Source organism: Tachypleus tridentatus, chromosome 13 (genome assembly GCF_004210375.1).
Source record: "Tachypleus tridentatus isolate NWPU-2018 chromosome 13, ASM421037v1, whole genome shotgun sequence".
NCBI lineage: Eukaryota > Metazoa > Arthropoda > Merostomata > Xiphosura > Limulidae > Tachypleus > Tachypleus tridentatus.
The window spans coordinates 49,611,287-49,827,197 of NC_134837.1; the positions used below are offsets into that span (position 1 = coordinate 49,611,287).

At 32.2% G+C, this 215,911-nt stretch overlaps 5 protein-coding genes across 31 annotated transcripts; 2 read left to right on the plus strand and 3 right to left on the minus strand.

The window, feature by feature from the left end:
• The first annotated feature begins 3,907 nt into the window (after positions 1-3,907).
• LOC143240668 (plasmanylethanolamine desaturase 1-like) lies at positions 3,908-18,596 on the plus strand. Of its 4 annotated transcripts, none has more exons than XM_076483471.1 (7): positions 3,908-3,976; positions 5,604-5,781; positions 6,976-7,095; positions 10,632-10,723; positions 12,764-12,982; positions 13,337-13,589; positions 15,726-18,596. In XM_076483471.1, exons 2-7 carry the CDS (start codon positions 5,607-5,609, stop codon positions 15,737-15,739), a joined length of 873 nt encoding a protein of 290 aa, XP_076339586.1. In that variant the 5' UTR covers positions 3,908-3,976; positions 5,604-5,606; the 3' UTR covers positions 15,740-18,596. The 4 variants fall into 4 exon arrangements, with proteins under 4 accessions (XP_076339586.1, XP_076339587.1, XP_076339585.1 ...); XM_076483472.1 differs by having other exon boundaries at positions 3,921-4,005; XM_076483470.1 differs by lacking the exon at positions 3,908-3,976 and adding an exon at positions 4,113-4,190.
• A 1,861-nt stretch (positions 18,597-20,457) lies between these two features.
• Positions 20,458-52,902, minus strand: LOC143240669 (putative nuclear transport factor 2). 4 transcript variants are annotated; one of them, XM_076483477.1, is made up of 6 exons: positions 52,469-52,902; positions 37,059-37,140; positions 29,198-29,269; positions 26,346-26,444; positions 23,950-24,010; positions 20,458-21,183 (listed from the first exon to the last, which is right to left on the minus strand). In XM_076483477.1, the coding sequence occupies exons 1-5, from the start codon at positions 52,507-52,509 to the stop codon at positions 23,990-23,992; spliced, it is 315 nt and encodes a 104-aa protein (XP_076339592.1). In that variant the 5' UTR covers positions 52,510-52,902; the 3' UTR covers positions 20,458-21,183; positions 23,950-23,989. The 4 variants fall into 4 exon arrangements, with proteins under 4 accessions (XP_076339592.1, XP_076339589.1, XP_076339591.1 ...); XM_076483474.1 differs by lacking the exon at positions 23,950-24,010 and having other exon boundaries at positions 52,469-52,868; XM_076483476.1 differs by lacking the exons at positions 23,950-24,010; positions 52,469-52,902 and adding an exon at positions 51,863-51,897.
• A 5,161-nt stretch (positions 52,903-58,063) lies between these two features.
• LOC143239783 (polyadenylate-binding protein 2-B-like) lies at positions 58,064-77,156 on the plus strand. 6 transcript variants are annotated; one of them, XM_076481287.1, is made up of 8 exons: positions 58,064-58,209; positions 58,619-58,814; positions 62,653-62,758; positions 64,806-64,873; positions 72,991-73,097; positions 73,852-73,939; positions 74,635-74,756; positions 75,409-77,156. In XM_076481287.1, the coding sequence occupies exons 2-8, from the start codon at positions 58,683-58,685 to the stop codon at positions 75,440-75,442; spliced, it is 657 nt and encodes a 218-aa protein (XP_076337402.1). In that variant the 5' UTR covers positions 58,064-58,209; positions 58,619-58,682; the 3' UTR covers positions 75,443-77,156. The 6 variants fall into 6 exon arrangements, with proteins under 6 accessions (XP_076337402.1, XP_076337404.1, XP_076337407.1 ...); XM_076481289.1 differs by having other exon boundaries at positions 58,068-58,209; positions 58,648-58,814; XM_076481292.1 differs by having other exon boundaries at positions 58,092-58,369; positions 58,648-58,814.
• A 1,718-nt stretch (positions 77,157-78,874) lies between these two features.
• On the minus strand, positions 78,875-160,473 carry LOC143239780 (protein phosphatase 1 regulatory subunit 16A-like). 15 transcript variants are annotated; one of them, XM_076481271.1, is made up of 12 exons: positions 160,323-160,473; positions 138,389-138,542; positions 100,569-101,254; positions 91,186-91,256; positions 89,977-90,122; positions 88,895-88,998; positions 86,797-86,921; positions 86,409-86,534; positions 85,994-86,069; positions 85,320-85,437; positions 84,082-84,193; positions 78,875-82,364 (listed from the first exon to the last, which is right to left on the minus strand). In XM_076481271.1, exons 3-12 carry the CDS (start codon positions 100,822-100,824, stop codon positions 81,660-81,662), a joined length of 1,839 nt encoding a protein of 612 aa, XP_076337386.1. In that variant the 5' UTR covers positions 100,825-101,254; positions 138,389-138,542; positions 160,323-160,473; the 3' UTR covers positions 78,875-81,659. The 15 variants fall into 15 exon arrangements, with proteins under 15 accessions (XP_076337386.1, XP_076337394.1, XP_076337395.1 ...); XM_076481279.1 differs by having other exon boundaries at positions 100,569-101,180; positions 160,323-160,463; XM_076481280.1 differs by having other exon boundaries at positions 100,569-101,180; positions 138,389-138,470; positions 160,323-160,460.
• A 9,111-nt stretch (positions 160,474-169,584) lies between these two features.
• Positions 169,585-208,072, minus strand: LOC143236842 (phosphatidylinositol-3-phosphatase SAC1-B-like). Of its 2 annotated transcripts, none has more exons than XM_076475459.1 (19): positions 207,823-208,072; positions 203,027-203,121; positions 200,050-200,127; positions 195,415-195,542; positions 194,567-194,716; positions 193,663-193,722; positions 193,200-193,233; positions 190,752-190,939; positions 190,122-190,208; positions 188,840-188,908; positions 188,392-188,471; positions 185,549-185,647; positions 184,775-184,913; positions 184,141-184,210; positions 182,003-182,075; positions 179,809-179,902; positions 177,267-177,368; positions 174,617-174,677; positions 169,585-172,754 (listed from the first exon to the last, which is right to left on the minus strand). In XM_076475459.1, the coding sequence occupies exons 1-19, from the start codon at positions 207,873-207,875 to the stop codon at positions 172,612-172,614; spliced, it is 1,803 nt and encodes a 600-aa protein (XP_076331574.1). In that variant the 5' UTR covers positions 207,876-208,072; the 3' UTR covers positions 169,585-172,611. The 2 variants fall into 2 exon arrangements, with proteins under 2 accessions (XP_076331574.1, XP_076331573.1); XM_076475458.1 differs by having other exon boundaries at positions 172,007-172,773.
• Positions 208,073-215,911: the final 7,839 nt, after the last annotated feature.

The following is a 215,911-nucleotide window of genomic DNA, read 5'->3' on the forward strand; positions in this document are numbered from 1 at the left end:
AGGAACTTTAACTGCTGCTTCTTAAGTAGTTTAATAATTTTAATTGTTAGTATAAGGTGTCTGTTGCAGTTCTCAGTATTTCCTCATTGGACCCAGTTTCTTTCTCAACAACATCCAGACAACAGTTAAGGACGTACTTGTATATGATATGGCTGTGTTTGTTGAACAATGATTGTTGCAAGAAGGTAGCATTTTAGGGATCTGGCCAAAGTTGCTGCACATGTATTATTTCATAATACATAATATGGATAATATGGACTTTATATTAACTATCTTTAGAAACAAATATGTTCTGACATCACTGGGGTAAAAGCAACCGTTTTCAGTGAAAAAAGACATTGCATTTACACTATGTCCCTTTTGGATGACCATTGTATAACTTTGTGCTTAAAGCATAATAACAACATCAATCAATTATTTATATCAGAACTTATTTATGTTGCATTATGTGACATAAATTTTGTTCCTGGATAGTATGTGTTATTTCTTAATTGCTTATGTCATAAAAGTGCAGAAAATGGCTATTATTCCCTTCAAACTTTGGTTTTGAGATCTGTATAATGAAATTTAGAAATTAACCTATTTTCTACGTAAAAACTGGCAAATATGCACATTTTCATTTACATAAGGTCTGAATAAAACAACATATGAATCAAGATTTATATGTATTTATACTAAAGTTATACAAAAATGTGTAGAAGTGAGTAGTTTTTCGAGATTTGCGACTGTAATGTAAATTACTTTCACGTATCAGTCCCCAAATATAGTCTCCCATCGTTATACGCTCCTTGATAGCGGCGTTCAAAGTCCAATATATCTTGATGGAAGCGCTCGCCTTGCTCCTCTGAGTATGCTCCCATGTTCTCCTTAAATTTATCAAGATGAGCGTCAAGGATATGGACTTTCAGAGACATCCTGCATCCCATTTTGCCGTTGTTCTTCACCAGAGCCTCAACTAGTTTCACATAATTTTCGGCCTTGTGATTGTCCAAGAAGCTCCAAAACACTGCGACAAAGTTGCCTCGAACTTTTTCTTCCTTCCTACTGAGTTTCATGGCGAATTCTGTGCACTCCAGGATCTTCTTTATTTGTGGTCCAACGAAAACACCAGCTTTGACCTTTGCTGCAGACAGCTTAGGGAAGAAGTCTCGAAGGTACTTGAAAGCTGCAGACTCCTTATCAAGAGCCGTGACAAATTGTTTCATAAGACCCAATTTTATGTGCAATGGTGGGAACAACACCTTCTGGAGGCCCACTAGTGGCTCACACTTGGCATTGTGCCTTCCCATAGAGAACTCTGTCCGTTGTGGCCAGTGCTTCCTGTTGTAGTGTGCTGCGGTGTCCCTGCTGTCCCAAAGGTAAAAATAACAGGGAAACTTGGTAAAGCCTCCTTGGATAGGTCTGTGTGTTTACTTAGACAGCTAGAACTTAAGTGAAGTGGTGAGCCCCTGTATATATATTACTATGGAAAGTTCTAGAAAATTTTAAAAGGTTCATGAAAATTTTCTGTCAGCTACTCAGCACTGAATATACTTGGAATGTTCTGGAAAATGGGCAAATTTGAAAATTTCATTACCCAGGTCACAAAAGCAAAATTTGAAGAAAAAATAGGTCTTTTCCATTTACTTTAGGCATAAGCAATTGGGAAATAACATTTTCTGTCCACCAACAAAAAAAGTAAAAATTTTATTACATAGTTTTATTGTTCATAAGTTTTATTCATGAAAGTGTTTGCAACGAGCTTTAAAAGTAATAATAGTATTTTAACTCAAGACACAATAAAAGTAATTTGTGACATGACTCTAGGAAGAAATATACGTATACATTTATATATATATACACACATATCTGACATAAAGGAAAATGAAGTGAAGTTGTCCAATGACTTTTAAAAGAGTGGTTTCGTCATTAGCTAGTCCTATACAAACTGCATGCTAGATTAATTTCTTATGACACAGCTATAAACAAATATTGATTTCATTATATAACGCCTAATGTGATTTTACAACAAAGGAAATCAGTCTAGAATTTACTTACATATATATGTGTTCTGTACTTTAATAACATATAGATTAGTAAAATAAAATTTAAGGATAAACGTGTTTTCTAAATTTCCATTTAGTGTTCTATAGTATATATATATATATAGAGGTTTTCTCCTTTGTATTTGCTATTTTACGAAATAGAAATTATTGGGATACTACTAAGTCTGTTATTCTCTAATATCCTAGTACATCAGGAGAATTGACGAAAACAGCAGTTATTCAAACGTAGCTTTGACTCTAAATCTGAGAGAATAATACAAACATATTTATCGAAACTACCACATATTTTCAATGTATATGTTCTACTGAAATTACTCATCACACTCCACAGTCGCCTTTTATTTATAATATACGTTCGAGTGTACTAAAACAAACAAGACAAATCTCAAAATTTTCTAAACGGCCTACTTAACGTCATCACTTACAAACTGCATCTCTTCACAGCTAACAAACAAAAAAATGTATTTTACAACAATAAGATTTACATATATTGTGTTCTGTACTTTAATAACCATGTATATATATATATATTATTTTACGAAAGCGTCTGTTATTCTCTAATATCCGCGGCGAAAACAGCAGTTATTCAAACGTAGCTTTGCTCTAAAACAAATCCAAACTACCACATATTTTCAATGTATATGTTCTACTGGACTTTTACTGACAATTTATTAAGAAATACCTGAGAAATAACATCTCCAGTTTTGATTCAGTTTCTTCCCCCGCCTCTTTTTTTGCACCACTTTATTTGATAGTAAAACATACTTAACTTTTATGGATTTTTTTTTTCAAATTTGTTACACTGAAAGATCTTTAAAACCCACACTTAGCAGTTTTATTTGAGGTAAATATAAATCACATGTGCAAATATATTTAAAAAAAAAACCGCTCAAGTGTAACGAAAAAATTGTGTAGGCATACACAAAAAGTCAAGTGAGCTGTCTGTCTGACATTGTTACTACAGCTTCACCTAAATTTTTAGTTTGTTACCATTCGGATTAAAGACAGCTGAGTTAGATCAGCAAAACTATAAGGTGAAGTATATTTTGATCATTTTCATCGAAACGAAATTAAATTTGCTCTTTAAAAGCTTGAACAGTGGGAAAGAAGATGGCGTCTCTTGCATAAGAGGTTGGAATATGTGTTTCTCTATCCGATCCATATTTCTTCCCTATTTTATTTCCTTTTTTCTTTTTCTTCTTGCATTTTCCTTTTTTCCATCCCCTGTCTTTTTCTTTTTTTCTTCATTCTCCCTCCAAGAGCGTATGGTTTTCTCCGTAGTGGAGGGTCAAAGCCCTACAGGCTTGATCCACAGTTTGATTCATTGTATTAGACAGAGCGTGGATAATTTGCTGACTAGCTTTTGCATCCAAACACATCACCACAAATTATATAACGACGGTTGCTCAGGTTACTCGCACTCCAGCATAGCGGTACGGCTCTGGGTTTGATTTGTTTCGAATTTCGCATGAGGCTACACGAGGGCTATCTGCGCTAACCGTCGCTAATTTAGCAGTGTAAGACTAGAGGGAAGACATCTAGTCATTACCACCCACCGCCAACTCTTGGGCTACTATTTTACCAACAAATAGTGGAGCTGGTCGTACATTATAACCCTCCCATCTGAAAGGGCGAGCATGTTTGGTGTGACGGGGATTCATTGTTCAATTTAGCAAATATTGAAAATCATGTGTGAATACTCTAAAAAAAAAGAGAGAGAAGGAGAGAAAATTAACTAGAAATGTCTTTTCTATGTAAATATCAGCGCTTGGTGATATTAAAAAATGAAGAAGAAGCAGTTATAAAAAATCCAAATATTTGGTGTTGTAGTATGTAATAATAATAAATAAATTGCAAACGTTGCGTCCTCTATGAATCAAACGATTAATATTTATATTGATTATTGAGAGTGCTTCCGAATTGTTGCAAAAGTAATGTAAATTGTGCCCTTTATGAACAAGTATTTATTATTTAGTTTACTAGTTATGTTCAAACAAATATACATGCATTTGTTTATAATTATGGCTTTCTTATTTGCTAATATTTATTTTATAATTTACTCTTAGCCTTCTGTAATTTTAACTTATGAAAACGAGTGTTGCTTGTTCATTGTATTTGTTAATCGATGCGAACATAAACTGTATTGTATGTTAGTTTGTTACTATCATTAAAATTATTAGCATATTCTATTATTGTAGTGTACCCGATCAAAATTTGTTCTGGTACTTTTTGTATTATTGTTTTTAAGTGATTAATTATGAGGCTAAAGTTCCGTAATTTGCGACCGTGTCTCAGTGCAGAAATCACGCCTAGTATTTGACGCTGAAAATATATTAGGTTGAGGAATAATTCGTGAGCATTTTTAAATAATTTCATTCAAGCATTACATGCAAGACTATACAATACTTCAATGCATGAACACATTACACCCAAAACATTTATTATGATACTTTATTTAATGTAATACCTAGGTATATAGTATGCATTGTTTTAAACGAAATTGCAAGAAATTAAATGCGAAAAGCAGATGGTGTCGAAAATGCTCGATTTTGTCCACTTGACATTCCATTTAATGAGCTGAAAATGAAAGCAAAAATTAAAGACATATGAAAATCAAACACACCATATATTAGAGCAAAAAATTATCTACCAAATGACATGAAATATTTTGCGAAAGCGTTTCATTTATGAATATATTTTTTTAACTTGAAAAAACACTCACAAATTATTCCTCAACCCAATAGAATCTTGCAACTGTATATAATAAGATATTATCAAAACCTAAACTGAAGGTGTAATGTTGTACTATCCTTTAATTTTATTTTATCACTTTAGTTTTTCATTTACTTGTTCTGTTAATTATGCTGACAAAGTAATTTTATGTATTTTGCAAGGGTCGATATTTGTAATATTCACATTGTCTCTACTAGCCTTAAAAATTGTTAGAATAGAAGAGAAATAAAAAGGTGAGATATATTTTGTTACTTTAGAAGATCTGCATTGAGGTTTTTTCATGATAAGCAATCAATAGTGTGTAAGGTAGCAAGACTGATATGAAATTCTTTGTGATAATTTTAAAAGATTTATATACTAAAATTAAGCTCTCTGTGCATCACTCTTGCTGGTAATTTAGTGTATTTAATGTATAAATTTAAATGAATATACAGTATTTTATGCTATCTTCATTAAGATTACTTGCACTTTATTTTATTGTACTCTTTCTGTTCAACAGTTTTTTGTGTGTGTGTTTTTTCTTGTAATTTACTGTGTTTGCATACCAGTATGCTTACATTTATGAAGGGCAACAGCCTTTACCATATACACAGAAAATTTCCTGTAACATTTTTCATATCCATTGTTTCCATAAAAAAGTACATATCTATAATAAATTAGTCAGCCCTGTTCAGAAATTGTAAAAATAATAAGAAGAATGGTGAAACTCTAATAATAAGAAGGTTTCACTGAGCAGTCAGTCATTTTAGGATAATCTTCCAGTTAGTTTTTAGTATTAAGGATGGCAGTATATGTGAATTATAAACTAAGTTTTACCTCCTATAGTTCATGATGGATTGTAAAATACTACATCCTGTGAAGACTGAGAAGCAAATAATGGAAAACTCAATGCCAGAAGATGATCCAAACTGTAACTCTGACACACACCAGGAAAACAGTGGAATTCGCAGATGGGGACCAAACCATGCAGGAGCTAAAGAACTAGCAAGTTACTATACTAAAGGTGCTATAAACAGTTCATAATATTTACATTTGTATGTAGTGTGTGAGAAATTTTAACTCCAATTATTTCATGATTTTTTGTCACATTGATTCTAATATTTAAAATGTGATACAAAAAATTTGTATTACTTCAAGTATCAAATAAAAAACATATTTTTACATCACACAGATGATTCTGAAATAATCCTTTAGCCTTCAAAACAGTAATAGAATTCATATTTTAATATTGTGTTTAGTTACTTTTTTCAATTAATAACAATCATATCATGGAATATTTACCAAATTACTTGTGGAAGGAAAAGATATGTTTTTATTACTTTTATGATGTTAGAAAAACGTGTAGGTTCAAAAAGTCTTAATAGAAATGAATAAAATCATCATTACATTATCAAACTATTAACCATTTATCTTTGCGTATGATGTTCTAGAAGTGTTCTTTATTCAAGCCATATTAGTAATTTTATGCAAAAGCACTGTAGTTGAGCAGGGTTAAGGTGAGAGATTTTTAAGTTAATTAAAAAGAAATGTGACTAACAATTCCAAAATGAATATCACATTGACATATGCACAGGCCATTTCCATTCAGTTGTTATGAGCCTTAGTGCTTCTATTATATTTATTGATTTTCTTATTCTGTTATCTCTCCATTTGTCTTGTAATGTTATGTAAAATGTTTTTCTCTTTGCATCTTTCTGTGTGGTTTCTATCTTTTCCCTCATCTCCTATCCAGAATTATACTACAAATTATATTGTATATCACAGAATATTGAAAGTTTGCAAATAGATACATAATTAGCTGATAAAGAAAAGTTTTTTGCCATTTTTTGGTTCTGTAAAAACTTGAAGTATGGAACACAAATATTGGTGCAAATAATTTCAGTTCATAAACAAGTTTGGAGATTCTTTTATGTAGATGTTTTTTTTATCTCACTTGATTGAAGTTTGGAATAAATTGATCTTTGTAGTTTTTTGATACTAAAAACTTCATAAAAATTTTCTTTGTATATTTTAATTAATGGTTATTTAACAGTGATGAACAAGTATTTTAAAAATACATTTATTTTTCCAGTGTTTTCATCACTTCTTCAATGCAACTTTATTACTTTAAAATTGCAGCATTCTATTAGTTTATAGCATTTTACTGTTGAATTTAAGTTATCAAGTGAAAATTTTTATTAAATTTTATTTCTAATAGGAAAAAGGCTTCAGGAAATAATTTCAGTTGTAAGCTGTCTCACTCTGATGGCTATAAACTTCATTCACCTGCTCTACCATTTTCAGTCAAGCAAATGTAGCTACATCTTGATAGCATCTTGTAAGTATGTGGTGCTTGATTATATTTTACAGGTATTCATTTTATTAACTGCAGGGGACAATTGTGACCCAATTGTTAACATGCCATACATCAGAGTTGACTTTCCATGGTTTAAGTCCCATTACCATTAAAAAATAAAACCATATTCTTCAATGTGTGACCATAAATGTTTATTAAAGTAACTGTCAAATCCTACTATTTGGTCTGATAAGAATAGTCTAAGTGTTTGCAGTGATTGGTGTTTACCAGCTGATGTGAATTTATCACATCAAAACTGTGGATGGTTAGTGCAGATAGCCCTCTGCACATCCAACAAACATAAACTTCTGGATCTAAAATAATAGGTTTATAGAATTAAAATTTCGAGACAATACACACATAGTTGTCTACTTCATATGTTTGCCTTAGAGATTTGTATGTTTCTAGCCTTTAGGCAACTTTTGCTTAAATTTGTAAGATTTCTCATGACTTGTGACACTGCATAATGAATGTATTAGACATCTTTTGATTTTCTCACTTTACAGAAATTTGCAATAGATTAAAGGACTTTATTTCCTTTTTTCGTACAGGAATGAGCTCTGAAGTTCATGTCACTTCAGTTTCTAGTCTGATTGAGGAATATTCTCTCATTAGTCAAGTTTCACACTTTACACTTGGCTACAGGAGGCCCAAATGTGGATGACATAATAGACATTGTGCATCAGGTAGTTGTGTTCTATTATGTAGCCAGGAGTTTCAGCACCTGTTTATTTGTCTGAAATTATTTCCCCTTGTTCTAAGGGTGAGTGTGAAGAAGATGACAAATCTGACTGCTTGTTTCTTCTTCCTGGTTATGTTTTAGGAGTCTTTCTTTCTTTCTGTTGACAAAAACTCATGTTTCCTTACATTATTGAACCTTATATCTCAGGTATGTATTGTGTCTTTTTTCTGTGTCTTATGATATTTCCCATTCCCTCTTTCATAACCCTAACAAATTTTGTTTTTTCTCCCCTTCTTTCAGTATTGGCATTCAAGCTAGTTCTGGTTTAGCCCAACTCTGTTCTTGTAATAGTATACTTTGTCTTTCTTGCCTTTGATTCCTCTATCGTAATATCCAGCCATTCTGACTTCCCTGTTCTGGAGCCACAGACCTTGGAGTCTTTTTTTCCCTTTGAGGGTGGAAAACTCTTTGGGATTGGTTTTACTATCTAGTACCCAGTACTCTTAACTTCATATAATGTTTCTCTCTGTGCTATGAGATGCATTTATTCTCTACATCTCATGTCAGAGGCACTTCATGCACTGAAAGACTATTAGTGATTTCTGTTCTTTTTTTCTCTTGTAGCCTTTACTACTTCATTCCTTTCCTTGCACACTTGGGTCTTTTATTTGGGGTGACTTGTTGGTTAAGGATACCCTTCTTTTTCATGTTCATCTCCTATTCTCCTTTTTATGAGACCTCCACCTTGCTTCTTTTCTTCACTCTTCAGTTTTTGGGGCTATTCTGAGTTCCACAGATACATGGATAAAAGCTACCCATCATCATTTCTCATTAACTTCCTTGGTTTTTCAACTGTCAGAACACTGAAACCCCACTCCCATCTCTTGTCCTAGTCTGCCTTTTTCCCATATTTCCTTTTCTTCTTTCCATCTTTCTTCTTCACCTTAACCATTTTTGCTGACATCAATCTTGCTGGGCTTATCAGTGACTGCTTAATAGATGTGATTTTAGTGGGGGCTTATCTGTGAAATTATGCACATGTTTGGGATAAACTATCCACAGATATACGAGTTACTGTTGTTCTCCCTCCAATTCTCCTTATCTCTCCCCCTTCTCAGCCCTCACCCAGCTCACATCCCCTATCTTTGGATCTCATCTCTAACTGTCTGTTTCACAAAGGACAGTTTTTGTGCTGCCATGCCAATCATTTTTTGCATTTTTGCTTGTGTAAGGTGTTTTCCTTACAGATTCTCATGACTTTGTTCTGGTTCTTCCTTCTACATTGACATTCTCACCCAGTTCTTATGCATGATTGGAATCTCAGTGTCAACCTATCCACTCTTATCCAGGCTTGTTTTGAGCAATTGACCACCTATTCCTTATACCATTTTTCCCTTAAAAACCTATTTGTTATTACTCTCTCTCCATTTCAATACTTATGCTCTGGACTCATCTCATACCCTCTTTCATTATTCATATCTTCTTTGCCTTGACCAGTCCTTCTTCAGAATGTCTAAGAATTCTGCAACTCAGGAATATTACTCACCTTTATGATAACATCAGCCCAAATCACCTGTTGTACCCAGTATTAGCTGTCTGTCTCTTGTTTTTGACAGCTGCTTGGTAAGATCATCCAAGCAGGTATATGGACTGTATCTCACACCTTTATTACTAACTATCTGTACTGTCAAGCTGTCTCATTCATTGAGGGTTACAGTCTACCTCTGTTTGCTATCCTCCAGTCTACCCACCATCCTTAGCCAAATGAATACATTATCTTTCATTTTTCTTGGTCGTAGCATTACTTCATAAATCTCACTAGATGGGTAGTGATACCTATGAGGGTACACTTACTGTTCAGTGAGCACTTTTTAATAAATTTTGCAGTTGATGACATATTCTAACATTGTAACATATATTCTGTGTGCTTCTCCCATTGCTATTATGTGGTTCAAATAAGTCTAATTGTTGAGCTGAGGTGAGTTACAGGTATGATCTTAATGCACCCCAACTACCCTATTATGGTTTTAATTCTCATAAAATTTGTAGCTATCTGGAATATGGCTGTATTAAAAGTATATAGATGTTGTGCCCATTCTGTAGACATATAAAACTGAACAAATAAACAAGAAAAAATAAAATTTTAATGGAAAGTATGGATCATTTGTTATTTGCAGAATTGCAAATTTAGACAGCTTGATTTAGCTCTCTGGGTCACAATGCCAACCAATGTAGCAATTTAAAATCTGTTCAACAAGTATTATTTTATTTGTTTGTGTGCTTCTTATTGCAGCATTTATTTTGTTTTTGATACTTGTTATAGAAAATTTACTGCTACTGCTGTTTTATGATTTAAAACAAAAATACTCTGCAAGATTACATGTACAGTTGCCATTATTCCAGGGTTTAAGAAAATGAAGCCTAGTGGTTAGGACACCTACAATCTGTAGAATGTAAATTAGAATCCCATCACCGAACATGCTCATCCTTTCAGCTATCAGCTGGTAAAGAGTAGCCCATAAGTTAGCAATAGGTGATGTTGACTGCTGCCTTCCCCCTAGTCTGTCATATCAAAATTAGGGATATCTATTGAAAATAACCCTCAAGTAGCTTTGCATGAAATTTAACAAACAAATAATTAACAACATGCAGTCATGCACTAATGAAACTAATTTTATTTAGAATTTCATTAATTATGCTAATGAGGTTAAAATTTTGAATCTTTGTACAAAATTGAGAGAAAAGAAAAAGAGACTAAATACAATTTTCTGTTGTATTTTTTTGTAATTATTTAATTTTTATACACTGTTCATGATCTCTACTTTTCTTTTGACAGTGTGTGGTATAATCACTGCAGATTTCTTGAGTGGACTAGTGCACTGGGCAGCTGACACTTGGGGTTCAGTGGATCTTCCAATAATTGGCAAGGTATGGTGAATTCAATAATTCTTATGTTCTGTCACTTGGTGCCTGCTGTTTTGGAGATTATCATTTGCACTGCATTTTTTATTTATATTTTTACTTTTAAGTTTGTATATTTTACACAAGTATTCCAAGGTCAGCTTCAACTGAATTTTCCAAATATATTATACACTTCACTATCAACTCTTTATACAATACCATAACTAACAGATCAAAATCAGTGTAGTTTGGTCCAGTCATACAGCTCAAAAGAATTTTAAACCCTATAAGATTTTTGTCCAGTTACTGTTCTAAGGCTCATTTATCACTTGCAGCTCATAATCCATTGTAAACATCTTCTTATCACATTCAGGAATTTGTTTTGATAACTCTGAGTAATGAACATTCAGTGGTTACTTATGTGAACTATGAAGCATATTTAATTAAATTAAATAAGTATTTGTAAAGGTGTAGAAATTGATCATTATGGGTAATTTGATGTCGCTGTAAACTTTAATTGTTATGGTATGAAGTAACTGTGCATGTGTTTACCAATTTACATATGAAGTAAACAGTAAGCTTACATAAACTTTTCACACAATTCTTGAAACAGATATAGTCAAGGATAGAATTTAGATTAAACAACTCAAGATACTTTTGTTTCTTTGAAAACTATACTTGAGCTTTGTGAAGAAATGGATATGTTTTCAAGAACCAAATACATCAGATTTCTTCAAAATGTTATAAAGCTTATTAATCAGAAGTAAGAAAAACAAGGAATATACATCTTATTGATTATAAATATATCACAAGGAATTTCTTTTTGTTTTGATACTATTTGAATAAAATATAGTTTCAGGTATCAAGTACATAATCTGAGAGGAAAAATTTAATTGAAACTGTTTTTAACAAATGTAAAGATACCAATTAGAATGGAACACTGTGTAGAAAATCGTAAAGCAAATGTTATACTACTGTGTTTCTCTGATAATAAGACCTACCCATAAAATAAGACCTAGTGTGATTTTTTGGGATAGTTTTAATATAAGCCCTACCCTTAAAATAAGCCCTAGTTAAGAGTGGCAGGAAGAGGAAAGAAATAAAAAAAAATTAATTTATTAATTAGTTTAATAGTTAGTTAATTAGTTTGTTTAAGTATTAATCACTTAGTTTAATAGTTTAATAATAGTTTATTTTAAATGGTTAGTTTAATAGTTTTACTTTGTAACTTCATTTTTTTAATATATCAAAATAAGACATCCCCCGAAAATAACCCCTAGTGTCATATTTTGGAGTGAAAATTAATATAAGCCCTGTCTTATTTTCAGAGAAACACGGTATATTCAGCATAACAATAGTATAAAAGTTGGACATTTATGCTTTCATATTTGCTATGTTTAATGTATATAGCAAGAACTACAGAGTGTGCTAGTTTTTTTCAAAAATGTGTACTTTTCATTTAGTAGGAAAACATTTAAGAGATTTACATGAAAGTGTTTATTTTAAAAAAATTAAAAGATAGCTAACCCTCTCAGAATATTGAGGTAATTGACATCCCCTTCATGCTATCTAAGAGTATATCTGAACTCCTTTGTGTTTAAATATTACTGTTATAAAAAATACACATAGGTTAACTAATTTTGCATTAGTGCTTACTTGATTTAGGTTTAACCTATAGGTGCTAACAAACATGGTACTTACTGATGGCTTCATGTAAGATTGTTCACTAGAAACTGTTTTGTGATGAATGTAATTATTTTTTAGATCACTTGTACTTCTATAGATGTATGTAATCTAGATTGTTCTACTTCATTGTTTATAGCATTTATCATACAGTTTGTATAAAATATATTTAAATGATATCTTGACTTGATCTTTCTTTTTGCAGGAAAATTCTTTTTAATGTTTTACCTAAAATCAGTATTACTTATGAGTTCAGTAGATCAAACATAACATTAAAACTAAAATCAATATGATGGGTTTTTTTTGTTTTCCTATATAGACATTTTTATTTAAAATATTATACAAACAATTTGAAAAAAATACAAAACTTTTTTTTTTTTTCAGGCTTTTATTAGACCTTTCAGAGAACATCACATTGATCCAACAGCAATTACTCGTCATGACTTTATTGAAACGAATGGTGATAACTTTATGGTTACAATACCTTCTTTGGCATACATGAGCTATCAGTTCTTTTCCTATCCCAGTGATAAAATCCAGGAGCTTTACAACTGGAATTGTTACCTCTTTCTGTTAGCTTTATTTGTTGCTACTACTAATCAAGTAAGTTTGATGTTTAAATTTTATGTCTAACCATGTTAATTTAAGGTTCTGATGCAATGTGATTAATGCAAATTTTAAATATATTCTAGGCACCATTAAAGGAATCAAGTAAGTATTGTAAATTTTCTCAGTATCTCCAAATTAATCAAGTAAGTTTGTATCTTTTCTTTGTTTTAGATAGTGAAACCATGGTGACATAATGGTAACACTGTCATGACTTGTAAGAGCTGAGTAGTTTTATACAAAATCATGTAATTGATAATATATTGTAGCAGGCATGATTAGAAAATGAAGAGTATTATATTATATATTGTTTCTTAACTTTCAACAACCATGTCTCATCTCATGTTTCAGATTCACAAGTGTTCCCACACTTATTTTGGACTTCCACGTTGGGTGACTCTACTGCAGGACTGTCACATTATACTCCCTCAACGTCATCATCGTATCCACCATGTGGCACCACATGAGACCTACTTCTGCATCACAACTGGCTGGTTAAATTATCCCCTCGAGAAGTTCCGCTTCTGGGAAACCTGGGAAACAATAATTGAAGCCATGACTGGCTGCAAGCCACGAGCAGATGACATGAAATGGGCTCAAAAACGTGACTGAAATTTTCACTTTAGATTTTATTATTTTGCTATGACATTATAGTAGTTATAGGATATACAATAAAATTCTTGTATACCATCTGATTTTTACAATGCTTATAGAAAATAAAGGAGAGAAACTGCAGTTGTATTTTAGTAAGAAAATAAAAATATTTGTTTGAGTTTATAAGAAACCAAAAAAGAAACTGAGAGCAAAAAAAAAAGGAAAAATACTGAGTGTAGCTAAGATATTTTATTGCTTTTACACACTTATTGTGACTATATTTTGTACAGATTTCTGCAGTGGGCAGAATGCATATGGCCCATTGTGTACCTTTGCTGTGAAACAATTTTGTTTTGTGTATATTAACAGTTTAATGCTAAGTGAGTACAGGAGGAGTGATTCAGGTAATTTCTAACTTGGATGTGATAACTATGTTTACATGTGTGAATTAAAACTTAGCTTTATTAAGGTGACCCACTGCTTTTACAAAAAAACAGTGTATTAAATAAAGGATTAATTAGCATTAGACAATAACATGCTAATTTTTTGTTGTTGCAAGGACATTTCTCAAAAATTTGTGTGTGTATTTATGTGTATATATATATATATATATATATATATATATATATTAGAATTTGTTATTTCATTATGTTCAAATGTGAAATGTTTAGCAGAGAAATATGAAAGATAAATTACCTTTTTTCTTTGTTTTGAATGGCTAATGTTTTACATTTAGGCAGTCTGTAAACATATTACATTTATTAATTTAATTTTGGAGCAAACAAATTGTGGCTGAATGTTTGTTTCATTTAGGAATGATTCGCAATTGTAAGTATTACCACAAGCATACAATTAAAAATATTTATTCCAACAATATATTCATATTTGAAAGTGTTTACAGGCACAATTGTATCTTACAAGAAGTTTCCTTTGGAAGTCAGTTATTTCTGTTTATTGTGGGTTTTCCTTTGAAAGATAATGATTACATCTTTTTTGTTCTTCTAGTCACTAATTTAATCATTCTTTATTTCTTTTAACATAGTTGTAATATTATTTAGTAATACTAATTTAATTAGCTACATAACTAGTGTATTTACATAGCATATTAGGTGAACAAAATATAAAACATTCCAATTTTCCATATTCTAGTCATCATCAGCTGACTCTCATTTGTTTTACAGCTTTATCAGCCAAAATGTGTTTTTTGTCCAGTTAAACAATGTATTTATGATTAGTCTGTAATTAAGGCCTTTTTTATTTTTATAATTGTTCCCTGCTAGTACAATGGTAAGTCTAGAGATTTACAATGCTAAAATCAGAGGTTCGATTCCCTTGGTGGATTCAGCAGATAGCCTGAGGTGGCTTTGCTAAATGAAAACACACATTTTTATTAGCTTTTATAGATATGTATTTAGAAAGTGCTTTGAAATTTGTGTTAATAGAAAAGGTAAATAACCTCGGTTGTTGTTTAGATTGGGATTTTGATTCATTTCTTAACTGACTTCAAACCATATTGAATTATTGTATTGTGAACTTATCTAATAACACTAACGTTTCTTACAGCCTGCATTTTTATTTTCAGATAATTAATGATAATTTCTAACATACTCTCCGAGACCAGGGCCAATTTCTATCTGTCTTTAAGACCTTATTTATAGTTGTCTGTCTAACATTGATTTTAAACTGGAAAACAAATAAGCATGTTATTTGTAAAATCATAACAGGGAAAAGAAGACAGATCAAAGACTGATAACATTATAATCACCTCTCAGTGGCACGTCTGTGAACTTTTGCTGCTAGATAGTAGGTTTTAATATCCATGATGGGCGGAGCACAGATAGCACTTTGTGTAGCTTTGTGCTTAGTAACAAATAACAACATTATAACCACTGACATTAGTTGAGTTCACTGTCTTTCATCACTTATATTTTTAATCACTCCAGTACAAGAACTGCTTTCCTTGATTTTTACTTTTATCTCAGAAGTATCTGTTCACTGAAAAACAAAAAAGAAAGGTCAGAAACTAGCCAGAATATATATGTAAAAAGTAATGACAAATATTTTTATATGTTGTAGGCATATAATAGATGTTCATATTATAAGTTCTCTTGTTAAACAATACATTTTATGTTTTTGTTTTTAATAGGTCCACAGAGCTGAATCTGCTCACAAATGCACTGCACCCTTAATCTTGCCTCAGATAGATGTGCAAGCTGTGTCAGAATAACTGACAATGTGTGTAGCTTCATCTAACAAAAATTCATTTATATTAAAGCAAAAATTCTATTTTTTAAGGAACTACTGATGATAATGTTTATATTAAGATTTCCAGCATAACTATCAGTTTTATTTTTGTGTGTAAGGAAAATCCTAGAAATTACTGTTTAAATATCAATATTATTTAAGAACTAGGTACTAAAACATGAGAAATTAATTATAAAGACCATTTTCTTTAATTTTTTATTATTATTATAATTTAGTTTATCTCAATTATTGCTACTACACAAATTAGGCTTGTTGCAGAGAGCTCTGATTTCACACTCATCCACCTGTTTGTTATGACATCTTAGTCAAGAAGTATGTATGTATTGCATCTTATCACATCTTCATAATTAAAGCTTTCACATATTGTGTTGAGACATTGGAATAATATGGGGATGTGGTAACAAATTATTTTTATTCTCTTTTAAACAAACAATTTTCAAATTTTGGTTACTGGTCTGTAAGATTCCAAATATATTATAATTAAATACCATAAATATGGTATTTAGAAATAAATTTACTTCTTTTTTAATTAGATTTCTCACATAGTTCAATGTGCATACTTGTACATGATAACAAGAGGTCCTCCTGAAGATAAAATGTACGTCACATTAGTAATTTTTATACAGAAAGTTGACAGTTTTCAAAAACTTAAAAGTCGAAATATATTAGGACCATTCTTGTATACACCACAAATTGATGAAACAATACAATCCCCAAAATTAAAAATATTAAGTTTTTATTTTTTTTTAAAAAGCACAACTTGTTACTTGCCTACTTTATCAGTATATTTACAAAACATATTTCAATAACTCAGTTTTTCACACATCAACAAATTTATCATAGCATCCTAAAACTTTTAAAAATTTTAAATCTTCCCAATTTTCATTTTGATAAGTGCACATTACAATTAAGAAAATGTGTTAATTCAAGTGTTTATCTTTTTCAAGTGTTTATTATATCCACTAGCCTTGTTCTAGAAATGGCCATTTTACAGAAGACTCATTTATATAAATCAGAATTAAGAATTATACAACAAATGACCATAACCTACCAAAAATGTTACTGGTTAGGTTAGGTCAGCATAATTTCAGTGAGTTTACATCTGTGTATTAAGAAGTTAAAGGTTTAACATAATGGTTGATGAAATTTTAATTTGCATAGGTAGTCATAAAAATAATTATGCAGTAACGTGATGTTATTATCATGGTGTATTCAGCAAAACTAACTCATTGCAGCAATGGGTAGATAAGGCCTGTATTTTATCTTTTCATGACTGAAACTTGCATTTTAGCATAGAAAATAAATTAATAAGTAAATTATTAATTTGTGTTAATTTATAAAGTTGGTTTTAAGTTTGATGATTAGTTAGTTACACTTACTAAACTGACATTTATACATTGTAGTCTCAATATACTGTAAAAATTTGCAAACTGAGATATTTGACTGTCATATCACATTTGCTGTTGTTTGTGGCTTCATTATTTTGAAAAAAAAGCCTCTTCATTGAAAGATTTAGCTATGGTTATACATCATGTGTCATGTTAATCTATTAGAAATTGTATGAGTGAGTAAAATGTTTCATAAAGCAATTAATGAATAAATGTTAGTAGAATATGATAAAACAATATTAACTAAAGGAAAATAATGAGCTTTAATAAAAGTAAGTAAAAAACGAATGACTTCATTAGGAATAGAAATGGAAATATGCAACTGCTCAATCAGATTGCCTTTCTTACATTTATACTCTAGATTTAAGCATAAGACATCAGTGATGTGCAACTAAGTTTTCAACTTGCAATTGAGAGTTTATATGCATGTACAGGATATTATACTGATCCATACATGTAAAAATAAGCTGCTAGATATTAAGGTAGTCTTATACAGAACAGATCACCATATAGTAGCTGATAACTAGATGTACAAAGCATAAGCGATAGTGAATGAACACTGTTTAGGCTGACTTTATTCTTCACTGGTAGTGTTTTTCCTGTACTAACTACAAGATGCCATATAGCTGAACTGACATCATTAACAATGTTTATTTTCCACAGTTCCAATAATGCTTATAATCACTCTTTAAAAGCACAATAAGTAGTTAGATAGGTCTAAATACTTAAATGGATTTGTTTTGGAGTGATTATCTAGCACTTATACATTTACTAACAGAATAACATTCTAATCTTTTTTAAACTAGATTAATGCAAATATTATAGTACACTAAAATTACATACGTAAATGTGATGACTTGCAAATCTATTTTCAAACCTACATATTAACAGTTGATTGATAACAATTAGCACCACAAGAACAATAAACAACACTGATTTCAAGATTTGAAAACTTAATATTTAGTACGTTAATTTAAAAAAAACTTGGTTAACAGTATAACTTCTCATCAAATGTCTTTATTGTAAATAGAATATTGAAAATTGTTTATAATAGGATGTTTAAAAAAAATGTCCACAGGTTTTTATTTACATTTGTATTCTGATTTCATCTGTTGCCATAGTGTCAGTGTTTAAGTTGAAACAAAATTTTTAAAATGTGATTTTTGAATCACATATGTTGTTTATAAATTTTTCATATTCTCAGGTTTCATATTTTGAAATTAATAACTCAGTTTTTACTATTAATGGATTATATTCTCCTTATAATGATTATGATATTTAAGTGCATTCACACAATGCTTTGTGAACTGACAAATGTGTCTGCTTTTCATGTATTTTGTTTAGTAAATATGTTTCCAAACTGATTTGCTCTATTTACTTCTTCATTCTATTTCATGTTTAAACTTGATTTTAGATACAGAAAATTGGTATAACTAACTTTTGTGACTTCAAATATTCTTTGGAGAATGCAAACCCAAGTTTTTTAAACATCTCTTGCTGATTCTCTTTGAAATACAAACCTCAAAACAGTTTCTGTAAAACTCTTGGTATTACTTATTAAATTGAAAACCCAAAACAGAGCCTTTCTAGCTATTCACAGTTAGAGAAAACCTGAAACAGATTTCATCACTACTTATGACAGTGCAAACTCAAATAAGGTCTTTTTAAATACTTTATCAATACTAGCTATTAATGCATGAACCCAAAGAATGCCCTTTCTAGAGGTGTTGTCAGGGGTATTTACTATTAACTACTTAAGTAAAAATCTAAAACAGAGCCTTTATAAAGGTCTTGTTGATATTAACAATCATTAAAGTCCAAACCTGTAACATGGTTCTCAGGTTGCCATCACTACATCTCATTAAAATTTAAATCCAAAATAATTTTCAATAAGATATCACTTTGACATGTAAATTCGTATCAGATGTATTCAAATGAAAATGTAATTGCATGGAAGTAGTGTGAAAACCTATTTTTCATTATAAACTTGTAAATGTCTGTGTGGCCTTTTTACAACAGACAATGGTAAGAGTTTGAAGTGGAATTTGGTGAAGACAATCACATGAACGTTTTGATGTATCTTACAGATGAGTAAGTCATTAAAATATAACAGGCAAATTATGTAAGTAAATAAAATATAATGAAGCATCATTTAGCATACTAGCTTAAGATGTGCAATATCAGTGAAAAACTTCATTGAGGCTCAGTGTAACTATTAGAATGTCTCTAGGAATGAACTAAACAAAGATACTACATTACACACTTTAAATAAATACATAAAGACTGCCCTAAATATAGGATCGTATGAAATCCTAATTAAAAATGACTTAAAATGTGAAATAGAACAGTGATGATACCAATAAATAATTATAGAGCAGTTTATTAAATGTTATCTAGTACCACTGTATTATAGATCATAAGCAACAAGAAATTTGATGGATTAATTCAAAACTATGGTAAGTTCTTTGGACTTTTATGGAAACAAAGCTTTAATGCCATGTAGCGTATTAGCTGAATTTCATGCAAAACTACATGAAGGCTGCATGCACTTCCAGTCCCTACTTTTGATGTGATAAACTAGAGGAAAGGCAACTAGTATACACTATCCCTTGGACTAGATTGAATAGTGGCATTTGATTATCACTGCTATAACACACCTAAAGTCCCAAGTACAGTGTGTTTTATCTGGCAGTAACAGGGCTTGGATCTCAGAACCACAGTCCATTACCTAACCATGAACTATATAGTAAATAAACTGTGAAACACTTATGGTTACTTCTTTGATAGTTTATATAATTCAGTTTTGCTTCTAACTGGTCAAATAAAACTATTTATTAAAGGCAGTAAGTTAAGCTTTTAATATATCTCATCTTTAACTGTTTCAATTGTAAGGATCAGTTTTTGACCCTGTTTGTACAGATTATTGTGCATGTGTGTACATGAATGCTAACATAAAACTACTAAAAATTAGTTTTGAAAACTTTTTTCTTATGCTGAGTCTCAAACTTTCCAAAGTGTCTTTCAAACACTATGCGTAATATCCATTTAATTTTATGAATTTACATTTAACAGTCATCTAAAAACAGTTTCATCTTATACTAAAAATACATTTGCAGTTTTACACATTTAATTTACTTATCCTATAAAAGTAATAACAAATTTCATCAATGATGTAGTTGTGTGCAGGGAAAAAAAAAAAAGAAACAAGCAGTCTACAATTCTATGTCTATGGAAAAAGTTTATTTTCTTTTTTATAATTGATACAAGGTAACTAAATAAACCTCTTCTTCCAATTCAGATATGGGTAGTAGCTGTTGTCAGGTAAAAAATAACCATAACACAAAAGTTACAAACAAGTAAATGTTATATCTCTCATATGAAGTTCTGAGAGATGGGAGGTAAAACTGATAAATTGTGAGCGCTGTTACTAACAAGTCCTGCCAATGCTACGATTTACACGTAATGAAACATGACACCTTGGAACATTCTGTTAACATACTCAAGAAAGTAATTAAATGGGATAATAAATTCAAAATATTGTATAGCAAAGCAATACATTTTAATGCAAATTCTTCCTATTAAACTAAAGATTTGTACTTATAAATAGAAAGTATTTCATAAAAATACTTTTAGGCCATCTTTATTTCCCTCTTCAAAGTAATTCATAACACTTAATACAATAAAGAGAATGTTAAACAGAATGTTGTTCCTGCTGAAAAAGATTCCCTCACTATGGTCTATTTAACACTTGTAACAATCAAATTGGAAAAGCTTTTTTTTTTTTTCAATAGCAACAATAGCAGTTTCAACAAAAGATGATAGAAGATAACCACAGTCTCATGCTGCATCATGTACTGCTATCCTAAACACATCATGCTGCACATAAAATCCTTCATTGTAAGGTTTAAGAACAAACGTTTGAGAAAATGTATGAGGAGGATCATCATCTGTCTGTAAAAAAACCAAAAAGAATTTGATGAAACAACATGCAGTGTAACAATATATGTGATCAAAAAATTTAAGTCATTTAAAAATACAATATTAAACATGACAAATTTCATTGTTAACCTAGTTAATTCAACACTGGTACTCAAGCCTAACTACCTAAGGCAGCAACAAATTACCTCACCATAACCACAGAAATTCTGGTAAAATAAAGAAACTGATGCTATATAAAGTCCTGTAAAAATTTAATAAATTTCAGTGTCTACATTGAATTCTAAACATAATTTAACATTACAAAAGCAATGAATTATTCAGAATGTGTCATAAATGTTTTATTGTAAGCTATCAGAGTGTAACAGGAAGGCCACATTCATTCTATACTTTTTGTAATTTTTTTTTCAGATCTATAACCAGTTTGTAACGTGCTCATATTTTCCATTGAAACCCCTTACTTCCCTTTTACTTTCTCAGGTTTCTCAAAGTTCAACAATCCCCCAACTTTTGACAATTTTTCTTGCTCTTAAAAATGTTTCTGGTTTGTGGCCAACCTGCCAAAAACAAAGAATGTTTCTTTTTTATAAATGGCATCCATACTGCAATGAAATTGTAGTGCAAGATATTTTATGTAAATATTTACTAATTATATATACATAATTAATACGAGCAGGTGGGCATGGTAAAAAATAACTCAGTGAATGTAAATAAACCTGCATAACAGAAACTGCTCCAGAACAAGTTTGCAATTAAAAATAATCATTTTTCTTTCTGTTTACTGCTATTTTTTATCTTAATTAATCTTGTTTCATTAGTAAAATATATAACAGACAAACTCCAATTTTTTTTCTACACTAAAATGTCATTTACTAAAACATTTTCATGCATCTTGTACTGTATACTTACACAGACTTAAAAAAAAAAAACCTTTCAAAATTGGTTCAATACAAATTTCATGTTTAATGAGTAGTACCTGGTGAATCAATAATAAGAGTTTTGAATAAGATTATATTCAAGTTGTTGTTTATCTCATGGTACAATATTTAACTGCAGGCTCAGTTAGCAAGTTATTACAGAATGTATTTCCCATCCATGATATGTATCATACTGCTCTATAGAAATGTTTAGGAATCTAACAAGAAAATATAAAAGAGAAATAACAGAGATTGCATACCATCACCTTGCCACTGTTCGAGGTTGCATGTGTCCATATTGGATAATATTAAGTTTCACCTTCAAACATTTGCCTCAGATACAGAATGATCAATGATACAGATAATTTGTTGTAATGTAATGAGGAATCAACGTTAATGTCCATATAAAATTTGGTACATATATGATCACACTTTACAGAGTTATTAATCAAAAACTGTGAAAATGCCCTATCACCCCATTATAAAAACATTCTTTCAAAGTGGTCCAGAGTCCAGATTTGGATTTAGACCAAATTTGGGAAGGACTGTCTCATACTGACTTCCCATCCTGTTAAAGTATTTTATTTAGGTTCATCAGTTTATTAGATTAAGATACACACATAAAATGTGGACCCGACTGCAAGACCCTCTAGAGATGAGGGTAAAAATACAGAAGAAAAACATGTATTTATAATTTGTGAAAATTACTGAGGATCTCTCAAGATGCATTTTGTACTTGCATTGTAAAAATGTTAATGAAGCCTTAAAGTCTATCATTTCTTTCAAACTTGTTTTAATTATATTAGTATTATCTACTTATATGTCTATGATAACTTTAAATTGTTTACTTTTATAAAAATAAAAATGGTTGAGGAATTTTTAAATTATTTTTAACACAAAATTTCAACTTATTTCTATCAGATTATAAAATAGCAGTCCCCATACTACAAACTAATCAGCCAAACCTTGAAAGTGCATACAAAAACTTTTAAAATACAGTTGTTATTTTACAAACTGCCTTTAGAAAATACCAGTTATGTTATTATTGTCATATCAGTACTGAAGAAAGATAAAATTAATAACAAAGAAACTTTAAATGAATTGTAATGAATATTAAGCTTGAGTATTCATTCATATTCAAGAAACACACAGGCTTTCATTAGATAATATAGCAACATGGTGGTCACATTCATACTAACTTCTTCCTTGCATTTTCAGGTAAATTTCCAGACTTTCCACACAGGCATAAGCAACACATTGATATTTCAACCTTCCTAATAAATTTTGCTTATTAACATTATTTTAGCTTTTAATGTCATAATACAGGATCATAAAAACTTCAGACTGTGTGTTACAACAGCAACAATAAAATCTTCGACCAAAGACACTGCAACTTGATGGTAAACAATAATACATTGACATTTCTTTATATACAAGAGAATATTTAATCTAACCTGTGATCAAATATAATAAATTGGATAATTATCATTTCAGAAAAAAACCTAGTACAACATACCAGGATTATGATTTTATGGACATCCAAGTTCTGAGATTACAAAGAAAGATGGAAAAAGCACAATGATTACAGGATTGGATTATCATTTTTAACTTCATTTTCTAAACTGTGGACTACTTTCACATTCATTAACTTTTCGAGGTTTGTAATATAACAAGCAGAGCACAGTAACACATTTATAAAATATGTAAGAAGTCTCAAAAACCATAATCTTTCTTTGATATTTTATTTTAAAGTTCAATAATGTGTTGGTTGAGTAAAACTGTGCATGAATTCACACACACACACACAATGATTTACATTCATATTTATTCACACTGTACAAGTAGAGCAATAACTATGACTCACTTCAATTAACATAAAGTTTATGGACAAGGTTCCAGTTGGTCTATCTCAGCTGTTCCATCCTCTAAACCAAACAAACAAAAAATAAACAATTTTCAAAGCAAGCCCTTGCCATTCCATATACCCTTCTTAGCTTTCATCTAAATTCACTCAAATTTACTGCTTTCACAACAACCAAAGGCAACCGATTCCATGAGCCAACCACCATATCTGAAAAATAACTGAAAAATCTGAAAGTTGTCTTAGCTGAAAATGGCTTTTACTTTGCCTAAATCTATAATTGTATCCTTTAGTTCTACACTTCTTCCTGTTAAGTTTGAAAAATGTTGATACACCAACAATTCCTTTTACAATCTTATACTCTTCAATCAGATCACCTCTAACTCTTCACTCTTCAAGAGAAAACAATTTTAATCTTTACTAAAATGACAACCCCTTCATCACAGGTACTATTTTAATAACCTTCCTCTAAACCCTATCCAACAAACTTAATGTTGTTCCTAAGGTAAGGAGCCTAAGACTGAACACAATACTCCAAATCTGGACTATAACCAGGTACCTATACAATAGCATTATAAGCTCTTTAGATACAACCTAAAATCCTATTTGCCTTACCACTAGCAACAGCACACTGCTTGGATGGTTTAAAGACTGGTCAACCATTACACCAAGATCCCTTTACTTAACTAGTGACATTGTCAAGGCTACTCTCATCCAAGCTAAGCTTATAATTCAAATTATGATAACCTACATGCAGTATCTTGCATTTAGCATAATTAAAAACCCATCTTTCATTTATTTGCCCAACTCACTAAATGATATAAATCCTTTTGTAAAGCAGAAGCATCCTTGTCACAGCAAGCAACACCCAAAATCTTGATACCATCAGAAAATGCAAGTAATTTATTGAGTTCACCTGTGTCATTAACGTAAATCAAACAGAGCAATGGTCCTAAAATTGAGCCCTGAGGCACACTACTTGCAACATTAATCCAGTTTGACTGAATTCCATTGATAACAACCCTTTGCTTTATTCCATCAAGCCATTCTTCTATCCAGTTAGTTAACTCATCTTTAAACCTGTTAAGATAAGTTTATTTACATGGCACTTAGTCAAATGATTTTTGAAAATCCAAATAGACCAAATTTACATCCTTACTCTCATTTACATATGCAATAACATTTTAAAAGCATGTCACAAGATTTGTAAGGCAAGATTTTTCCCTCAGTAAAAACACATTAACTATCTGATAAAATCTTTAATGTTGCTACATAACTTTACAAGTATCTTTTATCAGTCTTTCCAAAACTTTTCCAATGACTGATTTAAGAATAATAGGCATATAATTACTGAGACAACTTCTATTACCTCCCCAATTAAAGGACCAATTTAACCTTCTTAGAAGTGTGAAAATATTGTAATGCATTTACCATTATACATCTATTTTAATAGATTATGCATAGATGCATAATGTGATGCATACTGTTCAATGTGTATTGCACAAGTCCTGCCTGTTCTTGAAATGTCTAGTAGATTCTTGAGAGCAAGAATCAACAATGTACAGTTTTTGAAAACACTGGTGTATCTTCGAACATTGTTGAACATTCAAGAATCTCGTGTTAGTATATAAAAGCAAGCAATCACAAGAATTCAAGAGAAAATATTATTGGTCAGCTAATGTCAGTGTACTATAAGCCTCTGAAGCTATCATTGTGATAAATGATTATTAATCAAAAACCTACAGATATTTCACTAGGAACATTTGTAGATTTCAAACATTACAACCCATTTAACTTCAGTGAATTAATCATGGATGTTACTATTTCTACGAAGACACTGACTTTTTACCAATGAAGATATTTAGCCTGTGAATGATATTAGGCCAGCTAAGAAAAGACACCTAGCTAGCTTAGAGGAGGCATAACAATAACAACTCAGAATTAATTTGCTCATCATGAACCTGGACCATTGATAAAATATTTAGTTCTACCATGAATACATTCATACATATATACATACACCTTAAGATCTCTAAGGCTAAGGAAATTTCACACATATTACTATATTTGCATGCACAATTATTAAGTGTTATTGTAAAACGTAGTTAACTATATGCTTATATGCAAAATGTTTAGAGTTAAAACAAAAATTATTATACTTACCTCTTTTATTTACAAATACGTTAAAATCATATGAATAATATTTTGACAATTTCACATCACAAAACAATGTTTATGCACACTAATTTCCTTAGTTACCTAAAACTTTAATTTTGTTTATCCCAAACAAATTAAAATCATTCTTGTATGCTACACTTTCACTTTTCAACTCCGAGTATCATGTAACTGTGTAGTGATTTAAAATCCTAAAAACTCCATTATCTGTTTTCTTTACTTACCTTAAGTTGACCTAAAACACAAACTAAAACACCACCATCAAACATTGGTTGACAATCGACCTTAGTGATGCTGTGGGCAATTTTCTGAAATGTTAAAGACTGTAAATAGAGAAATTAGTCAATAATTATAAACTGTCATATATTCTAATTTCCAAATAGTGACCAAAGACATTTTTTTACAATCAAATGAACTAAAAGGTGGATCTGAACAAGAAAAAATTTTTGGACAACCATTCAGTGACCAGAAAATTCATGTTAACAATAAAACAGACTAGAAGCTACATTTTAACAACTATATAGACTTCAAAGTGCCAAATACATATCACTTCAAATCAACACTTACACTTTACGTTTGGTCACATGCATCTAGACCTAATGGTCATCAATATTTTCATAAAATTGTAAGAAATTCCCAATAAGTTTATTGGCTAAAACATTATCACCACAATTTATAATTCTAGTACTGCAAATGGTAAATTTTGACCTTCTTGGTTTCAGAACAGAACAAAGGTTCCAACCTTCAATAGTACTGATTTGCATAATCACTATAACTAGTAATTTGTATTTTACAGGTGTTTCACACAAATGAAATACTGACAGGTAACTTAAAAATACATTATAAAGAACAGTAATCATGTTTTCATATTTTAAGTGCTATGTAGCCATACAGTAAATTCACATTGCAAAAGCATCTTGACTGCAGCCATTTGAAAATCTACAACTGACTTGAGAAATAGAAATATTTATTTAATAATCATCATCTTAAATAAGTTAACAACTATATTTTTAATATATAATTGTTGATTAAAATTATTAGTGTTGGCTTAGGTTTTAGGTTTCATATGTATTCTTCCCATTTCACTTCCCTTACATCTTGTACGTTGAGAATTCAGAACATTTTATTCAAGTAATACAGCCACTAAACAAACTTCTCCAGCATATAGATGGAATGGCTACATATAATATTTAGACATGCTCTCCTTTTTTTGGATATAAAAATGTTCATTTACGTAATGGGCATTATACAAATCAAAAGAATGAATTTTCTGTGTGTGATTACTATTAAAACACTGTAAAAACGTTTTGTTAAGTACAGAAATTCCATCTGATAAATCTTTGAATATTTACAACCACCTTCCAATTCCTAGCTAGCAAATGAGCCTTCAAACACAACACTACCTAGATTTACTTTTGTGCAAGTATACTTTTACAATAAAAAAATACCTTTTCATGTCAGATTTTACTCTCCAATTACATTTATTCCTGTTTACAAAACAAAACAAACCTGACTGCAAACAGTTATCACAAGCTTAATTTTATTACTGAAAAAAGAATATAGTGTAGAAATGATTAAACTTGTGAGCATGCTGAGAAACCTGTTAACCCAATACGTTTTAAAATTATACAATGAAAAAAGGTTAACAGAAACTTACAGTGTTTCTGTACATTTGTGTGATAACCATCCATACAAATGTTATGAATGAAATTTTGCACAAGGTTTTCCCTTCGTAATGGTAATGATCAAAGCTAAACATACAGATGTAAAAAAAATATTCCTTCTTGCATCCTCCCTAAACCACTGGATAATTCATCCAGTCAGACCTAGAAATATTTTGATTCAGTGGTTAACTTCCTAGACAGAAAAATTGCTGCTAATGTACCAAGTAAAAAATTTGGTTTCAAAGCCTTAAGTACATGTGCTAAGTCCACAATATGATTCTCCTAAAAGCAGTTTTTTTTATTGAGAAAGTAATACCAAATTTATATGTTAGGAACAGAATAAACATTCAAGGAATCCTAAGAGAATTATAATACTGATGAAAATTTTAGTATTGAAACTGGTGTGTTGCCAGACAGAGCTTTGAATTACTACATTACTTTAACAGTTCATTTATTGACAATGAACTGTGCTTTGGTCATATCTGTTGTGATTTTCTTAGTTGCACCAAGTTACTGGTGGAGCATGCAAAAGAAACTTCAACAAAACTGAAAGAATATATACTGCAAAAGAAAAATCTGATTTTCTATTGCCTCAACGGAGCCTGCTTACAAGTTGCATACAGTAAATAATATTTATTTCAATCAAATAATCAATGTTAAAAAATATAAAGTATGCCATCTTTACTGGACAGAGATGTGTATTCTAAGTTATTAAACTTGCTAAATTATTAATTATATTATTAGATGTAGTTATCATTCTGTGTGCTATTGCAGAATTGAAAAACAGAGTATTATATATGAAAATCAACAATGCCACTCTTTAAAGGGCATAGGTGCAACCCACATTACTGGCAATCACTCATTTGAAACATGTTATTTTCCTGGGGTATCAACTGACTTTCCAATTGAAAGTTCACTGACAATTACTGTACAGTGGTTGTATGAAGTTAAGTCTTCCTCGTTTTGTTCAACAAAAATGTTTTCTTCCTTATCACACCTCAGCATCATAAATCAAATAGTGTATAAAAGATAAAGCAAGTTTAAAAAAATCAAAACCATAACTTTAGAAGTTGTTCACAGATATGTTTTTTTGATAACATATCACAAAGCTAAGCTACTGTCACTTTCAAAGTTATGGTTTAAATGCCAAAACCTGATAAGTCATTGGAAACCACCAAGTCTTAAAAATAACAACCATTTTCAAATCTCTTAATGGCCAATCTTAAAGACTTGATGGTAAACGAAAGATGTTTTTCCATACAAATTACTAATTTCAAGTTCTCTTAAGAGATCTTTGATATGGCAATAGTTACAACACATGTAGTAATTTCAAAATTATTTTTTATTTAATAAATCTAAATGGCAAATTAAACAAATAAAAAAAATTATGAACTAGAACTGAAATACATTACATTTATTTTCTCCATTATTTTACTTCTTCCAAGCAGATTCTGACCTTCAAAAGACATAAGAGATGTCTCTTCCTGAAATACAAACAATATTAATTTCATTATTAACAAATGAAAGTTGTTTATATTGTAAATATAAATCTTATACAAGTAATCAGATTGTCTATAAACAATATCTCATTCTGTGAAGTTCAAATTTATTTCATCAGAGCAATTCATAAGAACAATTATTACAAGTTTCTTTATAACTATTCTTTTTTTTAATTTTCATAGAGAAATAGGTTTGCCAGTTTTTAATAATTTGCAAGACATTTAATATTTAAGCCTCTTTAAAATACTGTATAAATTTTTATCCCTTTATCTTAAGCAGAACAGTTATTGGAAAGAATTCAGAAGAGGGTTTTTAAGATGTTGCAGAAGGAGGACAGATTGTTACATAAATATAGTTTGAGATCTAACCTGCCCTCTCTTGAGAAGGGTCAGGTGTGTACTAATTCAAGTATTCAAAATTATTAAAAGGAACTATCAATATGACGAAATTGAGTTGAAATAACTCATAAATCTAACATTTGAAAAGATAATAAACCTGTGGAAAAAACTGCCATCTAGAACTAATGTTAAAAATGGGGAAATGGGATAAATATCCAATCTGAATAAAAAACTGCATTATACATGAAATCCCACAGAATGTGGGTACCTGTTTGAAAAGTATTTTAAGCTGTGTAAACACAGTTGTTTCAGTTTTAATGGACTGTTTCCATCTATTTATAGAGTAAGATAATATTTCAGCTTATATGCTAAAGTTTGTTAAGGTAGAAACAAACAAAAGCAGTCTGATTAACCCAAAACAGAAAATGTGTTTCCTCATTTTCACCTATTCTGTTGAGATTGAAGATATGAAAAATAGTTGCATATACGAATTACAATTGGGGGTTTCAAAGAAAGAAAACGTTTAACTCTTAAATGCCTGAAGGCATTGATTTAAATACACCTTTTGTAAGATTGTCTTTAGATTTGTTGTAAAAAGGAAAATGAATAAAAAGCTTCTACTCAATGAAACTGTTTGAGCTTGGAATGAACTAGGTTCAAATTCTATATCTTTCACAAACACAAAAAGTATACATACAAAATACTGATCACACAAATGTTGACAACCTGGACCAATAACAATAATGTGACAAATACACACATTTATACACGTATATGTGTCTCATATTTGTATGAATTTGCAGATATGAAAGATTTAAAAAGTATTTGTTTACTCATCAGATTGTATAATCACAATGAAATATGAAGTCATAAGATAAGCTTTCTGCAAATTCAAAGAAGGGAAAAAGAAAATCAGACTATAGCTTTAGGTGTTTGCAAACACCTTTTCACTGATAACATATCACCAAGCTCAGTTCTATCACTTTATTACAAATTCTTTGCCAGTCTTTTTTCAACTGAAATGTTGCTTTAAACAACTAGAAAAAAAAGTACAAAAAAGGAGCTTTAATTGCTTGTTTTTGTTCAGAGCGTGGCTATCAACTCAAAATTAAATTCTGAAATTTTAAAAACATTATGTAACAATTATACGGAATAATTTTTAACTCTGAAATTTTTTCAACATAAGAAAGTTTGTTTTGGTTTTTTTAAATTTCACACAAAGCTACACAAGGGCTATCTGCGCTAGCCACCCCTAATTTAGCAGTGTAAGACTAGAGGGAAGGCAGCTAGTTGTCACCACCCACCACCAACTCTTGGGCTACTTTTTTTATCAACAAATAGTTGGATTAACCATCACATTATAATGCCCCCATGGCTGAAAGGGTGAGCAGGTTCGGTGAGACCGGGATTTGAACCTGCAACCCATAAGAAAGAATGACTATATTTGTTTAATTCTGCCCTCAGGGATTCTGTATACTCCAACAAATGCCAAAGAGTTCAATGGAAACTCTTACAGGCCATGTGATCAGACATACGAGGTCAATTACAAACCGTAAAATGAGATTGTGGTTGTTATTTTACTTATAAGAATACTTATACAATACCTGTAGAAGACTAATTTTGGACAGATTAAATGGGATTGTAGAGAGTTAATTAGCAAAAAAATGTTTTCTTGAAATTATTCAGTTTGATTTTTATATAATTTAGTCAAAAAACCAATGAGTGATTTGTTTGTTTTTTAATTTTGTGCAAAATTACATAAAGGCTACATCTGAACTAGCCATCCCTAATTTAGCAGTGTAAGACTAGAAGGAAGACAGATAGTCATCACCACCCACAACCAACTCTTGGGCTACTCTTTTTCCAATGAATAGTGATTGAACATCACATTATAATACCCCCACAGATGAAAGAGTGAACATGTTTGGTGTGATGGGGATTCAAACCCAACTCTCAGATTATGAGTTCAGTGTCCTAACTACCTGGCTACCAACAAGTGGGATTAACATTATAGAGCTGTTGTTAATCATTAATAACAACATGATTACAAGACTTGAAGTATAGGGAATATTTAGGGAAGTATGACCACTGCAAGACTAATTTCATATTTTGTTAAACAATGCGATAGAAAATTAAATTTTAGTTCATAATTTTTTTAGAAATATAACTTTAAAGCCTTGAGATTTATTGTTTGTGAATTGGAACAGCAAGTTTAAAAGGTAATGTGGGATAGTTTGGAAAATTTTTCAAAATAAATTGCTTTTAATGCCATAAATTCATAATTAGCAGAAACAGATAACTGAGAAGACAAAACTAAACTGGTTTATTCAATATACAAAAGAAAAAATCAAAGATAAATGACACAGAAGTTTAAAAAAGTTATACTGACAGATAGGTTAGAAACTTCAAAGATCCATAAGAGAGACAGAACTTTAAATGAAAAAAAAAGGAATCTAACATGGCTGATTGATAATGTTAAGACTAAAAGTGAGAATTTTTTAAGTATGTTAAAAGTAAGTATAATGTTAAAATTTTCCATATCATATACTAACCTTCTTTCCCTATATCCTTACAGATAGGTGACCGCACATAATACATTCCAGAGACATTTCCAAGTGTTGAAGTGGTTACAAGTAATGTAAATTACATGAAAAAATTCACATAATTATTATTTATTTTCAAGAAGATAATGTGCTTTCACAGAAGTGTGTGGATAATTCCCAAGACTTTTCTGACATCACTACTTTACTTCTGCAGCTTTGTTTACTTTCTATGATAAACTTCACAAAACAAAGCAAAACAAGATCAACCATGTTTTTATTTGTACAAAAAACTCAAAAGTAGTGAATGTCAGAGTATGCCACAAAATTATGTACTGTGAAATCAAGAACAACTTATAAGTAGCTTTGAAACTACATGTATCAAAACCTTCATCTATAAAAAAAAATGTCCTGCACAGAAAATAATTAATAAATAGAAAAATATTCAAAGAAGAGAAATGTCAACATGATAATCAAAAGCAGCAAGCTTTCAAGCTCTTTTAGGGGAAAAAAGTTTTAAATTAATTTATGGATAAATTTAGTAGTTTTGGGGACATTTATGACATTCTTAAGGGTTTTTTTCTCCAAAGAACTGCATCAAAATCTTACATTTTTTTAAACAAATAGCAATAAATAAACTCACAGATGACTTATTTTGCTTCTTAACTGTTTTTATTCTGAATCCTAGTCTTCAGCATTGGTTACCATTGCATACTTCATACTTGAAAAACACAAAAAGAAACAAATGGTTAGAATCAATTGATTTATCAAGTTTTATCAAATGAAATTCTAAAAGCATAGAATTATACAGCTTCCACCCTAACAACTGAAAACTATCTTTTATAATGTTTGAAAAATTACTTCTAATACAGCAATTAGCTAGTTAATTGTAAGGAGTGTGCAAGTACAGAAAACTTATTAATGTTAAACAGCTGTCACTTTATCTGGGTACCATCCATATTGCATTTTTAAATGTCACAATAATGTTAATAATTATATCCTGGTTTGTAATTAAAAATATGTAAACTTGGGAGATACCTCCTCTTCATTATTCAACTTAAAAAAGAAAGAAAGAACATAAATCCGACATAAAGGACTGAGCTCCGTTTTACAAAAGTTACTTATAAAAAGCATGAAGAAGTTAAAAATTAAAATGATAATAAAAACAACAACTATGCAATGACACAAGTTTAAAGTGTTGGTCTTTCACCAAACCCAAAGTATACACTTTGACAGAAAATAGTGACAGTTCTTTCAGGGGGGCCCAGCATGGCCAAGCGTGTTAAGGTGTGCGACTCATAATCTGAAGGTCGTGGGTTCGCATCCCCATCGCTCCAAACATGCTCGCCCTTTCAGCCATGGGGGCATTATAATGTGACGGTCAATCCCACCATTTGTTGATAAAAAAGTAGCCCAAGAGTTGGCAGTTGGTGGTGATGACTAGCTGCTTTCTCTCTAGTCTTACACTGCTAAATTAGGGACGGCTAGCACAGATAGCCCTCGAGTAGCTTTGTGCGAAACTCTAAAACAAACAAATCCTTTAGGGGCTTTTGGCTGCCTTGTTTCTTTCACAGCTGTTTTGTACCTCACTATGTCTGGAGCAATGTTACCTACTTCATCCAGTTCTCTAAAATCTCTTATTAGCTTCTTCAAACATCATCTCTCCTAATCTTATTTTATCTAACAATTTCTTATATTTTATCACCTAGTTTTCTTTTCCTTTTTGCTAGCTCTGTTACATACCATTTGGTCCTTTCCCCCTTGTTTTGTTTTATTGGGCCTTTTCATGTTCTTGGTGTTCATTTTTAAGCCTTCATTTATTTGCATTATCAGCATACTTGCCTGCTTCTCATAATTATTAATAAAACCTTCCAACTTATAGTAAAATTATGTGTAATAATATATCAACCATACTATATCTGCTCCAGGCAGTGCCAAGAAGGCCTTTCACTCAATTCCAGTCCTTGTCACTGATTTTTCTGTACTCCTCCCTCTCTCTCAGTAACTTTTACCATATCTTTCAACATTCTATAAACATTAATGGAATTATCTAGCTCAAGTTACTTTTCTTTTGTAGCTTGTTTCCAGACAGGCTCATTTCAAATTCACTATTTCCATGCTTTTACAAGTTTGGACACAGTGGTTTATTTGGTAGCAGCAACATCACTTTGCTTTATAAAATTTGGGAGAGTAATAATTCACTCTGATTTTATAATTTACTTTCAATATCAAGAGATATCTTCTAACAGACATCCTGTCCATTCATTCGTAAACTCTGTCATTTCATTGTGATGAATCATCCAGAGTATTTTAACACAATGTTTTAGATTATTTTTTTAGCAACTTTCATTTGTGGTGGCAAGTTTTTCGAGTTCAAACATCTTTTGCAAAAATAATGGAGTAGATTCTCCAATTTCCATATCAGCTAACACTGCACAAAAAAGTTTTTGCTTCTTGAACACAATTGGATGTTCCTTATATATTTTTGGCTGTTGATCATGAAAATCACATCCAAATTTGCCCATCACGTATAGTTTCATCGAAATCTTGGTTTCACCAGGACATTGCTACAATGGAAAAACGATATCTGGGCAACTGGAATCCGACAATGCTTGCTGACTAATGTTGGACACTGCAACGTGATGCACCGGACATTGAATACAAATGAAAATCAGGAGCAAAATACTTTTAATTATGTTGAACTTAATAGCATATTAAAAACAAACGCAATTAAATACGTTATTGCCAGTAAACAGTTAACTGTCTGTTTCTCAATGTTCCTATGTGATGAAGCAAAACCAAATCTATATTTGATCATACCCACCAGTACCTGTCACAATCAGCAAAATCTTTTAAGGAAGCAAAACTTCTCAAAAAAATTGTTGTGCAGTGTAACTGACTGTCTTGACTTTCTAAAACTATCAATTTTCTGCAAATGTGATAAGACCATGCTATTTTACAAAAACCTGAGAATGGAAAACTTAAACATATTTGATGCTTTTTAATATATTATATAGATTAAGATGTACTTTAATTGAAGCATCTCAAATCTATCAAATATGGACTGCAAATAATGAGGGGGGAGGGGATTTGTACCAACGTTGATGGTGTCTTCAGTAGCCCACAGGAACAAAAGAACCTTTCTCTCTTGTTAAGAAGCTTGGATGTTATATCTCAGGAGTTTTCAGTCCATTTTACTTCACCATATTGTACCTTATTTAGCTTAAATATGTTTTGATACTCAAAGCAGACTTTGGTTGGACTGTCACAAATTATTCAAGTTTTAATTCTTTACAATCTGTTGCAGCACTGGTAGCAATGTTACTTACCTACATTGTACATGTCCAATGAACAATTCTTCATCATATCCTTCCTATTGTGACTCTTGAAAATATTTTCTTTTGCAAAAAGATGACTTGAACTAAAACTAATGAACTTCAAATTACTCCATATTCTTTCCAAACATTTTCAAACATTCATGTTGTACATGTATATTGCAGGGAATGAAATCAATAAATAACATTAAACCTGATGATTGTCTGTCTTTCCTCATTGAGCTGGTTATAAATTGTCTTATTTACATTGTGGGCACTGATTTAAGATTAAACAGTTTACTAACTTGGATTTGGAAACCACTTTCCTGTAATGTATCTATAATTCCCATAGAAGTACCTGCTCTATCTGCATGTCCAAAAACCAGTGCCTTCAAGAACTGAACAATTCCTCCTCTTCTCTGATCTGAGAAAGAGATCACATTGTTCGTATGCTTCATAGTAACTAGTTTCATCATTCTGAAGCATTTAAGATATTATCATACACCTGTTGAAAAGACAATCCTAAGCCATACAGTATAAGTAAGCTATTTATTGTAATCTTCATGCAACAACATTTCCTAGTAAATTTCCTCTGAACTGCTCTGCAACATTATCATATGAAGAGGAAGAATAATTCCTGCAAGCAATTTCCATCCCTTAATTAAAGAATTATGTGATATAGTTTTTGGTAATTTTATCCACAGCTACTATAAATAACAAGTTGATTCTTTCCCCTTCTAACAAAGTGACCTCTTTGTTTCAAGAACACTAGTGCTCCCATTGCTAGAGAAATTAGGCAAGATTTCCAGAACTAAGTTTAAGTGTTTTAGGATACATAATAATTTGCTTAAATCCAAAGACCTAAACAATAAATTATATTCTGAAGTGTGCAAACCATTCTACTGAAGATACATCTGTTTTGCACCAACTTTAAAACTTTGTTAAACATTTTGCTGTAACCAGCTAGCATTAAACTTTGTTTGTCCTTGTGAAATCATACATGAATACATTTCTAAGTGTATTTAAGCTGTATTTAAACATCTCTCTATATTATCCAAAAACAATTTCAATTTACAGAGAAATCTCTAAAATAGACCCTCAAAAACCAGCCAACTTATATAAACTGGAAACTTATTCTGTAGCTTTAAATATACAATAAGAAAACTGAATATATTTGTAACCTGAAATTTATCAAATTAAAGTATGACATAAAACTGATTATTCACTTTTTGAAGTATGCTGGTGATCAAGCTGAAGATGAGGATTCACTTAAAAAAGGCTTGAAACATAACCTGCATAATATATACACTCAGCTAGAAAACATTGATTAAATAAATGTTTAAGTAAAAACATGCAACAAACAAACTTTGCTTTGTACACTTCAGTTTCTCAGTATGATATACAAAAACAATTTAAGAATCCCCTCCTTTTTTAAAAAAGCACTACCTCTGACAATAATTTTAGAAATTTTAATAACATCCCTAAACTCTAGGATTTTGTATAGATGCAAGGAACCACTTAGTCCTTCAAGTCTGTCCCTGCACACCTACATTTGAGAAAAAATAAAAACTTAAAACCCACCCTTTTCAGGAAATTATTTAGAGTCTTGTAAAGTGATGACTCCACTACTGCTGATGGAAACTCATTCCAAATGCCAATTACCCTGTTAGAAAAATAACTATTTTAACTGTAGCTTAGTCTGTCTTTTTCAAACATTAAACTTTCATTTTCTCATTCTACTGCCTTAGAATAAAACAGAAATCAGGAGCCTTATAAAATCCTTGGATTATTTTGTAAACTTCTAAAATAGATTACCTCTTATCCTTTTTTTTTTCACAGGAAAAAAAGTTGTGTGTGTGTTTTCTTATAGTAAAGCCACATTGGGCTATCTGCTGAGAAAAAACTTGTGATCTTTGCCCTTTCCAATAAGACAATATAAGGAGACCAAAATTGGACACAGTACTCCACATGAGGCTTAACTAATGATTTGTATAGAAGTAATTACCTCTTGTGACTTGTAATTAATATCTACAAATACATCCTAATATTCTATTAACTGTACTTCTAGCAAACAAAACACTGCCTCAATGGATTGGATGACTTATTTATCACTATGTCAAAATCCTCTTCTTCACACACACTGCTAAATGTGTTTCTGCAATGGTATATAAATATACCGTATTTTTTTTTATCTCCTGATATTAATAGTGTCAAATTTTAAAGTTATCAGTCATTTATGAGTATGTGAAGTTTTCAAATTACATAATAAAAAAAAAAATCAATAAGTTGATTTCATTTTAGCTCTCTTTATTCCTTTGTCATTATCTAAATCTCTGAATATAACATTTGTTCTGTCCAAGGGCAATATGGTTGTGAAGCTGTACAATATGAAAAATGTAGACAGCTATATCCTCCAGTGGTAGGTCAGGTGATTTCTTATATTTCAGTAGGACTGACCAACAATGAGACAGGTGGTGCATGCAACCTGACAATTCTGATGTTATAGAATTTGCTATATAATACTATGATATCTATCAGATCTCTCCTTTTCACACCTTCACCTCAGTAAATGAACTTAATATTTACCTTACCTAAAAATTTATGATACTTACCTTTACACACAGAACAGCTTGATCTCTTCTACATCTACCAATGAGACTTGTATGCCACTAGCCTTGAGCAAAAGCCCAACTAAACATGTTTAACTTGAACTGCACTAGTGAATGATGATAATATTATGCCACAACAGTCCTCCACAAATAGGCAGGTGACACAATGTTCTTGCATAGTAATTTTCTCTAAATATTTGCACTTAAAATAGCTTCATTCTTAGATGAGACAAGGAGAAAGTACATTGGTAGTGGGGAGGACTGGAAGGAAGGTGTGTGAAGGTATGCATCAGGAATTCATTTTCATTTAAGGAAAATGTTGCCTTCCAAGATAACTCATCTTCTCACACAGAATAGCCAGAATCCCACACTGAATTGGAGAAGAGGCCAGTGCATACATTAACCATAGATGAAATCCCTTATAGCATCCAAAGGGAAAGACCATGGAATGTCACACCTGAAGGCAATAGTTCCATGAGAACACCTCTGTGGTAGACTGCATTTTGTCTTGACCAGGGTACACTCTTCTCCTAGAAGAAAAATGCAGGAAAGACAAGAGAGCTTCACAGAGATGGGCAGAATTTATGTCCATGGCCAACCAAGCACCCTCACACAAGTGGTCAGTGAGCCAAGAAGTGTAATGTGTTTAACACACAATCAGATAGAACAGTGAGTGACTGACTTCAACTCAACAAGGCAGATAAAGGCAGGGGTGATTAGCCCATCCTACTGAAGAAGAAGGGCACATATACTGTTTGAGGGATGACTCATGCTTTACAAACAGTATCACCATCCTACTCCCATTCATGATATCTTATATCATGAAGTCTTATATAAAACAATGAAAGCTGTATAACCCTAGCACCTTTAAAAATGTGCCTTTCTTCTTTAAGGTTAAAGAACAGGAAGCCAATGGCTGAAACAAAACACATACAAGTATGTGTAAAACCCCATGGAAGTCAAGCAAGGGTGAGGAAGAAAAGGTAAAAAAAAAAAAAAAAAAGAGTACAGGAGAAGAAAACACTTGGCAATAATGGGAAATGCAAAATATAGTGGCAAAAGCTGACCGATATGCAGCTACTGTGTAAAAAGACCAAAAGTTAGAATGATTTAGAGGAAGGGGATGGCAGATGGACCAGCATAAAACAACAACATAAAAACTGTTGATGGTTGGACAAAGTTAAAAGACAACAGGAATGGGATAAGAAAATTACACAATTGAAGATCCCAACCATCCCACATGTGATGAGGAAGGGATGACACTCCTAGGTGAGAAAGATGTGTATGAGGTTAACTAGAGTGAAGGGGTGCTTGAATAACAATTGACAAAGTAGATGAAACCAGGGTTGTGCAGGTGAAAGGAGCTGCCAACATAACCCAACAAAAAGTGTTACAGATCAAGATGAGGAAACAAAGAATATGGTAAGACAAGTTCTGGCTGAGATCAGTGACTGCAAGGGTTGAAAGAGGAGGAACTGATGACAAGAAAAATGGAAGTTTAGTACAGAGAGGAGTGGCAAAGGTATCAATGAGGAGCATGACCAAATGAGAGCATATTTAAAAAAAAAGCTGAAGGTGAAAAGGCCACTTCATGGGTAAAATCTAGTCCAGCCATGACAGAGGCCATCTGCTACCAGGTTCTCCTTTGGTGAGAAGGAATGAGCCCAAAGTAACAGGTCCAATGCACAAAAACAAAGAGCCCTGGAACAGGTACCCTTCTGACAACTGATATGAAAAATGACTATGGAATTGTTGGAGTGGATCATAACAGTTCAATCCACAAAAAAAGGGAGTTAATGGCAAAAGTCCAGTGAACTGTTTGAACATATATGGAATGAAGGTTCTTTGTGAGCCCACAAATCCAAAGTCATGTTCTTCAGACACATACCACAACCCCAACAAGAAGCACCTGAGAAAAGATGGAAACCTGGTCAAGGAGGTTCATTAACATGATATTAGCATTATTTGGCTGCCAAGACAAGTCTTCAAGAAGAAAAAAAGGAAGACACAACTGAGAACAACACATCCAAAGAAATATTCCACTGGCCCTGCTATGTCCCTTTGTGCAAGACCTAAACAAACGAGTGTTTCTAGGAAAACCTATGCCCTCAAAAGAAAAAGAATCTTGTGCATAGGGTGTACATGAGAGGTTCAAATCTATGGAAACTATACATACCATAAATTGCAAACAAAGTGGTTAAATCTAAGCCTGACTGAGAGCTGAAGAACATGCCCTAATGTACCAAATATTGGATGGGCATAAGAAAAGATCTGGAATAACTGACTAGCCAACACAGACAAGCAGACTCCAGTAGAAGAAAACAGGTGTGAGAGAATGAGTCCTCCCAAAAAGAAGCAAGAAGAAACCAATCATCCATGTAAGAAAGGAAATTCACACCCATAAATATGTTGAGAAATGTCCCCACAACTATACTAAAAACATAGGGAGCAGACACAATACTTAAAGAAAGAGCATGGAACTAGAAGACTTGATACAGATTGGAAAAACAGAAAATGTATGGAGAACAAGGCAAACAGAATGTGTAAAAAAGAAAGCATCCAATGTCAACCTTGGTCATCCATTGACCAGGTGAAAATGACCCTTGTGAGAAAAAAACCCATCTATCCAGACCCACAAGATGATTAGAAACTGTATGAAAGACAACAGGTTGATAACTTGTTTATCATCGATCTTCTTGGGAACCACAAAGATTAGAATAACGTCTAAGATTAAGGGTAAATATTCTTCTGATGCCATTCTTGGCCAAGAAATCCGAGATCACATCTTCTAGATAATGAACATAATCAGAGTTATAGGAAGGAACAGAAGCAGAAAACTAGAGAGGAGAGTACGAGAACTGGAGAAAGATGCCATGGGTAAGAATCTGAAGAACCCATTGGCTGAAAACAGAGATCAAAGGCTGGAAAGTTAACATGTCAATATGGGTTTCGTATAATACACACAAGTTTGTCTACACATCTGCACACATTAAGTATTTACGCTATAACTGTTGATACACCAAGTGCATCTTCACAAAATTTGGTAGACTTTTAATATTACAAGTATTTTGCATACACAAAATCAATTTTTTTAATAAAATAATTTTACTGAAGTTTTCTTTGGGAAAGTAAGTGTTTCATTACTAGTCTGAGTGCAAAGTGATTTCATGTTATGATTAAAAACTATTCTTTGTCCCAGAAATCTTAAATATTCTTTGTGCAATCTCTAAAACCTCCTAAAACATTTCAAGCATTTGTTTTCAGTAAAACTATATTTTATGCTATTTTCTATACTCTTAACTATATGAGTTCTGCCACTTAACCAACCTTACAACCATCATAAAAAAATTGGAAATATAAATGCTTTTTTGCACTAGAATGACTACATATTATAACACAAAAATATGAATGTTTATCCTAAGTAACTTATGTCTCATAATGCTACATATACACATATATATTTATTTTTTATATTGACCTTCCAGTCATGCCCAGTTAACATTACATTACTTGCCCTGAAGTAGGTCACATGCACTAATGTTACTGTATCCAATAAATAAAAGTGACCTTTAGTGTTCCCTGTCTTGGCTGTGTTTTAGTGGACTAGTATTTTGTAATATACAGTCCCATTTCAATTATTATACATCATATATACATGCATATAGATTATTTATTACTATTTAGAAAAAAATAAATTTCTTTCTTAAAATACAGAACAATAAATCAAGAAGTAAAGAAAACAATTATCTCTTCTTGCTACAACCTTACTACTCAGTTGTTATTGAACATAGGTTGCTAAGCCTTTTAAAATTTCCCACATGGAGGATATCAAACATTTTTTTAGGTTTTATATATCAGTTGAATAACCAAAAAATCATAAATAACTACAATGATACCACAGAATTTCAATATAATTTATTCAGCTTACTAACTAACATGTAATTATATTTTAAAATATATGAAACTTTTAGCAGACTAAAGATACAACCCACTTTTCTGATATCTTGGTTTGAAAGAACATGGTAGCCTTTTCACAGATTGAAATGACTGAGGAAACCACAAAGGGGACATTCTAAGCTGTTGATTGGTTATTCACATATCGTATATTGTTGTAAGAGTATATAAGGGGACCGTTTTAAAAAATGGAAAAGAGTTAAATGGGGCCACCAATTCTGATTCAGTACATAAACCATATCTCAGCATAATGAAAAGATATCAGGTTCTCATTTTATATTCTAGCTTATCAATATTAGTAATTTGAGTTCCTAAATTGTACAAAATTATAGATTTAGTATTTTCACATCACAGGCATCTAATTTTAAACAGTGCTGCATTCAACATACCACGTAACTCACTAAAATCTATATTTAGATGTGTTCTTTCAATATTTACTTTTAAATTAAGAAATTAACTCATATAATATTAAAGTTTGAATTATAATCTACAATTTGATTACAAACGTACTGACATAAGTTCATAAAATAGTTGTTCAATACAATTTTAATGTAGGCCAACAAATGCAATGACAAGATTTTTGACCCATGACCAATCACAAAAGGATTAAGACAGACAAATAGTCACTTTATCAGACTTGACAGGACATTCACGAATGAGACAAGCAATGATCCTGATGCAGTAAAGTGGGAAGATAAAAAAAAAAGAAGATTGAAAAACAGGAACAAAAAGAGGAGATATGGATTGAGCAGGTCTGAAAATAGGACCAGAAAGATGAGGTTGAGAAAGATGAGAAATCAAAAATGACAATGAGGAATAATGCCTGATCACTTTGACTCAGGTCATCAGAGAATCAAGTATGCACCAAAGATCTCCAGACAAAGAAAAAGAGCCAAACAAAAATTATAGAGATGAGTGAGGTAAGCAAATATTAGCTAGAAGAGTGTCATCACCCAATAAGCCCTAACAGCACAGAAACAGAGCAGAAATAGTACAAGTTAAAGCAATAAAAAGAAGAGAATGAACCTTTCCCAAAAAATCTTTCCAGAGCAAAATGCAGTGCCTCAAAAATAAGGTGAATTGACAAGAAGTAACGTAGGAGAGTGGTGAGAGAGAGACAAAGGTATGAAAACTGAGCATTAGAAAGTGAAGTAGAAGTTAAGGAATTCACCCCCAAGGTAGGTGAAAGAGGTTCCAGTGATTGGGAGCCAGGAGGGGGACAAAAAAAACAATGAAGAATGGATGTAAACCAGAACAAAACAATCAGGAGGGCAAGTAAGATGAAGCATGTGAGTATGGGTACACAGATGTTCAAGAAATTAGTCTGCATGAACCTTAAAAGAATGTGAAGAATAGAAGTCAAAGTAATGTTGAGTTTGGATTTCATACAGTAGAAAAGAAAAACTAGAAGACTCTAGAGAAAGAAAAAGAAAAGAGCATATCTCTGAAATTATGTTTAAAAATATATTGAAAGGGTATATATTTTCCTCCAAAAATAAAGCAGTATCTAGAACAAAACCTGACAAGGAAAATAGCTGATAAAAATAATCACCACATTGGTCATGTTCAAATTCAGGAGAATAAATGTCAGTCAAATGAACAGAAGGAGGAAGCCAAGTTGAGCAATGACTGTCATATCCTGCACAGACAAACATTCAGTAGCTACAAGTCCCGTGTTAATAAAGTCATTACCATCACATGATGAAGCAGAAATAACCATTACTTAAGAATTCATAATAAGAAAGCAGAAAAAATAAATCATTCTATTTTTATTTAGTAATGAAAGAAACCAGTTATACTTGAAGGAACTTTAACTTTCATAAACTACTGCAAATTTCCCATAAATTAATAGTATTATAAACATCCATTCAAGCTAATGCCAAAAGAAAAAAAAAGAATGAAGTTATATAAAATATAAATGCTTAAGGAAAGTCAATAAGCAAGAAGATTGTGTCATTCTTGATGACAAAAAAAACCACTTGAAATAAAAATGTATCTCAGAATGGCTGGTATGGGTATTAACACTTTTATTAATAAGGAGAGAATAATGTTTCAACCTTCCTAAGTCATCTTCAGGTTAACAAAGAGAGTTTGCAACTGACCATTGCCGAACACATCTTAGGGACAAGAGTATAAATGTGTACGGGATTGTAGAGGGCATTGCAGATGGATGTTAGGTTATTAATTAGTATAGGTATAAAGGTGTTCCTTTACAGTGGTTTAATTTTGATTTAGTTGCAGTATAAGTAGGGCTTCTATGGTTTTGCAAGTTTATATTTGTTTCCCTACTTCATATCTGGGAGTTTTCTGAATAAGAATGTGCCAAAGGTAGTGCCTTGCCTTCAGGCACAATAGAGCATGTCAAGGTGGTCCAATCAGGTAAAACATCCAATGGAAACTTCTTAAGAAACTGGAATCAACAAGTGCAGTCCTCTTGATAAAAAAAGAAAACAACATAAAAAAGTCCAAAAGAAGTGCCTTGAATATGTAGGATTATGGAAAAAAGTTAAAAGTAACAGTGCAGTTAAGGGGTATACCAGAACTAACCCATTGTCAACATAAAGTGCATACTTCACCCACATATGTAGCATGCATTATTACCAGTGTGACAGTGAGTTATATTAATGTGCCAGAGAAAAAATGAAATAATTGGATACGGCTATGGTTAAAGGACATGAATTCTATATGACTAGGCAAAGTGCACTCCACCCAGGCAAAAAACATATATAGGAATAGTCTTGGGGGGTATGTCAAGTGCAGTCTAATAGGGCAATACATCCAGTGGAAACACCCTAAGATATTGTGATCAATAAGTGTGGTCCTCCTGATCAAATAAAAATTCCAGGGGAAGTGCCTTGAATATGTAGGATTATGAAAAAAAAATTACAGGAAAGAGTGCAATCATGAGGTATATCAGAACCAACCTGTCATCAACATACAGGCCATACTTTATCCACATATATTGCAAGCTGTATTACTGAACAGAGTGACAGTGTTTTATAGCAACATGCCAGAGAAAAAAAAAAAGAGAGAAAAAGAATTAGACATGGCTATGGAGTGGCCAAGTGAATTCTGGCCAAGAAAAATCATCCATGGAAAAGCCTTGGGATATGTTGGATTATGCCAAATGTGGTCCATCTGGATAAGAATGTCCAGTGGAAGCACCTTGCATAAGTTACAGAAATCAACAAGAGTGATATGCTTGGGTAACACCCACAGAAAGCATCTTGGATACATTGGATTAGGACAAGTGTGGTCCATCCAGGGTAAGCACCATGAGACACACTGGATTATGTCAAGTGCAGTCTATCTGGGCAGAAAACATCCAGCAGAAGCACCTTCCATAAAAATATTTGTGACCAGGCAAAACATCCAAGAAAAATGCCCTGGATCCTAAATATTAAGTTATTAGGTGGTCAGTGGTCTTATAGAAACATTCTTTCTCAACAGTGAGGGTTACAGAAGTCTACAGATTAAGTGCTAATACAATATTAAGCATAACTGTATATCAACTGAATAATGTCACAAATAACATGTTGACTTACCCTTTTCAAAAGGTAAACACGTGTAAAATCACCAAAACATTATGTAGACGTGTATATAGTTTCTTACAGCAAAGCCACATCGGGCTATCTGCTGAGCCCACCAAAGGGAGTCAAACCCCTGATTTTAGCGTTGCAAATCCGTATACATACCACTGTACTAGTGGAGGACTACATTATGTAGAAGGTAATCTTCCATGAACAAGTCAGAATATGCCAGTCACATGAAATGGTGAACCCAATTAATGACCATAACAGGTGGTAGATCATGGAAAATGAAGGAATTCCATGGAACAAAGAGACAATAGCAAGACCCATGAAAGGAGGCAGTTAGCCACATAACACAGCACAGAATTAATTGAGAAAACTAGGTGATCCAAATCCAAATAGGAGTACAGGTGTGAAATATATAGAAAAAAATAGGAGAAAAGACTTAACAACATTCCTTAGCAGCCAATACCCAGGAAAGGAAGGCTGATTTAAAAAGAGGATAACATACAAGGAATAACAAAAGATGCAAGAAAGATTAAGGGCATAAATGTAGGAAAGAAGACAACTGCAAGCCAGGAGGAGAAAGAAATAGGTCTTAAGTGAAAGATGGTACAAGGAACACACTGAAATGGGTTCAAAAGGAGAAACAGACAGGGCATAATGGACACCAGTGAGATCCCAATCAGGGAACAAACATATAGTGTGGATGGAACACACAAAAGGAATGGAAAAAAAAAAGGAATTAACTGGCAAAGAGAATACTTTCCAGAAGTGGGAGAACAAAAGGTGGTTGACAGTTCAGCCCTATAATGAGCAAACCACATCAAACAACCAGGTGATGAACTGGGATTGATGAAGAACAGAAAAATGGGACAGTCAGAATCCAATGTAAATACATAAAGTCTACAATAAGACCAGCACCTCTGGTATAGAAAAAAGGAGGAAGGGCAAAGGGTATTAGCAAGGAAAAACATTATATGAGGGACAAGTCCCTGAACTGAGGCAAGGGACCAGACAAAGACAAACATGAAGATGGAGTCTAGTGGTGTTGAGATAAAATACATCCAATTGCAATTGATAAAGGAGCAGTCAGGAAAGAGTTAAGGGTAATGACTATTGCTCCCACATTGGCCAGAGCAGTGGGAATCATTTCTGAACCAGCTAATACAAAGCAACCAGTAAAACATGACAAGGAATAGTCTGGATAAGGGAAATGACTATGGGAAGATGTCTGAACAGAGGGTAGACACATAGGTAAAGACCACCTCCAATCTTAACTGAAAGCATCCTTCTTCAGAGCGGAGGTGTGAGAAAATGGAAATTCAGAAGGGTAATGAAGAGAACCCCCAAATAAAAAACTGCATCAAGTTAATAAAGGATTTCTCCAACTTGAGGAGAAACCCCACTGAAAAGCTTCTTGAAGAAATAAGGGATATATTAAAAATAAGAACGTCTGTTGTCCATGAAATGGTGAATCCTAAGATTCAGCAAGTGAAGGTGACATGCAAGAGTGTACCACTCATTGAAATACACATGAAACTGAAGAACTGCAGCACCAAACACTGAAAAACAGACACCCTTGTAAACAAACTGAAGAAAATGACAAGACACTGAGTCAACTGGAATAAAAAGATAGGTAGCTATCACAATGAACTTGGTCATCCAAAAACACATAGAAAAAAGCTCAGCAAAATGAGAAGTAGGACTCAATTGTGAAGCAAAGGGTCTCCAGGTAAGTATATAGCCGAGGCAAATTTATGATGGGTCTCCAAACTCTCATGCTTTTTTGTCGAGGGACAACTAATAAATGGAAGTAAAATCCCAGTTGATTAGTCACCATCATTTCCATAGCTCCATTGTGAAGGAAGTCTCAAACAGACTCAGCAAGACAACTGAAGAATGTATGAATCCTAGAAGGATGGATATCTGGGAAGTGGATATAGGAGGGGAGAAGTGAAATTGAAAGCAAAAACCTTCAGATAAAACCAATAGAACTAACAGAACTGTCATGAAGTGTAGCCAAAAGACACAAACTAACATACGTAGAGAAAGTATAGATTACAAAGAATTACCAAAATCTAGAAATCTGTGTTGTTTAAAAAGTATGTAAAAATAAACCTGCAAAACTCTTAAATTTGACCTAAAAATTAAGCAACACTTAAAGTGAAAAAAAAGAAGGAAATTAAAAGATAAAAACTCATAAATACTTAAGTCCACTCAAATAACCAATAAGACTGGACACAAAATTAAAACCTACCCTTAACAACATGAGAATAAAATGGCATGCAGTTAACAATAACAAATATTGACTCTAACCTAATAATCCACAACTAGATGTGACTAGTAGTAGAGTAGAAAGAAATGTACAAACTAATTAACAAACAGTGAAAAGAAGTAAAAGTAATAAACCAATCCACCCACAAATTGGCTGAAATTACAATTACTCAAACAGCAACTAACATACAAAACCCATACAAATACTGAATATTCAACAAAACAAAATAAATTATAAGTTTAAAATTAAACTAAAGTAACTGAGATGGTAAAAGAATTATAGAAAATCTACTACCAAATATTGAGCAAAGAAGATATGAAAGACCTAAATTATCATGTGTGAAATTAGGTCCATCCACACAAGCTTACACAAGAACTTGCTAAACACTGGTATGCCTACTGAAACTGAAGAATTCACACTGAAAACTTAAGACAGAATTCCTGGGGAAAAGAACAATACCTATTCCAGCCAATTACATATAGGCATAGTGACAGGTGGAAAGAGCCATATAAAACAATTTTCACTCAGTAGTTACATCCTTCCTCACAAATATTGTAACATAAAAGGAAGAAATCATCAGCTGAATGTAAGACACAAACTCCCTATGAACTAAAGCTTTTGCTTCTCAACCAGATATTCTGACCCTGAAATCTAAGGACTCGTGTCAGAACCATTGTGTACTACTGAGGGAAATTCACCATATTAAATCTCAAACACAAATGAACAAATTAGAATTCAGAAAACAGAAATTGTTTCTAAAACAAATAAGAATGAAAATCAAATATAAGAAGTCAAAACTGAAATAAATTAGTGATTAAGCACAATCAAAATTTTGAAGTAATATGAAGAGCAAGTTAAAACACGCATCTATAGACTATGTGTCAATCAAGAAAGTGATGATTGCTCCAGAATAGTAGAGAGAGCATGCTGTGTTAGTATAGATAATATGGTATAACTGGTGGAGGGTAGTCACATGATCAGCACATTCTGAAATGGCACAAAACTGACAGTATAAAAGGCTGGTGTGTAATTAAGAATAAACTTTCTAGCAATGCTGAGAAGACAAACAAAATCAAGACAGTTTTGGTATAAAGGGAGATAAGAGCATTTTTGAATTAAGAGTTTTCTTCTTCTGGTTCATTTCACTAATTTATTTATTTATTGAAATTAATAACATTGATGTTTTTGTTGCATCATTTAGTAATGTAAGTATGAAGTCTTGACTAGGCACAAAATCTGCATTTCAATTGTCTTAAGATTTTATTTTGGATTTATTTTGCTATTATAGTGTAATAAATCATTTTTAGTTGACTCTGATTGTAGTGGTGTTCTGTTTCAATCTGTTGCATGCTTGCCCTCAATGTATTTGAATAAATCTTTATTTTTACATTTTATGCCAAACTTTTTTTACATACTTCTTCTGATTTCCTAATTTCATATTTGGTTAACTCTCTATCTTCTAGTCTTCCATATCTCCTCTAATGGTAGTGAATATAATCTTCTATTTCCAGTGAGGCCTACAAGTGGCAGGTGGGTTTTAATTATGATAAATATAAGATACTGAATGTGGGTTATCATAATCTGAATTATAAGTATAATTTGATGGAAATAACCTTAACAATGTCAAGAAAGAAATGGATCTTGGAGTAATGGTTGATCAGTTTCTTAAGCCATCCAAGCAATGTGTTGTTCCTAGTGGTAAGGCAAAAAGGATTTTAGGTTGTATCAACAGAAATGTTGAATACAAGGTTACATAGATATCATTGTACAGGTCACTGTCTAGGCCACATATAGAGTAGTGTGTTCAGTCTTAGGCTCTTTCCCTTACGAAAGACATTGAATTGTTGGAAAGGGTTCAGAGGAGGATTACTAAAATGGTATCTGGATGGAGAGGTTGTCATATGAGGAGAAATTAAGATCCTTAAAATTGTTTTATCTTGAAAAAATAAAAGTTAAAGATGATCTGATTGAAGTGTTTGAGATTGTCAAATGAATTAATAATGCTGATTCATCAACATTTTTCATACTTATAATCACAAATCATAGAACCAGGGAATACAAATATAGACTTTGTCAAGGCAGAAGCTATCTTCAAATAAGACAATTTTATTTTTCAAATAGGGTCGTTGGTCTGTAGAATGGATTGCATTTGGATGTTGTGGATGGAATAAATTTAGGTAAATTTAAAAGAAAGCTTGAAAGATATATGAATGTTAAGGTATTACTTTAAACATTTTTTACTTGTCTAATATTTTTAGTTTGGTTCAGGGCATAGCACACTTGAGATGGGCCAAATGCACCCTTATTATCCCTAAACATTATGTTATTTAAAATGCTTTTCTTTAATTTTATCCTTTACATCCTTTGTAAGCCAATTTGTGTTTTTTACTTGCAGCCACCTTTTTGTTCTGTCCATAAGGAACATGCCCGTTTTGAATATTTAAGGTTAAAAAATTGTTTCCATATGTAATCAGTATCTCCAACAAATTTAATTGCCCAATTTACAGCATAATTCTTGTCTCATCTCTTCCAAAGTTGCTTTTCTGAAATTTGGAACCAAAATATCATTATTCTTTATCTCTATATGCAGAAAACTATTAAATATAATTAAGTAATAATCACTCACATGACAATTCAGCCTACTGTTAACACTACCTTTGTAGCTTGCTTCCACACTGTACTCATTTTTCTTTCATTATTCTAGCTATTTTTACTGTTTAATCCTAATCTAAAGTTGCTCTTATAGTTGAGTAAGTTGCCTTTAAAAACAAGCAAGCCCCTGCTCTACTTAAATGCAAATCACAAATCATTTGTTCCAAAAAAAGTTCCATTTTCCCATTGAACTAATTCCTTCACTCCAACCAGCCAACCTAAGCCTAATATTTAACCTTAGTAACATACTTATAATTCAATCCAAACAGTTAAGTCTTGGCAGTATCGATGAAAGAATTAAGCTTTTACAGTCCTTTTCTTTGAATGCCTTGTGTACTTAACAATTACCTTGTCTGATCAATTTTTCTCTACATTATTAGCTCCTATATGCATTACAAATGCTGTATCATTACTACTAGTACCCTTCACAATATCACTCCCTTTGTCAGTTATATCCTCCACCCTTACCCTGAATAACATAATTTAAGGGTTTTTCTCCCTATTTATCCCACAAACTATCTTATCCATACATCATACCAAATATTCTCTGATAATATAACAATAATATCCTTAAGATTTTCATTCCCATCTCTTGTTATCCTTTCCTCCTCAAGTTTATTGTCCATATGTACTCTTTATATCATAATTCAACCTACCTGAGCTCATTACTAACTAGTAGTCTCTATATCCTACACATGCAAAAACCTCAATTTCCTCCAAAAGTCCTGCTGCAATCTCCAACAATGTATCCTTCTTTTTCATCACTCCTATCTTATTTATAACAGCTTCCAAATTTTCTTTAAACCTACAAACTTTATATACAAATTATACAATTTTGTTGTTACTTTCCTCAAATGTTTTTGTCAGCCTTGAATTTTCAAAACCCACTCCTTACCATTGTTACATCTATCACAACAAACACTGATAACAAATTGAGTATTTAATAATTACTGAATTAGTAATAAATTACACTACTTAAATATATTTGTCACCAATTTAGCCAAGGAATAAATAATCAATACTAAATTAGTAAACACTTAACTGATTGAAAACAATGTTAAGCCTCATGTTAAAGTGTTTCACAATTTTATCACCATCTTATCTTCTCAATAAAAGTTTTTGTTTAATAGTTTTTATAGTTTAATTTTGTTGAACTTTAAGATGAGAAGTGACAATAACTTGCATAAGTAATCTTTATTTAAAGTATTTTCGTAAACTTATAATTTATCAATAACTAAATAAAATTAAATTTTGGTTGAAAATAAAATATTGCATGGCAAATGATCAATTTGAGACACTTAAAACTGGAGTGGTACCACTACTAATGTTACGTTACGTTACACTATGCAACAAAATGTTTACTTTTTCTTGTTCCTTGACATAAAGTGTTATTTTCCAATTGCTTATGGCTAAAATGGAAAAAAAAAAAAAAAAAAAAAAAACTATTTTTCTCTTCAAACTTTGCTTTTGTGACCAGGGAGCGTATAACGAAAACATGATGAAAGACTATATTTGGGGGCTGATACATGAAAGTGATTTACATTACAGTCACAAATCTGGAAAAACTACTCATTTCTAAACATTTTTGTATAACTTTAGTATAAATACATATAAATCTTGATTTATATGTTGTTTTATTCAGACCTTATGTAAATGAAAAATGTGCAAATTTGCCCGTTTTTACATGGAAAATAGATTAATTTCTAAATTTCATTATACATACACAGGAGCAAAGTTTGAAGAGAATAATGGCCGTTTTCTGTACTTTTATAACATAAGCAATTAAGAAATAACACACACTATCCAGGAACAAAATTTGTGTTATACAGTGTTAGTGGTGAAAACACGTTGAAATTATGTGAAGTATGGCTAACATCCGGCAGCCGGTAAACTTGGTCCACCGTTATATCACTAAACCTAACCCCAAGTACATTAAGCTTAATAAATGTTAAGAATAGTTGCACTTACATCATAAAAACTGGCCATAGTCGATCGTTTTTCATTATCATCGAAATGTAAATAATACGATTGTACAAACGCAGCTGCTATATCCTGATATAATGGATTCATTGTTTAATTTATTTTCACACTCAAAGATACTTCACAATATGTAGTTTGACACAAAATGTTGCAAGGGATAAGTAATTAAGGCCCGCCTTTTTACCATAAACGAATCGTTCCCCTCAAACGTTCACGCAGTCAATACGATACTATCAACAAATTACTGTGGTATTGACTAATTTGTATATTTACAAATAAAAATCAAAACAACACATTACATGCACATTAATTTCGAATTGAAAAAACATAGTATAAACATTAGAATAAAATGCAGCAACTAGGGAGATATTTTTCAAATACTAATAACTTTTTAAAAACGTATATTTTTATACATTAGTTCTGCAAATTAAATTATTTGACTTGAAAATAAAATTTTTACTTCCTAAATGAACAACGTTTATAACCAAAGAAAGTAATTATACTGTGATTTCAAAACTATTTTTATTGCTGTCCTCTTCATTAAATTTACGCCCGTTTTATGTTTCTTTAAAAATAAATTTTAATTCAAATTTCCATAAAGGATTGTTGCAATATTCTACAAATTTGAATAACGCATGTTTTTGTTTTGTTGTTGTTTTTTAACAAGAAGTTACATCGCGTTTATTCTGTATTGTGTACATCCTGGTTAAAAATATTGCCCTCAGACTTACGGTTTAAGCCACAGACGAAAATTTGTATCAAAAATAATGTTTTGGTGAAAAATTATTTTTGGTCTGGCTTACTGCATAAGTTTCATTAAACATAATAAGTTCTAGTACATTTCAAGTTTAAACGCTGTTTTCGAAAAATTAATTTTGAAAAACAGAATTTGAATGAATTAACTTTACCGGATCGGAAATATGTAGTATATATATTCATACCATGTATTTCTACCTTTTTGTTCTTATATAGTATTATTCTAAATGTATTAATCGTTCTGTGTAAGTGAAATTTTCACATAACTTATGGTCAAGCAAATCATTAAGTTTGTTTTGTTTTTAATTTCGCGCAAAGCAACTCGAGGACTATCTGCGCTAGCCTCCTTAAATGAGCAGCGTAAGATTAGAGGGAAGGTAGCTAGTTATCACCACCCACCGCCAACTCTTGGGCTACTCTTTTACCAAAGAATAGTGGAATTGACCGTCACATTATAACGCCTCTACGGCTGAAAGGGCAAGCATCTTTGGTGCGACGGGGATTCAAACCCGCGACTCTCAAATTACGAGTCGAACGCCTTAACCCACCTGGCCATGCCGGGCATAAATCATTAAATTCTTTCGTTTCATTCTCCTGCTGAAACAGCGGTAAGTATACGGATTTAGAACGATAAAATAATGGGATCGATTTCTCTCGGTAGACACAACAGATATTCTAATGTGAATTTGACATTAGAAAAACACACACAAACTTTCGTTCTAGATGCTTTTCTTACTTCGTAATTTTCTGAATGTTGTTGTTGTTTTGCTGTTTTGAATTAAGCACAAAGCTACACAATGGGTTATCTGTGTTCTGTCCACCACGGGTATCTAAACCCGATTTTTAGCGTTGTAAGTCCGCAGACACACCGCTGAGCCACTGGGGGTCATTTTCTGAAAGTAACACTTGTTCTATCCTTAGTCTTGAAATGAAAAGCCGCAACCGACATAGGTGGCATACAGGCCAGGAGAATATAGTATTATAAACTTTTATATGCAATACTGTGATCTCTTACATGTTTCTCAAACTCAAGCTCTCAATTTCAAAGTAAAGTCTGGGTCCTTTCTTTAACTTGTGACATTAATAAGTTCTTAATAAATTTCTTTAGAACTAGTTAGGAGCGTTTAGAAAATTTGCTATTTAATAAAAGCACTGTCCTTTGTTTTGTGTACATTGTTTTGATTGTTTGTAAGTGCAAACAAAGACTACTTTTACTATATTTTTACACTCTGTTCAGTTTATTTATTTCTCAAACTTAATAAGTCAGAGAACCTAAAATTATTTCATGATAAATATTCCCAGTCTATTATTATCCTGCAGACTTGTCGCATTACTCTAATGCAAATCAGTTTGACCTGAAAATACCACAGAGTGAATAAAATGGAAAATATTCTAGTGCCGTGATCACATGATATTTTATGTGGAGTTTTGTGTTGTTGTGTATACGTACTTTTGCTTCAATTAGCGTGTTATTATTATTGAAAATGCTTGATGTTTGACAAAATAGCATTTTCACAAATCAGAGAACTTATGACCAAGAGAGAGTGTTAGTTTTTGCATGAAGGTAGATGATTGTATGGGAGGATAGTCAGATTCAGAAGTCCTGGATTTCGGACATATGCCAATACTGCAAATGTCTATTACATTTTTCTTGTTGTCGCTACAGACTTAAAGAATGAGAAGTGCAAAAATATAATGTAGTAATAATAGTTGATTACTCCATAATATAAGGAAAGTATGGACAACTAAGTGTTATCATGGTTGTGTGGTGTCTGACGAATCTGAGGCAAGATGAGACTATCTGTGAAGAAGTCTTTGACAATCAGATTACCTCCGCCTAAGTTTTAGTCAAAACCATCAGAAACTAACCATAGGAACTACTTAAGCAGCAGGTCAGATGGTAAGCGCCATCTAAGTTAGGAGGTATCCTATCAAAGTGAATGTGGATAACAATGAAACCAGAGGCCGAGTTCGTGACCCCACAATGATTTTTAGTTTCAATACTATACCTTACAAGATATTTCGTGTATTTTCAAGAAATTTCTCAAGCTTTCAGCTCACATTATAAAACTTTTATAGATAAAAAATGATAATATTTATTGAAGTATTTTTCCTAAAAATTTAGTAAAATGTAAAAAACAGACACTATTATGTAGCTATCATAATTTTTGTGGTATTCTAACTATGCCATAACAACCGTTATATGAAAAAATTAAAAAGCAATTGTCACAATTCTTATATTCGGGTTGGCCAGGTGGATTTAGGTATTCGAATCGTAAATCGAGGGTCGCGGGTTCGAATCTACGTCGCACCAAATATGCTCGCCTTTTCAGCCATGGAGCGTTATAATGTAACGTTCAATCCCACTATTCGTTGGTAAAAGAGTAGCCCAAAAGTTAGCGGTGGGTGGTGATGACTAACTGCCTTGTGGAGAAAAGGCTAGGACACTGGAATAATATATTTTTCTGAAGGAATAGAGTAAGCTATTATATTCACAATTTTTTTGTTTTTTAACAGAAATTTTAAAGCTAAATAACAGAATATTAAACCAGATCTAACTGCGTCTAAATCTCGAACGAAATGTAACAAAATCAAACATGACGTCATAGAGCTCATTGGTACCAAGTTTGTCTAATTAAACTACAGCGAACCTAACCTAACGAACAATTTCCAATTATAATTTTCATAAATATAATTACACTTCATATAAATATACTTTGAAATTGAAATAATTGATACTGCATCTAATTGCATTACAGTGTTTCAAATTTGGACAAGTTTCAGGCATGACGTCACGTTTCATTTCGTTCGAGATTTAGCTGCTAATCCAGATCTGACATTTGAAAGACAGTTGGCATCACTACCCAGGATTGACAAATGTTTCGTACGAAAACTACTAGATTATCTTGCATCTCCAATGACGCATGCGATCTTGAGATGGTGCCATATTTACTAGCAACCAGTGGTGCCACTGTCAAAGTTAATTAAGATTGTATTAATATTTTCACCTCGAGAACTTCCCTTAAGTTAAATAAAATAGTCTAGCGTTAGGCAGAATAAAATATTAAAAGACTCAAATCGTGATAAACCTGCTATATCAAATATATATTTTACTTTTTTGGACAGCGTATTTTGATTCAACTTTATAGTCTCAGGAAAAAATATGAACATTATAAAATTTCCTCCCGGAGCCTCAGATAACTAAGCCGGCGGAGCCCAAGAGCTCCGCGGAGCATAACTTGAAAAACCATGGTTAAAGATCTTATTTTTGTGCCGTGTACTACTTTTTTTATTTAAGTTGTTTATAAACACGTTTTAATTAATTAAATATTTCTTCTGTATATATATATATATATATATATGTACGTATTATTTAATTCATTTAATTTTTATTTTCTTGTATCTTATATACAATAAGATTCAGTGTCTGTATGAGCAAAAAAGTTTCTCCTCATCCCTTTTGAAACTGAGGTACTTCACGAAAACACTTTTACGGAGATTCTCCAAAAATGAGTCCTAGATCTGGCAAACAAAAGTTTGTTTGTTTTTGAAATTCGCGTAAAGCTACACTAGAACTATTTGCACTAGCCGTCTCTAATTTAGCAGTATAAGACTAGAGGGAAGGCAACTAGTTACCACCGCCCACCGCCAACTCTAGGACTACTCTTTTATCAGCGAATAGTGGGATTGACTGTAACATTATAACGTCCCCATGGTTGAAGGGGCGAGCATGTTTGGTGCGACGGAATATCAATAAGTAGACTTAATAATTACTGTTTGTAACTTGGTTAAAGATGTTAAACTCGTGTTATGGCGGTAAATTATTATTAAACTGAAAAAGTATGAAATAGTAGTTCAAGCTTTAAATTTACACTATAGAGGTTCTTTAAATGTGGGTCATAGGCCCACGGGTTCATTATTACATGCATATGTTTCATATAATTACAATAGAAAAAATGTTTTTCTAAAGGGGATATTTATTTCATCAGGTAACGATTTATTTTAGATTTGTTTTTGTTTTGAATTTCGCACAAATAAATTATTGCTTCTTCGGAAGGCATAAATAAGTATCAACCTTTACTCAGTCAAAACAATAAATTTGTCTGTAGTACCTTTTTAACATAAAAATACGCAATGAGCTACCTCCGCTCTTTCCAGTACCCGTAATCGCGCCACACTCAACTTACTACTACTAAGTGGAGGATTGCTATAACTTTAAAAATATCTATGAATAGTCAACTTATGTAACTAAATATTTAACTTTTTAATATTAAATTGTTTCAAAAGTAAGAGTAATAGGTTTAAAACTTGTTATAAACATTATGTTATCAGCAAATATTTGTTTCCACATATGCCTTGTTTTTTCTTTTAAATTTCGGGCAAAGCTACAGAAGGGCTATATGCGCTAGTCATCCCTAATTTAGCTGTGTAAGACGAGAGGGAAAGCTTGGGTTACTCTTAACAACAGATAGTGGGATTGGTTGTAAAATCAAACGCTCCCACGGCTGAAAGGGCAAGCATCTGTGGATTGGAACCTGCGACCCACAAATTACGAGTCGAGTGCCGGGCCGAAACATTTGAAATGAACGTAATTTTTGTCACAAATTTATTATTTATTGGTTTCTATAGGTGCATCAGATTTCGGCGCTTAAACCACAATATGTAAATAATAATTGTAGTTTAATTGTATAATCTTCTGGGTGTTTTAGGTAGCTGATATAATCGACATATTTTACACTTTTAACCATGTTTTCAGTGACGGTAGTGTGTTTTATATTGCAGCATAATAGGGCAGCACAGATGATAACCTTCGTTTTAGTTCTTAAAAATGACAATTTTCCTTTGAAAGTTTTAGGGGCGCTGTATTATACCTAATGATAACTGTAGTAAGATGGAATTGAATTGACAAAGAAAGTCGATAATATCACTTAGTGTGGGGGAAAAAAAAAAGTCTTATTTTAGTGGATTAAATAGTAACTTGTTTTGCTTGATTTCCTGACACTTTTATGTTAAATATTTCATTTTTTGTGCTAGTTTATATTGTAAGTTATATAAGTGTTGATTATTATGACTAAGTAGTTGTATTACTCAATTTTAGGCCTAGTTTGCTGATTTATTTTTAACCGCAAGTTAGTAAGTATACGTATATTATAAGATATATTATGCTTAGCTATACCATTTTATTATGATGATATTAGACTGTATAAAACTAATTTTAATATAAATGTATATTTCTTAAAAGTTAAGAGTTGGCCTAAACCTAAATCTTGTTAAAGGTATGGAGTCAGTCTATGTAATAAAAGTAATATGCATTGATATTAACTGAGTAATTACGTTTTGAGAACTGGAATTTAAAGTAAATAATAATATGTACGTTAACAGTGTGATGTTAAGCCAAGGCTTTACATTAGGATAAAAGCAATTTCCTGTGACATAAAAGAACAAGATGGCCGAGCATGGAAATAACACTGGATTGAATGCAAGGATCACATCACATGAAAATGGTGATAGTCAAGAAAATGCTGATGAAAGTCTTGCTCTAGGAGACATGAATGAAGAACATGGTGTAGAAGACCCTGTAAGTGTACCACACCACAGTGGATCTTTGTGTTTGTATTTTAGACTTGTAGACATCTTCAAATAGAATTGCACTACATTTTGGCTACAAAAGCAATGGGCTTAATTAGGATAATGGTTATTAGTATTAACTTATAAACAGAGCAAGCTATTTACCTAAAATAGAACTAAAAAGCAAACTAAAAATCAGTATATCAAATTATTATTAATATATTTTTTTATTTTTGCTTATAAAGGTTGCAATGATTACCTATGAAATACATTGCATGTAAGAAATAATTTTCGAATGTAATAGTAGTTTTTATGGTAAAGGGATGTAAATTTTTTATTATTAAGCAGAGCAACAGAAATACATAATGCAAGCACTTCTTAATAGATTCTATAACTATTCTGCATAATTATATAAAATACATAATAATACCAACCTCTAATAATGGACAATAATTTATTGTATGCATTTAAAAGCATAATATACAATTAAAAGTACATGTTTTTGTTGAAAAAAATTTCATTTTTAAACTTTGGAGTTATTTATTTTATACAAATATTTATGCTTATGGAAACTAACAATGTTAATCAGTTTGTAACCTAAGTTAGTAACAGTGAAAAGTACTAGTGTATTAGTTTTGTTTTCAAAACTATGTAGAGAAAACAATGTCATAAAGATTGACTTTCATAAACTTTAGTTATTTTGATTTTTTATGTTTGGAAAAGGTTATAGGTGATAAAATTGCAGTTTAACCTTCTAGACAAGAGGAGATAAAATTTATATGAGTACAGCTCGTATAATGTTTTCCTTTAGGTAACTGTTTTAAGAATATAATAAAATATTAGGACACAGTGCTAGATTCAATGAAGTGTTTGTTCAGTAAATTGCTACTGAAAGCTGTATGAACTAAATGTACTTTTTCAGGATAGATAATTACCCATTTATAAAAAAAATTATTTAAAAATATTCTGAAAGGCTTTTTCTTTTATATTTCATTTTAAGTTGAGCTTATATAATTTAGTGATTGTGGTTCAGTAATCCAACTAATAAATTTATTGTTTTAAAGTTCCATCACACATTTTTCTACAAGAGCATGTGAAAGATCTGTTTGATAGAAGGATAGTTAGTCAAATGATAGCTCTGTTAGTAGGGATGATAAATGTACAAAACCTACAAATGCCATAATAAGATATGAAGATCTATTGCAAAGATAATTTTATTTGATATTTCAAGAAATATTAAAATAAATTCAATGAAATATATCACTAACATGAATATAAGCTTATGTACATGAGTTGGCAGTGGTGGCATGAAACAAGAGGTCTGAAACTTAAACCTCATTATTAAATATTATACTATCTGGCACATGATTTTCACATAAATATCTTGAAATAACATTTGAAAGTAATCTGTACTAGGACTAAACTAATAGTAGAACTAATTAAATCATCTTGTATATTTTCAAAGAACTAAATCATTGATACTAAACCAAGTATAGGGGCTTGGCAAAATATACACAGGTTCATCTACATGTTTGCATGTGTTAAGCATTTGTACTATAACTTTTGATACACCATGATTTGTTTGTGAAAATAGAGGCTATTATGTTACTAGTCTGAATGCAAAGTGATTATTGTGTTACAGTTAAAAACTATTTTTGGCCCCACAATCTCAAATATTTGCATAATTTCTAAAACCTCCAAAATATATTTCATATGTTTGTTTTTAGTAAAACTTTATATTTTGTTATTTTCTATACTCTAACTACATGGGGTTTGTCAGTTAATCAACCTTGAAGCCATTATAAAAAATGAGGAGATAAATATAAATTATGCACTTTTCATAGTAGAATGCTATATATGACACAAAATACAAGTGTTTAGTCTAAGTATCTTAAGTCTTATAACAATATATATTTACATGTACATTTATTATTTTTATTATATTGACCTTCCAGTCATGTCTAGTCAACATTACATAACTTGCATTGATGCAGTGCAAATGCACTCATGTATCCAGTAGTATAAAACTGACTTTTAGTCTTTCCAATCTTGGCTGTGTTTTAGTAGACTAGTGTTTTGTAATATACAGTCACATTTCAATTGTTATACATTATACATATGTATATAGAGCATTACTATTCAGAAATGTGTGATTAGACTTATTTTTCTTAAAATACAGAGCAATAAGTCGAGAAGTAAGGCACACAGTTCTCTCTTCTTACAACCTTTGTACTCTGTTGTTGTACATAGGTTGCTAAGCCTTTTAAAATTTCCCACACAGAGGATATCAAAAAATATTTTAGGTTTTTTTATATATACAATTAAATAACCACAAAATCATCAATAACTCCACTGATATCATAGAATTCCACTTTAATTTACTGAGCTTAATAACTAAGATGTATTTAAATTTTAAAAAATATGAAACTATGAACAGACTAAGGACACAATCTACCTCCTTGAAAACTTGGATTGAAAGAACTTGGTAGCGTTTTTGCATAGATTGAAATAGCTTAAAAAACCACTGGCAACATTTGAAGCTTAAGGGTTATGTTGCTGTAGTAGATGTTTCATGGAGGATTTGTACTAAGAATAGTTATAATAATTTTTCATCACAGTGTAACAGAGTATATAGGGACCATTTCAAAAAAATGGAAAGAGTTGAAACGGGGCCACCATGTTTGATTTAGTAAATCAGCCATATTTCAGCAAAATAAAAGGATGTGAGGTTCTTATTTTCTATCTTGTCAGTATTAGTAATTTGAGTTCCTAATTTGTACAAAATTATGTACTTAGTATTTTGACATCAGAAACATCTAGTTTTTAACAGTGCTGCATTCAGCATCTCACTTGACTCACTAAAATTTATATTTAGATGCATTATTTTAATATTTAATTTTATATTAAGAAATTAACTCATAGTATTAGAGTTTGAATTGCAATTTACAATTTGATTCCAGATTTATTGATATAAATTCATGACATAGTAGTTCAATAAAAATTTGAATGCAAGTAAACAAATAAGGTGACATGGCCTGTGATGTATGATTCATGGTGAAAGGGTTATACCTATTCATAAACAGAATAATTTAAACGAAAAAGTTAGTAAAATCATGTATATTTATTGTAGTTTGAAGTTTAAGCCATATGCAGTCTAGTTACTATTTACTATCTAATGTTTTTGGTGCATTACTTAAGCAGTGACATAAAGTATGTTATGAGTTTTACTGCAGTAAGTGTGCTTACAAGAATTTATAAGTGTAGTCAGCATTCCCTTCAGGTATTATGGAAGCATTTCAGCAGTGGCTTTAAATCATTTTCATCATGACAGTTGAGTTTTGATTTTCTTTGTTAAATTGAAAACAGGCTTCATGTCCTATAATTTTTAACAAGTTTATTGTATTTCATATATTCTTCTCTAAATAATGATTGATAAATCTAAAAAGGAATTTTTTTTTTTTGATTGAAATTTGTCCCCTGCATTTTGTCTGGTCACTAGCTCATTAAGTGTTATTCTGCTGTAGTAGATGATTAATGGAGGATCTGTACTAAGAATAGTAAAAGTAATTTTTCATTCCAGTGTGACATGTATACTGCACAATTTCTCAAGAAAGAGAAAATAAAAATGTGATGTCAAATTACACATCTTGAAGAAAATAGTAACCTAAACTAGTTTTTATTACTAGCATTAAAAAAAATTGATCTAGTTTTATCTTTAGGATAACAGGCTATGGAAGGTATGGTATATCCCAGTAATAATTTATGGATTAAGTTCTGTGTGATTTCTACATGAAAGCCAGCTAAAATAAACAAGTTGATACAATAAAATAATTTTGCCCTTAATTCAGGAACTAGAAGCCATCAAGGCAAGAGTCAGGGAAATGGAAGAAGAGGCAGAGAAGTTAAAGCAGATGCAAAATGAAATGGAAAAACAAATGAACATGAGTCCACCAAGTATGTTTATATAAAAGTACTGTACAGTGAGTAGATAATTATCTTTGTAGCTGTGGTGCTTTATTAATAACTAAAACAATTTTTTAAACATAAATAAAAATGATTAGAAGTTTCTTCAAATTATGTGTATGTATTTTTTTAAGATTGTATAAAAAATTATCTATTAAGAGGATTATGAAGTTATGTGAATATTCCATGAATGTTAGAAAATTACAATTGAGTTCATGGTTTAATGGCAAAATATTTGTCTTGCCTGTCAAGTGTTTTTTTAAGAATGTGGTTCTTCATAGGCAATTTTAAAGCCAGTAATAAGTTTAAGGAAATGAATCATATTAAGTGACATAAAAATAAGTATATGTAGTAAATATAAAAATACATGTTAACATCTTGTAGTTAATTGGAAATTTACTTATTAATCCATTTTTTATTATCACATGAATTTAAAACTACAAAACTTTTAAACAAACTGCACAGTCTGAAATTAATATAGCGTGTGCTAATGTAACAACAACAAAAAATGTATTGCTCTTTTATTTTTGTTAGAATGATTTCACATCCTTTGTTCTTTCATCTAATTCATATTTGGTTATTTGTTTCACTGGCATGTGCTAGTACATAACCAGCATGGTGAGTTTGTATTATGGTATATATTTCAAATTTTTTTATTGAAATTTTCACTTCTCACTTCTAAACAAAAATATTGTTAATTTTTTTTAATCTGCTGTTTTTATTTTATTTCAGTACATTTTGCATTTAATATTCAAAATTACTAAAATTATTGGAACAGTACACCACCATTCTTGTTGAATTTGCAATGAATAGTTTATTCGTTAGCACTGTTAGAAATAGGTAATTCGAGTTAAGATGTCAGGAACAATGGAGCTCATAGACCCTTCAAGAAAAATGTTAGTTGTAGCATTGATAATATAAGTGTTACCCAAGACATTCAAGTTGTGTAAACTCAAGTTCACTGTGTACAATGTGCTAAGAAATAAAAGACCACTCTATACATGAATGTGAAGTATTTAGTTATTGGATAATTTCTTAGATTTTGTGGACTAGTTCTGTTCCAATAGCCACTCATTACATCTTTGTGTATAGTGTCAGCTGTCATTGTATCTTGAGCATCAAAATTAATGGTAATTGCTGCTCAATATTTGCTTTAGATGGAGGTGTCTGTGCTTTATCACACTGTAGAATATTTTGAATATGTTAGTATAATTTTGAGTAATGAAGAAGTATCATGGCTTTGATTGCTGATTTGAACTAGATTTACTGGTAATAGTTTAAGAAATCATGAATGGTATGTTGCACTGTGATATTCTTGACAATGTTGCATTCCTGACAGTATTGAAATTCTGTTATATAGTAGTATATGGCTTTAAACATGATAATACATCCCTCCAGGTTTAGCTATGTATAAAACAAGTAATATTAAAAATCTGGGCTAAGATAGTTTCCATAATGCTAGTTTGAATTCAGGTAATCCCATTTAGCTATTTAGCAGTGGGATGCTCTGGAATGCCATCTAAAGAGCAAAAAAGATAGACCTCATTGCAGATTGAATTGCTTTGCAGCTAGATTGGCAGTCCATTTCAGTAGGTGTTTACCAAAAGTTTGTGTTAATTTAATAATAAGAGTAAGGGCTGAGGTGATTGTTGAAGGAGGTTTTGCTTATTAAAGAGCTTCAGTTTTGAAACCCAGCCTTTACTCATTGTGTGCTGTATCGGTGCTTTTGGGGATCTACATAATCTCGTATCTTGAAATTGTTCATTTGCATGTCAGGTGAAAGAAATTTGTTTTGATTTCTATGTGTTGTATGTGTTTGATTTAACTGCAGTTCTGTCAGTAACATATTTCTTTTTGGGATGGCTTATCACAAAAATATGAAATTGTATTGTGTATCTTGTAAAAGTGCACATACCTGCTGTGATGGGTAAGCATTTTAATAAGTAAGTAGTTTATCTGTAGAAAAATGTATTTTATGATTTCCTAGAAATTTATTTTAACATTTAATAAAATGTGAATTGTTTTGTTTTCTTTAAAGCTGGGTCATTGGGCTTGTCACTTGAAGAGAAGATAGAAGTAGATGCTAGGTCTGTTTATGTAGGAAATGTAAGTTCTTTTTAGGTAATATGAAAGTATTAAATATATCAGATACTCACTCTGATGACTAGTACTGTTGTTTGTACTTGATTATGATATTTATAGGCCTCTTGTTTAAATTTTATTGTGTAATATACTATCCTTCCAGTTTTTGTAAATAATTTTCCAAAATATAAGTGGACAGTTGATGCATAGTTTTCTGAGGTAATAGTTAAGTATATTCTATAATAAACAAATCTCAATGATCATAAATGTTTTACATGTTATAAAGTTAACCCATCTTCACCCTTACAATATGTAATCACTGATCACATGCTATATAGAATGTTTAAAAAAAAAAAGTTATAGTTATTACCTTATAGAAAGTAAATGAAAAAGATTTAAGTTCATTTTCACATTATTTCAAGAGTAGACAATAGCAGTGTTTGAAAATGTAGTTCTTAGGGCTATTTCATTTAAGTTTGCTACTATTAAATGTTAAAATTTTGAATTTTGTCTACTGAGGAGTAGAATACCATACAGAAGAATATGGTAAACTGAATGCCTAGTGTTTTGTTTGGAAAGCTACCTCTAATTTTGTAAGTTTACTAAAAATATTTAAACAGTACAAAAACCTAATGTAAATTCTTCATTCTTTATCTTGTTGAGAAGTCTTGTATTCTGCCTCATTTGTGGATTGATTGTGTTTCTATGTAGAAAATATTCTTCAGAATAGACTACTGTGCTTGGTATGTTGTCATTCTGATTAATAAATTTATGGCATCATTTTTTTTGCTGTAGACTTGATGACCATATCTTTAAAACTAAATTTTGTAGTATGTCAAATAGACTCCTACATCACTGAAGTATTCATTACAGAGAAAGATTGTTTTATGAGCATATAGCTAGTAGTGTTGTAGTTGAGACCTAACAATAAATTACACAATGAAAACTAAAAGAATAAAAGTCACGTGCATCAAACAAACTTTAACATCTTAACCACAAATCTTATACATGTTAACCCCATAGAATTTGTTTTGATTTCTCTATGAAAAAAAACAATGAATGAATAAACAAATAAACATCAGTAAAGAATAGAAGAGAAAAACTATTGTTTTTTAATAGTTTATGGTGTCAATGAATTTCTTTTAATCTTTGAAGCCTAACAGGATCAAAGCAGATCTACATGTGGAATATCAGGGATAACTAACATTTAATATAAATACATGCACCACTTGAAGTTGTACAAATTTCTAAACCTGTACATAATTCAGTATATAGTAGTAATTATTTTTGAATAACACAACTGCAGACTGATTTTTGTGTTATAATATGTAGCTATTCTAGCATGAGAAAGCATGATTTATATTTATTTCTTAAATATTTATGATGGTTACGAGATTAGTTATGTGACAGATCCCACTTAGTTCAAGTATAGAAAATAATATAAAGTTTTACTGAAAACAAAGATTTGAAATGACTGTAGAAGGTTTTTAGAGATGCAAAATCCCAAATATTATTTGTGTAAAGAATAGTTTTTAATCATATATGAAATCACTTTGCACTTAGATTAGTAATGAAACAGACTGTTTGCATGAACAAATCTTTATTAAAAATATTTCATAAGAAAATCTGATTTTTTATGTCTAAAACACTTATAATTTGTGCTAAGTCTACCAAATTTTATGAAGATACACATGCTGTATCAAAAGTTATAATGCAAGTACTCAACGTGTGCAGATGTGCAGACAAACTCGTACATTATACTGATCCTTTAGTGTTAATGAAATACATAACTGTTGTTTGATGCTTTTTTGGAAAACCGTGATAAGTTTTGGATTGACTTCATACAGATTGGATGACTATTGCTTCTGATATCATTGCCACAATGTTATCAATTATAATGGTACTGCATATATGATTATTATGGTACATGGTGAGCCCATCCCCCAGTGGCACAGCAGAATGCCTGCTGACTTACAACATTAGAAACCAAGGTTTGATACTTGTGGTGAACAGAGCACAGGTAGCCCATTGTATAGCTTTGTGCTTAATTTCAAACAAACATACTTGATGCATGATGATCAACATACGTGTTAAGTATATGTTTGTGAAACATATATAGCTACTATATTTATACCCTGTACATGCAATGTATGCTGACTAGTATTTCTCTCTCTCTTTCTATATATACACACAGGCTTTCTAAGCTTTTTAACTTGTAGAGCTATATATATTGATAACCATATGAATTTTGCTGTTGTATAGGTGCATGCATATATATATTTGATGGAAATACAGGACAATATATCATAATAGGATGTGTATACAAGTTAATATTTGCAACATTTCTTATACTTGTTATACTTTTCCCTTCCTCTCTCTCCTCCCTGATGGCCATAATAAAGCTAGTTGTAGTTTTACTGCAGCTGACCAGATTTACTTGCACAATGACATCCTGCATGTTCTACAAGGTTTAAATGTGTAATTAACAATTATGATGGAGTTTAGGTTGTGACACTTCTATGAGCCTTTTCCACAATCGCAGTCTTAAACTCTGGTGGGCTATTGTTGTTCCATAGTTTATTTTGAACTAAATACTTTCTAAATTAAACATGTAGTTTAAAAAATTCTGCTTTAATTTCATCCAGAATTGCTGTCTCCTACTTGTATGATTCTTGTCACTACTGATAGCCAACTTCAAGGATGGTTACTGTGTCTGCAGTATCTATAAAAATTGCATTTGCACAGTGTTGGCTATAATTTGACATTTACTAACAGTCATCACCATGACTGTCAACCTGATGCTTGAAATTGAGTTCGGTGCAATCTTTTGAATTATGATTTAAAGTTTTCTGTTGTGGGAGACAGCATACATGTATGTGTAACATGGCTGAAATTGATCATGCACTGGTAAAAAAATGACAACAGATCCTATCAGTTGTGTAGTGTTGGAAAGGGCAGGGGCCTTATACAAAAGAAAATGAATGTTATACAAACTCAGCACTGTTGCAACAGTAATTTAATAATCACTATGGTACATGTGTCATTTCTGCAATATAAACATTTAATTTCATTGACAAGCTACATGCAGCTATATATGTATGCATGTTGTAGATTATGAGACTCCATGCTATAAAGCACAGACTTCATTAAAATGATTGTGTGTGAACAGTTATATAGTTGCTGTGTTTCTAAGTAGTCAAATAAACATAAAAACTACCATATGTGCAATGATGTGTCTAGTAATATAGCCCAGGTTTTATAACAGTACTCAGTCATTTTTGCTGTAGTCTGACAGGAGAATATTTAATAAAGAAAAACATAGGTGATCCCTTTTGTGGACCATTACTGTGGTTTATGATGTTTATGTGAAATCTAATGGTGATGAATTTGGGAAAGTTATAACAATGTTTTGATCAACTATTATTTTTGTGTTTAATAAAGTCAGTGGTATCACAACCACTTTGAGAGTTGTAAACCACATATTGTATCAAATGACGGAAAATGGCAGTGTACAAGAAAAGACAGTAAACATCATAATCAAAAGCTTAGACCTACAAGGTAATGCATACCAAATCCCACAACTCTTAAATCTTTTCTTAAATAAATTTCAAACTTTTTTCTTGCACTTTATTTCATTAATTGTGTGTGAATTGCTGTTGAAACTCGTATTTCATGACAACTGTGAAACCTAGCATGTATAGTCATCTAAGTGGCTGTGCATCTGTTCCTAGCTTTCAGCCACCTACTTTATCAATCCAATGATATTTTGAGTCAAAGGCCATGTCATATCACCTTTGTAGACTTGCATTCCAAATTTTATTGAACTGCTATTTTATAAAAATATGTTGGTAAGTTTGGAATTAAATGATATATTATAATTCAAATTTTTCAATTATACATTAGTTGATTTCTTATTTTAAAGAAAAAAAATTAAAATACTAAATATCTATTCTTTTTAGTTCCACACTTATTTTAAACTTAATTTTACTGTTTGGTTTTTCATTTTTTTTCCCCTAGTGTGTGAATTTTGAGTTATATTTAAAGGAAATTGACAACAATTTTTGTGTTTAAACATTGAATTTTTTTATTTCTTGACCCTTGACATTGGAAGGTAAAAATACTTGTCTTTTTAAAATTACGTTCAAAATATATTTAAACTACTTTATCAGTGTATACAAGTAAACTTTGCACAAAAATGTAGTTAATAAATCAAATTTTAATATCAGTTATATTTTATTTTGAAAAATAAGTATTTAGATAAATTTTCTTCTGTGTATTTGTTTTTAAAACAAGCATAAAGAAGAAGAAAAATGTGTAAGGGAGAAACAATACAGAATCCAAACACATCACATAACATGTGAAAATTGAAAATGTATTTAAACATTTTCCTTCGAAATTGAGATTTTATCTAGATAACAGAAACATTTTAATCATAAACTACATTTTGATGTTGAGTTTGTTTTTTTTATGTTAAAGTTGTGTAACTGAACACTTTGACCACCCACAAAATGTAGTGCATCATGAGATCCTCTTCTTCTGCAGTGAGAGAGATGGTTGTCTTTGTTCTGATGTGGAGTTTTCTTTCAAATTCACCTTTAGTGTATAGAGATGAGAAGTTAGTGGAATATGCTACTCAATCTATGAGCTCTTTATTCAGTTATTACTTTATCAAAGCAAAAAACAATTAATGCCAAAGATCAGATTTCAGTATCTGTACCAGGTAGAGCATAGAAAAATATTATGTGGCTTTGCTCTTAACAACAAACAAACAGTTTGGGTTTTTCTCATTATTTGGATAGTTTTAAAAATGGTAATAATCAGATACTCTGATTTTAGTTATTTTTTGAGTCATTACACCATTCAATTAAGATTGACCTAATCAAAAATAATAATGAAAATTTAATAATGGCACTATTTCAAATACTGTATCATTTTTGTGACATGAATTAACTTAATCATAGTTTTAATTAATAGGTTATTGAAAGAAACATTGAGTTAATCATCTGGCTCTATCACCTATGATGGCACTTTTAAATGTCCTCTAAAGCATCTTCCAGATGACTTCCTTTCCATTTATGAGTTTTTCAAAGACATCAAATTTCCTTATAGTGTGATTCCATAGTTTGCTGAATCATAGTCATTTGAGACTTGTTGATTAGGTTTTTATTAATTTTTGTAGAATGGTTGAGCAAGATCTGTCAACTTTGTTTTAGTTGGTCTACACTTTTATAAAATTTCTTGCCTGTTTCTCATTCTTTCACCTGGACACTGATTCATCTTGACCTCCTCTGGCACTTGTGGAAGGGGTCAACCCAATCCAGGGTATTATTGCCACCTCTTTGGGGTTATCAAGCATACAGAGGACTAAAGACAGATTTTGGATCTTTTTGTTTTAGATTTTAACTGTTCTGTGTTTTGTAATGATTTTTTATTAGTTTCATTTCCACCTGCAAGCAATTGTATGGATTACTGAATATTGCAGATACTTGTTTTCATATTTCCTGTCATTTGGCATCTTGTTGGTAATTTTCTTTTATATGTAAAAAAACAAAAGACATTCATCTATTTTGGAGTTTTATCTGCTACTCTAGTTTTTGTATATGATGTTTTAACTAAGGATATTTCAGTTCTGACATCTTGTCTTCACCAGTCAGAAATTGTTCTTCCTGAACAGTAGGTTGATTCTATCATTTATCTTCTTTTGTACCCAGGTAAAAAAATTACAAACTCTGGGACTTTATTGAAAGCTTAGGTTGAGTTGTGCAAGAATCCAAGTTCTTTTTAAAATTTCTCAGTTATTCTGAGGATTGATCTACATGTTACAAAATATAACAATATGAAACCATTGAATGATTGTCTTGAGGCATTTGTGCAGCAGTATATATCATCAGATGAGGAAGATCTTCAAATTATGTGAACATCATCTCACTTGAATAGAAGGATACATTTCTCCCACCTTTAGTGTTTGCTTATTGTTTTCTTTGTTAATAATAATCAGGTGAGTTTGTGTTATCTTGTATTTGATAGTTTTCTCTCTTCTGATAGCAGTGCTTTCCTGTGTGTGAATAGTACCTTGTATCCTCACACTAGTGATTTTTACCTTTAAATGAATGTAGTACTATTGAAGCAGTCTTATCTTTGAGGGTGGGGTTTGACTCTAATACACACTTTCAGTAACATGTGAGTGCTGTTTCCATTCTTGTTGTTACTATACATTTGGTGGTTTGCTCAGTCGGTTGTAAAACCACACATTAAGTTTGTAAGAACACAATCATCTACGGCTAGCTAAATGCAAGTTAAACATCAGGGTGTGAGGTGTGTACTTACACAAGGAATGAAATTATAATAAAATTAAAAACTACAAGTAACAGAGAATAATTGAAGGAAGAATTCAGGAGAGAAATAGGTCTAATTCTTAGTAAGAAGAAGCTGAAAGTTATGAGATTAACATCTCTATAAATTATATTTGCTGATGAAATAGTGATCATTACTGTTTCACAGAGTTAATTAAGTAAACGTAAGAAATATTTTAGGTAATTGAGATGTACTAATGTAAGATAATTCTTAGCAAGTATGTTTTTGTCCATAAAATCTGTAAAGAAATTTCATGGATGAAGTGACATTTTCCCAAACTGGCAAAGATTTTCCCTGAAAGAAAAGCACTTTAGTTTGATTATTCTGTTAGGTTTAAGTGACAGTATATACTCGTCAGCATGTGATGCATGTTTTTTAACAAGTGTAAGGTACTTGCAGTGATGTTTGTAGTTTTATGAGAAATATGTTTAGGAAATTAATGCATTATATCTGCACCATTTACTGTTAATGTGTAAATTTTATAAACAGTTGTTAAAACAAAAAAATTCTTAAAATTTTAAACATTGAAAATAGAAATTATAAGTGTTAAAATTAAGTGTTATAACTATGAAACTAAATAGTTCAACATTTTAATTTGCAAATTGGAAATTGAATCCCATATATGCAAATATATGGCATACAAGTATCATGTATGCAATGGAATAGCACATGCTATTGACCTTACAAAAATTTCAGTACACATTGTGATGTGTTTCTGCCAATAGAATATGTATCTTAAGATATCTAAAAATGATCATTTTGTTTTGAACAGTGTGAGAAAATATGTGACCTTTATGATTTTAGTAATTTGTCAGGAGTAATTCTCTCACTAGAGAACAAAAACAAGATTGAATGTTATTCTTATTTGTTGGTCTTCCATCTGAAAAAGTCTAAATAAAGCAATAACATCATAGTAGATACAACTGAAGTTAACTTTTGATCAATTTTACTTATCAAATTTTCTAAAATAAAATCTTGACAAAATAAAACTAATTGAAAATTGTTGTATTAAATAACTGTTAATGTGTACAGGTTTGATCCTATGGACCATCCTGTATTGAAGAAGGAATGTTGACTATAATTCCAAATTTACTGCTGTAGCTACACAAAATGTGTCAGTGTTTTAGTAAAACATATGAGTTTGTTGTTTCCAAAGAGTCAGATGTGTGACAAAAGTATCTGTACTCAGGATATGTCTACAATTGACAATGTCAGACTGACTCTTACAAGTTGGAGTGTAAAGTGATACTCGTATGTAGAATAAAAATACTTTTGTCCATTTCTACAAGTTGTATATTGCATTTGACCTCCAAAATCACTGAAGTGCATATCTGTACTTGTTTTCAGTACCACTGCATATTATATCTGTTACTTATGAACTTTTGCTAAATTAGCAATTTGAGGTTTGATAATTCTGATATCAAATACATATCTTATTGAATGGTACTCTGTAAAAGGTCATGGCATTTTCCCCCAGTTATGCTTATGGGGTTAAATGTAAGTATACATAAAAAATGAGAGAGTGGGGAGGGTAATAAATTCTATGATAAAGTCAAGGTGTCGCTTTTAGTCTTGTCGAATGAGATTTTGAACTTAATGTTTTAGTAATATTATTGTCAGGCAGATGTTTGACATGACAGTTTTGATAAGTTTGTTTATATTTTTGTAAGTTTTTTGGTTTTCCTTGTGCCTCTTCATTTTTGCTAAGGAAAATGTTATTTTTCTGCTAACTTGTTTTTATGTAGAATAGTTTTTAGTATAACTGATATGTGTTTGTCTTATTGTAGGTGGATTATGGTGCCACAGCTGAAGAATTAGAACAACATTTTCATGGATGTGGATCTATTAATAGAGTCACTATTTTATGTGATAAATTCTCAGGACATCCAAAAGGGTTAGTTCTGTATATGTAGAAAACAACAAGCTTTATGTTGAGTGATATCATCAGATATATTTGTCAGCTGGGTATGGCTCCATTGTCAGGGGGACTGGATCAAATGATCCAAGTATTAAATCACAGTATTCCTGTGAGTATGTCCTGAACCTTCAATACAAATGAACTGTTTGATTAAGGGTAGCCTTGTAGCTAGAGAGTGCTACTGACTGTTTACCCCATCCTTTTTTTTCCTTTTTTATTCCAGAAATAGAAATAAAAAAACTTGTACAAGATATAGTAAGTTAAGAACTGTTTTGTGAAATGTAGCCAAGTTTTAAGAAACTTTTGTGTGTCATAACTTTCAAGCGGTGGTTGCAAAAATTTACATTTCATGATAGACTACATTGTTTTATAACAGTGGAATTTATCAGTTCTCCTATTATTTCAGTAGACTTTTTGTATCATAATAGATATATATCATTTTTGTGTTATGCCCCCTGCTAGTACAGCGGTAAGTCTATGGATTTACAATGCTAAAATCAGGGTTTGAATTCCCTTGGTGGGCTCAGCAGATAGTCCGTTGTGGCTTTGCTAAAAGAAAAACACAAAACACAATTTTTGTGTTGGTGTGAAAATGTTGGTATACAATTTTAAAGTTTTGTTCTTCTTGTGTCAATATCTATTTGACATTTTGTTGAAGATGTTTTCACTTTTTGTGAAGTAAAGTAAGACATGTATGTTTGTACATTCATATTCATATCTTTTATTATAGCTTTGCTTATGTTGAATTTGCTGACAAGGATTCAGTACAAACAGCCATGGCCTTAGATGATTCTCTTTTCAGAGGAAGACAGATAAAGGTCTGTAGCACAGCCTGCTAAAGTGGTTGAGTACATTATATTAAACTTGTTTTTGAGCTTTACCATGTCACCACATTTGTTAGGTCTGTTAGAACCAGGAATAATATTGCACACAATTTGGGTGTTTGATAACACGTATAATAAAGGAATTTAAAATATTGACAATATAAATTTAAAAATTTTGGATATGAACTTTGTAAGTATATTTTGTAATCTAATGGTAGAGACTTTCAAAAATTGTTTTCTACTCTTGTGTTTCTACGCCAGACAGTTGCTGTTCATTTAGCTTCATTACATCATGAATACTTTGCCTAAACAACCTATCAAATGATAACTAGTTAACTTTATTTAATATTTTTCTGGACTGGATTTGATATAACAGTTAATATAGGGAATATCAGAGAGTTCATGGCTTATGTATCATTGCTACAACAAAAAACTCCACACTTTGGGACCATAGGCACATTATAAGAGTGGTGGTTAAATACCAATTACTTGATTACAGTGTGCCTAGATATGCTTTTAATTAGCTTATTTCACTCTTGTATTTTCATTAAATCAGTGATGGCTAGTGTAGATAAACTGACATGTAGCTTTGCACAGTTATCTTAAATAGAAACCTTAAATTATTTGTTAGAATTAATCAGTTAACATAAATGAAAGTTTCTTTTAAAATAAGGTCATAAATTATACAGGTGATGGTAAAAAGAACAAACAGACCAGGTATCAGTACCACTAATCGAATTCCAAGAGGAAGATTCAGGAAACCATTCCGCTCGTTTTATTATGGTTATCGACCAATGAGGAGAACGTACAGGTAAGTATTGTTTTGTACTGTAAGAAAGGTGGAAAAAGACAAGAAAATCATATTTTATAACACAATAAAATACATATTTTTTTAAGCAGTATAAATAGGAATGTGAAATTTAGATAGCTGAAAGTTTAAAATTGAGACAAGCTTATGCTTTTTAATATAAATGTTTTAACTTTAATGCTGTGCATTAAGTATGCAATTCACTTATGGAATGCAATATTAAAGTTTTCATGTATTCAAGAAACATCATTTAACTGTTTTTGTAGTCTGTATACAATATCACTTGAAATTTGACGTTTGTTTTGTTTAGTGTTAACCAGTTGACGTACTATTTGACATGCTGTTACTTTAATACTGTTCTACAAAATTTTAAATTTAGATTGTCTAATTTTCCTTAGTTGTAATACTTTGCACATTTGTCTTAATACTAAAATATTTGTATGTGTTTTTCAGTTAAGTATGTACTTGTGAATATTACAAACTAGTGAGTTTTCACAAAACTACATCAAATATTTTACAAATTTAGAGTATTGATTAAAAATAAATAAAATTCACCCTTTTGCTAAAAAGCTGCTTTGTGGTAGTCAAGTGTAAGATTATAATTTAAACAATGATATTTACCGTGTCTGATGTAAAGTTGTATTGCCTAACATAGGAACAGACGATCCTGGTACTACTCCCCGTACTGAGCTGACATGTTGGTCTGAAGTACCCCAGTGAAACTTGTGGTAATCTTATCTTTTTGTTCACCATCACTTATTTTATGAAATGTACCAAAGTCTTGGCCTTAGATTATTTCACTGGTTACGTTACTTACACACGAAATATGAAGATATGAAATTATATAATTTTAATGTTTTATTATCACCTAATAACATCTAAATCTTCTTGTCTTCCGTTAAAACGTTTATTTCTTTTGACACATAAATTCAAAGTGCTTACATATTTTGCAAGTAGTTTTCAATTAAGACTGGGTGATTCTAGTTTTTAAGAGTTAACTGTGCTACTTTTCTCGTGTGTGTGAAGTTGATTGTGGTTATGTTCATTATTTCACTGATGAGTCAAGGGATTCCCCAAGGCAGTCAGCGTTGTGTATAGTAAGCTAACAGGTAAAACTGAAATCCTTTGTCTACTAGAATTTTTGTGTGTGATGTCTTATTCTGACTAATGTACTGTTTAGATAATGATGAAACCAGTATTTTTCAAATGTAAATGTGTCTGTAATCAGAACATTTGAATGCAATATTATTTTGTGAACTGTTTAGCTAACGTTTGCTCTAAAGCAAATCCCTTTGGGAAAACAAACTACCTGCTATTCTGGTTTAACCAATACAAAACTGAATTCTGCTTCATTAGCTTTGTTAGGCTTCTTTTTTGTCCCTAAAGTAACTAGTAATTCAAAAAAATTATAAAAATTGTGCGAGTTTTATTGAGTCACATTGTATGTAACTATATTAAATCATGCCCATATTTTTTCACCTTGTTTTTATTCAGCCCTTAACCCTTGTGTAGTTAGATTTTTGTACTTGGTTATTAGAATCACTGGAATCTGTCTTGACTGTGCAGATCATAGATATCTTGTTGAAAATGCATTACCCACAGCAAGTTATCAAGACCACTGTAATAGTAATTTATAAAACTCAGAAAAAACAATTAACTAGTATTTTAATAATTCTGGTAACATTGTTTTCTTTAAAGTTAATAAACATTGAACCCCTCTCTCCCCAATGGTTATACAGACCATAAACAAAGATGTTTTATCATTCAACATCATTTTGAGAGGTAATCTTCTATCATAATCCCAGAATTTTGGTACAAGAATTGATGTTCCGTATAGGTAAAAAATAGTTTTACTGATACATTACATAACTAGTTAAGAATACAGATGGATTAGTCATTCAAAATTGTGAGCAGACTTCTTAACTTGCTGAAAAAAGGATTTTCATTTAAGATTTTATGAAAAATTGGTCAAAATTTATTTAAAATGTAATACTTTCCCTCTACCAGACTGTTGTTGGTAAATGAGTGACTGAAATAGTTTTGACTGTAACCAAGCAGTAGAGAAAAACGTTCAGCCATTTTTCTCATCAGTTTTGTTTGGTTGAGTAAAACCAACTGAAAAAAAATACTGGAAATCATTATGAAGAACTAGATGGTTGCAAGGCCTAAATATTTTGAAAAAGTAGTCTATGATCTGTGAGTCACATACTTTGCTTTAGTTGTTTCTTCCAGGTTCATGTGCTACTGGTCATCATACATCAATCGTCCTCTTTTTTCATATAAAAATATTTAAAAAATGTAAAAGAAAAAATATGTAACAAAAGGAAAGAAAAAAAATGTGTAATAAAAGAAAAATTAAAAAAAATGTAAAAGACATTTGTCAATTAAAGATAGCTGTAATAACTGTTTGTTTACTTTATTTTATGATAGACAAATTCTATACTGAGGTGACTCTCACCTAGTGTATTGTTTACTTTCTAAACGGAGAAATTTTTAATGTTGTTTAGATTCTCTTTCAATTTTGGGGGTTCTTGTGTGAAATTTAACCAACTTGAAGCCTGTTTTATTATTTGAAGGCATCTTTAGTAAAAAGGAACAACTGCAACAATTACAATGTTTGTTTGATGATGAGAGGTATGCCTGGCAATGATCAGTTGCAAACTTTCTCTTCATTAATCTGAAGATGACCTAAGAAGATTGAAATGCTGTCCTCTGCTTTATTAGTAAAAGTATTAACGCCCATACTAGTTGTCCTGAGATACATTCAAATCATGGTAAACAGACTGAGAAAAATATTTCAAGTTATAAAAAATGTAAGTGAACAACTTTAAAATTGAGTTATTAAACTGTGACTTTTATTGTTGTAATGCATAGCCATTGTATTCTAAATATTCTAACATTTAGCAATATTCTAAAGTCAAATCAGTCAATCTTTGTAACAAACTATAAGACAAATTATATAGTCTGCACCAAAACTGGACTGGAACCTCCAGATTATTGAAGAGATGGTGTTGTCTAGTAATTTATTTGATGTATCTGTGAGCTGATATCTCTCACAAAAATTTTCCAGTTGCCTCCATCACTGCAAGTAGAAGTCTTTTAACTTAAGAAAGAACATTTATTACATGTAAATGTTTTATTTACTGGTGGGTTGTGCTCTTTCCTTTTTCAAGGGCTACACACTCGTCTTACAAAAAGTAATTGTAAAATGACTAGTTGGACCTGGTAAAGAATTAGAAAAACAGGCTTGGGAGCTGATGTGTTAAACAAATGAAAAACATCATTGCTTTACAATGGTCTAACTGCACAATTGTCTTCTCTGTTCATTAAATTTAAAGTTATTCACTCAGTCTCAGTTAAATTGCAGAATTGAATTATTACAAGATTTCAATAACACTATCCTTGCAGAGAAGTATTGCTAAGTTTTCTATATGCTGTGTCAACTGCCTCAATAGACACTTTGATAAATTTGCAGTAGATTTTGATAGACCAAGAAACTAGCACTTTCAGGATTTTAAGAGTCAATTTAATTAATAAAAATGTACATATCCTGCAAGTATCTTTGTATTTTGAATGTTACAACTTTTTATTGTTCAGAATTATTTTTGTGTGATTATGCAGCTTTAGAAGAATGTCCAGGAAGTTGGCTTTCTGATGATGACAAAGCTTAGGTGGATATTAAAATACTGATGTAGTCGATTTATCAAAGCTTCCATTTATCTAGGATTAAGACATGAGCCTTGAATGGGCTGGATTTCATGCCTCATCTTAACAATGCTTTCTTTAGCATTACAGCTGTTATTTTACAAAATTAACACAAGGCACATGTTTGTTAAGTCGGGGTTGGTGCATGTATCCAACCTGCCATTTTAGGTAACTGTCAGACAGTTATTTACTAGAACTTGGGTGTGTACCCATCTTTAAATATACATAGTAGTTACAGGATATATTAGCATTTTTCTGAACTTGACAGCTCGAATGGTGTACTTATATCTAAGTGGGGGTGTTATGGTTACAGTTCTTAATGGTTTATCTGGTGAAGTACAAGAAGTGTCAACATTTCATCACATTAAATATAAAATTTGCTTTAGAAAAGGAAAAACATTGAAAATACCACAGTATAAAATGATTCAAGTTTATTACGCTGCTTGGTTATTAACATTTGGTAGCTTTAAACAGTATATCATTAACAACATATGGCAGGACTTAAAATCACAATACATACACCATGGATTAAAAACAATATTTCATTTGGCTTTGTAGTGCATAACAGCACTTATCACCCCATCAGTTTGTGAATCTGTTTTACTTGAAGAATAGTTTCCTTCTTTGGCAATAAGGGATTAAGAAAAACATTAAGATACAACCAACACCAAGATAACTAACCTTTTACTTTGTGAGCAACATAACTGCACACTGTACATTTGATAAATATATACTTTTTTTTTTTATTGCAGTTTTGCAAACAATTTCTATAGTTTACCCTCTTCCATACTATAACAGTACTTTGATTTTATATCTATTCTAATGATGGTAGAACAACTCAAGTTACTTTCCAATTAGAATGAAGTAATTATTGTAAGTTTTATTTTTAAAAGTTAAAATTTTTTATTAGTCTAACAAAAGCATTACCCAATCCCATGACAGAAGAAATTTATTTTATTAAAAGCTTTTGTAATATACAAATTTTCCATATACAGCTATAACTGCACCTCACCATGCCACATCTATTAACAAGCTTAAGCTGAATGCTAACATTGTCTTAAGATGAGAGGATGAATTTTTTTGTGTTGTTTAATAAGACAAATGTATCACACTTCTCATTGTTTTGTTCAAATTTGTATTTAACTGAACTGGATTGCCATATCAAAAGGGGATTGTCATAAATGATAGCTACCATTTAATGTAATCAACACTTGTGTGATGAGGTGTAGTTATAAGTAGCACCAGTTAATTTTTATATGCTTCACTTTCTAAATATGATAAACATGGCACCCACATTTAGATTTATCTTTTTTTTCCAAATTGTAAGGGATAATGTACTTTAGAAAGCACGTTTCAGACTAAAACACCCACAACACTTTAGGGCTTAAAGTTCATAAAAGATGCAATATTAACAGTTGGTCATGAGTAAATGTATTGCATTTGTAACAAACAGGTCAACACTGAACTTAGATGTTCTTTTTCTGACAGACAGACACATGACTATCACAAGTAATCAAAAAATGTAACTTTTCTTTTTATATAATACATGCTATAAAAGTTAGCAATTATACAAAAATAATGTCTGAGAATAACCCATAACCCAAAAAGTACATTAGTACAAGTGGACTTAATCACAACTCATTCTCCTTTAATAGATCACAAATTAAGAAAATTTGAAACACGTGGAAGAAAAAAAAGTTTTGAATAATTACTGCATAAATAATACTTTCAAAATCTAAAATGCCTCTCAAACATCCTTGCATATACTACTGGTAATACAAAATATAAATTATTCTACATACTTACTGACTCATCTGTTAAGAAGTTTCCATACAAAACAATGACTAAATTTAATACAAAAATGCACATCTGTACATTCTATCAGTGCTCAGCTGGAATGTGTCATGACAACCATTATTGATTATTCTGAAGAAAACAACCTTAATTAAGGTACCAAAAATATTTTTATTATGCTGGCTTCAAATGAATAATTATTAACTCTTCTGGTTGCAGAACAGCCTATTAAAAGTTAATATTCTATTTTAGTAAGTAACACATTGAGGGGGGAATTTTTAATTGTTTTACATTTAGAAAGTAATGCTACCTACATCTTTACAATAGCTATCAAAAGCAACCAATTTTTTTCTAATTCTTATAAAAGTGAATATACTTATCTATGCTTGAAAGTAGCTTGCAATATGACTTTTCCTTGAAACCAAAGAAGAAACATAATTAGATTAGGATAGCAGATGATTAACTGCACTTTATAACAATAAACTTTCACATAATACACATTGATGTGCTACCATATATGCAAGCAATGGTGCAACACGTAACATGTTAGTATCTACATATTTAGTACACTGTAAATTCCTAACAATTTAACAGCAAGTTCTCTAGTGAATACACTTGTGGCTAAAGACTGAAGCTGCAGCCTTCTTCATGGAAGAAGATCATTATGGGAGCTGTTAAATAGAGCAGAAAAAAATCACATTTCAATGACAGTATCCAATATTCTCCAAGCAAATAGAAAAATGCATTGGAAAGAGCTTTAAGGAAAAAATACTCAGGACTAATCTAGAACAGTATCTCAATTTGTAAAGCAAAAGCTGTGAATTCAAGAGAATGTTTTGATCCTTAAAAGCAAATCCAATGAAGAGTGACATATCTCCTAGTTCTGTTAGCAGCCTAGTAAAAACAATGATTTGAAATTAATATAGGTTTACAAGCCCAAGGTCAACACATTTTCTAGCTACACAGAAAATTAAGTTTTACGATGAGGAAAATAGCCAAAGAAACAAGTTGCAGCTGTCCCATTCAATCACATAATTGCCTAAACATTAGACCGAGATTAACCTTGCCATTGTATATAAAAGCACAAGTATGAAGAATGATGGAGGAAGTAGTGCCAAGGGCAGCAAAGGATCTGGACCATCTTTCACAAAGTACAATTAGCCCCAATATTTCATAAGTAGTCTAAAGAAAGAAAAAAATCTTAATAAAAAACCTAAGGAAGAAATCTATATATGTACAAACTAAACAGTTCTTGTTTTATTAGTGATTTGCATTAAATAATTTTGTAAAATCAAAAATTCTTCAATAAACATTATATATCTGAGATTGTGCCTCAGTTTTTCATACAGCAAAAAATCACAATATTTTACATCATAAGCTATACAAGGAAACACACGAACTTTGACATTACATTAACACACAGCATCCGTGACGCACAGGTTCGCCAACTATTTCTGAAGGACTACTGCAATATCGATGCAACGAAGTTTCTGAAGGTACCACTGGATCATATGAATAAGTGGCAATAAACTGATGGCCATTGTGTTCCATGGATGTGTTCGGGAGATCTTGCTGCGAAAGTGTGAGGCTGTTACGATGGCGAACTTCGGCACGTTGCTTCTTTAAGTCAGCTAGTGTACCAGGGCAAGGACTGTAGGGGGCGTTAGTGTTCACTGTCACATGAATTTCTACTTTAACAGACTCTCCTTGTGATCTTGATGGTAGAGATTGGTTACTCTGTAGCTCTTTATTGTCTGAAGATGTGTTATCAGAAGCCTCTGGGTTTTCCACTAGATTATCCTTCTCAGTAAGGGAACTCGGTTCTTGAGGGTTAGCTTCTTTGTTAGAGCTTGCATTATTATTCTCCTTCAGTTGAGTAGTTTTCACTTTCAAAACAGCAGGAGTAATTTTTACACTATGATCAGTGATCTGGTCAGTTTCATCAAAAACATAAGCCATTTCTTTTGTTGGCCGTCCTTTCAATCTCTGCAAGGTGTCTCTACTCCCAACTGGCGACATGGATAATTCTACACACTCTTCATCAAGGGAAGGTTCTAAGTTATTGTCTTTTTCAACTTCTTTAGCATCTTGCTGCTGCTTGGCCTCGTCATCCTGTATAAGCAAAATAATACAGAATCTTAAAAACTAGAGTAATCAAACATACATCTATATTATATGAAAACAGAAACAGTGCTATGCAAGAAAGTGTCAGAGGTGATGCAAAATATATTGTTGTCTTCTTTCTACATGGGAATGCCACTACTCACAAAATATATGAATGTCTGAAAATGATACAAACAAAAGACTGGTGAACATGCAACTTGGTCATGAAGCAGATATAATACAATGCCCATGCATTACAACAAAAGGAATCTTATGCTGATCATTTAATAGCAAGAAATAAAAGGAATTTTAAAACTGTGTATGTGAAAATATCACACAATTTACATATCAAGTATAAATTAAACTACTTGTTTTTTTTATAAATTAAACTAACTTGTTTTTTTTATAAATTAAACTTACTTCTTGTTTTTTTTATAAATTAAACTTACTTGTTTTTTTTATAAATTAAACTTACTTGTTTTTTTTATAAATTAAACTTGTTTTTTTTATAAATTAAACTTACTTGTTTTTTTAAATGAAACTAACTTGTTTTTTTTTTTTTTATAAATGAAACTAACTTGTTTTTTTTTATAAATTAACTTGTTTTTTATAACTAAACTAACTTGTTTTTTTATAAATGAAACTAACTTGTTTTTTTATAAATGAAACTAACTTGTTTTTTTATAAATGAAACTAACTTGTTTTTTTATAAATGAAACTAACTTGTTTTTTTATAAATGAAACTAACTTGTTTTTTTATAAATGAAACTAACTTGTTTTTTATAAATGAAACTAACTTGTTTTTTTTATAAATGAAACTAACTTGTTTTTTTATAAATGAAACTAACTTGTTTTTTTATAAATGAAACTAACTTGTTTTTTTATAAATGAAACTAACTTGTTTTTTTATAAATGAAACTAACTTGTTTTTTTATAAATGAAACTACTTGTTTTTTTATAAATTAAACTTCTTGTTTTTTTTTATAAATTAAACTTCTTTTTTTTTTATAAATTAAACTTGCTTTTTTTTATAAATTAAACTTGTTTTTTTTATAAATTAAACTTACTTGTTTTTTTTATAAATTAAACTTGTTTTTTTTATAAATTAAACTTTTGTTTTTTATAAATTAAACTTCTTGTTTTTTTTTATAAATTAAACTTCTTGTTTTTTTTTATAAATTAAACTTCTTGTTTTTTTATAAATTAAACTTCTTGTTTTTTTTATAAATTAAACTTCTTGTTTTTTTATAAATTAAACTTCTTGTTTTTTATAAATTAAACTTACTTCTTTTTTTTATAAATTAAACTTACTTCTTGTTTTTTTTTTATAAATTAAACTTACTTCTTGTTTTTTTTATAAATTAAACTTACTTCTTGTTTTTTTTATAAATTAAACTTACTTCTTGTTTTTTTTATAAATTAAACTTACTTCTTGTTTTTTTTATAAATTAAACTTACTTCTTTTTTTTTATAAATTAAACTTACTTCTTTTTTTAAATCCTTCTTCTTGTTTTTTTTATAAATTAAACTTACTTCTTGTTTTTTTTATAAATTAAACTTACTTCTTGTTTTACATAAATTAAACTTACTTCTTCTGTCCTTCTTAAACTTCTTGTTTTACATAAATTAAACTTACTTCTTCTGTCCTCCTTTCTTCTTGTTTTACATAAATTAAACTTACTTCTTCTGTCCTTCTTTCTTCTTGTTTTACATAAATTAAACTTACTTCTTCTGTCCTCCTTTCTTCTTGTTTTTCCTGCCTTAATCTTGCTTCTTCTCGAGCTTCTCTCCTTGATATCTGGGTCTTCTCACGAATACTAGTTCTCCTTACTGATTGGCTAGAAATTTTAAAAAATAGTTGTAAATGTTTGTATTTTCGTGTAACATGTCATGGTAGTGCAGAAAAAAAAATCACAATTTATATTTATTCCTAAATTTTATATATATAATGAAGGTTACAAGGTTGGTCAAGTGACAGACCCCATGTAGTTAGTGTATAGAAAATAGAAAAATATAAAGTCTTACTGAAAACAAATGTTTGAAATGTACATAGGAGGTCTAAGAAATTACACAAATATTTGAGATTTTTGGGATGAAGAATGTTTGTTTTTTAATCACAACATGAAATCACTTTGCACTCAAACTAGTAACGAAACAGACTATTTTCACAAACAAATCTTTAGTAAAAAAAGTATTTCACTAAAAAATCTGATTTTTTGTGTACAAAAAAATACAACTTAATCTTTAATAAAAGTTTATCAAATTTTGTGAAGATACACACCCTGTATCAGAAGTTATAACTCAAACGTAGATGAACTTGTGTATATTACACCAAGTCTGTAGCAAAAGGGTCAAAGGAAAGAATGAAACAAAAACCTGATATACTGTTAGAACATTGTTTTACTTGCTATTTTATATTTGGGAAGTCTCACTGAAAGACATATGAAAACTGCAAAATAAGCTACCAGCAGAATCATCAGTGTTGGTTTTCCAACAAAAATTTGACCCTTGCACCCAGCTTTTTCTAAAATAATCTTACCACTGTAAGTGTTCTGAATGTTCATAATGATGCTTCAATTATCAATCAAATTATAACAAGTCCTACAAATACTTTAAGTTCACTTTTTTGTGCCTTCAGGTTTTATTGATCTGGGTATTTTTAACAACTTACTGTTCTTTTAATGCATTCTGCTTTGGGGAACTTTATATAAAACCAAAACCTTTGTATTGTTACAATAACTGACTGTTGTTTAAGAATGTTTAGCAATTTCTTCATGCTTTTTCTAAACATGTACTCTTGTAGTATTTCTATAGAAGGACTAGCTTAATGACAAAGTAATCCAATATTTATTTACTTCGTGGTAAACACATAACGACTTTATAATTAGACTATTCTAATTCCATAATGCACAACATTCATTTCTACTGTACACCTTCTGTGACAAGTAAATAAAAACTCTGCACCTTCTTGTATTTTGACTGTGGGAACGCCTTAATTTATGAGGTTGAGCTGCCCGTTTAATTTCCATCTCACTTTTCAATTGAATTATCCTTTCTCGCAGTTCAGGATCTTCACAGATATCTAGGGAAAATTACACTTCACTTGTTACTTCTGACAACAAAGTAAAGTACTAAACACTTGCAATTTGCTGGTGTCTTATTAATTGTCATTTTCCATACAGGTGGCAAATGAAAATAAAATGATTAACTTTCTTAATGTGAGGATTTAATTTCTCTTTCTAAAGATAACTACTAGGTACTTCATAACAAAACCTAAAAAAAAACTGAAAAGAAATGGAGATAACTAATTAGTGTTATACAAACGTGTTTACCCTTTAAAATATCTATCACTATAATTTAAAAAAAAAAGTTGTAGCATATGAGAACTTAATACGCAAACTTTAAAATAAAATAAAATCTATTTAATGGTACGTTTAGTTTGTTCAGAGGTAGAACTAAAATTGATAAAGTGAATGTCATGATTTGTAATAATAAAAAGCATTTTTAATGAAATATTAGATGTGTGAGTGAATTTCACTATATGGCAACAAAAAGTGACAAACTATAAATTTATATATAAAAAAAACACACACCTATAATAAAAATATGAAGATGTCTTAAAAAACCCAACAACATACCGTAGGGAGTTTCACCATTCTTTGTTCGTGCATTAAGATCAGCTCCAGCTTGTACCAGCATTTCAATAACATCAGGCTGAAAAAATAGATTTATTAAACTACCAGAAAAAATTATAAATTTATGAAAAAGAAGTGTACCATAAAGTAGGTGAAGATCTGTTTCAATGATGTTGGAATAGTAACTGGGAGTGAATATCTCAAGTCTTTCGTTTTTCAGATTCCGATTTAAAGAAATGAAAAAAATTAAGGTTTCCTTGTAGGGAAGGTACACAATGACTGAAGTATCAACAAATGGAATGTTTGTAATTTTGTACCCTACATCATGTTCAATCACATTTTAATTCATACAGCATTCTTTATTAGTCACAATGAATAGTTATTTCCATATGTCAAATTTGTTAGCAGAAAAACTCACATGGCCCCAGCAGGCAGCAGCATGAATTGGATGCCATTGATCATTATCTATAGCATCTGTAGAAACATGGTGGTCTAGAAGAAACTCCACAACAGTCAGATAACCATTGGCTGCTGCAATGTGAAGCTAGCAAAAAGTTAAAAATATTTATCCTATTAAAACTGAATCAATGAAAGGAACAACCATTACCACCAATATTTCTTGCTTATTGAAATAAAACAAAGCAATTGCCCCACCTCCCAAAGAAGAGAAAAAAGTAATCTCAGTAATGATATACAACTTTCAAAGTCTCAAAATAAAATGTTTACCTTGTTCTAATCAATAATAAAGTTAAACTCTCCTACCATTTTTGTTTAATAAATACTCATTATTGAAATACGACTATTACAGGAGTTGCTCCTTGATAATCCCTGTATTCTAAATCTTCACCATTTTCTGCAAGCAGCTTCAAGTCACTTAACATCTGTCTTTCTGTGGCCGCTCGAGTTTCATCAATCATTTCTTGAGTTACACCTAAAAGAGAGATCATTGAAGAATAAGTGCATAATGTTATTCATTTACACACATAAGACAGAGCAAAGCAAATCTGTTTTAATAGCACGTACAAACCGAGGCACAAGAAAGTTGTTTTCATAAGTAAGAAAATTTGAATCCATTAGTGCAAAGTTGGTATAAAATTAAGAGAACATAATCAGGTTTGTATTAAAATAAAATTCAAATTTCTCTAGTTGTAATCTTTTTGAACTATTATACCTGTAAATTGACATACATATACTGCTTTATGTATCCTTTAATGAATACTTTATATAACTTGTATTTCAACAAGTTTTCTTAATCACTTTTCTGTTCAAATTTTTGTCAAGCTGAACATGATTTAAAGCATATTTTAAGTATCAGGCAAAAGGCTATGGCTAAGCTATCAACAGAAGCTGCAAAAACAAATTTAACACATTCTATACTCAATGTTATAAGATTAAAAAGAAATTTAATGCTTGGATGCTCCCAGGTTTTCTTGACACTACCAAATATTTCCTTCACATTTTTACTATGTAATCCCCATAAAATGTCATACTTGGCTAGCTTGTGACAACAATAAGTTCAGATTCTAATCTAATTTATCCACTTCACCTGCTAGCTTCCCAGTAACATAACTTCACTTAGAGTATTTTGTTTAGTAAAGTATTCAAAATATAGTTCTTACTTTTGCAATATCTGATCCTACTGCAGGCTGTTGAGAAGATTTAGGACAACTAAAGAACTAATGTGCACTCATTGTTTACTGCTTAAATCTTTTCTTATACATGTGGCCCAGCATGGAAAGATGGTTAAGGTGCTAGACTTGCAATTTGAGGGTCATGGGTTCGAAGCCCTGCCACACCATGTGTTGGTAAATCCCATTATTTGTTAGTAAAAGAGTAGCCCAAGAGTTGGCAGTGATGATTAGCTGTCTTTTCTCTAGTCTTACATTGCTAAATTAGGGATGGCTAGTGCAGATAGCCCTCGTGTAACTATGCGAAATTCAAAAACAAGACAGATGACCTATTATAAATTAGTTTTACGCATGTTGAAAGATGCAGAATTTTTTAAAGATGTTGATACTTAGAAACATATTGTATGAAATCATATGTGCTGGTAAACCCTAGTTTTAGTTTAACAAATTCAAAACTAACATTTTATTATTATATTTAACTGAACAATTTCATCATGTCCGAGTTTAACATTTTTTTGCATGACTTAAACTTAACTGTGTTATTAAAAGTCTGAATTTCTATACTGCATTAGCATTAACAACTGTTTGTTATTTTCGATGCAAGACACCTGTTGGTCAGAGGTTTAAAAGACTTTTGAAGAACAAGTGTTTGTTATTTCATAAAAAAAAATTACATTAAACTGCTGTTAACAGTGAGATTGCAATAATTATGAGTAACTTCTTTTTAAGCATTGTTGTTTTAAAACTGTTCAAAAATAAAAACTAAATCACATATTTTTTAGTAGTAACAGATAAATAACCTGAAAGAGATCAAATTAAAGTAAAGAATTAATGAAATGTGTGTAAACACTGCAATTAAGTAACTTAGAAAAACTGTTGATGCTTTGAAACTTGTATGAAAAATTAATATATCATTCAAAACTTGTAGTAAGCCACTCACTCAATACACATTATATGGTGTTCTTTGGTCAATGTGTAATTATGTCACAATACTCTTTGCAAAATGCATAATAACTACACAATGTGGTTAGAATATAAACAGAGTTACTGTTTGGTGATCATTCTTGAAAATTTGTTATTTGTAAAATTAACCTTTTTTTCTTGTTGGACTCTGACTTGTGACTGAACACTTGTATGTTATAATTAACTGGAACTTAAGTACTATTAGAAAATATGGCAAATGGTAACTGAATTAATTAATAACTACAACTAAGTTTTGCATATATAAAGATCTATGCTTCCAGTTTTCTACCCAAGTACTTCAGACTTATTTTACCTCGTTTGGCCATTTCAGACTCAATGTAATCTAAAGTACAATCATCTTCACAAATGTCATATGGCATATTTCCATCAGCATTTACAGCCAATAAGTCAGCATTCCTAGAGAACAAACAAGATAAAAATTAAAAAGAATATAAAATTCCTAATGTTTATGGAACGTTCAGAAAATAACAAAGGCTAATATACATTAAAAGGAAGAAAGACATCGTTTAGATGTGTTTTACCAAAATATACACCAATACTCTTTATATTTAGTTCTCATTATTTGCATCTAACTGAACACTGCAAATTCTAATCTGTAACAGTCACTGTTTACTCATTGTCACAACTGAATATCAGTTACTAAACAGTGAACAATAGGGATAAATTTTACTTAAACTAAACTAGAGACAAGTTAATTTTTAACATACTTTAAAATGAACTAACTTTAAACTTCTCAATCACATGTAGTTATATAAATAGGTGATTGAGTATATTGAGAGAGAAAACAATCCATTATTGGTCAACTCCCTATGTACCCTCTTCTGCTAGTTCTCAGTAACATAACTTCTTCAAGGAGAGCCCACAAAGGGAAGTTCTACAATATTTTATTTAATCACATTAATTAATGACATTACCTTCCTTTTTAAGGTGTTCAAAGATAATCTTGTTTTCCAAGTTCCTGTAACTTATAAATGTCTATTTCATGTGTAGTCATGAAGACATCTTAGGCAGTTTCAGAAATACTGTTTCTTACAGATACCACAACTTATGTGGAAGTAAGAAATTAAGAGTTTTGTTGATTGCCTGCTAAAAACCACATGACTGACTTATGTGGGTGTGAAATTGCAGTAATTTGGTTGCTACATGCTAAGCACTATATAACTTGTGTAGGTGCAAAAAAATAGTTAACAACTGGTTAAATATGATATAAACCAAGTGTAGGAACAAAGTAACAAGAGTTTGGCTACTAACGTTAAATGCCATACAACTCATTTATGTGTGAAATAAAGTTCACATTAAGGACAATTTCATGGAAGGTTGGTTAAATTCTGCTCCCTTTAGTAACTTCTTACAGGTTTAAGAAGTTTAACTTACTTGGCAATTAGGTATTTCACTAAATGAAGATGACCACATGTGGCTGCTGCATGAAGGGGAGTCCACTGTTCACTATCCTTGGCATTGACATTAGCACCAAATTCTATTAATAACTTCATCATTTCTTCACTGTCATCAATACAACACTGAAAAATATGATTATATTTAATTGCTAATTATATAAAATTACAATATCAAAAATGAAGATCTGGGTGATTAATGTAATCTAAAAATTAAGAACAGCATGAACTATTTTTTATGGAGACAGATTTAAGGTTCATGCAATATCAAGTCTAAGATATTGTTTCAAAAATCAAACAAAAGGGTCAAAAAGACACTTCAAATAAAAATAAAAGTCAGACACACTGGTTAAACCTACAATAGTTCATCATTCACCTTTTTTTTTGCTTGAAAACTTTGGTACTCAGAAACTTGAAGATTTGTAAATTTAGTAATTTTCTGTTAAAACAAATACAATCACAAGTACATTACCGACAATGCTAACATCACCTCATGCTTGTATTACATTTAAAGGATTATCAGTAAAATTGCTGTTAATTACAATCACTATTCATATTTCTTATTTAAATCTCCAGTACTTCTGACACCTCAAAAGTAGCAATACTAATTTCAAACAAGGAAATAAATATGAAATCACACACTTAAAGATTTTTGTTATTTCCTACAAACCAATTTCACCAGATAAGTGTAATGCCATTACATGTCCACATTTTAATTTTTTTTGTATAGTTATTATATGACTGCATAGCCAGAGTTTGAATTTCTAGTCTTTGTTAACACTAATGGCTGTTTCTTATATCTTGGTAAGTGATACCTGCAAGCCAGATAGTCTGTTAAAATACTTGAAATCTAAAAATGTGTTTGTTATTTCATAAAGCTGTTCAAATTAAAATGTTTGCAACATGAGACATTACAATAACTAATACTTTAAATACAGCTAAAGTATGGTAAAAGGTGGAAAATTGATCACAATTAATTTTGATAATTTCTACAAGTGTTACTTGTATCAACTTTAAAAGACAATTACCAGTAACTGTGAGACCACCTTAGGAAAGTAAACTTTGAAAACTGAGTAAATTGTTTAATTATCTTATATCAATGTTGCATATGATGAAAACAAACTGGTTTTAAATTCATATTGATGAAGTGTTTAAACAGTAACTACATTACCAATAAATAATGACTTACCTGATGTAATGCAGTAAGACCATCTTCATTTGTAGAGTCTGGACAAACTCCTAACAAGAGTAGCCTCCGAACTGTAGACACAGTCAATGAGAAATAATGAAAAATTCTAACCCACAGTATTTTCCTTTTAATAAGAACTTGTGTTACAAAAGAAAGATATGAATAATATTTATTCATCTATCAGTTTCTATTGTTTTTACATTTGTATAACATGAAAGTGTTTACTGTTTATAATATAAATGATTATTAAATAACAAAATATAACAATGATACCCTTATACTGAGCAACAGGTGGATATCTTCCCTTACTGTAATGGTGCTAAGTTCCAATTTTCTTGTTCAACTTTGAGTTTTATTATTATTATCCAATAATATATATTACTAATAATGATCCCAATAAATTTTACTGATTTGAAATCACTGTTATTTCATTCATTACAATTGTAAAATATTGAGATATACAGGTGTTAAGCTTTAACAAGTATTTGCAAAAATAGCAAAACAGAGCAATGCTACTACTTCAATCTCTTATAACACCAACTGTAGTTTGTTATCAGAAGCCAGGAAAACGGGGTGTATTGCTTCAAAGACAAAATGTTATAGTAAAATGCCAAGTTCAGAAGATTTCAGTTACTTAGTGTTATAAAAGTAACATACATAAAATTTACATTGACAAAACTAGGAGAAATAAGCTCATTTTATAAAGTCTAAAGACCATTGTGAAGAACACAATATGCTTGAGATAAAAATATGGAGCATATTAACACAACAAACATCAACATATGCTACACATAACCAGGCTTCAAATTACACAAACATCAGATCTATTACTAGCTTGGAAACCAACAATGTAGAAACCAAATAGGAAATTAAGGGAGAATTTAAGGAAATAAACCTACTTTGTTAATACTAAGTATTTATCTGAAAAGTAAATAAGAGAATGGAAGACAAACCTAAAACTAAAGCACCCAATTTTTAAACAGTACTTCTTGAAATTTACCTGTTCTAATTAATTTAACATCAGTGAATGAAAACATTTCTTCAGTTAGTGCAATTCAATTTGTTCATAATGTGATGAATTTGTTTAATTATAGGAAAAATACTGTTAAAATATATTTACAAGGTGTTGAACTTTTATTAAAACAACACGAGATCTAATATGCCTTATCAACATCATGTCTTTATGCTAAAATAAAGTTAGAGGATCTGTACTAAGCATCAATACATAAACTGTGTAAAAACACTTATTCTCAACAAGTAAAGCATCAATACATAACCTGTGTTATAACATTTATTCTCAACAAGTGATAGCAGCTTTATTCTAAAGAATACCAAATCTAAGCTAAAAATAATTTAGTCTAAAACAACAATGAAAGATCTATATTTGGAAATTACTTCAACTACAAAACTTTTCATCATATAGATTACAAAGAAAGTATACATTTTCAAAAAACATGTTAAATATGAACACATTTTCAGCAAACACCTGACACACTGAACATCTCTACTTGCAAAACCACATGTGAAAATTAACAAGCATGATGAGAAGATTCGTGATCCTAGCATTTACAAAACACTTACTTAATAAACTACCCAGAGTATTATGTACATTTCCCAATTTGAAAAACAATATGCAGTTACATTTTTGCTCTAAATATATACCTAACAAGTTTACCTACGTGAACAATGAATAGTCTCGTTTGACTAGAAGTTAAAACCCCTACTTGCCAGTTCATTTGTTAATTAATACTTAAAGACCTTTTTCAATTCTTTGGTTATTTGCATTTTAAAATTGGTGTGTATGTAACATTATACTGCAGTCACTGTTGCCCCAGTCACACTATATTTAACATATCTTAAAATATAGAATTCAAAAACCTGTTCATCCATACAAATGTATATCAATGATTAGTACTTATACAACCCAAGAACAAAGGTAGCTAGCCATACTAAAATACTAAAACTACAGTCAACAGATCATAACTAATGAGAGCATTTTAACATCCATAATTATCTGATGAAAAACCTTGTGAAAAATAGCACTCTAACAAATATTAGTATGGAGCCCAATCTATCATTCAATTTCCAATTTGTTACCAAGTCATACCAGTTTTGGGAAAAGTTATGAAACCATTTATAAATGTAAGATCAATGGGTTGGTGAAAAAACATTTCAAAACAACATGACTTTTCTCCAATATTATGTGAACCAACAAAATACAAGAAAAATGTTTACTGGTTCAGCATAGATCTAAGTATGTTTTTTTCTCTAAGTTCATTTGAAAGGCTAAGCCATCAGTACCTGTAACTGTATTTTAAGCTGTTTTTCATATGGTAGCCTGGTCTTTCTCAAAAATTATTATAATAATGGAATGGAGTTTGGTAAACATTTCTTTACAAGCCAATGTGTGTATAAGCCTTGATGGATAGTTAATGATCTGATTTTTACTTATCAATGCCCTAACTGATTTGATCTCTCAGTAAACTATGTTTCCACAATGCAAAATGCAGTTTCAAAGTTTAGTAATAAAAAACAAAGTATGTAAGAGGCTTTTGCTGATTACACAGGCCTGGGAAAGTTTTAGAAATGTTTTGCATTTTCTACTGTAATTCCTGTATGCTGAATCCAAAAATGATATCCATTCTTATCCAATATATACAGACTTTCACAAGACATTATACTTTTACACATGTGAATCATCATTAAAATCTTATCACATTTTAATATGCTTCAAATGTTGACAACCATTGACTACAGACTTCTCTAGATCAATCACAACGTAAGAATCTTATTCATTGTTCTTGAAGCCAAGAGAAATACACCACTAGTATATAAACAGTTACCAGGCTGCATGGAATGCCATTTCTGAATAGTCTGTTTGTACATGCAATTTGATATTATGATTTTCTTTTCAATATTATTCTTTCCTGCCAATGTTCTCAAGAGGTTGAGTAAATGAACCAAACATTCTGTTATATTTGTGGTAACTTTGATCTAAACAAGTTTTTCTTCTCGATTTGTAAAACAAAATCTATACTTGATAGAAAAAGAAAAATGCATAAGATTTTCAAAACCTGTGTTGCCGAATTATGGAAAATCCGTTATTAAAACCAAAACAACTTTTTCGAAGTTTAAATTTGCAGGCCTGTGATACTGACTAGTAATAAAACCAAAAATTAACAGACTTTATGGGAAACTTTCAATACCATTCTTGTTAAATATTCTAATTTTAGGGCAGTTTTTCACAAATTAGTTTGAAAATAAACATATTTTAGACGTTAATTTTGATCTTTAGGAGTACTACAAGATAAACGTCTTGAAGTTTGTTATTACTTAATTGTGGAAATAAAAATTAAGTATAAAAAGCTTTGTGTTGTATCACCTTAAGTTAAACTGCCACATATTTTGTAACAATATCGTTACACGTTTGGAAGGACAAGTTACTAGATTTATTATATTGGGAAACATAACGAATTTTCTTTTAACGATGTCGCGTTTTATCCTCACAAAATACAAAAGAACGTACACAAAATATTAGTTGAATATTTAAAATACGTCTTTCAAAACACAGAGGGCGCTAATTCATTGACGACTAAAGCAACTTTTGAAGGATCACTATGCTGAAGGCAATGATTATAACATGCTCGTCATTTTAAGATGCGAGCAGTAAGTAATATAACCTAATTATTCATTCCAAAAGTTCATAAAGAACATTTTATGTATGACATCAGACCGTCTGCTCAACTATATTCTTAAAAAAAATAACGGCACTTGTGAGAGAAAAGTCCTCAATTTAAAACTAATTTGCAAACATTAGTACTAACGTAATTTTGCAAAAGGTTGAAGATTAAATCAAATAAATCTTGTTGAAAAACATCTATTTATCCAAATCAGGTTAGGAAGAAAATCAATATATACTGATACGACTTGTACTCATAGCAAGAACAGTGTTTCTACCCTTACCAACTTATTTTCCGAATTTAAATCTTTTTGTTTGGTCTATGCATACACCAATAACAAAGTAATAAACTCTGACGATATTCTGTTGTTTTGTTTTAGTTTCTTCTCGCTTTGTTAGAATTAATTGCAGGTCTACTAAAAATGCTGGATTGTATCAGCATACGTGCATGTTACTGCTAGTACGAGAAGGTGCTATTTTTCTTAGACATTCCTAAAGAGAACGTTAATAAATAGATAAGGCTGGGAGAAAGAACACTATTGACTCAACACGTTAAACAGGGTTGATAAAAGCTGATCATAAGTGGATTTTTTATATACATCAGTATGGACCTTTCAGATTAAACAATGCACTTTTATTAGAAGTAAACGAATTACTACTGTTTTTCATAAACATTACGGTTTTAAGTAATAAGACTGTAAATCTGAAGTTGTTATAATGAATATATCTACTTTGAATTAACTAAGGCTTGCGTTTCATTACAACTTAAACATACATAGTACTTAATAAATCGATTTAGATCAAAAGATACGTGTGATTTATTCATGCCTTGTTACACAAGTAGAACCGTAGACATGTTACGATTTTTATTTAAAAAAAAGCTTTCCGGTCATTTAATTTAATAAAGTAAAATATCTAAAACAAGATAATCACGTGGTTGTGGTATGGCGGAAAATGTTATCGAATTTCAGTTTAAAAGAAAAAAAAACCCACCAAAATTACCTATTCTAGTTTCAAATCCCCATTAGTCATAAAATATACAATTTAGTAGCGACGCCAGGAGGGCTTGATTTGTAGCTTTACTCTTAATGGTATATTAAATGTTCAATCTAAGCTAATCTTGATTTTCTTTATTATTATGTATTACCTTGGGTGGAACTTAGGTGAGCTTCCTCTTTTACATGCACGCATATTTTCATAAACAGATTATTTCTGATATGTAATAATTAATTATTATTCAAAGTATGAGTTTCCAATGAAAACTGCATTGAAAACGCAGTTAAAAATAGCACACCTTTCTGAAATGTACCTTGATATTTACATTATTATAATTTACCATCCATACTTCATATTGATGGCATTTTGGGAAGCCCCTCCACAGTTTACCTCAGCCCCTGGAGCTGCCACTGATACAATTAAACACAAATCAATTATAGAAATATAAACCACTACATTATTTCACACAGTCTCTGAATGACAATAAAAAAAAGTCGCAGTTACTAGAAATACTCCTATTATCTTTAGTTAAGGAGAAACTCGTGCTTTTGTGTTGTTTTGTGGTATTTTGAAGTTTAATGCACAAAGTACGTAAAAAGGTAAAGGCAGTGCTATAGTTAAAACAAGTGACCCTTGCCCTGTCCAGACTACTCACGCAAGACGTTAGGTACAGAGATATGAACGAATAAGATGGTCGTTTGGAGACTCAACGACTGAAGTCAAACCTATATGAATTACACGTTCACTTGATTCACACCAAACATCTCTAGTGCCATTGGGTTGATTAGTGATACCAAAAATATTATAAGTTGATTGGCCTATCTAGTAAGATAAACCAGATCTAGCAACGTTTTTAAAACCCAGATATAGGGGGTAAGAACTCAAGATGGCAGTACCGATATTAAGTGTCTATAAACAAGTAAAGAAATTCAAACTCAAAACCGGAACACAAACGTTGTTGTTTGAGATGGTGATCAGAGGGACTGCAGATCCATTCCCCAAATATTTTGCCCTTTGCAATGCACAAGTAATATCTAGCCCCCCTTCTCCTTTAAACATATGGCGAATTTAAGTCGCCCGTACTTTCCTACTCTTACTTTCATTTTTGCATAGTTTAACGAAGGTTAAAAAGCTTCACACATCACTCAATTATATAGGGTGATGTAGTAATGTAAATACAGTTATATAATCATTAAATACCACCGCTATTTTACTTAAAGCCTGATGACTTATGGTCATGAAAACCGGTCAGAAGGGATAATTAATAACGTACTTGTATATTGTTTGTTGTGTGTTATCTTAATATCGAAAATTTACGATCTCAGATAACTATTTGACTAACATTTTCCAAAGTTCTCAGAATCAAACTACTATTATTGACGTGGAAGGTTCTAGAGTACAACTATCACATCAGCTGGATAGGCTGATTTGTCTGTATTATCTACAGCTCAATAAATTAGAGCTCGTGAGTGTATTGGAATAAAGAATACAACACTCAAACGTGTCTCTTTCTCCCCCTTGTAATAAGCTTGGATCAAAGTACTGGTGATCTAATCAGGTGTGTATGTGTAAGAGTTAGTCACATCTGGTAACCCAGATTATTTTATTACACGTTCGATAATATGTCTGGAACACAGTCCGTTAACTTTAAGTTATTTAAAAAGTCATATAGACGAAGACGTTTTTAATAATAGCCTGCTTTAATAACCTGTTATGCAAGCAGGTTATGACATTTAACATTCATAAGCATGCTCGAAGAAAAAGCAGGCTATTAAAGTCAAAACAGACTAAAACTGATATGAGTGAGCACACTCCAAGCACAAATAAAACAAACGACTAATGGTGATCTGGGCGAGCACACTCCAAGCACAAATAAAACAAACGACTAATGGTGATCTGGGCGAGCATATCCGAAAGAAAAAGCAGGTTACTAAAGTTGAGGCAGCAACAAAAGCTATTCTCGGTAAACATACCCAAAGAGTTAAAAAAAGGCCAAGAAAGATAGTCTAAGACCATGTAATAACCAATATGCACACATTAATACTCTGAAACTTATACATCGTACAAATACTGTTTAGTTATCTATTTAAGATGTCCCTAGCTTTACTGAGAAGGACTAATCACAAACGTCAACAACAGTAGTTTTATTGGAAACTGGATCCTTAGGCGACAGTGTTGCTTGTTGTGTCATAATATGATCTTCAAATAATGGCATTATAAACATAAGATACCGATCGATACACCAGCACAATCTTTAGGCCAACAAAGAAATATGTTCATGTTTTCTGACCTACAAATTTAACTACATTTGAAATTTGAGGGTCAAACTGTGAACCACTTGTGACTTTACATTAAACAGTTTCAAAAGAGAAACCACAAGACAATACTTCATCCATACATGGGAAGTTAAAAAAAAAAAAAAAAAATCAACGAGAGTACAAAACTGAAAACGTGAAACATATTCACTAAAATACAAAAAAAAAAAAAAAACGAAATCAGCTACAAAACCTGATACAGCTTAAAACTGTAGTTTTCAGCGGTATCGTGTACGAGAAATTTTGTTACCCGAATAATATAGGCTTAACACATTTAGTATTACTGTCACCAAACGGAAAGGTTATAAGAAACCACAGTGCTATTAAATTTAAAAAACTGAACAAAACACGATCTCAGAAGGACAGTATGTGAAGAAGTTTCAATAAAGCAACAGAGTATATAGAAGTTGTTTTCAACACATAATAAAATACTTAAAGGCGGTTGGTTCTTCAGCAAGGTTAAAAAAATCCAACAGGAATGAAACTTAGCAGTTAACAATGCGTGGATTTTCAGAAAGTAACTTAAGGTTAAAATAACGATTCAGAGAATCAAAATTATTCAAAATTGTTCAACAATATTGGGTTAAAGACTTTGTTTAAAAAACACTTAATTCAAACAGCAGCCTCAAAGTAAAATTGCTTGATAACGCTGGAGTATAACATATAACACACAGCTGACGTATAGTTTATCACCAAAACTACTTTAGGTTATCAACACCACCTTCTATCCTCTCACATAACAATAGCTCTATATTCAGTAAAACACATTTACACAGAAAAAAGAACTTTGGTCAAGCTTTATCAATTTATCAAAACTACCTGTTCAACTTGTACCAGACCTAAATAAAACGACTGTCAATATTTTTACTTGCGAATTATTTCAATAGCATTCACTACGAGCAGGGGTCCATTTATTGCGCCATATTGTTTCAGTTTGATAGTTGTTAGACATAAAACTACACAGCTGGTCACCCGTTTTCTGCTCACCACGGGTATCGAAACCAGAATGCAAGTGTTATAAGCCTAGAGATTGGCCGCTGAGCCAACAGGGAGCACCATTCTGATTCAGTTTGTTTGTTTTTTTAATTTCGCACAAAGCTACTCGAGGGCTATCTGTGCTAGCCATCGCTAATTTAGCAGTGTAAGACTAAAGGAAAGGAAGCTAGTCATCACCACCCACCGCCAACTCTTGGGCTACTCTTTTACCAACGAATAGGTGGGATTGATCGTCACATTATAACGCCCCCACGGTTGAAAGGGCGAGCATGTTTGGCGCGACGGGGATGCGAACCCGCGACCCTCAGGTTACGAGTCGCACGCCTTAACACGCTTGACCATGCCGGGCCCTTTGATTCAGTTTTCTACTCCCCTCTGTTACAACATTAAGTGTAAAGAGCATATGATAAAAAGGGATACATCACTAATTTTCTACGTAAAAACAAAGGATGTCATATTAGTAAATAGTAAGATTAACTCGAATGTTGACTTTTGTTTTACATGTCAACGTGCGTGCATGCACGATTCCAACATAACACACACGGAACAAAAATTAGTTTAGAAAATGTATTTAGAATACCACTGGTTTGAACCCTATCAACAGTTCTTTGGTTAAATTAATATGATGCTAAGTATTATTTCAACATCGGTAGTGATCACAAAATTGTTTTTGAAGAGCTTTTGTAATCTCACAAAATACAATTACTTAGCACATAAGTGGTAGCAGAGATCCACAATACGTGCAATATATTCAAGTTAGCTACTGAACAAACTTTTTGATATACAACTTGATGCCAACGTTAAATTGTTTTAGTTATTTGGGCTTTATAAGAATTCGTTTTTGTCCACCATTGGGATTCGAAACCCGGATTTTAACGCTACAAATTCGTAAACTTACTGCTAACTATATGGAGAAACATTTATTCAGACCAAAACTAAACGACTTAGTTGCTTAGCAAATATACCTGAAAAAACAAAGTTAAATAAATAATCCTAACATACAACATCTCAAGAGTGCCTTGTTAAACGTCAACTAAATTTCTTTCTATTAAGCCGTTTACATGTAAACCAAGAATAAAATCAGGAATTCTAAACGTACAGAATACACATCATGGCCGAGGTTTACGTGTTAGATATCCGTTTGTTCTCTAGCAAGATGTTGTTTTTCCCACGAAAGACATAAGTTGAACGTCTCTACTCTTTCTATCCATCACCGAATGACATGTGTTTATCATTTTCTTCATATCCACATTTTTATCTATTTTTTAATTGTATATTGTTTGTTTATTATATAGTTCAATTGTATATAAACTAACTACAATTGTATTTCTACTCAGGTAGAACAACAACAACAAGATACAGCAGAGAAAGGCACAAATACAAATCAACAAAAATACCTTCTTCGATGTCATTCCTGGCGGCAGCTTCCAAAAGCATGACACTTGAAACAAAGTGAATCTTGTAGTCGTTTCTCTTCGGTTGTCGGTTCAAATTCTGCTCAGTTTTCTTTCTCTTATTACTATAGTCTCTCTCTCTCTGGCTCCACTTCTTTATTTGTTGCAGGCGTCGCTTGCGGGCATGCTTCAACCTCTCTTGTGTGCTCATCTTCTCCACTAACGGCATCTCTGCCACAAGTTCTGAGTGGTCGGCCATCTCCTATTTATAAACTTTCGACTACTTATAGAGTTTTCTTCTCTTTACACTGACACACACACTTATATGTACGAAAACTGCGTACTTTATTTTAAAACTCCACGCATGATTTTTCTGAGAAATAAAACCGTTAAAGGAAGCAGTACGAAAGACTGTTGTTTTTAAAGTATTTCCTAGAACAAACTTTTATGTAGGAAAACAGTAACAAACCACAAATACCGTGGCTACTACAGAATAACCCGTACACAAGTCATGTAGGAGAAAAAGTCCTCTTCACAGCGTTGGACGGATAACGTTCACCAATGACACGAGTCTTACTGAGATGCACTGGTCTCCATGGTAACGTCAGTTGGATGCTGAAGAAGAAAAGTGGGTGAAGAAATATCAGTTCTGTTCTTGTGAGATCTCATATTTCCTGGACATAGAAATACTGGAAGAAAAATTAAATGAATAAATTATTAGTAGTTTAATACTAATATACCTTATGGTGTTCAGCATAGCATTATCTATTTTCAACCGACAAAACTAGCTATCCCTTCTGTACACAGAAACTTAAAATTGTAGAATCTCGTGCCATGCATCTTGTGCTATCACATACAAAAAGGTTTGACTACTTCCTTGGCGTGTGCCACCTTGCTCTAAGCTAGTTATTATCCCCGCCTAAATTTAACCTGAGCTATTAATTTATCCCGGTGTGTCTTCCACCCTATCTTCGTTCCACCCAATGCAGGGGCTGAGCTAATCTTGAAATTATATTTCATATCCACCCCCACATACGCAGCGAAGACAACGCCCTCTATGTGCATGGAATCCGGATTTATACCGATTTCACAAACTTTGTTTCAGTCCAGACCGAGGTAATCCTTCAGAGTACATTAAAATAGATCGTGTTTTACCCACAGTTTCAATTTCGTTAGGTTCATTCACTTTGAACATCTAGAAAGTTATTACAAATAACTCAGTTTATGTATATTATAGAAATTTAAAATAAACTTTAGATATGATACAAGACTTTTTCTACAGCGATCTGATAATATTAAATGCATAGGAGGTTATCACGTAGTTTATTTTAGTGCAGTAAAGCAGTCGTTAGCTAAAATAAAAGAGTGAAAGCATACACGAAACGAGAATAGTCGATACTTATACTTCATACAGCATACGTAATAAGGCGTTACGAAAAACCGCAAGGTATAGTACAAAAAGTTTCTATGCCGTTACGTAGTGCTGTCATTAAAATTTGCACTACAGTATCAAAAGTTTGATCATTGTAACGTTGTGGCGTTATTAAAACATGCACAGCATACGATATCCGTTTTCGATACCGTTACTACTGCACTTAAAACCTGTTGAGTGTGTGTGTGTGTGTGTGTGTGTGTGTGTGTGTGTGTATACACATACCTGTTATAATATGTATTTTTTTAAATTTATAGTAACCACAACAAAATCTGAAGTATCGATATTTTAACAAACATACAGTCATGAACAATAATAACCAAAAAATGTTTTCATTTTACATCACAATTCACACCAACGAATCGACAAAGCAGTATTTACTATTGTGAAGTCGTCCACACTCCTACTAGGTAAAAATACTGTCGCAATTTGAGATCTTATTACGTGGTTGTAGGTGCGTGCACATTCATGCACATCATAAAATACACGCCATAGTTTAAAAATAAGTTCAACATCCTTCTTAATGATTCCATACGGTGATACATTAGAAATGTTGATACACGCGCATACCGTACACTGAGCTTAAATCAAATACAGATATGTCGTAAGATACAAAACCAGTTACATAATTAAAGTTACGCAATCTCTATATCGATTTAATTATCAAAACATTGTTATTATTCTTGGAACTGTTGGTTAAATCCTTGAAACATTCTAGAGCCCGTGGCTTATCCACATTTTGTTATACGTATACAATTCAACAAGTTTCTAGTGTCTATAATTTTCTACGGACACCCCTAACTTAGAAGTGTGAGATTAGAGGGAAGACAGCTAGTCATCATCACCCACCGCCAACTCTTGGGCTACTTTTATTTTTTTTTTTATCAACAAATAGTGGGATTGAACGTGACATTATAACGCCCCCACGGCTGAAAAGGCGAGCATGTTTGGTGCAACGGGGAATCGAACCCGCGACCCTCAGATTACGAATCGAGTGCCTTAACCACTTGGCCATGCCCGGCCGATACTCGTGGAAACAGATATGGAAGACCTGTTATGCACGCACTGAAAGGCATTTGACTCGCTTTAACCATCGAAAAAATGCAAATCCCTCAGTAAAATAACCATAGGGAACAAATTGCTAGGAATTACTTACCGTATTACTTCGAATTTAAGAAGCACCTTTTCTCACATTTTTCCGAACTGAAAATTGGTGTGCGTTTCAAATTTGAGGTATTTTTTCACTTTGAAACTCTCAAAATCATCATTTTCCTCGAGCAATAAAGATTTTCGAAAAAATCATGCATTAACAAACAGATTGGACTATTTTTAAAAAAATATAGCTTAGAAAGACAAAAAACAACAGTATAAAACGTCAAATTTGCCGATGTCAGCGCCTTTAGCGGTGTAGTTGGGTATCACCGTCCTCAATCTTTGACTTTACTGTAGTTCAGATGCTATTTTATTGTGCTTTTTATTTTTACTGCGTTTTTTACCCATGGAATAGCGCTTCACTTACAATGTTGAATTTAAAAGAAAAGTTATTTTGTGCGTCAAACAAATATTTATCGTTTTCTTTCATCTGAAACTGAAGCACCAGTGTGTAGTCTGTGTAACACTCAGATCAACAATAAGCCACATTTTACTTTCTTGCCGTCGTTATGACTCTCAACGACGGCACCATTTTAAACATGTTCTGTCCCAAGGTTTGTCCATAGTGTTAGACATTGTTATTGGTAATGGTGACATTGTCCACCTTGGTAATGTTTTTAGTTTTTTAAAGGCCATTAATCTTTTTAATGCAATTTACGTTTTTTAATTTATACATTACACCTTTTTTTAATGTGGCTTCCTTTTAAAAATAACAGTTTATCTACTTCGAACTGAAATCAGACACTGCCCTAATATTAAATAACTCGAAATCAGGACTGGAAAGGCCAACTTCAGGTGACTAACCCTGCTGTTTGAACTATCCATTTGAACTACCCGTTAGTCATCCTGGCGAGTTATTATAATTTTGCTACACATTTTTTTAAAACTTTTATTACTTTCCTTTTTGAAAATGGCCATAACGTCAAATAACTCTGAACCAGGACTGGAAAGGTCAACTTCATGTGACTGACGGTGGTTTTTGTACTTACCTGTCAGTCTTCCTAGCGAGTTATGATAATTACGGTTACGCTACAGAACGTCTTTTACAACTTGAATTACTGTCGTGTTTCTCTTAACGTTGTAGACTAGATGTAAACATTGGTTTTACGCTATTTGTTTTTTTTTTGTTTTATTTTACCTTAATTTCCTTTTATGAATTTTACTAAATTTACTTTTAACTTTTTACCGGATGTTTGGCGCAGATAACCTAGCTGCTTTGTGCCATAAAACACTAAATCAACCAACCAACCGAACAAATTGAGAATCATGCTGCCAGTGAAACGTATACAGTGAGTGAAGGTTGAGAATCATGCTGCCAGTGAAACGTATACAGTGAGTGAAGGAAGCGCAAGTCGTTTGCGTGGTATGAAAACAAAGTTGTTTTGCAAAAAAGTACGAAAGTCATTTTTGGGTCCAAGAAAGGAAAGGCATCCTGAAGGTGGCGACACCGTTTTAACGTATTTCAGAGAGTTATGAAATAAAGTACAGCCTGTAACGAGAGAATTCGTAATGTTAAAAGCAAAATAATATACAGAAAATAGTGGTGATTCTTTCACGGCTAGTCGTGACTGGTGTGAGAAATTTATGAAAAGAGAAGGTTTATCATTACGACGAAGGGCAACAATTAGTCGAAAATTGCCGTCAGCTTTTGAAACAAAACTTGTTGAATATCAACGTTTTGTTATTGATATACGCTAAAGGAATCAATATTCCCTAAACCAAATCGGTAGCGCAGATGAAACGACAGTTTTTTCCAACATCCCGCTACATTGTAAATGCCAAAAGAGAAACACAGATGACAATAAAAAAAAACACTGGTTGTGTGTGTCATGCTATGAGTAACTGAAGAAGGAAATAAATTACCACCGTATTTCATATTAAACAGAAAAAAAAAATTGCCAAAAGAAAATTTTTGCAAATATGTAATAGTTCGTGCACAAAAAAATTCATGGATGACAGAGTTAATGGAATAGTGGTTTGGAAGTGTATGGGAACGTCAGCCTGGTGCGTTATTAAAATAACGTAGCATGCTTGTAATGGATGCATTTCGTGGCTATCTCTCCAATAAAATCAAGATTAGGTTAAGGAACAAAAGCAGTGAACTGGTGTCAGTTACTGGCAGAATGATTAACAAATCATTCAAAAATTGTATCCCGTAAGCATTAAGAGACTTAGCTGAATAAAAACAATCATGCTTTGACACCAAGTGGCAAAATAAAAAGGACAATAGCATCGACAATAGTGGATTTCAAAAGTTCGAAAAGAAGTGTCGGACAATATTACTAGAAAATCGTTTTTAAGATGTTTTTCCAATGTGGAAGATGGAACGCAAGATTACATTCTTTAAGACAATAATGAATCAAGCGATGAAGATACTTCAACTTAGAATATAACAGTGGGTCAGAAAAAACAGTAACATTATGATTAAATAGAGAAAGCAGAAAGAAATGTTATTAAACATTTCTGATTCGTTAATAAATTCCTAAAACTTGCACCTTTCTAATTATCATTCAAATTTTTTAAACCTGAAAATCCCTTTTTGAAAGTGGAGTACGTCTTAAAATTCGAAGTAATACGGTACTTGGTGAACTTGCCAAACTTGGAGAAAAGGATAAAAGTCAAATAAGAAAAGTTTTTTGTTATTTCTTTTATTATAATAATTTCCAACCAGGTGTTGGATTATTTGTACAATGACTACACTTAATATTTTTGGAGAAAATGTTTCGTGTACACTTAGCGAAAAATATATTTATATTTAACTTTGGCGTAAGCCATTCTCTGGTCTTCGAAATTTAACTCTGTTTTTATGTGAGCCCTTAAATGACTTATCTGCACACACTGCAGGTTTGAAAATCAAAAGCTTGATAAACTATACCAACATACACAATTCTACAGGAAGCTCTTTTGTTACAATTTCTTATTTATCCTCAGCTAATCAACGATTAACAGAGTTGAATGACTTCAAAGCCACAGCATTACATCCCCCTCAGCTGTTTGTAGCAGTAACGTAGCAGCAGTCAGTGGCCTTTGAGGTCAGTTGCGCCACGTGCATTTAACAGTACGCAGATTTCAAAACAATGATGTACACTGTGCAAGACATTTAGAAACCTTTCAGAACGGTATGTTATAGAAATAAAATTACGGTACTTACGTTAATGGTTATCACGCTATTGCATCGATTACTATTTGTACTTGTATTTTTTTTTTAATTTAGAACAAACGTGAAGAACCTAAAATCTAATATTTTACTGTGTGTCGTGAGTGAAATTAATTTTAACTATATAGTTATTCCTCACGTAGCTTAAAAAAAGTCATGCTTACTTTTCGAACACTGCGTGGTGACTATTCAATAAAATATTGACACAATCAAATTTAACGACTTCTGCAGATGAACGTATCGCGTATCATGTTTAAAAAGACTATTCCTTTATAATTTTCGATACTATCACACTGGTGGAGAAGTTATGTATAAATGCAATGGTTTTAGGTTAATCAAACAAGACGGTTGAGTCCTTCCTTATACGTTCTTATATTTTGTGAAGCATTGTGAAGCGATGGTAAGGAGAGGCATTCGAATAATTCGTCTGAAGAAAGTTTGTTGGCTATCATCGCCAAACGTCCAGTAAAATTACAGTAAAATCCATAAAAGAAAATTAAGGTAAAACAAAACAACGTTTAATTTTTGAATTAAAAACAAACAAACAAATAGCATTAAAACCAATTTTTACATCTAGTTTACAGTGGTACGAGAAAAACTACAATAATACAAGTTGTAGAGGTCTATCTGTAGCATAATTGTAATTATCATAACTCACCAGGAAGACAAAGTACGTTCAAAAACTACCGTTAATTACCTGAAGTTGGCCTTTCCAGTCCTGGTTCCGAGTTATATGACGTTATGGCTATTTTCAAAAAGGAAAGTAATACAAGTTTTAAAAGATTTGTAGCAATATTTTAATTATAACTCGCCAGGATGACTTGCGGGTAGTTCAAATAGCAGCATTAGTCACCTGAAGTTGGCCTATCCAGTCCTAGTTTCGAGTTATTTGACATTATGGCTATTTTATAATTTCATATCGAACTAGATGTACTTGGATTCTTAAAACGGAATCACATTAAAAAGATCAACGGCCTTTAAAAAACTAAAAATATTTTAGGTAGACAGAGTCACCATCACAATAACACTGTCTGTTGAGAGTCGTAACGACGGCAAGACAGTAAAATGTGGCTTATTGTAATCCGAGCGTCACACAGACAACACATTGGTGCATCAGTCCCAGATAAAAAAAAAACGATGAGTTAAAAACAACTTTGACCAATGTGTAGTCTAGTAAGAACAACTTCCTCTTTCCGATCCTTACGGAAACAAGACGGCTACAGTCCAATTGAGGGTTTTATTTGGAAAAGCTTGATTTCACGTTGCTCACTTCAAGTCGACTGTCAATTGGCACGGAGCCGAGCCTTGAATACATGGCCTGGTATCTAGAAAAACTGGATTGACGTAGATGTTAAAGAGAAACAGGCCAGTCAGTTTTGAATATTGACGAGAATAGAGTGTGAACTAACATGAAGCGATTCCAGGGCCAGTAGAGACCTAAGTCAGTACAAATAGTGCAATTTCAGTACTGTTTAGCTTTTATGTAATCCAGGGTAAGAGAAATGGCGTACAGTTCAGCAGTGAACACAGAAGCTGAAGAGGGGATTTTGCGCGCAACCACCGAATCACAACAAACCATTGCAGAGCCCAGAGTCACCTGATTTCGAACCATCTCTATAAAGAGGAATGGAAGGACGTTTCGAAAGATGATCAGCAAATAACAGACAGTATTTCCAATCGGGAGTGTCTGCTTTTCTCAGATGACTTAAAAATAGGTAACATTTGGGGACTGTAATGAGCCATGGTGGGATGGGCTGACCAGTGGATCCAGCAATGTTATCCAAGGACAGACCTAATTAATCAAGCTGCGCCTGGATATAAAGGCCAAAAGGAGCAATGGTAGATCGTCTGTTTTGAACACGTATGACCCACCAAGGAAGAAAAACAAACCCCAAGTGGGATGCTGTGGTAAGGAACAAAGTTTCCAAGCATACAGTAAAGACAGTTGCAAACAGCGGAGGTACAAAGAAGGTTCATGAGATTGTGCATAAGCTTTGAACTGCGGAAGTGCAGAAAGCCCCAGGGCAGAGCCGAAGTTCTTGATGATGAATGGGGTCCAGCATCTATAAGGCCGAGGTCCTGGCAGAGCCATAGACCTCCCATGCAAACACGTGGGTGGATGTTTAGATCCCAGAAGAGGTAAAATGAAAGAACAGAACCTTCCCTGGGAGGCCCCCTCACTACGCACAGGAATCCACACCGAGTGGTCTGAGGATGAAATAAAAAAAATTTAAACAGTGAAATTTAATTTCAAAGATCATTTATATGCACGAGAACTAAGTTTTTCAGATTAGAGAATCCTATGATTCGGGTATAGCCGTCTACACTTTGTAATTACTGGAATGAGAAAAAGACAGTTCAGCCAGCAGCACCAGCCGTCACCAGATTTATTATGCTCTCTGAATTTAGAAAAAAGGGGTGTCTGGCCCGCAATTTTATAAAATGATCACGGTCAAAAATGTGGAGCACGTTTACGTCTCGAACCTGTGACTTTTCTATTTGTAGCCTAACACAATAACCACTAGGAAACAATCCTAGTTGTGTTGTTTTAGTATCCTAAAGCCCTCTGATATCGATTCTACCAATTATTTGAATTTTTAATACCTCTAAACTGTAAATTGCAAATTGTTTTTTTTTCTTTTTGCTGTTTTTAAACTGAGTAATTAATTTGAGGGCCCGACATGGCCAGGTGGTTAAGGCGCTCGACTCGTAATCCAAGGGTCCCGGTTTTGCATCCCCGTCACACTAAACATGCTCGCCTTTTCAGCCGTAAGGGCGTTATAAAGTGACGGTCAATCCCACTATTCGTTAATAAAAGAGTAACTCAAGAGTTGTCGGTGTGTGACGATGACTATCTTCCCCCTAGTCTTATATTGCTAAATTAGGGACAGTTAACGGAGACAGCCCTTGTGTAGCTTTGCGTGACATTAAAACCAAAAACAGCATTATTCAAAAGCGAAACAGAGCACACAAGTTTTATATCTCGTGCACATGTTAATATCAGTTTCCCAATGTCATAAGACATTTTCAAGTTTGTTTCAGACGTCCAAGCGTTTGAAACTACACTCGGGTTGTCCACACTAGCCATTCCTAATTTTGAAGCGATGGAAAGAAACTAGTCAGCAAGCACGCGCTGTCATCTCTTAGACTACTGTAATCAAATAATCATGTTTGAATGTTACTTTTATAAAACATTCGTGATTCAATAGTACGAGATTTAAACATGGATCTCCAGATTCACTATCCAGCACAAACCACTAGACCACGTCTGACTCACGACATTCAAAATATAAAATCAAAACCACGAGACAATTATCAAGAGCACAAAGGCTATTATAAATCGAAAAACATTTATTTAACATAAAAAGCGACTTGTTTTTCGTATCAGTTATATTCTACCACGCATTAGATACATTTATTTTAACTGGTGGTGTTGATGGTACGAAATTAGCATGAACATTTGGTTTGTTTGTTCTTGAGCACAAACCAACACACTGGGCTATCTGTGCTTTACCCACTGCGGTAATAGAAATCTGGGTTTAGCGTTATAAGACCTCAGACTTGCCGCTAAGCTACAGGAGGTCTCACACATGTCGAATCTACACAATTATGAATTAAAATTCAATAATTCATAACAGTAATAGGTGCAAGTTTTAAAAAACATTTCTAGTTCCTAGAAAGTGTAAATATATAACAATCTGAGTTAAGTTTAGAAATGTACTTAATCTTTAGTAAACTATATTAGTTTGGTTTGTTTTGAATTTCGCGCAAAGCTACACGAAGGCTATCTGCACTAGCCGCTCCTGACTTTGCAGTGTAAGACTAAAGGGAAGGCAGCTAGTAATCACCATCCACCGCAAACTCTTGGGTTACTCTTTTATCAATAAATAGTGGGATTGATCGTCACATTATAGCGCCCCTATGGCTTAAAGGGTGAACAAGTTTAGTGTAACGGTGATTCGAACTCGCGACCCTCACTTTACGAGTTGGGTACCTTACCCACCTGGTCATGACGGGCCAGAAAACTTAAATCCAAAACACAGGTGTGCATTATATGGCTCGAAGTATTCACTCATTTCTCTAATGTCAAAGTTACAAATACTTTGAAGTGTTCATCTTTACAGTTAAATTATTTAGTTTATAATGACATTACAAAAAGAATACAAAGTAGTTATAACTGTGTGTCAGTGTACATTTCATCATTAGTATTTACATTTTATAATGCAAAAACTAAAAATGCATTAAACGACACAGTCTTTTCCTTTAGCAACTGTACAAAGGACAATAGCAGGTTTCCCAAGTTCGTGGCCAACAAATAAGCTCCCCTGTCGCAGCTAAGTCTTCATTTCTTATTACCGAATGACAGCTATCTTCCGCTTCCTCCGCACTGTACTCAGCTTCTGACACGGAGCAGAGACACAATGGAATAGATTTACATTTATTACATATGGAAATTAACATTTTCTGAATTTATTATTCGAACACAATCCGATACGCTTATCAATTTCGTTTTTTTTTCTTCTTTCTTTCTGGATTTTGTTGGATGCGCTTTCAGGTGAGATAAAAGAATTGATAGATCGGTTCGCATCACTTTTAAAATAATTTTTATTCTACTCACTAAAACTAAGAGTACACAATAATCTTAATTTTGATATCTGCCACACGAAATTTTAAAAATCAAAATTATGTTATTTGAAATAAAAGTACGAAAACAAAATTTTATATATTTTAATACAATATCGCACGTCCGAAAAGCTACAATTTTACCTTCGAAAGCTATGGTTGTCTTTAGTTTTATGGTTACACTGTTGTTCTAAACAGTAAGGATAAACTAAACTAACATCAGTTTGTATTTTTATATTCAAAACAAAAGGTTATTCACCTCTATTTCCTGGAAGCCGTAGAATAGTTTACGTTTAGCCTAACTGTACGGGTGAGAAAACAGAGGGTGTGTGTGTGTGTGTGTGTGTGTGTGTGTGTGTGTGAAGTATTCTAAACAAATAAGTGACATTCGAAGTCAGAACACCGACAGAAACGTTTCGAATTTGCTATTACAAAATAAGAAATTATTATTATTGTTGTTGTTATACAAAAAAACAAGAACGGTAAGACAATATTACACTTTTTTTTTTAATTCGTTGACTACATCAGCCCACCATTGATGTCTTGAACATGGAGTTGCCCCAAAAAGTAACTGCGTTGTTCTCACTACACAGATTTAATCCAGTATATCAACATTATAACCTATCAAGCTCAAAATTCTGCAACTGAGGGTGGTAAAGTGACAGAGAATACTGTGTGTGTGTGTGTAAATAGCAAAATATAAACATAGATAAAATCTGTTTATGAAGAGAATAGGCAATGCATGTATGTAGATAAGACGATAGGCATATCATACAAAGCTATGCCATAAAGCAGCATTTTATACATCTTTATAATTAAACAGTGAATAATTAATTTCGAAGGAACAATCGTTAATATTACGCAATAACACCTTTCCAGCGTACCAAATAGTTTTAAAATTACTTTAAAATGTAAATAGAATAGTTACTTATACAGTTAGGTGATTTGAAGATTTTTCTTGTTAAAGCACACCATCTTAAACAAATTTGTTGCATGTTTGTACGTTAACTCCTCTTACACAATTTGAATAATCTCCACCAAAATTGACAAGTTGATTCTTATGTTCCTCAGAAGTAACGTGATCGGGTTGAAATTCTGTCTCTCCATTTCTTTGGTTGGTTTTTCTTTGGCGCAAAGCAACAAGCATATATGTGCCGTGTCCATTTGTCACGCCGATCACTTTGGCATATAACAGATTAAATTTTAGGATAGGTTGGTAGAGGTCATGAAAAGACGCGCCTCACACTCGCTAGGTCTGGCGAATAAAAATTAATTAATTAATTGAAATTCCCCAGTACATTTGCGTGGTTGTTAAGGGAACACACTGATGCAACGTCAAATTTTGTCCAATCGAGGCCTGCATGATTTAGTCGTAGTACATTTCAAGTTAAGGCGCGATTCTTTGGTGCGAGAGGTGTTAACGAAGTCACCCATCTTTCCAAGTTTAGTGGAGACAAGTCAAATGGTGCGAGAGGTATTAACAGACAAACAAACAAATTTCGTTTTTAAGGTGGTGTGCTTTAACAAAAACAATCTTGAACAGAACTAAAAAGAAAGCTCCGAAATCTATATTATATAGATAAACGAAATTGCACGTTTGTTTGTGCGTTAACTAAACCAAATTTGAACCAATCCATGGTTCCTAGACGAAGCATGAAACATTTCTACCATGTTTGCCTCAAAATGTCGCACTTTTGATTTTGCCAAACTACTTACAACGTGTTCTATATTTTTCTATTACATTGTAACACCGTTTCTTTTTTCCCTTTAAACAATGAAAAATTCTACTGTAAAAGAAATATTTTAAAAGCTCGTGAAACTTTGCAATACAACCACTTTTTTTTTCAATAATTCGTTATGTGTAGTGTTTTCAGTAAAATATAATCATAATAAAAGAGCACATCTTCCATCTCTAAAGTTGGGGGAGGTGTATAGTATACAAAAATAAAAAACCACTAGAACTCACTGATAAATATACCTTTAAAAGACAAGATTTTATTGTGCAGTGTTTATCAGTAAGTATAACCTCAAATGATCCTTAAATTAAGGTTTAAATTGAATATGCTATTAGAATAACGAAATATATTGTATTTAAACACAGAATGGGTAAGACACCGCTCGAACTTCATCTACATGTATCAATGCTTAGGTTTAAAAAAAAACCAAAAAACATACATGGACTTTCACCTCAGTATCAAGTTGTTTGACTTTTGGCACAGCGTATGGAAATGTCAGCGAGTCTTTAACGTATTTTAAATTCCAGTTATATTTGTAAACCACGAAGTTTAAAATTATTGAGCTGTCGAAATAATTTTGCTATAGAAATAAATTAAACTTTGGCCATTAAAAACTTTCATTCAAAATAGAATGTAGTGTACTACTGTTGTACTATTTATAGAAGTTTAACTGTAATGATGACAGTACATTTAAAAAAATACCCGTTGTTTTAAGCAAAGGCAGCTGAAGAACTGATGCCACGGGAAGTGATATAAAGAACCGATCTATTCCCTTGATACAAAATTCAATATAAATGACTTCAAACACTCATTCGATTATTAATCCTTTACGAGAAAAGTGAAGCGTACGCTTAACAATTGAGATGCAAAGAAAAGCGACATCACAATCTTTCTTAAGGAATAGTTTAGACCCTACAAGAAAAGCAGAAAGGAATCACAGAGAAGCAAGACTGGTTGAGTTAAAACAGCAGGCAGGTGGAGAAATAATTCACAGGTTGAAACAGAAGGTTGAAGTTGGAACATGGGAATAAGAAATTGACGAACTAAGAGAATAGACTTCAAAGAATGAGGGGTGATAGGAGTAGCAAGAAGTTTAAGAGAAACTAAGGGAAGAAATAAAATAAGGGAAAAGAGAAAGTACAAGGTTTATACTTGGCAGCTCATCACTACGTTTCTCAAAGTTGTATATTATGAAGCTATAATATAAACTGTGTAAGTTTGTTTTGAAAATCAAAGGTTTAGATAAAAATTAAAATGTTACCAAAAACAATTATTTAAATAAATTTTGTTTGCTTGTTTTTGAATTTCTCGCAAATCTTCACAAGAGCTATCTGCGCTAGCCGTCTCTAATTTAGTAATGCAAAACTAGTGGGAAGGCAGTCATCACCATCCCCCACCAAACACTTGGGATACTCTTTTACCAATGAATAATGTGATTGACCGTCACATATAACGGTCCCATGACTGAAAGGGCGAGCGTGTTTAGTTTGATGTTACCGGGATTCGAACCCGCGACCCTCAGATTACGAGTCAAGCGCCCAAACCACCTGGCCATGCGGGACCAAATTCCTTTGTATTTTTAAATAACTATTTCAAGTAATTTGGACACGTGTGCAGGAAACGGTTATTTCAGTTAGTACACAGACACACAGGATGACTATATAACTCTTCCGACTTACCAAAACCAAAAAGTTACCATACCGAAATTACCATACCAGATTTCATTCCTTCCAATTTTTTCTTTTAAACACTTACTATTTTATTTACACTTTTCAGCTCATTGTAGCACCATTACACCTTGCGTGTATTATTTTTTTAACATTAACACCCGATTTATGAGAGGTTAAGTCTTTTTTTCCCTAAACGACCTTCCGTTGGTGGTTAACTTACACGCATTTCTTTCTTAATATACAAGCACCGGACAACTAGCCTGGTTGTTTTACATATAAGATCGCTTAACTCGTGCATTAAATAAACTACGTTTTGGAGACATGCCAGACACCATTACATAACGCAAGTTTAACTGGACCATTTTGGTATCGCACGTCTTATCTCTACCACAAATTGTAAAGTTTTATATGCGCCACCAAAATCAACAAAGGCTTCACTGTAGTACCTACCGAGTGATAAACCAACACTTTACGCCAACCACGAGGTTCATCACGAGCACATCACTGCAACCCCAGTGAATACTGATGTTCCGACATTTATTCAATATTTTAATACACGAGCATCCTCCAAATTCAACAGTAAATTCCAGATTCGTGTAAAGTTTATTTAATGTGGGTGGAGTACATGGAGAAAAGATGCTATCAAAATATTGCGTAAGGGTTGAAATATGGCATGCACCTTTTAAAATTACATTATTTATCGGCCTCATTTTTAAAAGGCACATATTACATTTATAAACTATTGTGAATTTGAAATAACATTACACACTCAGTTAATGGGCAAAGCATAATGCAAACATGTTAGGAAAAAGGAATATTTTGTCATTCTTTCCATTTTGCGGAGTTAATTCTTTCATGCCATTTCAGAATGTAAATTTAAACACTTATGGTAATACTTCACTGATCCCAGTTGACAACCGAATGAGTTAGGGTGAGAAAACTTATTCCTTAGAATTCCCATACACTTGTAACAAGGTAATATCAAAGATTCTCCTTGAGTGAGCATAGTGATCAAATTTAGGGTCTGAAATAGTTGTCATGGTACCCCGTGTAGTGTATTAACTATATAAGAAAGAAGCTTGCAAGTTTTAGAGATATATGCTAGAAATAAATCAATTTAATAGTACTCCCCATATAAACCATTGTAAAAACAGTGTTTAACACTATATATTAAGTTTTGTTGTCATGCCACGTCCCAAAAAGCATAGAGAACTGTCAGTAGAGCACAGAGTTCACATGAAAAGCTTGGGCTTGTCGACAAGTTGCTGCAGCCATGGAGTGATCTTCTAACATTATCAAGTACACTTTAAATCAATTTAAATTTATTTGGTAAATTTGAAAACAGGAAAGAAAGTGACAGAACACCTCAGCTCAATTATTCAAGCATTTTCGTTTATGCAACTTTCGGGACAGAAGAAAGACTGCCACTGATCTCGAGCACGAGATAAACAACCACGTACCAAATAACAGAAAAGTGTCCAAATCTACGGTATCAAGAAGACTCAACGAGAATGGAATATCTGATGATGTAACAAAAAAACAACCTTCACTTCGATCTCCAGATAGTCAAGAGACTGAAATTTGCTGAAAAAGTACAAAACTGGATTGTTGATGAGGAGAAAAGGGTGTTATGGACAAAAGAGTCCACTTTTGAAATATCTGGTTCAAAATGGAGGTTGTACGTCCGGCGGAAGAAAGGCGAAATATAATTATCTCAGTGCATAACACCTACCCTGAAACATGGGAGAGGCAGTGTGATGGTTGAGGGGTGGGGGGAAGTTTTCTACCGAGTCGACTTGAGATATTTGCAAACTAGATGGAATGATAAAACAGCACAAGTACCATCGCATATTAATCTGTCATGGTGTACCCAGTACATTGCGTATTACCGGTAAAGGATTCTACTACCAAACTATATAGAATTTACTTAGCTAATAAATAAGCTGCTGGAGTCATTCAAATGATGCAACGGCCTCTACATAGCCCCGATGTCAACCCACTTGGACAGATCTAGGTATGACAGATCAGAAACTTAAATAAAAAATTTCTTCCAAAGAAAATTTATCGGAATGTATTTGAGACATCTGGAGTAAAATTCCAGAGGAAACTTTGATTAAATATGTTACAACAATGCCTGGAAACTGTCTACAATTAAAGCAAAAGGGGGGCATACAAAATATTAACTGTTTGCTGAACTCAAGCACTTACACTGAGTTTCTGTTTACTAAATACACAGATTAATAAAATTAATGTTTCACCTTCTCTTATTCTTTGAAAGTAGCCTGAAACCTAGTTTTTGACTTTGTCCTAACACTTTTGTACAGTTCTGTATTTTGGTAAAACAATATGGAGTACATATTATTGTACATGTTTCCAACAATAATTATATTGTTACACATACATCATTTGTGATACATACATTAGCTTATTGTGAGGTTGCTGCATGTAGGTAGGTATTTCATGTTTATTGGCAAAAAGCTACTAGGCTATCTGTGCCAAACAAGATGTAGTAGACTATAATTGTATACGGAAATGAAGGTAAAAATACATAAAATATGTAAAGTTAAGACCTGCCAGGAAGGCTGAAGCATTAAGTTCAAACTTGCTCTCAGTCACCTGAAGTTGGCCTTTCCAGTCCTGGGTTCAGGTCAAAATAAAATTAAAACCTTAAATTACGTTACAAAGACCAATTGCTCTTAAAAATGTAAAAACATGGGTGAGGCAGCTAGAATCACCTATGACACTGGCTAATGTCAAGGGCAAACCTACCTTAAAAATATGTTAAAATGACATTGTCATTCTTTGTTGTAATGATGGCATTATAATAAAATATGTACAATTGTGATCTACGTACCACACAGACCACACATTAGTGCATCAGTGCCAGATAAATGTGTAGCCTAGCCAAAACAACTTCCTCCCTTTGATCTTTACAAAAACAATATGGCCAAAGAGCTAAAGAAGGCTTTGATTTGAAAAAGCTTATTTCGTTGCTCACTCCAGGTCGACTGCCAACTGGTGTACTATACACCAGTCGGGTTTTGATAAGTGGACCATAGTCCATGAATGGAACAGGTACGGTGATGATAGAGCCAGAGCAGATGGACTTTGCCGCTCTGTCAGTTAGCTTATTCCCACAAATACCAACATGACCTGGTATTCAGAAAACTGGACAGACATAGATGATAGAGAGAGATGAATCAGTTTGTTTTGGATATTGATAAGAATAGGATGGTAACTAACATGAAGAATGATGTCGGGGCCAATAGACAGTTGAATGAATCAGTATAGATCGTACATTTCGTATATTGCATGGTTTCAATATGATTCAGGGCACGATAAATGGCATACAATTCGGCAGTGAACACAAACTGTAGAGGGGATTCTGTGTTCTACAACCGAATTGTAATAAACTATGGCAGAACCTAAAGAGTCGCCTGATTTTGAACCATCCATATCAGAATGGATGGATTGTTTGAAAGATGTTCAGCAAATAAAGAGCGATATTTCCAATCGGGAGTACCGCCCTTCCTCAGATGACTCAAAAGGTAGGTCACATTTGGGGATAGTAATTAGCCGTGGTGAAAGAGCCCGAACTATTGATACTGCTATGCTATGCTCTTTACCATAGTATACTACTTGGGGTTGTGTTTTCCATCTTCAGTGGGCCACACTTTTCTGTAACAGAAAATTTGCCATTGTTCTTTTTAGCCTTCATATTCAGGCACAACTAGAAGATGGAAAACACAACTCCAAGTAGGATGCTGTGGTAAAGAGCGAAGTTTGGAAGCATATACAAGAGACAGTTGCAAACGGCGAATATACAGATGGGGCTTCATGGAACTCCACATACAAACTTTGGACTGGAGAAGTACGAAAGGCCCCAGTGCAAAGCTGAAGCCTCCTGATGGTGGATAGGGTCCAGCATTTTCAGTGCTGAGGTTCTGGCATAACCATAAACCTAAAGTCAAGTTTGGATCAGATAAAGGCACGATAAATTTTAAGCATGGAGTATCGATCTGCTCCCAAAGAGGTGGAAGTGAGGGCATGGAGGATGTTCAATGCTCTTATACATTTGACACGACGTTGCTTGATGTGCGATATAAAATTTAATTTACAATCAAATATAAGACCTAAGAACGTTGCCTCAGGGACGACAGGAAGTACATAATCATAAATACGAAGTTCTGAATCTGGATGAATACCCCGTTGGTGGCAGAAATGTACACAGTTTTAGGGAGAAAAAGTTGAAAACTACTTGCTGTGGTCCACTTAAGTATATGATTGATTGCAGTCTGTAGCTGCCGCTCAATAAACATATTTGATGACTGACATGAGATGTAAAAGTCAATGAAAATACCATTTGCAACTGTAGGAGGTAGCTGTTCACTGATGGCATTAATCTTTATAATGAAAAGTGTGACACGCAGAACACAGCCCTGAAGGACTCCAAGTTCCTGTGGGGGAAAAAAAGAAAAGTGTTGAGTCCACACGGACGCGGAATCGGCGGTTCATTAAAAATGCTTAATAAAAAGTGGCAAATTGACATGCAATCCGCATGAGTGAAGGTCTCGCAAGATGCCATATCCCAATGCTGTATCATAAGCTTTCTCTAAATAAAAGAAAAAAAGAAACATGATGTTGTCGCTTCTGATGTTTCTAGGCGAATTAAGTGGTCTATCGTGGATCGTTGTTTTCAGAACCCACACTGAGTGGGTGAGAGAAGGTTGTTTGATTCAAGGAACCAAACAAGACGAGCTTTAATCATCCTCTCTACAGTCTTACTGAGACAACTCAAAGCAATGGGACGATAATTCGAAGAAATCTTTGGATCCTTCCCAGGTTTAAGAATAGGCGCCAAGCATCAGGAAAAACATTATCCTGCCATATCCGGTTAAAGACAGCCAGGAGAATAGTAAAATAGGCAAGAGAAAGGTGGCGTAGCATGTCATAATGCATATGATCAGATCCAACTGATGTATTGCCAGACTGATGAAGCGTAAGTTTGAGTTCCACCAGCGTAAGAGGGCGATTGTTTGTTTTGGAATTTCGCACAAAGCTACTCGAGGGATATCTGTGCTAGCCGTTCCTAATTTAGCAGTGTAAGACTAGAGGGAAGGCAGCTAGTCATCACCACCCACCGCCAACTCTTGGGCTACTCTTTTACCAACGAATAGTGAGATTGACCGTCACATTATAACGCCCCCACGGCTGGGAAGGCGAGCATGTTTTGGCGCGACTCGGCGCGAACCCGCGACCCTCAGATTACGAACTAAGACCATTACTACCGGCAAAAGTAGAGTAATGCATAAAATCTGATTCACAAATCACGAGCTTTCAGGGCAAGCCACGCGCCTCAGAAGTAATGGGTGCATGCCCGGCATAGCCAGGTGGGTTAAGGCGTTCGACTCGTAACCTGAAGGTCGCGGGTTCGAATCCCCGTCGCAAACATGCTCGCCCTTTCATCCGTGGGGACGTTATAATGTAAGGGTCAATACCACTGTTTATTTGTAAAAGTAGCCTAAGAGTTGGCGGCCGGTGGTGATGACTAGCTGTCTTCCCTCTAGTATTACACTGCTAAATTTGGAAACGGCTAGCGCAAATAGCCCTTGAGTAGATTTGCGCGAAATTTAAAACATAAAACAAACAAGTAATAGGTGCACCTTACATGGTACATTCCCTTGCTTAAATCGATCGATTTTTAATTTACCTCGTACAGCTCTGATAAACAACAGCCGAAAGTTTGTTTTATATCTGACAACAGGGTAAATTCATATGGGACAAACAAGCAAAAACTTGCGTTTAGTACACAAAAATATCGTTACAATGTAAATATTAAAGGAAGGACAAGTTTTGTAAATACATTTCCAGGTCTTGATCGAGACTTCGAGTACTTAACTTACTGAAAGATTCCTCATGTGTTTATTCGTTCCATAATTTTGTTTTCAAAAAACCATCTACGATACTGAAATAATAGAGAAAGGAAACTAGTCACTAGCAATTCACGGGCTACTCTTGTCTCACTGAATAGCGAGTTTTGACTGTCACTTCTACAACGCACTCAGGGGTGCGTGGAGCGGCAACAGAACATGAACGATAAATATCCAGATTCACGTCTGAGCACGATAATAACTAGGCTACGAACGACAAACATTCCTAATAAAAAGTATCTGTACGGTCAAATGGTTAGAAACAAACAGATAAGTGCTGATACGGGGTGGTTTTTTTCTTCCCCGTTATTTCAATTTCGCTCGACTTTCATACAGTTACAATGACCGAACTTGTCTTGAAACGAAGGCTCGCTCACTAGACCATTACTACACTGAAGAAACTTCTGTTGTAATGAACTTCAGGCCTTAAAAAAAATATCACTATTAAATATAAAAACCTATCACACAACCAATATCGAGTTTTTGCACGTCCCAAACATAGCTCAATGTCAATATCTGGAAACACTATCTGCAACTACATCTAAATGCAATATCCGAAGGTTATATCCAGTACAGCCAGCTATGATATATGGGGCACGGAATTTCTTATTTACAGCTACATACGAGGCGTTCCGCCTGTTCATTCAACGTTACGTTTCTTATCAGAAAATAAATCACCTATCTCTCGTAATAAGAAGTCCAAAACACTGTAATTCTAACTACGCGAAGAAATTCCCGGGGCTGTTTGAAAGAATGGGAGTTGAGCAGGGTAATACTGCAGGCATGTGTGAAGCCATTCAATGTCTGTTCTTTTTATAGGTCTTCGGTCAACTGTCTACGACAGATCCAATCTATCCCTTGTTGTATACACTGTTATAACGTGCTAACTCCATGTTCTCTTCAACAATAAAAAACGTTTAATTTTGGTCTGGTAAACTTTTAATAAAACTTAACGAATGACTTGACGTTATTACTACACGAGATGAGACAACTCTACCGATAATGAACAAGCAAATGCTCCGGTTAACCGCAAGAGATATTACTTTCTAAATGCTAAAGAAAAGAGAGGAAAGACAAATGTAAAACACACACACGACAAGAACTATTATTCAGAACATTAAAGTCGTGTGAAAAATTTCAAACGTGTGTTCCAATAAAATTTATGAAGAAACTGCATTATATATTTTGAAAGATAATAGCATATATGGCAAATTAACATAATTTATTGTTACAGTCATGTGTCCTACAAATGTAGTTTCTACATTATTCAATAAACCGGTCAAGAAAAAAAACAGAAGCACGAAAGTTACGAATTTATTGCATCTAATTTCACCTGTTTATCACTGAGGGTATATATAGGTACAGGAAAAAGATGAGCAATCAGATAGATTGCATAACCCTTGGCCTGCAGTTCCTTTTCGATATTGCATGCATTGCTTGTCTGTTTTGAATTTTGCGCAAAGCTACACAAGGGTTATCTGTGCTAGCCGTCCCTAATTTAGCAGTGTAAGACTAGAGGGAAGGCAGCTAGTCATCACCACCCACCGCCAACTCTTAGGCTACTCTTTTACCAACGAATAGTGAGATTGACCGTCACATTATAACGCCCCCACGGCTGACAGGGCGAGAATGTTTGGTGCGACGGGGATTCGAACCCGCGACACTCAGATTACGAGTCAAACGCCTTAACCCACCTGGCCATGGCGGGCCTACAGGCATGGCAAATTATAATACGTAACGTAATAAAATGCACATCTCCCTATTTTATACATAAACAGAAAAAAACAATAACCAAATTTCAAAGTGATCCATAATATGGATCAAACTTGGGCAGGACCGTTCCATACTGACTTTCTATACTGTGTAAAAACATCCTCGTAAATAGGTTTATTAATTTTCGAGATACGCGCGCAGACAAAGACAAGTGTGTATGTTTTCTTATAACAAAGCCACATCGGGCGATCTGCTGAGTCCACCGAGGGGAATCGAACCTCTAATTTTAGCGTTGTAAATCCGTAGACTTACTGCTGTACCAGCAGGGGATACAGGGACAAGTACCAGATTGCAAAGCTATCAGCTGAAGCAAGTTACTCGTGAAAACTGTGCTGATCGAAGTTTTTAATTTTACATTTTTTTTGTGGTGAAGATAAGAAGGAACGTCAAAATTTCTCTAGAACCATATCTATGTAGTTTCAACAAAATTTATATTGGTCCATTTCGTCTGAAGTTCATTATGAAACTGAGTGTGAATTCTTAAAAACTTAAAAGTAAGAAGCACCAGTAAAAACTTTCCAATATTTTCCTAAAACAAACGACGATATATTAAAATAAGGATCAAGGTTTGCCCTCTATTGAAGGTAACACCCCTTGGAAACCTGACTATAAGTAAAGCTAAGTAACAGGTTTAGCACAGAAATAACAGCAAAGCACTTGATACAATTCATTTGTACGTGTTCCAGAAGTCTACAGAAAATACGTTCTGTACATATGCATACATATATAAAACCAGCTGCACTACAGCTATAATACGCCCTCTAACTTCGTATAATCAGTAACTTATTCCTTCCAATGAATCCTCTTTTACTTTCTACTTTTCGCAGAATCTAAAACTTCGTTTAAACATTTTTAAGGCTGGTTGACTTGTGAGTTGAATATGAAACCAAGAAGGTAAAAAGAAACGTGCATATTTAATATAGGATACGCTAAGCCTTGATTACTTAAGTACTTCAACGTCCGAATAGTATCCATGTTTTGAAGGGGTCTAATAGCAACTTGATTCAAGGATATTTCATAACTGACGCAATTCAGCAGTGTTCGGAACTTAACCATGTAAACAAACTGCTTTGTCACACTTCATGGCAGCCGAGACTTGAGGTAGACAGATGACATCTTTTGAGAACATTTTTCAACGACTAACTATAATAATAACTCTGTAAACAGCTGTCAATAAAACATAGGAAGTCTTCCACCAAACAGAAAAGCAAATACTTATTATATTGATAGCGGAATAGACTATAAAATATGCGGTTTGTAAATATAACAACATTTTAAACCGGTCATTTAGTATAACGAGATGTTTAAAAATAGTAAGCCTAAAACTGTAGAAGTAATTATTTTATCTTCTATTTATTTTGTGTGTGTGTGTGTGTGTGTTTATAGCAAAGCCACATCGGGCTATCTGCTGAGCCCACCGAGGGGAATCGAACCCCTGATTTTGCGTTGTAAATCCGAAGACATACCGACTTCTATTTATTAGGAAAATTATTTTGAACTAATCAGTTTTCTTCAGATGTAAAGCACCGCGAGCAGTAGTAACAAATAAAATATTTTTAATAAAAACACCATTAGAGTAATTCACGTGGTTTTACAAGTTTTACTCGTATACTCATACATCAGTATGATATTTTAATCTTTTTCACAGTTCTAACAAGTTAAAGACGATTTTTCGAGGCAGTCAATTTTTAAATCTTTCTCAATCGCTTAAACGTCGACATGTAATCATTGGTGCAAACATAGAAAAAATTGTTACAAGCGCCTAATAGTTTATCAAATTAAAGATATCGTATGTTCACACGATACTCTGTGAGAACTACCGACTAATAAAATTTGATTTATTCACTTAAACATACATACATGTGATTAGCAACGTACAAGATCTAATCATATATTTGTCAGCGCTTATACCAGGGGTCACCAAACTACGGCCCTCGAGGTCATTTTGTCCGGCCCGCCAGCAGCTAGCCGCATGGAAATAAAAAGTGACAATTCATCAAATGTCCGACTGTCATAACAAAATAGATCATACCGATGGTCGCTTTAAGCTGGTACACACAAGACGTTATGATAAAAAGAAACAAGGCTGTTACGCGCATTTTTAACCAACAGGAAAATTCTCCTTTCTTCCTTGCTGCCCGTTTATTCATATCGAGGCACGTATCTATGAAAGCATTAGGATTTCGAAAACAAGTACAGACTTAACCCTCGTCCTATCGACTCGTCTTGTAAATTCAGCAGTAGGGTTACCGCTTCAGCAAACTCATATCTCTTAGTAGTCGGGATATGTGCTTTTCGTAACTCGTTCTTACGTAAGTGTCGTGGCAAACGTACGTTTCAATATATTTTGTTGCGTTCATGGACCAGTACAATACTTTTCTCACAGCGTTCTGTGTTTTTCATTTTCAGATCCCGTTTTTTTTTTCACCCATCGTTATGGCTGCTTTTAAAAGAAAAGTGGACTGTGAGTGCCGTGCTTTCAATGAAGAATGTGGAGCAAAGTACTTCTTTGTGGAAACAAAAAACCACAAAGCTACTTGTGATATGCACCGAAAGTGTTGCCGTTTTGAAAGAGTACAATCTTTGGCGTCACTATGAAACATAACATCTATCAACATATTTGAAATTTTAAGGAAAATTCCGTTCTGAGACTTTGAGATCACGGAAGAGTTGGCATCACTTTGCAGCATGCACGGAAGAACAACTGGAGAAGACATTTTCATGGAAGTGCATAAAACTTTGCAAGACTAACCTTCAGTGGAATCAGCTTAGAGGTAACAGTTGATGGAGGAAAAAACATGGCTGGAGTAAAGAAGGGTCTGATCAGGAAACAGTTGGAAGATCAACTTCCAAGCGCTCTCTTCATACACTGCATCATACATCAGCAAGCACTCTGTGGAAAAGACTTAGATATTTCTTGCGTACTGAAACCAGTCATTTCTGCACTGAACTTCATTCGGGGTCATACACTTAATCATCGCCAGTTCAAGGCGTTTCTTGAAGAAATTGATTCGGATTTCTGTGACTTGCCTTATCACACGGCGGTGAGGTGGTTCAGCTGCGGTAAAGTCTTGTCTCGTTTTTATAAGCTGAGAAGAGAAATAGATGTATTTCTTATCGAGAAATACAGAGCCGTTCCACTTCTGTCGGAGTTTCATGCTGGAATCACAGAAGATGTCAACCTGGAGTTTCAAAAAAAGATTATTGGTGATTTAAATACGCATTTTTAAGAGAGATTTTCGGATCTCGACAGAATCGAAAGTGACATTTTCCTTTTTCAGAATCCTTTTGATTGTGTCATTGATGACGTGCCAGTGGAACTTCAGCTGGAGGTCATCGATTTGCAAGGAAATGATTTATTGAAAGCAAAACACAGAGAAGGGCAACTTATTGAATTTTACAGCTGCACACCTGAAGATGATTTTCCAAAGCTGAAGCAGTGTGCATCTGGTATGGCATCAGTGTTCGGAACCACTTATCTCTGTGAACAAGCATTTTCAAAAATGAAGTATGTGAAGTCGGTACATCGATCAAGGTTGACTGATGAACATTTGAAAGCAATTCTAATGATTGGATGGAGCAATTAAAAACCGAACATTGAAGATATTTTGAAAGCCAAACGCCAATTTCATAAATCTCACTAACTTTTTTTGCGGCTTAGTGAAATTCAGATATGTACTCACTATGTGCGATGTGACAATTGTTTTTGCTAATGTCACCTTCTTTGATAACCTTTTGGTAAATAAAAATGTTGGTTGTATTTCTGTTTGTTTTTATTATGTGTGTGTGTATTGCATGCTACTCCCACATGGCTAATGTGGTATCCTAAACTTAGTGTTAAGTCTTTTACAGAGAGCTTTCGTTCTAGCTTATGAATATTGAACATAATGATCATGCGGCCCACGCTTCTCATTCTCCAAGTAATCTGGCCCCTGTTTAAAAACGTTTGGTGACCCCTGGCTTATACCTAAAACAATAACCAATGAACAGAAAGATAATGTTTACCCTACAGCTCCATGTATCGACATAAGTACCGAACAAATTAGATAAATAATAGTCAGAGACACCTGTACAACATTTATTACCAAGTATTTGCAAAATTATATATCCAATTGCCAAAGAATCCCGAAGGCCATTGGAACTAGCAACCTTAATTATAATAGTATTGAAATAGATAACCACAGAGCAATTAAATCATAACCTTACTACAAAGACTATATCAAATCGTTGTACACTTTTCACATCGCAAATATAGACACTATATCGACTAAAGATTTGTTTTTTAGACAGCCTTAAAAATATATCCATCAGTGCTTACTACAGAAAATCAAAAACTTGTATAAAAAGAAAAGAAAAAGGCACAACGGATATAGAGAAACTTGTGTTTACTTAATGTTGCTTAAAGCTTTAAAAACACTTCCTTTGTAGTTCTAAATTTTTCCATTCATAAATACGAATATTCCGAATCAGTTTTCTACTAGTCAGTTTATTAGATACAGAATCTGTTCATCGTTACAAGACGTGTGAAGAACTATCTTACAAAGGTTTTTAAAAGGCTGTGATATTGTCTAAAACTTACGTCTGCAATTTAATTTATTTAGATATTATTTAAAATAATAATGAAAAGCTTAGTGTATTTGCCCACCACCTGTTTTACTTCCTTTTCTAATCAAAAACATTAGTTAGTTAGGCCTTGTGTTTTTATGACTTAGGGTATATGTTGGTGGGTAAAACAAAATCACACGACTTAGTCATCTGATGAATATTTGCTGTAAATCCATCATTAATGCTATAAGAGTTGATCATAATTTGACCACAAATTTTGACTTCATTCCTTTAAGTCGCACACTTAATCCCTATTCTGAACGTTTTTTTTTTTTAAATACTTAAGTTGTTTTTGATTAGATACCAAAGCACGTAGAAAAAGTAACACACGATAGTAACATTAGTTTTAGGAACACAATATTATTATTCGGAACAGATCTATACTTTACAGAATAAAATTCTCTAGAATACATAGTAGTAGTTTCTCCTCTCTGAAACAGTTTTAATAGCTTCCTCCACAGTAACGCCATGAAATCTAGATGAACAGTTTCTTGTAATGACCCGCATGCATCCGGTACAGCTGTATCAAGTATTATTTACACTATTTGATTAAGCTAATATCATTGACGCTAAACGCTCTTTAATTAAATGTATTTCATAAAATTTAGTAGGTTTGAACTTAAAAGTTGGAAATTAATAATAGCCGCTCATCCGTATGTTGTCTTTTGAAAATTTAAGCTAATCTATTTTGCTTGGCTTTACCAATACTTACCTGTAAGTACTTTCTTACAATTGATAGATTTGGTCCTTTAGACCTGAATGAAAAAAAACAACAACGAAAACTGTCCACTTTTCCTCAACATTGAGCGTTTCTGAAGAATACCTTTATTACACCTGTGACTTATATTTAGACCAAATTTGAAACTTAACTGTACATTCTAGAGATCTATTGGTATCAAATTTGAAAAAAAAATAAAAGTTTTTGTACTTTTGGTGAAAAAGAAAGAATATTCAATCAAAATTCGATATTTTATATTTATGTGTCTCTTAATGGATTATCTTGAAATTTGGCACATAAGTAACAGTGCAGTAAAACATATCGACGGAGAATGTGTGATAAGTTTGGATTACCAGTCCAAGCTACAGAAAGTGAAAAATCGATAAAATACCACTTTTATTAATAACAGTGTTCTGCAGGTTATTTTGGCCGAATGGTATACTACCGCGAGGCTTCATTAAATAGAAGTTTCTTACATGTTCCTATAACATGAGTTTAATTACTATACTTTTTCTGAGCTGAAAATTAGTGTGCGTCTTAAATTCGAAGTATTTTTCACTCTTCGAAAGTCTCGAAAACATCGAGGACCAAGAAACAGATTGAACTATATTTTAAGAACTCAGCTTAGAAACATTTAAAAACATACAAAACGTCAAACTTTTCTGGGCCTGGCATGGCCAAGCGCGTTAAGGCGTGTACTTCGTAATCCGAGGGTCGCGGGTTCGCGCCCGAGTCGCGCCAAACATGCTCGCCCTCCCAGCCGTGGGGGCGTTATAATGTGACGGTCAATCCAACTATTCGTTGGTAAAAGAGTAGCCCAAGAGTTGGCGGTGGGTGGTGATGACTAGCTGCCTTCTCTCTAGTCTTACACTGCTAAATTAGGGACGGCTAGCACAGATAGCCCTCGAGTAGCTTTGTGCGAAATTCAAAAACAAATCAAACTTTTCTATGTCAGCGCCTCTTGCGGTGTAGTTGGATATCTTTTCCTGACTTTCCTGTTGTTCAGACGCTATGTTATTGGATGCGTGTTTTTTTTACGCATGGAACGAGACTTTTGCATACGATGCCGAATTTAAAAGAAAAGTTATTTTGTGCGCCGTACAGATTGGGAACTGTGCAGCCGGGAAAACGAATACAGTGAATGAGGCAAATGTGCGTTGTTGGCGTGGTATGAAAAACAAGTTTTGCAAAAACGTACAGTCGTGTAAGGTGCAGCCGGGACAACAGTGAACCAAGCGATGAAGATACTTCAACTTCAGACTATAACAGTCAGAAGAAACATTAGTTATATTCTGATTAAATAAAAGCAGGAAGATATGTTATTGTAATGAAAATTTTAAATTTTCTGTATATTTTATTTTAAACACATTAACATTTTTGTTTCTTTTAATACGGTATTAACACAACTATTGTCGTAACTTTCCTTTTCGAAGTATTGTTTTCATTGATGTTTACTCACGAAAGGCTTATCTTGTGTAAAAAGATATGTTGAACATGTGTAGTATCAAAAAATTACTACTTTCACTATTCCCGGCAACAAATGAATACGTTTTATTTGTATTGCATATAACTTATATTTTAATGAACAGTTCAGTTTTTCTTCCATCTTCATAAACAGCCGTTTTTGTTGCATCATTAGAAAATTGCTGCTAGAAATTCGACAGTTTTTACTAGTAACACGTGAATACAATTGTTTCTTCCCTGTGGAGGTGGGCTGGGTACGTTTTATTTGATCAAAATACACAATATGAACTAAAATAAGCAAGTTACACTTAGTTCAAGTTTAAGATAAAATTCTTCTACAACAGCACTTCAAGAAGACAGATCGTGTTTTCGCGTTCCTTTAACAAGGTTTAATATTTCTTTAGTTTTGGTTTCTTTTTTAGTTATCATAAAGATTGTTTTGCATTGTTGCTTAATATATTTATTTAAAATTAACGTGTATCTTCCAAGGTGATCAAACCTCAAGACATTATTGATATCGCGAGCGAAAACATTTCTACAGCAACAGTACCCAATTAAAAGAAAATATAAAAGAATTTTGTAATCTCTATAAATAGAAAGATGTATTTAAATGGAAGTACTGACTGCCAGCCTTATTTTAAGTTTCACCATGAGTGCATTTTGCTGCGATTGTTGCTGTGATTGGAGTTAATATTAACAAATATGGTTTTATATGACATTGGTATTACTGTGTGACGTTACAATAATTCCCATGTTATTAAGTTTGACTGACGAGTGTTCATTGTTTTATGATGCTGTTTTAGAAATGCGAGAACGGTGAAACAGAATATCAAAAAATGCATTACAACAGAAGAATAAAGCGTGTAAACAGAACTTAAAATATCACATCTTCAAGCTCCGTGATTCTTTAGCAGCTGAAGATGTAGTGTCAAGAAACGTCACTTGAAACCTTGTAATTATACGACACGAAACGTCAGCTTCCATCCCTGCTATTCTGGAAGTCACGCCAAGGTAGATATGCCTTAATTGTTACAAGTTCTAGAGCTCTATATTACATGCGAGTATTCCAACAGTAAACCTTGAAAATCTTTAAGTAAATTGAAAACTGGGAAGAGTGTATGTGACCCACATTTCTATTTATAATTTGTTCCAAAAGGAAAAATAGTTATCTATCCTGAATATAAAAAAAAAAAAAATATCCTGAAAACTAATATTATGAAACAGCAAGAACTTTGAAAACGATACATTATCACAATCTGGTTTTCTTACATTTTTATTAACTTGTAGGTAAAATATAACCCACGTTTTCGTAGTTCTTGCTAAAAAAAAAGCGCTTAGTACAGATGTAGTTTCAAAGTAATTATAAATTATAGAACACAAAAATACAATACAAATTTTAATTAAAAGCTTAAAAACGTGTAGAAACGTTAAGGGTTAATGGTGAGTTTAAATTTCACCAAAGCAAAACCATTAAATTTTAGTAAGGGAAACTTAACTAAGTATTGTTTATTTAACTTCGTGCAAAGCTACATCAAGGTTATCTGCGATGGCCATTCTTAGTTATAAAGTTAAATATATTAGAGGAAAGTAACTAATCAGCACCACCGACAGCCAACTGTTAGGTAATATTTTACCAATAAATAGTAGGATTGGCAGTTAAATCATAACGTTCCCACAGGAGAAAGGGAAAGTACGATCAGTGACGGGACTCGAACTTACGGCTCGCCTACCGCGCGTGTATCGAGAGCCCTAAACACCAAGCCAAGCTAGGCCTAAATTAGTAATCGTAAACCGTAGGGTGATGCTGTACGTAATTTTGGATTAAGCAACCAAATAAAAGGTAACGACAAATATACCACAAGGCCTTGCAGTGTCCTATAAATCTTCACTATTATTGAAAAAAAAAAAGACATAACAGTGTTGCCCGAAAGGCCTTGTGGACATGTCCTTTAAGGTAAAAAGAGGTATATAACAAAATGTGTTGTGTTGTCTTATAAACCTTAGTTTCATGCCTTATATTTTTTCCAAAAATAAAACAAACGGAGAAAGAAAACATTTGAACTCCTCTGCTCTTCAGGCTGTAAGAGTTAGAAAACAGCGTAGACAGACGGAGAGATAACATTATGTTGACCAGTAGATACGAGTTTTCTGTCCTTTATGGGAAGTAAAAAATAGGCTTTACACTTTTCTGTCCTTTATGGAAGTGCAACATGACAGAGAGAAATAGATAACATATGTTGTACACCAGGCAGGAACGTCCTGGATATACTTCACAATGTTACCGAAACGATATTACGTTGCAACTATGTTTTAATTATCTTGAGTAGTAGGTGAGCTACGTAGGCTCTCAATGTCACGTGCACTATTTAATGGCAACAGCTTGCTTTCTCTTCTTGTGTCAGTTTTCTTTGTTAATGCCACTAGCGAATTTCGAAGCTATTATTAACGGCACAAACGGCCACTAAAATATTTTAATATCCTGGATATGTAAATTCACTTAATTTTATTCTATGTTTCCAAAATCTTATTCATCAGCCTAAACAGCTAACAGAAAAAAAAATGTACAGAGGGCTTCTAACTGCACACTTTTCCCGATACTTTCTGTTTGTGTCTATCACACTTCCCTGAAAACTAATCAAAGCCAAACTGCACAAGGAGCAAATGTCTGTCGTAATCGAAAGCAGAGCCGTGGAAAACGATGTTGTAGGCATGGTAAAATCCATCAGTATAATGGAACGTGTGTAGGGTATAAACATTAAATTCATTACTTAGAGTGAATCACCCGAGTCTGAACACAGTTATGTTAATCAAAAACAAAACAAAAACATTTGAAGAAAATATGAAAGCAATGAAATAAGTAATCGAAATACGAAACGATTCCTTGTGTGGGATAAAACAAAAATTACAACTATCAGTACAAAATGGAGTAATAAATTCCGTAAATCGGTTTTAAGAGCTCCGCTTTAGTGCAAACACTTGAATAAGATATAATTCAGGTTTTACGTAGATGCGTACGCGTTTAATTAAGAAAAGCTAATAAGAGAAAATACTTATCATTGTGGTACGTAGTTTATCTGTTATATAGCACAGTTTAAAAACACGTGATAGGAAAAATTCTGAATCGACTAGAAACACGGTTTTGACAATAATTATACAATCCCACCACCTAATTAGCTGCTAACTAATATATCAGTCCTCTCTGCCACTCACACACACACGAGGGTTAAACCAGTCTCGGTTCTGTATGTACCTTTCCTCATGTTTTTTCGTAGCTAAATATCAGGTGACTAGAACCACATTTTACTATTTAATTCCCCACTCCACATGTTACGTAAAGTTCATAATAACAGTTATTCTTCTATCTCATGTTTATAAATGCAAGTTAACTTTTGTGTCAAATTAACATACCAATCCTTTTTTTGTTGTTCTTGTACTATAGCGTTTCAAGCCGTAGTTACGGCTCATGTTATTCATTGAGTTAGGCTCAACCTGACAAACATGACTGAAAAGGCACTTTGTAAATATTTACATCACAAACCACCTATAAAGTTAACTAGCAATTACCCGGTAAATTAAAATCTCTGAAGCTAAAATCAGATAAGAATTAAAAAGAGCATGCGCGTCTTGCATTAGTACAAATTACAAGAATCAAGATAATTATTTTCGAAGCTTTAAAAATTGACCCCCTTAAAGATTCACATAAAGAAAATTTTAAATACTGAAAATTCATGTTTTATTTACACACACACACAACAGAAATACTCCGTCGTGTATTAAACTAATAGTTTCGAGAACCATACATCTCTAAATACATGGAGGCGTTATAATGTGACGGTCAATTCCTGTATTCGTTGGTATAAGAGAAGCCCAAGAGTTGGCGGTGGGTGGTGATAACTAGCTGCCTTCCTTCTAGTCTTACACTGCTAAAGTAGGGACGGATAGCGCAGATAGCCCTCGTGTAGCTTTACGCGAAATTCAAAACAAACAAGCAACCAACCATTCTGTAGCCCAATAATTCTTTGCAGAAAATAAAATATCACCGAGCCAAATTGGTAGTCATATTGATCCCTATTCTCAAAACATCTACATTACAGCAGGGTATACAACAAAAACCAAAATTACACTTTCACATACATCCACAATTAACCAAGACGACAGGTTTTTCTCGTGTTTGATTCGAGATTATTCTTCACAACACACAACGAAGAAATAGAAGCAAACAGAAAAAACACATGAATAAACAAACATACCTGCAACAAAAAGCAAAGAAAGAAACTTTTCTTCTCATACTCCCCTTTTTTTTCAAGCTTGAACTAACGTAGTATTTAGTTATCAAAAAAATCCCCAAGGAAGAAAGATGGCTACAAATACAACCTATTTGAAATGTCATTATGAAAACAACAAACCATTCACCTGTGAAGGTGAGAGTGCATTCATCCTAACCTTAAATTTTTTAACAATTATCATTCTACGAAATTTTACGAATAGGAGACGGTGTCACAGCCTGACGATATTCAGGTTAACTTTGAAGAAACTTTATATCTTCTTTTTTATAGTAGCTGTTTCTTTAACGTCCTGTTTTAACTATAACTTAGATCCCATCATTGCCCTTAACCATTCAATGTCAACGTGTTTAAATTATATTGCACAGTAAACCAACGTTTATAACTGTTAACCTGAGTATGACCTCAAAAGGTCGAAATGTTATGTACTTTATTTTAATTAAAGTTATAATAACCATACCAGCCGTCTTTAAGATACATTTTTACTGCAAATTGGTTTCTCATACTAATTGACATTTACAATTATTCTTTTTTCAATACTTCTAATGATTAAAACTTCAAAAAGGTTAATTAAAAAAACTGAAAAAACAAGTATTCCAGAAGAACTGCAGTTGTTTCCCAATAATATAAAAACTTTAGCTAACAACAATAGCAAATACCAAAAAACTTCCATTCTCATACATAGCCAGTCACGCATATCTGAAATACTGACAAGGATAAATGTACATAAGCGTTATGCACACTCAGTACCACCTGACATATTAGCTTTGTTCTACAACTAGCTTTAGCGTACGTGACTTAGATCGAACCCGGACACGGTGTAATGTTCAAACAACATCAAGAAGTCCTGCTCGTGCACAGACATTAGACGTGTCATGAAAGGGCCATTCTTTCATCACAGTTCACTGGTTGGTTGTTTTTTGTTGTTTTTTTTGTTTTCCCAGTTTCTTATAGCAAACCGTTACAATTTCAAACAAGATCAATACGACCTCTGCATGCTGACAAACTACACGTAGACACAGTCGATTCACTAAGATCTACACATCAAAACCAACTCAGTTTACCCTAAAATTATTATTACTTTCTGTATTGTTCAATACCAAGGAAATATACATATTACATTTAATTATTTTATGATTTCACCACAACATTAAATCCAATGAACTCGAGGAGGAAAAAGAAAGAGAGAGAAGTGGAACCGTCATTTTCTGTGTGAAATACATACTAAACCAACAACAAAACATTTGCTACTGGAAAAAAACCCCAAGTGATTCGGGGTAATCTGATGATACCGATTTCAAAAATGTCGCTATAGTTTATTCATCATCTCTAAATAACAAGTTATTATAATACTAATATTTTTTCAACAATGTGAAATACCACGCAATCAACCTGGTACAGAAATTTATACTGGATTATTAAGTTTCCTTGGGTAGTTTTACAGGAAAAAGGCGTACATTTTTGATAATTTCAAACATTTACTGTATTGTGTTGGTGTAAATTTCCAAATATATTTAAACGCTAATGTCCCTTTCCCTCTCTGGGTTTGTTCTTTGTGCACGGCCACATATTTAGAGCTATAAACTTCACAAGAAGATACAACTCTGTGGGTGAAGTAAAGTGAGCCCATGTAGACGTTTTGAGACCACAAGTTTAAGACAAAATGACAAATATAGCAATATTGGCAAATAGGACAATCAAGGTCTCAAGTTGAAAAGTCACGATGTTTTTATTTTTTTATTGTTGTTGTTATGTTTGATCATGAGGGTTACTGACTTTCCTCTGGATGAGGAATTCTAATCATTCTATCCTTGATAAATTATGTGTCAAAACAATAATGAAGTTAGAATAGGCTGCAAACGATACTTGATCACACAACAGAAATCAGAAGAAAGGTAGGGAATATTGTTTTGGAAACTTGAAACGTCATGCAATACATGTGCAAATAAATATATAAACAGGAGAAATGCACCCAGATTTGCTCTGACAAAAAATTGCTTAAACAGATTCTTTTCTGCACATTGTTATTTTTATTGATTTTATATCAAAATATTTAGTTGGTTAAAGGAATCATTTTATAAAAAAAAAAAATCAGGAATAATATGGTTGATTTAATCAAAGCAACTCAAAATAACTAAAGCCATTTTCAACCGAGCAACGCCAAATGCTCGATTAGCTGTTCAAATGTTAGTTATTCTCCAAATATAATTATAACAAATTTCACTATTGTTTCATTCACACACTCAATCGCTCCGCCCGGAAGTCACGAAACCCTCAAATAAGCATGAAACGGGAGGAGTCGGACGCCTCTCACTCACTCAGTTGGTCACTTAAGCCTCGTTATGCGCACTTAAAAGCCGTCTTTCTTGCATTATATTCACGATATCATCAAATTCTGCAAAATTTGTTTTTTAAATCTTTTGGGAAAGTTCTGTAAATAAATTGTCATACATTTTTTTAGAAAATCATTCAAAACGCTGCTTGTTTCCAGTTCAGATAAACAAATTCGAAAGTGCCAAAAATTGCCCATCGAATTTCTGCCACATTTAGAAAATACATTACTTTCACAAAGGTTTTTCTTTGTTGTTGTTTTTTTAGCGCAAAGCTACACCAGGGCTATTTGCGCATTCACGAAGGAAAAAACATTCCATATAATATAAAAATAGCTTAGTACTTCTAGTTTTGAGTGTAAAGTTCGTGACTAAAAAATATTATTGGCTCTACCCGTCTTGTACAGTTTCACACCTGACTTGAGACAACAAATGAATAAAGAGCAAATATGCCATTGAAGTTCCTATGATATGGCGCAAGTCCAAAGATAATATAATTGATTGTTATTTTTGCATGACTAATATTTCTGAACATTCAAGCAAAACCAAACAATACATCAAATATCCAGATATTGCATCTGCAATGAAACCTGTAACTTATGAGAATGATCAGAAGAGTTACATGAAACATACAATGAAATATCTTCATTTATTAATTTACTCTTGTCATACCTCAACACACACACTGCCTCTTCTGCTTCGACTTATTTTCACGATACATAAGAATATTTTAAATAAATGTATTGTACCTTTACAACTAGAAGTAATCAGTAATTTTAGACGATTTTTAGAATCAGTATTGTCAAATTACCTAGAAACAGTTACACGTTTTCTAGTAGCAAATATATTTTTGTTAACCAGTGTAATTGAGTGCAATATTTGGGTCCCATGTTTCATGATCCTCTAGATAATTTGGAGCATGAATAAGTTCAGAAAATGTTTTAAAAGCCAACTATAATTATCCATTGATAGTTCTAGGATTAAAACCAAAGTCGCACAGTTCTATTATCAATTACAAAAGCTGAATGTTCCATACCAATTTAAACAACGTCGCTTTATCAGAATAATTTCCTAAATCATTGGTTCCATTCACTTTGTCCAGACTTATGTAATGTGATATCATATGTACCTAGAATACAAAAAAAGACTCGAAGGAGGTTAATTTTCAAGTTGCATTTAAACAAATCTGCTACAAAGCTACCAGAGCGAATTTATCGACCATCAAAAGTGTTATTTTTAACAGAGTTGTAAACTGGTTAAACAAACAGTTAACCATCCATAAATGAAAGTTTATTTTTGGCCTCAATATCATCGGTAAATGTAACACGTGGGTGCTGATATTTAAGGAAATTCTGTAAATATGTCCATGTTGTAAAAATGTAAAGAGTGTCACCGACTCTGGAAAGAACCGTCTTAAGTTCCGCGGGACATCCGTCTAGCCACAATCAGTCATAATGACACAAACAGGTTTGTGAGGGTTGGTCCTAGCGAAGAACACGTTGATACACCTTCTACTACTACTGGGTATAAAGTTGACCGTTGAAACCAGAACTCTCTCCCAGTGTCAATGGCACGTTTGCACTTTTTCGCAAAAACCAATTACTTTTCAAAATATCCTGAATTTTCAGCATCCATGTACGAAATTTACCTTCAGTCTAAAAATAAACTACCCCTTCTAGTTATTCAAGTTTACTGTCTGAATAACCAGTTTACGTACATTTATATGCCGAAAGAAAACTTTTACTAGTCTACATACTAGCTCTAACAACTTTAAATCGGATTCGTAAAAACACAACCTCATAATTAATATTGTAATTTGCGTCAAAGGTGAAAGCAATACAACAGCGTCAAAAATAACAGTTTTTAATAATAACCAGATCTCCAAACTAGTTCACCTTACAATTTAAGGACAAACCATCAACGGAACAGGAACGATGTTACTTGATCCTAGAACAATGTTTTTGTTATACTCTCAGGAATAAGCTAACAGATATAATCAACATAACATTATTTACTAAACAACAAGATGATGCGGACCAATTGTACAATCGTAGAAAAGTGTACAGTTAGAGAACATATATATATTTATTTCTGTGCGACTTGAGCCGGTGATTCTCAATATCACAGATAGCCCTCGAGTAGCTTTGTGCGAAATTCCCAAACAAGATTCTCAATATAGAAAAAGCTTACATGCTATTATCAACGTAATTGTTTCGTAGTGATAAAACAGTAACATTCGTCGCGCTATAATTAATCACTGAACAAACAAACAGTTCATCTAATCATATAGTTAGTCGACAATAAACGTTACATAAACATTTTTCACATAACGTAAACAGGGTATGTCCTCAAATGTCACGGTTGTATCAAACTCCGATAAAAATCAATCGAATACTGGGAAACAGTAACATACAGAAAAAATTGATATACAGGTTTTTTTTGACCTAAATATTCTAGGACCGGATTTAGATCCTGTTAGTGTAGATATTGACCTCTGTTGGATGTTAATGTGACAAAAGGTCAAACTAGGTGTCTGAATGATAAGTGACGATTTTAAATAAATACCGAATTCAGGTTTGGATTCCAGTCTTTCACAAACTCATACAGTATTATAAAAGTAAATATAAAAGGTTATGGGAATTTCAACACACCAAAATATACAACAGAAATACAAAAACCAGTGAGTTGTAATACGTCCAGTTTAAAACACTAAACATTTCATCCACAAATCAGTTTATCAAACACACCCAAAATTCAATAGTACATACACACCAATTCTCATATACTGACAAACAGACGCAGAAAGTGCAATGATACATCGACATTATATTTACCAAACCTTTTCCGAAAATCGAATTTCTAAATAACTAATAAAAGTATATTATTAACTTGGTTTTACCTAGTTATTAAAAAGAAATTCTACAATTAACTATAAAAACTGTCAACTCACCAAAGAGCCAGTTTCATCCACCTGCTACTGGTACATAACACAAAACGCCCCGCCGGAACACAGAATTCAAAATCAGTGTTGGCTGAAAAGTAGAACACTTCACAGATTGGGATGAGCAGATTCACGATTCAGTGGGTTTACTGAAGGTCGCTTCCTAGTTCGAACCACGGATTATCAACAATACGAACATAGATACAAAACATTTAAATGCTACCAAAACGTAACACACAAAGTTGTGTTACTGTACAGTTGGTTTAGTTTGAATTTCGCGCAAAGCTACGCGATGTCTATATGCACAAGCTGTCCCTAACTTAGCAGTGTAAGACCAGAGGGAACTAGTCACCGCCAACTCTTGGGCGGTTCTTTAACCAACGAATAGTGGGATTAACCGTAACATTAACGCCCCCATGCTGAAAGGGTGAACAATTTGGTGCGACAGGGATTCGAACCCGCAACCCTAACATTACGAGTCGAGTGCCTTAACCACCTGGCCATGCCGGGCCTCTACCTGTCCAAACGAGCATATTGAATCACCTGTACTTAATTCATAAAAGTTAATTTAATATTTACCCCGTTAAATACGACTGAAATTTCAACATCAAACAAATTTACCGTTTGATAAATCGTTCAGTTAAAATACGCCGCAAATAAATGTTAATATCAATTATATTAATTGTGCATTAAAACAAACTATTTTAGGACGACAGTATAAACCTGCAACAACGCAGCCTCAAAGTGTCAACTTTATTTCCGCTATTTCAAAGATAAAGAACTGAATCGTTATTATAGGAGCTATCTTAAAATGGTTTGTGGTAATTAATAACAAGAAATGTTTGTTTTAAGGAAGTACAACACCACGCGAGCCCAATTGGTAACGCGTAGATCATCTCGTTCCAAACAGCAAGAAGCACGTTTTGCGTGGATGTTCTATGAAATAAAGAAAATTTCTGGAGTTGTGTTAGTAATTACCACAAAACGTTTTAAGATAGCTCCTATAATAAAGAATTTATAAAGGCATATAATTGGGTGAATAATTTGTGGACACCCTGTAAAATAACAATATTAACTTCAGAGCTTCCCATAATACGTCTACTTCGTTGTTACTGTTAGGTCACAGACACCAGGTAGATTACACAGTCAAACAATCACAACGATTTCAGAGAGCAACTGTTGGAAATAACTTAAACTTGTTCAATTTTGTCAGAGGGTTGTTTTAACCATATAAACAGCAATTACAATGTGAAAACCTGAAATGAGTTAATTTTCACCAATATATATAAAATCACGCACTTCAAAAACACTTTGGGATAATTTTCAATAAAATGATAGTGCTAAAGCACAATAGTGTACAAAGAACTTTACTTTTGGAATATTTAATACAAAGCTTTAACAATACAGATTAACTTGAGGATGACCCAAGAATATCGAAAAGTTGTTCTACTTTATTTTAACAAAAGTGTTAATACCCATACCAGCCGTCTTGAGAATACATTTTCACTTCAAGTGGGTTTCTCGTCATCATGAATAAAGGTGTTTAGTACGTGTAAAACACTAACTTAACACATGTAACTTACCTTCACTATTTTCATTTTTTAAATCTGAAGTTTTTTCTCTTTCTTCCAATACAATTGAACCATTGGTAACAGTCTCACACTTACAAATATGGCGCAACAATTCCCCACAGCAAACAATATAGTGACTAACTGAGAACGAACATGCCACAGCCAGGCCAAATACGAAAACTTACTTTATGCGTGGCTTACCAACAAACAAACTAGCTGTTCAAGTCATACAACCACAGTCGCTGGAAGGAAGGAAGTCACAGGTGGGTGCTTGTTCACGTGAAACACCAGCCTACAGCGGTATGCAGAATATATAGTCAGGAGGCCAAGAGTGACAACGAAAAAGAAAATGTAATTCTTTTCTAGAGGTAGGGCAAAGTCTAAGGGTTAGAAATAAACAGACAAAACGACACACCCTCAAATAACCACCAATATGGAGAAAAAAAAGCGTTTGCATTTAGTAGGGGCTATTAACGAAAGGAAGGTTAAACTTCTCCAACACCCCTCTACGCTTGACTCCAACTGTTATGACCTTGATTACTTACTATTAATTTGTCATAATAAAAGCCCTTCCCAACCTGTTTGATAGATTAATAAGTAATTATTAAAAGGTTAGTGACGGCTGAAGCCCAGCTTGAAGAGATCTTAGATTAGTTTACGAAACAGGGGAACCCCCCTCGATCATTCATTTCATAGTCTTACAATAAAACGAAACAAAAGATATTGTAAAACGGTTCTACGAGTTGTACAAAAACGGATACGAATAGTTTCATACTACATTACAAACAAGACATTTGATATTGAAAGTGACTAATGACATTGCATCAAGAAACAAATATTTAAGATTGATACCATGTTACCTGTTGATGTTTTGTGTTTATAATTTCTACGCCATAGAGAGTAATCTAAACCTATAATGATTCCTAACAATGTACCCGTACTTGACATTCACCGACGTTCATCATTCATGATGAAATAGATTTGATTAAAAATTTTAGTTAAAAAATGAGCTTTCAACACAGCATTGCATCACAGAATAGATTTTTTTTATTGAAGTATTTCTTTGTAGATGCAGTTATTAATGAAACTTCCTGTTGCAACATTCATGAGATTTTATATAAAAAAATAAAAACTTTGTTATGGATTCTTTTATATTAGAAACCTACTTCACTTTTGGTGATTTTAATTCAGATATAATCTGAAACAAGTAGTTTTTGTCAAAAGACGCAGTAATATGTCAATGGCCAAAACAAACTGCTACAGAACAGGTTGTAACAGCAGCGATAGTGTAGCAATTTTCACTTCCTATATTTCACTTGTATATTTTCAGTGGATATAATATACTACACTCTTAGTTAACACAACAAATTTCAACACAATCCATTACAAAAAATACAAGATATAAAAACATCAATTTTTCATTTAGTTTATTCCCGTTTTGTATTTTTGCACCATAAGAAAACTGCCAAATTTAGTACTTTGATAGATCTTTGCAACCTACAATTAGTATCAAATTTGGCCTAAGCAAAACAATGTTTTGGGACAACATGGTATCTGTTGGTCGTCTTGGCTGTTAAATCCTCTAAAGTAATTAAAGAAAATCTTAAAGTCAGCCCTTATCATTCATATACTAAAAGTTTTTTCTTAAACTTACTTAAATTTACTTCAACATCCATAGGGAACCTATGAATGAAACTTAGGTGAAGATTACTCCTACCACAGCTAAATTTACACTTGTCTCCTAGTCCTACTACTTTCACTGCCAAATATGAAAAAAAACAACATGGATTAACATCACAATTCCCTTTACAATCTTTTCAATAATTCAATGTATTTCTCTTCAATGACAATTAAATTGTATTTCAATTTCAATGTATTTCAATGACAATCTCTTCACACTTGTATTCAATATTTCTGTAGACACAACCTAAATTCCTATTTGCTTTACCACTAGCAACAGCACACTGCTTAGATGGTTTTAGAGACTGATGGATTTGCACCAAGATTCCTTTCCTTCATAACTCTGTTAAGGTTATTCTCATCCAAATTATTATTCAAATTATGATAACCCACATGCATTATCTTGAATTTATTATAATTAAAAAACCCACCTGCCATTTATTTGTCCAACTCACTAAATGATCTAAATCCTTTAGTAAAACAGTAGCATCCTTTTCACATCCTGCAACACCAAATACCTTAATATCATAGGTAAATTTAAGTAATGTATTGACTATTCATTCATCTATGTTATTGATGTAAATCAAAAAAAGGTTTTAAAAATCGAGCCCTGAGGTACCCACTTATGGTATTAATCCAGTTTGGCTTAAATCCATTTGTAACAACCCTCTGCTTTCTTTCATCCAGCTACTATTCTATCCAATTTACTTACTTATCCACTACATCTATAGAGATAACAACAACAACAAAGAACATGGCAGGTATATAGTTTTTAAAGATCTTACATTTTCCTAAACTAAGGTGTTCAGGGATATTATCTTCCTTTATCCTACTCGTAGAACTGTGAAATTTTGATAAAAGTGTGGGGTTAAAAGTAATAGACAGTTCTATTTACTGGTTTGTTTGATATGAGTGGTCTCCAAAGTAGAGAGAAGATTTATACTGGTTATGATGATAATGATGACAACATTGATAAGAAATAGCAAAACAAGAGTGTTTGACAGAGCACATCTCAATGAACAACCTATAAGCAGGGACACCTAGTGGCTGGGACTTACAAATCCAAGAGCGACCAGGAAAGTGTTTGTGGGTGGAAATTGGACATCTTCAAGAAAACTCATTTTATAGCTACTCGGATATCTCATTTTCCAACTTATCCCTTCCATAGGGAAAAGATTTTTGTTTTTTTACAAGCCTTTTATGTGGCACCTTGTCAAATTGTTTCGAAAATCCAGATACAAATTTATACCCTTTCCCTCAACTACATAAGCAGTTACGTTTCAAGAGAATGTCAAACGATTTGAAAGGAATGATTTTCTCTCAGTAAAATTTTGACTATCCAGTGAAATTGTAAACTTTGTTAATTGGCTTTGCAACGCATCAGTTAACAGACTTTCCACATTTTTCTCTACAACTAATGCAAGACTAATGCTTTTATAATTACCTTTTTTTTTTTCTTAAATGAAAGAGAAGAATTATGCTAGCCAACTTTCAATCCTCTGGTACCTGCTAATATTTAAGGACTGGCATGAAATTGTAGTAAGTGGCTCACATATCCAATTTAACTTCCTTCAGAACCCTTGAGGAATATTATCTGGACCAGAAGTTTTATTGTTCTTAAAATTCGCAATTTTTTTTAGCCAGTTCAGAATTAATGCAATAATCTTGTTTGATACCATTTGCATTTATCAACCGTTAGGATGTGAAATACTGCTTAAATCTTTGTTAGTAAGAACTGAAAAAAAAGCAGAATTTAATAACCTGGCCTTCTCATAATTAATTACCAGATACTAACCTTCCTTTATATCTCCCTCCCTCCATCTCTCTTTCTCTCAAGTGTCCTATCTCCATAACATTTTGTTTACCCTTAGTGTGTTTAAATAAATTCTTACTGTTAACTTGTACGAGAAAAGGTTGGCTGAAAATGTAAATCATTTTTGGCTTAATTTATTGTATCACCAACTTTCTTCACCTTCTAAATCTCGTGTCATACATGTCAAAATAAGTCACGTGTGTAAAAGTTATTCATCAAAAACCGCTCAATTTTAACCAAAATATTTGCACACGCCTACGCGAATATTCGTGAGCTATCCGTCTTAAATATTTATTACAGCTTCACCTACTACGAAAGACAGACGGTTTTTAGTTTGTTATCCGGATTAAAGGCAACCGATTTAAAACAGCAAATCTATAGGGTCAATAAGCACGTGCAGATATAAAAGCATTGTTCAGGCCAAGAAAACTAGATTAGCAGCTACTTGCTCAAGTTTTCAAAAAAAATCATATGGGTTGACTGTTATTATACATCAATAATTACAAACTTTCAAGCACACATTTGCTAAATTTTATGAAATTCTCCTAATGAATGTGTGCTTAGCGTCATATAATATTAGCTTAAGCTTGTTTGTTTGTTTTTTTTGAATTTCGCACAAAGCTACTCGAGTGTTATCTGTGTTAGCCGTCCCGAATTTAGCAGTGTAAGACTAGAGGGAAGGCAGCTAGTCATCACCATCCACCGCCAACTATTGGGCTACTCTTTTACCAACGAATAGTGAGATTGACCGTAACTTTATTACCCCCCACGGCTGAAAGGGCGAGCATGTTTGGTGCGACCGGGATTCGAACCCGCAACCCTCAGATTACGAGTCGAAAGCTTTAACCCACCTGGCCATGTCGGGCCGTTTGGCTTAAACAATTAGAGTAAATAACGATACTTGATACTACTGTACCATATACAAGAAACTTAAAATAGTTTCCACAGCGTTACTATAAAGAAAGTTACTAACACCGTTTTAGAGAGGAAAACCTACCAAAATATTTTATGGAATCTGGTTAGTTCTGTAAAGTACAGGTCTGTTCCGAATAATAAGGTTGCGATCCTAAAGCTAATGTTGGTTACTATAGTGTCGCTTTGTTACTTGATGTGGTTTGTATTGACAAAATATGTCATGACAAACCAAAAACAATTTAAGTGTGAAAAAAATGTGCAGCAAAAAAAAAAGAGAAAAAGAACGAGTATGCGAATTAAAAGGAGTGAAATCAAAATCAGCGACCACACTGATAGCTACACTTCTATCATTGATAAGAACTTTACATCAAATATTCATTCATCAGTTAGCTCGTGTTTTGTTTTACCCACCGATCATGTCACAAATTGAACTGAAAACGCGGCCTGGTAGCTAATGAATAAATATTTGTTGTAACATTCTTATCAATGCTCTAAACGCAGCTACCAGTTTGACCACTAGTTTTAATACCATTCCTTTAAGTCGCACGCTCAATTTTTTTGGGGTCCGCCCCTTTTTTTTCGCAGATAATGCGTTTTTGATTAAATAGCTGCATACAAACAGCTACAACAGCTACACTTTTATTAAAATGTTTGACATACTCCTGTTAAAGAACCAATACTTCAAGTACTTAGTGGATATAGGTCGCCCTACAGTCAAGCAAGAGTAGCAGAACCGACCTATGTCGGCGGATCGAACTCTCAGTAGTTTTAATTAGATAAGGTAGTGACTTTTCTGTGAACTGTCGGTGCTGTGTATGACGAAATACTAAGACATAAAACACTAGTTGTCTGTTCTACTAAATATAATAAGCATTACGAAGTTATTTTTTGCAAAGTCTACTGTATCCTAATCGTTACTTTAAAGTTACAACGGATTTGTTTGTGGTAATAACTTCCAAATACGTTTGCGTTATCTCATCTACCACACAAAATATAATCACTGATGTTAAACTAACCAGTAATCATGGACAATCAATTAAAGGTGTTGAGTTGAGTGCTTACACTCATAACATCAACTCTTACTGTCTGCCTTCCTCTGTTTGCAACCAGTTGTAGGAAAGCAGTTACGCTTAAAGGTTCTGAAAATTGCTGAATTAAATCCTATTGTTTCAACTATACGCAACTTCCAGCCTCTGTTCTTACAAAAAGTAATAAATAATAAAATATTAAGGAGATCTCCAAGTCCTACCTTATTATATATCATGGAGTTCATACTCCAACTTCCTCCTTTTCTCTTAGTCCCCCGCTGGTACAGTGGTAAGACTGTACCAACGTTAAAATCAGGGGTTCGATTTCCCTCTGTGGACTCAGCAGAGAGCCCGATGTGGCTCTGCTATAAGAAAACACACACACGCCCTTTCTCTTTAAAATGTATTCGTACTCAAGTATAACACGGAAAAGCAGACATACCCAGTGTGTGTGTGTGTGTGTGTGTGTGTGTGTGTGAAATATTTCACTAACGCATCATTCTTGTAACTTTACGATAGAAATGATCACCTGGTACGTAATGGTTCCAGAATTCCTATAAAGTTTGTAGGTTTAGTATTAAAATCGGTGTGGGCGTCGTCAGTTTAAGAAAAAATTAAACTGCTGCATTAAGGCTTAGAGAAAAAAGTTTTGGAGTCAAAACTAAAACTTGCAGATTTATACTTTCCCTTCGGTGTGATGAAAACGAAAAAAACTTCTAAATTTCGCGCAAAGCTACACGAGGGCTATCTGCGCTATCCGTCCATAATTTTGAAGTGCAAGACTAGAAGGAAGGGAGCTAGTCATCATCACCCACCGATGATTGCGAGTCGAGCATCGTAACAAAAAAGAGACTTAATTATTAAATGTCAGAGAAAAAGGAATTTCAGGCTCTAAACACTAGTATTCCACACCACCTGAAGCATTCACATACCCGCGCATGTAAGTTTCCTAAAAAGTATGTGATATTATTACAAAAGTATTAGATGAGTACATGAAAAAATACTTTAGATTTACGGATAAAGTAGTGCAATAAGGATTACAAAAAGTAAGCTGTAATCCAGAATTTAAAATACACGAGGCATATAGTGGTCAGCGAAAAAATTCCTGGAGTTAATACGCTAACAGCATCAAACTAAGCTATATTGGGTACGTTCAACCTGAACGGCACCTTATACGACACGTGAGCTAAATGACAAAGCCAGACGTCAAAGATCACGCGTAGCAATTTATAGCTTAGAACTATTTATTAATGAGAGGAGAGACAACATTGAGAACTCACTGCCTACACAGCTACTCTTAAGCGAATATGGGGGATTGAGTGTCATGCTTATAACACTTATAATTTAAATAGCTAAGCATGTAAAGTAACAATGGCAGAATCGAACTTTGAATCTTCTTATCCACGTCTCGCCCCAAGAATAGTGTACATTAAAAGGCAAAAAGAAAAAAGGTAAAGACATTTACTCGAGATCGTAAATTTTCGGTAATAAATTGAATTTCACATACTCAAACATATTTTTGTCAAAATAACTTTCATTAGCAGTAGAAAACGTAGACTGTATCAATAACCAAAAAAGTCAATAAAAATATTTTCATCGCGCGTTTCATAAGAAACGAATCTTGCGCGCGTGTGTGGCAAAAACTCTTCAGACAATGATGAAAGTGAAGATGTTGTACAAGATGAAAATGATGAATGGTTGACGAGGTATACGAGAATGAATTTACTTCAAGTCATGAAGATGTGAAGTTTGCTTTTGTGGATCACTATTTCCTGCAGCTTTGTTTAGACACCAAATCCAACAAGATTTGAATAACGTTGGCATGGAAATAACGTGAGCATGCAATGAAGAAAAAATTAGGTACTCTCAACAGGATTGAAATGTGTGCCAAGTATGTCAATGGTGCTTTCTTTCAGTAAAAATAAAAGAAAGGCACAAAGATACCAAGAATAGCAAAGATATGATAACAATTAACCTCAAGTATGTAGTAGAGTTGGTTAACACTGGTCATGTTGATTTTACTGATAGGAAGCATGATCCTTCAAGTAACCAGGAATATGGGAGCTCTCTACAATGATGTTCGCTGCACTAAATGAGAACAATGTGGATGATTTTGAGCCTGAAGAGTTTGATGCTGATTGGATGCAATGTCCAAGGCATGGAGAAGTGTATGAAAAAAAAAACAATTTAATTTTAAGATAAAAATTGAGGCTATGTTTATAGAAGATGTTGAGGATAAAAGGAACAAAGTAGGACCGGGGGGTGTTGTTTCAAAGACTTCGTGCTGAGTTTCCAGATATATTCGATTTTCCATCTGAAACAGAAGTGTAACAGTATACCACTACTTGGATAGCAAAGTTCAAAATGTATAGCGCTCTTAGTACTGCCCCAAGAGGCATCCAAATTACGTTTACAGCTACGATCAAGCGTCTTGTAGATAAGACCAATTTCCAGATTATCCCGATGAAAGGACTGGTAAAAAGCAAGGAAGTGCATACAAGATAGCAACGAGGTGAATTGACCAAGTGATGAAATAGTAAAACAAAAGAATGCCACGAACACAACAGAAGTTCACGTTTGTAAGCTTTATTGCATTAGAATTAATATTGGCAGCATTTCGTTTCATTCATATTGTTTAACCGGATTTAAGTACTGTTATGTATGGTAATGTATGGAAGATGTTGACAGCCCATCCAATTTGAAACAGAAAAACCTACTCCGACTAGTCATTTTTTATTCTATCGATTACAGCACTACTCTTGTTTTTACGCTATTTTTTTACAGTCACCAAAACACCTTAAAAATAGTACCCGTTTCATGATGCGTGTTGAAAGTTACAAATATAATAATAAATTATCGCATCAACCGATTAACATTCGTCTCTTACAAATAATTAAAAAAATAAAGTTAAAGCACTGCATGCAAGAGGTCATCAATACGATGAAAAGCTATTTCGCCAAAGCTGTTCGTCTGTTCTCAAATTATAGAAGGTATTTAAATAGTAAAACATGGCTTTTTCGTAAAGTACCGACTTGTGAATTAGTCGTATTATATTTAAATGCAACCTGTGACCTTTAATACGATCACTACAGGTGAAATACTTTTGAGAACAAAGTGTGTATTGTTAAGTATGATTAAAGCCCAAGCATAACTACTTATAACCTATACCCCCAAAAACAATTTAAAAATATACTTTTAAAATGTTAAGATTAAAAAAATACAGCTCTTTCAACGTAGTGTAACAACACCGACTTTAAGTTTTTGTTTGTATGTGCAAGAAGAAGCGACAAAACCAGTGTAAATTTGTTTGTTATTAGATCAAAGTCACATAGGTCTAACTACTGTGTCCATCACAGGGAACTGATCCCTGGATTTTAGCGTTGTAAGTCCGCAAATTTACCGTCGTCCCACCAGAGAACTTTTAAACATTAAGATGGGAGAATTGTAAAACCAAACCTAATGACAATTGTTGTCCAAATACAATTAGTAAAATAATAAAAAAAAAAAAATGTTAAAATCGGATTTTCTTATAACTATCCAATGGTTGAGTAGTTATTTGTTGTCTAAACGAAAATTACATTTAAAAAATCCTAATTCCTTTCTCTGTGGTATAAAATGTTCAGAGTATTTATCTGCTTACTTTTTAAACCAAGCATATGGTTTTATTTGTAAACTAGTTAAAAACAAGAAATAGGGAAATTTTATTTGATACACAGGTATGCATAAAGGTTTCATTTAATTCGATACCACACTTTTGCCTTATTTCTTCTCGTAAGAAAATGTTTAGATAACAAAATTACAGATAAATTGTACTAAATACCTATTATAATAAGCTTTTAAATGTTTTTTTTTCTTAATAACAGCTTCGTTGTTTCTCGTATAACTCGCCGACATCTCGTTTTATAGTAACATGGTTAAAAAAAAAACCAAAAACTTTCGTTTGAGTTTGTACTTACAAATCAAGTACAGCTAATTATCATAATCGCGGGAACATAAAATATTCACTCAAAAGCCGCAAGTACAAAGTGAATTTCGAGGAATTCATATATGAAGGCATGGGCTAAACCCTACTGGGGTGGTTACACAGTTAAGAACATACTCTGTAACACCGATTCTGCAACACTTGACGTTTAACAATATAATAGGCTCACCCATCGCTACCCACCTCCCGAAAAAAAATCACTTAAAACTGCAAGGGATCATTTCAAACCATGTACATCCCATAATGTATCAAAGGTTCAATACCTTCTTTAGTCTTGCATCCACGTCTTTAAAAGGTTCTCAAATTTATGAAGTTAACTGAACGATTCATTGCTTCTATGTGTGGTCATTTTTATTGGGCTTTCTTTAACCTCCCTTCTCTCTCTCAAACAAAAGGGAAAATAATACACATTATCTACGCTCCTGAGAAAATAAACTCATGTATATTAGATAATACGCAGTTCACAATTTGTTTGATGGATGTTTTTAAAAACACGCACTGAAGGAAATTAAACAAGCGACACGAATTTTTTTTAAACAACAAACACCACCCCTACTTTATCCATTGACTTATGGTAAAACTTATAATAAACGTCTCCTGAAAAAACATTCCTTTGTGTCCTTTGGAATTTGACAGTTCGAAAAACACGAAGCCTCACATCTAATGAAACTGTATTTCAATAACGAAATTATAAAAGACAGCTTTAACTTGTCTGTTTAGACTCAGTGGTTCTTGACCTTTTTCATCGTCTTACCCCTGAGACTCTCCAGGGTGTTACCGTGACCCCGATAATTTTTATAATGGTGAACTTTGGGTAAAGGTAGAATAAAACAAAACTATATAAAGACCCCAATTTATTGAAAATGTTACAAATAAATAACCTTGAGAAATGCTATAAGTGCTAAACAAATGCAAAATCCATGGAATTACGGAACAAACAAAATCTACTTATTCACTCAGTGTGAGGATTGATATAATATATGAGAAAATATACTAAGTACGATGGAAACTTTGATATTTAAAGTTCGATGTGTTAATATTATACAGTTAAAAAATTTAGGCAATTCTAAACGTTGTAATATATGCAATTTTTTACTCAAACTAGACAGGTAGTTGCGCAACAAGCATTTCGACGCGGTTGAACTGCCGCACTTCAGCGTGTTTCTAATTGGTGGACAGTTACAGGCACTTGCCACAAAAACTACAAACTGCTCTGTGATTTCCCCAATAATTCCCAAACTTTCCGTGACCCCCGAGAAACTTTAAACGACCCCCAGGTTAAGAGCAATGCTTTTCAATATCTTCTGGATGCGACCCAAATTCTGGCCGAAGAGCTAGCTCGGTGACCCATGGCTTTTACTAGTTCAACTGTAACATAATATATGGACTACAAAGGAGATTAGAGACTCTTAATGACCCAGTTTTAGGTCGCGAACCAAGGGGTTAGAATCATTGGTTAAGATAAATATTTTCAGTAACTTTGTTTTGCCACCATAATTGTAGAACCCATTATTTTTTTGTAAAAAAAAAAAAAGCAGTTTTAAAATACTAATTGGACCAAACTTCACTTGTCGATGTTCCAACAAGAAAAACTGAGCCAAACGTTTGTCAACGCGCAATTCAGGTAATATAAGACCGTAAGACCGTCCCTTATTTCCTGTTATTAACTAGAGGGTGGTGACCCATCTATCAATTTGTATTTCATTTAACTGTAATAATTTAACATTTCGGCTAACTCTTGGCTATAGTACACACATGGGTTTCTTTATCATAACAGGTATGAAGGTGCAAATCGAGGAATCTCAAACTATAATACATGTCGGTTGTAAACGACATAATACAAAAATCATAACTGTAATAAGCCCTATCCGAGCTTTCAACGTACATACAAATAACTATTTTCCTCACTTATACACTCATCCTCTACTTGCATAGACTTGCCAGAATTTTCTACCCTTAAAATTGACAAAAATGGTGCCACATTTTTAAATCGTACCAGAAAAACAAGTCGAATCCTTTGCCTTAACGTGCAAGTGTTGAAAATAAGAATTTTTGTTACGAAGTTTATAATTTTTCTTTAAATTAGGCCTGGGTTTGTAACTTTAGAAAGTTACACCAATAGTAATACGTGAGCATGAAAAAATTGTGAACCACTGGTTCGAGATACTTTTAAATAAATGTCAAACATGTAAAAACTAGTAAAGAATTCAAACCTTATCAGCGAGTCTTCGTTGTTCACTCTGATCAAAGTGTCTGACGTAAGTGGGGTTGTGGGCCAAGACACTGAAAAACTTATCCTAATGCGCACATTATTTCTAGTCTTAACTCCACAGGAAGAACTTTTTTTAAAATATCACTATGATATATCAGTTCACTAAATTATTAATAGTAAAAGTAATACATGTACACTAATTGCTACATGACAAATTCCAATAGTTTCAACTAGACTTACGAAAACAATTCATACCTGTAACAACGTACGTTTGGGAAATAATCTTATTCTAAAAACGGCTAGTATGGGTGTTAAACCTCATTAAAATGAAGAACAGAACAACTTTTTAACCTTCTGAGGTCATCTTTGTTATTCTGTATTTGATTTTAATTATAATTTTAATACCCATACCTGCAGTCTTTAGAATACATTTTTACTTCATGTGGTTTCTCGTCATCATGAATAACAATCTTAGAACAGAATCATTTTAGTGAATCTATAAACTTACGTTACATTTAAAAATTTTAACGTACATTCATCACTGTGATAAAAGTTTAAGAATTTTCAAGTAACATGTAGTTCTTATACTTTCTCAATTATGCTATTAAAATTGTTTTATTTTTCCCCCCCTTATCGAAAATGATGACTGCTCCAGATTTATTAGCAATATTGTCCAACTTTAAACTAAAAATTAAAGCTCCTAACCCTTTGAACCCATCCATGTCCATTTTATCTGTACCTTTTCTAAACAATTACATTGAACAATGCCAACTGGAAACTTATTGTCCTTTTCTTTACATAACACTCCTTGATCTTTTGTTGTACATTTCATTTTTTACAAATGGTTCATTTCACTCTACCATATTCTTGAGACCCAAGCCACTTTATTAATTTTAAATATTTTATTCAATGGTCTAAAAAAAAATCAAGCATTATATTCTTTTCTATATTTAGCCTTCTACTTCCTAATACTGAAGATAGTCAGCTTAATAAAGACCCAAACCACATTTCCTGCCTCCAAGAATTTTCTACAGATTGGCTATAAAGGTCATTGTTCTTTCACTGTATTTCATGCAGTGGTAATGTTGATCCAATGTCCAAACAGAATGATAAATAACTGAACAATCAGGAGACTTATTAAAAGGTATATTACATTATTTGCAGCATACAACTCAAAACAGGTAAGTCTGCATTACATACCCTGCACTTTCAAAAATTATTAAGTATATGAATAATCAACTCTTGAACTTGTCACACACACACACACACACACACACACACAACAACCACTTTACAACGAGGACTATGACTGCATGCAGTTGTAAAAGTATGCACTGCTGTATTTTAAGAAAAATTAAACTAATACGGTTGGTCAATCCAAATGTCTTCTAACTTTGCAAGATATAATAGTCCTAAAGTAAAGATTTATACATTACATATCAAAAGCTGGCAAAAATTAGTAAACAATAATAACCTAAATTCTGGTGCAGCAAAGAATTTGAGGGTATAATAAATTTAATACAATGACATTAATGATAACACTTAAAAATAAATTATTTCAGCTCTAAGTAATCAAGATTCTTCCTGCTTTACTTCAAGGTATTTTTACATGTTCTAGAACTGTCATTCATTAGAACTGTACATACAGTTTGTAACACATGTAGTTAGCCTTGTTTAACTGAAGTGGAAATTAATTTGTTGAATAAGGTATATTTGCAACTTTGAATAAAAATCTCAAAAATTTTACTTAATTTCTTAAATATAATCAAGCAAAAAAAATGTTAATATATATATATATATATATATATACATACATACATACATCAAGGCCAATGATAATACATGTATTATGGAAACTTTACTTAAAAATGAATAAAATCTAAACTGCCTCACTAAACATACATACACTTGTAAATACTCAATACAATTTTAATATTTTGGGACAATATTGGGACCTATAAGTCCATCTCAGCTATTCCACTCTCTAAAACAAACTTACAGCCACTCCTCATTATACCTATACTTAAAGCTTTTTCTTAAACTGGTTTTAAATTTACTGCCTCTATAACATCCAAAGGCTAAAGACCCTGTTAGAAAAAAAAACATCTTAGATAAAGGTGACTCCTACTCTGCTAAAATTTGCATTTGGGTCCCCTAGTTCTGCTATTCTCACTGTTAAGTATAAAGAGATATGATGCAACCTCATCTATTCCCATTACAATCTTAAACATTTCAATCAGGTCCCTCCTAATCCTTTTTACATGATGAAACGAAAGATTTCAGCCTCTCCTTATATGACAACTCCTTCATCCCAGACATGATTCTAGTAACCCTTCTGACCTTTTCAGACAATTCAATGTCTTTCTTAAGGCAAGAAGCTCGAGACTGAATATGGTATTCAAAATGTGACCTACCCAGTGACCTGTACAATGAAATAATAACCTCTTCACACTTGTATTTACAACCTAAATTTCTATCTGCTCTACCACTTACAACAGCACACTGCCTAGATGACTTTAGAGACTGATCAACTATTACACCAAGATTCCTTTCTTTTGTAACACTATTAAGATTAATCCCATTCAAATTATAAGTTATCATAACTCACATGCATTATCTTGCATTTATTATAATGAAACACATCTGCTATATATTTGCCCAATTCAATAAATGATCTAAATCCTCTTCACAGTTAGTAACACCTATAACATTAATACCATCAGTAAATGTATGCAATTTATTGACTACTCTTTTGTCCATGTCAGTGATGTAATCAGGAAAGAGTAAAGGTCCTAAAACTGAGCCCTGCAGTACCCCACTTATGACATTAATCCAGTTTGACTTATCTCCATTTGAAACAATGTCCTTTCTTTCTTTCTTCCAGCAATTCATCTATCCAATTTGCTAACTTATCCCCCACAGAGATAACTTTTTCACAAGCCTTCTATATGGCACTTTGACAAATGGTTACTAAAAATCCAGATATATCAAATCTATTTCCTTACCCTCATCTCCACAACCAATAATTTTAGAGATAGTTTGTATTTACTGGCTTGCATGATAAAGTGATTTGGTAAATGTCCAGTGGTCTGTGAAAAGACCAAGGATGGCAATGACAGTGATGAAAAATTTGTAGTGGAGAGGGGGGGGGGATGGAAGATCCTCAGAAAACCCACATTCATGGGACACATATCAAATAATCTACCTGTCCTTTGCCCAGAGCTGTAAATGAAACAACACAGATGGGTAAACAAATCCTTAAAATTCTCTTTAAAGTTTGTTTCATGGCTAAGAATTGGTCATGTGAGGACACTGTTTTGTATGATGTATTTGTCATTGTGTGAAATAGCAAGAGGGAGTTTCTTTTTTCTATTTTTCTTGTAGTATTTGAATGTTAGAGATGTTAGTCTTTCATTTATTGTTTGTATGTTTCATGATTTGTGCAAGTGACACATGGGTAAATTTTGGAAGTCTTAAGGCTAGTTTGACCCATAGATATAATTTTTTTTAAAGCCTTTTGTATAGCTCCTTGTCAGATACTCTCTGAAACTCCAGATACAACATACCTACACCCTTACTCTCACCTACACAAGCAGTAACCTTTTAAAAAAATGGCAAACTGATTTGTAAGGTAAGATTTTCCCTTGGTGAAACTATGTTGACAATCCAGTAAAATTCTAAACTTTGTTATAATGGCTTTGCAAAGCATCTTTCAACAGACTTTCCAAAACTTTCCCCACAACTGATGTAAAACTAACCAGTCTATAATTACTGGGACAATTTTTACCAACTCCCTTGAAAACAGGAGTTACATTAATTAACTTTTAAACCTCTAATACATGCCCACTATTCAAAGACTGATAAAAAAAAAGTAGAAAGTGGTGCATATATCCAAATCTTTAACCTCCTTCAAAACCCTCAGGGAAATATTATCTGGCTCAAAAGCCTCATCATTTTCTAACTTCCCAATTTTTTCTTAACCAGTTCAGAATTATTGCAGTCATCTTGTTTGATCACATTTCAATTTTACAAATGAAAAAGATACAGAATATTGCTTAAGTCTTCATTAGTAAAAACCAAATAAAAAGCAGAAATTAATAACCTGGCCATCTAATAATTACCAGATACTAGCCTTCCTTTATCTTTCCTCAAGGGTCCTATCCCCATAACATTTTGTTTACCCTTAATGTATTTAAATAAATCCTTACTGTGAATTTTTACATTTTCAGCCAACCTCTCTTGTACATCCTTTCTGATGGTCTAATTTCCTGTTTCACTAACTTTATTGATATTATATAATGTTTTAAGTCATACCATTCTATCTAATTTTTTTTTAATTTGTTATGCATTTCTTTAATTTTATCTCTTAATCTATTTGTGAGCCAACCTGGTGTTTTACTTGCAGCTACCCTTTGTTTTCTATAAAGAAAGAGTTTATCTTGAATATTTAAAAATTTATCTTTAAAAAATCTTCCATATCTGGTCAGTGACTCCAAATAAGGCAAATGCTCAAATCACAACAGATAATTATTGTCACATCTCTTCAAAGATCGTTTTGAAATCTGTAACCAAAATATCATTTCTCATATCCTTATACAGCAGGCAAACCTTATGAAGCAATGATTACTTGCACCTAAATATTCTTCCCTCTCAATCATTTCTATATTTGAACTTAAAATTAAATCTAACATTTTTTTTTTTTAGTATGTTCCTCAACTAACTGGTGAAGAAAGCTACTCTGAATAGTTCCCAAAAACATTTATTCCTCAAGGTTTGGCTCCAGTGTTTCCCAATTTACAGGCCTGAAACTAAAATCTCCAATAATTATGATTTCATTAACAGCCGAGATTTTAATCTCATTGTGAAGTTTCTCAGTAACTTCATCACTATCATTTGGTGGTCTGTAACAAAATTCCCAGTAAAAGTCTCTTTCCTGTATTTCCACCAACAGATACCAATTGGATTCAATCTCCTTGTTATCTTTAATATCCTCAACTTCAATAAGATGTAACACATTTTATATATAAAGCCTCTCCTCCCCCTCTTTGATACTCTATCCCTATTAAATAGCCTGTAACCCTTTATTTTAAAAGAAACCTCTGTCATCAAAATCTTTTATGCTTAACCATTCTTCAGTTATTCCAGTTTATAGCAAAATCCTCTATTACTATCAGTGCTCTAAAGCCATCTATTTATTATATTTCTGGAGTTACAATAATAACAATGAAGCCTATCCTTACAACCACTTTTATATTCATTTCCTATGGTAAACATCTTTCCCTCTTATTCTTTTCACATTTCATTTTTATTGGCCCTCATCATTGTCTAGACCAGGGGTTCCCAACCTTTTGGCACTCGCGACTTGAAAATGTAATTGATGAAATAAAATTAATGTTATTCCAAGCTACTTCTAACAAGGCTTCCCACAAGTTGGGAACCCCTGGTCTAGACCTTGTTTGAAGCTTTTCTTACAGCTGAGTTGATAGCCTTAGTAAACAAGCCTGTCTCTACCATATTTAAATATAAACCATCTATCCCAGTATTATCATACAAAAGTCAATTAATTACACTTTCAACAATCATGCATTATCACATATGAAAATCTTTAGAGAATACACAGTGGAACAATCATTATGCCACAAACAAGACTGTCACATATTTGAAAACCAGCATATATCTGGACTAAGACATTCTATGAAGGAATCCAAATAAGTAAAATAAAAATTGTTTCCAGCCTAAAGCATGCAATAAGATCAGTGTTACGAGAATAATACTTGTGATAGCATGACAAAAATAGACTAGACAATGAACAACCAACCTGAACTGAGGAAAGAGGTTCAAAGCTAGAATTAGGCCAAACACATATTGAATGATCACAATTGAAACAATGCTATGTGACTAATCACATTTTAATACCTTTATTGTATTTTCCCACTGCAGCAACCTTTACAGCCTCAACATGAGCTTATCAAACCATTTGGAACATATTAAAATCATTTATTTCCCAATTCAATATTTGACAGGAACAATAATATATCATGCAAAACCTGGCCAAAACATGTGTATGGTTGTAACTGGATAATGATACTATGACCTGAATCAAATACAATGTTAGTAACTTCTTATAGCTATGTTGCACAATGAAGCAAGTTCACAAGACCTAATAACAGGAAACTATTTAGTAAGAAACACATAGATCTTATGATTGACTTAAAATATTTCAAACTTTATAAAGAAATCTATATATTTATTCTAATATCTAGCATGTTCAAAATTTAAGTCATCTGATTAAAGTTGGACAATTTAATTGATTAACTGAAACTATAAATTGTTGATTAATGCCATTAAAATAATCAACTGATCCAAATTAATGTTTGCAGTTATTACTATTTCAGTTATTCCAATTATCTAAGTAAGTGCAATATTGTCATTATGTTTCTTGTTAGTGCAAAGCTACAGAATGGGAGTGAGTACAGGTACCCCAGGTTCTATTCCTACTCTAATTGAACATGTTCACCCCACTTTCTTTATTAGAAAGATACTAAGGCTATTTTTCACTGTCACTAATTTTAAATTGCTCATTAGAGAGAAGGTGGGTTGGCTGGCACAACCCACCACCAACTCTATGGTTACTTAAGTGTTAGATAAAATGAAAATGTACTGTTTTTTTACATAATTCTATATTATGCAATTATTTTTCACAAAATGCATAAATGGTGACATTTAGAAGAGACCTATCATACACACACAAAAATATGAATAAACACAGGATGATTAATACACTATGCTATAATAATGCAGATGTTGAAAATGTTAAAAAGGTAGTACACACATACCCACACACTTTCTTTTTTTTTTTGCTTATTACAGGGAGGTTGTACTAACTGATTATAACATTAAATTAATGAACCTATCTATCAATTTGCAAATATCCCACTAACCAATCTCAAACTGAGGCAGAATCATCATTTGATCATAATATACTATAAATAATTAAAAGCTTCTATAATTTGACAGTCTATACATACCTCTAACCTCTACTAGCATAAAGAACAGAAAAATAAAAGTAGCACAGATTAATAATTTTTAAACAAAAAGAATTTCACTATTTCTAGCAAAGTATATGCAAAAGTCACTGCCAATTATTGATAAATACTTCATGCATAGTGTTTTACATCAACAAGTGTTACTAGCTGTTCTGTTGATAGATATTTTTCTGATTAATCCTCCGACTACAAAATTGTTTCTACACTACTCACTAACACTAGGGACATACATATTGTATAATATTGTGTATCTTTCATGTTTCTTCCTATTACAACACTTAGAATAAAGTACTGACTAAAATAGTGGATGAAATCATCCACTTTATATCCAAATTACATAAAAGACTCCAGAAAAGCCATGAATCCACAAGCAGTTTAGAAAATTTTGTTGCTAATAGGTTCCACCTGGACATCATTGGTAATTATAGAATAACTTAATACAAAAAGGATGTAAACAAAGCATATTTTCTCATTATTCATATAAATATTGTCACATTCTGTTAAATGTACAGTAATCTAGACTACTTCTGGGTGGTAAGCCTCTGCTAACACTTGAGGAACTAACAATATGTTCAACTCAAGTAACGAAATGCAATGATAACTTAAAGTATATTTTACTCTGGTTCCACTTAATAATTAACTGTTAAAATCAAAAATGCATTATTGGGCCAAAACAAGCCAATAATTTTCCAATCTATGTCTAAATGGCAACCACTATATTACCACTCAGAAATGTTCAGCTAAAAAATGTGCTAATTGTGGAGTACTTCAAAGTTATAGGAAGTATTCAACTACATGTTCTAACCTATTTGTAATAAAGAATAAGTATCATCTTGTAGAGCATCTTGCATTATAACTCTTATCAGTTACCTAACAGTAAAAGTAATTCCATAACAACCTATATAGCTGTGTGAGAGTGATGTGTCAAAAAATTTTTCATATTTTTACTTAGGATATCAAGATGCATTTATAAATGTGTGTATTGATTTATGAAAGTATGTAATTCTCGGCTGTTCAAATAAGAATTCAAATTAGTTTCATTAATTAAAAAGTTACTTTTTAGTTCAATTTCTAGACTTAAGGATACTTTGATTACAAATTATTAATAAATTTACTTTTCACGAAGATTATACCTATAAATTTCAATGAACAAACAGATTGAAATGTTTTATAAATACTTTAGTTAGTACCACTACTAATTATGAAGAAGTTCGTTTCACTTTTTTCTGGAAGTCACTGTTTATGTTATAATATACTAAATATAGCTTCTCAATAATCCAGTATCAATTTCAGTAATGCTATTGCTAACAGTAGAGAACATACAGTAACCTTTCTGTTTCAACGAGGTAAAACTCTAGTAGTAGTAGTAGCAACACTAACACGCTTTACACAATGAGTGATGATGTTACAAAGTAAAACTAAATATTAACAATCACTTCTAAGACTTTTACTAAAATTTTAATTTATTGTGTTAAAAAACACCTAATCGCTTGAAAATAACTTTTCTCTGTATTTTGTTTCACAAGCAGATTTTTGAAATGACTGGTTAATCATTCATTACGTAACGACAAAAAACAAAATAAAACTTCAAATTCAAAGTTGGGATCCATGCCATAAAACACGTTTTTGTTACTAAAACAGTAAAAATAATATTAAAATGACATGCAATTAATAAAATACAGTATATTGTACTTACAAATAAACAGACCTTTTGATCTCCAAGATATACAGTAACTCTTAATTATTCATACGACTTTAACTTCTACTAACTACAAACATTATAATGAAAATTACAAAAACCGCAATTAATTTAAATGATCTTCCATCTTAGCTACGGCGCCATCTACACACGTTTTACAGCATTAAACTTTGATTTGTTACAGAAAATAACTTTTATACATATTAATAAAAAAAGTTACTTATTTCTAAAACATTACCTAGAAACCCAACAGAAGTTGTCGAACATATTATGTATTCGATTAAGCAGATCCAACTGTGAGATCTACAATATTACCTTCTTTGAAGAAATACGTAGAACCTAAGACTATAGACTAAAAAAGTTTTTGATCGCTTATATATTTGACAGTATGTACTCGACAAAATAGTGGTGCTTCGGAGTGAAGCAAGCCATACAGAAATTAAAAACACGATATATAATTTAAAACTAAGTTTAACATCCCATTCTAACTTGGTCATTGTGAAAGATAATAAATTCGCTTACACATTATGTTGTTCAAACATACAGTACTGTACAAAAGTGTTAAGACAAAACCAAAATTTAGATCTCAGGCAACTTTCACAAAATAATGGAAGGGAAATCACAAGTGAAACATCAAAATTTTATAAATTTTTACATTTAATACAATAGAAACTCAATGTAAACAGTTAATATTTCGGGTATACCTCCTTTATAACCATGGCCTAGCGCGTAAGGCGTGCGACTCGTAATCCGAGGGTCGCGGGTTCGCGCCCGCGTCGCGCTAAACATGCTCGCCCTTTCAGCCGTGGGGGTGTATAATGTGACGGTCAATCCCACTATTCGTTGGTAAAGAGTAGCCCAAGAGTTGGCGGTGGGTGGTGATGACTAGCTGCCTTCCCTCTAGTCTTACACTGCTAAATTAGGGACGGCTAGCACAGATAGCCCTCGAGTAGCTTTGTGCGAAATTTCCAAACAAACAAACAAACAAAAAAATCCTTTATAACTGCAAACAATCTTACAGGCATTGTTGCAACATATGTAATCAAAGAGTTGTTTGGGATTTTACTTCAGATGTCTCTAATACACTTCAATAACGTTTATTCGAAAGTAACGTTTTATTTGTGAAGTTTCTGATCTATGAAATTCCAGATCTGCTCAAATGGATTGACATTAGCTCTCTATGGGAGCCATTGCATCATTTGAATGACTCTAACAGCTTCTTTTTTAGTAAATTCCGCATAGGTTAGATGAGTGTTTGAAGTCATTATTTTCTTGGTAGTACAATCCTTTACCAATAATACGTAAACCACATAACGGATCAGTGTATGATGATACTTGCACTGGGGCATTATTCCATCTATTTCGTAAATATATCTTGTCGATTCAACAAACAAGCACCCCCAAACCATCACACTACCTCTCCATGCTTCAAGGAAGGTATTTTCCATTGAAGTAGGTCTCTTTCACCTTTCTTCCGCTGGACGTACAACCTACACTTTCAACCATATATTTTAAATTTTGACTCACTCGTTCATAATGCCCTTTTCCACTCATCAATAGTCCTGTTTTGTACTTTTTAGAATATTTCAGTCTCTTGAAAATATTTGGAAATCGAAGTGAAGATTTTTAAACTGCTACATCAGCAAATATTTCAATCTCGTTGGTTCTTTTTGATGCTGTAAATATGGACACTTTTTCGGCATTCGGTTTATGGTTATTTATCATACGTTTGAGGTCAATGGCGATCCTACTTATGTTCCAAAAGCTGCATAACAAATATACTTAACATCAGTATAATTGAGTTTATATGTTCTGCTTCTTATTTTCCTGTTTTCAAATTTGCTTGTCTCGGTCTCACGATCTTGTGCATACTTGACAATGTTTGGGGAGTATTTCAAGTCTTACTGGAGAATCCAACAGCATCACGTAAAACTTTTATGTAAATTCTCTGCTCCAGTGACAATTATCCACATTTTTGGGCTGTGGCATGACAACAAAGCTTAATATATAGTGTTAAACACTATTTTTATCACGGTATATTTGTGGAGTGATATTAAATTGATTTATTCTATCATGTACCTTTACTAGATGCTACCTCTTTGCCAACTTCTTTTCATATAGTCAAGATACTGCATGGGGTACTTGGATTTGATTAGTATGTTCACTTAAACAGAATCCTATTGTCATGCTCTTGGTAGAAGTATATGGGAATTCTAAATAATCATAAGTATTTTCACCTGGCTCATCAAATTGTCAACAAAAATCAGGAAAACATTAGCATAGTGTTAATATTTATTGTTTTTGTTGGCATGGAAGAATCAGTCCTGTAAAATGGAGAGAATAACAAAATATTCTATTGTAATAACATTTTTGCACAGTACTGTATTAGTGAAGAAGAAAACAAAAAAATGTAAATATAAGTCTTTAAAAACTGCTCAACAGTTAACCAGCCTAAAATTGCATTTTTTTTATAAAAAAGCAGTTATTTCCTTTCTTGTGAATGTTCAACGTTTTTCTGTTTGCTCAACAAAATGTCGAAAGACAACAACAGACTATTTGGTTCTTCAAAGCTGACTTTACATACGAACCTTTGAAATGATTGAAATTTCAAACATACCTTTTACTTTCGCGAAAGAAGTGCGTTATTCAACTGCTATCAACAGTAATTTTTTTCATAAGTCAGTCACCATTATAAGAAACAAATTACCTAAACTGGAGTTAGATTGTCTCTTCCAAATCGTAAACTCTCACCCTCTCATTCTGTTACCTTCAGAATACATCACCAGAAAATATGAGGCCTCAATACTGTCAATATATGAGATTATATTTTAAAAATCAATAAAATAACCACTTATCCTTCTTTGCTCAAGAGAAAATAATCCTGTAAGTTAACCCTTACATACCCCAGAATCATCCTGATGTCCCCCAATGAATTCTTCTAAGAAAGTCAGTATCTTTTCTCATATAATTGTTTTTGCTAAGCATAAAATCACACAATAGATTATTTGTCTCTAGTCCATTGGGAAGACTCAAACCCCAAGTTATAGCGTTTTAAGTCTGTAAATTTACCGCTGAACTATCAGAGTTCTTCGTAGATAAGAAGAAAAACTTTATACACAAAACTAAGGTCTACAACTTACAAGTGAAACTGGCTGTCGAAGTTTACCGTTCCTGGGGGAAAATTTATTGCAAGCCTTTTTCTCGATGGTCTTGGTGCTCCCTAATTGTTTTCAGGTGTCCTTTTGGTCACCCACTTAAAATTCATACAGCCATGTCAAAATTTATATTTCACTACTTTTTAGTTGCATAGCCTACATATACGTTCTTTTGTATGTCTGATAATATCTCCCCCCCCAATTAGTTTTGGTGCCAGTTTGCATAACACATGCTCCCATAACTCATGTAGCACTGTGGTATTTCAGGTAAATGATTTTACGACAGATTAAATGAGTGTGATATGCTATATAATGGAAGACATTGAAGGACAGCTTGTGAAGTGATATTGAATTCCATAAAAAACTATCTGGACCTGTGCTAATGCATGGACTGGACGGAGATTGTGATGCTCTGTTTGTTGAATTTTCGCAAAAAGATATTCAGGGGCAGTCTGCACTAGCCATTTTAATTTTGAAGTGATATTCTTATGTTACTTTTGTATTAGTAAAAGTGGAATTGATCATAACATTATAACATCCCCATAGATGAATCTCGATTCTGCGATCAGCAGGTTGCAACTCGAGCTCTCTAGCCAGCAGGCTATGATGGAGCTTTTTGGTGCTTAATAAAAGTAATCTTTATTAATATCACAAACACAAGCACCTGTGTGTACTTCATTGAGCAGTTGCCTTTACTGGAGTTATGAATCAATCAGGCTGAATCCACTTACTTTCAAAATGTCCGTTAATTTAAGATTACGTTCCAAATTTTTAATGCTCACGTTACATAATTGAATGGATAATGTTATACTTGCTCAGCACAATTAGTGCTATCTGCGCGACTGATTATTGCTATCCAAACATAAAGGCCGTAACCTTGAGATATCACCTGATCTGCCATTGAAGGCCACTGCTGTTTTCGTTTTTCTACATGCTGCATTACAGCTATTTATTCATATCTAGAAAAAACGTGATTTCAATAGAATGACAGAAGTAAGAAAACAGCTAGAATGAAATCCATACAACAATTTTCTTAACCGTATCTTATTCGAAAATTGCTGATATCTGGAGCAAGCGTGTGTGTGTGTGTGTGTGTGTGTGTTTTCATATAGCAAAGCCACATCGGGCTATCTGCTGAGACCTTCGAAGGGAATCGAACCCCTGAATTTAATTGAGAGAAGAAAAGTAGAAATTCATGGTATGCCTTCATGCAACACACTCCAAGTTAGCGATAGTAAAGCAGAAAAGAGTTGTTTATTTTTATTGGAAATGGAATCAGGCTTTCCCATCGATATAAAGGATATTTTCTGTACACTTTTTTATTTGAGTTTTTAACCAATTATTGAAGTCATGCGATACTTTGCACGCACTGTCGTTGGAGTTTTCGTTCTGAAAAGTATATGAAAGCTATAGTATTATGCTATCATTACTCGTATTAGTTGAAGATAATACTTTACGTTAACAACCTGAATTTGACTAAAAAGAAGATAAGAACTAGGTCTTAAGCTTCAAGTGTTTCTAATAGCATCGAATTTATTAGTTTTGCAACACCGACCAACTTGCAAAGGAAATGAGTCGTGTAGTGAACAGTGCTTTATTTGTGCGGAATGGAAGGAAGAAAAGTGTAAAAATATTGGTGTTTAAAGATATAATAATATCACTTAAAATGAGTTCTGTTGAGGACATTAATATAAAGAATGCGCTACCACACACATATTTATATAAACCTATGTCCACCTAACATATTGTACGTAGTTGCTATTAAGTCCTCAACCCTGTTTGAATCCAACACTTTGTTCAACACTGTCGAAGTTTGAAACTAATCTGAATTAAAATTTAAGATAGCATAACTACTATATTATCAATTAATTATGGTTCATGCGATGATTTTCATGAATTGTGTTTTGTTTTGAGCAAAGTCGTGTTGGGCTATCTGCTATATCCACCGTGAGGAATTGAGCCCCAGATTTTAACGTTGTAAGTCTATAGACACGATTACTCTCCCTGAACCACTAAAATGTTAATCAATATTCCATACTATATTTTGATACAAAGCAAACCCTAATTTATTTTAAAGAATTCAGTAGAGCGCACGGTTCAAGTAATGATATAAACATCCCAATTTACGTTTCTGTTTTCATTGAACTAGTTAACAACAAAAATAAACATTAGCCACTTAAAAAATCAATATGGTGACCATTTTTTAAGATGACTTTCGATTTTCACCACAAATGTAGCCAGATGAGTGATCTTAGTATCTAAATATATGTTTCTCATCACGCTAAGCTAAATCTGATATAATTGAATGTCTCCAATGTGCCTTTCATGTCTTATGAGGATGTGCCTATATCAATGAGTCTCATCGACTACACAAACAAAAACTCAAGATTTACAACTTCATCCACCGGGTATATGGTAATGCTTCGTACATCCCTGTTGACAATTGAATGAACTTACTGAAATAAGTGTCATAGTACCCCATGCAGTGTCTTAACTATATATATATATAAGCGAGAACATGATACTGATACATGCTAGCATAAATCAATTTCATAGCATTCCGCAAATAAAACTTGATACAAACAGTGTTTAAGTGTATATATTAATTTTTGTTGCCGTATCAAGGCCCAAAAATGTAGAGAATTGTTATTATAGCAGAATTCACATAAAAGCTTTACGTGAAGCGTGTTGGACTCTCCAACAATTGCTGCAGACTTGAAATGCTCTCCAAACGATTTCAAGTACACCCAAGATCGTTAGACAGAGACGGGTGAATTTGAAAACATGAAAATAAGAGATAGAACACCTAAACTCAATTATAATGATGTTAAATATGCTCGTTTATGCAGCATTTGGAACAGAAGATCGTCATTGACCTCAAACGTATGATAAATAACCATAAACCGAATGACGAAAAAGTGTCCATATTTACAGCATCAAAAAGAATAAACGAGATTGAAATATTTGCTGATGTAGCAGTTTAAAAATCTTCCCTTCGATTTCCAAATATTTTCAAGAGACTGAAATATTCTAAAAAGTACAAAACAGGACTATTGATGAGTGGAAAAGGGCATTATGAACGAATGAGTCAAAATTTAAAATATATGGTTGAAAGTGTAGGTTGTACGTCCAGCGGAAGAAAGGTGAAAGAGACCTATCTCAATGGAAAATACCTACCTTGAAGCATGAAGAGGTAGTGTGATGGTTTGGGAGTGCTTGTTTGTTGAATCGACAAGATATATTTACGAAATAGATGGAATAATGCCCCAGTGCAAGTATCACAATACACTGATCCGTTATGTGGTTTACGTATTATTGGTAAAGGATTGTACTACCAAGAAATTAATGACTTCAAACACTCATCTAACCTATGCGGAATTTACTAAAAAAGCTGTTAGAGTCATTCAAATAATGCAATGGCTCCCATAGAGAGCTGATGTCAATCCATTTGAGTAGATCTGGAATTTCATATATCGGAAACTTCACAAACAAAACGTTACTGAAGTGTATTAGAGACATCTGAAGTAAAATCCCAAACAACTCTTTGATTACATATGTTGCAACAATGCCCGTAGGATTGTTTGCAGTTATAACGGGGTACACTCGAAATATTAACTGTTTACACTGAGTTTGTTGTATTAAATATGAAAATTAATAACATTTTAATGCTTCACTTGTGATTTACTTTCAATTTTTTGCGAAAGTTGCCTGAAATTTAATTTTTGCTTTGTTCTAACACTTTTGCATAGCACCATATGGAAATACATCCTTGTTTTCTACACAACGAAATACCATTGCTTCTCCTAGTTCTGACGAGATTTTTATAATTTTGTCATGTGAGATAGTCACAGGTTATTTAACTCTGTTGAAATAATATCTGGTGATTCAATACTCTGAGGTTCAAATCACTGCTTGCAGATGATAGCTAACTCTACATGCCTGAATATGAGCGGATACGTACCTTCACTGGTATCTTTTGTTTCAATGATGCAAATGGTTTGGTTTTTGAATGTCGTGCAAAGCTACACGAGGGCTATTTGTGCTAGCTGTCCCTAATGTAGTAGTGTATAATTAGAGGAAAGGCAACTAGTCATCACCACTCACTCCCAACTCTTAGGCTACTCTTTTTACCAACAAATAGTGGGATTCACTGTTACATTATAATGCCCCCACAGCTGAAAGAGCCAGCATGTTTGATGTAATGGCAATTCAAACCAATGACCATCATATTACGAGTCAAGTGCCTCAACCATCTGGCCATGTTGGGCCACTGATGAGAGTGACAAACTTAAAAAAAGTAACTAGATAATCTTTCTTAACAGCAAAGTTTTGCATATTCTCCTAATATTTCTCAGCATTTAGATGGATTTTATCCATGCTGTATAATGGTCCTAAGCTAGCAGGATGGTACCTAAGCTTCTGTGTCAAGAAGCCACCAAGTTTTGTAAGGTACCTTTTATTGCTAATAGTCCTAGCATGTTGTTTTTAACAAGTAACTTAATTTCATAATCATTGCTTCCTAAAAGACACATGTTAAGGTCTGTTGCTTACATAAATTTTCCGATGCTTTTCTTTTGCTGAGAAACTTTTGTTTGCCATGTTCTCCTGTTTGTTGTACAACAGACCTTTTTTGAGCCTTTTGTCTTATTAAGCACAAATTTACAGCTTTGATGATATTTTGCACTGTTTTTTCTTAGTGATTTCTTTAGTTTCACTATGCTGTCACTTTCTTCTAGTTTGGTTGGGTCTCGCATAATTATAGAACTGAAAGCATCAAACAGAGGATTATCTGTTACAATGTTGCTATAGCTACTTTGTTCAATTTTGTAAGAACCAGGTGGCAACTTGGGGTCTTACTTTTTGTCCTGTTGATAAAAACAATACTTACTCCAGCCTGTTTGTCACTTAAATTTGGTAGGCACACATGTTTTCCATTTAATCTAGTAGATTAATAATTTAAGACAGTGCTTATCCTTTTATCACCTTACACTTTATGCACTTTGATGTATGGGATACAACTAGGTTTGTAGCTTTGCCCTACACCCAGTTGGATTGTTTATCCAATTAAAATTCCATCTGATCTGTACACATTCCAGATATCTAAAATACTGTCATCATATGTTTAAATGAGAAAAATGAGTATTGAAAACATTTATAAAAGAGAGCAGAGTTGGTTGAAACATGGTAAAAAAATTATAATGATACATTAAGATCACTACAATCTAATTAGTTTTGTTGAAGATGGACATTAGAATGAAAAATTGGCATCCATCTTGGTTTTCAGGTGGGTAACATTTTTCAATTTCATGCTTGTACCATCATTTAAACAATTTCTCCCCAGAAAGTCTGTTATCAGGTATACTAACTTATTTAATTAACTACACAATATGTGAGAAAATGGTGAGTGCAATGAATGCAAATCACATAAAAATAGTTAATGCAGCATTGTACACATTTTAGTTTTGAAGGTTTTTCAACAGATCTAGAATTTTACTAGAAATAACATGGAGGTAATATGCAAATAACTGTCTTTCAAAAACACAATGTTAGTTCTAACTGAATGTCTTGAAACATCAGAAAGAACAGTAGTAATATACACAAAAATTGATTTACACTCCACATCAAAACTCTTTTTAGCATTAAGTTTTCAGCCCAATTCTTAGGACCATCACCAGGCCATCTTTAATGACAGTCCTAAGAACATGGCCAAAAACTTGCAATTATAATAGTTTTAAAGAGGCCTAAAACGGTTTCATGGATCTTACTATGTTACCACTGTTGAACAAATTAATACCCATTAAAATGTTCATATATCTTTAGTAATGATAAATTACTAAAAACAAAGAAAAACCTTATGAAAAAACTTGTAAACATAATTTATATTGTTATCCTGTGATAACCAACATGATAAAGGTGTGTGTGTAAAATATTTGTCCAACATATCTAAGCAGATACTATAATAGGTTCTATAAATAGTAAGAGGTTCATGGTAGGATTTAGTAATTCTCACATTCTATTTTGCTTTAGTACTATGGCTTGATGTGTATGAAGTCGGTAGGTGCAAAATATTTAACAAAAAACAACTTGACCAAACATGATTTTGATTTTACAGGCTTAACTTTAAATCAGATGATTTTATTTAAAAATTTCACACAAGAAAGATTATCATGCTGTCTAAAAAATAAAAACATTTCATCAAACTTTACAAACATTGTTATTTTATACATGTTTTACTCTTACACTTAGTGAGAGGAATGTTTTTTCAGGTAGAAGAAATAATCACTTTACTATTGGGTTGAGAAATAATTCGTGAGCGTTTTTTCAAGTTAACAAAATATATTCATAAATGAAACGCTTTCTCAAAATATTTCATGTCATTTGGTAAATAATTTTTTGCTCTAATAGATGGTGTGTTTGATTTTCATATGTCTTTAATTATTGCTTTCATTTTCAGCTCATTAAATGGAATGTCAAGTGGACAAAATGGAGCATTTTTGACACCATCTGCTTTTCGCATTTAATTTCTTGCAATTTCGTTTAAAACAATGTATACTATATACCTAGGTATTACATGAAATAAAGTATTATAATAAATGTTTTGGGTGTAATGTGTTCATGCATTGAAGTATTGTATAGTCTTGCATGTAATACTTGAAGGAAATTATTTAAAAACGCTCACGAATTATTCCTCAACCTAATAAAATGCACGTTTCTTACAGGATTTTATATAATTATTACAACTGTTAGAACTATTAACCATTGCCTACCTTTTTTCAAATAAAACTACAAATTACTGTAATTAAATCTATACAAATAAGAGGACAGACTGATTATTCTTCATGATATAGTGCTAATACGAAGCTAATTTTGTCAAAACTTCTATACATTATAATAATACTCAATTTGTCCTGAAAATGTATATGCATTTCATTTCAATGAATGCAAGTATGCTTTAGTATACATTCTGTATAACATTTTAAAAGTTTATCAGAGTTTTTAATAAAGTCTAACATTAGACTGTAGAATAAAATAAGTTTATTTAATGACAGTATTAAGTACAGTGAAGTTTAGCTCCAACTAAACTAAAGCAAAAAAAATCCACAATTTACATTGTTATTGTATTTCCTTAATGAATATAGGCTGTCTGTCCTTAATAAAAGATTAACTAATGTTAAGCTTATGACAAGTAGGCTTGTAAATTTTGATGGGTGCAGTTAGAATTATTTTGTATTATCTTAGAAATCTTGTATTTAAAGAAGTACTGTTGTAATAAGGATACTACTTTGACTGCAAATATTTTGCAGGTCTCAGATACTACACCTAAATCATAGCTTTTAATAATATTACAGCAATCTTTATACATAAAAAAAATCCCACCATACTTTACAAACATCATTTGAATGCATAATAAGATTGAACTAAAACTGTTTTACGTCCATAAGCCAACTCAAAACAGAATTATTTAACCTTGAAAGTCACATTTTCTCTCCAGTCCAATCTCTATCAAAATTTTTTTACTGATACTGAATAATAACTAATAATTTTCTATAAACTAGCTAAAACAACACAAAATGACTTACTATATCATGAAAGAACTTGAAAGACACTATGTCAAAATATGAGTTAGAGCTTTTCTTTGGACTCAATGTTTTTTGACACCATACTTATTTAAAGATTGTCTATGAACATGTTCATATACATAACCAAAAAAATTTATACAACAATTCCCATAACCTGCTGATTAATTTGAAAGAATATAAAGACATTTCAATTTTATACCAGTCCATTTATGATGAAAGTATACCTTCATCAACTGTTTGTCAAATTTTAACATTTATACTATAAGAAAATATGTGTTACTCAGCTGGTTTACAAGCTACAACTATTTTATACAAGAGTGGCTTTGACGCAAAAAAATTACCGACACCAAACTATTTTCAATAGAGAAATAGGCAACATTTATATTCACTGTCAATAACTGAAAATCAAATATAATTATTATTTTAGCCCCAAACAAAGTTTTGCATTCTAGATCAGACTATACAGTTTAAGAAGCTGTCATCATTCCTTTTACAGACTTGGCTAGAAGATTAACACTTTATTGTCTTTCGTTTTCCAGACTAAGTTAAAAGCTTAACCAGCTATTACCTTTTTTAAGCCCAACTTATTTTTATCCATTTTACAATTGAGATTCCAAAATTATAAAGCTATTATCTTTTCTTTTCCTTTCGAGATCAGGCTACAACTCTAATAAAATCACACTACCTACAAGTTTAATGAGTTATTATTATTATTTTTTCTAGAAGAAGAAACAAATTTAACAGGTTATTAGTTTTATCTTCTACACTACTGAACATTAAGAAAACTTAATTTATCAAAGATATGTTAAGTAACACCCAATTCTCTTCAACATTCATTTTCAGATGTAGTGAATGCCAAGATTAAAATTTTTGTCATGAGTATTGGAGAAAATGTATTATTATTTACAACCTAATAAAACACAGTTAGTTTTACTTACTACTATTATTTAAATAACAAACAATTTTATTTTCATAGTTGAACCACTTACATGTATGTCAAATACTTCATAACATTACTTATGCTTCATTTGTTAATCATAGGGATTAATAGGTTTCCAAACGTAGTTGCAACATTTTAAATATTGAAACATACATTTTAAGCTTCTTCTACATTTCTTTAATGTTTTTTTGCAAAATGTTATAGTTTCTACTTAAAATAACAAGATCAACTCTATCTGCAGAATTTATTTGAAAATAAAAAAATTAAAGCTATTAAAAAACACAAGAATGTGCCTGAGATAAAGTTTCAAAATGAACAGATCTGCATGATTTTAAATATAAGCAACAAATTCTTATTTACATCTAACAACCATGTTCATCAAAGAATCTTCCAATTAAAATAACAACCAGTGGTCTTACATTAAAGCTTCATTGATTTATCTGATAACTGATTGGACATAAAAATCAAAAAGCATTATACAACCTCTGAAGTGCTTTGGCACACACATACATGCACATACCACTTAAATTACACTTGCCATTTAAAATAATCCCATAATGACATGATTGAAACTGTTACTTCAGCATAATTGAATAAACATTCCCATATGATCACTCATGTTTAATCTTTGGTCGGAATTCTCGTAATTTTGGATAGTCTACAAATTCCACCCCATAATACATGATGACACTTAATGTGACGGCAACCATTCCAGCCCAAAACATCATGTACATGATCGTTTCTGTGGTGTGAACTGAAGAAACAAACAGATACTACTTAAAATAGTATTTATATTGAGTAACATTTCATATTATACTGGCTAAATCTAAAATTATAAAGCTGTAACAAATACAAAAACCAACAAATTTTATCTTGAACTCTACTATCATCAGAAAACCTAATTTATCAGAAGTCAGCTGTAAAGTAAAAAACCCTTTCACTCAAACAAATTATATATATGTACATAATATTAAACAATCTTACTCTTGGTTAATCAACTATCTTTTAGCAATTTGGTAAAAATAATTTCAATGTAGGAAAAATTATTCAGTGTCAGTGGTATTTGTTCTATTGCTAGTTTATCATGCAGCTTTGTCTTTCCGGAGAGAATTAAAAAAAAAAGGTTTAACATAATAAATGATATAATGAAAGTGTTTGATGACTATACTTGAATAATTAATGTAAAATAGTAATAATTGTCAGAAAATTTACTTGTTTAGTATAGTAAATAATAATAAAAAAAAAATATACATATAGGTGTGTTGTTGTTAGGCTTAAGATTCTTCCATAGTAGGTGTCTGTGACATGTTGGTGATAAAATCAACAATAAATGAAAAATTAGCACTAACTTCACTTGTTTTCAAAATAGTAGATATATATATATATATATATATATATATAGATGTGTACACATATATACACATTTGGAACTAGTTAAATGCACATACAACAAATTCTTTACATTACTGATGATCAAAGGGATATCATAAGCACTACAGTCTCTTCTTCTTGTCAAAATTCTACTTAGGTCAATTCAGTTGCTTCAGAATTTTAGTCAACAAATCAAACTATTTTTCTCTTTCACTATCACCAAACTATCTGAGCACAGTTTACTTACATTTCAAGAAGTTACCACAGTTGTAACCAGTACTTCTAAAATAATCTGCTCCATTTTTGTATTTAGGCCTACTTCCAATAAACATCTGCTTTGTGCCTATTTCCAAATAATCATTTACCTTTTGTCAAAGTCCACACAGGCATGTTCAGCTACTTTAGGGTTATCTTCGATAAATATAAACTATTCATCTTATCTCTTTTAACACCATCACTAATACTACTGTAAATCAACTGTTAGGCCTTTCTTTTCTGTCTGAGCATCTCTTTTGATTGACATGATTTCTTGTCACTCTGTCTTTGTCTGTCTAGTTTTATTCTTGTCTTCTACTATTTATATGTTTATTATTAAATCATTTGCTCACTATATATCTTCGACATTAATGAGTCATAAAAACAATGTATGACTCTCACAGAGTTATGTAACTAAACTTGTCATAACATTTATTTTAAAATAATTACTTCTAACTCTCCTTACAAACTAAACTAAACAATCATAAAATATTCACTCCCAAAATAAATAAATTAATAATATCTACATTAAGCAATCTTGTATCATGACAATAATAAACAGCCCATTTTTTTTCAACACCAGTACAAGACAAGCTTATTCCTTAAGCAATATAACTAAGTACTCTATTAGAGTATGATGCAATACTTTCAACCTTTAACTTGATTAGCTTCCTCTCACTACTCTTACTCCTGGAGCTATAGGATGTACTTATATTCAGAAGCAACACTTGGCACTGGCACATGGGGTCAATGCCCTAAGTCCCAAGGTAGTATCTTGAAAAATCAGAATAGAAAACCCTTCTGAAATGCCAAAAATTCATGCACCTACAGTCCCAAACTTTGAAGCTTTTAAGCACCTTGTAATAATTCAGTGAATATCACAAATTATCCACAAAACATAATATCTTGTACATTCAGCAGGGTTTGGTTACAAAAACAAAAATCAAATTTCAATATGAGAAGTTGCACCAGCATAATTATAATAATTACCTGCAGGAATAAGAAGGCAGATGAAACACATAGCCAGTGCTACCAGCAGAATAACTGGAAGCTATAGAAATGAAAGAAAAAAATTATGATTTGTGTGTGTGTCTATATATACACAACACTTTGGTGTACATTCAAAATATTAATTTCTAATTTTTCCTATTTGAGAATAAGATATAGTTGTATACTTAACATACATAAAGTTTCACCTACCCAATTTTGAACATTATTACATGAAAACTCTGGTTAGGTGTTAATTAAGCAAGAATGATGCACAGTCAAAAATGTTTAGTAAAAAATAAAACGACAAATAAAAAATCAAATGCCATATTCCTTAAAAAATATTTTTATAATATTTTTCTGATTAATGACAGATACTCATTGTAGTAACTGGATATCAGTGTACCCTATACAGTCACATACATAACTATTAACTAATGTGTGTGTGTGTATATATACTTTCATGAAGTAAACAAAATCACAAGGAAAGACTGCATTAAAAACAGTAAATCCAAACCTCTGACTAATTATCTTAGTTTGTTATAACTTAAAAAAACAAGCTGAAACAAAAATAATTTAAATAAAATATGTTGCACTAATTGAAAATATTCCACAATACAAACTATAATGTGGGATTAAAAAATGCACCACATTTTGGAGGTGACTGTGGAGATAGGACCCACATTGTTGTGGGGATACACCATCTATCAGTCTTAAGCTCCATCTGTCAGTCTCACATGAGAAATAAAAGAGTAGCAATAGATATAGAAATTATGAGGTCGAGATGGGAGTGCTCAAGCCCACAATGTCCCACACCTATATCAACCTCCACTGCCTGCAGACAGTTGTGGGAAGGTGACTGCTCTCCAAAGTAAAGAACAATTAATTGAAATAAGAATAAGAAAATACGGTACTACCATTTGGGGTAAGTAATTTGAAAACTTACCTCTTGAAGTTAGCATTCCAGCCCCCAGTATGGTAGAAAGACATTAACTGATAGCACAGAAGACAAATTATACTGGTATGAAGTGTCCCATTCAGTTATCTACAGAAACTAGTATATCTCCCAACCACCACCAATTTATTAAGCCTACTGTGACAATTATGCTCTAAACAAGCCTTTATATGCAGCAAGTGCAGCAATTAGTGCCAAGTTGTTAAATAACCTAATTCATAACTAAAAATAATTAGAAATTTTAAGTAAAATTTCTCTAATTTTTATTTCTTTATATTTATTTAATGCATTCTTATGTTTGTTACATAATAGTTTAATAATTTTATTTAAAGTTTCTTTTTTAAATCCATTAATTATTAATTTATGTATAAAAGTTCAACATTCCTGATTAAATATTGTAATTTATTACAAATTTTACAATATCTGAATAATTGTAAAGTTATAATGCTTATACCAGAAGGGTATGGTACACTACCGTTAAAAGAGGGTAAACCATAAATTGGAAAAGCAAAATATTTTCTTTTGTGAACAATATTTACAATGATATCCTTATCGATTGTTTTAATTTCTAAATATAAATAATGTGCTTCTGTATTAGATGAAGTATTTTCAATTTCTAATTCTGCTGGGTAAATAGAGTTAATAACGTTATTTATTTCAGGATTATTTATACTAATTAAATAACCTATATATCTAAGTTAAAATAAAAAAAATATCTGAATTTGTGTAGTTTTCAATAAATATATAATAAATAAAAATCTGTTTATTTAAACAAGTAATAGGAGTTCCAATGGGAGCTAACTACTGTACTTAAAGAGCAAATTTGTATCTTTACTATTATGAGACTTTTTTGTTTAATTTATTTTTGTTTTGGCTTGTTTTCTAAGTTATAATAAATGTGTGTGTGTGTGTGTGTGTGTGTGTGTGTGTGTATAAAAACTAGATACCAGGTACTAAATATTTATATCCTAAAATTACAGACACACAGCCATATCTCCCGTGTCAGAGGTCTCTCTTAAAACACCCAGGATATGTAAACAGCATAAAGTTCCTAAAGTGATCAAAAGCCACAACACAATGTGATTACATTTAGATACAGTACACATTGAACCATCTAAATACTCAATGGACAGGAAAAACAAAGACAACAACAATAAAAGTTTGAATTCAGGAACACAACAGATACAAAAGATCTGGTATAATACAAAAATAACTGGATGTGAACCATACATAAAAATACATATCTTTCTAACTTATAACACACTTAGCCAGTATTCATAGAAATCAGCAAAAATCTGGACACCCCCCTTGAAAATATTCAAACAGTTAGTTGACTCAAGTTCTAAATTTTTGAGTGGATAACACTCCTTAATTCCACCAAGAAAAACAGGGATCTTACCTCTGCCACTACAAACATAGAAATAGCCTTTGTCAGGTCTTTCCTGAAGACATCAGATTTGCAGACAAAAAATAGGATAAAACTAATTGCTTTTAGTATCTAGTTATGTGTGTGTGTATATATAAAATTAGTTAATAATCCTTAATTATACAAAGATTAATGTATAGGCTACTAACATTAACAATAGCTGAGCTAGAAAAGTTGAAAACAACCTTCCACTTTTCACACAAATCAAGTTTATGTAAGGGCAAGTAGCACAGAATTCTCCAAAACTGAGATCATCAGTTAATAGTACTTACAGTCAAGAATTTCCAATCCTTCTTCTCCATCAGAGGACATAGTTTTGAAACTCCTTCATTCTCCTCAACAACATAGTTGCCAAGAAACAAGTCTATTGCATCCTAATAATCCAAAATCAATACTATACATATTACAATTAAAGTCACCAAGAAACAGGTCTGTCATGTTCTGATATTCTAAAATGAGCATTTATGTACAATGATTGTGGTTGCCCAGAGATAAGTCAATCATATCTTATTAATAAAAAAACAGGAAACTAAGTTTGTTACACTCTAATAATTCAAACTAGGCATTTATATACAAACAAGCTGAGGTACCTGTCATTTGTCTGGGTCATGAACTTAAAAAAAAAAAGAGGGGGATGCCATGACAAATAACACAAAAATCCTAACCTTCACACAATTTATTTATAACATATTATTACAGTATTCATTATTAAGTCATCAAATGTTTTGTATAAGCTTTAAGAACTCATTATACATATACTTCAATCATGGTATACATTGTGGAATGGTCCACGTGACTTTAGGAAAAGATAGCAACTAAATTAGTGGTTGTAGACATGTTTCTTTGGTTATTTTTTTTGTTAACTGCTTTGAACATCCAGATCTTAATGTTCTTCTACAGTGTTTCATTTGATTAATTAACTAATTAATGGTTATTGACCTAAAAAGTGTCTTACAGGCTGAAGTTGAAAGGTCATGGGTCAAAGTAAGAAGTGGGTATAACTAAAGAAATGGCTCTTCATGTAAGTCTTATGGTGGCTATTGGAGTACAAACTTGAGCTGAGTTCATGCATTATTAAAACAGTAGCAGCCATTTTTTTCATTGCATTATTCCATAGATAAACAGTTTTAGCACTCTACAAGATATTCAAGCCTCTTCCCTCCACACTGTGCATATGTTGTGTTATAAAAAATTTCATAACTTTTTTGTGTGCATAGAGATGTGGTACCATTTATAAATGTAGTTATTACCTTACATCAAATATAATAAATGCTCAAAATTATCAATAATATAGGGTTATGACCCCCAGCAATATGTTCCTTGTTCCAAACTATCATCCCACAAAGTTTGGTTGATATTAGTCTAGTGATTTAAGGATAGTCAGATAGCAGACAGACAGGTTTTTGTACTTTATACACATAGACAGTCCATAACCTATACACATTCTGAATATAGTAGGTTACTCAGAAATGAACCAATTTTAATGACCAACACCTTCTAACTTTGCCTGGGGGATGAAAGGTTACTGTAGGAGAACAAGTTAACTGTGCTATACACCTTTCAACAAATGACATAAAATACAATACACACTTGTAACTAGTCAAAGTTATAAATAACATACAATATTACATACCAAGAAAATACTGACTTTTAATTTTTTCTTTGAGCTTGAAGTACATTGGTAATTCATGTGTAAAAGCTGTTCAGAATATTATTTATTCTTTATAAAAAAATAGCATTTTATACTTTGTAACATGAAGATATATTTGGATGAACTATATTTTTACCTGAGTGGGAAACCTGATTTATAAATGGTTGCCTGGATAACAGTGATACCAATTCTTACATATTTCCATAAAATGACATTTATATATTGTAATCTCCAGGTACCTAATACCATAAAAACCACATACACTTTGTTATTCAACATGGTTTTCTCTTGTGTACTATCTTTTTATATATTCTGACATTTTACCTTTAAATTGTTTGAAACTATGAAAAGACTAAAATAAATGTTGGATTACATACTTTTATTCTCTTTTCTGGAAGAGGGGTTTAAAAATATCATTTTAAAAGGTATTGAAATATTAAGTTTATGAGGTGTTTAATGTCATACTCAATAATTACTGTTCAGTTTATTACTTGTTTACTTACACACTCATTTTTGTTTTCTGTTCATGAGTTATTTACTGTTGCACTCAATTTGTACGTTTTCATTTTGTAAGTTGTTTATTATCATATTCAACACTTAAGTGTTAGTTCATGAGCTGTTTACTGCCACATTATATACCTTATGTTTAGATTCAACTAATAAAACTGTTGTTAAGATACTGAATATTTGTGCATTCAGTAAATCCTTGCCTGACAGAATAGGGTTCTTAATTTTAATTTAAGATTGTTTCTCTTACTGTCCTTTAAAGATTTAAGCTCTTTCTGTTATTTGAATTTCATCTTGACCTGAAAACACAAATGTCTGACATTGGATTGTTTTAGAAGTAAAACTTGTATACTTGTTATACATTAAGCATTTTGCAGATGAAGTAAATTGTAACAAAATTTATCAAATAACTTTAGTGACAACTTTCAGTACATATTCCCATTAATTCCAATATCTTTTCATCCATTAAAAGAAATCTGAATAGCGAATGTTCCGTACAAATTGTATCTTCCTTGATAACCAAAACCTATGACTAATTTATAAGCCAATTCCTTCAGCAGAAAATATTCATTTAATATGTTAGAGAAAGTCTAAGACTTTAACTTATATCCAAGCCTAACAAAATTTTAGAACATTGTTATTTATAATATTATTACCTGTCTGAACCCATCAGCAAAATTATTTTTGTAGTATCTTATCAATGTATTCCAGCCATCCTTTAGCAAGCCTATTCCAGATCTCTTTCCATTTCTGCAAAAATAATTCTGTGATATATATATTTTAAAGATGCACACTGAAAACATTTGAAAAAAAGAATCCAGTCTATTGAAATTAGTACACTGAGCTAGCAGAGTGGCATGACACTGTATTGAATAATATTTAATGCATAATAAATAAATCATATCAAAAACACTGGTTAAACAGCAAGTTCAGAGACTCGTAGCATTTAGACAAAGTAGTGCCTTGTTTTGAGCTACTAACAGATTGGAGGGAGGGAAAGCATCACCTTCCACCATAAGAAATCTGTACATCTTTCAACTAGATGTAAAAAAAGTTGGCTGTTTTAGTTATAATGTACCCAATGCTATAAATGTGGTGCACACTCATTGCTACTAAAGCTTAATTTGAGTAGCTTTCAACTTGCAAACAAACATACTAACTACCATGTTATACCAAACCCAGAGAAAACAAAAATAATTAATTGAAGCTCAGCAAATTCATAGAACATAAGTGACAGACATTTAAAACCCAATGTTGTCACAAACTTAAGTTGTTTTCAAATTATTTTACAATTTTAATCTTTTTTCTTTGCTACAAATTCTTTTCTCTGAAGTGCCCTCTCTTAACATTTTCATGTCAAACCACATGTAAGCCAGTAAGTAGCTTAAACATAACATTTAACTTATACCCATTTGTGAAGGACTTTTAATGTTCTCACAGTTTTAATGAATGTGGAGCACAGATAATAAAACTGTAGCCATGTTAACAACAATAATGATGTATGATTTATGAATAAGTGTAATAGACTTAAAATTCAAGATAACTGAATATTTTAACATCAAGCTATGCCATGCTGTTTGCTTGTACTACAGTACAGAATTTTGTAATTGCTTTATTTCTGGAGAGAATGACATGTGTCTGTACACTTATTTTACAATGATCAAATAAAGAAGTTATGAATACTATTCATATTGCTATCATAGAGCCAAAATATAATTATTTACAGATTTTACAATTTTCTACATAAAATTCAAACTCTGAAAAACTTTTTAACTCTTGAAAGCATGTACCTCTAGCCATATCCACTTTATTTTTCTTAGATGTATGCATCATACCACCTTAAATCACAAGCTTTCTAGTTCCATATGCCTCTGTGTTCTAGTGCTCCTAACCACACCTATTTCAGCATCTTCAGATACATGCAACCTAGTTTCAATAGTACCATTGACTACGTGCCCTCTCGCTCTTCTACCTGCATGTACTACAACAATCTTAGTTATATCAATCCTAGTACCCTTAATTATACATTCTTCATCACTATCAACTACATACACCCTAGTTTATTTGTTTAGAATTTCACACAAAGCTACAAAAGAGCTATCTGCACTAGCTGTCCCTAATTTAGCAGCATAAGACTAGAGAGAGGATAACTAGTCACCACCAACCAATAACTCCTGGGCTACTCTTTCACCAATAAATAGTGGAATTGACCATAACTTTATAAACAACCCCACAGCTGAAAGGGTGAGAATGTTTGGTATAATGGGGATTTGAAGCCATGGACTTCAGATTATGAGCTGAGTGCCCTAACCATCTGGTCCTGTTGAGCCCTACACCCTAGTAACCAATATCTTTAGCTAAGTTTACTCTAGTAAACTTAACTATGCTCCTCAACTACACGCACCTAGAATCCAGTATCTTTGTCACGTAAAAAAAATATTACCTTAGCTAATTGTAGTACTTTAATTACATGATCCACATCATTCAGGTATATTTTTTTTTAACTATGTATATCCTTATCTGTTGCACATCTTCTAAACAACGCAGGGCAATGCAAAAGACACACACCACCATGATATTCCTAAGTCATACTCTTACTATTATTTCTTCTAAACCACAATTGTGACTCTCTAAGTGCCTCTTTTTTTACTTAATATGTTATAACTAATTAGGATATCATAGCCTTGAAATAATGTGTCATGATATAAACAATGCATCTTTGGAAGAGCTGAAATTGTAGAACTTAGAACAATTACAGTTTTGTACTTTCTGGCTTTAATCAATTGATACATTAAGTTTTTTCTCAATCTACATTTAAACTACACTTTTTTCATATGTTAGACACCTCACCTTGTAAAATCTGTTTTTAAAGCACTTGTTCCAGCATACTGAATGCTACACACATCAGCATTGTCTGCCCACACTGAAAATAATCCAAAATATTAATCTAAAGACATTTAAAAAAAAAATGTTTATTGTTTGTTTATTGTTAAATGATTATTGTTTTCAATAATAAGCTTCCAACACAAGACAAAATAGACATACTTTAACAATATAAGAACATCATATAATGGAAACAAGAAGAAATACAATTTAATCCACATACTTACAGTTACTTCTAAAGAATAAAAATCCACCTAAGGTATTCCTTATTTATTAATGTAAAACAAAAAATGGCAAGCCAGACTGTCAGTTAAAAAAACCATACTGTCAAATGACACAATGTTATAGAGTATATGTGAAAATGAAAGGAAACGTGTAATAAATTTTATTCAGTAAAGATTTTTAAATGTAACTACACCACACTATCAAATCACTGTACAGCAACAATGCACAATCTATTTTAAGTTTCATTGTTAATAAGTAAATTTGTAGAAAGATATTAAAAACTTATTTTAAATAAAAGTTTCTCATGATCGTCATCATCATTGTAACATAGAATGTTTGTTATTAGTTTCTGCTATACTTATGACTTGTTTGTTCATGCAAAGTTTTATAGCTGAGGGAACAGGTTACAGTGCACCTCACTGTAACCCACATATGAAAACTATTTTTTTGTTGTAATAATCAATATTTTGTACTTGTCTATAACAACATGCAGTCATTCTAGGAAGAAAGAAATGAAAGGGTAATTTAAACTTACTTCATATTTTCCAACTATCCATTTTACTCTACACTGATTATTTTACTATAGCTAGTGTTAAAGGAAATGAGAGATAACATATTAAAAGTTTTAGTAACAACAAATACTCATTTACGATGCTGTACAAGTTACACAAATAGAATATGAAAACTGTAAGATGAAAAACATATTTGTATTCTTAAAATAAAAATCATCTTGCACTCAGACTAGTCAATCTGAGTCAGGCTAACTCAGTAAATTCCTCATAAATCTTTAGTATAAAAAGTTTGTAAAAAAATTCAATTTTTTTTTTTATGTACAACATATTCTTAATGTTTACTAAAATCTTACTATGTTTCATGAAAAACAACTTAATAGGTTTAGAAAAAAAAACAATATTGTTTACATAAGATTAAACAAAGCAAGAGAAAGTGATAAAGTTAAATATTTTGTAAAAGCAAAAAAAAACAAAAAAAAAACTAAATGCAGGATGATTCGAGGAAGCTCTAAACTTGGAAAAGGAAGTTAGGATAAATACGGCAAATAAACCAAATACCAAAAATTAATATAATTTAATCAATGACATAATGTTATAGTATTTATAAAACTGTTACATAGTTAGTATTAACTATACATAATAAGAGTTTGAACTAACAAGAGGGAAATCAGTTCAATAATACGTTAAACAAAAAATTAAAGTATAGACGTGAAAATTTTAAAACTTTGTAATATTATAAAAAAACTTAGTTAATAGTGAATATAATATTTAATTTCCCACAAAATTGAATTAATTTTGTACTTTAACTTAAGAGAAATCTTGTTAGTTAGACATGAGTGAGTTTACAATTTCTTTCCAAGAAGTTTTGTAAGGTTGAAGTAATATTATTTTACCAAATAAGCTGCTAGTAGTAACAACTATAATACAGCTTATTTGAAAATGGAAAGTTTACAACTTCAAAGCTGAATGTGTCAAAATGAAAAGTTTGGACTTGAATGTTTGATGAATAATGCTGATATCTACACATCTAGGTACTGAGTTTTCTTTCTTGGGACAGAACTCATTTGTGAATTGTAGTGTGTAAAGAAAACCTTGATGACTCAGTCTAAATATGCCATCAATACATCTGCAAGTGTAACTGATGTGCAAAGCTTTAATATAGTCCTTCTCACTAAGATCTATGCACAAAAAGCCCAGTTTAAATAAGTATAATTCCACAGTACATGAGATGACTTTTCAGAAACAATGATGGCCAAAATGAGTAAATAATACATAGATTGCACAAATTTCTTTAATGTAAAACAGTGATAATCTTTACAGAAAAACTGTAAGTTACTTTAATCATTACACAGTAGTAAAGAAACTTACCATTCCTGTACACAAATTCAAAGCTCACTTGATCTTCAATCCTCTGTCCATCTCTTAATATTCCTAATCTCTGAACAGAAAAAACACAGTAACACATTTTTTAATAATGATCAAGAGACAATTTCCACTTCTCCAGTAAAAAATAACTCGTTTACCCCCATTTAAAACAATGAATTTAAATATGTACTTACACAAGACAAAGTATTAGCAGCATAAAATACTCCCAGTTTTAACACATTTTTAATCATAATATTCATCTACACATATTTGTATTATCTTCAAATTACATAACTAATGCAGGTTTCAGTAGTTCTTAGAATGCATACTGTCATAAAATTGTTTGTTATGTAAAACAATTTTGAAGTACCAAGTATTTTATGGTCATTTTAACAGGCATAAAGAACTTCTTTGCCAAGAATGTGGGAATAGTTTACAAAAACCTTGTGATAATTAATTTCTGTGTTTTCCTAACAGTGCAAAAAAATGTATAACAATGCTAAAAATTAATACATAGGTAATGTGGTAGAAAATATGACATTAGAAACACTTTGATGGAATAGTTTTCATAAATCTGATGATCATAGTAAAATAATAATAATACTGTAAGTATAGAAAGCAACAACTAAACAACTACCTTTAACTGTTGGTCAAGACTTCTTCTCCCCAAAAGACTCTGAACAACGTTGGTTCGATCAAGACAGTCAACACAGTTGGTTCTAAATACTCCATCTTGTACACAAGCAACAGTGCCATCTTTTAGCATGTGAAAATATCTGCTTACACAAAATTAATAAATAAATTATGACTTGAAAGATGGATATCAGGCAAGAACAAACAAGTTGTCATTCAATTAATATTAATAAGTAAACCTAACAAAAAACAAGCCAACAAAATAATTCAAATGATAGCATATATTAATGAATAACAATTAGAACAATATGATTAGAAATACTAGGAATACATAAGAAAACTAAAACCTTGTAAGCACTATAGTAAATTGAGGAAGGCATTCTGATAACCAATTTCCTTATATTTTCCTCATAATATGGGTTTTGAAAATAAATTCCCCAAAATAAATTTTTTTTGGAGTTCAAATTTCAAAATATGGATCTATATAATATCATTGCTGTTTGTAGCCCTGAACTATGACTTGAATATATTTAGCTTAATTAATAAGTTAGTATTACAATAATTCCTTTGTATAACAAAAGATGATTATTTATCAAGTTTCCTCACTACTTAATCAAGTACTGAATATTTGAAAACAAAATTTTTAAGATATATGACAAAAAAAAAAAGAGAGAGATATAAAGAGAATGTAAGTACAATAGCATTTCTTTACAAAGCTTTTACTTAAACTAAGGATACACAAGCACATAAAACCTAAATCTTGAAACAACTGACTAACCCAAAGTCATCTTGCAATGCTGCTAACTTATCAATTAAAATTGACAAACGATCCCATCGCATCTTTCTGCACTCATGATGGAAATCAAAAGCTTCATACCTAGTAAGAAATGTATAACTGAATTAAAATTCATGCATTCCTTTGGTGCATCTTATTAAACATAAAGGACTTGCAAAGCTTCAATAAGCATACCTGAGAAAAAACTTTTACATACAATGTATTAGACTTTTCATAAAATAAATAAAATACCAATTTTTCTGATACTGTCAGGTCATCCCATAAGTAATGTCCACAAATTTAATACAGAAAGTGCATCATCATTTCTGTCTTTGTAGAAGGCTTTAATGACTAAAATACGTAGTAGGATGTGTATAAAAATGTTCAGACAAATAAAAGAAACTAACCCAACTCCACTTTTTCAGATCATTAATCAAATAAATCTTTATGAAGATGGATGTGTCTGAGAAGCACATTAGTCATATAATGCTTTATGAGTTTAAAAAAGGCAATAGTGCAGCAGAAACTACATGAAACATTCAAGGTGTTTATGGTGTGAAGTCTCTCAATGATAGGAAATGTCGAAGGTGGTTTCAGAAGTTTAGATCAGGTGACTACAGCTTAAGTGATGCACCATGTTCAGGTTGTCCTATTGAGTTTAATGATGGCATGATGCTGGCTGCACTTGATGAAAATTGTGCTGTTACAGTTGAAGAACTAGCACAGTTCACTGTCATCTGCAACAGCTTGGAAATGTGACAAAACTTGGAAAATGGGTCCTCCATGACTTGACAGAAGCCAACCCTAGAGCTAGAGGGACATTGTCAGTATGATCCACTTTGAGTTGTTGGTATTCATTGTAATGATTACATCAGACTTCTATTGTCAACAGTTAGAGCACTTGAATGTTGCACTGAAAGAAAAAGAGGCCTGCTTTGATCAATTGTAAAGGTGTTATGTTACATCACGATCATGCATCGCCCCATATACCAAGGATTACATCTGCAAAGATTGAAGAGCTATACTGGTAAACACTTCCACATTCTCCTTATTCTCCAGACCTTGCTCCATCTCTTCTGAAGTTTGCAGAACTATCTTGATGGAAAAGAGCTTGGAACACATGAAGATATCAAAACTACCATCCCTACATTCTTTTCCTCCAAACCCCAAGATTTTTATAGAAGTGGTATTGAGAAGCTTGTGAATCATTGGTAGGAAGTAAATGATAATAATGGAACATACATTATTGATTAAATAACATTAAAAGTATTTGAAATCCTTTCTCTTTTTATGAACCTAAAATTTGACATTACTTAACAAATGACTTGATACTTATTAATCAAAAACCTCTAAATGTCAAAGCATGTAATTCAATAAATTTAATTATGTAATTTTGATCATGTTATTGCCTCTGAAAGCAGAATTTGTTTGAAACCAATATATGCACACACACACACACACACACACATGTCTGTAAATTAAATATATGTACAATTAATAGTTTTCATTTATATTTTATCCCAGATTAGGTCTTAATGACCTTGCTGCAATTATAAGTTACTGAATTTATACAGAAAAAAAGAAATGTATTTCAAACTCAAATACACCAAGAAAGGAAAGAATGGTCCTTGAATACTCTTTGATTTTTAATGGCAGCATAGTATTTTACACACATACAAAAAAAAAAAGAAACATGCTGCTTTTGTTGTTAAATCTCTGAAATCACTAACTAGCCAATAAACTACAAAAATAATTTACTTACAACAATTATCTTGAAACCTGATACAAATACAAAAAGATAATTGAAAACAATGAAATTACAAGTATCAGGCAAAACAGTTAAATTTCACAGAGAATATTCTAAAGATTGTTGTTGTTTGTTTTTGATGTAGGCACATAAATTGAAAGGTATAATTCCTCCTGCATACCTCTACAGACTGCATTCTTACTTCTGACTCATACATAACATGTAATAGGAATACATAAGAATCACTGTATGTTAGTTATGCAACTAGAAAAAGGATATTTTACATTTACAACACATGCTTAGAACTATTATTTTTTGTCAGAAAAATCATGAAACATTCTTTCTGATAGTTGTTTTTTCTTCTGGGTATTTTTATTGGTTAAAAAAAAACATCAATGCAAAGAAGTATTACAATTAATGGCTTAGTTCTGCCACATCTTCCTAATTACAACTTGTCAAATTGCTTATACATATTGTTATTTTTTAATCATTTGTTCATTAGTATGATATTGTGTTATTATTGTTTTCAAAATTTTTTTAATAAATGGTGAAATTACAGTACATTTTAACACCAATATGATAATTAGATTTTGAACCACTATTAGTTTCATCCAAGAACAGCTTCCTAAGTTTAAAAACCAAGCTTTTATCAATTTTAATCCCAAATGTTACAATTCTAATAACAGGTAAGTAGAAATAATGATCATTTAAGTTGCACAGAACTACTGTACCAAGTAGGTCTATGGTACCTTTAACGTTTCTTTATTCACACTGTGCTTTAACGCACACTCGTACAACAATCAGTAGTCATATAATATTTAAATGTAATTAACTTACAACTGTGTTTTAGAAATTGTGAAAAGTCTTGTTTCACTATACATTAATGAACAATTTAAAACACATATATAACTTTATTATTTACTTTCAGTTATGTATAAAATATCAGTTTTATTTGGATTGTTGAGTCACATAACTTTTAAGGTTTCTATAAAAATTCCAGTTCAATGATGCAAGACAAACCTTGGTCGGTTTTGATGATCATCATTTGTATTAAATGGTACTTAACTAATTTCACTACTTTTCAAAACCCATAAGTCACCTTATGTTTGGATTCCCACCGAATCGAACAATTTCTGCAAAAGTCTTCGCCAAACATCCTTCAGCACCACTTTGGTCTACCTGCATACAAATATTAGAGAAACTTTGAGAAACACTTCTTACACTCATTTATAGTTATCAAACAGTTATTATATCTGTAAATAAAACCATAAAACTAGACTTACTTAAAAAAAGAAACATGTTTAGTGAAAAACTAGAAAAAATTTGGAAATGTATATACAAATAAAATATTTAATAATGTTTTTGTTTTGATATTATTAAACTTCAGTTGATATTGACAGAATGGCTTCTGCATCTCAAAAATAAATACAACACAGTAACATTCCTTATTTTTTCCTTTTTGAAATATATAATTAATTGCAATACAATAAGAATGAATAGTCTTGTTTTAAGAGTTTTTCATATAAATAATGGAAATTGAATCATACCAAATCTATTAAAACCTGTCTTCCATAATTAAATATCTGGTCGTCAAAGTGTTTGGAAAAACCATCAATCTGAAAGTAATGTAAAAGTATAAAAATAATGACAGGAAAACATACCAGAGTTTTGTTTTTTTTTAATTATGTAATGGTGGCTGGAATATATTATACATAATTACAAAAAAATGAAACTTGAGAGACTTTCTAAGGTTTTTATTTGTTTAACATTTCAGCTTTACTCTTTCATTTGGAACACACATTTTCTGTAATGAGCTCAATTACGAAACCATGTACAAGAGTGTATCTTCAATGTGGTCATTCTTATGATTATAAATGATGCATACTGAAAGAATATAATATAAACACTATTATTACACAAAGAAAGAAAGGAAATTTTATGAACATTGGGCAAATATAAACTTTGAAAGGCCCTATGGAATTCATGGTTATTTCATTTATATGCTAACATTTGTCCATCTGTTTAAAAAAAAAAATCATACCAGCAATCTTACAGACAAGTAATGTTATAAAAATAATGATAGTGAAACAAGTAGTTAATCTGTTTTAATAAACAACCATTCATATCCTTAACTTGAAAGTCAATTAAGAGAATATGAATAAAGACAGAGAAATAATTATACAGAAAACTGTCAAATATTTTATTGTTATAAAAGGTGTTAAGGATTTTTAATAGCAATAAAGTGAGAAAATACATTGAGTATTACAAGTTTGCATCACTGCACCAAAATCACTTATTACCCTTTATAGCTTGAACATAGTCATTAATATTTTGCAAGTTATTATTCAACAAACAAAGAATTTTTGTAATTCAGAATTATGTTTTAAAAATATAAAATAATGTAGTATACTAGCATGTGCCATTGGTTTTCATGCATTAAATGAGAACTTATGGTTGGAGTATGAGTTTATGAGATGCTGACATCTGAATATAGTTTTGAAAGATGTTACAAGTTTACTGATATGGAAGAGTTGATTATCATTCAGTAATGAATGAAAAGGCATACTTTGCTCCACAATGTCATTTATAGATTGTTTTAGACATTCTTATTTTCCTTAATTAGGTTTTGTTCCTATTTCTGTGTGAACTCCTTATGAATAGCTGAATATATTTATCACTTACAATTCACAGTTATAGGTTTTTAGTACAATAATGTTTTTAAACACAAAGTATGTTTATCAAAATCACATCTACACATTCCTTCATTTCACTACATGATCAGTAGTGACCACAACTATATATACTATTGCACAACTAAGCCAAACTTACATGGTTCTGATTGTTAATAACTTGAGGTGAAGGCTTTCGTTTCAGATTTGGCATCTGAGTCCAATACAAAGGAACTGATCCTCGAGTCTGAAAGAATAAAATACACTTGATTAAGAAAAAAATCTAGGCAAAGAAGTCTGGTGTACTTGATTAGAGGTCCTCTAGTGGGTTAGCAATAAGCTTATGGACTTACAATGCTAATATTTAGGAATTTAATGGACAGAATGCAGAGAGCCTATCATATAACATTGTGATAAGCCAAACTCAATGGGAGATTTTTGTGTAATGGAATTGATTTAAGATTTTGGACAGCATTTTAAACTGTTGAAATTAGTAATCTCAAATGTTGTCTAAAACTTCTATGGATGCAGTCAACTGTATACAGTTGAGTAAAATATGTACTGTCTAATACTATAAAAATAAACTTAGGATTATGGGTTCCTAAATTCTTCAAAACTGAGACCCTCCCCCTTTTGTAGACCTGAATAATTCTCTATATTTACTTTTATAAATTTTAATTTGTTATTATAAAATGAATATTTAGGTAAATGCTCACACAAGAATTGTTTTTAAGCCATTTGAAAAATTAAATAAATCTTAAATAAAACAACAATGCTAAAGGATGTTTACCTGTACAAAAGAACTTTTGCTGCCCTGAAACTCTACAATCTGTTCTGTCTCAATATAATTGGCAACATGACCTTCAGAGTCCAGGCCTCTCATAAAATATCGTGTGCCTGCACGTAAGCAACTTCTCCTTGAAATCAGACACCATGAAAATGTTTTCTGGTTGATAATACTAGTTTTAATTGCCACAACTTTTATCAGGCTTAAAGAAAACAACAAAATTGATGAAGACTTTTCAATTTTAAACTGAATATACAATTAAAATCTTTTGCTCTTACAGAGAAATATTTATATTTTTTAAGTACTGATGAGTTAAAAATTATCAGTTGAATGTTCAGTAATATGTCCTAATGTCCATTAACCCTTTCACAACTGGCTTGGTATAATATACACAAGTTTGTCTACATATCTGCAAACATTAACTACTTGCACTATAACTTTTGATACAGCATGTGTATCTTTAAAACATTTTGTAGTAAACTTTTAGTAAAGATAAGTATTTTGTGTGCAAAAAAATCAAATTGTCAACAAAATATTTCTTCCAACAATTTGTTTGTGAAAATAGGGGCTATTTCATTACTAATCTGAGTGCAAAGTGATTTCATTTTATGATTAGAAAACTATTCTTTGTCCAAAAAATCTCAAATATTATTTACATAACCTCAAATTTCCTGACTACATTTCAAATGTTTGTTTTGAGTAAAAGTTTATATTTTATGTTTTCTGTATTCTAACTATGTGGGATCTGTCACTTAACCATTCTTCTTAATAATCATAAAGAAATTAGGAAATAAAGATAAATTATGCTTTTCTTGTGCTGCTAGAATAACTACATATTGTAACACAAAAATACAAATGTTTAGTCAAAGTAGCTAAAATCTTATAACACTATATGTGAGCATATATATTTATTATTGTTTATCATATTGACCTTCCAGTCATGCCTACCTAATATTACACAGCTTGCATTGATGTGCTGCACATGAACTCAGGCTATGAATTCAGTAATATAAAACTGACCTTTAATTTTCCTGTCTTGGCTGTGTTTTAGTGGACTAGTATTTTGTAATATACAGTCTCATTTCAATTATTATATGCAATATGTATGTATAAAGATTATTACTATTTTGAAATAAGTTATTAAAACTTATTTTTCTTGAAACACTGAACAATAAATCATGAAGTAAAGCAAACTTTTATCTTTTCTCATTACAACCTTTGTACTTGGTGAAGTGGAGGATATTAAACAAAATTATTTTGTTAGGTTTTATATATACAGTTGAATGACCAAAAAAATCACAAATAACTACACTGATATCACAGAATCTTACCATAGTTTATAAAATGTAGTAACCACAGAATCTCACCATAATTTATAAAGTGTAGTAATCACAGAATCTCACCATAATTTATAAAGTGTAGTAATCACAGAATCTCACCATAATTTATAAATTGTAATAATCACAGAATCTTACTATAATTTATAAAGTGTAGTAATTAAGATTTTTTTTTTAGGTTTTATAAAATATGAAACTTCAAGCAGGTAAAAGACACAATGTACCTCCTTATAAACTTGGATTGAAAGAAAGGTGTAGCATTTTCAAAGATTAAAATGTCAGAAAAAACCATTATAGGGACATTCCAAGCTGTTTATTGGTTATTCATGTCATATACTGTAGTAAGAGTATATAAGAGACCATTTCAAAAAATGGAAAGAGTTGAATAGGGTCACAGTGTTTAATTCAGTACATGAGCCATATTTCAGCAAAATAAAAAAATATGAGGTTCTTATTTTATATTCTCGCTTGTCAATATTACTAATTTGAGTTTTTACAAACAAAGGATATTTTAAACAGTGCTGCATCACCATAACCACGACTCACTAAAACCTATAGTCGTGTTATTGTAATATTTATTTTTAAATTAAGAAATTAACTCGTATGTATTATTACAGCTTGAATTATAATCTACAATTTGATTCCAAACTTACTGATATAAATTCATAAAACAGTAGTTCAATAAACTTTTGAATGCAAGTCAACAAATGCAATGACATGGCCTTACAGCTCTGACCCTTTGCAAAAAAGGGTTAGGTATTAAAAGGTGCTACAAAATCATCTTGATGCTCTTAATGTTATTCTTTGTTATACAACTTTATAAACACCAAATATTCAGTAAATTAGAATCAATACAAATGAAGTAGAGCTATTTTTTAATAGATAAATATCTTGAGGTATATAAAGACCATAATTCTGACTATTACCAGAACTCTGATAAAACAAATCCTGGTTTAGTTTTTTCAGTTTATTTGATTTCTCATAGTTTAAAGATCACTTTCTGAACTTTTGGAGATTTATAAAACTATGAATGCATACATTAGAAAGGTTTTTCATCTTTTTTATTTAATTTACATTTCTTGTCAACAACAAAACATTCAGCAAAGAAGGATACATCCATGAATAACAGGAAGCCAGTAGCGATGAAGCTGAAAAAAATAAAATAAAAATATTTAAATTAAATAATCTTAATACAGTATGAATAAAAAATATGAGCACAAACAAAATCAGAATAATAATAAATACATTCATGTTATTAAAATATTTTTTTAATCAAAACAAGTCTAAAATATATCCCCAATTCGTTTTAATTACAGTTTAACATTACATATATAAAATGCATTTATTTTTCCAATAAAATAAGTGATAGCTTTAAAATTTAAAAATATTTCTTTACATGTTTACATAAAAGTCAATATACTAATATAAACAAAAAATTTCAAATCAATGAAGTATTATTTCCATTTTCACACCAAAATATTTTACAAATATTGACTGAATTGACTTATCATAATGAAGAGTAAACAAATTATTTGGTAAAATGGTCTGGAAATAAACATGCTACATGAATGTCATACCTCTGGCTGAGCCAAGAAATCTCTCATTAAGTGATTGTTCCACACAAACCTCTGGTCAGCCTGTAAAAGTTTTTCCACAGTTGAATTTCAGAAAGTTTTAAACATAATTTAACACTAAACTTTTTAAAAAATATGGTTTAAATTTCATATGATAACAAAATCTGTATTGATATTTAAATGATGTTAAAAATAATTAAGAAATATCAACAATAATATTGTAGAAAAGTCACAATATCCAGTACAGCACTATGTTTCTAATAGCAAGTTATTTTAATTAACTCTTTCATAGTGACTGGGACACACATTTCCCAGTGTTCTCAACCTCCTCAAACTGCAACAAGGACAAATGTTTCCCATTGTTATTCAGAATCACTGCACATGACGTATTTGCGCGTTTTTCTTATAGCAAAGCCACATCAGGCTATCTACTGAGTCCACATAATGTATGGAAGTAAAATGAGTTGTAAAGTATTTATTAGCATCCCACCTAATGTTAATATACGACTTCCCTCAACGTTTCCACAGCTGTCTTTCAGAACTGTGTGGCAACCATGCCTGCACCACTAGAAAAGTGACTAGTAACCCTAATTAATATTTAAATACGTCTGACTCTGGTAACTTAGAATACAGTGAAAGTGAATCAAGTGGTGTTTAAATGCATGATGATGAAGAGACAGTGAGAGAAGAGGATGTAAGCTTTCCATCTAGTGATGACAGTCACGATGATGAACTTGGACCCAGCAGAGGAAGGTGGAAACAGCATCAACAATGGGAAACACTTATCCCAGTTGCAGTGTGAAGGGGCAGGAGCACTGAAAAATATATATTCCAGCAGCAGTGAATGGGTCAAATACTTATTATAAAACAAAGTTTCCCTTTCAAACAAATATAAACTTAAACTTACTCTTTCAAAAAGAGGCATTTGCAGGAACTCAGGGCTTGTATTATAAAGCCTTTGTAGTGTATGTGTCACATCATATGTAGCAGAAAAATAAAAGTAAGCAGTGTTTAGAACAGACTGCACTAGAGACAGATAGACCTTGTTGTGCTGAGCCTGTAACAATATGAACCACATTTTCAATAACTTTTAAACAGTGAATGCACATACTACAATAACTTCAATTATATGTTCAACCTAATCTTTTAGATAGTGAATTTGTACAAGTTTTTTATCTGATCAGTTTCTGTCCAACTTACTATCAACTTTCTAGGGAAGGCCATTTAATCAAATGCATAATTCTCTCTACCTTCTTGCTTATCCACTAATAAAACCAGTACACAAATTGCTATCCTAACATGTAGTAATCAAACCACTGGATATGCTTAAAATATATCAAATCTTCAAAATCTAACTAGGAAACACTAATACTTCTACTAATGTTGAAATTATATATGATTTACAATACCAGAAGATACAATCTGTGTACTCTATTTGCAAATACATTTAGACATACTAATATATTAACAATAAGTTAAAAAAGAAAACTTCACCTTTGAAACAAATACTCATTTTAGAATCTGATTACCAAATAAAATGTAGCTATTATCAAACTTCATGTGTTACTCATAATCATTACTCCATAAGTCTTAAATATTTTCTTTGGAGAATTAAAAATACTGGCCAACAAACAACTTCCAACAACGGTACTCAAAAGTACTTATGAGTGTAAAACATTTTAAACAATCCTTCGTACATATTCTAAGAAATATACTCGCATTACTGAATTTAATATTTTTCTCAGCTCAACATACTTGTTCTTCAGTAAGATGTAGCAGTGTTCTAGAATATGATAGGATTTCTGTTTCTTCTACTCTCCATATACTTTGACCATTGATTTCTCCAACCTTAGACTTCTTAGTAATTACAACAAGATATGGTCCTGAAGAATGAAAAATATGATGCAACATTTAAGAACAGTGAAGAAAAACTAATTTTATGAAATTTTAATGTTGCCATGATACAAACCTTTAAAAAAGTTCTGATCTCAAAAACTAGATGACATTCACTAAGTATACGACAACAACAAATAATGTTCAATCTCAGGTTTTAGAAAATTTTATATATTACCTACTTCATTAGACTTTTGGTTCCTAAACCAATGTAAGACTTTGCTATTGTAACCTTCCTGATAACAGATCATTAACTTTGACCAAAGATGCTGCAACTTTTCTAAAGTTATTCTTCATAGGAAATCAATCATGTGAAGAAAAATATCACAGAGAGATATGATTTATACACTTTTATGCTATACTAAAATGAGTTTCAATTACATTAATCACCTATGCACCATTAAAAAGTTGGAAAGGAAAAAAAGCAGGAAAATAACCAAAGATGAAATGCCAAAAAGTTTTGCAATAGAATGTAGTTGTGGATTAAATTCATCAGATAGAAAGATCCTAAAAAAATAAAATATCCATAACTATCATACTTAATCTATTTTGAAAGATAAGCATTTCACAGTGGATGATATAAAAGATACGACAAACACAACAGATTGTACATGGTATTAACTGCTTTTTTGTGTCTACACATAGCAGATATTGTATGATGCTAACTACCTCTTGTGACAAATAGCAAAGTTATACATTTAGCATAATATAAAAAAATTTCACTGTGAGGCAGAAAATTATTGTAACCTTTAAGCACAATATTTCATTTTAGAAACCAGACTGTGTCATAATGATTTCCTTAGCAATTAACACAAATCTGTTCATATAAGTGCAGTAAATGCATACAGACAACACATTTACAAAAGTTTCAATTTCACTTACTAAAAATGTTCATATGTTGCTAAAATTACAAAAGAACAATAAAAATATCTGAGTTGACAGTCACCGAGAACAATTCCTTAACCTTTTTTTTTTTTTTATAATGCTTGCAACTCTCTTTGAACAACCACGATTATTTTCATGTACCTTTTTGGTACTTATACCTAAATATGATACATATTTTTTGAAAGCTCATCTGACCAATAGGAACATTGAAAGTTACAACAATATTTTCACATCCAATGTAGCTTGTTATCAGTGCTATGCACATTAACAGAAACTACATTAAATCCCTTTTCACAAGAAATGCATAAAAGTTTTTAAATATCTTTTGCTTTAAATTGTAAACTTTTTTTTAGACATAATATACAAGAGTTAAGAAATTCTGATAAAAACACAAAACACAACTCTTAGATAATTAAAATATCAATAACTGATCTTAAAATGTAAAAGAAAGTGCTTGGTGACCAAAGTATGTCATGTTCTCATAAAGAAACACCAGTAGTTGGGAACAAGTTAATCAGAAAAACACACACAAAACAAATCTACATAATATAATGAGTAAAATAGACATCTATACAGTTAACAACACAACCAATTCTTTATGATACATAATTCAGTAAGTTTACATCTTTTGGCAAAATATTTTGGTTTCTTACAAGACATTACTAACATAACTTGCTGAAGGCTACTCAAATAGGAAAGACAGGTTGATATGTTCACTGTACGTGTGAGAGGTTAATAAAGTTTGAAAGAAACCTATCAAAAAACATTTGGGTTCTGTGTGTGAGTGTATCTACACATAAAACTCTCAACCTTTAAAATAACTGTTAATTTTATTTAGGGGGCATAGTGTGCTCTGGATGAGCTGTTGAATTTCAGCATGTTAAACCAACGGTCTGTGCAACCCTACCCTCTTATGGGGCTTGTCATGCGTATACCAGTGACTCGTGGTGTAACAGATGGCATGTCGTCTTAAACCCCATGAAATTGCAAGCAATCTCTCTCCACAGAAAAGTCAATAAGTACAGGAAAAAATTTAATAGTATAAAACTTAACCTCAATAACACAGATATCATCTTCACAAAGTTCATCACTTTTTCAGGCCTCTCCATGACTCAAAATGTATCTTGGACATAACATTTTCAGAAAACTTCTACCCAAGCAAGTAATAGAATTTTCTTTCTCAAATGCATTAGTGGCCCTAACAAAGGTTGCTCTCCCAAAATCATTCTTGCCATATACAAAGCATTCATTAGACCACTGTTTGAATATGGTAATGCAGTTACGTGCAACATGACTGAAAAACAATATACAATACTACAGAACCTCCAAACCTGCACCATCAAGATCGCTTTCTGCCTTCTCAATTACAATCCCATATCATACCTTAACTCAGCTCTTACCAATCCAAGATAGGTTCATCAAACTTGCTGATCACTACTTCACAAAAGCTAAAGACAGAAATCTCAAAACACACCAATTATTCCAACTAGCAGACACACCTCAAGCCAGGGCAAAGTACACATCACTACTGAACTGGATTACCAACCACACTGATCCATATCAGCTCATTTATATGTCATTTATGTCTTACATTTCAGGTTGGGCACTTGGTGGGTAGATTTTTGGCACCCATCCAGCGAAAGTGGTTTTCTCCAGGTACTCTGGTTTCCCCCACATCTAAATTCTTACCATTTGATTTATAGATCCCTGGTACCCCAGCCCTGAAAGGACTTCTGTCTTCTCTTTATCTGTTTTTTTTACCATTCCCCTCTGTCACTCTCTCCCATGCTACCCTCTCTTTTCCCCTATCCCCTTTTTTTCTTCTTTTTTAGTTATTTTATTTATTATAATCCTTTTTTTTTTTCTTTCTTCTTCCTCTCATTCTTTACTTATGTCTCCGGTTCCTTTGAAAACACGACCTACTGCAGCCTGGATCTCCCTGCTCTACAGCATATTCTCCAGTTTTTTGAAATACTTGTAATCAGATGTAATTCATCCTCATTAAATAGCCCAGCTTTCCTGCTCCTCAGCTTTCCTATTTTCTCAGTTTTCTTCGACATAAACAATTCAAGTTGTTTCGCCTTAGTTTTCTACCTTACCCTTCAAGACACATTTAACCCTTTAACGCGTGTGGGGCTGAAAAGAAACAAAAGTTTCTGAGTGTTCCTGATTTGCCTTTGAGGTTTCCTCCTCAAAGGTCTTCAAAACCTAAACAACTACCACATTTTAATAATAATAATAATATTTAAAGAAATGAAAGAGAAAACTACTTGAGACAGTTCTGGACATTGTAACTTAATATTACTTTGTTATGCAAGTTCTATCATCATTTTGTTATATTCAAATTGTTGTTTTAATAAATGATTAATGTAAATAATATTCAGACCATTTCTGTGTTTGTTGTGTCCAAGTCAGCTTGATGACATCTGTATTGAACAAAACATTGATAATGAACATGGTGAATGTATTATGGATGAAATATTATTATACACTTCTTTTTCTTAAAAACTAAAGGACTGAATAGAGAATGGAGTGATAAAAATACAATAGGCCTAACATTAATATCACTACTAAATATTTTTGTGAATGTGAATCAAATGTGATACATGTAATTTTTAGTTAATAGAAATCATAGGTTGCACTATATTTTCAAAAATGTATACTGTGTTACAGAAACTATAATCATTTTTTGGTAAGTAAGGATGTAGTGCCATTTGTGAATGTTGTTAACCTTCAGTTAAAGACAATAAGTTCCCAATAACAGCAATAATGGGGAGTAGAGAATATTGTAAACTCCCATTAATATGCCTATTGTTCCAAACTATCATCCCACAGTGTTTGGTTGAGATTGGCCCAGTGTACTAGAAGTAGTTAAATAATGGACAAATAGACAGACACACAGAGTTTAGTGCTTTATATACAAGTGTTTACTTTTATCAAAAAAGTTTAGTAATCATCAGTTTATATATTTCTTTCTTTCTTCTTTTTTGTCTTTATATGAAGCATTTATATTTGGTTTGCAGGGAAGTGCTTACAGTTTTACTTGAACTAGTGAATGGGTCTGGGACTATATATATAGCATGTTAGATTACATCTCACATAGCAGAAAATGTTTGAATATTTTACTCTTTTTTTTTTAATGAACATTTAGATGACATGAAAAAAATTAACTTGAGTTAAGAGAATGTTGTTTATCATCCACCTTGTGACTTAGATACAAATTTATAATCATTATGATTCTACAGAAAACATTTGAAGTTCTATTGCTTTACATTAAACTAAGTTAAGTACACAAACAATTTTTAGTTAGGTTTGTTTGTTTTGTTAAGAAAAAAGCTACACACTTAACTATCTGTGCTGTGCCCACCAAATATACTGAAACTCAGTTTTTTAGCATTATAAGCCTCTTGACTTACCACTGAGCCCATTACACATACAGCCATAGCTCCTTAAAATGAGTCCAACATGTCCTTGTGTTAACTTAAAGCAAGTTCATTATGCTCAAAGTTTCATACATTACATTCAAAACTTGACTGTTGATAGTGAAAATAATTTACTCAATAACATGCTCAAATTTTTAAATTTTGAGTTTCATTTCTTATTTCATTCTACCTGAAAGTAGATTAATAACTCCCATGATTCCACAGACTGGCTTACTGGTTGCATGTAAAGGAATTTGGTCCTTGTGTACTGAAAGAGAAAAACACATTAGAAGTCAAATCATAAACAGAAGATATTCTGTATATCTTATGTTATGAAATAAAGCATTAAAGATTATGTAGAAAAGTATTTTAGACATAAATATATATACAAGTTTATTATTTATTTTTTACAACTTGGGAACAGTAGACTAGAAATAAATGTAAAAATTGTTTTGTTCTTCAAGTACTTAAAAAGATACACATTTTATAACCTGTTTCTACTAAAATAGTTGACTAAAATGGTCTTAATAAAGATAAGGTGGAATTGTTTTAGAAGGTTTTCACCTTCAAATGTGAGGCATCAGTCAGAAAAAAATACTGATATCAAAGTAAAAAACACATTTTGCATGAATTATTTTAGCGATATTTTGTACAAGTTGTTATAATGTTTTTTGAAATTGTGCCCTCAAGAAATTAGCAGAATTCTCTATGAAAACCAGTTACATTACAGTAAACAAGTGATTGTATTGCAAGACACTTCACAGAAGCATGAGAACTTTTCATGAATTTCTAGTTTTATTTTGCTAAAATATAAAAAAAATTAAATATGAAATAATACTTTGAAAATTAAATAAACTTATGATTTTTAATAAAATATGCTAGTGTTTGTGTTCCATAAGAAAGATACATCCTATTCTTTTAATTATGTTACTTTAATTAACAGTAATGGTTAAAATGTTTAGCACATTTTGATTATGTTAAATTTTCTTGTTATTATATTTTTATTTCAAAGATTATTTTGCATTTTTACTTACTATACAGATTTACAACTAATCTAAGCCTTTTAATCTGCTTGAATTTTGTGAGATATTGTTGGGATTACTGTTGAAAATATCACAAATAGCAAGGGTACCCAAGTGAGTAAACAATGGATTTTAAACTTTTTAAGCAAGAAACTAAGAAGAGCATATTTAATTAACTCTACATAATTCACTATTAGTTATGATCTATGTAGGCAACTTGGTTTAATCATAGTTAATACTTAATAATTCAAAGGAAGAAATGTTCTCATCAGGTTGAATTTATATCTCAACTTAAAATCCTAATGCGAAAATGGCTGGTATGGGTATTAACACTTTTATTGATAAGGTTAACCTGAAGATGACCTAGGAAGGTCAAAACGTTCTCTGCTTATCAATAAAAGTGTTAATACCCATACCAGCCATTCTGAGATACATTTTTATTTCAAGTGGGTTTCTCATCATCAAGAAGGACATATTAGATTATCTTTAAAGCAATATATATGTCAAAATGGCTCGTTTGGGTTGAGAAAATATTTTACGTAGAGGAGCCAACAACGTTTCGACCTTCTTCAGTCATCGTCAGGTTCACAAAGAAAGAGGTAACTGACCGGAAGCTGACCACATGTTTGAAAGGGGTTGTGTAACTGAGTGTTGGAATATAGAGGGCAGTGTTAGATGTTTGAGTATATAATTTTATATTATTTATTTTATTATTTTTAATATAGGTATAAAAGTATTCCTTTGTATTGGTTTATTTTGAGTTTAAGTTGTTGTATAAGTAAGGCTTCTTTAATTTTGCATTTGTTTATGTTTGTTTCTTTATTTAGTATTTAAGTGTTTACTAGAGACAAAATAAAAACAATACTTCACTAACATCAATAAGTTTCCTCCACAAACCATAGAAAACATTATACGCACACACCTAGACAGAAAGCAAAATCAACCAACAAAAGTAAATATATCTCATGAATCAAAAAATCACGAAACCATATGCTGCTGCATACTATATATTCCTGACATCAGCAGAAAGATAACCAACTTTTGGCAAAAACTAGTAACAAAATATGACATTCCAGTTAATACCAAATTTATTCAAAAACCAGGCACAAAACTGAGGTCAATACTATGTAAAAACTACACTGACAAACACAACACCAACATTATTTATAAAATACAATGTGATAACTGCCACGACTTCTATATTGGAGAAACAAGTAGAAAAATGGAAACCAGATTCAAAGAACATAAAAAGTCACCTTCACACGTTTTCGAACACTGCAAGTCAAATAAACACAACCATAGAAAACACTCAAATACTAAATAAAAAAACAAACATAAACAAATGCAAAATTAAAGAAGCCTTACTTATACAACAACTTAAACCCAAATTAAACCAATACAAAGGAACACCTTTACACCAATATTAAAGATAATAAAATAAATCATATAAAATTAAATATTCAAACATCTAACACTGCCCAATACATTCCAACACTTAGTTACACAACCCCATTTTAAACATGTGGTCAGCTTCCGGTCAGTTACCTCTTTCTTTCTTTGTGAACCTGACGATGACCGAAGAAGGTTGAAACGTTGTTTGCTCCTCAACGTAAAATATTTTATCAACCCAAACGAGCCGTTTTTTACAAGTGGGTTTTCTCGACATTACTGATTATCTTTAAAGCAAATGTTTCTTAACCAAACATTGCTTTCTGCTTCATATACATTTGTTAGGCATAATAACAGACAATTATACACTGAAAATCATGTAACAATTCTTTGTCTGATGAGGTAATTAAAAGTTTGGAGCTTAATGTTGTGTTAAGACAAATCAACAGTAATAAACAAATTGGTGATAAATAAATTAGTGCTAATATTTTTTACTGTAATTCTTATGGGTTGTGAAAAATAAAATTCATGAAAAATTACACTTCAATAACTTAATGAAGTTCACATAATAATAGCTACTGTTAAGCACCTTATTTGCATAAACAGTCTCTCTGTGTCTTCAGAAGTAGGTATAAGTATAGTGTGTGGTTAATATATTATTCTTTACTTTACCCAGAAGTTTTGACAAAAGAAAAAGACTGAAAAAATCTGAAAGGTTACCAAACAAAGTACATCTTATAATTTCTTTTTTTTTACCTTGGAGAGAAATTTCTCTTGACACACGATCTATAACAAGTACTTCACTTCGGGATATCTGGGGTTCCAGGAAAAATTTATCAGTTGTAATGTATCTGAAAAATTTATGATCAGCATCTATGGATAAAAACTCAAAAATATATCACAAAAATAAAACTTTTTTTCTAATCAATTAGTAGTAAGTAACTTAATAATCAATATCAACTGGAATAAACCAACAACTCACCTAAATAAGTAGTTACACAAAATATTTTTATTAAGATGTTTGCCTTATGTATTAGCAACATATGTGCATAATGGGAGACTTGAGTAGGTTTCATAAATTTTAATATTATGTATATGCTCTGCAATTTACTAGATAAATATTTCTTGCAGAATGTACATAATATATTTTAAGTTGTCACTACCAATACTCGGGCTTAGAAATATATTATCTCATTTTGCAAGTTCATTATAATTATAGTTTCATTCCCATTGAGGTTCCTCATGAATTCTCCCATTCCTGTTGTGTTTACCATATCTGAAGACAATCAGTATCTTTAAAATTAAGTTTCCAATGGTGGAAGTGCAGGGACAACTTTGAAGGAACAAATGATTCTTTGTTATCTATAGTTATGTCATACATCCCTCTTGCAATGAAATGAAACAGATGGTTAGTAAAAGCATAAGATATGATGCATATATAACAAAGTTATAATTTTTGTGTAATAAAAATGTATTTCTGACAGGTATTGACCTCTTGTCAGACGATTAGCTTCTCCCATTTTGTGCTGCTCTCTATATAGCAAACTTTTTTATGATGCATGCCACAAGCCTTCCACACACATACTGGAATAAAAAATTTGAACATGCCTCTCATGCATCATCTCTCACATGTGACCTCCTCTATGCACTACTACCAAATACTTCAAAATTTGGCAGAAGGCATAAGCACTGAAAGATTATGGAGAAGAGAGTGGGAAGTACCTATTGGAAATAAATTTTCAGATTAGGAAAATTATAACTTCCAATACAGTACTCCTTTTTTCTCACAATATTAGCTAGAATCTCATATTGAAAAAGAGGAAGGATTAATGTGAGGGAAGAATAGATGTATCTGTTGAAAGCATCTGAAGGATTTCTGTGGAGAAGACAAACAGATCAAATGATCAGAAGAAAGACACTGCATCACTTACGAAACAAGTATCTCCTCACCATGACCAACTAAGAACATAGTGGAAAAGAAAAATAGCATATTCAAGTGCAAGAGGATAAGTCAAGAAAGTATCCCAATCAGATAAATATGGAAACACAATTCCACAGAGGTAAAGCGTGAAATGAAGGATATGTTCCATGATGTAGAATGGCTAGGGTGAGGCAGACAATACTTGGTAAGTCAAATACATTCAAAACCTTTTAACTAAGTACTGATATGTACTCAATAGCCTGTTGTGTGAGGAGGTCTTGCATCACTATGGATGAACACTGATGTGATTATCTATAGTGATGTGACAAGAGATTCTGAGGAGGAGGAAAGGAAAAAGGTGTGTGGGACAAGGGAGGAGAGTTCCAATTGGATTTGAATCCATTACGTGGTCACTGGAATCTTTGTTGGTGTACAATGTATCATCATTAAAAGTGACAAACAATGGCACTGTGAAAAGAAGAAACAGGCAGCAAGGACTGGGAAGGATCTTAAGACAGGAATCGATGCCACAGTCAGTTCCAACTGAGACAAATGGATCATTAGGTGACAAAGAGTAGAATGTTCTTTTACCAAAGCTACTCTTGACTCCAAAGACTCTGGGATCATGCCAGATACAAAACATCTCAAAAATGGAGCCATCTGAAGGTCCTATGAATAAGGATGTGGGTGCCTAGCCCATGACAATATTGAATCATGACCCAAAAGGTCACAGCAACTGTTTGCAGGCAAGAGCTGAAAATGACAGGCAGGCCAATACAGAAGTAAGAAGGGAAAGGACATTTCCAGGAAACACCTCAGAGTTCCTGTGATGAGCCTTAGACAGAAGATGGATTGAGAAGTGGTACCACAAAAGAATTGTCATAATAAGACAAAGTTGGGAATATTCAGCATTGGTAAGATGAATGGGAAATTCAGGTGTCATCCCACAAACAGGCAAAACTGAACCCAAAAATTATTAGTCCAGATATGAATAGTCTGCCTTATGATAAGAGAAGACAGACTGAAGTCCACTGGGGACAAGGCATACTAACACAGTCACCTAACTGGGAAGCAAAATGTTCAGTTTAACCTGATTATCAGGGGACAGGGAAAAAATTAAAGAAGGCTTGATGGAGAATCATGAAACAGAAAGGAAATGGATCATAGGAAATAGGAGCAATAGAAAAAATCACATGCTTGAGAAATGAAGTATGTAAAAGCCGACAATGGCCTACAAGAATCCTCATATAGGGTTTGGAAAGGCATGGCAAAATTCAGGGGGAGAAACAAATGATTGAAATCCTAGTCAGTCTGGCCATACTCAAAAGACTCTGAAGGAAGAGGGGCAACAAGAAGAGACAAAGATTGTCCCATATAATGCTCAATCTCTCCAAAAATAAAGGCTGATAAATCCCCCATTGGGTCACCTACACCTGGGGCCTGAATTATGGTATCATATGAATAAGATGAGATGAAAGTGGTATCATTTACTTCGGAATACATGCTTGATACCAAACAAACAAAAGAAATTTTTGCAGCAAAACACATAAATTAAACACTTTTGAAAATAAAGTGAAAATATTCTTGAAATAAAAGTAAGTTAAATTACATTAAATCACTTTAACAAACAAAATGAAAGTCATCTGAAAACAAGCACTATCAAATGAGAAGCGATGGTTTGGTAGTAACATACAGAGAAAGTCACACACATAATGTGATAGTAGTGTTCTCCTGTTGGTGGAAAGATGATGTATGAGAGACGTGTTGGAAATTCTAATAGGGTGAGTACTGAAGGCTTGTGACATGCATTATATAAAAATCTGCCTATAAAGGGCAGCACAAAACATGAAAAGCTGATCTTGTGAGAAGAGAGAAATACCATACTGGAATATCAATTATTAAGTGGACTTCTATAATAAAACCAGCTGCACCATACAAAGGTGTGCCATAAATTCTTATATACATATTAAATTATAAAATCTAAGGCAATTTTTTAGCCTCATAGGTATAGATAAAAGTTTTGAAGTTCAACTGGTATATTATTAACAAAACAAATTGGGATGTAAAATGTGCAATTTGAAAATAATTTTTCAACATTTCTGACTCTCAACCTATCTAACTGTATTATGCCTAATAAATTTTATCATAAGCTAGCAAAAGGCACAATGAGCTTATGTAATAAGTACTACTACTTGAAGCACCTATTTTTACCGAGTCTATAGTTTCCATAGTAGTAAAGTTCTAGTATTAGTATTTATAAATATTTAACAGATTTAAACTAACAAGTACGACAGAAAAAAATCTGTGAAATAATAGGAAAATTAAAATTGATTAAAAAAAGGAAGTAAAGAAATCCAGAAAGCCTTGTGCCAAATAGCAAGCTCATTATCGTAAAATTCACAGCAAGGATATTTATAAGTGAGCATAAAGGTAAATGGAGAATTGGGCCTTTGAAGGATGTTAAAAATTACGAGATGGCTGAGCTTTTAAAAGTTCCCTTTGTTTTAAAAAAAACAAGGATGACAGCTGTATTTCTGATCCTAAGCATCCTATGGTAAATACTGGAATTGATATGAATCATGTAGATATTAGTTCCTTAGTGACTAAAAAGTGAAACTTCTAGATTAAAAATAAATAAAGCACCAGAGCCAGATTATATTTTCCCTAGAGTTTTAAAGTAGGTCCAAAATCAGGTATGCTGAATCTTTCACTTCTGGTGGGTTATGACTACTGAAGAAATGCTTATGTTTGCCACTTTTCGAAGATCGTGGTAAGAGTTTCCTTAGTAATTATAAACCAATTAGTCTTATTTCTAGAATATGGAATATTTCACAGTGTGACAGAAGAGCTTTGCAAAATCATCTACTGAAATTTGTTATAAAGGAAAATAAATATAGATTCACTGAAATAAATTGGTACTCTTTCCTTACTAATCTTTTAATTATCTTCTAGGATGTTTGTTATTATTTCAATGAAGGAATTTTGCACTTAGCAACAACTAAACAAAGAATACAGAAATACCTTAACAAGGTAGGTATAATTTGTTTCAGATGATAATTTGCAAATACAGCATTAATACTAATATTTCTATATAATTCAGAAATACCTTAACAAGGTAGGTATAATTTGTTTCATATGACAATTTGCAAATACAGTAAAACTAATTATTTATACAAAGAGGGTATTTCTACTTTGAAAATTTCTTAGGTGGAAGGGAGCAAAGAAATTATTATTATTAATGAAAACGAATAAAAACTGAATGTTAGAAATTAATGGAAATGGAATGCCTCAAGGATAAGTGCTTGGATTACCTTTTATTGTTTACATTAGGACCATAATAACTTAATATGCAAATTAATAAAGTGTACAGATGACAGCTGTTTTGATATTAAAGTACTAGTGCTACAGCATTTTGAATAAATGTGTTAGCTGAACAAATATTTGGCATATTACTTTTTTCAGTTTATTTACTAACGAGTTAAAGATAATGCATCTGGGTTATAATAATGTTGATCAGACGTTTAGTGCTGACGTGAACACACTTAAAGTTAATAACAGAATCACTGAGACTTTAGTTAGCTTTCAAGCTAATAGTAACCGTGTGATTAGCTTATAACAAAAAACAACTTACAGGAGGAGGTCGTCGTACACGTCAAGCTCAGTTGATACTCCTATATTAGACATATCTGAAATTATCCCCGTTCTTCTTCTTTCTTAAATATACATATATAAATTTTGTAAACTTACTTCAGTTAAAAGACAGATTATCAAAACTTCATATATAAGATTGATATATGCATTGCAATTCGTACGATAGCATCCTGACACGGAACATTCTTCTTATGAGTATAAGTACAGCGCTATCTCACGGCTACTTCTGCTAATACGGATTGCAAATAATAATTGTATTTAATATTTTAAACTAAACAACAAATATCAGTGTAAATAAATACAAAAGTGTATGTCAACACAATATTCTAGTAGACAGACGACAATTTTGTAAACATTTAAAATTTTAAAATATCAAGCTAAAGGACAGAGTTTGCCTTTTTAAAACAGTAAAGATTTCCAACTTTAAAAAAACAAACAAAAAACAAAACCCAAAAGTTTGTCATAATGTTTAGTGTTTAATAATTTATCTTAGGTGTTATCACGTTAATTATTTTTATTTATAGGGAAACTTGTTTTCTTTCTTTTTACTAATTACACCAAGTACTTTATTCTTCGACACTCAGTTTACCGATAATTTCTGATCCCTTTGTTTGTTTGATGTTAATCACAAAGCTAGACAATGAGCTATCTCTACCCTCCTCACCACGGGTATCGAAATCTGGTTTCTAGCGTTGTAAATCCGCAGTCATAACACTGCGCCACAAGAGGCGGTTCTGATTGTAGAGTTTTTTTTTTTTTTACAGCTAAAACTTAATTCACAAAACGTGGGAAATTTATTCAAACAAAATAAACTTTAATGAGTGAAATACCAAGAGAACATTCAATATCTACAAACCTCGATTCTGTGTGTGTATGCATGACATGAGTAATTGGATTGATTTGAATTTCGAGCAAAGATACTCGAGGGCTATCTGCACTAACCGTCCCTAATTTAGCAGTGATACATTAGATGGAGGGCAACTATTCAACATTACCCAACCGATGGGCTACTCTCTTATTAACAAAAATTGCGATAGACCTTAATATTATAATGCCTCAACAGCTGACAGAGTAATCATGTTCGGTGACAGAGATGCGAACCCGCGACACGAAGACAAAGAAGTAAAAAATAATGTATAAATGTAAAATATATTTACGTAATAGAAGATAACTGATATTAATACAAACAGTCAAATAGATATTACAGTTACATAAAATTAACAGTTTGCAATTACATTAAAATTAATCGTTCATGCACAGAAAGCATTGTTTTTTTACAAATTTCTTCTATAAATATCAAATTAAGAAGAGTTAAAACATCAATACAATAGATAGTATTAGAACGTATAATTATGTCACTACACTGCTTCTAATTATTACAAGTGTGTGTGTGTGTGTGTGTTTGTGTTTAATTTTCCTTAAACTGAAAACAGTGGAAATGTTTTACTTAATGAGTATATCGAAATATGCCTCCATCAGCTGAGCGGTAAACCTGGGAGTTTATAACGCTAAAATTCGGTGTTCAATCCTCGCCGTCAGCACATTACATATAGTTTCTTGTGCAACTACGCACTTAGCAACAAATAAATAAGCAGAACTTAAGAAATATGTCAATAGAGTGAGCATAATTTGTTTGTTTCAGAGTAAAGCCTCATTGGACCTCTGCTATGTTCACCATGGGAAATCGAATCTCGGATTTTAGCGTTGTAAATTCTTAAGCGTAAAGTCTTTCCAACAGAAGATGGAGTCGTCAACGTGTGCCTTTTTGGCTGTCATTATGGAGTATCAGTTGTTTCATATTATCAATATACTTGTATAACCAGACGTTACTTTTCTTTTCCACGGTTCATTGTACAGGTACTGAGGGTAATTTTTGGTCTTTTTGCTTGAAAAATGGAATGTTTCAAACAAAGCTAAGAACGTATATAAGATTAAAACCGTATGCGCTCAGACACTTCTGGGCCAGCCCATTCATCTTCTATATATGGCTATCAAAAATTGTAGAAAGGATTATAAATAATTTACACGCTTGCACATCTTAAGAAACATGCATCAGAAATCTAACATGGTTTTGAATTTTTTATAATTATGTTGGTTTATATTGTACAATTATTACAATATATGTTTCTTTCCAAAACACATGTCTTGACTTGACACTCCCGTGGCTCAATGGTAAACTTAGGAATTATAACACTAAAAATCGGGTTCAATACCAACAGTGGACAGAGAAAAGAAAGCCAGTTGTGGTTAATTAGAGCGGAATCTCCACAGCAAGATTTAGCTTATAAAAGACAAATATATTTTATTTTGTAACATATGACGTTGTCACAGTAACGACAGAAAGTGTTCGTACCCCTGCGTCCCGAATGGTTTTTTGCTCATACCTTGAAAGGTATCACGAGTAGGCTAATAGAAATATTGTATACTATAAATTTATACTAACACACATCAAGATAATTTTTATCTAAATTAAATCACAAATAAACTGTTTATAAACAAATAACCAAAAATAGGAGGAGCAGAAAGTGTTGGTACATTTCAGAACGTGTGAAAAAACTAATATTCTCGTAAAAATTCATAATTTTTGGATTCATAATTATTGGAATTTAGCCAGCAAAAAATGTACTTCCGGTAATTTAGCGCCGTCTCCGTCATTATCTGCTTGGTAATCATGGCGAACAGGAAACAACTGTCTAGTGATTTAAAAAACCAAATTATTGTAAAATACAAGTCTCATGTGTCTCTTTCTGGTATTGCTACACAACTTAATGTGCCGAGATCTACTGTTCAAAGCATAATTGCCAAGTTTAAGCTTACAGGATCAACTGCTAACCTCCCTTGTTTCGGACGCGCCACTAAAATTCCAGAGAGAACCAAGAGGAAGGTTCTCATAGAAGTGAGTAGGAATCCTCGTTTAACACGTAGTGACATACAGAAACTGGTAAGGGAAACTGGGGTAGAAGTAAGCACCTCAACAGTTACGAGCATGTTACGCTCTTCTGGGTTCAAAGCATGCCGTCCTCGTAGAACTTCATATTTAAAGCCTGTTCATTTAGAAGCACGATTGAGGTATGCAAGAAAGCATGTAGATAAACCCTTTACCTATTGGAAGAGTATTCTTTGGTCAGACGAGACTAAAATCGAGCTTTTCGGCCACGATGATGTTCGCTATATTTTCCGTAAGAAGAGGGAACGAAACCTTCCAAAGAACACCGTCCCTAGAGTTAAACACGGAGGTGGCTCGATCATGCTATGGGGTTTCTTCAGCTTTTCTGGTGTAGGCAGCCTTTACCGCGTCAAAGGAATCATGAAAAAAGAAGAGTACGTTGATATATTAGGTATTTATATCAAGAATGATGCTCGGAACTTGCGGCTTGGGCGTCGTTGGATCTTCCAGCACGACAATGACCCTAAGCACACATCGAAATATGTCCAATCCTGGTTGCAGAGGAACCATATAAGCGTTCTGGAGTGGCCATCGCAGTCACCCGATCTCAACCCAATTGAAAACGTTTGGCATGAGTTGAAGACCAAGGTTCACTAGCGTCATCCGAAAAACTTGCAAGAGTTGGAGACCTTTTCCAAAGAAGAATGGAAGAAAATACCAGTCGAGTACTGTCAAACGATCATGGAGGGCTATGAGGAGAGATTGCGCTAAGTAATTCACCTGAAAGGCTACACAACTGACCATTAAAGTAGACGCACGAACACTTTCTGCCCCTTCTATGTTTGGTTATTTGTTTATAAACAGTTTATTTGTCGTTTAATTTACATAAAAAATATGTAGATGTGTGATATAATATGTATAATATATTATACTTTCATTATCCTAATCGTGATATTTTTTAAGTTATGAGGAAAAAATTACTTACAACACAGGGGTACGAACACTTTCTGTCGTCACTGTACCATTTTAAGTATTGGAGGATTCCTTTGTTTTCTAAATTGTCTGAAAAACACTCGGAGCAGATGTTCTAATTTCACATTTTTCATACTTCTATTGAGTTACACAAGCAGTGAAAAGATTTTAATTGCAAATGAATTAGCACAAAAATGAATAAAAATGGTTTTACAAAATGTATTGTTTAGAAAACGTAGAACACTTTCAGTGCAAGAAGACAATGCAGTATTATGATATATGAATGTACCATGCGTTTCCGTCTTCTTTAACATTACGATGTTTATCATAAATTTATCATTAATTTTGTGTGTATATGCCGATTTCACATAACGCGTAAACAAACAAACATTTTGTTTACGTTACGTTTAGTCGTTTTTCCTCAGACACAGTCAAACTCACAATCCAAATTTACTCCATGAAACAATTTATGATAAAACCTCTTTTTATCTGCAGAAACTGTTTGTAATGTTTGTTTGAGAATGTAATAGAGTATAGTAGCAACAACAACTTTTGGTGGAATGGCAACATGATTTGTTATTTCACAGTTTTCCATTTCCTATAAGTGTGCATTACATTACGCTTTTGTGAATTATTTTGCTTTAAGTTTATTTATTTCTGGATGAAACTTGTATTTTCCACAGGGAGAATGATTTTAACTGATGCTACAATGGTCTATGACTGCATTATTCTTGTAGTTCCAGACTCGACGAAAGATGTGAAATCTGATGTTCCCAGAACTGATGCTCATGTTTTTCTTCTTAAAACTGATCCCAATGCACAGGAAGTATGATTAATTGAGGGTCATAATGGTGGTTTGTGATCTCTTGAGTTTGAGATCAAATATAGCGACTTTTAGGCATTCACTGGTCAGGATGCCCCAGCCATGACTCTGATTAATGACACCCAAGACTAGCTCAATAAAACTTGAGTTACTGCTTATGAATGATGTTTATCAGCTCTAAACTATCATGCCAGCAAGTGAGATAGTGGATACCAACTGATGAATCTCTCTCCAATAGAAGGAGTGGTGCTAGCGCAATCAGAGCCAGTGTCATAGAAACTTAGGGTTGTGCAAAGTCCATGGACAAAGTGTTTTCTGCAACTCGCCATTCTGTCATCCAAAAGCAGAGAGCTAACATTCATCTCAATGTTAAAGGTCCCTAAACACGCCTGTTACACTGTACTGATGTTTTGGAAATTTCATCCTGATGTTGGCCAAGACTCTGAAAAATAAAAGGCCATTGCACGAAACACCAGTTCTCGCGAGTGATGTTAAGCAGATTTCTTTCAAAACTTGCTAGACACAACCTAAAATAAATGGATTCAAGAAAAAGCGGTGTAATGTCTGATGGTAAAATTCGATGGTTCAATGCTTGACCTAATGTTTGGATGAGGAGGTAGATGCTGGCACTGCTTGTTTATCTGTCCTAGGAAACAGCATTAGAGCTTCGATCACAACATCACAGCTTTGATTACTGGCTGACATACTGATGATAATCTCTTTATTTGAGCTGAGTTATCAATAATTAAGACAGTTACTTGATGGTGAGTTCACTATGTATAAGAAAATGAATTATTTACTTTACAAGATATCATCAGGTGGTGTTTCTTGGTGAAATGTATGTATTACATTGTGTGATGTCGACTTAGTTAATGGCAAATTACGATGGATGATTAATTGTGAAGTTAACAGGAATGAAAAGGTATTGTGGCCCTTACTTTACAAACTACTGAATAGATTCACTGAAAATATTTGCAAGACATAGGTGGTCAATTCTTTTACGAATAACTAATATTAGTAAACGTAACAAAAAAACAACAACAAAAACACCAACAGTTTGTACAATGTTTCGAGAGAATTAATGTCACTACTTATTCTAGTAGTGGCCGAATATCTAAAGAGCAGATGATAAAACATGTACTATATCCAGTGCAAAGGAGTATACAATTAACTTTCGTATGTCTATTGACGATATTTTATAGTTAAAGCAGCAAAGGATATGAAGCAGAGGCTACAATCTTGGTGGAAAGATCTTTGTTTTATAATATTTTACTTGTAGTTACATTTCTGTGTTAGAAACTGCTGTACATGTATCGACTCATTAATGACAATATAGTATAATAGTGGCTTTGCTACTTATGCTGACAGTAATTTAAGACAATAAATGCAATTAACTGCAGAATATTGTATATAGTTTGTGTTGGTATGAGTGTGTGTTCATATACTCTGTAGTAAAATCACAATTATCAATATTTACTGAAGGACATTTAGTTGAAAATTTTCAGTTTAGGTGTATTATGCTGATAATCATTTTTATGGAACTGACGAGACTAGTAAGTTCAGTTTATTAGCTTATAGGTCATAATAAACTCAATACGGTTTCACCAATACTGAACTGAGACAGCTATTGAAGTTAGCCTATGTTGATTACTATGATAACAGTAATCCAGCCAAAGGGAGACAGTTTCACTAGTGCTGCTAGTGTGCACGATAATGTGTAATATCGAAATACATTTATATGACAATATAAGTGTAGAATTGTACCTATTTGTGTTATATGCATATATGAAAGTAATAAAAAAGCCAATAACGATTACATTATAACATTAATAAATTAATTACACAGAAAATAAAACTGTCAAGCAATGTATAAATGAAAATGAATGACTTTATCTGAATGTTTAGAAATTGAAATATTAAGTAACCTAGAGTCACTGGCCCGTGAGACATTATTTCAGGATATATTGCACCCTATATTTTCAATAATGCTTACGAGATAATGTTTTCAAAAGATAAGAGTAATAGGCAAATTCACACTACACTTGAGAGAAATATAGCTTGACTTAATAGTTTCATTAATAATGGTAAATAATTTTTTTTGAGTGGATCGAATCAAAACATTCATGATTGGTGCAGTTATTTGTAGAAAGTAAAATCTACAAGTCATTCTGTGCAATACCAAATGTAAACTTGATTTACCCAGTATTTTATTTACTTATGATTTACTCTTTTCAATTGTACAGATGAAATTATTTTGCTGAATATTTTAAGATTTTGAAGATTTGCTTTGATGCAAGGCAGTGTTGAAGTGCATAGCAGTGCAGACTGTGAGCCAAAATGCAGAAAGTAACACTGTGGGATGTTGCTATGAAGTTGCATCTGGCTGGTATTAAACTTGTATCTGAAAAAAACCTAGTGTTAATGGATTACAAGGGTCAGAATACAAAGCTTGGTATTTTGCACAGCGGGTAGCCTGTTTCTGTTACGTATGAAGGACCCAAAACTACAGTTTTACTTTTTTGTTTTCAGACCAATCATAACTAATACGAACACACATTGTGTAATCTTTAAATTATGATGATTAGATTCTTGCCTGCTCTTTTGGTTATCTTGTCTTTGACTAAACTTGTCAGAAATTGTGTACACATTCATTTTTCTGCTTGAACAGTTGTATTCTTGCATGGAAGTACTCATCTTGTCTAATGAGAAGTCAAAAAATTAAATTTCTTCTGAAATCTTAGAACCAAAATGTCAAACCTCTGGTGTGATTCTCTGTTGCCTCAAGCAGTAATACCAACGTTGTGACTCCTGTGTAACCAACAGTATCTAAACCAACCGTATATGTAGTTTTTAATTTTTTTCTGGGTTTTACTAATCTTATTACATTAATGCAAAATGGAAACATTGTCCTTTTTCTTTGATAACAAAGAGAGAGTTTGCAACTGACCGTTGCCGGGCACATGTCCTAAGAAGTTCAAAACGTTGTTCTGTACTTTATTTTAATTAAGGTGTTGATACCCATACCAACCGTCTTGAGAACACAGTTTTACCTCAAGCTAGTTTTTTGTCCTCACGACACATACTTTATGTTTACTACTCCCTTCTTTTGAAACAGCACAGCATGGCCAGGTGGCTAGAGCGCTCAACTCGCAATCTTAGGGTCGGAGATTCGAATCCCCATCACACCAAACATACCCACCCTTTCAGCCACAGGAGCGTTATAATGTTACGATCAGTCCCACTATTCGTTGGTAAAAGAGTAGCCCAGGAGATGGCGGTGTGTGGTGATGACTAATTGTAAAAGTGAAAGCTACAATGTAGGGTACCAGGGTAACGTACTTCACAGTTCGGAGTAAAATGGAAACATGTCAACGTAAGCTAAAAATT

What these genes read in the sequence shown, in the direction of transcription:
- LOC143239783 (XM_076481287.1), top strand. Translation starts at nt 58,683, where the DNA reads ATGGCCGAGCATGGAAATAACACTGGATTGAATGCAAGGATCACATCA. An exon ending in TCAGAGGAAGACAGATAAAG is followed by an intron (nt 73,940 to 74,634) that starts GTCTGTAGCACA and finishes TAAATTATACAG; the next exon opens with GTGATGGTAAAAAGAACAAA. An exon ending in CCAATGAGGAGAACGTACAG is followed by an intron (nt 74,757 to 75,408) that starts GTAAGTATTGTT and finishes TGCCTAACATAG; the next exon opens with GAACAGACGATCCTGGTACT.
- LOC143236842 (XM_076475458.1), bottom strand. Translation starts at nt 207,875, where the DNA reads ATGTCTAATATAGGAGTATCAACTGAGCTTGACGTGTACGACGACCTC. An exon ending in GCAAAAGTTCTTTTGTACAG is followed by an intron (nt 190,209 to 190,751) that starts GTAAACATCCTT and finishes TTATTCTTTCAG; the next exon opens with ACTCGAGGATCAGTTCCTTT. An exon ending in TTGCTGATGGGTTCAGACAG is followed by an intron (nt 177,369 to 179,808) that starts GTAATAATATTA and finishes TTGGATTATTAG; the next exon opens with GATGCAATAGACTTGTTTCT.
- LOC143240668 (XM_076483470.1), top strand. Translation starts at nt 4,131, where the DNA reads ATGAAAACGAGTGTTGCTTGTTCATTGTATTTGTTAATCGATGCGAAC. An exon ending in ATGCGAACATAAACTGTATT is followed by an intron (nt 4,191 to 5,603) that starts GTATGTTAGTTT and finishes TACCTCCTATAG; the next exon opens with TTCATGATGGATTGTAAAAT. An exon ending in AGCAAGTTACTATACTAAAG is followed by an intron (nt 5,782 to 6,975) that starts GTGCTATAAACA and finishes TATTTCTAATAG; the next exon opens with GAAAAAGGCTTCAGGAAATA.
- LOC143239780 (XM_076481271.1), bottom strand. Translation starts at nt 100,824, where the DNA reads ATGGCCGACCACTCAGAACTTGTGGCAGAGATGCCGTTAGTGGAGAAG. An exon ending in GTCTTACTGCATTACATCAG is followed by an intron (nt 90,123 to 91,185) that starts GTAAGTCATTAT and finishes CATATTTTTCAG; the next exon opens with TGTTGTATTGATGACAGTGA. An exon ending in GTCTGAAATGGCCAAACGAG is followed by an intron (nt 86,922 to 88,894) that starts GTAAAATAAGTC and finishes TCTCTCTTTTAG; the next exon opens with GTGTAACTCAAGAAATGATT.
- LOC143240669 (XM_076483474.1), bottom strand. Translation starts at nt 52,509, where the DNA reads ATGATAATGAAAAACGATCGACTATGGCCAGTTTTTATGAT. An exon ending in AAATAATGGAGAAAATAAAT is followed by an intron (nt 26,445 to 29,197) that starts GTAATGTATTTC and finishes CTCTATTTACAG; the next exon opens with TCTTTAACATTTCAGAAAAT. An exon ending in GTGTTTTAGGTCAACTTAAG is followed by an intron (nt 21,184 to 26,345) that starts GTAAGTAAAGAA and finishes GTTTTTTTACAG; the next exon opens with ACAGATGATGATCCTCCTCA.